Source organism: Bubalus kerabau, chromosome 6 (genome assembly GCF_029407905.1).
Source record: "Bubalus kerabau isolate K-KA32 ecotype Philippines breed swamp buffalo chromosome 6, PCC_UOA_SB_1v2, whole genome shotgun sequence".
Classification (NCBI taxonomy): domain Eukaryota; kingdom Metazoa; phylum Chordata; class Mammalia; order Artiodactyla; family Bovidae; genus Bubalus; species Bubalus kerabau.
Genome location: NC_073629.1, coordinates 88,428,774 through 88,692,922, shown reverse-complemented (window position 1 = coordinate 88,692,922; position 264,149 = coordinate 88,428,774). Strand labels below are relative to the sequence as shown.

The window sequence follows — 264,149 nt, the reverse complement described above, 5'->3', positions numbered from 1 at the left end:
TGGTGCTTAGTCGTGGTGGCTCTGTACCTTTTGTAAAAGAATGTTACCTATAGCCTGAAATATTCAGGATAGCCTACTCTCAGGGTTGTGATCTTTAAGAGTCCATTCATATAGAGATAAAAAGTTGCAGAACAGAGAAAAACATGGGGTCTTATTGGGTTTATAGGAGCAGTAAATGATTCCCACGGAGAAGGCAATGGCACCCCACTCCAGTACTCTTGCCTAGAGAATCCCATGGATGGAGGAGCCCAGTGGGCTGCAGTCCATGGAGTCGCTCAGAGTTGGACAGGACTGAGCGACTTCACTTTCACTTTTCACCTTCATGCATTGGAGAAGGAAATGGCAACCCACTCCAGTGTTCTTGCCTGGAGAATCCCAGGGACAGGGGAGCCTGGTGGGCTGCCGTCTCTGGGGTCGCACAGAGTCGGACATGACTGAAGCGACTTAGCAGCAGCAGCAAATGATTCCCAAGAACAAAGGATTCCAAAACCAAGAAGTTTGTAACAACTAACCATGCTCATTCCTCACCTTGCATTTAAAAGTGCTTTGCTGAGGGCTCCCCTGGTGATCCAGGGAATGCTTCTGCCAATGCAGGGGATGTATGTTCGATCCCTGGTCCTAAAGGATCCCACACGCTGCAGAGCGACTAAGCCCGTGCACCACAACTACGAAGCCAGCTCTCTAGAGCCCAAGAGCCACAATTATGAAGACTGCATGCTACAGCGACTGAAACCTGTGTGTCTAGAGCCTCTGCTCCACAACAAGAGAAGCCACCACAATGAGTCTGCACATGACAATGAAGAGAAGACCCCGCTCACTGCAAATAGAGAAAGCCTGCTTGCAGAAATGAAGACCAACCACAGCCAAAAAATAAAACAAGCATATAAAGCTTTTTTTTTTAAAAAAGGGCTTTGCTGAAACTACCAGGAGTTCCATGGGTGTTGGGGTGGCACAAGTCACCAGTTTCCTTGCGTGGCCCAACAACAACAACAAAAAAAACCTTTTTGTTTGGCCTCACTGTGTCAAGCACAGGAATTGCATTCAGTAACAGTGTTGCTGGCTTGGACTACAGCAGTGGTCACCAAGGTGGAAAGAGAGAGACAGATTTGGAGAGCTTAAAAGACAAGGGACATAGAGCCTCATGTTACAGAGTGAAGTCAGTGAGAAAGAGAAAGACAAATATTGTGTATTAATATATGCGTATGGAATCTACAAAGATGGCACTGATGAACCTATTTGTAGGGCAGCAATGGAAATGCAGACATAGAGAACAGACTCTGTTATTCTCTGTTCTGTTCATGTCCTTGCGGGACACAGTGGGGGAAGGAGTGGGTGGGCTGAAGTGAGAGAGTAGCATGGAAACGTGTACATGACCATTTGTAAATAGATAGCCAGTGGAAATTTGCTATGTGACACATGGAGCTCATCCCAGTACTCTGTGACAACCTAGATGGGTGGGATGGGGTAGGAGATGGGAGGGAGGTTCAAGAGGGAGGCGACATAGGTATACCTGCGGCTGATTCGTGTTGATGTATGGCAGAAACCAGCACACTATTGTAAAGCAAATATTCTGCAATAAAAAACTAAAATAAGACCAGGAGCCATCAAGGATACTGTCTAAAGTGCTGAACTGCAAGCAGATGGGTGTCATGCCCATGTGCTGAGATTGGGAAGTCTGGGAGAGAAACACGTTTGATGGGAAACCAAGAGTTATGCTTCACTGTAAATTTTGTGGTAGCTATTCAATAAACAATACAGAAGAGATGACAAATAGGTATGAGTGTAGGGCTCAGAGTATAAATTTGGATTAGGGATGGGAATGTGGCGATCACCAGCTTGAGTCGGGTATTCACCACCACCAATGGAGTGAGTATACCTGGCTTGGACTATAGCAGTGATCACCAAGGTGGAAAGAGAGAGACAGATTTGGAGAGGTTAAAAGACAAGGAACCTAGAGCCTATTGGACAGAGTGAAGTAAATCAGAAAGAGAAAAGAGGGAGCAACACTAGGGCTCACTCACTTATAGACTGAAGAAGAGGAGAAGCCAGAAAAAACAGATGGAAAAATAGCAGCCCAGGAAGAAGTAGGAAGACTACCAGGAGTGTATGTTATCAGAAGTCAAAAGAGGTAAGTTCCTGGGCAGTTAAGTCAGAGGAAAGCAGAGAAAAATCCATTAAATGTGGCTTGTGGATGTAACAGAGTCTTCCACTGCCTACAAATATTCCATTCCCCCTTCTTCCTTAGTCACAGCATCTCCACTGGGGCACAATCCCATTTGAATAAAGATCTCATTTCCCAGTCTCTCTCACAGTTAAATGTGCCTATGAAGCCAGGCTGTATAAACAGAAGTGTTGTGAGAAGCTTTGGAGAAGGATCCTTACAGGAGCTGACTCAACAGGCAGACGCCCTTTCCCTTCATACTGCCTGAAATGTGGTTTAGATGGCAGGTGCTCCAGCAGCCATGGTGGAGGAGTTGGCACAATGTAGAGTGTTGCATAATAATAATGAACACATAACTATGGAGTCTCAGGTACTGCTCTAAATGCCTTATATATTTAGAATTCCTTAAACCTTAAAACAAATTGATGAGATAAAGATTATTATCCTTACGTTACATGAGAAAAATAAGGCACAGAGTGGTTAAGTAATCTGCTCATGGCCCCACAGCTAGAACATGACAGAACATATGAACCCAGGAGCAACGTGGCTTCGTTCCTAACTGCGCTGCCAGACTCCTTAGGATGGAGGTTTCAGGGCACGAAGAACAATTGCACGGCCTGACTGTGTGCTTTTATCCAGCTGTATGCAGCTGTTCTAGTGGTAGGCAGAGGGACAGACAGCTTGGCTCCACAGAACCATGGTCTGAACAGTGCAGTAAGACAGAGCAGGAGAGTGAAAGCTATGGAGGCCTGTTACTCCGCTGACTATATTGGTAGACAAGCAAGGAGGGTGCCCAGAAGGAGGGCAGACTTTGTCATGTTAAGATCCCAGGTTCCCCTTCTTTAAACTGGAAGCCCTGGATACCATGACCGCTTAAGTCCCTTCTAGCTCCAAAATTCTACAATTCATTTGGTGCTCAATAAATATTTGTTGAATGAATAAATGAACAGATGTGTATGCACAGAGGTAAAACACATTTTCTTAGCAAACATACATATAAAAATAAGAATATATGTTTTATATTTGCTAAGCAAATGAATATTATAGACAAAGAAAATACCTATATCTTTGAAAAACGGAAGGTAAAAACATACAGGCACACATATCAATGGCATTATTTTACAATTACATCACATAAAGTGAAAACGCTGCTGCAAATCATTGGATATTCTATATCCAAATGATTGAGGCTTTGCAGTAGGTCTTAGAATGATTTATCAGGACATAAGCAGGGCTCTCAGTACTGCCACACTGGGATTAATGCATAATGTATGTACATATATAGGAGGCTGTACATAATACACACCCATACTGAAAAGGTAGGAAAGGGGTGGTGATGAAAAAAACTGACCATGGGGTAATCAGAAACTGCAGGTCTCCTGCAGGATCTGACCACAAAGACACTCCAAGATCTGAACAAAATTACAATGAAAGTGACTAGCACACAAGCACCCACGTGCCCAGTGTGTTATTATTTTAACCTAATTCAGGTTGTTGTTTTATCGCTAAGTCATGTCTGACTCTTTGCAACCCCATGGACTGTAGCCTGCCAGGCTCCTCTGTCCGTGGAATTTTCCAGGCAAGCATACTGGAGTGGGTTGCCATTACCTTCTCAGGGGGACTTCCTGACCCAGGGATCAAAGCCCCATCTCCTGTATTGGCAGGCAGATTCTTTATCACTGAGCCACCAGTGAAGCCCAACTTAATTCACAATATTTAATAAGTGCTCACTTTCAGAACAGTGATTGCATAAGCGTGCAGTGAGCACTATTTGTGTATCTGCTCATTTCAAACTTTCAATGACCCTGTGAGCTAGATGCTCTTTTTAGCCCCATTGCAGTGAAGAGAAATTTGAGGCTTAGAGAAGGTCATACTTTGCCCCAGGTAATAACTACTAGTGGTAGCACTGTTGCTGCTAAGTCGCTTCAGTCGAGTGGGACTCTGTGCGACCCCAGAGACGGCAGCCCACCAGGCTCCCCTGTCCCTGGGATTCTCCAGGCAAGAACACTGGAGTGGGTTGCCATTTCCTTCTCCAATGCATGCAAGTGAAAAGTGAAAGTGAAGTCGCTCAGTCGTGTCCGACTCTTTGCGACCCCATGGACTGCAGCCCACCAGGCTCCTCCGCCCATGGGATTTTCCAGGCAAGAGTACTGGAGTGGGGTGCCAGTGCCTTCTCGGGTAGCACTGTAGTGGGACCCAAAGCTGCATGAAATTTGAACCCTCTTTTCCTCCCCACCATCTGTGGCATGTTGTTAACAGATATAAAGCACTACTTTCTTCTTTTAACAGAGCTGCCCAAGGAACAGCTTTTCTGGGACTTCTCTCCCAAAAAACCGGGGCTTCAAAAGTGTATCGGTGTGCCCTCCACTCTGAAGACTCTCGGAGACCTCCAGCCTGCTGCCTTTGGCTACGATGCTGATCGGGTTACTCATCCTTATGCCCATACATTAGCTAAACCCATTAACCTGACAGGACTCCACTGACATCCTTTTCAACAAGCAGCCCAACAGCCGATTTAACCGATATAGATTTATTGCTTAACGCTAGAGAGGAGGGAGCTGGGAGGGAGGGAGGCGGGCCCTAGCACCCCCCTTCCCCGGGGCTGATGGGCAGCCAGCGATCCTCTCCTTCAGCAATTACTGACACTAATTAGCAGCTTACTACAGATCCGAGGGAAGAGACTGACACCGCGCAATCCCTGCCTACCACATTCTGGGTGCAGAGTCTTCGGGAAAGGCCCTTGTCCAGGGCCTGTCTGGGAAGGACTTGGCAGCTCAGCAACCAAGCAGATTGGAAGGGGTGGAGGGAGGGTCTAGAAAATGGCCTCATAACCGGAGGCCGTTCTGTTTCCCTGCTCCCAGCTCTGGTCTGGCCATGGCTTCCATCAGCTGCGGCCCTAGGCTTCCGTCGTGAACGCCTCTCATTGCAGGCATGCAGCTGGCTGCAAATCATGGAGGCATATGGCTCAGATTCCTGAAGCCAAGTCATTAGCCCTCTGACCCAATTATATGGATTATCACAAAGAACAAAGCAGTTGGGATTCAGCCGTTGAGCTGCTCTTCACTTTGGAAGAAGGTTTGGGGATGCAGGTCTATTTTCCACTTTTTTCCCCAAATATGCCTATTATATGTGATACCGAGGCACTTCTAAATTTAGAAGATGGTGGATGCGACTCTTTATGGGCAGAGGGAGGGCAGATATTTTTAAACAGAAGCAGCTAGAACAGTAGAAAACAAGTTAGACTGGTCAAGGGCCATGAGTTTTAGTCTTGCTTCTGTGTGGTGTGACCCTGGGCAAGTCATATTTCCACTCTGAAACTCGGGGACCCAGGCTGCCTTGGTAAAATGAGGAGTTATCTCAGTGATCTTTGCAGTCTCTCCCAGCATTCCTAGCCTCAGTTGATCATGACAGAGAGTCCCATTACAGTGGTGAAAAAGATAGTCATATAAGCTCATAAGAAAATATTCATGTCTAAAATAAATCTTATTTTTATTAGACTTCTGTACAAGAGAATCATGAATATTTGCTCTTTTTTTTTAAGATTCTTATTCTTTTTTTTTTTAAATGAGTGATCTATGATGATCTTTTATTTACTTATTTTGCCACACACCACATGGGATCTAAGTTCCCTGACCAGTGATCTAACCTCTTGCATTGGAAGCATGGAGTCTTAACCATTGTACCTCCAGGGAAGTCCCTTTTGCTTTATTTTTAATGTCAAATTGAACTAAGGAAAAAGAAAATCTGATACTCTCATATCTAAAAAGTGAACAAAATCAACGTTATGACTTTGTATCCTTCAGTTAGAGAAGAAAAATGGGAGGGGGGGTTGCGGGGGAGGAGGAGAGTATGAAATTGAGATTGCCAGTTGCAGCTATCTACAGAGTAATAAATGTTGCTGAATCTGTGTCATTTAGCAGAAAATACTGCAAAGAAAAAATATTACAGGTTTAGTATCTTAATTATGTAGATTTTACATTCAATGAACTCTTGCCAAAATAAATTGCGTATATTATCTAAAAAGCAAATGTTAATTAAAACTGTATCTTGATAGCGTGTGTGGTTCACAAGACATTCTGAGCATATGAGATTATATAGCACACATTAGCTACAATCAACTCAGACTGAGGGTTTGGGTCATTTCAATGATTCATGTGAAGCCAGGCAGCACTGGCTGGTACTGGAATCTGACAGCAGCACCTCACATATTTATATAGTTGAGGCAGCTTGATCCCAACTTATTTTTCCAGATGACCAAAGTGCTTCTGCCTGCTCCAGAGTTTCATAAATGGGAGAGCTGACTTGAGTTGCCATTAATTAGCTGCTTAACACAAAGCTACCCAGTGACCACTGCATCCAAGGTACAAAAATAAAATTCCCAGGCAGGAAATGAGACTGGGGGGCGGACACAGAGAGTCGGAGGTCACCATATTCATCACTTGTCTTTCTTCCTCTGCTACCCTGAGCTCAGATGTCCCCAAGACTAGACCATCATCCATTCACACTGATAGGTGGGTAATTGCATTCTCGAGTCACAGCGTCTGGTCTTTTTTGAACATCTTCACTGCTGAGCAGTGTATACAAAGAACAAGATCCAAACGCTGCAGAATTGATTCTTCTGCCCTCTCCAAGAGGCACTGCTCCAAAGCTAGTTTAATTATAGGTGTTTAGACGTACAGAGATGAATACCTAGGGAACAACCGTTACACAGCATTGCTCTGGCAAGCATGTACTTTCTATTTTTTTTCACTTTTCATTTTAACAAACAGTCAACTGTGTGCTGCACATAAGTGATCTGTAATCAACAGAACAATAAAATGCCAAGTGTTAGAAAAAGGTCAGGGGAGGGTTTTCAGACAGGAGCCTAGAGCCATGTCACGGCCTTGAATGGTGAGCCTGTCATTTCCATTGGAATTCCGGGGTCAGTTAGCTTCTAGGCTTCTACCAATATGGTCTCATGGAAACTTGAGTATGTGCAACAAGCCACTCTCCACTTGCCTTTAAAGGTCACTGAAAAATGGCCTTTAAATGTAGATCTACATTATGGAAGTTTCTGAAGCTATGGAGGCCAACAGTCCTGGGTTTGGATTTTATCACTACTTAGGAGACATGTGATGCTGAACGAGTCCATTCACCCCTTGGAGCTTCAGTCTCACTGCCTGAGAGTGACAATGCCTACCTGTAGAGGCAGATATGAGGCTTGATTAAAAGAATGAGTGTAGGCATTTAGCACCGTACCAGATTCTAAGCAACATCTAGGAGTAACAGTGGGCTTCCCAGGTGGCTCAGTGGTAAAGAATCTGCCTGCCAAGCGGGACATAAGTGTTTGATCCCTGGGTCAGGAACATCCCCCTGGAGGAGGGCATGGCAACCCACTCCAGTATTCTTGCCTGGAGAATCCCCATGGACAGAGGAGCCTGGAGGGCTATAGTCCATGGGGGTCACAAAGGGTCAGACATGACTTAGCGACTAAACAGCAGCAAGAACAGCTACAATTTATTCATCCACACAATCAGCTTTTATAAAGTGTTGACTTCGATTATTCAGATTTATACCCAAAGACATTTAGAAAAGAAAGAATATTTTGAGGATAGTGGAGTCATGGAATTGATAACCACTGAACTAGTTTAATTTGGGGAGGAAGGGGAATCAGTAAAAGGATGTCTCCTTTCTCTGTGTGCTGGCCATATACCTGTTTCATCTCAGGTCCCGTTTCTGCCCCTCTCTGCCTTGGACTCCCAAATCTGCTTTTCTGATGTCCTTTTGCCTGGTGGCTTTTGCTTTGGTTTTATCAATAGGAAGATCTGGTAGGACATTACAAGGCAGGAGGAAGGGAGCAGGAACTCACTCCCTGCTTCCAATTTCTGCCAGCATCCCTCCAGTAGCAATGGACAGCTAGGATTCTCCAGTATCTTTGGGCAGTTTCCTCTCTCACAGTGCAAAGCCTCTTTCTGGACCCTGGGGCCAGAACTTAGAAGGTCCTCCACAATCTCAGTCTTAGAAGTGGTGCCCCCTGAAACCCCAGCACCAGCCATGCAGTGTTAACCCTGCATTCTCATCACCAACTTGTGGAATTCTTCCTCAGCTCAGCACTACAGCCCACCACCTGGATATCCTAGTACAAGCCACGCTGTGCCTTCTCTTTGGTTCCAGCCTCAGCAGTCCCTTCTTGCTGATTCCAGTATGGGCTGGTTCCCCATTCCTGTGCAGCACAGCTCAGCAGGAAGGGATTGCCTGGCTTCCTTGTGTTCACTCAGCCTAGGTGTAGGAGCTACTTCTGGTACTCACTGATCTCTGATCTACCTCACCTTTCCCTTTTGTTCCTTCAACCTTTCAAACTGTTTATAACTAATCTTCTGAACCAAACTCTCTCCATGTGAAATCCCACATGCAGTTGGTCTTTTCCCACTAGACCCTGACTGATGTATAACCTGCATATTTGAACCTGGGCATTGAAACCTGAGGGGGAGGGGAGATGAAGGAAGTTGTCTTAAAAGTCAGCACCCTTTAATCCAGTAATTCTGCAAGTCTTAAAAGTGACATCAACTAACTTTATTCTTCCCTCAAGCTTCACTTATATGTCACCTCCTCAAAGAGGCTTTTGTGGACTCTGAAGCTAAATTTTTTGCCTTGTCATAGCAGTTTGAATCTTTCTTTCACAACAAGCATTATGATTTGCCATAATCTAATATTGTGATTCTGTTTGTCTTTCTTTCCACTAGCTAAAAGCTCAATAAGAGCATGAACTGGGTCTGTTTGATCACTGGTCTTTCCAGTACCTGGGAAGGCTTACCTTGTTCAGGTGCTCAAAAAACATCTGTTGAACGAATAAATAAACGAATGCCCAAAGATGTTCACTGTGACATTGTTTCAGTTCGGTTCGGTTCAGTTCAGTTCAGTGGCTCAGTCGTGTCCAACTCTTTGTGACCCCATGAACCGCAGCACGCCAGGCCTCCCTGGCCATCACCAACTCCCAGAGTTTACTCAGACTCATGTCCATTGAGTCGGTGATGCCATCCAACCATCTCATTCTCTGTTGTCCCCTTCTCCTCCTGCCTTCAATCCTTCCCAGCATCAGGGTCTTTTCAAATGAGTCAGTTCTTCACATCAGGTGGCCAAAGTACAGGAGTTTCATCTTATATTTAATGAAAAGCAATAAACACCCCACATACTGACTATGATGAACGTGGATAAGCACATGGACAATCAACTCAATGGATCAGTATAACCACCATACTTAGCCTGATATGAAGGTTTCCCTCTGTGTGGTCCATGAGCCACACTTCTCAAAATCACCACAAATGGTTTTTAAAATTCAGACGCACTGCCCCCATATTTTCATAAGTTCTTCTTCAGGTCATCGTCATGCACCCTAACTTTTGGGAATCCCTAGACCAACCATGATTCATGTAAAGTGCAAATATTTTACACTTAGGTGAAAGATGTATTTTACCATGTTGGCTAGGCAAAACAAAAATAAAACCAACCAATCAAATAAACAAAAAACTAGGACAAGGATATAATTCAATTAGATACATAGAGAAGTAAATAGTCAGATAAAAGAAAAACTAATATAATAACTTAAAAAAATCCTAGAGGGGACTTCCCTGATGGTCCAGTGGCTAAAACTCCAAGCTCCCGATGCAGGGGACGTGGGTTCAATCCCTGGTCAGGGAACTAAATCCTACATGCTGTAACTAAGACCTGGCATAGTCAAATAAATAAATATTTTTTCCCACTTGTACCTCTCACGAGTTTTGTGATCTTGGGCAAGTTGCTTAACTTTCTCTGTGCCTCATGGTCCTTATCTGTAAATGGGGAATAATAGCAATGCCTTCCTCAGAAGGTTGGGTAGGTTCGGGTTGACTCAACGAAAGCACTTTGAACAATGGCTGCACATCTTCAGGGCTCAAAAAGCAAAGTTAGAGCTGATACTGTGTATAAAATAGACAGCTGATGCGAACCTATTGTACAGCACAGGGGACTCTGCTCAGCGCTCTGTGGTGACCCAAATGGGAATGAAATCCAAGAAAGAGGGGATCTATGTGTATTTATAGCTGATTCACTTCACTATACAGTAAAAACTAACACAACATTGTAAAGCAACTATATTCCAATAAAAATTAATTTAAACAAAAAAAAATCATAAGTAAAGAACTATAAGGAAATATACCAAAATGGTTGTCTTTGGGGAAGGGCAAAAATCAATGTTCATCTTTGTCTTTCTGATCTTCCATGTACTTAGTCACTCAGTCATGTTGGACTCTTTACTACCCAGTGGACTGTAGCCCACCAGGCTTCTCTGTCCATGGAATTCTCCAGGCAAAAATACTACAGTGGGTCGCCATACCCTCTTCCAGGGGATCTTCCCAACCCAGGGATCAAAGCCAGGTCTCCCACATTGCAGGCAGATTCTTTATTGTCTGAGCCACCTGATTTTTCATAGTGTCTGAATATCTGAAAATAAGCATGTGTTTTAAAATGGAAAAATACCAATCCAAATCATCTCTGAAAAAGAAAAAAAGAAAAGAGATTTTCATCAGATCACCCACTCCAGCTAAAAATTTGGGGTTAGGCTCTCTGAATTCTCCTTCCCTGGGTTCCTTGGGCAGTTTCCCAATCATTATTTGTCACCCATCAGGCTTGTGATGTGATCATTTCCTTAAATCTTACCCCGTCTGCATGAAAACCAGAGCTTGGCAGCTGGTAAGCCATTGAAATTTCATACTTAAGACATCAAAGCCGGCAGCCCTGCTTTCAATTCCCCCCAGCTCATCTTCTTAGGAGAAAAATTTCTCAAAAGCACTTGATCCCTTGAAGTTATTGAGCACCACATTTAGCCAAAGTCCCGCTCAGACTAAAGAGGCAAAGTTGGAGAGAACCCATGCACAATATATTAAATATATAAATATTTTATGTGAGTGACCAAGAGGGAAAAAACCAAGCAGTCGATCAGCTCAGAGCCCTTTGAGTCCAATCCTTGACGGGCTGCAACAATTATTGTCATAGGAGGAAGCGAGAGGATGGCAAGTATGGCCGGAATTGATCTTAGGAGAGACCCTCTCATTGCAGCCAAGCCCGGAGCCTACCAGTACCTAGGAACAGCATAATGGTGCACTGTTAGGCTGTCTCCCAGGAGGAGAATTTTAGGTGAACCCTCTAACATCCTTAAAATAGAGGCCAGCTCAGCTGAGCCACTGGTAGGGGCTGATGCTTCCAGCCTGCTGCCAGTTCCTGAGCTGGAAACTCCACACAGAGGCCAAAGGCCCGCAATCCTCAAGGCTCCATAAAGACAGTCCCTTTCCCAGGCAGGTGAAAAAGAATGCTCCCAATCTCCTATAAGGTAATAGGCAAAAGTGCTCCCTAGTGGAATCGGGCCATAACAGCCAAACCATCACCTTGGAGCAGATAATCTGACAGGCACTGACAAAGCCCAAGTGCAGTCACCAGGCCAGCCTGCCTCTCTCTCAGACAATGAAATTACCATAAACACCTTGGCAGCAACCCCTTCGCCAGTCTCTCGACTCCGATTTTCCTACTACTTTAATTCATTCTAACATAGGTAAACCTCCCCTAAAGCCAGATTTCATCTGGTTCAAAAACCAAGAGCTACAAAATCAAGGATGCCACAGCCTGGGATCCAAGTCCTTTCATATTCTAGCTCTAACCAATAATTTTTACAGTGTAATAATAATAGCAACCAACTTGTCTCAGGCACTCAGTAGGTAGTAGGCAATATTCTTAGGGCTTTAAAACAAAGTAGTTCATTTAGTTTTCAAAATAGCCCCATGATTAACAGATACACACCATTATTTGTAAAATAGATAACGAGGACCTACTATAAAGCACAGGGAACTATATTCAACATCTTATATAACTTATAGTGGAAAAGAATCTGAATATCTCTATCTATCTCTACCCTTCTCCCGTGGCTCAGGGTAAAGAATCCTCCTGTCAAGCAGGAGACTCAGGAGACACAAGAGACACAGGTTTGATGCCTGGGTTGGGAAGATCCCTTGGAGAAGGACATGGCAACCCACTTCAGTATTCTTGCCAAGAAAATCCCAGACAGAGGAGCCTGGCAGATTGCAGTCCAAGGGGTCACAAAGTGTTGGACACAACTGAGCAACTGAGCATGCGTGTGCATGCGTGCGTGCGTGCGTACACACACACACACACACACATGCACACACACATATATTTGAATCACTTGAAACAAACACAACATTGTAAATCAACTATATTTCAATAAAAAACAGGAGAAAACAATAATGAGCCCCATTTTACAGATGAGGAAACTGAGGTACAGATAGATTAGATAGTCAAGGAACTCACTTGAGATTAAACAGCTAATAAGTGGGAGAATCAGAGTTGGAACCAGGCAATGTTACTCCACAAGCAGCCCACACATGCACACCTGTGACCACTGGGCTTCCCAGTCACCCCTATAAAGCTTGGTTCCTACCTACCAGGCTGTTCTGAATACTTTTCTCTAAATGTGTCTGCCCTACCCACCTTCTTCTCCCCTGTGCTCCCTCCTCCCCACTGAGTAAACATGATGTGCTGGTCCCCAGGTCCATGGCCAAATCTGAGCTTAGGGCAACCTTGGATGGAGGGAGGTACCCCCAAGGGAGCCCAGAGGGGTCAGTGTTTGACGGACAGTCATGGCTCTGGGCTTAGAGTCCATTAAGTTTTCAAAGAGGAGGGTTCATCTAGGCTCCTTGTCTGTAAATTGAGAATAGTCCTGCCCCATACAGTTGGAAAAAAGGTTCAATGAGAAAAGGATGTAAAGGGTGTTAGCAACTTGTGCAATGGCCTCTTCCTTTGAACTCCCAGAGCATGCTTTACTGAAACCTTCTCTTCCCTTCTCTGTGCCTATTTGCATCCTTGATTGCTCTGCCAGCCCCTCCCTAGCTGCATATTAAAGAGGCAGGCACCTAGGTAAGTGACTTGTGTTAGTATATTTCCTTTCAAAGCAGGGAGGTCTTGGATGTTCTGAAATTAGCTGTCTGTGTACTTCCGGGAACTCATCTGCTGTTGTCCTAGAGTTTTTAGGATGAAAGGCTGGGGTGATGCACCCAGCCTTCCCTTCCCTACATGCTCTGTCCTGTTCAACACCACAGATATGCACGTGAACACGGCTTCAGTCTCTAGACACCCATCGGGAGATAATCTCCTACCGTCCTCCTGTCCTGAAAGAATGGGATATAATTTTGAAAAACTAGATTTACAGTTTAAATGGCTGAATTGAGTGTTATGTGAATTGTATCTCAATAGAACTGCTTTTAAAATAAAAGAAAGCAGCCACAGATGATGTGTAAACAAGTAGATGTGGCTATGCTCCAATAAAAGCCTACATACAAAAGCAAAAACAATCCATAACTAATTTCAGGCTTCATGCTGATCACATGGGGTGGTTGTGGGGGTGATGGTGTCTTGGCAAGATCCCAGGACTTGGAGAAAGACAGACCTCAGCTTGAATTCTGGGTCCTTCCACTCACTGTGTGTCCCTGGACATGTGACTTTGCTCTCTAAGTCTCAATTTCCCCTGCTGGGAAATACTGATGGGACTGCCTCTTTTCATTGGAGGGTTAAAATTCAAGACATTCACAAATGCCTGACACAAAGAGGCACTCAAAATTGGCACTTGCTTCCTGTGCAAGCATGGTCGCTTAGGAAATGGAGTAGCCAGTATCCCTACCCTCAGGGAGCTTTCCAGTTCACTGGAGCTTATGGAAATGTACATTTCTATATGAACATACACAGCAGCCTGGGACACCTAAATAGGTCTAGCAAAGCATGTAAATGGGATACCATTCACAACATGGGGTGAAGGGCAGTTGGGGTGTCCTCCCAGAAGCCAGAGGGCATATAGCTTGAGTGAAGCCTTGGCAAATGAAAGGACAGACTCCACATCAGACAACTGGTTCTAATCCCTGCTCCACCCCAATGTGCTGTGTGATCTTGACAAAGAAACATCACCTCTCTGAGCTTTGATGTCTGTCCAGAAAAAAAGAGATAATAACTGGTGGCTCAGATGGTAAAGAATCCGCCTGCAGTGTGGGAGGCATTGTTTCGATTCCTGGCTAGGAATATCTTCTGGAGGAGGGCATGGCAATCCACTTCAGTATTCTTGCCTAAAGAATCCCATGGAAAGAGGAGCCTGGTGGGCTACAGTCCATGGGGTTGCAAAGAGTTGGACACGACTGAATGACTAAGCGTAGCACAGAAAATAACACTTTACTTGCAGTATTGTTGTGATGTTTACAAGAGATAATGAATTTAGGGACTAAGCTAGATGTCAAATTAAGAGGAGTCTTAAATATATAAATGAAATATATTTCTGTATATACTGTATAGCACAAGGATATACTGTATAGCACAGGGAGTTATACCCAATATTTTGCAATAACCTATATGGAAAAAAGAATCCTAAAAGAATGGATACATGTATATATATAACCGGTTCACTTAGCTGTACACCTGAAATTAACATAACATTGTAAATCAACTATACTTTAATTAAAAAAAAAAAATTGTGACTCTCTAACAATGGGCCAGGGAGTTGGAAGAAGTATTTCAGTGTGCGAGTGTTAGCATATGTGCATACTTTTATTTGCATTTAAAACAAATCCAGTTAAAGGAACTTGCTCCTAATAAAGGCCCAGGGGAGGCTGGGTGGGCTGAGCATCTCCATGGCCTTGCAGTCACTCTAACACAGATTTATAGAGTTTATTTTTCTTAAGTTGCTCTAAGTGCTTCAGGTGTACTATCTGATTTACCTTTATGACATTCCAATGCAGTTAGAGGCAGGTGATATTATTTTCATTTTGTTGATGCAGCTATTAAGCCTGAGAGGAAAGTAGTTTAGTCCATGGACGTGATGGGGCAGAAAGGGGCCTTGAAGGTTATAGTCAGATCCTCATGCTGGGGCCATAAAGCTTTCAACAGCATTTTGCCAAGGCCTCATCCAGCAAACACCTGAATGCTTCCAGGGATGCGGAACGTAGTCTGTAAGAGAGAGGAATCTAAGTGTGGACTTGGAGAAACCTTTATCTGACAAGGCTAAATTGCAGGCAGTCTGGTCTTCAATGTCTGAGAGACCTGGGTTCAAATCCCAGCCCTGCTATTCACTAGTTGGGCAAGTATCAATCTCTCTAAGTTCCCTATCCTTATGTATAAAATTAGAATACAAAAGATTTACTTCTGAGAGCTATTTTAGTAAATAAATAAATACTGGGTAACAAGGCACTTCTGGCAAATATAAAGCAACACACACTTGTAAGTTACCATTAACTTCACTACTATAAAGGCTTTCACTTTGGCAGGTACCATCATGCATTATTGCTGGCCTATAAATTAGTACAACCCTCCTGATGGACAAAGTGGCTCTATCAACCAACATTTAAATAAACACATTCTTCTTGAGTCGCAGATTCTACTTCTAGGGATTTATTCTACAGATCCACATCTACATGTGTATAATATGTTCCAAGATATTATTATAATATAATATTATTCATCACTTTATCATTAGTAATTTTAAAACACTGGAAACAAGGTCCTTCAGTAGGAATTAATTCACTATTAATTAAATATCGTAATATGGCAGTACAATGAAATATACTGTAATGTTGTAAACATATATAGAATTCTTTCTATATATACTGGTATAGACTAATCTCTAAGATAAATTATTTAGTGTAAAAAGTAAGCTACAGTATAGGATATACCATCTAGACCACTGTATTAGAAAAGAAAAGTGAATATATTATGCACACACATATACATATCTGTACTCTTAGTCTAGAAAAATACACAAGAGGTTGGTAACAGTGGTGCTTCTTGGGAAAGAAACCAGGGAAATGAATTTTACTGGATGCATTTGCTATGCTATGCTATGCAGTCGTGTCCGACTCTGTGCGACCCCATAGACGGCAGCCCACCAGGCTCCCCCGTCCCTGAGATTCTCCGGGCAAGAACACTGGAGTGGGTTGCCATTGCCTTCTCCAATGCACGAAAGTGAAAAGTGAAAGTGAAGTCGCTCAGTCGTGTCCAACTCTTAGCGACCCCATGGATTGCAGCCTAACAGGCTCCTCCATCCATGGATGGGATTTTCCAGGCAAGAGTACTGGAGTGGGGTGCCATTGCCATTTGGTACCATTTAAATTGTCTTTGCCATAAGATACATTTCTTTTATAGGAACAGTGATAAAAGTACCATAAAGATACTGACTCTCAAATTATAAATCAAGTTCCAAGGGAGCAGAAGCACATCAGTCTCCTTGTCTCAAAACGTGGCCACTCCGTGTCTATCCTCAGAGCTGTCATGTCTTCTCTTCCTCTCAGATACAACTATCTACAACTTCCAGCCATTGCACTTTTCACACAGATCCAGAATCAGAATCTGTCCTCACGGCCCCACTGGTCCCCAGCATCCGTTCTCACTCTGTAGTCTCTTCCCCCACTGAGAAAGAGCCCATCTGAACTTCCTGAAAAACTAATTTGGATCAGACTAATTCTCTGCTAAAGAGCCTCTTGATGAAAGTAAAAGAGGAGAGTGAAAAAGTTGGCTTAAAGCTCAGTATTCAGAAAACTAAGATCATGGCATCTGGTCCCATCACTTCATGGGAAATAGATGGGGAAACAGTGGAAACAGTGACAGACTTTATTTTGGGGGGCTCCAAAATCACTGCAGATGGTGACTGCAGCCATGAAATTAAAAGACGCTTAGTCCTTGGAAGGAAAGTTATGACCAACCTAGATAGTATATTAAAAATGAGAGACACTACTTTGACAACAAAGGTCCATCTCATCAAGGCTATGGTTTTCCCAGTAGTCATGTATGGATGTGAGAGTTGGACTATAAAGAAAGCTGAGTGCTGAAGAATTGATGCTTTTGAACTGTGGTGTTGGAGAAGACTCTTGCGAGTCCCTTGGACTGCAAGGAGATCCAACCAGTCCATCTTAAAGGAGATCAGTCCTGAGTGTTCATTGGAAAGACTGATGTTGAAACTGAAACTCCAGTACTTTGGCTACCTGATGCGAAGAACTGACTCATTTGAAAAGACCCTGATGCTGGGAAAGATTGAAGATGGGAGGAGAAGGGGACGACAGAGGATGAGATGGTTGGATGGCATCACCGACTTAATGGACATGAGTTTGGGTAAACTCCGGGAGTTGGTGACATACAGGGAGGCCTGGCATGCTGTAGTCCATGGGGTTGCAAAGAGTCGGACACAACTGAGTGACTGAACTGAACTGAACTGAACTGAACTGAATTCTCTGCTCATAACTCACAAATGGCACAGATATCCCTACCGTGGCCCCTGAGGGCCCACATGGCTACAGCCCCAGCCACCCCACTGACTGCATCTCCTAACTTCATCACCCTGCTCATTCTGCTCCAACCATACCAGCCCATTGGTGTTTCTAGAACATTTTCCTACCTTTACACTAACTTCTTTTTGGCCTGGAAGGTACTCCCCACATAGATCTGCATGTCTGGCTCTCACTTCCCTAAATGTCACCCTATCTCTTCCTTCCTCACTTTTGCAAAATAACACCCCTATTACTCGTCATTCTCCCCTCCTGCCTGTTCTTCTCCATGGCAACATTCCCCCTGGCGCTATCTGTTCAGTGGTTTGTGTAGTATCATCTCCCCCACTAGTGAGAATTTCAACATGTGTTATTAGCACAAAGCACGATGGTAGACACGTGGAGTCACCGATAAATGCCTGTGGACTCCAGATGGGCCATTTATTAGCACAATAAAATGAGAACTGGACCAGAAAAAGGGGACCTAAACCTGAACTCTTATTCTTGCTCAGTTATGCCTGATGACATCAAGCAGATCTCTTCCCTTCTCTAAACCTCAGATGGTAGTAATGGTTGCCAGCCCAGGGTTTCTAGGCCTCTGGTGGTTTCAAAAGGTTGACACAAGGCACTATTGTCAGAATTCCAAAGAGTTAGAAATATTTTCCTAAAGTGTGTGCTATGGAATACTAATATATTTTCCTCAACAAAAAATGATTGCCAAGGTAAAACATTTCTTTCAGTTTTTAATGTGCCAGTGGGCCTTTCCCAAAATTTATTTTTTCTCAGATAAATTGCATACACACATGTTGGGACATATGTGTGGGTGCATGGGTGTGCTTCATTTCAAAAGACTGGTATTCAACACATTATACACTGGAAAAGGCTAGATTATTATCTAGCTATGACAAAGTCAGTGGATAATCCTGATTTTTTCATGTGGAACAAAGGCAGTTAGAAAAGTTTTTGGGTTATGATACATGGAGAAAGGACTTTATCATGGCTTCAAACACTCCTGAGATTCCCACAATGCTTCTCAAGTTATCACCAGTCCACTGCTCCACCCACACCTTGAACCCTATACTCCAGTCAAACTTGCTCTTTTCCAGATATTCCAGGCTGTTCTATGACCCACAACTTCTTGGTTTGTTGTTTGTTAGTTTGTTTCCATGGACGGAAATGAACTTGTCCCCATTTTCATTTAATACTCTCTACTCACTTCTCGAGACAGCTAAAAAATTAATCTCCTTCAACATCTTTTCATTCCTCCTTTCCATTTTCACCATACCCCATACTCCTCTACTGCAACACCCCAAACAATGCACATCATGTATTCCTTAGGTGTCTGTCCCCTGCATTGACCATGAGCCCCTCAAAGTCATAGGCTTCATGTCAATCATGTGTCTTTGTAGAAAATGGTATAGGCTTGCAGTTAAAGATAGGGAAGGAGGGAAAGACAGAGTGAGGGAGAGAGGTAGGAAGGAGAGAAGGAAGGAAAAAAGGAAAATGTTCAGGAATCACTGAAAAATATGGAGAAAGAAATTAAAGACAAAAAAATCAGATGCCGAGTAGAGTGAACAGCCTGGAAGCCTGATGTCTGGGAAAGCTTTGCTCTGAGGAACCACCATTCCAACAAATGGTCCTTTTTGTCCCATAAAAGAATTTCCATGAATCAGAAGCTAAGAAATGCTCATCACGATGAAACCTTTGTGGAAATAATGAAGCTCACCCACAAGCATAATAAAAACTTTACACCACCCTGCAAAGTTTTACAGTGAAGGGTTCTATTTCTATATGCTCCAAGCTTTCTTTTGACTATAGCGCTTCTTCCTTTCTTATACTTCCTCTTTCCCTCCCTGCCTCCCTTCCTTCCTCTTTCTTTCCTTCCTTCTTTCTTGTCTGAATGGAAAAAGAAAAGACCATTAAGAGAACAGAGAGAGCGGAGACTCAGGCTGAAACTCTACACCAATCACATGCCCAATCGGTCACCATCTCCTGAAGCTTTCAGCATGACTCTCCTGTCTATAAGGAAGGGGAACAAGAAGAATAAGACAGATCTATGGGGCTCTGTCAGTTTTGCATACAGAAACTGAAACAGGTTTGTCCCACGGTTATCAAACAGAAGTGAAAAATGATGATGCCTGAAAATAAGGTCAGAGTGAGGAGTGTATCTCCCAGTAGTGAGTGGATGTACACTGTTTAAACTGTGTTGTGTGCTCAGTCACTCCGTCGTGTCCAACTCTTTGTGGCCCCGAGGACTGTAGCCTGCCAGGCTCCTATGTCTATGGAATTTCCCAGGCAAGAATACTGGAGTGGGATGCCAGTGGGTAGATCCTACCTACTCCAGGGGATCTTCCCAACCCAGGGATCAAACCCATGATTGGCAGGCGGAGTCTTTACCACCACTGCCACCTGGGAAGCCACAAACAGGTTGGCTACATACGATCAAACACCCACGAGCCACTTCATGAGAAGGGAAAGACAAGCGGATTGATCGCATAGGTTAAGCAAATCACATTTCTCCATTTTAATGTTTATGACCTGGAGGCACCAATAATCACAAACATCAGGCCATAGTCTTGTGTGTAGTCCTGGATCTACAACCGGCAATTAGCAATCCATTAGACAAGGTAAAAAGTGCCCCCTCACTGAACTCTAAGCTATTCTCCACAAAAAATCCTTTAGGGCAGAGGAGTCTGAAGTGACTTCATATGCTGGACCCTAGTGCAAACCCTGGACCTCAGTGCAGACCCTGAGGATGAGTGAGTGAAGGAAGCAACAACAGGACTGAATGAATCTGCTCTCAGGGTCATCCGTGTATAATGAGCTAAACTATCAACCTCATAGGGTTATTCCAAGAAGTTTTATAGGTTAAGTATTAAACCCTTCTGTTTTCTCAGATATAGCATTAACAACAAACACTTCCCAAATAGGAATGGGATTTTAGTAGGAATGGATAAAGTGCAAACACAGGTTATAATTTTCACTTTCAAATTTCATCAGATGCAGATCAAACACAATTCAAGTGAGATGAGAAGAATTAGAAAGAAACGTTCCTAACAGATTAACATTTGGGCATTAAAGTCACTGGACTAACAAGTAGGTTTCTTTAAAAAAAAAAATTTTATTTATTTTTGGCAGTGCTGGGTCTTTGTTCCTGCTCAGGCTTTTCTTTAGCTGTGGAGAGCAGAGGCTACTCTCTAAAGGCGGTGTGCAGACTTCTCACTGAAGTAGCTTCTCCTGTTCCAGAGTATGGGGTCTAGGGCATACAGGCTCAGTAGCTGTGGCCCACCACCCTGTGTCATGTGGGATCTTCCCAGACCAGGGATTGAACCCCTATTGCGTGCACTGGCAGGGAGGCTCTCAACCACTGAACCACCAGGGAAGTCCAGCAGCTTTCTTTCTATGGTTACCTTACAAATTAAAAAATGTCAAACAAGGCTGAATACAGATTTGAAACACCAAAAAATAAGTAAATAACCCTCATATAGTACCTTGACTCTTCATCAGGCAGTTTCTAATTACTCTCTTCATTAACTCATGCATTTATTCAGACAGTATTTAATGAGTGCTATTTAGGAATCCTCCACTTTGAAGGAGACCCACATGAAACCTGCACCTTCATGAGCTGGCTGTCTGATGCAAGAGACAAACAATTGGAAACCTATCTCATTTGATTTTTGTAACTACCTATAAGAATGCTGAGACATCACAATGTCAATTTTACAGTTGAACAAACTGACCAACAGAGATTTACTTATTGAGAACTCCAAGACTGGAGCCACATAGCCAGGGGAGTGAGTCTCCAGGCCTGCCACTTCTCACTAGGAGACCTGGGAGCACGAATGCCTTAGATGCTCTGTGTCCCGGTTTACTCATCTGATGGGTAGTAACAATGAGGCTTCTTCAAATGGATTAAATGAGTTAATGTAAAGTTAAAAAAATATCAACAAAGCTCCTGATAGGTAGAGCTAAATGCTTATACATTATAAGTTTAATTAATGTTATTATTGAGCGCCAGTATTATATTTACCTTAAGTCGTATGATCAATACATTTCAGAATGAGAGTCAAAGCCACATCCTTTCAGATGAATATCTGTGTACTTTCCACATCAAAACAGAGAATAGGCTGAGAAACATAGGATCATGGGTCTAGAAGGAAACTCAGCAGCCATCAATTTCGGGTTTCCTCCAAGTAATCTAGTGGTCATCCTGCCTCTCATCAAGACTTTTCCTCCCTACTGTAATAATTAACCCTGGGACTTCCCTGGTGGTCCAGCGGCTAAGACTCCGAATTCCCAATGCAGAGGGCTCGAGTTCAATCCCTGATAAGGAATCTAGATCCCACATGCTGCAACAAGAGTTTGCATACCACAACAAAGACTGAAGATTGTGAGTGCCCCAATTAAGATCCAGCATAGCCAAACAAATAAATAAACATTTAAAAACATTAACCCTTCAGGACAGTTAGAAAAGTGTGCCCTGAGTTGGGTCTCACAGTCACTCTAAGTCACTGTTCAGACCTCTAGAGTCACCAAGAGCAAGCTTTGGCCTTCTGTGCCACGAGGACCCTTCGGAGCCCATGATTATATTCTGACATGTCTCTGGGATGATTAACAAGCTGTGTTTCCAGCATGTAATGTGTCACACTTGAAATACACTGCCAGCGATGTACAGAATTTATGGAAACATTGCTCATCCTAAGCAAAGGGGCTGTGCCATTTTTATTCACTCACTCAACATTCATCAGACAGCCTTTATGTGTCAGGAATGGAGTTGAATGCTGGGGCCACAGAGAACAGAACACCATCCTTGTTCTCAGAGAGTTTCAGACTAGAAAAATAAGTTCTCTGGGTAAGACTGTTCTTTCCTCCTGGTTCTAAAAACTATAGCCCATCTTGTCCAACTGTCTTTTTCCAGAGGCATAAACTGAGGCCCCCAAATGTCAAGTGACTCATCCAAGGTCACAGAGTAAGTAAACAGCGGGCTTGACTAGATGTCTTAAGCAAAAGCATGGTCATAAAAAGTACAAATGCTCATATGTTAGTGATATAAAGAGGTGCAGGTTTCTCTGGGGCTGACCCTGATTTCCTTTTGACCTTGGACATGGGGCTTGCTGATGAGTCTCAAGGCTATCGTAGGGGATGTCCATTTCTGCTCCTTGACAAGAGCTCTTTAGGGTATTTAAAAATACATTACACGATGTGCTGGCTGGAGAACATTCTCACGGATGGTTACACAGAGTCCTGGGTCCACTCCCTGCTCTGCCACTGAGACTGTGTGATTGACGACCTGGGTGTTGGTGACCCTGGACCAAATCTCTTAATGTTCTTTCCTCCTCTGCAGAATGGCGGGACAGTGGGAAGTCCCAGACACATGGGTCCATTGAGAGGATGGATCATTTTGCCAGGCCTATAAAACTCTCTTGAGTTCTGCTGAGAAAGGCCTGATTATTATGATCCCTTCGAGAGTTCTCCTTCCTTTGTAACCAAAATGAAACTGTACTTTATCTCATTAGCTACACATTATATATTGGTCACCTACCAAGAATTTGCAAGATTTCACATATAAATTAGCCTGGGTCTAGGAGCCAAGATGAGATGCAAAGTGGGGGAGGCATGAGGCATTGGTGAATGAGGTGTCAAGGGGCTTGGGTTCTCAACTTAGCTTAAACCCTTTCCCTGCTGTGTGACCTTGGACAAACTTCTGGACCTCTCTCCTGGTCTCCCTGACTCTCATTGAATGGAAATAATGATCCTATCCTTGTTTTCCCTGCCTTGCAGTATGTATGTGAAGCTCACACAGGACACAGACATGAAGGTACTTTCCAAATAGCAAAGCCAGGTATGAGCATCAGATGTGACTATTACAGATGGTCTCTAGTTATGGAAAACTTGTCTCCAAAGTTTGTAACTCATAGACTGAAATCTTGGGACACCAACACTATTCAAAATAATGTCATGTTTAGGAGTCAGATTCCCAGGCAAGCTTAGAGAATTCCACTTAGCCTCAAATTTCAGAAAACTGAAAACCAAAAACAAAACAACAGGATTAAAGGCACTATTGCATTATACGTAATCACCTTCAATCACAGCTTCTCAATAAAAATGTATTCTGGATTCTAAATCCCCCAGAAGACATCTTCCTTCCCAACAGCCTTAAATGAAAGAGGGTCACAAACTTGGGAACCACGAAGGCTGGATTCAAGTCCCACCTTTGATACTCCATAGTTAATTGACTACAGCCAAATGAATTAACCTCTCTGATCTCCAGTTTACTTATCTGTGAAATGCAATTGATGATGACTACCCCGTGGTTAGTAAATGACGCTCAGAGTAAGCATTACATCCAGAATGTCTCTCTGCTTATACATGAAGAATTTGCTAACTCTTTTTGTTTCCATCTTTATGGCAAATTTTTTACAGCTTTACAGCAACCTCTCCTGAAGAGTCTGAGATGTGGGGATAGAGGTCAGCTGACCCATTGGCTGAGAGCTCCAGCCTCAGTCCCCCTCCATGACTGTTGATATGGGTAAGTGAGTCATAACCATCAGGCTTAAAGAAACCATTCATAGCTTCCAGAGTCCCCTCCTGATTTAACAGGAGCAAATCAGTGGCAAAAACTTCTCTAGTGCAGTGAACTACTCTGTATGATACAATCATGGTGGATAAATGTGCTTCCCAGGTAGCACTAGCAGTAAAGAACCCACCTGCCAATGCAGGTTAGACATAAGAGACATGGGTTTGATCTCTGGGTTGGGAAGATCCCCTGGAGGAGGGCATAGCAACCCACTCCAGTATTCTCAACTGGAGAATCTCATAGACAGAGGAGTCTGGCAGGCTGCAGTCCATAGCATCACACAGAGCCGGACATGACTGAAGTGAATTAGCACACACACATATGTCATTACACATTTGCCATACTCACAGAATGTACAACACCAAGAATAAATCCTAATGTATATTGTAGACTTTGGGTGATCATGATGAGTCCATGTAGGTAGATCAATGCAATGAATGCACCACTCTGGTGAGTGATGCTGATGACAGGGGAGGTTATACATGTGTAGGGCATGGGTTATATGGTAAATCTGTACCTTACACTCAGTTTTACTGAAAACGACTCTAAACTACTCAGAAAAAGTCTTAAAATTTTTTCTAGCAGTGCTAGAATGTGGGATTGTGAGCTGTTCATTCAGTTCTTTCACTAAATCACATTTCATTCTGATTTTAAGTGCCCTATAAATCAGGGTTTACCAACTTAAAAGCTAACAGCAAACCTGAAAGTGCATTCCTTTCAATGGCACGCATGTGTGGGGCTTTCAGTATGACCAGTAGGGGTGAGCCTGGCGAGCTGCAGTTCAGAGGGTTGCAAAGAGTCACACATGACCTAGCGACTGAACAACAACATGAGCGTTAGAATTCTCTTTTTATTTGCAAGGCTAGTAAATGTGGAAGGATTTTTTTTTTCTCCAACAGTACTATAACTTTCAAAGCATACAGATTAATTTTATAATGAACGCCCATGTACCTCCCACTTAACATTTTCCTATGCTTATTTTATCACATTAGCTATCCATCTATCCATTCTTATTGCCAACCACCAGTCTTATTTTTTTATGCATTTTAAATTAAATTGAAGACATCTGTATACTTTCTCCCTAAATACTTTTGCATGAATATCATTAACTAGAGTGGAACATTTGTTTTTTGTGTTTTTTTTTTAATCTCCTGAAGAAAAATTAGAGACAATGAAACGCTCAAATCTTACATGAACATTCTCACTAAATAAGTGTTGACAAATGCATATACTTGTACAACCAAGGTCTTGACTGAAATATGAGACATTGCAATCACCCCAGGAGCCCATTATCATTCAGACTCCAGAGGCAGCAACACTTCCTTTTTCATTTTAATAGTAGGTTTTACCTGCTCTAGAACTTCATATAAATGGGATCATATAATATGTAGTCTTATGCAAGGCTTCTTTCATTCAGCATGTGTTTGAGACTCCCCCTTGATATTGTATGTATCAGTAAGTTGTTCTTTTTTATTGCTGGCAAGTGTTTATTTGTATAAATATACCACTCTTTGCATATCCATTCTCTCACTGATGGGTACCTATTTCTAATTTCTGGCTAGTATGAACAAGTCTGCTATGAATATTTTTATACAAGTCTTTTCCAGATGTGTGTTTTTCTTCTCTTTGGTAATTGGCACCTTGCAGATCTGCTGGGTCACAGGTTAGATGTATGTTCAGTTTTATAAGAGGCCACAGGCCCTTTTCCCTTTCCTTTGGTGCCATTTTCCACTCCTACCAACAAGCAGTAGTAGCTGTACATGCTTGCTAGCATTTGGCATTGTCAGTCTTTTTAATTTTAGCAATTTGGGTGGGTGTCTAGTGGTGTCTTGTGAGAAAACAGATTTTTTAAAAGACTCAAAACTGTGTGAAAATAAATGAAATATCTTCGAGTCAGAAGTTTTCAAGGAGTTTTATTTCTAATTGTATTATTTTTGGATGTGCAGAACTAGAGGGTTAGAGGGAAAAAAAATCATGTTCTGTCATCGTTGAAAGCACAGAGATAATAAGTATAGCTGATATAATATGCTTATGTTCTAAGAACACCCTTCTAAGCTCTTTACATGCATAAATTCCCAGTAACTAGGACTTACCGAGTGATTACTATGTGCTAAGTACCCAGCACTTTACTAACTTAATCTAACTTAATCTTCTCTACAGCTTTGCCAAGTCAGTTTTGGATGCCATTTTTTTCATAGATGAAGAATCTGGCTCACTCAAGACCAGTAAATGGTGGGTACAGGACTAGGACCCACATCTACCTAACTGAGACCCGTGCTGGGGGCTTGGTGCTGCCTCGCTCTGCCTTAGGGTAACCCTGAGATGAGGACACTGTGCTGGATCCTTCTCTGTTCAGATTTCCAAGCTGCCTTAAAGTTTCCATCTGAGCAAACCGTAAGGCAGGTGTACGACTTTTGCTAACTCAGTGCACTATCGGAGAGAGGAAACAAAATTCCTATGACCCAGGAAGTCACTCTCCCTTAAGGCAAGTCTTTTCTGCTGTTTCAATTTCATTCACTTAGCAACTTCTGAGACTCAATCTCCTGTTCCTTCTCTAGAAGTTAAACTCAAAGTGGAATTGAGACATACATCCCCTGCCAGTGGCTTCAGGCCCTATGCTGACTAATATCTGCTGCAGAGGATAATTAGCAAAGCAACCTGGCACTTATCACAGCACAGTTAGTCTCGCATAAAGAGGCAGGAGAGCTCAGCAGTCAGAACCATCTCTCCTAGAGTCAGAGGGACCTGCATTTGATCCCTGACTCTATCACATTCCAACTGTGTAACTCCTGGTAAGTTGTTTTACTTCGCTGAACCTCACTTTCAGCTTTTGTAAAATGGGCATAATAATCCTAATACATACATCATGGAGCTCTTCTGAGCATTAATTGAGGTAATGATTAAACCATTCATCACAGTGCATGACCCAGATAGTGCTCAAGAAATGTTGATGATTATTATGATGAGTGTCTAATGTTTTCTGTCTTTATCTGAGATTATTAACAAATGAAAGTGTTACTGCTGGGGTAGAGAGCAGTCTACAGGTGAATGTAGCAGAAGTATAAGAGAACAATCAATTATCCATCACCAGCAAAATACTGAACTATATTCATGTTTGCAATGATTTCAGGAGGGGGCTTAACATTCCCATTTTATAGATGAGAAAAGCAAGTTGTAAAGTGGTTAAGAAACATTTGCTGTTGTTGTTTAGTTTCTAAGTCATGCCTGACTCTTTTGTGACTGCATGTATTGTAGCCTGCCAGGCTCTTCTGTCCATGGGATTTCCCAGCCAAGAATAACAGAATGGGCTGCTATTTCTCTCTCCAGGGGATCTTCCCAACACAGGGATCAAACCTGTTCTCCTGCATTGGTAGGTGGTTTCTTTACCACAAAACAGCCAGAGAAGCCCTAAATAACATTCAGTTCAGTTCAGTCACTCAGTCGAGTCCGACTCTTTGTGACCCCATGAACTGCAGCATGCCAGGCCTCCCTGTCCATCACCAACTCCCGGAGTTTACTCAAACTCATGTCTATCGAGTCGGTGATGCCATCCAGCCATCTCATCCTCTGTTGTCCCCTTCTCCTCCTGCCCCCAATTCCTCCCAACATCAGGGTCTTTTCCAGTAAGTCAACTCTTTGCATGAGGTGGCCAAAGTACTGGAGTTTCAGCTTTAGCATCATTCCTTCCAAAGAACACCCAGGGCTGATCTCCTTTAGAGTGGACTGGTTGGACCTCCTTGCAGTCCAAGGGACTCTCAAGAGTCTTCTCCAACACCACAGTTCAAAAGCATCAATTCTTCGGCACTCACGTTTCTTCACTGTCCAACTCTCAAATCCATACATGGATTTGAAAATCCACTGGAAAAACCATAGCCTTGACTAGATGGACCTTTTTTGGCAAAGTAATGTCTCTGCTTTTGAATATGCTATCTAGGTTGGTCAAAACTTTCCTTCCAAGGAGTAAGCATCTTTTAATTTCATGGCTGCAATCACCATCTGCAGTGATTTTGGAGCCCCCAAAAATAAAGTTTGACACTGTTTCCACTGTTTCCCCATCTATTTCCCATGAAGTGATGGGACCAGATGCCATGATCTTAGTTTTATGAATGTTGAGCTTTAAGGCAACTTTTTCACTCTCTTCTTTCACTTTCATCAAGAGGCTTTTTAGTTCCTCTTCACTTTCTGCCATAAGGGTGGTGTCATCTGCATATCTGAGGTGATTGATATTTCTCCTGGCAATCTTGATTCTAGCTTGTGCTTCTTCCAGCCCAGCGTTTCTCATGATGTACTCTGCATAGAAGTTAAATAAGCAGGGTGACAATATACAGCCTTGATGTACTCCTTTTCCTATTTGGAACCAGTCTGTTGTTCCATGTCCAGTTCTAACTGTTGTTTCCTGACCTGTATATAGGTTTCTCAAGAGGCAGGTCAGGTGGTCTGGTATTCCCATCTCTTGCAGAATTTTCCACACTTTATTGTGATCCACACAGTCAAGGCTTTGGCATAGTCAATAAAGCAGAAATAGATGTTTTTCTGGAACTCTCTTGCTTTTTCCATGATCCAACAGATGTTGGCAATTTGATCTCTGGTTCCTCTGCCTTTTCTAAAACCAGCTTGAACATCTGGAAGTTCACGGTTCACATATTGCTGAAGCCTGGCTTGGAGAATTTTGAGCATTACTTTACTAGCGTGTGAGATGAGTGCAATTGTGCGGTAGTTTGAGCATTCTTTGGTATTGCCTTTCTTATGGATGGGAATGAAAACTGACCTTTTCCAGTCCTGTGGCCACTGCTGAGTTTTCCAAATTTGCTGGCATATTGAGTGCAGCTTTCACAGCATCAGCTTCCAGGATTTGAAATAGCTCAACTGGAATTCCATCACCTCCACTAGCTTTGTTCGTAGTGATGCTTTCTAAGGCCCACTTGACTTCACATTCCAGGATGTCTGGCTCTAGGTCAGTGATCACACCATCGTGATTATCTGGGTCGTGAAGATCTTTTTTGTACAGTTCTTCTCTGTATTCTTGCCACCTCTTCTTAATATCTTCTGCTTCTATTAGGTCCATACCATTTCTGTCCTTTATCAAGCCCATCTTTGCATGAAATGTTCCCTTGGTATCTCTAATTTTCTTGAAGAGATCCTTAGTCTTTCTCATTCTGTTGTTTTCCTCTATTTCTTTGCATTGATCAATGAGGAAGGCTTTCTTATCTCTTCTTGCTATTCTTTGAAACTCTGCATTCAGATGCTTATATCTTCCCTTTTCTCCTTTGCTTTTCGCTTCTCTTCTTTTCACAGCTATTTGTAAGGCCTCCTCAGACAGCCATTTTGCTTTTTTGCATTTCTTTTCCACGGGGATGGTCTTGATCCCTGTTTCCTGTACAATGTCATGAAACTCAGTCCATAGTTTATCAGGCACGCTGTCTATCAGATCTAGGTCCTTAAATCTATTTCTCACTTCCACTGTATAATCATAAGGGATTTGATTTAGGTCATACCTGAATGGTCTAGTGGTTTTCCCTACTTTCTTCAATTTCAGTCTGAATTTGGCAATAAGGAGTTCATGATCTGAGCCACAGTCACCTTGGTAAATAACATTACCAAGGGCAATAAGGAGGTCAGAGTCAGGATGGATCATCATCAGAAAAAAAAGACTTCATAAGAAAGGGCCCTAGGCAGATGCCATATTGGGCTGTCCACAGCTGCTGGAAATTCTGGGGACTAACTGTTTCATTTGGTAGGTAGAGAAGGAAACTTGAAATGGATCTTGTTTTGTAGTGGATGGAAAGTAATATTAAAGAAACATGTATAAATCAAAGGGTGGCTTAAATGATTGAAAGATCTGCTTTTAATTTCAGGTTTCATGTCTTTCCTGAAGGGTGATCTTGGTTGTTGTTGTTGTTCAGTCACTAATTGAACAGCAGTTAACAGTCTAACTCTTTGTGACCCCATGGACTGCAGCACTCCAGGCTCCTCTGTCTTCCACTATCTTTCAGCTCAAATTCATGTCCATTGAGTCGGTGATGCTATCTAAACAAGTGACCTTGGGACAGTTAATTAACCATCCTGAACCTTGGTTTTCTTATCTAAAAAGTGGGCATATTTTTGGAGGATCCCAAAGGCAACTATATAGTGAAATCTAAAGCCTTATAGGCACGTTATTCTGAAGAAGACAGCAGCCCTTAAATACATAATCAGCCTTGAGAAAGAAAGGCTGCACAGCTGTAACTCACATTTGCTAATTGATCTGTGATCATTGGCTGGAACCTGGGCCTCTGTCACATTTGACTCAGACTATATTCTGAATGCATCCATTCCCCTGCCTCTCTCAGTCCAAGCCACCATCAGTTCTTGACCAGGTCACTCATTTAGAATCCTGCTTTTCTCTTTGCTTCTTTACCCCACTACAAGGTAGATCATGTCTTGCCTGCTTGGAATCTATTAGTTGTTTCCAGTTGCTTTTACAGTTAAATCCAAACTCTCTGCAAAGGGCCTAAAGCACCATCATGTTCAGGGCCCTGTGGACCCCACCAACCCCATCCAATACCCTTCCCTCTGCTGCTGACTGCCCTTGCTCCTCATCTTTGCCACACTGTCCTCCTTCTCTTTGTGACTCAGCCATGCTGCCCCTACCTCTGGGCTCTTGCCCCAGCTCTTCCCTTCATCCATGATGCACTCCCTGTAAGTTTTCACATGCCTACTCCTTCTCATTTTCAATCCTGGTGCAAATATCTATTTGGAAAGAATCTCCCTGGTGAATGCCCCCAGTTTGCACTGAACTCCATCTCCTTGATTCATTTCTTTGTGGTTACTATTTGATACTGTTCACGGTTAGTCATTTTTTCTTTTACTTTCTGATGGCTGTCCTGCCTGACTACGGTGTAAATTCCAGGAGAGCAGAGGCCTTACCTTAGTATCTCAGTATTCCCAGGCTTAAAAACAGGCCTCGCACATAGTTGGCATTTGGTCAATATTTATGAAAGGTACAAATAAATATTACTAATTATGGAACTGTGAGATAATGGAGGCAGCCACATGGAGAAGGAACACAGCAAGCCTCTCCTAGATGCTCTCTCTGATTGCTGGGGGTGGGGGAAATGGGGATGAGAGGAGGGCTTGCCTGAAATCAATTTAATCAGTTACGCCTGCCAAACCAATCCAGCCTGGAGCCTCTTAGCTAGCATCCCACTAGTACCAAAAGACAAATAGCAAAACTGCTCATGAGAGAAGGGGGGAAATGAGCTAGAGTTTCATGTCCATAACAAGCCATCAGATTCTACAGCAGAGTCTTTGGTGACTCCTGGGAATCCGGATACCAAAGGAGGCAGGTGAGGATGATGCAGAGAGGAGGCTGGAGCAAAGGAGATGGGAGGTGGTCTAGATAAATAACAGGACAAGAGCCAGAAATCAGAGTTGTAGTTTTATATCCCCTGGCCACTTCAAGTGCTCTGAGCAAAACAGCATCTCCAACCTAAAATACCAAGAGCTTTAAAGGTTGCTGCTGATCATGTAAAAGTACCCAGGCCAGGTCAGTGGCCTGAAGATTTCAAATCTTCCTTTCCTGCTTCTCAGTGGCCATGTCTTACTGGCTTCTGATGTCACAGAGCAGGCCCTGCCCTTTCCAGTCTGATGCCCTTCCCGAGTGCCATTCTTTCTTGGGAAAAGGAGGACACCGGGGCCCTCCCTACTGCTGTCAAGCCTTGAGGTCAGTTGGTTCAGTGGCCATGGGACCTGTGCATGACATTGCCCACGGGCAGAGATAAGCTCCTGTTCAGATGGTCCCAGAGTGAGGGCCAATTGACTGTGCCGTGTCCAGAGAACAATCTGGGCCTCTGGCTGTGATTAAACAGAATTAATCAGCTCCTCCTGTCATGGAAATCCCTTTTCATGGGATCCTCTGGATTTAGAGGTATTTAGGCTCCACCCCTTGTTGGCTGTGTAACCCCAGGCATGGCCCAGGATGCTCCTGGGCTTCCCCTGCTTCTTGCTGTACAAGCAGGATGACACTTTGTACACTCGCTTCCTACAGCGGTCGTGAGACAGGAAGTGCTCTGTTGTTGAACGTATCACATTGCTCCTGAGATGTTCGCTCTCAAATCTGTCTTCTCTGTTGGATTATGAGATTCTTGAGGACAGGAGCAATTTCTCAGGACAATGGGTTGTAGTTAAGTCAAGCTCAGTAAAGGGATTTAAACTAATGTGAAATACAGCTACAATCAGGACTGATTTCCAGGCAGTAAATATTGGTAGGAATCACACTGGTTCTTACAACATTGAAATATTTTCATACCATCCATTTCACAGCCACTGACACAAGACCCTGCTTGCCCCAAGTGGCCAGGGGGCAGCCACTGTCCCTCCCTAGGACCTCTTGACATCCAGTGACTAAAGGGTTAACACCTGCCTGAGGGAAGGGGAGGGCAGGTCCCAGCTCTTGCTCTTGCTGCCTCCCTTTGCTTCCTCAATGCTGGGCCAAACCAATTGTTATTAAATCTTTTCAGTGCCCCCTAATTACTCATCACTTTTCAGTATTCAAACAGTATTATTCAAATAAATTTCCAATGAGGTGAATGTCTTAGTTTGGCTGCTCTAACAGGATATCTATCATAGACTGGGTTTTACGCAATAAATGCTTCTTTCTTTCTTGCAATTCTGGAAGCTGGAAGTCTGAGACCAGGGTACCAGCGTGGCTGGGTTTTTGACCAAGGCCCTCTTGCTGACTTACAGATCACAGGATGGCAGTCTTCTCTTGTATCCTTCCATGACAGATGGAGCTCTGGTCTCTTCATCCTCTTGAGTGTTGCATGCTAAGTCGTGTCCGACTCTTTGCAACCCCATGGACTATAGCAGACCAGGCTCTTCTATCCATGGGATTCTCCAGGCAGGAATACTGGAGTGGGTTGCCATTTCCTTCTCCAGGGAATCTTCCTGACCTAGGGATTGAACCTTTATCTCCTATGTCTCTGCACTGGCAGGTGGATTCTTTACCACTGAGTCTCCTGGGAAACCCCTTATAAGGACACTAATCCCATTCACAAGGGCTCTACCTTTATAACCAAATGACCTCCCATTGGCCACATCTCCAAAGGCCAGTACACTTGAGATTTAAGCTTCAACATAGAAATTTGTTGGGCTGCAAGCATTCAGTTCACAGCAGTCAGTGCCCCATAGAGCTATCTAACAAGCCAGGTGTATATTTAGGAATTTGGCGCTACTCAATCCACCATGTTCTGGCTCATCTTCAAAACTCTGAAATGCTGAGCATCCTTTCAGAAAATGCCTCCCTTCTGCCCCACCTGCTCTCCACTCTTGCCTTCATCTAGCCAACTCTTCCTTGTCCATGGGGGTCTCAGCCTTGAGGTCATTTCTTCCAGGAAACCTTGACACTGAAGGTCAGGAAAGGGCTGAATCTATAGTCTTGTTTCCCCACTGGTCTTGTCTCCCCACCTCTGCAAGCTCCTGGAAGGTGCTGAGTGAACTTGTATGGTTCTCCACAAAGCATCATAATCCTCCACATTGTGGGGATGTGGGATCGAACCTGTGCCTTTTTCAGTGGGAGGTGAAGTCTTAACCACTGGACCACCAGGGAAGTCCCCCCCTTTTTTTTTTCTTTTTTCACTATCCTTTTATACAGATGTGGGAAGCAGGGCCACACAAGGCCATGGAATATGCCTGGTGTACCTCTGGTAAATATAGGAGCCAACTTTTGCACTGAGGTCTGGTTTTGGCCAGGCTTGTGCCTTTCTGATGGCTCTGTCCCATCTACCCGGCACTGTGTCTGGGGAACACAGTAGGGCTCCAGTAAGTGCTGGATGAACAAACAGCCTCACAACATACGGTAAGAAACTTCATTCACCGTAAGCAAAGCTAACATAACACCATGAAAGGTTGGACTATTACAATTATTTATACAGAAGACCGATCCCTCCATAGTAATGATGAAAACAAATATTGAAATGTCCACAGAAGAAAGCCAAAGATTCTTGCCATCCTCATATACAGATGAGGAGATGGTAACGCTCAGTAGACATACAGTAAATTGCTGGAAGTTACACACACAGCTAATAAAGGGCTGATTAGGGACAAAATGAAGACTGGCTGACTGCCTAAAAAATTACACTCCTTCCATTGTATCTACAGAGCACCAAACAAGAGCTGGGGATATCGAATCAGGAGACATGAAGACATTGTCCTCATTTTGAGAAATGATGCTGTGATTAAGAACCAAGAAACAATGAAAGTATAATGCAAGAGTAAACCCAATTGCACAGTTAATTATGTGGTAAAATCAACACAAGCAATTATTATTTGAGCTGTTACAGCTGAACCACCTTGAAATAAGCTGGTATGTGTTGGAAGGCAAAAGTTCCCGGAAGTCCCCTTGAAAGGAGCCCCTGTTCCATTGGAAGGGGCTGTTCAGGGAAGCGCAAATCCTCTCTCTGCCCCCACTACCTCTGTCCTCTAAATCAGGAGTCATGATAAATTGACCCTCATCATCTAACATGCCTATATTTATTATGTAATATGAGTACAGCCTATAGAAGTAGAAATAATAGTCATTAACCATCAGGAATATTCACCAGTGGGAAAGCACATAATTTACAGGCAATGGCAGTAAGAATGCTCCCGCTTGTCCAGAGTGGCCATAAATTGCAGAAGGAGATACACAGATAACAATTCTTCAGACGTGAGAAAGGCAAGAGCCATTTTATATTATGTAATTACCTAAACCCACCATTCACCACACTCACACCCGAGATTTATGGTAACACGAGAGCCATGCGTGGGCCCTGGGGCATTTTCTCCTGATTTATTAGGAGACATTCAGAATGAGAGAAAGGGCCAGTGAGAGTTCTGCCAAGAAAAGAAGTCCAATAGGGACCCAGCTTTCTCCTGTTTGAGAGATGGGGGACACACTAGAACTGGCTGGCCCCTCAGCACTCACTCAGCCCACCCATCATGCTACACCACTCCCCACTGGCCAGAAGGTATTTCTTTATGGTATGTGGGCCCCACAGGATGCTGTAAGCACTTTAATGGCAGAGACTCAATGGCTCACAGGCTTTGGAGTGATTCTGCCTTGAGTCTAACATCTAACAACTTTAAAAACCTTGGACAAGTTGCTTAGTCTGTTTCCTATAAATGCTAAAATGAATATAATATCCATCTTGCAAGAGTAGTATCTGGGTTAAATCAGATAATGATTATTAAGTACCTTTCATCCAATAAATTTGGCTCAATCTCTCCCTCATATCCACACCTGTATCTCTAATGCTTGGTACACTTTTGGACACATGAAATGCGCTCAATAAACATCCAATGAGTGAATACATCAATAGTCATCTGTGATTTTGGAATGTATGCTGTAAAGATGTTTTAAAGATATCACTTATCATTGGCCTCAGCCCTTGGAACTAGAGAAGAGAAACTTCCATGGAACCTAATCTTGGAATCCAGGCTTGGTCAGAGTCAAAGTTCTCCAGTTGGCTTGAAAAGTATCTAATAATATATGCTTGTTTAAACAACTTTTCCACATGGACACACCTGTGAGCTCAACAAGACACTCCAAAAAGCACTATCTCATCTATCTTCCTGTACCTTATCAGCGACCCACGTCCCCAGCTTGTTACTTCGCACTTCACATGTAATCATGAGACCTCACACACAGAGCACAGCAACCTCAGACACATAGAAACACCTACCTCAAAAGAGAAGAGGTATGTGTTTCTACGTGGCTGTGGTTTACAAGGTCACCACCATTATCTTTACATGCTCTCCTGGTGAGATAGTGAACCCTGAGAGTTGCAAGGGAACTTCCAGGTCACATACTGCAGTATAGACTGCTTTGTAAGTAATCTTTCAGCATCCTCTTAACTGTGTCAGATCCTCCCAATCAACTTCCTGACATCTGACTACTGGAAAGTAATCTATTATGTGGAGCTTATATCTCCTTCCTAAAATTTGCATCTGAAGCCCAAATGCTTCCAGGTAGGGCCACAAAAGACATGATTATGGAGGCATCCTCTAATTGCATTTTCCCAACACTGAGTACTGTTTGGGTTTTTTGTTTATTTAATTGTTGTTCTGCTGAATCAGAGGCTTGTAGTTTGCTCTCTTAGGAATTCTCGACTAAAAGTTCTCCTTCGATGATTCTTAGCTTGGAGAACCTAATGATATCTTTCTAGATAAATGCACAGACCTATATAATACATGTGCAATTTTCTGCATTTGGTTTCAAGAGTACAGAATCTCCAAAGCCTACCTATCCATCGCAGGATAGAGACTCTTATTCTAGACTGCAATTTTCTTAAAGTTTGGGGCCTTACCTTAGTCATCATGATTGTACTTCAAGCACAAGACTGGCACCCAGTAACTGGTCATTTGATAAATGTTAAATAAACGAAATCTGGTCTTAGTGAGCATGACAAGTTGTCAAAGACAGGCTCTTCACTCTCTCAAGTCTTCCTAATCCACAAAACAGGTTTGTAAACTAGAGACTGCTATCCTATTTTACTGGTGAAAAAAACTGAGTCCCAGCGATCACAAAGCCAGCAAGTGATAGAGTCAAAACTGGGACACAGGTCACCAGGGTTCCACCAAGTCATGCTGTTTCCCAAAGCAGCCGCCACCATGTTCCACATCCCATCATGTAGATTCTCTGTGTCTTTTTCTTCTCTGACGCAGGTATTACTCAAAGAAGTCACTGAAGTCTTTATCAGATCAGAATTGTATTTCCCCCTGACTCTGGGGAGTGAGATGCACCCAGAGTGGGACAGATGGTCACACCTGGTGCTCTCTCTCCCCTGCCAAGAGCTAAAGTACTAACATTTTGATCTGACAGCAGGTCATGATTCCCAAACCCAGACTACTGCTACTCCACAGACTCTAAGACTATGCTGTAACTGATATTTTTTTGCTTCTTCAGATCCACTCTACTCATCTTCTTAACAGGACCCATGATCTCGGAAATTGATAAAACAGCTGCATCTACAGGCTTTCTACCCTCTGGCTTCCTGTTGGATTCAGACGATGGGAGGCGCAGGTGAGAGATAGAGAGGAAAGAAGAGGAAGCCTAACATTTATTCCCTGGCTCTCTTCATAAAATTTCACTGTAGATATTTTAAGGGGCCCATCTCCCCTGAATTACCTTCTCTGGATCCTGATAACTATTTTTCTCCTTAAGTCTTTTAGGTGGATAGTGTAACCCTGAACTACTCTTTGTTGGTTTCTTAAACCTGCCTACCTCTTTATAATAATCCCTTTAATAAACGTTCCTCAAAATTTCCCTGGTGGCTCAGATGGCAAAGAATCTGCCTGCAATACAGGAGACCTGGGTTCAATCCCTAGGTTAGAAAGATTCCCTGGAGGAGGGCATGGCAAACCTATACCAATATTCTTGCCTGGAGAATCCCCCCATGGACAGAAGAGCCTGGCAGGCTACAGTCTATGGGGTGGCAAAGCACTGGATGTGACTGAGTGACTGAGCACTCATGAATGCAAGTTTCCCAGTTTGAGCATGCCATATGTTACTTGTTGAAACCCCATCAGATACCCATGCCTGGCCACCACCCTTATTCCAGCTGAGCAAAAACACTCTAAAACCTATTAGAGTTGGAAAAGACCCTAGAGTCCATTACTAAGCCCTTTATTCCATTAACAGCAATGGTAGTGGTATCATAACAGTTTTTACCATTGAGCATCTTCTATGGGTCAAGTGCTTGGGTCTTGGTTTACATAAATTATCTCATTTACATAAAGTTCCTCATGTAATTTACATAAAATTACATAAAATTTTATGTAAGGGTTTACGTAAAATTCCTCAAACTTTTCCAAGGTAGGCACCATAATCCCTGTTTATAAAAAGAGGAAACAGAGACAGATAGACTGACTTGCCCAGGACCTCACAGAGGGTAGACAGTTGAGTGAAACTTTGAGTTCACCTTTAACTGACTCAAGCATATGGTCTCCGTAATATCAGTTCAGTCAGTTCAGTTGTTCAGTCATGTCTGACTCTTTGCAACCCCATGGACTACAGCTCGGCAGGCCTCCATGTCCATCACCAACTCCCAGAGCTTATTCAAACTCATGTCCATCAAGTCAGTGATGCCATTCAATTATCTCATCCCCTTCCCCTCCTGCCTTCAATCTTTGCCAGTATCAGAGTCTTTTCCAGTGAGTCTTTTCCAGAGTCTTTGCACTAGGTGGCCAAAATATTGACATTTCAGCTTCAGCATCAATCCTTCCAATGAATATTCAGGACTGATTTCCTTTAGAGTTGACTGGTTTGATCTGCTTGCAGTTCAAGGGACTCTCAAGAATCTCTCCAACACCACAATTCAAAAGCATCAATTCTTCAGCGCTCAGCTTTCTTTATGGTCCCACTGTCACATCCATACATAACTACTGGAATAACCATAGCTTTGACTAGATGGACCTTTGTTGACAAAGTAACATCTCTGCTTTTTCGTATGTGGTCTAGACACCCTACAAAAGATGGCCAGAGACCCAGAGAGTACATGCTTGCCCACAGTCACCTAAGAAAAAAGCTACAGAAACAAGACAAAAAAATGAGTGCTCTGGACAACCCAGCCAATAACCCTTATACCTCACTCAGTATATTTCAGGGTTTCTCAACTGCAAAATGATTGACATTTAGGATTGGATAATTCTTTGTTGCAGGGGCTATCTTGTGCATAGTAGAATGTTTAGCAGCATCCTGGCTGTACCCAATTACATGTCTAGTATCTCCTCCCTCGTCAGTCATGACACCTAAAGATGTTTCTAAACCTCTCCAGATGCCTCATGGAGGGAAAAATCTCTCTCAGTTGAAAGTTCCTGGTATGTAGTTCAATTCCACAATGTTTAACCAACTTACATTCTATGTGTCAGACAGAGCAGGAGACACAAAGATTATTCAAACCAGGACCTCAGCATGCCTTCCATCCAGGGAGGGCAATCTAGAGGTGTGCACAGAACCAACTCCCATGCACACCTTAACACATCACCATCAAAGTGCCCCAGATGACAGCAGAGGGAGGGTGGTACCCATGGAGATTGGAGGGAGTTGGCTTCCCCTTAGCTGGGGAAAGGAGGCTATATGGAGTGAGCAGTCCATAACTTTGCCCTGAAGAATCTGTAAGACTCAGCCAGGCATATAGAGAGCCTGAAAGAAAGGCAATTCAGATTGTGGTGTGTCCCGAGCCGGAGCACAGACTGCATCCCCAAACTAGAATAAACTGTGGCCTCCCTCTGAGAAATCCAGCTTCTCCTGCAGAGAGTGTAAGGCCTTCCAGTTTCCTTCTCTCCAGCTTCGTCTCCCTTCGCTCTGTGCTCTGCATCTTCAGCTCAAGAAACACTACAGTGCCTTCACCTGTGTCCTCACTTACACTATCGTCTTTGCTTGGACTTTTACTCTGCAACCTTAGCCTCCCACCTGTTCCTAGGCTTACTGAAGTCCTATACCTCCTTAGCGACTGAGCTCAGACATATGGCTAGAGACCGTTGCTTAGGTAGGGGGCCCTGCTTAAGGCTTTCATAATTTATATATATATATACATATAAATATATATATAACATATATATTAAAACATGTATATTATACTATACACACACATCCACTATATATGTGTGTATATATATTACATATACATATATATATGTATATCAGAGAAGGCAATGGCACCCCACTCCAGTACTCTTGCCTGGAAAATCCCATGGATGGAGGAGCCTGGTAGGCTGCAGTCCATGGGGTCGCGAAGAGTCTGAGCGACTTCACTTTCATTTTTCCACTTTCATGCACTGGAGAAGGAAACGGCAACCCACTCCAGAGTTCTTGCCTGGAAAATCGCAGGGACGGGCGAGCCTGGTGGACTGCCGTCTATGGGGTCGCACAGAATCGGACACGACTGAAGAGACAGCAGCAGCAGCAGCAGCAGTATTTAATGCTCATAAGAGGTTAATAATGATAATAAAATAAATGCCAATGAACTCACCACCAACACTGTTCCCTTTACCACTGCAGCAACCATGTGCCCCTCCTTATCCTGTTTCCCTGCTTTCCTCTCCAGTAAGAACTGCCATCCTTAATGTTGTGTTGTGTGTGAGTGTGTGTACTCAGTCGTGTCTGACTACTTGCAACTCTATTTAATGTTGTGTTAAGTAATCCTTTTCTTTAAAAAAAAAAAAAAAATTGCCACATATCCACATGTCCCTAAACAATACATTATTTAGATTTTGTTGTTTTGGGCTTCATAAAAATGGAATAGAATGTCATATGTAGTCTTCTGAGAATTGCTTTTCTTATCCAATATTAGTTTTCCAAGATTCATCTATATTGTTACACATAGTGCTAGTTCATTTATCTTCAAGATCTTTAAGAATTCAAGTTCTTTAAGAATTTTCATCTCTGTTTATAAAGAACCTTAATAGGAGTTGCAAATTTCCAGCATCCTCCAAGGGGAAGGAAAAACAAAAGAAATTAACATTTGAAAACTGTTTTCTAAGGCCCTGTGCTAGTCACTGTATGTACAGTTCAGTTCAGTCGCTCAGTCGTGTCTGACTCTTTGCAACCCCATAAATCTCAGCATGCCAGGCCTCCCTGTCCATCACCAACTCCTGGAGTTCACTCAGACTCACGTCCATCGAGTCAGTGATGCCATCCAGCCATCTCATCCTCTGTCGTCCCCTTCTCCTCCTGCCACCAATCCCTCCCAACATCAGAGTCTTTTCCAATGAGTCAACTCTTCCTATGAGGTGGCCAAAGTACTGGAGTTTCAGCTTTAGCATCAGTCCTTCCAAAGAAATCCCAGGGCTGATCTCCTTCAGAATGGACTGGTTGGATCTCCTTGCAGTCCAAGGGACTCTCAAGAGTCTTCTCCAACACCGCAGTTCAAAAGCATCAATTTTTCAGCACTCAGTCTTCTTCACAGTCCAACTCTCACATCCATACATGACCACAGGAAAAACCATAGCCTTGACTAGCCGGACCTTGTTGGCAAAGTAATGCCTCTACTACTGAATATGCTATCTAGGTTGGACATAACTTTCCTTCCAAGGAAGTAAGCGTATGTACACTGTCCCTTAAATCTGCAGAAAAATCCTAGGAAGTATATATGATTATCTCCATGTCACAGATAGGAACATAGATTACCATGCTTTCAAGGTTATCAAGCTAGTTAACTTCTCAGTCTTCTTCCTAATTCACTGCCAGACAGCTCTTCTTATAATCTTCGAAAAGAAACTTAGGAAACCTCATATTTCAGTAAGAAAATAAAATGAAAGCATTCCCTTCAGTGCTTAAGAGAGTAGGCTCTGGGGCTAGGCCCAGTTCAAATCCTAGTTCTATCATTTCTTAGCTGGGTTCAATACCTAAGTTTCATCATCTTTAAAACAGGGACAGTAATAGTATCCACCTTCTTGGAGTGGTGTAAGGATGACGTAAGCTATTATAGCAAAGAACATAGAATAATACCTGACACTTAATAAATCCTTAACACATGTCAGCTGATTCTGTGTTTTATTTCTGAGACATCATACACTTACATTTTATCTTCTCTCCTCTGTGATAATTGCAACTGCTTTCTAACAGGTCTCCCTGATTTCTCCAGGCTTTCCTGATATCACCAGGAGGGATATTTCTAAAACATAGATGTTGCCACTTTACTCTCTAACTTAAAACTCCTTGGTACGATATGCATTAGTTGCTCAGTTGTGTCCAACTCTTTGCAACCCCGTGGACTGTATCCCTCCAGGCTCCTCTGTCCATGGCATTCTCCAGGCATGAATATTAGAGAGGGTTGCCATTCCCTTCTCCAGGGGATCTTCCTGACCCAGGGATTGAACCTGGGTCTCCTGCATTGCAGGCAGGTTCTTTAGCAGCTGAGCCACCAGGGAAACGCCTCAAAAATTGGTGGAATTCTCTAGGTCAGAATGGAGTGGGTAGCCTTTCCGTTCTCCAGGGGATCTTCCCAACCCAGGGATCGAACCCAGGTCTCTCACATTGCAGGCAAACTCTTTAGCAGCTGAGCCACAAGGAAAGCCCAAGAATATTGGAGTGGGTAGCCTATCCCTTCTCCAGGGAATCTTTGTGACCCAGGGATTGAACCTGGGTCTCCTGCATTGCAGGCAGGTTCTTTACCATCTGAGCCACCAGGGAAGCCCCTCAAAAATTGCTGGAATTCTCTAGTTCAGAACACTGGAATGGGTAGCCTTTCCCTTCTCCAGAGGATCTTCCCAACCCAGGGATCGAACCCAGGTCTCCCACATTGTAGGCAGACTCTTTAGCAGCTGAGCCACAAGGGAAGCCCAAGAATATTGGAGTGGATAGTCTGTCCCTTTTCCAGCGGATCTTCCTGACCCAGGAATTGAACTGGGGTCTCCTGTATTGCAGGTGGATTCTTTACCAACTGAGCTATCAGGGAAGCCCAAAGTTACTATAGCTATATTAAAACTCCTTGCTTCAATCAAATAAGATCCTTCAATTGGAATGATCATTTAATACTGCAAAATTCTCTATCTGCTTCTGGTTCCTGAAGCACATGATGTGTTTCCTGCCTTCTTTGCATACTCTGTTCCCTCTGCCTTGAATGTTCTTTCCAGAAAGCTGCATCTTATTACATCCTAGGTTTCAAAATTCAGCTCAGACCTTACCTCCCCTCCTCCTTTTAATTTAAGAGGCTCTTTTAAACCAACAGCACCTTGGGTAAATCTCATGGCACTACAATTACTTGTTGCCTTTATTTTGTTCTCCTGCAGTAGACTCTTACCTCCCGGAGGGCAAACCCTGTGTTTCCTGCACTTCTGATCTGCAATTTCTAGTTTACAACCAAGCACCTTGTGGTACTCAAGAATGTTGAAATGAATGCCGATGAAGTCCTCAGCTGTGCTGGGTTAAGGAACTAACAAATGGAGAGGCTGGAAGTATGCTACTCTGATCAGAAATAATTACAATTCCCTTATAGACTGGGGAGCTGGCATGTGAGTATGTAACTTATTAGGCCCTGGCACAAGCTCATTTTTATAGGCAGAGCATCTATGTCACATACAGAGCCACAGTTTTCAATCTGCTCCTTTCCCCCAAGAAAACGTCACTGAAGGAATCAAGAAAGGATGGACACAGAGGGCAGAAGTAAGTCCTCTGAAACAGAGAGAAGGGCTTCCCAGGCGCTCAGTGGCAAAGAAGGTGTATGGCAAACAGGAGACGCGAGTTCAATCCCTGGGTCACAAAGATTCCCTGGAGAATCTTTAGCAACCCACTCAGGGATTCTTGCCTGTGAAATCCCATGGACAGAGTAGCCTGGTGGGCTACAGTATATGGGGTCGCAAGAGTGTTGGATACAACTTGCAACTAAAGAACAAAAAACAACAAGAGCAAAGAAGTGGCCTGATTCACGAGGCCACATACACTCACCTAGAAAGTTAAAGGAGCACAATGGATAAGTTAGCTAGGCTGTTTTGCCTTGTGTATCATATTCAAGTTATCAGTCTGACCAGTGTATCAACTCTGAGTTACCCAGATGTTTCAGTTCTGGGAAGCAACCCTATTGCAAAGCTCTTTACAGAAAGTTGAAATGAGATGAAAAGAGCAATAAACCTCAGAGACAGAGGTCTTATATTTGAATCCTAAATCTGGCACTTTGTAGCTGGAGAATTTGGAAAAGAAATTTCATAGAGTGTTAGTTTCCTTATCTGCCAGTTGACAACAGTATCTAACTCAAAGAGCAATTGTGATCGTTGAATGAAATGATGCTCATAACACAGCAGATTACCTGGTACTTGGTAGGTGGTGCCTAGTAAATGTTAGCTTGTAGTATCATTCCTCACCTTTGCTCAACTGGGGATAATGGCAAAGGTAGTGGTGGTGGTGGGGTTTGCATCTGAATCAACACGTCATGTTTTCCTTGGGTGGAGGCACAATATTATCTTGATCTTCTAAGAATGCTGAAGACAATCTTGAAGAATGGGTTTCTTGGGGAAGCTTTAAGAGAGGGCAGATTTAAACTGACATTTGGAAGATGATGAACTTTGGTTTCATAGAGGGCAAAAGGAGGACCTTCTGGCTAGAAAATATGTCTTGAATGTGTTACCAGGCTCCTAACATCTATTCATTCTGACTTCCCATAACTAATATACTTCTTCCTTTATTTAACTGGACCCATGGCTTCCAGCTAGAAACTGTTTCCTGCCTTCCCTCTGACTAGATATGACCACAAGAGTAAATTATGAATGATGAGACATGATAAGTTGCTATGGAGCACTTCCTAAAATGAATGTGCTTGTACTGGAAGCCTTCTTCTGCCTTTGTGAGAAGTGGCATGAGGGTATAGCAGAGGAGAGTCATTCTTTGAACATTTTTGCAGACAATAAGGGATGGGAAAGCAGTAGGACAGAAAGAACTGAGTTCCTGGTGACCCTGTACACAGCCACCCTTCCCATCTGGACAGGCCGACAGCTCCAATGCTACACGCGAGAGCGGCACACCTTTCTTTCTGTTTCAGTCACCACCATTAGATCTCATTCCTCCTCCACTCAGACCAGTTTCCTCTGTCCCCACACATTCAGGCTCATCTCTACCTTCACATAGAAAGGAAGGGAGGAAGGCTAGGAATCTTGAATTGAGGGTAAAATAAAACCTCCCCACCCACATGCCACCAAAAAAAGAATGGAATCAAATTAAAGATAATCCAGGAAAAAGAGCCAAGCAGACACATTCCTCTCATTCCAATTCAACTCAGCATCAGCTCAATTCATAGAGTAGGAGGGGGGCTCAGAGGACAGAGTCCAGTGTGTCCTCACCAAGGGGCAGTCCACTTCTATTAATGGACCATCTGCACAGATGGGAAATCAGGATGAGGAGAGGCAGCTCAGTCCATTCTGAAGAGCCCTCTGCAAGCTCTGACCTGCACTGACCATCATCACCCTACTGTCCTAGCTCTCTACTTCCTGAGTCCACACAGAGGGAGAACCTTTGCATAATCCATGCTTCCATGTGTGAAGGTAGCTCCCACTGAAACCTAGCAGGACCCTGTGGGGCTGCTGGGCACAAAGTCTTTCTGTGTCCTCCTTTTCTTGCTTGTAGGAAACAGGCTTCATTCAGCCTGCAAGAGCTTTCCTGAGTTCCAAACGGAAAGTTCGTGTGCATGCATTCTCAGCCACTAAGTTGTGCCCAACTCTTTGCAACCCCATGGACCATAGCCTACCAGGCTTCTCTGTCCATGGGATTTTCCAAGTGAGAACACTGGAGTGGGACGCCATTTCCTCCTCCAGGGGATCTTCCGGACCCAGGGATCCAACCTCTGTCTCCTGAGTCTCCTGCATTGGCAAGCAGATTCTTTACCAGTAAGCTACCTGGGAAGCCAAGGACAAGTTCAAACAGTTGCTATTCAGGGAAGGGAAGGGATGTACATACAAAGGATGAGCAGTCAAGAAATGAGAGTGCAGCCTGGAGGCAGGCTCCTGGCTTCCCGCTCAAGCGAAACACATAACAATATCTTTTAGCTGTTTTGCACATACTGAAATCCCCAGTTAGTGGGAGAAGTTAACTGTTTGCTTCCCACAAGCACAGAGACCCCAGACTAGCTGGAATCAGAAGGTTTTAAATGCTGACTCCCAATTACCTCACCACCAACCAATCAGAAAAATGGTCACAAGCTGATCATACCCTCCTTTTTGAACAATTGCTATAAAACTAACTCCTCACTACCCGCTCCAGGTTGGGACACACTTTGAAGGTGTTAGCTAAAGGAAATCAGTCCTGAATATTCATTAGAAGGACTGATGCTGAAGCTGAAGTTCTAATACTTTGGCCAACTGATGTGAAGAACTAACTCCTTGGAAAAGACCCTGATTCTGGGAAAGATTGAAGGCAGGAGGAGAAGGGGACGATAGAGGATGAGATGATTGGATGGCACCACTGACTTGATGGACATGAGTTTGTGCAAGCTCCAGGAGTTAGTGATGGACAGGGACACCTGGCATGCTGCAATCCCTGGGGTCACAAAGAGTTGGACACCACTGAGCGATTGAACTGAACTGAACTAAGCCTGCTGTGGCCCTCTTCCCTGGCAAAGCAATAAAGCTATTCTTTTCTACTTCACCCCAAACTCTCTGAGATTCAATTCAGTACCAGTATACAAAGGACAGATTTTGGCTACACCACTTAATGGATATGGACCAGTCTTTCATTCACTCCTCCTAATTACATATTCCTATTTTTGTCTGTGCAGACAGAATTCCCACCAAGGCTGTGTAGTCATGGGCAAACTACTTTTCCTTTTTAGGCCCAGTTTCTCTATCTAAAAAATGAAGAAATCTGACTTTTCTAATTATAGGTCCTCAAATCAAATACTCTAGGAAACATCAACATACACATTGACAGGCAGTAGACAGTTGGGAATGGTGATGACTGTGGGGAGCTGGAAGGTGCATCCTTACCTTAAGGATGCTAGTTTGAAGATATGAGCTTGTTTGCCTATTGTTGTGGAGAAGGCAATAGCAACCACTCCAGTACTCTTGCCTGGAAAATCCCATGGACGGAGGAGCCTGGTAGGCTACAGTCCATGGGGTCGCTAGGAGTTGTATACAACTGAGCAACTTCACTTTTACTTTTCACTTTCATGCATTGGAGAAGGAAATGGCAACCCACTCCAGTGTTCTTGCCTGGAGAATCCCAGGGACGGGGGAGCCTGGTGGGCTGCCGTCTATGGGGTCACACAGAGTCGGACACCAGTGAAGCAACTTAGCAGCAGCAGCAGCAGCAGCCTATTGTTGTCTTGGTTTTGTCTTTAAAGCTGTGTCAGATGTGCGAAACACATCTGAGGCTAGATATAGACAAGTCTGTAACTTCAGGTCTGAATGAGCCTCACAGCCCTTATAATCCCTAAACTCCCATGGCTCTTTTAAAACTGCCCCATTTTACAGAATGAACTTCTTTTGGGACAAAGGGAGCAGAGGCGCCCCGTGCTGGACGTCCTCCATATGTGCCTCTAGGTTCCCTTGCCATCTCTTTCCACTTCACCCTAGGGATCTGTTAAAGACTGTGTCAAGCTGAGTGCCTTGACTTCTGACTTCTAGTTGGGACTGGCCAAAGAGGTGCACGGCAGGGAATGGGCAGGTGGAAGGAGAGGAAGGTAGTTGTATTCCCTGCTCCTTCCCAACTTGTCCATCTGGTATAACTGAGTCCCTGTGTGGAGGGCCCTTCCTTCCCTAAGCTACCTGTCTTGGTGGGTTCAGGTTCCCCTCCCTCATCCTTTCCCTTTCAGGCCAAGAACAGAAATGCCTGCCCACTGGTGACAGCCTTTGGATACTTTACCATCCTTTTTGGGTTTTCTTCATCCTTCCCACACCTCTGTAAAAGCCTTCTGTAAAGCCTCGTAAGATACCCCTTCTGAGTGTACCATGCCTCCTGTGGGGACACAGACTAACTCACTATCAACCCTCTTTCTGATGTGCTTCCAATGGGAGGAGAGGGGTCTGTTCTAAAAAGTCCAGGTGCTTTGGTCTCTAAAACCTAGTTAATGGGATATCATGTTAATTACACACTTGTAATGCTCATCTGGAGAAGGCAATGGCAACCCACTCCAGTACTCTTGCCTGGAAAATCCCATGGCCGGAGGAGCCTAGTAGGCTGCAGTCCATGGGGTCGCTAAGAGTTGGACATGACTGAGCGACTTCACTTTCACTTTTCACTTTCATGCATTGGAAGAGGAAATGGCAACCCACTCCAGTGTTCTTTCCTGGAGAATCCCAGGGATGGCGGGGCCTGGTGGGCTGCCATCTATGGGGTTGCACAGAGTCGGACATGACTGAAGCGACTTAGCAGCAGCAGCAGCAATGCTCATCTATTTTTTCATCCTTTTAACACCCTGCCTTCCAGGCATAATTGAACAATAGCTGCTTCCTTGATCCAAAATATGTTGAAGGACCAATCACAGTGCCCTCTTTGCCCTGGTCATAGATGGACATGTGACCCAAGGCAGCAAAAGTTCTCTTAGGGTTTTTCAGAAATGGAAATGAGGGACAAGGGTCTCCTCCTTTCAGATGGTGATGCTAGGAAGTGGCAGCATCCATGGGGAATTGCCATGACTGAGTTTCAGCCTCCAGGAGAAAGTTGGGCTGCAATAAGAGCCCGATGAAGTTGAACCATAGGAAGTAGTAGAAAGTTCACAAGGAGCAAGGTTGGTTCATATTTGAAGACCAGGCTCCTCTCATCCTTAAAGTCAAGCCCACATGAATCTTCCTGCAATTTGCCTTTGGTTGGCTTTTTTGTTTCAATTTCTTTGAGTATAGTTTCTCTCCCAATGAATGCGTTCCTAATGAAGATGGAGTTCAGGCTTGGTCTAACTCCATCTGACCAGGTATCAGTTCAGTTCAGTTCAGTTGCTCAGTTGTGTCCAACTCTTTGCGACCCCATGAATTGCAGCACGCCAGGCTTCCCTGTCTATCACCAACTCCCAGAGTTCACTCAAACTCACGTCCATCGAGTCAGTGATGCCATCCAGCCATCTCATCCTCTGTCATCCCCTTCTCCTCCTGCCCCAATCCCTCCCAGCATCAGAGTCTTTACCAATAAGTCAATTCTTCTCATGAGGTGGCCAAAGTACTGGAGTTTCAGCTTTAGCATCATTCCTTCCAAAGAACATCCAGGGCTGATCTCCTTCAGAATGGACTGGTTGGATCTCCTTGCAGTCCAAGGGACTCTCAAGAGTCTTCTCCAACACCACAGCTCAAAAGCATCAATTCTTCGGCTCTCAGCTTTCTTCACAGTCCAACTCTCACATCCATATGTGACCACTGGAAAAACCATAGCCTTGACTAGATGGACCTTTGTTGGCAAAGTAATGTCTCTGCTTTTGAATAAGCTTTCTAGGTTGGTCATAACTTTCCTTCCAAGGAGTAAGCCAGGTATGAGACCTCTTAAAAAGAGTTCAGTTCTACATGGTGAAATGTCTGCTGGATCCTCACTTTTGTGTAGTGTTTTTGGGGTTTATGAAATGCTTTCACATCTATTCTCTCATTTTATCCTCACAACAATCCTGAGTGATGAATAGGGCAGAGAGCATTAACCCCTTGCAAGCTACATGAGTCCGAGGGTTCAGAGAGGTCAAGGTCCCAAAGGTAAAGCTGCTTTCAGCTCTGGTCTCTGACTTGGTGGGACTATGCCAAGCCTTCCCTTAGAGAGGCACATGACTGTGTTCAGACAATTTGCTCCCAGGTGGACCTTGCTTATACCCACACCTTATTTTTCCACTCTCTTCTCTAGATTTGAAACTTTATTTATGCTCTTAACCTTTAGGCTATACAATCTGGTCTACAAAAATCTCCAGCCTGAACTCTGGCACTTGGTGTTCCACATTTTAGCCTCTGTGATGTGCTGTTGATCTTGAGGCTTGTAACTGGTTTTCTCCCTCCTGATTTCACCTCTCTTGCTTCAGCTCATCCATCTCCCTCTTTAAACCACTCTTCTGAGCAGGCCTAATGGGTACTGCTTTGTGTGAACTAGTGCTTCAGCCCCAGAAGGTCATGGAATCGGGGATCCCACTTAAACTTCGTCCAGTGTCCTTTCCACAATGACTCCACTGAGAACAAATCAAGGCTGTAACTAAGAACAGAGAAAGACCCTGTGTTCAGAAATTGGTGCACTTAGATTTTCCCTAATAAGGATGCCTTTTTGTACATGTGCCCTGCAATCAGAGTCTGAGGGTGGGATGGATTTTCTCGTCTCACTTTCAGTCACGATGTAGAATCTCATACAGAAAACTGTAGACGTTGGAACAATACAACGTGCTCTTTGCAAATGAGACAAAGGACTGAAATAGAGGATACAGCCCGAATTAGCACCAGCGCAACTCCCACTGATGAGGAAATTATCTGACTGCAAATTACACGCTGTGCTACTCCACCAGCTCCACTGAAGTTTAAGGTATTACATTAATCAAAATGAAACAGAAAAAAAAAAGCTAAGAAAACAAAGGCATCAAGGTGAAGAAGAAGGAATATAAATTAATATTTTCAAAGTGCCTACTATGCACCAGTCTATATCACTCATATAAATTCCATTTTAAAGAGTTCAAGATCAGATGGAAAATGAAACATCAAGAAGTTATGGCACTTGTGTGCATGTCTACTAAGTCACTTTCGTCATGCCTGACTCGTGATGCTATGAACTATAGCTCACCAGGCTCCTCTGTCCATACAGCACTTGGACACGGTTTAATCCAAGATTACAAGATAGATCACTTTGGCCACATAACTCTAACCCCTAAAGGTGAGATTGACTTTTCTGTTATTCAGCTGAGTAGTGTGGCTCAGAAAAAGCATCTGTGTGTTAAAGGATGGGCATGTATCAGATCTGATTACCACAGACAAAATGTGTTAAGTTAGGGAAACATTTACAGATCACCAGGTATCTCTGTCAGGGTCCCAGAAAGAAACTGGTGGCACATTCATATGAGAATAGCTCAGTGAGGAACTAATTATAAAGGTGTAGGCAAGGGAAGGGAACCCTAAGGAGTAGGGAAGAAACCCAGAGGTTAACACCCCCAGGCTAGAAGGGAAGAGGTGGGAGAGAGCCATTATCAGAACCTAAATGAGAAGGTGTTCTGTAGAGCAGCCCCCCCAGAAAGGATTAGTGACATCTGGGACACAGCCTACCTAAGGTGACTTCACAGAGAGGAAATCAGAAAAAAATACTGACACGGATTCTCTTCTCTCCCCACTTCATCCAGAAGCCTTAGGGCACTGGAGCCCACTGATGCGCTTCATGTAGGTCAGTCTCCTGGGGGCAGGGGACAGAGTAGAGAAGGATTGAGAGGCAATTTACTTAAGGCAGGACACCCAGCATACCAAGAATTTCAGAGAAACAGACAAGGTAAGGAGGAGACTGCAGCTGACGTACCTTCTCGAAAACTTAATGAGGTAAGCTTCACTCAGATGAAGTGTAAGAGGCTTGAAGGATACTGTGCCACTTTAAGTTGGCTATTCCTCCTGTTAGCAATATGATGATTCTAAAAATTACATGCAAATGAAGTGGATATTTTAATGAGGTGTGGAGCTACATGAGATCTAGTTAAACCCTGTCTTGGGAGAAAGCCTGGGAAGATTTCGCGAAGCATTGGCACAATGATGTGGAGAAGAGCTTGGTTATTCACAGGATTAAACTGAGACTTCACCCTTGGAAGGGCTTCCTTGGTGGCTCAGTGATTAAAAAAAAAAAAAAAACAAAAAAAAAACTCACCTGCCAATGCAGGAGACATAAGAGACATGGGTTTGATTCCCTGGGTTGGGAAGATCCCCGGAAGAAGGAAGTGGCAACCCACTCCAGTATTCTTGCCTGGGAAATCTCCCACAGACAGAGTAGCCTGGTGGGCCACAGTCCAGGGGGTCCCAAAAGAGTTGGACACAACTTAATGACTAAACAACAAAAACAAAGAACCTGGATAGTATTTAGAGCCACAGACAGGATGAGGCTGCCAAAAGAGTGAGCTGACAGAGAACAGCAGAATCCTGGAGCACTCCAGAGTTTAGAATCTGGGAAACTGAGCAAGAACCAATAAAGGAAAACCAAGGGGTAGCCGACGAGGGAGAAAGGCAATCATCTGGTAACACTGCTACATGGGCAACAACCAGAGATGAAGGGAGCTGGGGAAGTCTATGGCTTCATGGGCAGCAACCAGAGATGAAGGGAGCTGGGGAAGTCTATGGCTTCATGGGCAGTAACCAGAGATGAAGGGAGCTGGGGAAGTCTATGGCTTCATGGGCAGCAACCAGAGATGAAGGGAGCTGGGGAAGTCTATGGCTTCCAAATATAAAGAAGAATTAGGACCTTGGAGTTTTGTACCTGACAGTGTATAAAACCAGACTTCTGAGGAATTGGTTTGAAAACTTGGTCATAATTGTATCTGACTGTTGGAAAAATATTTGAATACAAAGCATAAAATGCTTTGCTGCGACAATTACTTTGAGTGGTCGGAACTCTTGTTCCAATGTGAGGCGCTTTTTCTGTATTTAACCATCTTAAGTTAATTGTGATGTTCTGGGTAAATAATTTGAAAGACCATTCATCCATTCAACAAGTATCAGTTAATGGCATGCCAGGTACTGATGTAAATGCTGGGGATACAGCAAAGAACAGGAGAAATTCCATCCCCCACCCCCCCACCCCTGAGAACTTTCTTTCCAGCAACCCATGCATGGGAGTAAAAGGAGGAATGGGGCAAACATCTCGGAATCCCACTTACCAACCTGAGCAAGGCACCTTCCTTTCCCACTGTCTCATCCAGAAGAGGGGATTCGGAATATGCATTAGTTTGCTAGAATGACCATAACCAAGGGCCAGCGGCTGGGTGCCTTAAACACCAGAAATATATTGTCATACATCTCTGGACACTGTGCTGTGCTGTAAAAGTCATTCAGTCATGTCCGACTCTTTGCAACCCCATGGACTGTAGCCCGCCAGGCTCCTCTGTCCAAGGAATTCTCCAGGCCAGAATACTGGAGTGGGTAGCTGTTTCCTTCTCGAGGAGATTTCCCAACCCAGCGATCAAATCCAGGTCTCCCACATTGCAGGTGGATTCTTTATTTGAGCCACCAACAGAAGAGGACAACAGAGAATGAGATGGTTGGATGGCTGCCTGAGAAATCCCATGGTCATTCACCCACTCCTCCTTTTACTCCCATGTGTGGGTTGCTAGAAAGCAAGCTCTCAGGGGTTGCGGGTGGGCCTGGAAGTCCAAAGCCAAGGAGTGAGCAGAGTTGGTTCCTTCTGAAGGTGACAAGGGGGAGGATTTGTTCCAAGCCTTTCCGCTTCACTTGCAGATGGCTATCTTCTCCTTGTGTTTTCTCCCTCTGTGCATAGCTGTCTCTGTGACTCCGAGGTCCTGGGGGTGAGGACTTCAGCATATATTGTTTTTTTGGGGTGATACAGTTCAAGCCACAATAGAATCCCTGGCCTTGTGCCAGCTCTAAGGATGGCTCTGGGGCTCTGGGCACACAGCAGAGTGGTTGGCACTCACACTGGACCAACTTGTGCACTCCAGAACAGTCTCTGAGCGCTGATGCTGCTTCTTACAGACCTGGGTTTTATTCTTTAACCTTTCTCAGCACCTACTTCAATTGAAAAAGGTGGGGGGAATGCAGGGATGGAACCTACCTCATAGGATTATTGCAAGATCAAATATAGCAACATATGGACCTTGTATCTTCACTTCATGATGAATGGTAGCCACTGCTGCTGCTGCTGCTGCTGCTAAGTCACTTCACTGCTGTCCGACTCTGTGCAACCCCATAGACGGCAGCCCACCAGGCTCCCCCGTCCCTGGGATTCTCCAGGCAAGAACACTGGAGTGGGTTGCCATTTCCTTCTCCAATGCATGAAAGTGAAAAGTGAAAATGAAGTCGCCCAGTCGTGTCCGACTCTTAGCGACCCCATGGACTGCAGCCCACCAGCCTCCTCCATCCATGGGAATTTCCAGGCAAGAGCACTGGAGTGGGTTGCCATTGCCTTCTCCAAAATGGTAGCCACTAGTCTGGATTATAAATGCTTGCAATATCAATTTATGTGCAAAAAGAGATGTGAAGGTCCATATATCAAAAAGTGCTCCATAAAACCCAATATTCTAATTTCTAAACAGTTTCAAGGTCTACATGGTATGTTTCATGTCCTCACAATAACCCATTTTGATGAATACTATTATTCCCATTTTACTGATGAGAATGTTGAGGCTTGGAGAGGGATGTAAAGTGATAGGCAAGGGATTATAGAGTGGCTGCAGTATCTCAGATATCCTAAGCATGGTGCTGTATATTCCTTCCCCCCCGCTTTTTTTTCCTCCTTTGTCATTCTGCAGCTCTTAAGCCCACATACCGAACATGCCATAATATAAACAATTCAGATGAGAAGCTGTCCAAAGGAATTCAGAGCATCTTTGCACTCCTTGCTGAATAACTAAAATCTTCAACACACACAGGCTTGGATTGGTTTCCTAAATGCTTTCACACTTTGGAAGCTGGGGAGCTTGACTCCTCAGGGACCTTTCTGCTCCTTTTCAAACCCAAAGCAATGGACTTGAAAATCAAAATCCAAAAAGCTAACAAAGACCTTATTAATTGTGGCTCCTTTATAAACAATTTTTTTTTCACTCTTTTCCCCCTCTCTCTAGGCAACCCTTGCATAAAAATATCCATTCGCCAACTGTTCACCAACTGTTCTTCCTCTTGCTGGCATACCTTGTACCATGTTCTAAGATGCCAGAGCGCGTTTTTGCTGCAGCCCTCCACGCTGCCCGGGCTCACTGCCATCAGGTCCTGCTATGGGGACGCGTGTGGGAAAGGAGGGGTGGAGGGTGTCTTTGGCAGAGAAAGCCTGGGCCATGTGGCAATTAAGGTGAAGGTGGGAAACTCAGTGCCCATATCATGGACTTTGGAGTCAGAAAGAACTGGGATTGAATCCCAGCTTGCTGTATTCTTGCTGTGTGTTATCGTTCAAATCATGTTACTCTCTGAGCCCAAATTGGTTCTCCTGTAAAAGGCAGATATAATAACTGTTTCTAAGAATTGTCATGAAGATCAAATAAACTCATACATGTGACAGCCTTGATATGATGCTTGGCATGCTATACAAACTCAACAAATGTGAATTTCCTTTACCTCCCTTTAACTACTGAGGCGCTCTTGATCCATTAAGAGAAAGAAGCGAATTCACAAAAAGGAAAATTCATGCAAGTGTTAAATATTAAGTAAGATTAGTGTGAAAGATGGCACAGGACAGGATCTGGTGATGCACTCAGAAAGAGGAAATGGTACTAGATAACTAGATTTCACAGGAGAGAGAGATTTTGGAAGACAGATCCTCAGGCTCTGCTTAGGGAGTCTGGTTCTAGCCCAGCTCTGTGACTTAACATCTGGGTACCCTGAGGCAATTCATTCCTTCATTCACTCCACAAACATTCACAGGTGTTGACATGGGCTTGGGCTAAGCCATAGAAGCACAGATGAGTAGATGCCAGCCTTGACCTTCACAAGTCGCAAAGGAGCAGCTTTTGGCGGAGCTACCTGCAAACAGGTAGTGGCAAGTAAGAGAGACAGAATCACATGGCCTTTAATGGAATAGGCTTGAGGGAGCTGGAAAGACTGGGGACCAAATAAGTAGCTCAGCTGCTAACTAACAGTGAGGTCTTGCCAAGTGCCCTAAGTTCTCTGAGCCTTTTTTCCATATTAGAAAAATTAAAATAAAAATGATTCCTTTCTTGGGATATTGTGATGGTTAAATGACATAATGCTTGAGAAGACAAGATAGCATTGGTCCATAAAAGTCAATAAAAATTAGCTGGCATAATTCAAGGTAAATATATGCATGTTGCTGCTGCTGCTGCTAAGTCGCTTCAGTCGTGTCCAACCCTGTGCGACCCCATAGACAGCAGCCGACCAGGCTCCCCCATCCCTGGGATTCTCCAGGCAAGAACACTGGAGTGGGGTGCCATTTCCTTCTCCAATGCATGAAAGTGAAGTCGCTCAGTCGTGTCCAACTCTTAGTGACCCCATGGACTGCAGCCTACCAGATTCCTCCATCCATGGGATTTTCCAGGCAAGAGTACTGGAGTGGGGTGCCATTGCCTTCTCCAAATATATGCATACATAAATTTTAATAATGATAACATATGCATGAGCATATAAATGTATGGTGATGGGTTAATCTCTAAGTCATATCTGACTCTTGTGACCCCATGGACTGTAGCCCACCAGGCTCCTCTGTCCATGGGATTTCTCAGGCAAGAATACTGGAATGGGTTGGCATTTCCTTCTCCAGGGACTCAACCCAGGGATTGAACTTGGGTCTCCTACATTGCAGGTAGATTCTTTACCAACTGAGCCATCAAGGAAGCCCAGTATATAATGTATATTTGTATATAATATCTTTGTAATATATATTATACATTTATACCATATACATTACATATTAGATAGATAGGTAAATACAACATCACCAACTCAATAGACATGGATTTGAGTAAACTCTGGGAAGCAGTGAAGGACAGGGGAGCCTGGGGTGCTATAGTCCATGGTGTCACAAAAAGTTGGACAGGACTTACCAACTAAGAATAGCAAAAACATATATTATGTGTGCATACATATAATATATATTTTATGTGTCTATGTGTACAAATATATGTGTATATGTATGTATAAGATACATGTATGTATGTGATGTATACAAACGCATATAGATTTTATGAAGTACTGTGGAAAACCCTTAACTTCTAAACTTTTCAATTTCCTTTTTTTTTAAGTTATCAGTTGGGTCATCCTCCTCTTTGTGACATATAAGGCTCCCCATGATCCGACTCACCCACTTACAGTACCGTCTATGACCAACTGAATCGCCCCACCACTATCATGCTGAATCATAGTAGACCTGAACGTTCCCAAGAGTCACTTCCTGGAACTTTTTCAAATCTCCAAATCATGAGGGTTGATATGACAGCAAGGACATCCAAAGTCCATAAAGAACTGGAAGTGAAAGTGAAGTCACTCAGTCCTGTCCGACTCTTTGCGACCCCATGGACTATAGTCCCCCAGGCACCTCCGTCCATGGAATTTTTCAGGCAAGAGTACTGGAGTGGGTTGCCATTTCCTTCTCCAGGGGATCTTCCCTACCCAGGGATCGAACCTGGGTCTCCTGTATTGCAAGCAGATGCTTTACCATCTGAGCCGCCATGGAACTAAGACCCAAATTATTTTCCAAAAAGGTCAATACATGGGTAAGACATAGTCTTAGAATGCTGAGATTACAGGCTCAAATTTAAGTCCAGACAATGAAGGACTCAATCTGTTGTGCTGTCTTAAAGCCTGGTTCTGCAACTTGGTAGTTAAAAGAGTGGATTCAGAAGTCAAATGATCTCAGATCAAGTCCTGGCTATATCTCTGCTTGGCTGGATGACTCTGAACAAGTTACTTAACCTCACTAGATCTACTACTTATCTCATCGTCAAGTGGGACATTCCTAGTACCTATCTTATGGTTTTGTTATGAATATTCAATGGACTAGCACATGGAAGCTGAGTATTATTGTACCTTTCTGGCATATAATCATTTCTCAAAAGCATTAGTCACGGTTCATGTTATTCCTCTTATTTTTCCATGGATCTGGATGTATATTTAATGAGACATTTTCATTCAGGACAATGTTGTCTAGCTATTTCCTCCAATAATCTTCATCAACTAGGCAACAGATATGCCCCTTCCTATTACCATCTCACCACTTAGAGAAGAATTTCTTAAACATTCTTTAGCTAAACTCTCATTCTCACATGGTTTGTTCAACAGCCATACTATGCCTTTACTGTCTTGCTCATCACCAAAATACTTGTCTCATCTCCCATCTGCCTCCCAAATTACATCTCCATCAAGTCCAGTGTTTCCTCCCAGATATTATCAGTGACATTTGGCCTCTCATGTAAGTTTTTGCCTTACAAGAGAAAATATGAATAATACAGTTAAGAATCTCAAAAGTTCACTCTTACTGCCTTTCTCTTAATTCTGCCCTGTACTTTTTCACTTCCATACTTTTATATACCTCTATAAATGCTTCATGTTTCAACTTTCTGGCTCACCTTTCTCCACGCCCTCTTTACGTGGCTTATTTCTACCGTGTCTTTCAAGATTAACTTCCTATATAACTATATCCATTCACTCAACCACAATATTATTGGAGCAACTCCTATGTGCCAGATACTGTCCTAGGTGCCAGAGATATAAAGTAAGCAAAATAAAAGAGGTCCCTGACTTCATGAGGCTTAGAATCTAGGATCCAGACATTAACAAAATTATCACACACACACAAGAAACTTTATGCTTAGTTGCTCAGTCATGTCCAACTTTTTGTAACCCCTTGGAGTGTAGCTTTCCAGGCTCCTCTGTCCATGGGGATTCTCCAGACAAGAATAATGGAGTGGGTAGCCTATCCCTTCTCTAGGGGATCTTCCCAACCCAGGAATCTAACCAGGGTCTCCTGCATTGCATGCGGATTATTTACCAGCTGAGCTACCATGATAAATGACATTAAGGAAATGCCAACGGTGCCTCAAGAGCAAATCACAGGGTGACCTGACCCTAGAGGAGGGGTCAGGGAAGGAATCTCAGCACAAGTGACATCAGGGTGGTTGAGATGTCTTCCTCTGCAGTTTGATATTATACTTATCCTGTAGCTGTTACCACACTGATCGTGGTGTAAAGGATCTGCCTGTAATGCAGGAGACCTGGGCTTGATCCCTGGGTCAGGAGGCTCCCCTGGAGAAGGAAATGGCAACTCACTCTAGTATTCTCACCTGGGGTTCCAAAGAGTTGGACATGACTGAGCAACTAACACTTCTATTGTTATTCTATCTACTTGCTTCTCTCTTCTACCAACTTGTGAACTTTTTGAAAGCTGGTGAACATCTTATTCCCAGAGCCTGTTATAAGCCTGGCACTTAGTAGAAACTCAAGAACTGATTCTGCTGCTGTTGTTGCAAAAAGAAGATAAATCTTTAAGGATGCTTTGAGCAACAACATTTTACTCTCAACCCAGCCCAGAATCAGTCCAGAAAATTCGAGACACCCTGTGACATGCCTATGCTGCTGCCCACTTCCCCTTTCCCCATTAATCATCCCATGGGAAGAGGTGCTGTAACTCCAAATTAGCCCCAGGGCAGCTCTCATCTGCTCTGCCACCAAACTCATATCACATTACATTTAATACATGTGTATAATGAATGCCGCACACATTTGGCAGTGCTTCTGTGCACCATGTCATTATAAGCCGTATTGACAGCAAACAAGTCACTATTCTCCCTGCGAACACTACAGGAAAAAAGAACATATAATTTTGTTGTTGTTTGTACGTTTTTTTCCAAGTCACATTGGACACCATTTGCCTTTCATTAGAAACACCATGCTGACAGTAAAATCACATATCTGCAACACATAAAGAAGAGAAAAACAGGCTGTGTGGGCCCCCTGTGAAGGGGAGGAACGATGACATGACCCTTGGGTGACAGAAGAGGGTGTTTTCCTGGGCTTTAGTGACTCAGAGCCCCTAAGGAGGGAGTTGATGTCTTTTTGCCCCACAGGGTTCATCAGATACATATTCTTTCTGGATTTAAGTTAGGGATGAGTTTAGAATGCTAAAATAAGGACTTCCCTAGTGGCCCAATGCAGGGGGCCTGGGTTCAATCCCTAGTCAAGGAATTAGATCATGCCTGCTAAAACTAAGACCTAGCACAACCAAATACATTTTTAAAAATACTAGTATGTTAAAATATATTGAACTCTTACTATAGGCATCTGCTATATCTTTAATTTTCATAGAAACCCCAAGGGGTCAGTATTATTGACTATTTCACATACTTGATATCTGAGTCTCATAAAGTTAAAGCAACTGGCTCAAAGTTATCAAAAAAAAATAAGAATAGAATTCAAACCTAAGTCTATCTCATTATGAGAGTAATTAAATGAATATTTACCAAATGTCTTGAGTGTGAGACACTGCCCATATTTCTAGTATAGATTTGATATTGTAGTTGTTTATACACCTGACTTCACCCCTAGGCAAGCTCCTGTATTTATGTATTTAATGTGTACTCAATGGCTTCTCTGTGAGTTTCCTGAGAGCAAGATTAATGTCTTAGTTATTTCTATAGTCCTAGGCTACAGTATAGTGCCTGGGACAAGAGCAGAAATGTGAAATCTACTGGAAAAAAAGAGAGCAAGGGAGGAGAGATGGAGGCAGGAATTGAGTGTCTAGTGGCAGACAGACATGTAAACAGTGAACTGGGCTAAATAAAGGTACACGTTATTTGCTTGGGGAAACATTGACAAATAGTTGGGTAATGGCAACTAGAGGAATAAAAAGAATGTTTTACCAAAGAAAATCACTTTAGCTATTCATAAAGACTAAGGAGAATTTCAATGTGTGATTAATGGAAGGCACGATGTTGGCAAAGGCAAAGAGACACGGTAGTGAAGTCCATGTCATAGGAAGAGTTAGGAGGAATCAGTAAGATGGTAGAAATACAGAATCCATTGACTCTATAATTCCAAGTAGGAAGTAAGGCTGGAAAGGCAGTTTGGGGCCAGATCATGGAGAGTCTTGAGGTTCCTTCTATTACCTAAACTTTTCTTTCGCATAAACTTTTAAACTTTCCTTCTAGAAAATAAGGCAGGAAGGCAACAGGGTTGGGTGAATGGAATAATTCAATCATGAAGAACGTGGCCTTAGGAGTCAGACAGTTCTGAGTACGAGTTTGAATAGTTGTATCACCTTGGGCAATCCAAATCTGTTCTCTAGCCTCTTGGTCCTCACAGGTAAAATCAAGATGATAGTATGTGCCTCATAAGTGGTGAGAATATATGAAATACATATGCAAAGATTCTTAATGTTTTCTGGCATAAAATACATTTTGATCGATGTTGTTGATTATTTTTCCCATCATATTATTCTCAGCCACATGAACTCAGAGAACATAAACAAGAGACAGTTATAAAGAGCAAAGCACCCACAATTTGGGAGTCCATTCAGTCTTCTGTCCAACAACATTTATTGTGAAACAACAAATCATCTCTAGCAGTATTCTGTGAACTGGTAATATACAAAGGAGAAATAGACAGTCTGTCCTCAGGAAGTTCACAGTCTCCAGGGGAGGTAGGTGTATGGAGGTAAGTGTATGGAAAGCTGTAATACTGTAGACTAAGTACAAATGATAAACAGACTACAAAAAAGGAAGGCTGCCGTGTGCTGACAGTGCATAGAGCGCATTCCTTCATCTTCCTGAGGTTGTGTCTTCATCTTTAAATGTGGGTGGAGGGGAATGATAAAACCTGATAGATTCTTATAATAACTTAATGAGCTAATGCAAAATTAAAAAAAAAATCCTGGCACCTTGCCTGGCTCACAAACGATCTTCAATAATTGCTTATTCAGTGCACAAATGGATTAGTATTATAATCGAGGTACATAGAAAGCACAGCAGTGCTATTTGGAGAATGTTCTAAGGTGGGATTGTATTGAAGTATCAGGGAAAATCTCTGCTGCTTCTCACTGTCGTCTATCTCAAGCGGTTAAGGAGGCCATGATAAATTAAATAAGGCTGCAGATTCTTTGAAATTTACTTCATTAAGAAGTGAAGTCAATTTTCTGACCTCTTGAATCTGTGACAAACTTGCCACTAGAATGGACGTTGACCATTAGAATGCGTGAGAAACGGCTTTTTGTGAGTTCTGGAGATGAGATCTCAAGAGGAGGAAAGCTATTCTATCACCACCATATAAAGAAGCTGGTGTGGCTTATTGTAGAATAAGAAAGCACACAGAGGAGAGATGAGGCAGCCCGGTCAACAAACAATACTAACTACCACACACATGAATCTTCAGCTCTGTGACCCTCCAGCTAAATGCGGCTTCATGAATGAGCCAGTGGACACCAGCAGAGGAACTGCTCAGCCAAGCATAAAATCATGACAAGTACTACATTGTTGCCATTTTAGGTCATTGTATACACAAATAAAGTGAATAATCACTGTTTTAAGTCTAGGGCAAGAATGTCAAATGCTTTTAAGGTTCTAACTTTAGGTCAAGTGACATTACAAAGCATCACTATGAACAAAGCTAGTGGAGGTGATGGAATTCCAACTGAGCTATTTCAAATCCTAAAAGGTGATGCTATAGTGCTTCACTCAATATGCCAGCAAATTTGGAAAACTCAGCAGTGGCCACAGGACTGTAAAAGGTCAGCTTTCATTCAAATCCCAAAGAAGGGTGATGCCAAAGAACGTTCAAACTACTGCACAATTGCACTCATCAACCCACTCCAGTACTCTTGCCTGGAGAATCCCATGGACGGAGGAGCCTGGTGGGCTGCATGCAGTCCATGGGGTCGCTAAGAGTCGGACACGACTGAGCGACTTCACTTTCACTTTTCACTTTCATGCATTGGAGAAGGAAATGGCAACCACTCCAGTATTCTTGCCTGGAGAATCCCAGGGATGGGGGAGCCTGGTGGTCTGCTGTCTATGGGGTCACACAGAGTCGGACACGACTGAAGCGACTTAGCAGCAGTAGCAGCACATGCTAGCAAAGTAATGCTCAAAATTCTCCAAGCTAGGCTTCAACAGTACATGAACCAGAACTTCCAGATGTTAAACTTGGATTTAGAAAAGGCAGAGGAACTAGAGACCAAATTGCTAACATCTGTTGGATCATCGAAAAAGCAAGAAAATTCCAGAAGAACATCTACTTCTGCTTCATTGATTATGCTAAAGCCTTTGACTATGGATCACAACAAACTGGAAAATTCTGAAAGAGATGGGACTATCAGATCACCTTACCTTCCTCCTAAGAAATCTGTATGCAGGTCAAGAAGCAACAGTTATAACTAGACATGGAACAAAGGACTGGTTCAAAATTGGGAAAGGAGTACATCAAGGCTGCATATTGCCACCTTGCTTATTTAACTTATATGCAGATACATCATGCGAAAATGTGGGCTGGATGAAGCACAAGCTGGAATCAAGATTGCTGGGAGAAATATCAATAACCTCAGATATGTAGATGACACCACTCCTATGGTAGAAAGCAAAGATGAACTGAAGAGCCCCTTGATGAAAGTGAAAGAGGAGAGTGAAAGAGCTGGCTTAAAACTCATCATTCACAAAACAAAGATCACGGCTTCCAGTCCCATTATTTCATGGCAAATAGATGGGGAAACAAGGGAAACAGTGAGAGACTTTATTTTCTTGGGCTCCAAAATCAATGCAGGTGGTAATTGCAGCCATGAAATTAAAAGATGCTTGCTCCTTGTTTTTTTCCAGTAATTATATATAGATGTGAGAGTTGGACTATAAAGAAAGCTGAGTGCCAAAGAATTGATGCTTTTGAACTGTGGTGTTGGAGAAGACTCTTGAGAGTCCCTTGGACTGCAAGGAGATCCAACCAGTCCATCCTAAAGGAAACCAATCCTGAATATTCATTGGAAGGACTGATGCTGAAGCGGAAGCTCCAGTAGTTTGGCCACCTAATGAGAAGAACTGACTCATTTGAAAAGACCCTGATGCTGGGAAAGATTGAAGGCAGGAGAAGGGGACGACAGAGGATGAGATGACTGGATGGCATCACCGACTCAATGGGTATAAGTTTGAGCAAGCTCTGGAAGTTGGTAATGGACATGGAAGCCTGGTGTGCTGTAGTCCATGGGGTCGCAAAGAGTCAGGCAGGACCGAGCGACTGGACTGAATTGCATAGCAGAAAGCTGCCAGTTGCAGTTCAACCTTGTTTGGGAGTCACAGCACCACTAGGTGTCCTAAGTGCTGATTGTGTGGCCCATCTCTGGTTAATAAGCACTGTCCTTTCTTATAGGTCTTCCCTGGTGGCTCAGATGGTTAAGAATCTGCAACAATGCAGGAGACCTGGGTTTTATCCCTGTGTCAGGAAGATTCCCTGGAGGAGGGCATGGCAAGCCATTCCAGTATTCTTGCCTGGAGAATTCCAAGGACAGAGGAGTCTGGCGAGCTACAGCCCACAGGGTTGCAAAAAGTTGGACATGACTGTGACTTTTACTTTACTCACTTCCTTATAGGTAACTATTAATACTTGCTCACACTGCTAAATCACATTAAAATGTCTTGCTTTGCAAAGCAACAAAGAACACAGATGACCTAATAATGCTCACCTGTTTGATCCTGAACAGTATGTATACATACTATTGTTACTATCTACTATACTGACCACCGTGATGAATACAGAAAGATTTTAATCCAGGTATATCTAAAGTGGTTCATAATCTCAAGCAGATGTGCTTCCTTATTTCCATGAGGCTTCTGAAAGACCTCTTCGTCCTGAAAGCCAAGGTGAGGCAAGGTACAGAGTTGGGAAATACCTGGTTTGGATTTAAAAAGAGCAGTGTGATTCAGAGTGAAGCTTAGGAATTAAACTAGCAAGGTTATCAGCTACATCACCTTAGAAAAATTTGGAAATAATAATAATAACAACCACTTCACAGGGTTTTTGTGAGGAGTAAACTGTTAAATACATACATAATATAAATAAATTAATATATTGAAAGTATTCAGAAAAGGGCTCAATCCATATAATCAGTTCAGTACAGTCACTCAGTTGTGTCTGACTCTTTGTAACCCCATGGACTGCAGCACACTAGGCTTCCCTGTCCATGACCAACTCCTGGAGCTTACGCAAACTCATGTCTATCGAATCAGTAATTGCCATCTAATCATCTCATCCTCTGTCATCCCCACCGCCCACCTTCAATCTTTCCCAGCATCAGGGTCTTTTCCAATGAGTCAATTCTTCCCATCAGCTAGCCAAGGTACGGCAGCTTCAGCTTCAGCATCAGTCCTTCCAATGAATATTCAGGACTGATTTCCTTAATGATTGACTGTTTTGATCTCCTTAGAGTCCAAGGGACTCTCAAGAGTCTTCTCCACCACCACAGTTCAAAAGCATCAATTCTTTGGCACTTAGCTTTCTTTATGGTCCAACTCTCAAATCCATACATGACTATTGGAAAAACCTATCACTTTGACTAGACAAATCTTTATTGGCAAATAATCTCTCTGCTTTTTAATATGCTGTCTAGGTTGCTCCAAAATCACTGCAGATGATGACTGCAGCCATGAAATTAAAAGACACTTACTACTTGGAAGAAAAGTTATGACCAACCAAGTTAGCATATTGAAAAGCAGAGACAGTACTTTGCCAACAAAGGTCCATGTAGTCAAGGCTATGTTTTTTCCTGTGGTCGTGTATGGATGCGTGAGTTGGACTGTGAAGAAAGTTAAGCCCCGAAGAATTGATGCTTTTGAACTGTGGTGTTGGAGAAGACTCTTGAGAGTCCCTTGGACTGCAAGGAGATGCAACCAGTTCATTCTAAAGGAGATCAGCCCTGGGTGTTCTTTGGAAGGAATGATGCTAAAGCTGAAACTCCAGTACTTTGGCCACCTCACGCGAAGAGTTGACTCATTGGGAAAGACTCTGATGCTGAAGGAAATGAGGGCAGGAAGAAAAGGGGACCACAGAGGATGAGATGGCTGGATGGCATCACCAACTCAATGGATGTGAGTTTGGTGTTGGTGATGGACAGGGAGGCCTGGCGTGCTGCAATTCATGGGATCGCTAAGAGTTGGACACGACTGAGCGACTGAACTGAACTGAACTGAGGTTGATCATAGCTTTTCTTCCAAGGAACAAGTATCTTTTAATTTCATGGCTGCAGTAACCACCTGCATTGATTTTGGAGCCCAAGAAAATAAAGTCTTGGGCTGTTTTTTTAACACTTTTTTTTTTAACACTGTTTCCATTGTTTCCCCTTCTATTTGCCATGAAGTGATGGAACCAGATGCCATGATCTTCATTTTTTGAATGTTGAGTTTTAAGCCAACTTTTTACTCTCTTTCACTTTCATCAAGAGGCTCTTCAGTTCCTCTGCACTTTCTGCCATAAGGGTGGTGTCACCTGCATATCTGAGGTTATTGATATTTCTCCCGGCAATCTTGATTCCAGCTTGTGCTTCATCCAGCTTGGCATTATGCATGATGTACTCTGAAGATAAGTTAAATAAACAGGGTTACAACATACAGCCTTGAGGTACTTCTTTCCTAATTTGGAACCATATAAGTGCCAATCCATATAAGTGCCCAGTAAATGTTAATCATTTCAATGAAGATGGTGAATGATGGCTGTAATGATGAGAATAAAGATATAGTTTTGAATTTCAGCTCTGACACTTATTAGCTATATGATCTTAATTTCACAAAGTTTTGGTATTTTCTTATATAAAATGGGGACATGTGGTGTTGTGATTAGATGAACAAATGAAAAGAAAACTCAGTGCAAGTCATATAATAAATACATAATATAAATGTTATTTATTCAGGAACGGATGTCCCTGTTCTCCTGACTTAGAAAATCCTGGAACATTATCTAAAAGAGTGTGTGTGTGTGTGTGTGTGTGTGTGTGTGTGTGTGTGAATGTGTAACAACAGAAAGTATGAATCACTTAATGAAATGATAATGGGTTCATAAAATAATCATTCTAGGGTCTCCTGTGTCCTGTCTGTCAGAGAGAACTCCCTCTCAGTCCACTGCTTGTTGCCTTTGCTGTTAAGAAGCTTTTGAGATAGATTAAAACAATAGCATCAACAGAGGTATAATTTTCTTTCAACCATCTTTAATTAGCCATGCACCTTAGGGCTTTCCAAGTAGTAACAGAATCAGAGAGGGCAGGAGAAACAGAAACCTACCATTTGAGCTCTTGGGATAAAGTAGCATTTACTGGAAACCATTCTGAGAATCTGGATAAAAGCTGCTGCAAGTTTTTCTCTCAAGTCTTTTCAAAACAAACCTCTGTCTGTTGTCCCATTGCCAATTACAGCCTAGAAAACTGGCATGGAGATATATATATTTTAGAATTGTGGTAGAATATGGATGCATGAGTCAAGAGGTCTTTCCTTTGAGGTGTCACAAACTAGTTTTTTAAAATCTCCATTAAGTCTCAATCTTTCTGACTCATAATTTTCTTACATATAAAATGGAGGTTGGATCAGAATATAGCTGTTGCTGCTGCTGCTGCTGCTGCTAAGTCGCTTCAGTCATGTCCAACTCTGTGCGACCCCATAGACAGAAGCCCACCAGGCTCCCCAGTCCCTGGGATTCTCCAGGCAAGAACATTGGAGTGGATTGCCATTTCCTTCTCCAATGCATGAAAGTGAAAAGTGAAAGTGAAGTCCCTCAGTTGTGCCTGACTCTTGGCGACCCCATGGACTGCAGCCCACCAGGCTCTACATTTTGTCAAATGCCTGTCACGTGAAAAGACTTACAGCAATGTTGTGAAATGGGTATTTTTATACTCAAATTTCACATCAGGAAACTGAGACTTAGAAGGCTCAGTTTCCTCAAGGATGCACAGCTTGGAAACAATGGAACCCAAGCAGTCATGTATCTAATTCTTTCTAAATTCTGCTCCATAGTAAGACCTCTCATCTTTAAAACCCCTTTCAATATCGTAAGTGTTGTGTCATTTGCACACTGTTGAACCGGTGGCTGCTCAGAGGCAAAGAAATGCCACATATAAGTTCTTAAACCTGTCTCCATCATTCCTGTTGATGGGGAATAATTGAGGAATAAGCTGAATAATCTGATCATCTAATCATTGTACATGTTTTACATGAATGTTCACTTTTTAAGAGTTAGAAAAACTATTTTAAGTATTCAGTATTTCTCAACAAGTAGCAATGGAACCCAGACAGAAGTCATGAATTTTTACAGTGAGTTCAAGTCTCTGAATATCCATCAAATATTCCTGTAAGTTGAAAAAAAGGATATCTTGGCAATATATAAATTGGTATCTTTTCAAATGTGTGTACATAGTTCCATAAACATTAATGTATGCATGTTTCTTTATCTGTGTATGTACTTAACATCTGAATTCATTAAAAATGGCACCATGCTGTTCTAACAGCTGAATTCATTAAAAATGGCACCATGCTATTCATTGTGGGTTTTAGTCATCATGTCTTTTCTCATCTAATAAATACCAAATGTATTTGTATGTATCACATTTTTTTTTGATGTTAAAAGGAGCCCTCAGTCTAAGATGGGTTAGAACTGCTTAACATACAAGATGCAAGGTACATAAAAATATGTTGTCTCTTTTAATTTTTTGCAATCAAACGAGCAATAATCATGGAGCACTGAGCTGCCTTTCTGCCTGGTTGTATCCTGGAAAAATGGGAATTTACTGCGTTTCATGTTATATCAGGTTTGTGCTTTGTGATTATAGACAATAAATCCTAAGATTGCTAAGTAAAATAGATTCCCAAGTAGAGGTGAGAGAGTTTTGCTTAAAAAATAGTCAAAAAAATCATGGGCAGACAATATCACAGCCACCCATGTTCCTCTTTTTCAGAGGCTCAGCTTAGCCAGTCAGATTACCCATAAACCCATGCAACACACAGAAAATTCCACTATGATTTTCACTGATTTTTCCAAGGCTCCTTACTGAGATGTCCTGAAGCCACAATCAAATCTAAAAACCAGAGCATGAAAAAAGGATATCCATGCACTTCAGGAACATGGTCTTGCTGGATACCTGTTAACTTTGGAATGCATTTCAGTTAAAACCAATAGACTACCCAGAAGATACTGGAGCTTCCTCAGGATGAACAAGAAATACAGTCCTTTCAAATCCAGAGCACATACTCACTGCTATAGACTGAACATCTGTGTCCCCATATGTTGAAGTATCATTCCCATTGTGATTGGTATTAGGAGGTGGGGCTTTTGGGAAGTAACTAGGTCATGACGGCAGAGATCTCACACAGAGAGATCCATCAGCCCTTCAGACATGTTGAGGCCATAGTGCTATGAACCATCTATGAACCAGGAAGTAGCCCTTCACCAGACACTGAATCTGCCAGTGCCTTGATCTTGAACTGCTCAGCCTCCAGAGCTATGATACATAAAGGTTTGTTGTTTAGGCCACCCAGTCTGTGGTAGTCTGTTGTAGCAGCTTGAATGGACTAAGACAGTCATTCAGTTTCAAATCAAACCTCCCAGAACCTAACTGCCTAAAGTAAACATTTACAATTCTTTATCCATCAGGAATTTGGATATATTAGATGTCTGGCCCAATGGTCTTTAGGGAAACTCACTATGCAATTTTCAAATCATCGATGTCCTTGAGGTCTGTCATAGACATCCAGGGCCTTCCAAGAAACCCACAATTTTCTATGAGCAACAAGAAAATCTTCAGTAACTACATATATTGAAAATTAATTCCCCATGGAGGAAAAAAAAAGTTATCTGAAAGTCTCCTGGGCTTCAGACCATAGAGTTATTATTCACTGTATGATTTCAGAACATTTCTGCCTCCATGATTCTGTTTGATCTTCATGATGGCAACCCAAAGAAGTGGGTTTATATGATCATCCCTATTTAAAGATGAAAAACAAAACTGAACAGATACTGTGAGAGGTGACTCTGTCTAGATACAAGCAAGTAAAGGCTTAGATCTTCTGGCTTCTTCTAGTGTATTTTTTTATACCATTCTTTGCTCTCTGCCTTCAGCAATCTCTGATTTACTCTTGGCGTGGATAGAATTTTTCTACTGTTTACCAACTCCCTATCTGTTTCCTTGTACATTACTTATCTCCACTTACAAGTGTCTTGAACAGAAATTGTACAGATTTCCTCCCTTGCTTTCTTGAAGGTCAGCTGTTTACCACTATTTGCTCAGATTTGATTTTGATGGCTATCCACTTGCAGTAACAGCTGGTTTGTCCAGAGTTCAGGCAAATTACAAAGAAGACAGTATAGCATGAGGAAAAGAGAACATCTTTCTAGGAGTCAAGAGGCCAAGATTCCAGCCCTCACAATTCTAGTTATGATCTGGGTGCCACTGGGCAAGGAGTTAAAACTGTTGAGTCTCAATTAACTCATCTTAGGAAATGATGCTATCCATATCTATCAAAGGGTGGTAGTTAGGGGTGGGGAGTTATGAAGCTGAAATAAAGTCAGAGATATTAAATAGTACCAACTGTAGATAGTTGCATTCTGTCAAAGGTGTATATCATTTTATACCTGGGACCACAAATCAAATATCTTCAAGGGCCATGTGGGTTATAAAGGGATGGAGCTGGTAGGTTTAGTAAAATTGTGAATGGTGGGACCAGAAACCATAGGAGACTGCTTGTCCCACCAAAGGCATTATGCTTTCATTACACAATAATAATAACCTGCTGCTGCTGCTAAGTCACTTCAGTCGTGTCCGACTCTGTGAGACCCCATAGACAGCAGCCCACCAGGCTTCCCCGTCCCTGGGATTTTCCAGGCAAGAACACTGGAGTGGGTTGCCATTTCCTTTTCCAATGCATGAAAGTGAAAAGTGAAAGTGAAGTCCCTCAGTCGTGTTCGACTCTTCGTGACCCCATGGACTGCAGCCCATCAGGCTCCTCCATCCATGGGATTTTCCAGGTAAGAGTACTGGAGTGGGATGCCATCGCCTTCTCCGAATAATAATCTGCTAGTCAATCCAAACACATCTGCTGGTCAAATTGGATCTGTGGGACAATAATTTGTATATCTCATTTCCACTATAATATGTCATAAGCATCCCTTATCACCTGTAAATGCCATGTACATCCAGATAGTAGCATTTTAAAATGTAGGTAGATGACATTGGGATTAATTAATAAAGTATACACATATTTTAGAGTGTAAGCAAATTCATATTAACTTCTTGTTAGTGTATAGTTCTTGATCAATGGACACTAAGCACATATAACTCTTCTTATGGTAGCAGGGGGCAGCATATTATTTTCTTTACTTTAAAGAGGGGGCTTCTAAGCTTAGATGTTGGGAAACAAATTCATTTTCAAAGTCAAATTAGATACCCAAAGGTTATAAGTAAGCATAACCAGTTATATAGTCAAAACAGAAGGCTTCCTCTTGGGATAGCCTGAGGATATAACAGTAACCTGGATTTGTAGGGAAAGCAAGAAATATCCCTGATGTTTATAAACACTTTCTTAACAGTAACCATGTGACTGCCAGAGTCTCCTGATGCAGGGACATAGGAAAGAAGAGGTATATACCATACACAGAGGACCAGGCCTTCACATACAGTCCTAGACAGCGTGTGCACATGTGACTTATATATACACACACACCATGGTCTATAATCTGTACTCTTCTCTGAAGACTGTACTTTCAGGAATCATTTCTATAGTTTGTACTCTTCTCTGTATGATATGAACCCCAAAGTACACAGGTTCTAATTCCTGGAATCTGTAAATTTTTTTTTTTAATTTGGGAAAAGGGTCTCTGCAGATGTGATTAAGTTAAAGATTTAGAGATAGGAAGATTATTTTGAATTATCTATGTGGACCCTAAATGCAATGACATAAATCCCAATAAAATGGAAGAAGAGGGAGACTTCACACACACACACACACCAACATGATATAAAGACAGAGCAGAGGGAAGGTGCTGGCCTTGAAAACTGGAATGATGCAGCCACAAGCCAAGGAATGCCAACAACTGCTAGAAGCTGGAAGAGACAAGGAGCACACCCCTAAGCCTCCAGCAGACTGCAGACCAGCCGACACCTTGATTCACACCCAGTGAAACTGATTTCAGACTTATGGCCTTGAAAACTGTTGAGAGAATATATTTTTGTGGTTTTAAAGCCTAAAAACTTGTTGCAATTTGTTACAGCAGCTAGAGGAAACTAATACAATATACAATACAATATACCTCTCCTCAATACATATTCTACACATGTACATCAACTTTAAGTGCACAAAGCCCTTATATACAATAAACACATCTCCCTGAAATGGCCCCCTCTTATAAATTCCCTAGACAATCAGGTCACTATTCCACCATCAACCTCAGTTCAGTTCAGTTCAGTTGCTCAGTCGTGCCCAACTCTTTGTGACCCCATGGACTGCAGCATGCCAGGCTTCCCTGTCCATCTGCAACTCCCAGAGCAAAATCCAGGTGTTATACTCAATCTCTCTTTCCCCTTCAAACCTGCTTAGCCTATGAACGAGTCTTGCAAGATCTACCTGCAAAACATCCCAGTCCATTCACTTCTCTCCACCTCCCTGCAACCATCCACCTCAACTCACTGCCACATGCTTCCCAGACGACTAAATTAGCCTCCAGTCTCTCTGCTGTCTTTCTTATCTTCCTGTGGTTTCTGACAATACCCATAGTGGTGTTTAAAATCCTTAACAGGATTATGGAGATCACTGACTCAATGGACATGAATGAGAAAATTCCAGGAGACAGTGAAGGACAGGGAAGCCTGGCATGCCACGGTCCATGGGGTCACAGAGAGTCGGACATGACTTAGCAACTGAAAAATAACAATGACAACAAATGGGATTATGTCACTTTCCTACTTTAAACCCTTTTAATATGGTTTCTCAATCATTTCTAATAAATTTTTGAATTATCTCCTATAATACTTTGTATGATCTAAAGTGTATATTCAAAGGATAGAAGTTATATAGGTTGGGAGGAGGGAATGAAAAAAATAAGAGTATTTGCGGTATGGGAACAAAATATGCAAGAATATATTGAATATATGGTTTGTACAGGGACTTGCATGTTACTCACTTTATTTGTTTTTGCCACAAGTAAATGTCACTGCTTATCATGGCTCGAGAACTGTGCTGGTCCCTAAGAATACAGCTGAGAATGAGATCCCAAACTCACGATACTGAAATCTCTAATAAATGTATTAATATAAGCTGCCTTCCATTTCCTGAGATGATTAACCAGCCAAACTTAAGAACCACTCATCTACATGAACTCATGCTGCTGGTTTCCAGAAAAAAGAAATAAAGGCACTGAGAAGCAGAAGCCAAGCTAGCCAGTCTTCAAAACTGAAAATGTGGACAAGTTTAAGGACTCCAAAGACAATCACCATTACATTCTTATCTACTCTGATAGTAAGAGCTCTGAGAACCATCACACTGGTAACATCATGGATTTCTTTGCTTCATTTGTGTCACTATTAATTCCTGACCTGGGCAAATTGGGGCCACATCTTGGCAAGACCAAGTCAGAGAGCACCAAGCGCCCCCAGAGGTCCTTACAGTCTTGAAATGATAAGCTCCAAACCATGGGGTCTGGGTTAATGAGATACTAAGGACCCAAGGACTTCTCTTGCTTTTCACACCCCTGGATCGTACTCTGGAACTTGCAACAAGAAGTAACCCACCTCCTTCTCATCTCTCAGGTCACAGCATCATAGAAATTGCAGAAAATCAGCAGCTACTGCCAATGAGCACAGGAATAAAGGGTTCGCCTCCCCCTGTCTCCTTCATTTGAGGGGAAATCTTGCCTGAGGCATGAGCAAAGCTTCAAATTGATGTAATTTGAAATTTCAAACTGCCGGATGCAGCTTTGCTTCCGACTGCCATCTGCTTTTCCAATGTGCAATGACACTGGGCCTGTTTTTATTGTGTTTGCTCAACCTAGGCCACCAGTAAAATATTAATAATTTTCCCAGCGCCTGGGCGGTTGGTGCTTCGGATGATATCCGAACATTCATCAAGCTCATCAAAGTTATGAGCAAAATAATTTTTCTCCTTAAGCGGGCAGGGGGAGGAGGGAATCTGGATTTTATTACTTGTGCATATCACTAAGTGACACTTTTAGCTTTCTCTGCTTGGGAAAGAGAAAACAAGCATATTGCTCCTGGCCCCAACATGAGATACACTTCTTTATAGAAAGATAGTTTTCCATTCAAGCAAGAAAGCGAGTAGTCTGTGGATTTGAGTGAGATAGGATAGAAAGTCAGGTGCCATCCCTAAAGCCTCTTTACCTCACTCTTCACATGCAGCTTGACACTAAGTCCTGTTGACTCTGAATTCATTCCCTTCACTTCATTCCCACTGCCACTGTTTTAGTCCAGGCTCTTTCCAGGGTAGGAAGTCTGAGCTGTCTCTGACCTCTTAACACTCCCTAATCAATTTCCCTTTCCTCTCCCAAACTATCACCAGAGATGGAGTTTCAACTCTCTGCAGAATTGTATCAGTCACTGCCTTCCTGTGCTCCACACTTCCCTAAAGATGAGGTCCACATTGTTTAGCATGGTTAACAATGCACATTTTTTCCCTCTGTTTCCACACCAGCTTTGGGCTTCCCTGGTGGCTCAGATGGTAAAGAATCTGCCTGCCATGTGGGAGGCCTGGATGGGGAAGATCCCCTGGATAAGGGCATGGCAACCCACTCCAGTATTCTTGCCTGGAAAATTCCATAGACAGAAAAGCCTGGCAGGCTACAGTCCTTGGGGTCATAAAAGATTCGGACACTACTGAGCGACTAACACTCGACTTTCAGACTTTCCACACCAGCATCCTATATGCCAGTCAGTCTTCATTTTGTTTGGGGTTTGCACAGGAGAGAGAGGATCCCACATGGTGCCTGGTCAGTGGCATGGTTCTAGGAATGGGATCGATCATTATTATTGTCATACTCATTATAAAAGATAGAATGCTATCCAGGTCACTCTGGTTGATCTCTGTCTTCATCAAAGCCATCCACAATTTTGGGGGGGATGAGAAAACAAATTGATTCCACTGTTTCCTTCCACTTTGGTGCCACAGAAGAATGGCTCCTAGCCTCCACACTGTAAGTAAAAGGCCAGGTTGCAAAGTGGTTAAGAACTCTTGAGCCAGGGCTTCTTAGGTGAAAGTCTGGCTCTGTCTCTTACTAGCTCTAGGAATCTGGGTAATTCACTTAAGGGCTTTGTATTTTCAGCTTGATTCTCTCTAAAGTGGGCATCCTAAAGTAGGATAAGTATCTACATAGAAACTACAGGTAAGATTGAAAGATTCAGTAAATGTTGAGTCCTGAGGATAATACTAGGCACACAGTAACTACTCAGTAACTGAGTACCAACTCCAGTGCATACATCTCTCTGAAGGCAGATTTGCACATTCTTAAAGGGACCACAGACTCTCACCATGCAATGCCTTGGCTCAGTCCATTTTCCCTGGAATTCTCTTCACCCATCATTGTCTATCTGGAGAAAGACTGTGTCTTCTTCAAGGTTCAGCTGAAGGGCTACTTCCTCTAGGATGCCTTGACAGGTAGTGAAGTGGAGTGGGATTTAGGGTCTGACTATGTGTGTGTGTTAATTGCTCAGTTGTGTCCAACTCTTTGCAATCCCATGGACTGTAGCCTACCTGGCTCCTCTGTCCATGAAATTCTCTAGGCAAGAATACTGGAGTGGGTTGCTATTTCCTTCTCCAGGGGATCTTCCTAAACCAGGGGTCAAACCTGGATCTCCTGCATTACAAGCAGATTCTTTACTGTCTGAGCCATATATGGAAGTCCCAAGGGTCTGACTATACTTGACTTTAACTGCAACACTTTCCCTTTCTATCTGCATAATGTTGATAGGTTGAATGACCCACCTGAGTCTCATTTCACTCATCTGAGAACATGTCAGTTCTCCAAAACATTTTCCCTTTCCCCCTCCTATGTGTAGAAATTGATTAATCCCTCTGTTGGGCCCTCCCTAAAATATATGTACTACTATTACGGCTATAGTGTCTCTATTTTCTGAACTAAAAGTCACCACTTTCTCCTATCTTGCCTAGATCATTTTGACTTTACCTAATTATTGACTCTCTGTCCAGTCTTGTTCCCTAGTTGCCTTTACCCAGAGATTCTCTTAAAATATAAATCTGATCAAGTAACTCCCCTCAAATCATGAGTGGGAGCAAATGTTGATGGAATCAATTTACCTACAAGTCAAGTTCAAATTTCTTGGACTGATATTCAAGGTTCTCGAGGTCTTGCCTAAGCTTGCCATGCTAACCCCAACTCTGGCCACTGCCCTGCTATGAGTATTCATTGCTCCCATTGTCCCCAGAACAAGCAGTGGACTCCAGGTTGTGGCCCTTTGTGGCCCTTCACCTCACCAACTGAATCCCACTACACCATCCAAGGCCCCAGTAAACCATCCCTACATTTCCAAACTCTTCTCAAAATGCCACTCTTTAATGACTTTAATTCTGGTATCTCCTCCCTCAAAGAGGATGGAGTAGAGTGTGGGATGGGACTTAACCTTTCTTGAAAGCCTTGTGTCTGCCAGGCATTGTCTTCATACCTTTTGCCAACATTTTCTCACTTAATTTCTGCAGCTGGGCTTCAGGTAGGTATTATGGCCCTGCTTTGCCAGGATTTGGAGATGGAAGTTCAGAGATGGAGAGGGACCTGAGGTTGAAGACCTTTTAAATTGTGAAGCTGGTTTGCAGCCAAGTCTGTTTGAATCCAAACCCCAGTTCTTTCATTGTGCCCTGAAGCCTCCTGCCCATTCTCTTAGTTAGGTCATTGGTTCTTCTCTGTTAGTAAAGCAGAATTCAGACAGAGAGATAAGTCTTCAAATGCTCAATCTATCTGAGTTAGATTTCTGAGTCAGATTTCACACCTTCTCACTGCTTTTGAACTTTTGTGTTGGAGAAGACTCTTGAGAGTCCCTTGGACTGCAAGGAGACCCAACCAGTCCATCCTAAAGGAGATCAGTCCTGGGTGTTCACTGGAAGGACTGATGTTGAAGATGAAACTCCGATACTTTGGCCACCTGATGTAAAGAGCTGACTCATTTGAAAAAACCCTGATACTGGGAAAGATTGAGGGCAGGAGGAGAAGGGGACGACAAAGGATGAGATGGTTGGATGGCATCACTGCCTTGATGGATGTGGGTTTGGGTGAACTCCGGGAGTTGGTGATGGACAGGGAGGCCTGGCGTGCTGCGGTTCATGGGGTTGCAAAGAGTCAGACACAACTGAATGACCGAATTGAACTGAACTACAATTCGTAACTGAGAACAGCCTGGACCTTTAACATATTAAATGAAAAGAGAAGGCTTGAGAACTTCAAAGACGAGTTTGAACCCATGCAGAAAGCTTGTGGTGGAGTAACAACCAGAAAGGGACCTTCCCAAACACAGGAGCAATCTCTTAAAGCCACTTTGAAAAATTCAGGGAATGATGTTGGAGTGGGGAGAAACCTGGCCAACATATTCTGGGCATTGAATAATGAGAATCCCAGGCAGCCAGTGAGCTCAGTGAACAAAGTAGAGGAAGAGAGCACATCCTGGGCACAGAACTGCCTTCCAAAGTTCAAACACGAATGCCAAACAGCCCTCCAGCTGCCTGGACAGCAAGAGTAACAGAGGTTACCAGGCAATGAAAGAGCAAGGCAGTGAGGGCACAGTAGAACTTTTCATAGCAAAATAAGAGCCAGCACAGAGGACCCCAGCCCTCATAATTCCAGGTGGAAGGGCGACCACTGTCACTATTCAGCAAGGGGAGGCTTGCTCATATAAAAACTTAAAAACAGAATGTCTCCTAGGCATCCTCTTCCTAAGTCCTCCTTGCAGAAGCCTCCTTATTCTTTCATAATTACCTCAAAGCCATCCCCAGTAAAGTACTAAAGTACATTCAAAGCAATTAGGGAGTCTAGTTACTGTGAACAAAAAATGTGTTTGTGGTGGTTCTCTGGGAAATGGCTTGGTGGACATTTTCCTCGGAATACTGTTATTTATGTAATGAACAGTAAGGAAAATGCTGCTCTTTCCCAAAGTATAAACACACACATACACACACACACACACACACACACACACACACACACACACACTTACCATGACAAATGGATGCAACATATCAAGAATGAAATATAGTATTGTGGGTTACCAGCCAAAGCCAGGCAGCAATGCTCCAGTAAACACTTATAAATTGTTGCAAACAATATCAAGAAATAGGAGCTCACCCTGGTGAAATAATAGCTGCAGGATTTCAAGGCTCAGGACCAGTGTGAGAAAAGAAAGAAAGAAAAAAAAAAACATGAAAACTACTAAATCCATTGCCTCAAATATTCTGCTGGATCTCCAGGGTGGTCTTGTATTTCTAATTAATATTTCCCACTAATTACGTTCTGGATGGTAGTGTGCTAAATGCAAACTCACTCCTGTTCCAGCACTGAGCTCTGGCAGGGAGAGGAGGAAGGCTCTCTAGGAGGAAGGCTGGGCAGCTTCATTGTGATGCAAAAGAATGCAACAATTAAGAATATAATTTTGGAAGATGTCAGCAGCCTAATTACTCATAGGGCTTCCAGCAAATTAAGCAGTAGGTGAATTAGCTCATTTAATGAGATCTTAGAGTTTGGAGGCAAGGTACTTTTACTTCGCATTTGAGAAATACATTTTCCAACTAGATGTTAATAATTTGGGCACCTCAACATGCTATTAGCTCAACAGGTTTTGTGAAAAGCATGAAGGTCAGTTGCTTAAAAGGGTCCGAAAGTCAGTTAAATTGCATCTCTCTGTTCTTTGTCTACTCTCTCCCTCCCTGTCTCTTTCTTTTCTTCCCCAAAGCAGTTGTCCAACTTGGAGAGCACATAGTTCAGGAGAAGGGTTTTGGAAACTCCAGCTTTCAGGGCAGAGTTAGAGGAGGCAGAGTAGAAAGTGGATTGGAACTCTGCTTGAGTATCTTTGTATCTCTCTAAGTCTTTGTTTCTGCATCTGTAATATGGAAATAACAACATTCGCATTACAGTTTTTGTGTTTATTAGTTGAACTCCTTTATAGGATGGCAGAGGATACAGGATACTTATCCCCATATTCTACTACCTACCACTGTGCCTGAAACACAATATGTGCTTAATAAGTGTACTAAATGGAAATTAGTAATTTCAAAAGACTGGGTGAATGTGGCCAGTGTTCCTCATTTGCTGCTTCCGCTCAGAGACTCAGATGCTGCCTGTGACCCAGGGTACTCAGTGTAGTCAGAGAGGGTGTTAAGCCACAGACCAGAGACTGCATGGGCTGGGGAGGCAGTTGGGGTTCGGGGAATCCCATCCATCTACAAACGTAACATAAAGATGCATGTGGTACCCTAACAACGCTGTAAGGCAGGGATTGTTATCCCTTTTTATAGATGAGGAAACTGAGGCTCAGAGATTAACCAGCTTGGTCAAACTGACACCAGTTAATCATATGTATTTGTGGGCAGCACCCCTCGTGCTTGGCACTGAGACCCATATAGGATGTATCAAGCTGTACTCTGATTGGGGCACAACTCCCCAAGCAAGTCTGGACATTGAAAGAAGGGGACAGGAAGGAAATCCCTAGTCTGCCTTCCACCCTACCTTTTCTGCGGTCTCCCTGGCAGAGGACCACGTGTTCGCTGATGGTCATTTTCCTTTCCAGTGTGGAATAGGGTCCACAGAGGTGACACACCCAAATTCTGAAAGTTTCTATTTGTGACTTCATCAGGATATCATCTTCCAAAGCCATATCCTGAGGTTGAGTCCAAAGCCACATTCTCTCCAGGGCTCTGCAGGGAGCTTAGTACCTCCACATGCCTATTATTATTATTCATGTTGCACTTAACTACCATTTATTGAATATTTACTCTATGCTAGACACTGGGCTTTACATGCATGGCCTTATTTAATACTCACCAAAAAATTTCATGAGATGGTTACTATTATTATCTCTAACTCATAGATAAGGATACTGAAGATCAGAGTTGAAAGCAATCTATCTAGGCCACTCAGCTTGTGAGAAGTAGAGTTAAGGTTCCACCTCAGGTTTTCTACCTGCAGATCCCATGCAGGAACTGTTCAACATCACCTCTGACTCTGGTTATTATAAAATATTTTGTTAGTGGAACTAATATCTGTCTTTCTGGAGCTTCCATCTCCTTGCCATGGTTTTCCCTCTGGACCCATTTAAAACAAGTTGGTTAGAGGAAGATCTTCAAATAATGGGAACTCCAGCTCCTTCCAGCAGACAATTCCATCCAGCCACACAGATATATATGGATTTTATTTTCTATAATGGTAACTCACAGTTACCTTTGTTTTGGGAGATGTTGATTTACCTTTTACATGATTCATTCCATTGACCTGATCCCATTCAACTCCACGACAATGTTGAATGGAGTCACAGTCAGATACGACTTAGAAACCAAACAACAACATTGGTTCCCAGGTGGTGCTAATGGTAAAGAATCCACCTGAAAAAAATAAAAATAAAAAAGAATCCACCTGCAATGAAGAAGACGCAAGAGACACAGGTTTCATCCCTGGATTGGGAAGAAATCCTGGAGTAGTAAATGGCAACCCACTCTAGTATTCTTGCCTGGAAAATTCCATGGGCAGAGGAGCCTGGCCAGCTACAGTCCATGGGACAACACAGAGTCAGACACTAATGAGTAACTAAACATACAGTACATATATACATTGGTTCCCAGTTACAGAAATGAGGTTCAGAAAGGAGAAGTCTATTGTTTAAAGACCAGAGCTGAGAATCCCAGGATTCCAACTGGGCTATATCTAAAGTCAAGGCAGGGACTTCCCTGGCATGCCAGTGGTTAAGAATCTGCATTGCTGGCAGCCGAGAAAGCTGTGACCAAGGCAGAAATGGACTGCCCCAGCTCTGGAGTTCACTGCTACTCAACCTGAAGTGGCCGACTTGTCTGCAGGTGTGCAGGTGCGTCCTGCACCTATTCAGCAGTTCCCCACTGATGACTGGAGTGCTCAGCCTGCCACTGAAGACTGGGGACCGGCCTGCAGCTCCCACTGCTCAGGCCACTGAAGGAGTAGGAACAACTACTGAGTGGTCTTAAGCTGTTCTTCCACAAACTCTTAAAATGGAGATTCAGTGGACAGAAAATGGAGAGTTTCTTAAAAAAAAAAAAAAAAAAGAATCTGCCTTGCAATGCAGCGGACCTAGGTTTGATCCCTGGTCATGGAACTAATATCCCCACATGCCAGGGAGCAACTGAGCTGGCATGTCACAACTGGAGAGCTCACGAGATGCAATGAAAGATCCCGTGTGCTGCAAATAAGACTGGACACAACCAAATAAGTAATAATAAAAAAATATTAAAAAAAATAAAGGCAAGGCATGTACTCTTTTCACTGTGCTACGAAACTTTTCTAAATGAATGAATGAATGAAAAAATGAAATCTATATGGCAGAGTGCAACAAGCAACTTAAGAAAGGTCCAAACGAACACGAAGTGCACTCAGTTCAGAAAAAGAGAGGCCTTGTCTGTCCCACCAGGTCTTTAGTGAGGCTGCACTAATTACCATTTATATAAGATGCCTGCTGCCTCTGCTGGTGCTGAGAGAGAAGTTTTAATTTGCCAGTGAAAGAGCTGGGGGAGGGAATGGGGAGTGCTGTGAAGTGTCCTCTCCAAAGCAGACAAATTTCTGTGCAGAGAAACACTGAGGTTAGAAATGGGGAGAAAAAAAAAGAGACCACAAAGATAACAAGTATACTTGGGATGCGACTGCACGCCTGGAGCATCTGGTGGGTAGCATTTGCTTGTCCTTTCATTCCTGAGATTGCAATTAAGTAGCTAATATGAGAGAAAACTGACAATCTGGCTGTCCCACTGAGCGTTGGGCCAGGTGAATACTTACAAGTCCAGTTCCACCCAGAAGAGACTCTGTGTTAAAAATGAAGATATCCCGCCTGCATGCATGCTAAGTCGCTTCAGTCATGTCCGACTCTGCGACCCTACAGACTATAGCCCGCAAGGCTCCTCTGTCTATGGGATTCTCCAGGCAAGAATACTGGAGAGGGTTGCCATTTCCACCTTCAGGAGATCTTCTTGACCCAGGGATCAAACCTGTGTCTCATGTCTTCTGTTTTGGCAGGCGAGTTCTTTATCACTAGTGCCACCTGGGAAGCCCCAAAGATGCCCTGCTGCTGCTGCTGCTGCTAAGTTGCTCCAGTCGTGTCCGACTCTGTGTGACTCCATAGACGGCAGCCCACCAGGCTCCCCCGTCCCTGGGATTCTCCAGGCAAGATCACTGGAGTGGGTTTCCATTTCCTTCTCCAATGCATGAAAGTGAAAAGTGAAAGTGAAGTTGCTCAGTCGTGTCCAACTCTTAGCGACCCCATGGACTGCAGCCTACCAGGCTCCTCCGCCCATGAGATTTTCCAGGCAAGAGTACTGGAGTGAGGTGCCACTGCCTTCTCCGAAAGATGCCCTAGAGGGAGTCAATATGTGAGGCGACTGGTCCATTTCAGTGTTGCAGGGAGTGCAGTGAGAAAACCAAAAGCTTGCCCCTATCCAGACTCAGCTTGCCAGGGAAGAAGAGCCCTGAGGTTACCCAAGAAGAGGCAGGATGCCACAGCGAAAAACTCAGGGTGTTTGCCATCACACAAGCCTGGGATCCACTTCTGAATCCTCATTCACTCTGTGGCTGTGTCATCTTGGGCAAGTCGCGTAACCTCTCTGAGCTTCATTTCCTTGCAATGCAATGCATCTCGGATAGGGGATTTGATTATCACAGATGACTGTGCATGTGTGCTTAGTTGCTCAGTTGTGTCCGACTCTTGCGACCCCATAGACTGTCTGTAACCTGCCAGCCTCCTCTGTCCATGGAATTCTCCAGGCAAGAATACTGCAGTGGGTTGCCATTTCCTTCTCCTCACAGATGATTGCTGCTGCTACTGCTAAGTCGCTTCAGTAGTGTCCGACTCTGTTCGACCCCATAGATGGCAGCCCACCAGGCTCCCCCGTCCCTGGGATTCTCCAGGCAAGAACACTGGAGTGGATTGCCATTTCCTTCTCCAATGCATGAAACTGAAAAGTGAAGTCACTCAGTCGTGGACTGCAGGCTCCTCCATCTATGGGATTTCCCAGGCAAGAGTACTGGAGTGGGTTGCCATTGCCTTCTCCTCACAGATAACTATGTATATATAAAGAAACCTGAATTTCTTCCTCTTGGGAGACACCCTCTCACACGAGCCAGGAGAGGTTCCTGTCACCAAGACTCATTTTTCCCTAGTGTTCTCCTTGGCCTCCAGTGAGGTCGAATCCCCAGAGCCCACAAGCCCTACAAATGTAAAGGAAGCACAGCACAATGCTGGCTGGACCGTTGGAGTTCACAAGTTTCCTGGTGGGATAGAGGGGAACTGATAGGGATGAGTTGGGGGACCTCAGGCAACCAGCATTCCCAAGACTTCCAATGGCTATACAGCCAAAGTCCTCACAAAGTTAAATACATACAAATGCTGTTTTAGAATCACCAGAGGTTTCCCAAATTGGCTCTGCTCAGGGCAGCTGAGAAGCAGAAAGGACCTCAACAGCCTCAGTGCTAGGCCCTTTGATCGCCACATGTCTTAAGAGCCCAGTTTCCTCTGCTCAAAGCTTTTTCAGAGGTCATCTGTCTATGAGGGTAAGACAGATTCCAGAGTCAGATGAGCCTGCCTCCAAATCTCAGCTCCGTTACTTACCAGTAACAGTAAGTTAAATTCTTTAAGCCTCAGTTTTCCTGTATGTAAAAATGAGATAACGAGGCTAATGCTGATAGTGGTGTGGCCATGAGGATTAGAAGGGTCAATATATAAGCCAAGTGCTAGTAGAGCTCTAGTATGTAGTCGTCCTCTTAGCCCCTCACGCTCGGTAGTACCTGCCAACACGCCTCATTCACTGTGTGATGGACAGGAAGCACTTTAACAACCATATGAGATACAAATGACAGAAAGAACAAATGGGCAGGGATGATGAAATCCATTTTTCTTTGGACTCAGATGAGTGGTGTGTCCTGCCCTTGGTCGCACAGCTAGTAAAGATGAAACCAGACCTCTGGGCTGAATGCTGACTCCCAGCGTAGTGACCCTTCCCCCACAGCAGCATACCCTCCCTCATCTCTGACTTTCTTCTTACTCCGTTTCTTTGAATGGCAAGATGTGGAGGGAACCAGTAACGACATATATGAATTTTGAAACAGGTCTCCATTTTTAATGTGGGAAGGAAACCATTAGGATGTCAACCTCCAGGCAGCTAAACGAGCATCTGTAGCCCACACATGGGGCACTGGGGACCGGAGGCTCTGAGAAGTAATTGCCACAAATAAGACTCAACTGGACATTGATTTATTCAGCCTGTTTGCCTGATTTCCACTTTGAGCTTGTTTCATCAGCTACTCCTCTTTGTTGCTGCTTCTCAGGAACATGACCCCAACTCACTGGGATACAAATGTGCTCACCCATTACCTCATTAATTTCTCGGACTTTGCATTATTATTCACACCCTCCTCTTCTACCTTCTCCCCCTGCAAAATTCAAAGTATTGGTGGGAATGAGACAAATGATGTGCCATTTCTCCATAATGTGACAGGACCTTTATCTGTCATTTGCCACTCTGACTGTTAAAATTCAACCAAGCCAGGCTGCAACATACCTCGGGAATGTGAGGATGCGGAAGGAAGAAACCAAGGCCAAGAAAGGGGAGCTGGTTGGACGGCAGAGGTATCTTATCGGTTCCCAGGAGCTGGTGCGCAAGGGTGATGGGAAACTGAGACTTCATGTGAGTCCAAAATAATGACCATGCTGGTGTGGAGACAGCACTTACTAAATTCTTACTCCATACACATCGTCATATGTATCTTTATAACAACCCTATAAGGTGGACTTAAAGAAGATAAGTGACTTGCCCAAAATGACAGAAATGGGATTCAACTCCATGAGTATTTCCTTACAAACACCATGCTCTTTACCACTATCAAAGCCTCCTTTTGTTTCAGTTCAGTTCAGTTCAGTCGTTCAGTCATGTCCGACTCTTTGCAACCCCATGAATAGCAGCACGCCAGGCCTCCCTGTAAATCACCAACTCCCGGAGTTTACTCAAACTCATGTCCATCGAGTCAGTGATGCCATCCAGCCATCTCATCCTCTGTCATCCCCTTCTCCTCCTGCCCTGAATCCCACCCAGCATCAGAGTCTTTTCCAATGAGTCAACTCTTCGCATGAGGTGGCCAAAGTACTGGAGCTTCAGCTTTAGCATCATTCCTTCCAAAGAACACTGATCTCCTTCAGAATGGACTGGTTGCATCTCCTTGCAGTCCAAGGGACTCTCAAGAGTCTTCTCCAACACCACAGTTCAAAAGCATCAATTCTTCGGCGCTCAACTTTCTTCACAGTCCAACTCTCACATCCATACATGACCACTGGAAAAACCATAGCCTTGACTAGATGAACCTTTGTTGACAAAGTAATGTCTCTGCTTTTTAATATGCTGTCTAGGTTTACTGTCCTCCAAAGCATAACATAGTTATATTAAGTCCTAAGCATAGTTAGGTCCTCTTCTGATTCAACTCTAGGAGTCTTACCTATGTTCATTGTTTCTATATTTACAAGAAGCCTAGCAGGACTATACACAGAGGAGGAAATTGAGCTTAGGGCAATCAATCCACTCATAAAGGGAACCCAGCACTAAGAAGCAGAGGAAAACCCCAACACAGGTCTCTCTGAGCAATGAAATGATGTTCCACCCACAAGACCTGACGCCTTTCCCCAGAGGTGCAGCCTGAAGACAGGACAAACAGCAGGAGGGAAGGAAATGGGCAATCTGGAGAATATGGGGTTACACAGATGGTAAAGAATATGCCTTCAATGTGGGAGATCCAGGTTTGATACCTGGGTCAGGAAGACTCCCTGGATAAGGTAATGGCTACCCACTCCAGTATTCTTGCCTACAGAATTCCATGGACAGAGGAGCCTGGTGGGCTACATACAGTCTATGGGGTCATAAAGAGTCAGACATGACTGAATGGCTAACACACACACACACACACACACACACACACATGTATATGCACAACACACACTCAGAGAGGAGGTCCACGATCAAGTTTTCGAGGAAGGGCTCAGAAACAGACTGTCAGACTATGGGGCCTCTGGTAAGGCAATCCCAGAAGGAATTCCCAAGAGACAAATGAGGTCAGTTACTCCCACTGTTATTCACATTAATTCATATCAGGGCTTAGGATACCCAGATATATGCCCAGGGCTTATACCAGACTCTTTAAACACCAGAGTCACAACATTCTTCCAGCACATGCCTGGTGCTGGGAAGAAAGGAGGGGAAGTACTGATGGAGTGTCTGCTGTGATCAAGCACCATGCTCTCTATGGTATCATATTTAATTCTTAAAACAACTCTACAAAGCAAGTCTGTTACCTTCTCTTCACTCTTTGACTTCTTCATGACTAGCACAGTGTTTGCTACACATACATGTATAATAATAACATGTGGAGTTAATTAATTCAACCATTTTCAGTTCTGCTGGCCAGGGAGAAATTAATCGAAGCTGTTACTGAAGCATTGCCTACCTCCAGTGAGTATTGAACACATCTCCAAAGTATTAGCAATCAGTAACTTTTCTAATAAGCTAAGACTTGAGCTATATTTGAATTGGTCTTGTTTTTTCTTACTCTTTCCATACATCTCACCCTCTCCTTCTCTCCATGTCCATAAGTCTATTCTCCATGTCTGTTTCTCCATTGGTGCCCTGTAAATAAATTCTTCAGTACCATTTTCCTAGATTCCGTATATATGTATTAGAATATGGTATTTCTCTTTCTCTTTCTGACTCACTTCACTCTGTATAATGGGTTCTAGGTTCATCCACCTCATTAGAACTAACTCAAATGTGTTCCTTTTTATGGCTGAGTAATACTCCATTGTATAGGGGTGCCACAATTTCTTTATCCATTCATCTGTCGAGGGACATCTAGGTTGCTTCCATATTCTCAGTTCAGCTCAGTCGCTCAGTTGTGTCTGACTCTTTGCGACCCCATGAATTGCAGCATGCCAGGCCTCCCTGTCCATCACCAACTCCCGGAGTTCACTCAGGCTCACGTCCATCGAGTCAGTGATGCCATCCAGCCATCTCATCCTTTGTCATCCCCTTTTCCTCCTGCCCCCAATCCCTCCCAGCATCAGAGTCTTTTCCAATGAGTCAACTCTTCGTATGAGGTGGCCAAAGTACTGGAGTTTCAGCTTTAGCATCATTCCCTCCAAAGAAATCCCAGGACTGATCTCCTTCAGAATGGACTGGTTGGATCTCCTTGCAGTCCAAGGGACTCTCAAGAGTCTTCTCCAACACCACAGTTCAAAAGCATCAATTCTTCAGTGCTCAGCTTTCTTCATAGTCCAACTCTCACATCCATACATGACCACAGGAAAAACCATAGCCTTCACTAGACGGACCTTTGCTGGCAAAGTAATGTCTCTGCTTTTCAATATGCTCTCTAGGTTGGTCATGACTTTTCTTCCAAGGAGTAAGCGTCTTTTAATTTCATGGCTTCAATCACCATCTGCAGTGATTTTGGAGCTCAGAAAAATAAAGTCTGATACTGTTTCCACTGTTTCCCCATCTATTTCCCATGAAGTGATAGGACCAGATGCCATGATCTTCATTTTCTGAATGTTGAGCTTTAAGCCAACTTTTTCACTCTCTTCTTTCACTTTCATCAAGAGGTTTTTTTTGTCCCTCTTCACTTTCTGCCATAAAGGTGGTGTCATCTACATATCTGAGGTTCCTGTATTTCTCCCGGCAATCTTCATTCCAGCTTGTGCTTCCTCCAGCCCAGAGTTTCTCATGATGTACTCTGCATATAAGTTAAATAAGCAGCATCAGAATATACAGCCTTGACATACTCCTTTCCCAATTTGGAACCAGTCTGTTGTTCCATGTCCAGTTCTAACTGTTGCTTCTTGACCTGCACATAGGTTTCTCAGGAGGCAGGTAAGGTGGTCTGGTATTTCCATCTCTTTAAGAATTTTCTACAGTTTGTTTTGATCCATACAGTCAAAGGCATTAGCATAGTTAGTGAAGCAGAAATAGATGTTCTTCTGGAATTCTCTTGCTTTTTCTATGATCCAACGGATGTTGCCCATTTGATTTCACATACTGTTTAAGCCTAGCTTGAAGGATTTTGAGCATTACTTTGCTAGCATGTGAAATGAGTGCAGTTGTGTGGTAGTTTGAACATCCTTTGGCATTGCCCTTCTTTGGGATTAGAATGAAAACTGACCTCTTCCAGTCCTGTGACCACTGCTGAGATTTCCAAATTTGCTGGCATATTGAATGCAGCACTTTCATAGCATCACCTTTTAGGATTTGAAATAGTTCAGCTGGAATTCCATCACCTCCACTAGATTTGTTCATACTGATGGTTCCTAAAGCCCACTTGACTTTACACTCCAAGATGTCTGGCTCTACATGAGTGACCATACCATCATGCTTGTCTGGGTGGTGAAGATCTTTTTTGTATAGTTCTGTGTATCCTTGCCACCTCTTCTTAATATCTTCTGCTTCTGTTAGGTCCATACCATTTCTGTCCTTTATTGTGTGCCTCTTTGCATGAAATGTTCCCTTGGTATCTCTAATTTTCTTGAAGAGATCTCTAGTCTTTCCCATTCTATTGTTTTCCTCTATTTCTTTGCACTGGTCACTTAGGAAGGCTTTCTTATCTCCCCTTACTATTCTTTGGAACTCTGCATTCAGATGGGTATAGCTTTCCTTTTCTCCTTTGCCTTTTGCTCGTCTTCTTTTCATAGCTATTTGTAAGGCCTCATCAGACAACATTTTGCCTTTTTGCATTTCTTGTTCTTGGGATGGTTTTGATCACCACCTCCTGTACAATGTTTTGAACCTCTGTCCATAGTTCTTCAGGCACTCGATCAGATCTAATCCCTTGAATCTATTTGTCACTTCCACTGTATAATCATAAGGGATTTTATTTAGGTCAGACCTGAATGGACTAGTGGTTTTCCCTACTTTCTTCAATTTAAGTCTGAATTTGGCAATAAGGAGTTCATGATCTAAGCCACAGTCAGCTCCTGGTCTTGTTTTTGCTGACTGTATAGAGCTTCTCCATCTTTGGCTACAAAGAATATAATCAATCACTAAGATAGTATTTCTTTTTAATTGAAATACAGTTGATACGGAATATTATATAAATTGTTATTGTCTTAGTGGCTATGTCATGACCCACTCTTTCCATGATCCCATAGACTGCAGCCTGAAAGACTCCTCTGTCCATGGGATTTTCTAGGCAAAAATACTGGAGTAGGTTGTCATTTCCATTTCTAGGTGATTGTCCCAATCCAGGAATTGAACCCATGTCTCCTGCATTGGCAAGTATATTCTTTACAACTGGACCACCAGGGAAGCCCATTATAGGTGTACAATATAGTGATTCACAATTTTTAAAAATTACACCCTATTTAGAGTTATTATAAAATATGTACAATATTCCTGTGTTGTACAATAGACTCTTTAAGCTTATTTTATACATGATAGTTTATACCCCTTAGTCCCCTATCTGTGTATGGCCCTCCCTCTTTTTCTCTGGTAACCACTAGTTTGTTCTCTATATGTGTGAATCGCTTCATTTTGCTCTATTCACCAGTTTGCTATATTTTTTAGATTCTACATATAAGTGATATTATATAGTATTTGTCTTTCTCTGACTTATTTCACCTAGCATAATACCCTCCAGGTCCATCCATGTTTCTGTGAATGGCAAAATTTCATTTTTTTTTCACAGCTGAGTAGTATCCCATTGTGTACATGTACCACATCTTATCTCATTCATCTGTTGCTGGATATTTAGATTGCTTCCATATCTTGGCAATTTTGTAAATAATGCTGGGAATATCTTTTTCCTGATTATAAATTTAAAAAGCAATGTTAAATGAAAGCTGCTGTTTCCATATTTCATACTGAATGATGATTCCATGTATACAAAGTTTGAGGCAGGCGAATTTAGCCCATCCTATTAGAAGACAGCATTGGCATTGTGGTCACCTTGGTGGGGTGTGGACTGGCAATTGCTGGTCTGGGTTTCAGGGGTGCCCGGAATGCTCTGCTTCTTACTGGTGACACGGGTGTGTCCATCAGAGAAAATTTACCCAGTTCTATAGATATGATTTGTGTGCTCCTCTGGATGTATGTGTAATACTTCTAAGCAAAGCTTAAATCAAAAAAAGAATGTAAAATATTGGAAAATAATTAAGGCAGTGCAGATAGATGAAGTAGAAAGTATAATTTGACTACCCAGGAATATCGAAGAGACTATTTTGCTCCCTGTGTTTCTCAGTCAAGCCCAGAAGAGGGTGGTGAGAACTGGCCTCTGAGTTTAATTATTTGCCCTTGAATAGTTTCCTTTAAAAGGAAGAGAATCATGGTTTTCAGGGAAAGGACCAGGTTTCAATGAGTGAATTATCCCACTCCTTGTCCTAGCCTATTCCAGAGAGAGTGAGCTCCTGTCCATGGTCCAGAAACCCCGATTAGGAAGGGGTGAGCCTGGCAGGTAGAAGAAGCCACAGGGAGGCTGCTGGCTGGAGCCAGGTGAATGCAGGGCCGGGAGGGGGGTGGGGTGGGGAGTGGAGACTTGGCAAGTGAGGCAGACAGTGCCCTGGTGCCACAGGGCCTCAGACACCTTGGGAAGGAGTTTAGATTTTAAGTATAGTAAGAAGTCGTTGTAGGCTTTTGAAGAAGTGACATAAATGGGTTGATGTTTTAAAAAGATCATCTTATCTGTTGTAAAGAGAGTCTGTCAGGGGAATACAAGCTGCAAAAGAGAGGGACCACTTAGGATGCCATTGCAATGGTCCAGGAGAGTGATCAAGATGGCTTGAATTGAGAGGGAGGCAAAGGAGATGGCAAGAAGAGAACAGGGTCAAGACAGTGGCTTGGACTAGCTGGTAGATTGGAAACAGGAGATGAGGGATGGGGAAGAACTGTTAAGTAATTAAGCAGATTCAGTGGGAAGGTTGAGTAAAAACTCACTGTGAGTGGGAACTTGGAAATCAGTTTCAAACATGCTAATATGAGATACTTGGGCGGCATCCACATGGAAACAGGCAGAAGGCAGCGGGAAGTCCAAATCTGAAGATTAGGGGAATGCTCCAGAATGGAGAGATGTAATTGAAGATTTATTGCATACAAAGCACTTTCACATTTGCTACTCCACTTCTCTCTCACCACCCATTTGATTATAACTGAAAAGTCTGTTCCCCTAGATGAAGAAACTGAGGTTCAGAGTGACTGAGTGTCTCATACCAGCCATATGAAGAGTAAGCAGTGATGCCTGGAACGGAACCAAACTTACTGTATTTCCCTTTGCTTTGAAACCAAGGCAAATAGTTTAAACTTGATAGATCTTTGTCATGAATTGTGAATGGTGGTATTCAGGGAAAGGCACTTAGGAGCCATGATGATATATAGGCACATATACTTAGTAGATGACACAAAGGTATGTTTGACATACACTAAGCGAATAACCCTACTAGGTTCATAGGTCCTGTGTCTGCTTCTTATAGTTTGTCTGTTACATCCCTCACCATCACATTGACTTCAGGCAGATGCTCCTTCCTGCTGTTAGGATAGAATATACATGTTTAGCAACCCTCCTATATTTCTTTGTAGTCTCTTGTTTAGAATTTGATTTGGGTCATCACCCAAATAACTTTCAGAATTGTGTCTACAAGAAGTACTATGAGAGAAAATTCACTCTCTTATAGACAACAGGGGAGCTTCCATTTAATTCAGGTCAATGAGAATTCACTAAGCACTTACTATGTATGAGTTCTAGACAGAAGAGACTCATCTGGACGAAGGCTTAGCCTTGCCCTGTTCTATGCGCTCCAGCATACTTTACTTTTCCTTCAAGGATTTTATGACATTTAATTATTTGTGCAAAATTTTGTTTAATATCTGTGGTTCCTGCTAGATCATTACACACCCTAGTATCCCTACTGCTTAATATTTTGCTTGGCATGCTATATCTTTCCCACTCAATGTTTGTTGAATGACTAGAAAAAAATTCACAAATGAGCAGATGACAGACACAAATGAACATGTTTCAGTACAAAGACTGCTGATGGACACTCTAAACCTATGTCCTTATCCAGAGAAATTCAAGTGTTAATGTACTATATTTGGACCACCTACAATCTCCTGGTACCAGAGACGTTCTAGAATTCCCACCAGTTAACACTTCCTTTACAGTAACATCCTACAACAATGTGTCCCATGGAATGCAAATCGAGCTAGAAAATGATTGGTGGCTGGTTCATTCTCTGTAGGATACATATCCTGGGCATCATGTCAACCTTACAATAATACAACTCTGCATTTCACATGGAGGCTTTAGCCTCCCTTGGATCCTTATAAAGATATTTTACTATAGTTCTAGATGCTGTGTTCTCCTTGCTAGACTGGCCTTTCTCCTATTTATCCAGGACATGGTCCATGTCCTGATCCTGGAGCCTCCAGTGATCAGGAAATCAAACTGTATCTCCCCAGCCCTGATTGAGTTACCTAGGAGAGAAAGCGTTACTATATATTGACTTGCTACCATATGCAAGAACATCCTTCATCATCACAGTCACACACTAGGTAAGCCTCAGTATATGTTTTTCTCATTGTTGCTATTCACTTGCTAAGTGGTGTCTGAATCTTTGTAACCCCATGGGCTGTAGTGTGCCAGGCACCTCTGTCCTCCACTATCTCCCGGATTTTGCTCAAATTCATGTCCATTGAATTGGTGATGCTATCTAAACATCTCATCCTCTATCACCCTCTTCTCCTTTTGCCTTCAATCTTTCCTAGCATCACAGTGTTTTCCAATGAGTTGGGTCTTTGCATCAGGTTGCCAAAGTACTGGAGCTTCAACTTTAGCAACAGTCCTTCCAATAAATATTCAGGGTTGATTTCCTCGACTCCTGGTCACTCAGTGGTAAAAAAAATCCACCTGCCAATGCAGGAGATGCTGGTTCCATCCCTGGGTCAGGAAGATCCCCTGGAGAAGAAATGGCAACCCACTACAGTATCCTTGCCTGGGAAATCCCATGGACAGAAGAGTAGAGCTTGATGGACTACAGGTCATGGAGTCACAAAAAGAGTCAGACAATTTAGCAACTAAACAACAAGTTGAGCCTTAGAGACTTTACCCAGCCATCAGTTTCCTCAGATTTCTTGGAAGTACCTTTGTGACTCTGTCTGGCTATTTTGAGACCTTAAAAAAAAGCTTATGGAAATGGTGATGCAGAATATGAAGAAAGGTTCTGTTACTATATCATGAGTAAGGCCAAGGTGTCCTGGTGGCTAGTGTATTAATATTAAAAGTTCCGTTAAACACTTTTTCCCCACTCCCCACACATGCAAACCTGGAATATATCATTTTACAAGTAAGAAAAATACCCTAAAATTTACAGAACTTATTCAAGGTTATATACCCAGGACTTGAACTTTAAGTTTCCCTACTGACTCTCAATTAACACTTGATGAGCACTCATACCTTAATGTGCTGTTTCCCTGGGGTCCGGGGGTCTATGGGCAAAGAGTCAGACACGACTGAGTGACTGAACTGAACTAAACTGAACATACCTTAAAGCAAACACATTTGCATGTATGTGTGTTCAGTCACTTCAGTTGTGTCTGACTCTTTGTGACCCCATAGACTGCAGCCCACCAGGCTCCTCTGTCCATGGGATTCTCCAGGCAAGAATACTGGAGTGGGTTGTCATGCCCTCTTCCAGGGGATCTTCCCAACCCAGGGATCAAACCCGGGTTTCCTGCATCTCCTACATTGCAGGTGGATTCTTTACCCACAAAGCCACCACGTTTAGAGTGCTTATAAAATAATTATTAAAAAAAAAATTTTTGGCTTGCTGGGTCTTCATTGCCGTGCAGACTTTTCTCTAGTTGGCAGTGATTGGAGGCCACTCTTCAGGTGTGGTCACGGGCTTCTCCTTATGGTGGCTTCTCTAGTTGCAGAGCATGGGCTCTATGGCATGCAGACTCCAGTAGCTGTGGTACATGGGCTCAGCAGCTGTGGCTCCCAGGCTCCAGAGAACAGTCTCAGTAGCTGTGGTATACAGGCTTAGTTGCTCCACGGCATATGGGATCTTTTTGGACCAAGGATAGAACCCGTGTCTCCTGCATTGGCAGACAGATTCTTTACCAATGAGCCACCAGGGAAGCCCTAGGGTATTTTTTATTATCCTTCCAGTAACCCCAATATTGTTTGGGAGGACCACAGAATCTATGGATATTTCTGAGAGGGTCAGAAATCTCTGACCACTCTCCCAGATAATTCAATTTGTTACTCCATTAAAAAGAAGAAAGATATAATAATAATAATACTGCTGGCCATGTCTTGGAGGGGAGGGACCCACCGGGGTCTTTCCAATGAGCAGATAACACATTTAAATGCAGTCCATCAGTCAGTAATCTGCTGCCACCCCATCCTCGGAGAGCTGTTTTATTGAACGCTGTAATTGCCTGGATGCTGTTATTCATTTCTGTAGCTGTTGCTATTAATTAAATATTTTTGTTGAAAGCTCCCCGTGACATTTCTTGCTGCATTTTTGAATATCTGATAAGATATACAGCCAGTACATTGGTACCCGCTGCATTTGGCTGATAGTCTTGTCCTAGTTTCTAACCCTCAAAACGCTAAAGAAATGACACAGTTTTAGTGGAATGAGGACTTCTATTGTTACAGGATTTGGGGAGATAGGGAGAGTGCAAGATTCTTAGTGAAATAGATGCAAATGTCACGTTTTAGAGCTCATTGTGCTGGTTCAAGCTGGAAATTGGACTACACCTTTATTCAACAGCTCAGCCCAATGCTTAGGTCAAAGAAAGCTTGGCTGGACTGACTCCTACCATCTCAACTCCAGTGGAAACAGGCATTTAGTCATTCATTCAATAATATTTAACTGGTATCGCTGAAAGTCTACTATGTACCAGGACCTGGGCTAAGTACTGAAGTTACAGAATTTAAATAATACAAATATTTAAAATTAAAGCAATCTCTGCCTTTAAAAAAAATCACAGTCTATTGGGGAACACAGACAAGCCTACTACTAGAGGAAGCATGCTTTAATTCCCGGTGTAAACTAACAATAGTAACAGCTGCAGGGCCTCTGATTATTAAGGAAAGACTAGCAGCTAAATGTACAGGGTAAAGGGTCTGAAGTTATATAGGCAAGGCATCCCAGTCAAGACAAAAGTGATGCATAGTTTGAACGGGGAAGTGATGGGCTGGAGATTTCTCTGGGCATCCCCTGATCTTGATAACATATACAAGAACTTTTCTTAAAGTATAGTTACTGTACAATATTCCGTAATTTACAGGTATACAGTCTAGTGCTTCACAATTTTCAAAGATTATACCCCATTTGTAGTTATTATAGAATATTGGTTATATTCCCCATGCTGTACAATATATCCTTATAGCTTATTTTATACCTAAGAGTTTGGACCTCTTACCACCCTCCCCCCCTGTAGTGCTCCTTTCCCCTTTCCTTCTCCACACTGGTAACCACTAGCTTTTTCTCTATATCTGTAAAAGCTTTTATTGTTTTCCTTGAGAGAGGAAGGAATCTGGAACCAGAGCCTTTGGGGTGAGGAGGAGGACAAAAGTGGAAGAGGATGGCATCTGCCCCGCAAGTAATTTCCAGCCTTGGTTGGAGTCCATGTGGGCACAAAAGCAGAGGCAGAAGCTAAACAGTTGTGTCCATAAGAGACTATGAGACTTGGAATGTAGGCTAAGCTGCCATGGGGCCCAGATGCTCAGAGTGAGGGAGGAGTTGGGATACAGGCCTTGCTCTTTCACAGATGCCCAGCTCACTCCACCGTCTGCAGGACCAGCAGATCTGGGGCATGGGAAGGAAGCAGCTCTGCATGGACACTTGCCTTCTCCTAATAGGCATGACTATGGAAGCTGTAGAGAGGGTTCTTCACAGGGCTTGGAGACTGGAGAGCAACAAGGTAGGGTTTGGACCAGCGAGAGAGGGGGGCAGATATGACAGGTGTCGCAGAGAGACTAGTTTTATGAGAACAGGTGGGTGTCCCTTGGGCATACCTGGAGATTCTCAGGGTGGGCAACTCTGAAAGGTGATGGAATTGGGGGGAGGGGCTTTCAACCTGAAAATTTTGAATTTAACTATTAATAAGGTAAGGCAGCTATGTGATATTTGGATTATTTAGTGATTAAAGAAAAAAAAAAAAAAAGAAAGAAAGGCTTCCCTGGTGGGCCAGTGGTAAAGAATCTGCCTGCCAATGCAGGAGACACAGGTTCAATCCCCGGTCTGGGGAGATTCCACATGCTGTGGAGCAGCTAAGCCTGAGCACCACAACCACTGAACCTGTGCTCTAGAGCCCGGGAGCCACAGCTACTGAAGCCCACGCACCCAAGAGCCTGTGCTCTGCAGTAAGAGAAGCCACTGCAATGAAGAGCAAGAGCATTGTTCCGAAGAGCAGCCCTCGCTCACTACAACTAGAGAAAAGCCCGAGCCACAACGAAGACTCAGCACAGCCAAAAATAAAATAAGAAAAGGAAAAAGGAAGGAACTCAGAAAAGCCTGGCAGATGGATGAGCCCCTTGGTTCAAGCAGAGACTATGCCAGAAGAGCTACTGGAACCGAGCAGCGTGGAACAGTGGGAAGAACACTGTGGATCAGAGGGCCTGCTTTGCTGATAACAGTCTGTGTGACATCCATGAAGTTACTACCCCTCTCTGGACTTGTTTCCTTGGCTATAAATAAGAGGCAAGACCATTTCAACAGTATGTTTCTTCTTTAAGTCCATGATCTCGGAGGAACAACTTACAGTTCCTCAAGCTTGTAAATACAGGAACCCCTTCACACCAGGTGAGCACTGCAGATGTAACTATAACAAAATGAGACAGAGGCAAAAAATTAAGGTTCTCATGGCAACTGATGCATAGGAGCCTTGCACTGTTAAAGGGGCCTCTCCTGACAGGCTGATGAATAACCGTAAAGTCTACCTACTGTGTACGAATAGCCAGGGACTCTATTTTGGGGTTGGGGTTGGGGCACAAAGGCAAGATTAATCAACCATTTTAATGAGATTTTTAATCAATGCAAACATTTTTGGGCAACACTTTTGATGAAGGTGCCCAAATAAAAAATGCATTTATATTTAATGAGGCACTCTGTCTATTTATTATTTATGCAATAATAAATGCCAGTTGGTTATTAATAAAATATTGCTCAGTCATTAATCCTCAATAAATACTGTTAGAGTAATTAGTATGAAAGTGACACAGAATACTTCATAATGAGAAGGTAATTTTCTCTACGGTAATGGATTATTCAAACAAACCTTAACTCGCAGTTATCAAAATCAAGACCCTCTGGGGAAAGGGACTAGGGAGTTAGAGTGCAACCTTGAAAACTTTGGAAGTTTAAAGGCTGGAAAATGAGGCCAGAAGATATCATCAAACTGTTATTAAGAGTATCAGATATTTCAGGGATAAAAAGGAGCTGAAGCCAAGCACCTGGAGGATCTGGGATAGAAGCTTGAATTTAACCATAACTAAGTAGAGTGACCTTGGCAAAGTCATTGAGTTTCTACACATCCTACTTCCTTCCTTTGAAAAATGAGGATAACGCTGCCTCCCATTAAAAGTTGTAGTGAGAATTAAATGAGATTATGTATTTTTTAAAAACCTAGGGCTGTTCCTAGCACATAATAGATGTTTGATAAATGAGAGTTCAGGCTAAATTCCATCAATAACAAAGTGTATTCCATTAACGTAGAGGAGTCCTGTTTCTTAAGGATCTGAAATTTTGGAAACTTAATTTCACTTGTTGGATTGAAATTCATGTTCCTCATCTTTACTCAAAATCATGACTATCACTTATGAGCCCTTACATTGTTCCTTTCTGGCAGATCCAAGCTGTTTTCATAGATGTCACATCACTTTGACAGCATCTTACTTCTGATCGTGACAATAACACAGAAGAGCAGAAAACCGTACATCTGAGAATTTAGAAAAGTGAATTCCCATTCCAGCCCTGCATAAGCTTCTGTCAATCATTCACCTCACTGGGCTTCAGTCTTATCACAAGTTGGGACAAATAGTTTCTAGGATTCTCTCACTATTAGCATATAAGTATTTTACCACCCCTTTTTTTTCTTAAACAGAGGGTTCTTAGTATTTTCTCTTCTTTACAGATTTTAAAGGCAAGCTATTCTTGGGAAGAACAGTGCTACTGGTGACCCTGGAAAGTTCAGGGATCAAGACTAGGGTAGGAGATCCCCAGTGATCAGCCTAATGCAACTCAACGTCAAGAAACATTGCTGAGCTGGGACTGAGGGTTAAGGAGAGCAGGGCTGGGGGCTGAGGGCAGGGGGATGTTGGAATTTCCAACCAGCAGAAAAATCTGACCCTGAGACCACTGAGGGAATGCGGTGTGCATGCGTGCTCAATCGTGTCCGACTTTGCAGACTCGTGGACTGTAACCAGCCAGATTCTTCTGTCCATGGGATTTTTCAGGCAAGAATACTAGAGCAGGTTGCTGTTTCCTCCCCCAAGGGATTGTCCCAACACAGGGATCAAACCCCTATCTCCTGCATTTCCTGCATTAGCAGGTTAATTCTTTACCTGCTAAGCCACTGGGGAAGAAGGAATGCAGAATTAGGGTCATTCAGATCTCATTTAGTTCCCAGATAAGGACCCCACTGCTGGCATAGGTCTCTAATTCAATTCAACAACTCTATGTGTATGCTGTCTGCCAGGCACCATGCTAGGCAGGGGAATATGGGGCTGAATACATCATTTCTTCCCTCTTGAACCTTGCAAGTGAGCAAATTATTGTATTAAATATGATCAGTGCCAGAAGAGAAACAAAATACTATCTTTACAAAACCCTTTATTTGGTCTGTCTTCTGAACAATAAAGGTAGGAGAAGAATAAGAGTCCGTCATAGACTCTCTTATAAAGTTCTTGCCTATTCTGAGTTGACTCTTTATAACTTCTCCTTGGCCCTTATAGAAATGCTATGCATACTGCCAGAGGAAGTAGGGTATAAATATATATATATATGTATGTATATATTTATGGGATGGGGTCAGACCTGGAACCAGCACGGGCTGGGTTCATATCTGTATCTCACCACTTCCTAGCCTTCCACGTGACTTTGAACAACTTATTTAACAGCGGATACTTCAGTTTCCTCAGCTGTAAACCTGAGATAATAATAGTACCTTCCTTACTATTTGTGAATTTCAAATGAGTTCATATGTCTAAAGTACTTAGAACAGTGCCTATAATATAAAAAATGCTCAGTTCAGTTCAGTCGCTCAGTCGTGTCCGACTCTTTGCAACCCCATGAATCGCAGCACGCCAGGCCTCCCTGTCCATCGCCAACTCCCGGAGTTCACTTAGACTCACGTCCATCAAGTCAGTGATGCCATCCAGCCATCTCATCCTCTGTTGTCCCCTTCTCCTCCTGCCCCCAATCCCTCCCAGCATCAGAGTCTTTTCCAATGTAGCAAATAATATTATTAACACTCTACTCATTTGCCCCAACCTGCCACTTCTGATCCTCCACAGGAGAAGCGTTTGGACTGGATGCTCGAAATCAGATGCTACATTATACATTGAAAAGAGCCTGGGTTTCCAAGATAGTCAAACACAAATTTGAACTTGCCACCTGTGGTTATGTGCCTGGGGGCAGATTTTTGATATGTCTTAACCTCAATTCCCTCTTCTATTAACAACAAACAAAAAACAACACACAAAGGAGATGGACAGGGGGAATAATATACTACCTACTTAACAAGGTAGGAAACTGTTGGGTTAAATAGATCAAAGAGTTTCTGCTTTTGGTTTCTTCTGAGCTGGACATGACTGAGCAACTAACACTTTCACTTTTCAGAGGACTTCTTACAACTGACTTTATATACACTCGTGGATTTTCAGGAAGGGGATTTTCGAACTCTTTTAACTATAGAACTCTTTTTGATGGCATACCTATTAATATTTGCTGTAAACTGACATGCTCTTGAAAAAATTCTTTGGAAATAGTTTAATTTAAATTCTTCTTGTTTCACAAATGAGAAAAATATGGCTGGGGGAGTCTATTAGTTTGCTTGGGCTGCCATAACAAAATACAATAGGATGGGCAGTTTAAAGAACAGAAGTTTAATTTCTCACAGTTCTACAGGCTAGAGTCCCAGCTCCAGGAACTAGCAGATTCTATATCTGATGAGGGCTCTCTTTCTGGCTTGTAGCTGGCCACCCTCTTGCTGTATCTTCAGGTGGGCTTTTTCTTGTGCATACAAGGAAACAGACATCTCTCTCTGTCTGCCTCTATCGCTCTGTTTCCATCTGTCTGTCTCTCCTTCCTCTCTCTCTCTTCCTTCTGTTACAAGGCCACCGGTCCTATCAGATGAGGACCCCTTCTTTTAAGATTAGGACATCATTCAACCATAATTATGTAAGGACCTCATCTCCAAATATAGACACATTTGGCGTTAGGGCTTCAACATGTACATTTCAGGAAGAGAAAGTGACTTCTTCACTAAGATTGCACATAAACTTGTGGGAAATTGAAAGCAGAACCCAGAACTCCCACGTGCAGTGTGATGGTGCTTCAGTGGCATTTCCTGACTGACTGCCTGCCTGATCCACTGATTGGGAGAGTCCTTTATTCATTCACTTACCCTCCAGGCACTGAGTGCTGATTATGTGCATTTCACTGTGCTAGACTAGGCTCCAGGATGACAGAGAGAGCACAGCCTTTACTCTCAAAAAGGAAACTGAGATTCTAACTAGAGAAACAGGCATGAGAACAAGAGTCTCAAGACACTGGGCTGATAGCATTCTTATAGCTTATAGCATTCAACAGCAAGGCACTTATCTGTGCCCACCAGCACCTGCAGCAGTGGACAGAGTGCAGGAGGCAGTCACGTGGAGCACAGGTGCCATCTTGGCGCTGCATTTGCTAGCTGGATGGCATCAGGCAAATTACTTGACCTCTCTGTGCACCCCAGTTTCTTTATTCTTAATAAGGAGACAACTTTCTGCTTGTTTGAGGAACAAATGTACATACGTCTGTAATCTAGCATATTGCCTGGCACATAGTAGATATAAGAAATGCTCACTGTCTTTCACTGGGGAGAGGAAATTAGAGGAATTTTAGGCAACACAATCCACAGATACTCCTCCTTGGACTTAACAAGTATGTGTGTGGGTATATCAATTTTAGATTCCCAGGATCCAGGGTGCGATGCTGGCTCACATCATTTAATCTTCCATCACTGCAGGGGAGTGATCCCACCAAGAGAGATTTATTAATAAGCACATGTGCTTTGTTGCTAAAAAGCCAGTGAGCCTCTTTTAAAAAATGGTTAATATCTATGTGCTGCTGTGAATATATCCATATAGATTTTTAATCCTTGCAGTTCCTGCCAAAGACCGACCCTCCTTTAAGGAAACTTTCTTTATGAGCTATCATTTATTTATCACTTAGGGTAGACCAGAATCTTGTGCTAGGTATCTTAGACACATTATTTCTCCGAATCTGTAGAACAAGTCAGAGAGGGAAGCCTTATTAACTCTATATTTTGGTGAAGATATTAAAGATCTGCTTGATTAGAGGCAGGGCATAGGTTCTCAAAGTGCAATCCTGTTCCAGCATCCATGGCACCTGGGCCTGTATTAGTAATGTACATTCTGGGTCCCAGCCCAGTTCTGGTGGGGTCCAGTACTCTATGGTTTAACAAACCCTGCCGATGATTCTGTTGCATTTAAAAGTTTAAAGGATTTGCCTATGATCAGCCAGGGAATGGTGGGGTGGTATTAGCATTTGAATCTATCTGACTACAGAATGGGATCTTGCTCAACGAAAGATGATTTTGTACCCCCCTGACCTGCAGCAGAGTCCCTCGGTGAAGTCTGGAGACATTTTTGGTGGTCACAGTTAGGGGATGGAGGTGCTACTGCCATCTAAGGGTAGAGGCTGCTAAAATCCTTCAGAGCACAGGACAAGCCTCACAACGAAGAATTACCCAGCACAAAATGTTAGTCATGCCGAGGTTGCGAAAAGCTGGTCTACAGTTTCACATTGAAAAGACACTTCTCACTGTTAAGAGACACTTAAAAAGGGGAAGAAATGAAGGAGAGAAGGGAGAGAGAGAGACAAAGAGAGGCAAAGAGGGGAGGAGAAAGAGGGAGAAAGAAAAAGGGGGAATGTTGAGAGAAGGAGGAAGGAAGGAAGGGAGCGAGGGGGCTAAATGATGGATTCGGAGAGCAGCCAGTGGGAAGGCCTGTCCTGCCCTTGCATGTCAGGAAACTGATGATCAAAATGGCCATTTAAAAATCATTGTGCTGGAGCCTGGGAGCTACGCAGAATGGAAACTAAATAAGTCTTCAGTATATCATACTTAGTGGAACTTTTGGACGTGAAATGTACTTACAAAATAATGTGGCATTTCAAAAGCATGTTGTCCTCTGATAAGCCAGGGTCTGGAACCAGAAAGAAAATATCTGTATGGACAATTACCAGACTGTAACAGCCGATGAATGTGATTTGTAACTTGCAGCTGCTATATTTATTTCAGCATATTAACATCGAGACGTTTGTCACCTTACCAAACGCCTTTAAAATTTTCCTTCACAGCGTGAGCTCGAGTCGGCTGTCTTTCTCTCCCCTCTCTGCTTCATCCACACCCTGTCTCTCCTCCCTCAATGCTTCTCTCCTCTCCTATTTATTGCCTCTCCTCCTGCTGTGTTTCTCTCTTCCCTCTCTGTCTTAGGTCTTTTATCTCTCCAGCTCTCGTCAAATCTCTTTCTCTCCCACCTTGCCTCAATATTTCCCCCCATCATCTTCTCTTTGCCCTCCCTCTTTTCTTCTTCCCCAATTTCTCAAACTTTCTATTGTATTTTTCTTCAGTTTTGTCTAAACCATTCTTTGTTTCCTGCTCTTGACCCTGTCCTCTCTTCCCTTTTCTCTTTGTTCCTTAATTTTTCTCTCTCTCTTCTCCTTGCCCCCTCAGTGTTCCAGTCCTTGCCTTGGCCCCTCATTTGCTCTCTCCATCCCCTATGTCCACTTTTACCTGTCTCAGTAAAGTCTTAGCCAGCACCTTGCCTTTTAGTAAAAGTGTGAGAGCCAGCTGTGAGGATGCATGATTTTGGGAAGGGAGTATCATCACTCTGTTGGGGGAACAGGAGTACCCCCAAATATGAAAGCATAAAGACTGGAGATGATCCCTCCACTGTCAAGGAGAACTATGGCCTTCTTTCTGATGGTGGTGGGCAGAACGATGACCCCAAAGACATCAAGCACTGATCTCTGGAACCTGCAAATGTTACCTTATACGGAAAAGGGCTCTTTGCAATGTGATTAAGTTAAGGACATGGAAATAGGGAGATTATCCTTCTGGGCCCTAAATGCAATCATTCTGTCTTTATAAGAAGGTGACAGAAATCAACAACAATCCAGAGGAGGAGGAAATGGGAAGGTGGAGGCAGAGAATGAAATGATGTGTCTACAAGCCCAGGAAGTTTGGCAACCACCAGTGGGCTGCGGTCTATGGGGTCACACAGAGTCGGACACGAATGAAGTGACTTAGCAGTAGCAGCAGCAGGAGCTAGAAGATGCAAGGAACCGATTCTCTTGTAACAGCCTCTATAAGGAGTGCTGCCCTGCTCACACCTTGCTTTCTATTTTGATGTTCAGAACTGTACGAGAATAAACTATTGTTTTATGCCACTATGGCTGTGGGTATTTGTTGTAGCATGCACAGGAAACTTACATGCTGACCTTGAGTCTTAAGTCATCCAAAACACTTAAGTCCCAGTTTGTCTCTTTTTTTCTGTTAGTCTGTGACTTCCTCCTTAGCTGATGAATTGACAGGGCCCTCTGTTCTGATCTTGGGAGACTTTTCTTTTAAACTTGTGGGTATTATGCATATTTTGGTATCTGTAGGTTACGAATTAATTGTATAGTTCTGAAATATAGTACGCTTCTAAACCCACCTATTTCCAGCCACGTTATACATGTCCATCAGCCTGAAATCCACATCCTTTTCTTTTCTGGTCTCTACGAGGATGTAGCTTTGAGTCGGAGAGACCTGGCTTATGGCTCATCATCTAAGGTTTGCATAGTTATTATTATTACCTCTCTCTGAGCCTCAGAATCATTATCTATAAAGCAGGGATAACAGCTTCTCTTTGGGCACCTGAGGCAAAGAAATCAGCAGACAGAATGCAAGGTATCTTATATAGGGGGACCCACACATCTTAAATAAACGAACGTCCTGATACCAAATGACACAGAATATAGAGAACATTAGAGAGCACATATCTGGCAAACAGACAAACACACAAAAATAAGAGAGTTTGGACCCAGATATGAGGCCAGAGGCAGATGGGCCCCCCAGGGTAAAGCAATTGGAGATTCATTCTCTATTGACTAAAAATCCAAGAGAAGAATACAGAGCAATTAAGGGAGGAGGCTGGACCCTGCACAGACCACATATTTCTCAGTCCCAAAGTCAGGAGACCTCCCCAACCACACAAGTGCAGAAGAGGCTCCTTGGAGGCCAAAGGGGAGTCATGTCAAGGGATGTTCTACCCAGATGCCTTTTCAGTAGGATCCATCTTTGCTAAGAGATGTGTGCGCACAGAAGGGAGGATCCTGAGATATACCAAACATGGACTGTGAACTAGGCAAATAAAAATGATGGGCCAAAGGAAGTCTGGAGGAAGTGCCCCACATAAGTGATTTAAACTGCCACGCAGGAGCAACTCAGGGACTATTCCTCTGAGTCCACCCATGTGTTTCTCCACATGTACTGTGCTTTTATTAGGAATAAATATTTGCTTCACTACTTTCCATATTTGTGGAAAATCTTTTCTGCAAAACTGAAGGACCAGGGTCCTTGTCACTGACCACTGTCTAGTGGCTAGGATTTGGTGCTTTTCCACTGTGGCCCAGCCCATCTCTGGCTGGGAAGCCAAGACCTGCTCTAAGCCGTTGCAGGCCAAGGTCACCAACCAGACCGACCTGGGTTTGAATCCTAACTCAACCACTTACAAGTTCTCTAAGTTTGGGCTACTCATTTAACCTTTGAATCTTTTTCCTTATCTGTAAAATGGGGATAATACTATCAAGTGTCTTGGATTACTGTTGGAAGAATTAATTAAGATACATGGAAGTGCTCATGACAGTGTCTGACATATAATATGTGTATGGCTATGAGTATAATTAACAAACATCATTGTATTTGTGTTCATTATCTCTATCTTCTTGGAAAAAAATCTCTTAAAACCTGGGAGACTTACAGGCCCCAACTGTGACACAGGTATACCTGTCCCTCCATCTCCGGGTAATGTTAGGGGTTTGATGAAGTCACATGTGTGCCAGTGGTTGGCATTAGGACCACAGCACAGTGGGCATCATCTAACTCCTTTCTTCTTCCAACTGTGAGTATATCGTGTGCCTCTCTGCTTCACTGAAGAAAGAAACCTCAGAGAAGAAGCCTCAGCTTAATGGTTTCCCTTTCCTGACATGTTTTGGATACTCAGCCCTCAATTTTATGGAAATCTAATTGACATTCCTTAAAACATGCATTGTGAATGGGAGAGACTTCATTTTACCAGACAATTCTGCATTTAGCCAAAGTGCTCAGGTTTTCTTTAAACATGCCATTCACTAGCTTTTTCTAACATAGGACTCAAATGAAGAAATTGTCATTAACCCAACCTGTTAGCCCTCTTTGATTATGTGACTTTCACCTGAGTGGGCCCGGACTGCTCTGCTTTTTGTGTGTCAGCTTCGGCATTCAGCCTGTCTCTCCCGCACCCTGGGTTCATGTCAGTGCCTTCAACTCAGATTGAAATTCCACTGGGTCATTGCTTTCTGACTGGCATCTGTGGATGCTTGCCGTGCAGGGTGGCCACGGGGGAGATGTTGCCGGTCATCACTGTCAGATGACTGCTCCGAGCACCTGTTGGCTTTGAAGTTTACAAACAGGAAGCAGAAACTGACACGGCCCTTTCTCAAGCTACTGTCTGGTTTTGCTCTGCCTGGTTGTTTCGCTCTACCTGGTTCTAAGTCCAGGAACCATCTGTCTTTTATGCCAGCCTTTGTCTTCCTTGGCCACCCCCAGCTCAAGTCTGGAAAGTAGGAGGTGGGTGTCAAAAGACCTGAGGACTAAATCAGCATATGTAGTTCATCCAAGACCCGGTCCTAGGCCATCCAGAACTCTGCTTTTGAAATGGAGATAGATTCCTGCCAAGGCAGAGGAGCCACAAAAAGAATCAGAACCTAGGGAGCTGGGAGAAACAGGCAGGTGAAACCAGAAGTAAGGCTTCACTGAGAGCAATTCTCAGTTTTCTGAAAGCCTCTCTCCCTTACATCCTTACATTCATTCTTCACAGTCACCCCAGAGAGGTCAGTGCATGCATGCTCAGCCCCGAAATCGTGTCTGATGCTTTGCAACTCCATGGACTGTAGCCCGCTAGGCTCTTCTGTCCATGGGATTTCCCAGGCAAGAATACAGTAGTGGGTTGCCATTTCCTTCACTACAGAGATCAGAAGCAGTATGTATTCTTTTTCATATATCAGACACATATATGTGTCGATACATGCCCATTCTACAATTACAAATATATCATCCAGTTGCAGAAATTGAGACTAAGTGCCCTGGCCGAGTTCACAAAGATGGTTCATGGCAGAGCTGGCATTCAAATGCAGCTCAGACTCCAGAGTGGGCCAAGGCTGGGGATATTGTGCCACTTGCCATTGGAAGCTCTTGTTTTAGCTCGAAGACCCTGACCTCAACCCATGGGCCAGCAGAAGGACACAGGTGGGGTTGCTGGACACATAGTGTAAAGCAGAGGACTCAGTAGTTTCTGGATGAAGTGTGTTATTAATAAGGTTGAGGGACTTTGGGACAAGTTCAAAGCAGAAAACAACTAAGTTGCAGTTCTAAGGTTGCTTCCATTGACCAAGGCAGAGACAGATGCTTGGGGCAGAGGCAGTGGAGCAGAGCGAGCCAGGTTGTTGGGATTCACCTCCTGGTTTTTCCACTAACCAACACTGCAGGCTGCTTTCGTTCTCTCTGCCTCAATGTCCTCATCTGTAAAATGGGGGAAATAACAATGGAAACAGTGACAGATCTTATTTTCTTGGAGTCTAAAATCACTGCAGATGGTCACTGCAGACATAAAATTAAAGGACGCTTGCTCCTTGGAAGAAAAACCATGACAAACCTAGATAGCATATTAAAAAGCAAAGACATTACTTTGCCGACAAAGGTCTGTCTAGTCAAAGCTGTGGTTTTCCAGTAGTCATGTATGGATATGAGAGTTGAACCATAAAGAAGGCTGAACACCAAAGAATTGATGCTTTTGAACTGTGGTGTTGGGGAAGACTCTTGAGAGTTCCTTGGACAGCAAGGAGATCAAACCAGTGAATCCTAAAGGAAAAATATTCAACCATGAATATTCACTGAAAGGACTGATGCTGAAGCTGAAGCTCCAATAATTTGGCTACTTGATGTGAAAAGCTGATTTATTGGAAAAGACCCTGATGCTGGGAAAGATTGAAGGCAGGAGGAGAAGGGGATGACAGAGGGTGCGAGGGTTGGATGGCATCACTGACTCAATGGACATGAGTTTGAGCAAACTCTGGGAAATAGTGATGGACAGGGAAGCCTGGCGTGTTACAGTCCATGGGATCACAAACAGTCAGACACGACTGAGTGACTGAACAACAACAAATAATAATTTGTAAAAAGGACTATCTTCCTAGAGTTGATAGGATGATTAAATAACGCATCTAAAGTCCTTAGAGCATGCTTGCAGCAGACCAACTCCTCTATGCCAAGGTGGATTTTATAAAGAGCTTCCTTTAGGACTGGTCTAGCTTCAGGCAGAGATGCCATCCTAGAGGCTGCCCCAAGACCTGCTATTGGGCCACAGGCATGGCACACTGGGGGTGCTCTAGGGAACAGAGACCCACTCCTCTCCCTGTGGGGGAAACTAGCCAAAGTCAGCAGTCACGGGGGATTTTTCTTTAGTTGGTGATGCTATCTGGGCACAGGACTGAGTGGCAAGGCTGAGGCAGTGGTTCTGAAACTGGCATGTACATTAGGTTTCTGAGCCTCATTCCCAGAGATCCTGATCTGCTAGATCTGCGTGGGGCCTGAGAATCTGCATTTCTAACAGCTGTGCCCTGCCCCAGCCACCCACCTGCAGAGGGGAGAAAGGCCTAAGAGATCTGTCTCTGCTTCCTCCTAGCCAGGGAGTACTGCTTACCCCTGAGCCTCAGTTTCCCCATCTGTAGAGGTGGAAGCTTCCTGACAGAGCTGTTGTGAGACCTGAATGACATTATCTGGGGAAAAGTGTCTACACATGCCTGGAGCTTAGTGAACATTTCACATGTATTCAATCAGACAGCTCTTTTACTACCATTTCACAGAAGGATTGCGAGGAAGGTTGAGGCAGCCAGGCCCTACTGCAGAGAGGTGCTCAAAAAGTCTCTTTAGAAAACACTACATGCATTTCAAACCTAAAACCAGTCTCCTGAGGCATGGAAGATAAATATAAATATATTCATAGTTTCTCCCCCTAGGAACAACCTAGCTTTTTTTCTCTTCTAACACAGTCATACTTCCTCTCACTGAAAATAAAATTTATATCAGCCTCCTCAGCCACCTGTAAGACATTGGCTACCCTGTTTTCCAGATGAGGAAACAGATTTTTTTTTTTTTAGCATCCCCACATGCTGTTTAGTTTATAACTTTATCACACTCTGATTTATTGGGTTGGTCAAAATTTAGTTCAGGTTTTTCTGCATGTTATAGAAAAACCCCGAACAAACTTTGTGGCCAACCCAATATATAAGATAGAATTTACCCACTTCATCTGCATGACTCAATGATTCCTAGTCAGTTTCCCCAGTTGTGGAACCATCACCACGAATCAGCTTTAAGAACATTTGCATCACCCTGTAAGATCTCTCATGTTCCTGCCCTTCTAACCTGGCAAGGTTGGTACTAGAGTTGGAAGGGTTGGGGGCAGGGGTTGGCCATTATAGGTAGGGCAGAAACTCGTGAGTATGTCCAAAGGCCCAGGCCAGAGTTTGAGATGCAGGACGCAGGGCCAGTGTCTGGGGTTGGGGCAGATCATTGTCATTCAACAGGCCCATCCCTTCACAGTGCTGAGTGCCTGGTGAGTGTTTGGCCAGAGGACATTGTGATTCTGCTACATCTGCAACTTCAAGGGAGGCTGCTTTGAAGAGGAATCAGCAAACAGACTACAGCCTCCTGGGAGTCCTCAGTGGGGATGCCCAGACAGCTGGCTATGGCCAGGAGGGGCTCTGTGTACCTGGCCTTGGTGAGAAGGAAAAAAACAAATCAGTGCTTCAAGATCCAAGAATACTGAAGAAGATAGAAAAAGCAGATCCTTTTTGACCTTTCAGGTTACTGGAGTTCAGCCTCATGTGAGTCATAGTGGTTGATTAATAATAATAGCTACCATTGTTGAGAAATTAATCTGTGAAATTTCTTGCTAAGAAATTTGCTAATTTCTTAGCAAGACAGTATGCTAAGAAATCTATGGCCCAAACACATCATTTAATTCCCACAACAGCTCTTTGAAACACTTGTAGTTGCTATTTTTGCCGTGAGAAAACTAAGACTCAGAGAGGTTGAGAGACTTGCCCAAATATACACAAGTAAGGAGAATTCTGACCAAGCCAGAATTCAAAACCAAATCCAAAGCCTGTGTTCTCCCCACATAACCACAGCAGTGGTGAAGCAGCGGCAGGGAGCCCGGAACCAGAATGTTGGCACTTGGGGAGTGTGTGCTATTTACCTTCACCCTTAGCTCCTCCAGGAGGCCCCGGAAGTCAAAGCCTGTGCTCTCTTCCCTGCACCACTGAATCCCCAGTACCTGCTGCCACAGTGCCTATAGCACCCAGAGGTCTCAGTAAGCATTTACCAATTTGACATTATTGAGCCTCCGCCATGAGAGGTAAAAAGATGCTGAAATGCCCTGGCTTTGTCACTCAGAGGGTGTGTGAGTGACAGGTTACTTCTTGGTGCTTCTGTTCCCTCTGTTGACCACAAACTGTACTTGCCATCTACCTCTACAAGGATTAAATCATGAAATCATGAGGTGCTGTAGCTGCTGACCTTCAACAGCCCCTGAAAGGAGTTCAGGGTGGAGATCAGGAATGAGGCACTCTGTGCTGGGAAAAACTGGCAGGACAGGCCTTCAGAGAGAGATTTTCAGGAGACGATTTTATGAGCCCAATTCCTGCATTTCCTTGTACCTAGAAAGCCATTAAAAAAATCACTAACAGTGACATCTGCTCCTCATCACTAGCAGCAAGCCGCTGTTAAAATGTGTGCTTGACTGCACACACCCCCTTCACTAAAATCCATCTACGGCACTGACCTTCCCCTCTATTTCTGTGGAGCAGTTTCTCAGAGCTGTCTGAAATGCTGTCTCCCAAATTATATTCCTCATTTTGCCCCCAATAAAACTTAACTCACAACTCTCAGACTGTGCTTTTTTTTTCAGTCAACACCTTATATGTCAACTAAAACAAAACAAAAAAAAAAAAAGGAAAAAAAAAAAAAACAGAATCATCAACTTCAGAGGACTGTTGTGAGAATGAAACACACTTAGTATCTTATGTCATAAAATCAGCTCTCAGTAACTGTTAAATCATACAAGTATTAAAAGCATTCCTACCACAGAGATTTCAGTTCATAGAGGGGAATCACCTTAGCAAAGGGTCAAAAGGAGAAAGGGGTTGAAACACGATCTGGATTCCTATCTCTGGACCCCAAGGGACTTCAAGGCTTTTTTTGACCTTATGATGCTCATGGCATGTTTGTTGACTGACAGGCACTATTTCAGAGCCAGAAAAGATGTACCAGTACAAAGGAAGTCCCAGAGCACCCATGAGGGCCAAAGAAGAGATTTCATGGGGCAGCTCAGCAGATCCAGGGCACAGGGAAGAAAGAAAACCTACTCTGTGAATCCCAAGCCTCCAGAAAGGATGCTCTCCCAGACTGAATCCCTCTGGCAAGCACCCCATCTCTGCCTCTCCTCCCTCAGGAATGTTCTTGTGAAGGTGAAACACGTGAATTCTGAAAGAGAACAGTGAATCCTTGCTCTTGTGCATTGTTATGCAAATGTTACACAAATTGGAGTCTTAAATCTGGCCCTAATGATGCCATCCGGCTTTGTCTTCCCGTTTCCCTGACACCCATTCTAAGATGCACTGTACAGATGTTAGTTTATTATGTACACCAATAACTCACTCTCCATCTTGGTGAGGTGGGCTGCTGGCAGCCACCCTCGCAGCCCAGATAGTGACGGAATGCGCCCCCATGAAAGATGTGATTTAAGCTCTTTGCAGCCCACAATTCAAGCGCTTTCTTTTATCAGGGCCCAAGCGGCAGCTAATCGCGTGGCAGAGTGATGGCAAATCCAGAAACAACGCAGATCCCACAAAGAGGCTGATTAAAAGCTTACTTGAAATTTGGAAAATAATAATTTTTAAAAATGATAACACTAAAAAAAAAACTCTCAAATGCACAAAGAAAACCAATTTAGTTCAAGCCAATCCTTCATCCACAGAAGGATTAGAAGAAAGGTTTTACTTTAGACTAAATGTGGAGACGGCTTTGCAGCCAAAACATATAACATCCTGCTAATTATTCTTTCAAGCTTCAACATGTACTTTATTAATCTTTCCCCACTTTACCAGCTGCAGATGTAGACTTAATTCAGTGAGTAAGCTACAGAACTTGTTTAAGTTCAGCATGTCAGCTGCATCTTTGGTGTTTGTCGCTCAAGGGCGGGCGATGTAGACTGGGCTCAGAAATGGAAAACACGTCAATCATGTTTGGCATTATCCTTTCAGGAGATAACCTGTCTTCAGCATCTCCTGGCCAATGAACTCAAGACAGAATGGCATGGAGTCATTGGAGAGTTGCTCAAAGGAAAAGAGGCAGGTGAAGGAGGAATCAAAGCAATAATGATATATAACACCCTCTCCTACATAAGGACATGTGTGACATTCTCATGGTGGATCCAAAAGAAAAACAGTAAAATAGACACTTCAATAATTATGTAAAGTTTAAAAATAAAATAAAATTAAAAAAATTAAAAAAAAATAAAATAAAATAGCAATTACCTGGAAGCTATACACCTATAAAGTTCAGATTTATTTGTATGTTTTGAAGACCATACTCTATTTCACACGTTCATGTATCTGCCCATGAATTTATGCACTTGTAATTGAATAAATTATATTACTTTATAATGATAATACCTATATAGTAAGTATGGAGTACCTACTATGTGTCAAGCACTGTGTATGGGACTTAGGCAAGTAACATACAAATATCCTATTCTTTAGGAGAAGGAAGAAGAAGAATCACCACATACTGAGTGGTGACTATGTGTTAGATACTGTCCAGAGAACCCTCAGTAACCCCCTACCCTAAGAAGTGGATATAAACTCCATTCGCAGATAAGAAATCTGAAGCATTGAAAGTCTGACTAACTTGCCCACTATTACACAGCTAGGATGAAGTGGAGCAAAATTCAAACCCAGAATCAGCACAATCCTGATGCAAGATCTTTTCCAATCCCAAATTAGAAATTCTTAGGATTTGTGGATCATACACTTGCAATGCAAGGTGAAAGGAAACACTGCTTAAACAGCAAGTGGATAATGCATTTGGAAATTTGGAGGAAAGAAAGCATATGACCAGTTTATGGACCTAGGGAGGTTTGGAAAGGATCTCTAGAGGAGGAAACAGTTAATCTAGGCCTTAAAATGGTTAAGCATTTAGGGATTTACATTAAAAAGGACATTTATAGGATAGAGAGCAGACTGAGCAAAAACATGGAGGTAGTAAGCATGGATTACATTTAGGGAAATCGAAATACTTCTCAGTGTGAATGAAGACAGATGATAAAAAAATAAGTGTAGAAGCAAAGAATCAGATTTCAGACCTTCCAACATTACACAAAGTATTTCTCATTAAAAAAAAAAAAGGCCAAAGAAAATTGGTTCTATCTTCCACCTGGAGTAGCCTTAAAGAAAGGCTTAGTTTTATACCAATCTGAGACATTTTAATGCACCTCAAGCCAAATCTCCTTGTTGCAACTATTCAAGTCACAGAAGAGAATCCAAGATCAGAAGACTTGAGTTCAAGTTCCAGTTCTTGAGCTTATCAGCTCAGCTCTGAACATGTCACCTTATTTTGTTATAGCCAGGTGGTGGTGCTTGATAACTTACATTCTTCCAAAAGATTCACAGCAGTAAAGATTGGCCAAGTTAGGTATCATAAGCAGGTCACATGGTAGGACTATTAATGGGAACCTTTAAATAATACCTATTGTGTATTATTTGTCCATATGTATTCCAGAAACAATGTGTTCAGTCCAGTTCAGTTCAGTCACTCAGTCATGTCCGACTCTTTGCGACCCCATGAATCACAGCACACCAGGCCTCCCTGTCCATCACCAACTCCCGGAGTTCACTCAAACTCACGTCCATCGAGTCAGTGATGCCATCCAGCCATCTCATCCTCTGTCGTGCCCTTCTCCTCCTGCCCCCAATCCCTCCCAGCATCAGAGTCTTTTCCAATGAGTCAACTCTTTGCATGAGGTGGCCAAAGTACTGGAGTTTCAGCTTTAGCATCATTCCTTCCAAAGAAATCCCAGGGCTGATCTCCTTCAGAATGGACTGGTTGGATCTCCCTTGCAAGGGACTCTCAAGAGTCTTCTCCAATACCACAGTTCAAAACCAATTCTTCGGCCCTCAGCTTTCTTTATAGTCCAACTCTCACATCCATATATGACCACTGGAAAAACCATAGACTTGACTAGATGGACCTTTGTTGGCAAAGTACTGTCTCTGCTTTTGAATATGCTATCTAGGTTGGTCATAACTTTCCTTCAGACCTACAAATATGTGCTAAGCCCAGAAACACACAAAGACTCTCTCATTTCAATGTCAGAACAACTCAGAAAGTTAGATAGCATTTATACCACTTTTCAGATGAGGAAACTGAGAATCCAAGAATTTGATACTAAGTCCAAGATCATATTTCTAGGAAGGGGGGAAAATACAGTTATCTGAAATCTAGTGTTTTCTAATATATTACCATTGACTTAGTACCATAGCCATTTAAATTTCTAGTGATTCTCAACCTGTGCACTCTGGAACATTGCAGAAGTGTCCAACTAAACAAGTATCCCAGCTTCATTTTTGTTATACACTCCAAACTGTCAGAGGAATGCTAAAACAAAGGCATTGTGCAAGGTGTCACATATCATTGAGATTCAGCCCACATATATTACAGGATATATGACTGTTTATAGGATAAAGTGGCAATCTCCATCTTTTTTGGCACCAGGGACCAGTTTTGTGGAAGACATTTTCCATGGGCCAGGGGAGGGAGGTGGCTTCAGAATGATTCTCAAAGAAGCGTGCAACCTAGACGCCTCACGTGTACAGTTCACAGTAGAGTTGGCACTCCTATGAGAATCTAATGAGATCTGACAGGAGGAGGAGCTCGGGTGGTAATGCAAGGGATGGGGAGTATCTGTAAATACAGATGAAGCTTGCTGCTCACTCCCTGTGGTGTGGCTGGGTCCCCAAGAGGCCACAGCCTCATAGAGGTCAGTGGCCTGGGGATCGGGGGCCCCAGGAGTAAAGTGTTGTTAGGAGGATAAAATGAGACAATGCATGTGAAGATCTTTGGGTAATATAAATTATTTTAAGAAAAATGCCTCTATTCCCCTTTCAGAGGAAAAGTTAAAAACATATCTGTAAGATAAATTAGCTTTTAGCTCACTTGCTCTCTGCTTCCCACTACTATGATAGAAGTTTCCTGACAGCTGAACGCATGGTGTCCTTGTCTTTGACATCATCATAGCAGCCAGAAGAGCAGATATTTCCAAAGAACTCAGGTCAGCAAATTAAATGATAATCCATCATGTTTAATAGTGATGCTGATGAGGACTGCTAAAATTTGTGGAGCACTGACTGTATGCCAGGCATTATGTTAAAAGTTTGATTTTTATTAATTCTTAAGATTTCTGTTAATATAATAAACCTTGGAAGTACTATTATTTCCCCCATTTTCCTGATAATGTAACAGACAGAGAGAGGTGATGTGGGTTGCTAGTCAGTAGCAGGACTGGGATTCCAGGTTTGTCAGTCCTCATGAGTCCCCAGTGCTACACCCTGTTAACAACTCTTATCCAGAAGGTGTGAACAGTCCTGTATGGTTCATAAGTTCCATCACATCCTTTCCCTCATCTGATGCTCATAACAACCCTATAAAGTAGGCAGGATTATTCCTACCTTAGAGATGAAAGCACCTAGGCTCCAGGCCACATACTTGATTGGAAAGCAGCTATATTCTTTTATTACAGAAAGAAGCATTAAGTTTTGCCTTCACTCAGGGGAAAAAAAAAAAAAAAATATATATATATATATATATATATATATACACACACACACACACACATACCTGAAAAATCCCAGGAATTCTCAGAGCAACTACGGAATCTCTAGGTACAAACACAACAGAACCTTCTTCAAAGTGCCACGCATGCTTGGAAGAGCGCACACATAAAAGCATAATTTGAACACTTGTCAGTTTTACCCCCTTGTTGCAAGAAAAGAAGAATGTTTATGCACCCAAAAAAAAAAAAATCTAGCTGCATTTCCTAGTTTAATTAGTTTTGTCAAGTGCCTGGAATGTGATTTCCATGTTAATTTCCCCATATTCCATTTCAGTTTCTTTATACTCCACTTCAATTATTTGCTTAAAAATTGAGAGAGGCACAATGACTGTGTTCAAATTCCATTCAACTCAACTAACATTAACTGGTGTTCCATCCTGCCCTGGCCCTTGGCAACACAGTCCACGTGCTTCCACTGCCTCTCCCCTGCCCCCACCCGGCGTCCATCACAAACATGGTTCCTGGTCAGGGTACCCGCCCCCCCTGCACTGCACACCCAGCCTGGGAAGGGGAAACTGCAGAACCTTTCTTTTAAACTATCGTTATCAATTGATTGAAGCTGACATGGGGAAAATAAAAACTATCTGCCATCCTAACGTTTGATATTTTCTTGCAAATTTCCTTCTTTTAATTCTCTTGAGGCAGTGGTATCTCCCTGTTTACACAGGAGCTAAACCGCTCACAGAAGTGAAGAGTCCTACCCAAATGCTAGATATCACACCAACTGCCAAGTCTCCCTGGCCTCTTACATTTAGTATAATCTTCACCCAGATGTCACTTTCTGAGGGCTTACGTGCCTGGCCCAGCCTGGATCTGCTTTCCTCCAGCATTCCAGGCAGATTCTTTACCATCCGAGCCACCAGGGAAGCCCCCTAGCCTCAAAAGAATACAAAAGGGAGTAGGAAAAAAAAATCTCTACCAGGTTAGACTAATACTGAGTGATAATCATTTTCACATTATTCTGTGCAGCAACCTTTAGTCTGTATTTTATAAATGAAATGGGCAGATCTGGAAGAAGTCCAAGTGATTAGCTAGTCCAAATTCTTAATTTTATTTATTTAAGCTTTATTTTTCATTAAAAAAAAAAACTTAACTTTTGGCTGTGCTGGATCTTAGTTGCAGCATGTGGGACCTAGTCCTCTGACGAGGGATTGAAGCCAGGCCCCCTGCATTGGAAGCACAGAGCCTTAACCACTGGACCACTAGGGAAGTCCCTCGAGCTCTTCATTTTAAATCATGGTCCAACATGATCTCATTAAATCCTACATTGCTAATCTTTGAGGTAGCCATTATTGTCCTCATTTTACAAGGAAGCTAAGGCACAGAGTGGCTATGTGATCTGCCCAAGGTCACACAGCTAGTTTAGTGACATTCAAGATACAAACTCAGTTCTTTCTACTTCATAAGACTGAATATTTATGGAATTTTTTTTTTCCTGATCTCCTCTCTCTTTTCCCTCTAGAACATAAATATTTAAGGTAATCAACCAAAATTAATAGGTTTTTTATGTCATATCCTTCTTCTTTCACTTCCTTTTTAAAAATGTTTTGTTGAGCATATACCTATGTTTTTAATAAATATAAGACTGTGTGCTTAACATTTAACAAATGTTCTCTGAGCCTTATACAGGGACTGTGAGAAAAGAAATAAATCACAGCTTCTGACTCCAGGAGGTTATGGTTTGCTGTGAAGAGGACTGATGAGTCAGAAGACAATGAAAACACAATGTGGTTCTGAGAGCAGTGACACAGGGGTTGGGGAGGTACAATATCTGAGTTCTGGATCTACTAGGAATTAACCAGGGCCATCAACATAGCTGTTGAAACAACTCTCACTCCTCAGTGGCTTAGCCCAGCAGAGGTTTATTTCTCACTCCACAAGCAGAAATGTGTTGGGGAGGGCGCTCTACTCCATGGGGTGACTCAGGGACTCAGGCTCTTCCAGCTTCTATCTCTGCCACCCCTGCAGCCTCTTCAGAGGCCTCTTCTGGGTCCCCCCATCTGGCGCACAGTGAACAGGAAGAAAGGGGGTATGGAAGATTGTATGAGAGGGTTTAGAGCCAGGCCTGCATGAGGAGTACATGCCACTTGCCACTGGCTATGTAGCTAGTCTCACCCCTGGGGTGTAGACTGACTATATGCCTACTGTTCTTCTTCTTTGGTGCACAAGAAGACTACTTTTCTCAGCTTTCCTTAGAGGCACAGGCCATGTAGTTGGGTTCTGGCCAATGGAATGCCCCTGGGTCTCCCCGTGGAGGAGAGTCCCCCAACCCACCTCTGACTATAATGTAAGAAATCAACATTTGTTATATTAAGCCATTGGGATTTGAGAATTATTTGTTACAGTAGCTTTTGCTAAATTATCCTGGCTAATAGAGATCTCATTTCCTTCACAGTGGAAATAACAGTACTCTGCCATGAGGATCAAATAATAAAATGGATGTGAAAACTCCCAATGATCTAAAATTAGTATGGTTACCATTGCTTATTTTACCCTAGAGAAGAAGTTGGGATCCCAGGAATAGAGACAGCAAGGAAAGCGTCTCTGATTCATGGGGTCTGCTGGATGGGAGATCCAGGCTCTTCCAGAAACCACAGCAGTGTTGACCTGAATCACATATTCCATAAAGGCAATGGAGTTTTTCTTGGGCTTCCTTTAATAATAACAACCCTGTACATACACATGCATTGATTCTTTAATTAAGATATGACTGATCATCCTAAGCAAAGCATATGTCAGATAGTAAATGTCAGACAAAGTCCTGGTAAGACTCCTTCCCATACGTCTGGATGGTTGTTTCCAACCCACAGCTGCTCCCAGCTTCTGTCCCATTGCCTTTATTTATGTAAATAATGTTAATAACCATCAGTAGTGTCCTGGAGGCAGCTCACACCAGGTCAAGAGAGCAGACACTGGATTCAGGAGTGTACATTGCTTCCCACCTCCTATTAGCTTGAAACCAGCCATATGGGCAATGTTATAACATGGAAATTGACAAATGTGCAAATCAAGCTTTATTCATTCTTTTTTTTTTTTTTTATTTTGGCAAGAAGGTTGTAGTGTAAAATTGCCCAGCACTGATAATAATGTAATTAATAATAATAACAATAATAATAATAATCGTGGTTAGCATTTCCTGAATGCTCACTATGTGCCAGGGTTTCAGACTTAATAAAGAAATACAGGGACTTCCCCAGTGGTCCAGTAGTTAAGACTTTGTGCTTCCACTGCAGGGAGTGCAAGTTTGATCCCTGGTAGGGGTACTAAGAAACTTCCCTGGTGGCTCAGACAGTAAAGAATCTGACTGCAATGCGGGAGACCTGGGTTCACTCTCTGGGTTGGCAAGATCCCCTGGAGGCAATCCACTTCAGTATTCTTGCCTAGAGAATCCCCACGGACAGAGGAGCCTGGCGGACTATAGTCCAAGGGGTTGCAAAGAGTTAGACATGACTGAGCGACTAAACACAGCATAGCATAGGGGTACTAAGACCCTGCATGCCACACGGAGTGCCCCCAAAAATAAATAAATGAAATAAAAATAAATGAAATATGTATAACTTTACTTATTCCTCATAACATGCATGCAAATAGATGTTACTGTGTTACTGCTCCTCTAACATGAAAACTGAAGTTCAGAGATGCTAAGCAACTTGGTGAAGTACACAGAGCAATGAATTGGGAGAACGAGGTTTTTAACATAGTCCTAACTCAAGGCTCATATTATTTCTATGCTATTACATTAGATAAAAGGAGTGAGCTTCAAAATTAAATTCTTAGGAGTTAATGTAAGTTTATTTCTACCCAGGATGGGTAAGAATAATAAAATACCAAAATACCTCTGTTTTTGTCTAAGGATACATGATTTTGTAAAAACACTCACACGCTATAGCTATCAATCCACTAGCAGTCACAGTGGGTGATTCTAAGCAGTCATTGCTCTCCTATTTTGACAGGATCAGGAGGCTGAGTTCATGCAGTTGGGTGATTTGTCCTGCACCAAACAAAGACGGCAGGTGTAGTTAGGGCTCCTGGACCCTGGGTCTTCCAACCACTGCTTGGTTTTAGGACTTGAAGAATCACACTGTGGCCATATCTTGTCCCCATAAATTATGATGGCTTGTTTATGAATCTGCCTCAGTCCATCCAACATGAGTCTCCTGACAGCTGATATAGTACTCTTCCGTCTCGGTGCCTCTGGAGTACAGCGTGTAGATGCCTGGCACGTGGTGGACGTCTTATAAATGTTTGTTTAATGACTGACTGATGGATGTCACTGATCTGAGGGAACAGACCTGCCCAACTGAAGAAGTGGGGGATGGAACACAGATGCTGGCAGAGAAAGCCTCCAAGAAAAGAAGGGACAACAGAAAAGAAGAGGAAGGAAGGAGACACAGAGCAGGTAAGCACTGGACATCAGAGAACAACTTCAGCCTCTCCTCACTATTTGCTGGGCCTGTGCCAAGTTCAGCCCTCACAAACCTATTGTGAATTTGATACTTTTAATTAATAAAACTGCAGGCTCCCTTTATAAATCCAGAGTCAAATAAGAAGGAATGTGTCGGCAGCTGCCCATCAGTAGCTTGACCTCAGCTCTACAGGCCTGATCGAGGCCAAATGGAGTCCAAGGGCCTGAGAGAGACACATGTCCTGGCCATTCTGGTCCAGTGCCATCCCTTTGACCCTGCAGAACAACTGTCTTTCTGCTCAGAGTCTGCCTGGCATCACTTCTGGACTCTGGCCCCCTATTGTTCATATGCCTCTGAACCTCTCTACCATCCTCCTTAGCCCGCCACACTTCTCCACACTCTTGGCTCATTGTCCCACTTTCAGTTTCCACTTTGTCCCCTAAACTTCCTACTTAATTCTGTTTCTTAGCTCTAAAGTCTGGCTTTACTCCTTGGTCACACTGTATATTTCTGATAATGCTGCCTTTGGTCTTAACTGGACTAACATCTTGTTTGGTCCAGCCTTCCTGCCAAGGCTACTCCTGACAAGCCTGTTCTGAGCAGGGACCTAGCCTCTATGGCCTCTATTTTTTTCTCCATGGAGATTGTGTTTGGTCATAACGTCTGTGTTCCCAACATGTATTCCTTTCTAAAATGATTTGTCTAAGGCAGGTTTCACTACATCCTGGCTGCACCTTAAAATCACCCAGGACGCTTTTAAAAAATCCAATATGTGTAGGCATGCTGCATTTCTCTTTTTAAAAGTCTCAAGGGTCATTTAATGTACTGCCAGCATTGAGAATCACTAGTCTTTGCCAGGCTGTTAATCCCATTTCCCTTGCTAGGGAAGGAACTGCAGAGTAAATCCTGGAGCAAGAGACAGGAGGAAAAGTGTGTAGATGCCTACGTGGTGGGTGTTTTTATACATGTTTGTTTAATGACTGACTGATGCATGTCATTGAACTGAGGGAACGGACCTGCCCGACTGAAGGAGGAGGAGGATGTCTGCAAGACAGGTGATCCTTCCTCAGCATCAGGATCCATCCTGTCCAGATGTACAGCAGGCTGCTGCCGCCACCATGCAACAATGGGGCAGAGCTGATACAAAGGATGCAGAGTGGGATGGAAACTGGATGCTGAGACGGACACAAGGTCAAGTGAGACGGAAAGACCCTGGATCCCTATCACATCCTTGAACCAAGGAACCAACCTGAGCCTTGGTATTTAATGAGAAAATATATTGAGTTTTTTTTTTGGTTTGTTTTTATTGAAATATAGTTAACTAACAACATTGTATTTGTTTCAAGTGTACAGCAAAGTGATTCGTTCATATATATATATATATAAAATTTATCAGATTCTTTTTTATTATAGGTTATTACAAGATACTGAATACAGTTGCCTGTGTTATATAGTAGGTACTTGTTGTTTACCTATTTTATATATATAGTTTACCTATTTTATATATACCTATATATATATATAGATATGTTAATTCCAAACCCCTGAGTTATCTCCCCACAACCTCTGCTATCCCCTTTGGAAACTACAAGTTTGTTTTCTAGGTCTGTGAGTCTGTTTCTGTTTTGTAGCAACATGGATGGATCTTATTATATTAAGTGAAGTAAGTTAGACAGAGAAAGGTAAGTTATTTTTGATATCACTTATATTTAGAATCTAAAAACAAGATGCAAATGAGATAAAACATTAAGTTGAGATAATACATTATTTAAGTTAGGAGTCAGCACATTTTTTTTCCTGTAAAGGGCCAAAGAATAAATATTTCAGGCTGTACCAGTCATATATACAGTCTCTGAAACAGCTACTCTGCCCCTGGATCATGAAAGCAGCCATAAGGACACATAAATGAATGGGCGTGGCTTGGCTGTGTTCCAATAAAACATGACTTGCAGAAATAGGCCGTTGGGTTGGACGTCGCCTGTGGGCCCCAGTTTGCCCATCTGTAGTTGAAGTCATCTTGAGTCACTGTGTTTTGTTCTTTGTACCTGATGGTGTCTTGAGACACAAAGATGACTTCCTGAAGTTAAGGCTGCAATACTAGCCCCCTCTACCCAGCTAAATCCCATATGAACATTTTTCTGTATCTATTAGTCATATTCTCTTTATTTATTTATTTTTTTAATTTTATTTTATTTTTAAACTTTACATAACTGTATTAGATTTGCCAAATATCAAAATGAATCCGCCACAGGTATACATGTGTTCCCCATCCTGAACCCTCCTCCCTCCTCCCTCCCCATTCCATCCCTCTGGGTCGTCCCAGTGCACCAGCCCCAAGCATCCAGTCATATTCTCTTTAATGTCCTGCAGACACTTACTTAAAATTGATCTCATCTTGACAATGGCACCCCACTCCAGTACTCTTGCCTGGAAAATCCCATGGATGGAGGAGCCTGGTGGGCTACAGTCCATGGGGTCGCTGAGAGTCGGGCACGACTGAGCGACTTCGCTTTCACTTTTCACTTTCATGCATTGGAGAGGGAAATGGCAACCCACTCCAGTGTTCTTGCCTGGAGAATCCCAGGGACAGGGGAGCCTGGTGAGCTGCCGTCTACGGGATCGCACAGAGTCAGACACGACTGAAGCAACTTAGCAGCAGCAGCATCTTGACATGTGGACATAGGAGCGGTAGGGGAGGGTGGGGGGAATTGGGAAAATAGGACTGACATATATGCACTACCATGCTTAAAATAGATACCTAGTGGGAAGCTGTTGTACGGCACAGGGAGCTCAGCTCAGTGCGCTGTGATGACTGAGATGGCTGGGATGGTGGGTGGGGTGGGAGGGAGGGCCGAGAGGAAGGGGATATACGTGTACATATAGCTGAGTCATTTCATTGTACAGCAGAGACTAGCACAACATTGTAAGACAGTTGTGTTGTTGCTGTTGAGTCGCTCAGTCATGCCTGACTCTTTGCGACCCCATGGACTGTAACCCACCAGGCTCCTCTGCCCATGGGATTTTCCAGGCAAGAATACTAGGTTGCCATTTCCTTCTCCAACTATACTTCAATTAAAAAAAAAAAAGTAACATGTAAACAGCAGAAACAAACAAACAACATGATCTCATCTTTCCCTCACCCATCTCTGGGTCTGCTTTACCTCCTGCATTCCCCACATAGTAAGTGGCACCATCGCCCTGAACTGCTCAAACGAACCACTCCCCCAGTATCTTTATTGCCTCTGTCATCATTAGGCAACCAGCCACATGTTCTGCCCAAACTACCTACAAAATATCAACATTTTTCAATCCTCTATCCATCCTAAGTCATTCCTATGTGCCAGGTACAATGCCAGGAACAGAATATAACAGTGCACAGAGCAGGTGCCGTCCCTGCTCTCACGGAGCTGAGGATAAGATTCTTGATGTATAGTAAATAACAGCAGCTACCTGCTGTTACTCAGAACCTCCTATGTGCCAGGCTCTGTACAAGACACTCTGCAGCTAGACCTCTGATCTTCAAGGCACACCTGTGTGCACACAGAATTTTCTCTTATTCACAGATGAAGGAGTTGAGGTTAAGAGCTGTGGTCATAGTGGCCCAGTGTGGGAGCACCAGAATGGGAGGCAGATACGTCTTCACACTTAAGCCCAGGCACTCCTCGCTATCCCTGCCCACGGCTCCACCCTTGGACTGAGGTGGCTTTCTGGACCCCATTGTCACTTCAGGAATTCTTGATCAGTGAGTACCTAAGATGACACCTGGATTGCACTTTAGCAAAACGCCAATGACAGACATCTCATCAGAAGAGCTGTGCAATTAGGCACAGGCTGTTAAAACACTCATGTTGGAAACCCATCATTCTCTGCCAAATAGGACTGCCACCTGTGCCCAGGCAGAGCTTTCTCCCAGAAAACAACAACCCAAATCACTGGAGATGGAGGGCTGGAGATTCTCAGCAAGATGCTCTTTCCAAAGGCATGCTCTGGTTGCTTCTGCCCTGCCATCCTCTTTGTCACGCTGCCAATTTGGAGACGGGAGGCTGATTAAAGAAGCACAACCCTAGAACCTGGCAGATATGGGTTTAAATCCTGCTGAGGCCTTGGCAAGTCAGCAAATCTCCCCTTGTTCCTGCCTCACCTCTAAGCTGGAATTATGCTACCTACCTGGGTCACCCAGGATGTAGGAGTTAATGAGGTTTGTGAAGAAAGGAGAGCCTGGTGCAGACCTGAGCCAGGGCTCAGTGAGTGGCAGCTATCTTCCTTGCTGTGGCCACCAAGGTAATAGGCTCCCAACTGGTGGTGCCCTCTTGGAAGCCAGGTGGGCCTGGCTGAGAAGAGTATATATGTGGAGGACCTCGTAGCAACTCAGGAGTCTCAGCCCAGCACCATTGGAGCTCCAGTCCCGCTTGGAGCTGCTGCCTTCTCCTTTTTGTATATTCTGCTAACTGCTGCATAGGTACATGACGCTGAATTTATCATTGTCCAACAGGGTAATCCCTGGTGGCTCAGATGCTAAAGAATCCGCCTGTAGTGTGGGAGACCTGGGCTTGATCCCTAGGTCAGGAAGATCCCCTGGAGAAGGGAATGGCTACCCACCCCAGTATTCTTGCCCAGAGAATCCCACAGACAGAGGAGACTGATGGACTACAGTCCATGGGGTCTCAAAGAGTCAAACACAACGGAACGATTAACACACAGGGTAATCATCCCCACCTTATGGGTAAAGATACTGAACTCAGAGAGGTTAAGTAACCTGCCGTCTCTAAGAGCAGTGGAGTTAGCATTTGAGCCCAGCTTTTCTGGCTCCAGAGCTGAGGCATTTAACCATGCCACCCCTCTGGCTCCCATCTTCAATCCCTGCCCTGCTTATTATCAGGTGGGTAGTTGATGGTACTCTTAATCACCATGAGTAGTCCCTGTCTTTGACATGTGTATCCCCAACCTATTTAATTTACCAGGTCCCCCAAATATGGGGCTCTTCCTCATTCTTGTCAGCAGCATCCTGCCTCCCTAGCCAATGTCTGCCCACTTACCTGTTTAGCTAAAACTTTAGAGGACTCTCATTTATAAGGCAACTAATCGTCAGGCAATTTGCTTGGCACTTTAATATAACTTCTTTACTCCACATAATAATGCCTAGTTTTAGGCATCATCAAGCCATTTTTCAGATGATAAAAACTAAGGCTCAGAAACCACAGTTCTTGTGTACACAGGTGGAATTTCAAAAGTAAGACTGAGGATCATAATGCGTCCATTCTAAGTGCTTTCACCCCCAATTCAGCACTCATATTCTTTCTTTCTGTCTCTGTCTCTCCTTTTCTCTCTGTTCTTGCCTCCGTCTCTTACTCCTATCTCCCTCTCCCTCCTTTTCTCTTTCTAGCTTCATTTCAGTAGCTGGGGCTCTTTTCTAGCTGCTGGCATATCTGAATCCAGCCTGTCCTAATGACCACAGATGTTAATGTGCTGAGTTCTCAAACCCTCGTTTTATCCCTACCTCCTCATCCCTTCCTGTGACCCTTAAGTCCCTCCTCAGGCTGTTTGCAGCAGACACACAGTCACTTCTCTTACCCTTCTAGGATGTCATTTTAACCACTTAGTATAAAGTCTCTGGCCACTGAAGTCAGGGACTCAGAATGGGCATTTGTCCAAGGCTAAGACCTTAGAGATATAGCTGGCAAGGAAAGGCCTAGGGGTCAGCTGACATGGAATTTCCAGAATCAGGAAATTACTTCACCAGTGTTCACTAGAATTCAGACTCCAGGCATAATGTACATTTGTAGCTCCCCTAAGGAGCACTTCTCTATGGGTTTAGGGATATGGTGTCCTCTGCCTGGGCCCATCCCACTTTGATGGCACTCCAACTTTTTTGTGTGTCTGGCAAACTCTCACTCTTGGGCCTTCATTCCATAAGAAATTTTGACAGTCCCCATACCCAGCAAGGAGATCCAACCAGTCCATTCTAAAGGAAATCAGTCCTGAATATTCATTGGAAGGACTGATGCTGAAGCTGAAACTCCAATACTTTGGCCACCTGATGCGAAGAACTGACTCAAAAAGACTCTGATGCTGGGAATGATTGAAGGTGAGAGGAGAAGGGGATGACAGAGGATGAAGTGGTTGGATGGCTTCACTGACTCAATGGATATGAGTTTGAGTAAACTCCGGGAGTTGGTGATGGACAGGGAGGCCTGGCATGCTGCAGTCCATGGGGCCGCAAAGAGTCGGACATGACTGGATAACTGAACTGAACTGATACCCTATCTCAGGGTTGAGTTCATCTTTGTGCTCAAATATTGAGTGCTGCTTCCATCAACTACTCATTAGATAGTGCTGGACTTTCTTACGTGCATTGCTCTCTCTTCTATAAGTCTGTGAGTTCAGCAAGGGCAAGTAGTATGGATTTCACAGATCATACTACAATACATAGAACCCAATGAGTGTTTTCAGATAGAAAGGCAGCAGAGGAAAAGACAGAGGAGAGAGAAGGAATAGGAGGAATCGAAAAAGGGAAAAGAGCAGGAAGGAGGGAGGGAAAAAAGAAAGGGGAAATAAGAGAAAAGGGAAAGAATGAGGGAAGATAGGAGGATGAGAAAAATAAAGCAGAGGGAAGAAGTGTGTGCAATCTACTGCCCTGGGTCTCATAGGAGGGGACAACGGAGATGAATAAGACCAAGTCCTAATTCTTTTTTTATTTAAAAAAAATTTTTTTTACTCTTTTATTTTATTTTTTAACTTTACAATATTGTATTGGTTTTGCCATATATCAACATGAATCCGCCACAGGTATACACGTGTTCCCCATCCTGAACCCTCCTCCCTCCTCCCTCCCCATACCATCCCTCTGGGTCGTCCCAGTGCACCAGCCCCAAGCATCCAGTATCGTGCATCGAACCTGGACTGGCGATTTGTTTCATATATGATATTATACATGTTTCAATGCCATTCTCCCAAATCATCCCACCCTCTCCCTCTCCCACAGAGTCCAGAAGACTGTTTTATACATCAGTGTGTCTTTTGCTATCTCGTATACAGGATTATTGTTACCATCTTTCTAAATTCCATATATATGCGTTAGTATACTGTATTGGTGTTTTTCTTTCTGGCTTACTTCACTCTGTATAATAGGCTCCAGTTTCATCCACCTCATTAGAACTGATTCAAATGTATTCTTGTTAATGGCTGAGTAATACTCCATTGTGTATATGTACCACTGCTTTCTTATCCATTCATCTGCTGATGGACATCTAGGTTGCTTCCATGTCCTGGCTATTATAAACAGTGCTGCGATGAACACTGGGGTACACGTGTCTTTTTCCCTTCTGGTTTCCTCAGTGTGTATGCCCAGCAGTGGGATTGCTGGGTCATAAGGCAGTTCTATTTCCAGTTTTTTAAGGAATCTCCACACTGTCCTCCATAGTGGCTGTACTAGTTTGCATTCCCACCAACAGTGTAAGAGGGTTCCCTTTTCTCCACACCCTCTCCAGCATTTATTGCTTGTAGACTGTTGGATCGCAGCCATTCTGACTGGCGTGAAATGGTACCTCATAGTGGTTTTGATTTGCATTTCTCTGATAATGAATGATGTTGAGTATCTTTTCATGTGTTTGTTAGCCATCTGTAGTTCACAGTCTCCTCAGAGAAACAAAGTTGGGGAGTGATAAAGAGGGTTTGGAGTTCTGTGAACTGGAAAAAAGTCACAAATTCCAACTTGGGACACTGTGCCTATATATGGCAGGATCTGGTTTTAAACCCAGTTGATGGTAGTATGAGTAGCATCCTCCAGATTTGGTGACAGTGATGAGGTTCAGTTCATTTCAGTTGCTCAGTCATGTCCGACTCTTTGTGACCCCATGAATCACAGCACGCCAGGCCTCCCTGTCCATCACCAACTCCTGGAGTTCACTCAGATTCACGTCCATCGAGTCAGTGATGCCATCCAGCCATCTCATCCTCTGTCATCCCCTTCTCCTCCTGCCCCCAATCCCTCCCAGCATCAGAGTCTTTTCCAATGAGTCAACTCTTCACATGAGATGGCCAAAGTACTGGAGTTTCAGCTTTAGCATCATTCCTTCCAGAGAAGTCCCAGGGCTGATCTCCTTCAGAATGGACTGGTTGGATCTCCTTGCAGTCCAAGGGACTCTCAAGAGTTTTCTCCAACACTACAGTTCAAAAATATCAATTCTTCGGTGCTCAGCTTTCTTCACAGTCCAACTCTCACATCCATACTTGACCACTGAAAAAACCATAGCCTTGACTAGAGCCAGGCTAAACATGGCTTAAGTAGATAGATTCTTCATTCCTACAATCTTATCTTGAAAGCCTGCAATGCATGATGTACACTGCTTAACACAGTTCTTGGCACATAGTAGATGGTGAATCTTTATGGAATAAATAGGTAAGAGCATAGAGTGATTAAAGAACACAGGATCTTATTTCAAGCATCTTGCAGGCATGCTACATGATTGTCAAATGACTAAAGGAATGAGTACAGTGTGATTCTTGATACCCACCCCAAATGCCTAACCCAGAGTAGGTAAACATGTGTTGAATGGGCAAATTTCAACAGGGGCTCCATCATCATCTCAAATTGTCATTCTAGTCCCCTACCCCCTGCCTGAATCTGAAAGCAAATGGAAGCATTTTTAAACATTACTCAACAAGCTGGTGTTTGCTGCATTGCACACAGACTAGCAAGGTCTCAGGTTGCCTTGGTTAAATGACATGGAGTCTTAAGCCTTACAATATAGTTATGTGCTTCTCTAAGAGAATGAAACATGTTCCAGAATATTTGAGTCAACGTATCTTTGCAAACATGTTAGTACACATTTCACTTGACCTTCAATCCCTATCTAAATTCTTCTTAATCACTTTTCTGGAATCAAAAGGTGTTCATTGGTTTCATAATCATTTCCAATTTCCAAATCCCCACTGACATTTCTCCCTCCTCCAGACCCTTTCTAGTCTTCCCTGAGAAATTCAAAGCAGTGATCAGTTGTCAAATTCCTATGGATAGGATTCAGGGTAAGAGATGATGCATAAAGGAGAAAAAAAAAACTGCAATTGTGTAATGACTGTCTTGACAATTGAGCAGAGACCAAAGGTCTCTGAAAATAGTACTGTTCCAGGAGCAGCAATGCAATACAATGGACAGGTCATGGCATTTGGAGTTAGAAAGCCTCTTCTTAAATCTCAGCTTCCTCGCATATTGGTTGCAAGACCTTGACCTAGTCACAATCTGTCTGGGCCTCAGTTTCTCCATCTATAAAATGAATGCCCCAGATATAATAACATCCCAGAACTCCCGGCTCTAACACTTTGGGATGTTAAAATAGCTCAGGACATTCTGATAGCCAAAAAATGAAGGGTGATTCATACTACAAGAGCAATTAATATTTTATTTATTTTTAAATTATGGGAAAGTTCTTTTGGCCAGCAACAGAGGCCCCATTCACTGCTGGAACAAATGCCCATGACTTCGAAGCTATAACACTAGGTATTAAATTTAGAAAATAGAAAGGGAATAAAAGTGTGCTTTCCCATTTATAGCCTTATTAACAATTTTACGTCATCAGTAATGTGGTCCATTTTTCAATCTCAGAAGGCAAGAAAATATTCAGCACAGGAAGAAGAGAATAAATAAAATTTATTGCCTACATACTGTTAATTACTATTTATCCAATACCACCATAAGCTAGATATGAGATTAGAGAGATTTATTCTGTTAACTCATTTCATATATATAATGGCACCATGAGATAGGCAATGTTTTCCCCATTTTACAGATGACACATCTGAGAACCAACACGATGTGACTTTCCCAATATAACCAGTAAAGTAAATTTGAGCCCAGTTCTGTCTGATACTCGGACCAATATTTTCCCTATTGTACCATTTCTGAAATATTCCTACTGAGCAGAGAACTCCCCATTGGTGAAACTAATCAAGCATCAATCAGAAATGCTCTAAGAGGAATTGATGCTTTTGAACTGTGGTGTTGGAGAAGACTCTCGAGAGTCCCTTGGTCTGCAAGGAGATCCAACCAGTCCATTCTAAAGGAGATCAGTCCTGGGATTTCTTTGGAAGGAATGATGCTAAAGCTGAAACTCCAGTACTTTGGCCACCTCATGCAAAGAGTTGACTCATTGGAAAAGACTCTGATGCTGGGAGGGATTGAGGGCAGGAGGAAAAGGGGACGACAGAGGATGAGATGGCTGGATGGCATCACTGACTCGATGGACGTGAGTCTGAGTGAACTCCAGGAGTTGGTGATGGATAGGGAGGCCTGGCGTGCTGCGATTCATGGGTCGCAGAGTTGGATACGACTCTGCGACTGATCTGATCTGATCTGAACGCCCTTCAACTTAAAGAGTCAATGATTCTATGACCTTAAGTCACTGCAAGCAGAATAATCAGAAGCACAGATTACTAAGCCCCCCTCTCCAGAAAAGCTGCAATGTGTGATCTGTTTTTCTTTTTAATGTTTATCATGACTACATTTCTTCCAAGAAGAATAACAGTTCTTTTAGATTCCAAAAAGTCCACAACCAATCCCCCAGCAAATGCCATCATTATTCCATTCTTCTGATGATGCACTAGAATAATAGAATTATTCTGCATTAAGACCTGTCTGTATAATCCCAGGAGGGAGAATGAGGAATATGAAATTTAATTCAACAGCATAGGAAATAGCCACCTGTAATCCCAGGCAACATTAAACTGGGTTACCCTGCTTAATAATGAGTTCTCTCCTTTTAACTGGAAGTGTTAAAGAAAGTGCTTAAATACCACTTCTACATGAAGCATGGCCACTAATCACCTAAAATAACTCTTTCTTCTGCTTTTTAGAGCTGTTATTGCTAGAATTCTTGTAAGGAGCTTTGAATATATTTGAGCTTCCTCACTCAACGATAAACCGTGGACAGAGATTATATCTCCGTACAAGGAACTTTGTGTAACAGCGTGTTTCATGAGATTAACTCAGCACCATTGTCTTCATCATTATTAGTATTTAATCAAGAGAAATGCCAGCTATTTCTGCAGTAAATGGGCAACTTCAACTTTGACTTCTGTAAATGGTTCCTCTCAGGGAAGGAGGAGAGCAGACCTTGTAGACAAAGCTTTCCACGTCAAGGTGCCCTGAGAGCACAGCTGATTTCCATTGATAAACTGGGTAAACCTGCTGGGGTCAAGGAGTCTCCAGAGAATAAAAGGCCAGGCTACTGCTAGTTCCCAAATGACGTCAACCAACAAAACAAGTGTTGCAGAAATGAAGTTACCATTAAACAAAGATCATTTGAGCTTGTGGCCAAAGCCCATATCCACAGTTTGGAGGCTTACAGGAAACACTGGTTTGAACCCAGCACATGGTGGAAAGCCTGAGTCTCCCCAGGCTTAGTCTTCCTAGTATGGATGTCGTCTCTTGGCCACAAGAGCTAAGCACGTGTGTATAATCCACGTGATCATTTGTTATGTGCTAGTCACTGTTATAAATGTGTTTCATGCACTGACCTTCCACCCTATGAGGTAGTCACTTTGTTATCATGATTTTTAAAGATGAGGAAACTGAAGATAGTGAAGTAATTTGCCCAAGTTCCCATGACTCACAAGGGGCAGATATCCAGACAGACCTCTGGATATTTCAGATAAAACTACTGGAAGGGAGACTTCTAAAGGAAAATAAGGAAAGGCATACCAGTAAGAATGGAGCCCCAAGGGATTAAGTGGAAAAATGAGAGGGGTGTGCATATATGACGCTGATGGCTGGATAATGGGAAAACTGTGGAATGTGACTGAAAGACCAAAACAGAGAATGACGACAAGAGGGCACCTTGAACCATCAGAGCAGAACTGACTTTAGAAAATGGAAGTTTGGAGGCAAATGTAGGGGTGGGTACAGTGGAAAGACTGAAAAATCATGTAAAATGGAAACAGGGAGCAGTGGATTTAAAGGAGCAACAGGGAATGATCTGGATCAATTCTGAGCAATCTGAAGCATCCAATTAAATTGAGATGATGTGAACCTAGGAGCTGAGGCTGCCATTATGCTCAGAAGCAGTTAAGGGTCTGGGGACCAGGGACATAGAAGAGTTGGTTTAGATAGTCTTTGTTCTCCTCTTAAAAAGCAAAACATTCCTGACAGTCAGGGATAGATAACATCCAAGAAGTTGGCAGAAGGGTTCTTCTTGCTATAGAATTCAGACTATTAGTTGACCTGGGATCTACAGAAAGCCCACTGGCAAAACCCTTAATAAAACCCTTCCTCACAAGTCAACTCTCTAACCTCAAAGCACCTGGATACGTTGAGGATCTGCTTGCTTTTGACTTTTCTCTGAAGTATCACTCAAGGGCTCTCCAAGACATTAAGTGTCAAACTATTGCTCCATGCAGACCTCCAAATTTAATCTGCTGATTAAATTACAACTGCTATTAGAGACGCTTCTCTTGGATTCTCAGTTTGCAGAATAGAAATGCAAAGGGGATGTCTTGGAGATACTAGAGACACTCAGCTGAGGCCCTCAGGAAGCCAAGTTCAGATCTCCCCGAGTGAGACTCAAATAAGCAATCTTGTACTTTGTGAGGATGGACCTGGGTCTGAGTCCCAGATCTGCCTCCTGGGCCCCCAGGCAAAGTCCCTTCCTCACTGTGAGCTTCCATAAGAAGACAGGATTAAATGACCTCTAAAGTTCCTGCAGTTTACCTATTATTGTTATTGATACTAGTGTGCTAATAGGTATGATTCATGATATATTTGAAATATACATACTTGTAAATTTCCTGCTGTCCTCTTAAAATAAAATCAGCTACATTAAAAAAGCAAAAGCTTTATCCTTTATATACTGAAGTGTTTATGAGTATAATAACATAATGTCTAGGATTTGCTTTAAAATACCTGAGTCCCTCCTCCTACTCTGAAGAGGGATAACGGATAAAATAAGATTGGCAAAAAGTTGAAATTGTTGATTCTGGGTAATGGGTAAATGAAAGTTTGTTACAGTAATCTGTCCACCTTAATTCAGGCTTTAAAGTTTTCACAGTAAAACATTAAATAAATAATGGAATAGAAAATAAATATATTCAATGGGGTAGTCTTTCCCTGCCCCCAGATTAAAACTCCATGACTTTGCTGCTTATTCTTAGAAAACAAACGGTTCTATAGGACCTTTAAGTCATATGCGCAGTTCTACTTCAGAAATGAGAATGTCAGTACAAGGTATAAACCAAACCCCAACCATGATTTAGTGCCTATCCCACGTCTCCCAGTTCTGGCCATTTGAGGATGGAGGCACACAGAGGGGGACAGGGCATGGCGGGCAGAACTGCCCTTTGGTTTCTCTGATCTGCCTCCGCTTGGGAGCTAAAGAGGGGTTGCCCACCACCGTCTCATCCACAGGGGTTGCAGGTGGCAAAGGAGGAGGGAGAAGAGTTAGGGAAGGTCTTGCTTGCACTTGTCATAGCAAGGCAAACTGGCTTTAGCGGCTCTGGGTCTGGCAGATGCTTAAGGCTGCCTCTTGGTCTAAAGAACAATTTTAAGAAGAACTCATCAGAGCAGTGCTGTCCAATAGAAATATAACGCAGCTCACATACATGAGCCACATATGAAAATTTTACCGTTATCTAGTAGCCACGCATTAAACAGTAAAAAGAAACATGTGAAATTAGCATAAATAATTTATTCAACCCAATGTATCTAAAATACAATCATTTCAGTGTATTACCAATGTAAAAATATTAATATTTTATACTCTTTTTTCAAACTAAGTGTTTAGTATGAAATCAAGGTCATATTTTACATTTTCAGTGCATTGCAATTTGGCCACCAAATTTCAAGTGCTCATTAGCCCCATGTGGCTGGTGACAACCATACTGGATATGGCTAGTGGTGACCATACTGGTTGTTGGCTAGTGGCTACCATATTGGATGTGACTAGTGGCTACCATACTGGACAGCATTGTTTAGAGGCCCCAATGCCTGGAGACTTCAGGCTTACAGTACCATTGCCCATATACTTGGTGACCAGACCAGACACCCCAGTTTGCCTGGGGAGTTCTGGTTTAGTCCTATTGCCATGACTTATCGTTCATTAACTTACTTGGTTATTAGTGCTCCCTTTCACTCTTCCAAGCATCCCTGCTTGACTAGTGAATTAAATGGTCACCCTGGCTGTACCCCTTTATCCTGGATGGGAGATAATGGCCCCGTCCCCATCCTTGCTTCCAGGCTTCCTACTCTAAGGGTCAGGTCATTTTTCCCCTAGACCAAGGGTCAGCAAACTACAGCCCCCAAAGCTAAGAATGGTTTTTACATTTTTAAAAGATGGAAAAAACAAAGAATATGTGACAGAGTTAACATGCCTCCTGCAAAGTCTAATTTAATTTGCTACCTGGTCCATTGCAATATATACGTGCTCACCCCTATTCTCTATCTCCTGGGGGAGGAAGGAGGCCAGCTCCCAGTTCACAAAGCTTCCACCACAGGCTGTTCCCTTTGAGATTGGGTGTGGAGGCAGGTCCTTTCCCTCTCACTTGGTGTGAAGGTTGGAGGTGGACCAGTTCCCCCTTTCTTCCTCTCTTATTGCAAACTGGAGATTCTGCAAGAACATCTTTAAAGGATATCTCATCATCTCCCTTTACACTCTCTCAACTTTAGGCCATTTCCTCTATACATCTGCAATAATATAATGTGGCGCTTCACTTTAAATTTTCATTTGTATAGTAACTTAGTATCTGGTCAAAGTTTAAATTTTAAGCTCTGGTTACAGTATTACCCCTCCCCTCCACCCGCCCCAAGTGGCTCAGTAGTAATGAATCTATCTGCAGTGCAAGAGATGCAGGAGATGTGGATTCAATCCCTGGGTTGGGAAGATCCCCTGGAGGAGGAAATGGCAACTCTCTCCAGTATTCTTGCCTGGAGAATCCCATGGACATAGAAGCCTGGAGGGCTACAGTCCATGGGGTCGTGAAGAATCGGATGTGACTGAGTGACTGAGCACTCTATATTACCATCATCACCATTACCATAGTCAACATCTTCATCATTCGCAATGTGTTTCTTTGAATAGCCTATGAGTTTTTCTGGTAGTAGGATCTCTTTTATCTTATTTTTGAATTCCTGGCAGCACTTAACACAATGCCTCAAACATCAGAGATCCACAATAAACAGTGCTTGAATGAAAGAATTAATGACAATGAATTCATACACTCAACACTTCAGCTCAACTGAGTGAGTGAGTGGAAGTTGCTCAGTTGTGTCCGACTCTTTGTGACCCCATGGACTATACAGTCCATGGAATTCTCCAGGCCAGAATACTGGAGTAGGTAGCCTTTCCCTTCTCCAGGGGATCTTCCTAACCCAGGGATCGAACCCAGGTATCCTGCATTGCAGGTGGATTCTTTTACCAGCTGAGCCACAAGGGAAGCCCAAGAATATTGGAGTGGATAGCCTATCCCTTCTCCAGTGGATCTTCCCGACCCAGGAATCAAACCGGGGTCTCCTGCATTGCAGGCAGATTCTTCACCAACTGAGCTATGAGGGAAGCTCAGCTCAATTAAACAACTCAAAATTTTATGAAGACACAGACATCATTTCCCCAAGAACCTTTGCACATATACTCCCTGGTATTCTTTTTCCCTTCCTTTTCATCTACATTCTCCAGTTCAAATAATATGATAATAAAACTGTATTAAAAGTTAAAAATAAACCTCTCTGATATCCTCAAACATAAATTAACAGCCCCAGCAAGACCTTTCCAGACCCTCCCTAGAAGCATTTAGCATTCTCATCCCACAGCCAGTTACATGTATAGTATCTCTCTTCTTTTCCTTAAAGTGGTGCGCCTTATCTGGCTATGTAACTGTTGCTCTCACCAGACATGGACTCTGAGTGTTACAATCTCTTGCGGAGGCTTTAAAATATACTAATAGGGCTTCCCTGGTGGTCCCGTGGCCGAGACTCCCTGCTCCTGATGCAGGGGGCTGGGGTTAGATTCCTGGTCAGGGAACCAGATCCTACAAGCAGTAACTAAAGAGTGTGCATGCTATAATGAAAGATCCTCAAAGATCCCACGTGCTGCAACTAAGACCTGGTGCAGCCGAATTAAAAAAAAATTTTTTTTTAATAATAAAAAAATAAATATACTGATGTCTGGGCTCCATTTCAGAGCAAGCAAATCAAAATCTCTAGGTTGGAGCCTGGGCATCAGGCTCTTTGGTGATCTAATACTAAGCAGAATTGAGAACCACCATATTGTAATAGTGAGCTACTACAAAGCAAGGACTATAGTTTGTCTCTGCAACTCTGTAGTTATTAGCAAAAATTACCATGGAATAAATAGTTGTCAAGTGAATGAACTATGAAGCATAATAGGAAAATAAACAATAATTTATGTAAGTCTATTCATAGAAGTTTGCTAGAAACTGCTGTGAGATAAACAGCTATATATTAATAGAATGCCTTCTGATTAATTGGACAGGTTTATTTAACCATATGAAACACATAAAATGACTAGAAGCCCACAACTAAGTAAGCAGTTTTCCTAATCATGGCAAAACTTGACCCTAAAAGATATATAGATGGGTCCTACAGAAAGATGAACATTTAGGCAGCTCATTAGCATGGCCTGCAACCAAGTACATAAGACAGACCTCCAAAGACCCTTTGTATAATGTAGAAATATTTCAAGGTTGTTATCCCACAACTGTCAAACCTAGGTTCTCCTTGCCTTTGCTGTGTAATTTGTACTTGAGACTGGCAGGAGAGGTTTTTTTTTTTATTAATTTGTTGTCAAGAAGCACTCTTGTAATTATCCTGCCTGTTAGTAGCATTAAGTGCAAACATATCTCTTGGTTTTTGCTTGTTAATTTGCACCTCTCCTATATTTAGAGCTAGCAATAAATGTAGATCAGAAAATTGCTGGTGGTCAGGGGAGAAGATATGAAGTTCTTTGCATGCTTTTACTGGGAATTAATCTGCCATGAATGAGGGTAGAAAGATCACAAAAGAGGCTCTGGGCTTGAGTTGGTCCCTGTCACTTACTCTGTGTCCTTGGACAGGTAAGCTTACCTCTCTGTGCCCTGTCTCTCAAAATGGCAGGGAATAGTGAAATCTATTTCAATTGCCCAGCGGAGTTATGATGTGTGAAATAAAATAATGGGGTGAGAAAGACACTTAATAAACATTGATGCTAATATGCTTGTTTCATTCATTCACTTTCAAACACGTTATACACCTATCTTGCCAGGTTCTAAAGGGGTACAAATAGTTATTATTCTTGCTCTTGTTGTTATCATAGGGATCATGTTATTAATACAAAGTCCTTTTGGTATCTCCTGAAGGTTAATTTTATGTGTCAACTTGACTGGGCCATGGGGTGCCCAGATATTTGGTCAAATGTTTTTCTAGATATGTCTGTGAAGATGTTTCTGGATGAAATTAACATTTGAATTGGTAGACTGAGTAAACCAGATTTTGCCCTCCTTAAGGTGGGTGGGTTTCATCCAATCAGGTGAAGATCTGAATACAACAAAGAGAACAAAAAGGCTGAGGGAGAGGGCACTTGTCTCTGCCTGACTGCCTGAGTTTGGATACTCTTTTTTTTTTCCTCCCCTGCCTTCAGACTTGAACTGAAGCACTGATTTCAGCCCAGCCAGCTTTTAGACTGGAACCTCACCATCAATTCTCTGGGACTCTGGCTTGCCAACTACAGATCTTGAGACTTAACAGCTTCCATAATTGCATGAGCCATTTTCTTATAATATTAATAAATATTTGTGTATATATAAATAGAAATGAATATTTATATACAAGTAGATATAAAAATCTCTTTATATATTGATAGATAAACAGAAGCAATAGGATGTGTGTGTGAGTATACACATCGCATTGGTTTTGTTTATATATATGTGTATGTATATATATAGGTTTAAATATATATTTACACATATGCCTACACTCACACATCCTATTGGTTCTGCTTCTCTAGCTAATAAATGCCTCTAGCAACATAAACCTTTTCTTTGGGAGGAGAGGGGTTTCATAGATAATTCTTTTTAAATAAAATTCCTGATGTTGGCAGCAGTATTTTCAGTGCATATGTGAGAAGTAGTTCTAGAGTAGGAAATGACAGCCCACTCCAGTATTCTTGCATGGGAAATCCCACGGACAGAGCAGCTTGGTGGGCTAGAGTCCAGAGGGTCACAAAGAGCCAGGCATGACTTAATGACTAAATCAACCAATGTGAGAAGCAGCTCTGTAAGCCAGGACTTATTAGACTCAGCTAACCAGCTCTAAAAAGATTGATTCCAAGTCCCAAGACCAGATCTTCTGAATTAGCACCTGGAGAAGGCAGACCCCAGGAATCTGGATTTCTAACCATCTTCTAACCACATCTGGAGACAACACATCTAAGTGGTTTGACTGAGGGAACTAGGAATCACAGGTCTGCCCTGGTGTCTGAAATTCCATCACCTAAGGTTCACAGATTTTGTTTCTCTCTCTTGTCTCTTGTTAAATGCAGATGAGCTAGAGAGAGAATGCACAAAGCTTTTAACCATAGATTTATTTTTTTTTAATTTTATTTTATTTTTAAACTTTACATAATTGTATTAGTTTTGCCAAATATCAAAATGAATCCACCACAGGTATACATGTGTTCCCCATCCTGAACCCTCCTCCCTCCTCCCTCCCCATTCCATCCCTCTAGGTTAAAATATGCTTACATGTGTGCTCAGTTGTGTCCGACTCTTTGCGACCCCATGGGCTGTATGTAGCCTGTGAGACTCCTCTGTCCGTGGAGTTTTCCAGGAAAGAATACTGGAGTGGATTGCCATTTCCTCCTCCAGGGGCTCTTCCTGATACAGGGATCAAAGATGTGTCTCTGGCATCTCCTACACTGGCAGGCAGATTCTTCACCACTGAGCCACCGGGGAAGCCCCTAAATTTCAGCTCTGATAATATTCCTCCTCAGTCTAAACAACTCTGGGGTCTCCCCATCACCTGCTTAATAAAATCCCATATCCCTTGAATAGCATCCAAGTGCCTTCATAATGTGACCCCTGGATAAATACAGCATCATCCTTCATGACAATCACCCACAGTCATCTCACAGTCCAACTAGCACAAAGGTCTCATGGGTCCCTTTCTCACACCCTGCACTGCTCCTGCTCTCACTTCCACCTGGAGGGCATGGTAACTCCTAACCCTTATCCTCTAAGTTTTAGCTCAAAGGGCATTTTATTCATACAGCTTCTCTAATACCTCTCCTACAGACTGTTTCCTATCAAAGTCACTGTGCTCATGTCTCCCTCATACAATGGGAGCTTCTTGAAAGCAGAGGTCTACCCTTCACATCTGTGTACCCAGACCTCTGATCTGGCACACGGTAAGGTTCACATACATGAACTTAGTTGATCCAGGCTATTTTCCTACTTGATTACCAAAAGGGAAAAATGAAAAAAGTTGGACATTTAGTTGAAAAATTTGGAAATGATACAGAAAGAGGGTATAGACTGTAGGCCAGGCAGCAGAGTATATCAGTTAGAAACAGAAGCTTTGGAAAGACACACTGGTCTTCAATTCAAGCTTCTCCTATTTATTAGTAACCTGGAGGGTCAAGCTCCTTCACCTTCAGAGTCTCACTTCTTCATCTGTAACTGAAGATGCTGATGGTATAACTTCATGAGGCTGTTAGGAAGATTAAATATGCCAAGAACTTAGCATGTCATCAGAATGTATCATATTTACTTAATAAGCTGTACTAGTTATTAGCTCCTTCTTCTTATATCAATGTTTTAGCAAATAAGCACAGGCCTGTAAGAGAGTTAAAGCTTGGACAGTCAGTCTGAGGCCTTTTAAGGAGGAGGTGAATATTCTCTCTCATGCTTTCCTTAAGCCTTGTGTAACAATGTATCTTGTCTGAGAACTGGCCTTTCTTTGCTGCTGCTGCTAAGTCGCTTCAGTCGTGTCGGACTCCGTGCGACCCCATAGACGGCAGCCCACCAGGCTCCCCATCCCTGGGATTCTCCAGGCAAGAACACTGGAGTGGGTTGCCATTTCCTTCTCCAATGCATGAAAGTGAAAAATGAAAGTGAAGTCGCTCAGTCGTGTCTGACTCTTTGCGACCCTGTGGACTGCAGCCTACCGGGCTCCTCCGTCCATGGGATTTTCCAGGCAAGACTACTGGAGTGAGGTGCCATGGCCTTTTTTTAGGTCCAGAACTAATGACTGAACAGCACAATGTCTTACTCATGGAAATGTTTTGCTTAGGCTCTATGTTAATGATTATAATTGTAACAAATCTTGCCTGCAGACCTGTTTCTCAAATTGTACCCCTGATCACACAGCAACAGTATATCTAGCCCAGAGAATGCAGTGGGAATCCTTCTCACTGGCTAATCTTGTGCCAGTTATCTCAGGATGTATGCCTTGGGAAAGGGCCTGGTGGAACTTTTACAAACCTTGAGGTATTCTTATCTATTCTCAGCAGCCAGCTGGAAAGTACATAAGGTCCTGCTTAAACTAGGGAGGGTGGGTACTCTCCTACCCGATTCTGATGTCTATGTCAGAAACTTTTTCTGTCACTTTCACTTCAGATAAATATCTGTATAAAGCTCTGAAAGACTGACACCCATCTTTGGTTCTGGAGTTAAATCTCCTTCAGAGACCACGAACTTGACATGAAACACCGACCACCTGGACAATGAAAGATTCCTGATTTATGAATAAGTAGAAAAGTGAGAGCGTCCTCAAGCTAACTTATCTCATAGCCATTTCCATTTCAGAAGGGTATCCATCTGGGCGGGGGAGAGGGGAGAGAGAGAAAGCCTAGGAGTTATGCCCTCACCTTCCATGGGTTGCCTCTCTCCCCTGATGAATTTTCTTAAGGAATATAGATCCACAGGAGATTTATGTGTGTGCTCTGTTTCCCAATAGTTAGAGCAACTTATTTGCCACCACTAAGCATTCATTCTTTTTCCTGGAGGTCAATTCGCAAGGTGCCTGCTCCTGTCGAGGACAAGATTGATAGACCAGCGGCCACTGACTTGACAGCCAGTGCACTGGACTCGGCCTCCCCTCTGTCTCTTGGCTGGAAGGAGAAATGGGCCAAATTCTAAAGTCATCCTTGGAATTGAAAAAGTGATTTTAGATGCCATTTGATCTAATCCACTTCCCTGGACGCGTGATAATGCTCCCAGGCCTAGATCGGGGGAAATAATGTAGAATAAAGTACAGAGCTGTGGCTGCCAAGGGGTGCTTGTCTGGGACGAAGACAGCAGCCCTGTTCTGGGTGAAATGAGAAAAAGAAGTCACCATGGTGAGGTTCTCATAAAGGTGAATAAAGATGACTGGGGTAGACTTTCCACATCTGAGGTAAAGTTCTTTACACTATTATGATTTAAGATTACTTTTCTTTATATAATGATGATAGACATCACCAAATTTTTAATATCCTTATGTAGGTAAAGGACAACTGCAGCTGACAACTCTTGGTCCTTCTGCATGTCTTTTGTTTGTTTGTTTTTTCTTACTTATCTATACTGATCTATAAAATCTCTAAGAATGTGGGACTCTCCACCTCCCAGAATATTGGAAATAAAAGCAAAAATAAACAAAAGGGACCTAATTAAACTTAAAAGCTTCTGCACAACAAAGGAAACTATAAGCAAGGTGAAAAGGCAGCCTTCAGAATGGGAGAAAATAATAGCAAATGAAGCAACTGACAAACAACTAATCTCAAAAATATACAAGCAACTCTTACAGCTCAATTCCAGAAAAATAAATGACCCAATCAAAAAATGGGCCAAAGAACTAAATAGACATTTCTCCAAAGAAGACATACAGATGGCTAACAAACACATGAAAAGATGCTCAACGTCACTCATTATCAGAGAAATGCAAATCAAAACCACTATGAGGTACCATTTCACGCCAGTCAGAATGGCTGTGATCCAAAAGTCTACAAGCAATAAATGCTGGAGAAGGTGTGGAGAAAAGGGAACCCTCTTACACTGTTGGTGGGACTGCAAACTAGTACAGCCACTATGGAGAACAGTGTGGAGATTCCTTAAAAAACTGGAAATAGAACTGCCTTATGATCCAGCAATCCCACTGCTGGGCATACACACTGAGGAAACCAGAAGGGAAAGAGACATGTGTACCCCAATGTTCATCGCAGCACTGTTTATAATAGCCAGGACATGGAAGCAACCTAGATGTCCATCAGCAGATGAATGGATAAGAAAGTGGTGGTACATATACACAATGGAGTATTACTCAGCCATTAACAAGAATACATTTGAATCAGTTCTAATGAGGTGGATGAAACTGGAGCCTATTATACAGAGTGAAGTAAGCCAGAAAGAAAAACACCAATACAGTATACTAACGCATATATATGGAATTTAGAAAGACGGTAACAATAACCCTGTATACGAGATAGCAAAAGACACACTGATGTATAAAACAGTCTTTTGGACTCTGTGGGAGAGGGAGAGGGTGGGATGATTTGGGAGAATGGCATTGAAACATGTATAATATCATATAAGAAATGAATCGCCAGTCCAGGTTCGATGCACGATACTGGATGCTTGGGGCTGGTGCACTGGGATGACCCAGAGGGATGGTACGGGGAGGGAGGAGGGTTCAGGATGGGGAACACGTGTATACCTGTGGTGGATTCATGTTGATATATGGCAAAACCAATACAATATTGTAAAGTTAAAAAATAAAATAAGATAAAATACAAAAAAAAAAAAGAATGTGGGACTCTCTAATATCAAGATTGAGAACAGAGGCTCTGGAATCAGGAAAACCAGATATCCTTGCTCTTTCTCCAAGTTCCATAGCTTTGAAGAATTTATATAACTCCTCTGTGTTTCTAAAATGGAAACAATGACAATAAATGCCCACTTTATCAGATCCTCTTCTGATGGAAAGAGATACTAGATGGGATGTGGTTAGCACTTGGCCTGGCACAATGATGGGAGTGGTGGGTGGTTAAAGAGGTTTTCTGAATTCTTGAAAATGTTTAAATGAAGAGCAAACTCAGAAGGAACTAAAAAGCACTTAATTTCCCCATGTGGGATTCTTCATAGACATAGTATGCTTTGAGGTCTACTGCTTTTGGATTCAGACAGACTGGGTTTAGATGCTACTCACCTGAGCCATTTTCTGGTCTAATAATTTTAAATAAGACAGCCAACTTCTCTGAGCTTCTGTTTCCACATATGGTAGAATACAGTCTCCCATTTTAGAACACTAGCATTCTACGCATTTTAAACACGTCCTTACTTAACATACACAGCAATCTCATGAAATAGATAATGTCAATTACCATTTGTAACAGGGATGTTGTATAAAGCCACATGAACGTTGAACCATTGCTCCTAAGGGATGCACAGGCTTAGGTTCCTGTGAGTCTCTGGTCATAACATTTCCATCAACCAATCAATACACATTTTGTTTTATGTGTGTTTCTGTCTAAAGACACCTTATTTAATATATAGTGTTGATTTCATAACATTGAACTCACAACCCTGATAGCACTATAACGCGATCCTCAATGAAACTTCTCTAACTCCATATAGCTGCTCCATAAAGCCCATCACAGCCTTCCTGAGCTAAAGACACCAGACAGCACTTCAGCACAATACTTGGGGCCATGTTAAACAGTGAAATTATATTTTTAAAAATGCACAAAAACATAAAACACGTGACACCAAACAGACCATGCAAAGGACACTTGTTCACAGCATAAGAGCTGAGACAAGAAGGCAAGGCCTCACCTTGTTGGACCTCACCTGGAAATATGTGTGTTGGGTAACTCAGATTTTTGTTGCTCTGTGCTTGTTGCTCTGCTAATGACCACCCCAAAGTGTCATGAGCATAGAGTTTGGGATTACAAATAAATTTTAGTAAGTAGTCATGTTCCTAAATAAAGAATTTGTAAAAATAAAAATCAACTGTATTCTTCCCTTCACAAGTGAGGAACCTAATGCTCAAAGAATTTATGTCATACAACTACTCAGTGGCTAAGTTGATTTGAAATTGGATGTATACATCCCCAAAGACCCAAGTTCTCCTCTTACTGCCTCGAGCACCTAGAACAGCCTGTATCCTGGTTACTCTATCTATGAAACAGGAGAGGTGTGAATAGCTAACTCACAGAAAGATTTTGAAGATCAAATTAGCCGATGCCCTGGAAGGTGCTTTGTAAACTGTAGAGCATTATACACATGTGAGAAAGTTTTATAAGTAGGTTCAATTAAAGTGAAGTTACACTACCTAGCATTAAGGTCAACTAAAATGAACTTTCTTTTTCTCCTACAGTGGAAAGAGACCAAGAAGAGAAATAGGACCTTGACAGGTCCATGGCTGGGTAACTCTTATCCCAATAAGTGATGAGAAGCAGAGGATTCAAACTAATTCAATGCAGCCTCAATGGGCTGCTCTTCCAGAGTTTCAAGAGCAAACGAAGTACTTACAGTATATTTTAGTTAAAAGATCAAAATGCAGGTTGTATGCACTAAAAAAAAATAAAAATAAAAAAAGTGTTTTTGATGTCAAGTTCATTTACAGTTGCTATTGCAAAAATCCATCACCCAAGACCACAAAAAATCAACAGCAGGAGCATTAGCCAGCAGTGTGGATACTAATGAGTGGGGTTATTGTCTCCAAAACCATCTTGAAGTTTCTTGCTGTGCCTTAATGAGGGAGGGGGCTTGGAGCCCACTGATTTCGTGTTAATTACAAAAGGGTGTTTAATAATTGAGAACAGACTCATCCAAAGAAGATCAAAATAATTAACCATCTCTGATAAAAAGAACTTGCAAATGGGACAGAAAGGATTTAAAAACACATACCCTTTAACTCACTAATTCCACTTCAAGAATGCTAAGAAAATGATCAAATAAAGTAAAATATAATACACAAAGATGTTCACAGTGTACTTATTTTCAATTTTTAGCTTTTATAAGTAATGGGGAATTGGTTTTAAAATTATGATATATCCATAAATAAGATACTAAATGCAATCTTAATCATTTTAAAGAATTTTTAACAACCTGCAAAAATATGCAATAAATGCGATATTAAGTTTAAAAAAGTAAAAGCAGAGTACAAAAAGTACGACTCAAACTTTCTGTATGTGTGTATTCCAAAAAACAAACAAAAAATCAAAAGGTCAAATGTTAACAATCACTGATTGTTTGTGAGATTATGAGTGGTTTGTATTCATTTTTCTTAATTTACAATGTTTCCATCATAAACATACACTATTATTATTTTTAAGATGGGGAGACAAATAGCACAATGAAAGTACAATCCAATTTGCTGTCACACTCCACTCCAAAATATTGCTTTGATGAACAGAAGCACAGATTAAACAAGATTTAGCCTGTTCATCTAACAGGTCACTGATCTGTAAAAATATCAGATGTTTTCAGATTTTTCAAATCATTTATTATTAAGCAACTAGTTGGAGTGTAGCCAACTTAATTAAACAAAGAACATGAGATGGCCCCATCCCCAGTAAAGCCCCTGGGGGACCAGGACTCTCTTCTGTTCACCTTTGTACAGCCAGAACCTTGTGCCTGCAACAGGGCAGGAGCCCAAGAAAAATATATTGAAAGAATGAATGCATGGGGAAATCTGCTGCCATAAAATCACAGTTCAGAAGCCATCTGTCTTATATCTCATTCATTCATCTCATTGAAAATTGCATTAAGTATATATGTATACACACATACACATATATATGAGTAGGCATGGATAGTCTACTTTCAAGACATGCAATGACCCATGAGAGTCCTCCAACACAAACGACATCATACACTTTAAAAAAAAGTTATGGATAAAATGCTAAGGGAGTTCAGAAGAGTAAAGAATTTCCTCAAGTAGGAAGTCCTGAGAAGGCGCCCTGGATAAAGTAGGATTTGAGCTAGGTTTCCCTGGGTTGGGATGATCTCCTGGGGAAGGGAATGGCTACCCACTCCAGTATTCTTGCCTAGAGCATTCCATGGACAAAGGAGGAGTCTGGTGGGTTATAGTCCACAGGGTCACAAAGGGTTGGACACAGCTAAGTGACAGATACTTTTCATTTGAAGGATGAATATGAGTAAGAAAAGTGAAAAGGCATCGTATGAAGGCGACAACATAAGCAAAGCTTTAAAGGAGGGACTTTATAAGGCTATGAGAAAATTAGCAATGCTTCAGTTAGGTTAGACCTCAGGAAGGTAGTGGAAGGGAGGCAGAAGCTATAGATACAATTAAACAATGGAAAGTCTTCGGTAGGAGAGTTCCCTGGGCAGACAAGTGTTTTAACACTTGGGCAGCGGTGGGTAAAGTGGATGGGAAAGGGAGGGTGCAGGACCTGAAATGGGGCAAAATTCTCCATGGCAAAGATCACCCATGAAGCACTGGGAGGTGGGAATACCCAACCAGCTCAGCAGCTGAAAACTCCAGCTCTCTGATGCTGCATTTCCTTTAAGTTGGGATGCTAAGGACTAAGCTTTAGAGAGATGCTTAAACCCTAGGCTCAACCACATGCTGCCCCCCTCCATCTCAGAAGCAGCTGAATTGCTTTGCAAATATATGCAGATATATGTGAGTAACAAAGCCATTAACATGTGCTCTAAGCCTCAAAGGGAAAGGTTTGCTTTGATCAAAGCTCATAATGGGATATATCCAAGGGGCAGAAAAACAATATCCTGCTCAGCCCAAACAAGAGGAGGTTTAGACTCTGGAGCAGAATGCCAGCCCTTAGAAGTTGCAGTTCAGTTAAATATTAGGACATATGGTTTTCCCCTTCTGCTTTCTGTCTCCTAAAGTTGGAATTGCTAAAGAGAGCTTCCCTCTGTTTCAATTTATCATGGCTGCAAGTACTGATGAAAGGGTGTGTGTGTGTGTGTGTGTGTGTTGAATCTGACCCTGTAAACTCTGCTTTTCAATGTATGGTCTGTGCAGCATCCACATCATCTGTGAGAAAGTTAGGAATGCAGAATCACTAGCCAGACTCCAGGACCAGAGGCAGAATCTGCATTTTAACAAAAGACCAGGTGGGTGATTCAAGTGCAGGTTATCAAGAACAGTCCTGATCTAGGTGACCTAAGCATTCATAATTATAATCTCCTAAAGGTCAGGACTATTTCTTCCTTACCTCCATATCCCCTACGATATGGTAAGGGCTTCCCTGGTGGCTCAGATGGTTAAGAATCTGCCTGCAATACAGGAGACCCTGGTTTGATTCCTGGTCGGGAGGATCCATGGAGAAGGGATAGGCTACACACTCCAGTATTCTTGGGCTTCCCTGGTGGCTCAGCTGGTAAAGAATCTCCGTGATATGGAAGACCTGGGTTCGATCCCTGGGTTGGGAAGATCCCTGGAGAAGGGAAAGGTTATCCACTCCAGTATCCTGGCCTGGAGAATTCCACGGACTGTATAGTCCATGGGGTCACAAAGAGTGGACACAACTGAGCAACTTTCATTTGCACTTTCTTCATGGCAGACAAAGTATCCAGACATTTCACACCCCCCTCAATTTACTACCACCCTTTTCTCTGGAATGGGTTTGTCTAGCTCTGTTGCATCAGCCAGATTCTGTTTGTCCTTTCAGGCCCACTTTCAACCTTTTCACTCTGCCCTGCGGCCCTGGAGGCTGATCTATCTGGGTCACAGTGAGAGTCCTCAGGTCCTCTGGTTTCCAGCTGGGTTTGACAGGGAATGAAGACAAAGAAGGGAGTGATGTCGAGTATTTATTCCCCTGGCTCTTTCCTAAAATGTCTAATGAGAGCTGGCTTGAAGCCTTTACGGAAGATTCTTACCTCTCAAGGAGACCAAGGCTATACAGTTCCCAATTCTGGTAACTGCAGCCTCCTTTCATCTCAGCTTCCCTGATGGCTCAGCAGGTAAAGAATCCACCTGCAATGCAGGAGACACAGGAGATGTGGGTTCGATCCTTGGGTCAGGAAGATCCCCTGGAGGAGGAAATGGCAACCCACTCTAGTATTCTTGCCTGGAGAATTCCATGGACAGAGGAGCCTGGTGGGCTACAGTCCATGGGGTCACAAAGAGTCAGACACAACTGAGTGACTAGTGCTTTACTTACTTTCTTCATCTCAGGGTCTGGGTGGTATTAGCTGAGTACCACATGCCTACCCTCTTCCTTCTGTTTTTTTTTTTTTTTTTTTTTATCTTCTCACCTTTGGGAAAAACTCCTTCAATGGTCCTGTTTTAATACACCACTTGTTTCTCACTGCAGTATTCTTCATCCAGCCAACTCCTATTCATCTTTCAGAACAATCCAGTATCACCATCTCTGATTCTGGGACACTTTGGGGCTTTCCTCTCATACCATTTTTACATGGTATTAATAGCGTGCCTCTTCTCATCTGACCTCTTCAAGGAAAACGATGGTATTTTTATTCTACTTTGTAGCCCTGGCATCTGAAAAGTACTCTATAAATTTCTGTTGCATCAGTCAAGAATGAAAAAGTTAATCTGCCTTAAAATGAAGAAATTTCTACTGACTTTAAGTATATACATATTTAAGAATTGTTATGTGTCTTCCCTGATAGCTCAGACAGTAAAAGAATCTTCCTGCAACGCAGGAGACCTGGGTTCAATGCCTGGGTTGGAAAGATTCCCTGGAGAAGGGAATGGCTATCTACTCCAGTATTCTTGCCTGGTGAATTCCATGGACAGAGGCCTGGCATGCTACAGTCCATGGCTGCAAAGAGTCAGACATGACTGAGTGGCTAACACTTTCACTTTTTTTTTTTTTATTGTTATTGTACGCTTGGAGTGACCTTAAAGAAAAAAAAGGAAAAACCTCACTTAGCCTGGGTCTAATGCAGAGAACTGGGACACATAGTCACCCTAATTAGAACCCACACACACAATGGTGTGACATCCGGGTACAGAGTGCAATTCAAAGACTCTAAAATTGCTGAAGAAGGGTGAGTGTTGGAATTCTTGTGTGACCACCATAATCCCTCCAGGACTGCATGCACCTGTGTCATACCCTCCACTTGACTGTAGCCTGGCTCCAGCAACTGCTTCTAACAAACAGAATACAGCAAAAATGATAGACTGTTGCTCCAGCCATTTGTTTCCAAATGTGACTTCTGTCTCGCTGGCAGTCACTCACTATCCCTGGCTCTCTTGCTTGCTTGCTCTGATGAAGCGAGCTACCTATGGAGGGCCCCACATGGTAAGGAACAAGGGCCGGCTCTCCCCAACAGCCAGGGGGAACTGAGCCCTCAGTCTCATTGGCAGCCAGCAGCTGAATAAACCATAGCCACTGAGTGAATCTGAAAATGGGTCCTGCTCCAGTCAAACCTGGAGGTGACTCCAGCCCTGGCTAATACTGGAGCCCTAGCCAGAACCCAGAACCCAAAAACCCAGCTAAACCACCCCCAGATTCCTGATCTAGAGAAGTTGTGAGCTACTAAATGTTGCTACTTGAAACCACTCAGTTTGGGGATAATTTGCTATGCAATAATAGACAACTAATAAAGAAGTTTCTCCAATTTAAATATCAGTGACATGGTTCTTGTCTACCAGACCCCACAGTTTGAATGAGAAAATGAAAAGGGAAATAGAGAAAAGTGCTGAACATTTGTAAATTACGGTTTTTTTTCTAGTAGCACTTAGCCCAGAAATAATGTCTTCCCATCCCAAAGAAGAAATCCAAGGACATCACTCTATCTTCAGTTCAATCACTCAGTCATGGCTGACTCTTTGCAACCCCATGAACCACAGCACACCAGGCTTCCCTGTCCATCACCAACTCCCGGAGTCCACCCAAACCCATGTCCATTGAGTCGGTGATGCCATGCAACCATCTCATCCTCTGTAGTCCCCTTCTCCTCCTGCCTTCAATCTTTCCCAGCATCAGGATCTTTTCAAATGAGTCAGCTCTCCGCATCAGGTGGCCAAAGTATTGGAGTTTCAGCTTCAATATCAGTCCCTCCAACGAACACTCATGACTAATCTCTTTTAGGATGGACTGTTTGGGTCTCCTTGCAGTCCAAGGGACTCTCAAGAGTCTTCTCCAACACCACAGTTCAAAAGCATCAATTCTTCTGCGCTCAGCTTTCTTTATAGTCCAACTCTCACACCCATACATGACCACTGGAAAAACCATAGCCTTGACTAGACAGACCTTTGTTGGCAAAGTAATGTCTCTGCTTTTTAATATACTGTCTAGGTTGGTCATAACTTTCCTTCCAAGGAGCAAGCATCTTTTAATTTCATGGCTGCAATCACCATCCACAGTGATTTTGGAGCCCCCCAAAATAAAGTCAGCCACTGTTTCTACTGTTTCCCCATCTATTTGCCATGAAGTGATGGGACCGGATGTCATGATCTTAGTTTTCTGAATGTTGAGCTTTAAGCCAAGTTTTCCACTCTCTTCTTTCACTTTCATCAAGAGGCTCTTTGGCTCACTCTATCTAGCTGACCTGAGTCCTCCTAGGCCTGAAGGCTTGCTTTTTGTCTAAAAGGTGATGTGATTTTACAGCCCCTGTCCCTCCTCCCCCATATCAGTCCAATAACATTAAGAAAGAGCCACTTAGTGTGACAGATTATCCACACAATGACCCTGCAACAATCCCCTCCATCTTGCCTATGCATGCTGCTTCTCCAATCAACAAGGACAGTCTACTCCCCCTTGATCCTCATGTCTTACTCTGATCAACAGAATGTGGCAGAAGTGACACTATGCTGGTGCCAGGTCTGGGCCTGAAGAGGCATGGTGGGATTTAGTTTTGCATTCTTGGGAGCTCTGAGATGCCATGTTAAGAAGTCTGATCACCTTGCTGGAGAGGGGAGAGGGAGAGCATGTGAAAGGAAGAGGCTGTAGGAGATGAAAGGTTACAGAGAGGGACTGGGTTGGGGAAGGGGTGCGGGGGCAGTGGGAACCACCCACTCCAGACACCCAACTGCAGTATAAGTCATGTGAAAGAAGCTGTCTTTGATCCTCAAGCCTCAGATAAACTACCCCAACCAACACCACACAGAGAAACAGGAGCTGTTTCCAATGAACCCTTTCTCAACTACAGAATCACAAGCAAAGAAATGGTCTTTTATGCTTTAAGCCAGTAAGTGTTAGGGTGATTTCTTACATGACAATTAACAACCAGAACCCTGAAGAGCTGTGATGTTGGCTGGCACTTACCTAAATTTTTCACCTATACTCCCTAGAGTCCTTCAAAGCCAACTCTGTGAGGTGGGTATTTTCACCCTCTTGAAGATGAAGAGACTGAGGCCCAGAGAAGCTCGGTTATGCATACAAAGTGATTTATAATCTATAAAAGGTCACATGAATCATGAGAATAAGAATTCACATCCTAAACCTTATGACTCTAAAACATGTGCACTTTGCATCCAACACTGAGATAGTGAGGTTGTGCGCAGTTCAGGGCTGCCATCGTAGTCTAGGAGGATGGCACCTACTGGAGTTGTGAGACGCACAATCAAAGACAGCACCAGCCCTAGGACCTGGGGGAATGAAAGAAAAGCAAACCCCGGCCAATGCGGAAACACGAACTTTGTTCTCAAGGGACAGGTGAGCTAAGGAAAATGGCAACTATGGGAAAAGATGTGGGCATCATTTCAGGTCCTCTGTCTGCTTATGGCTTATCAATACAAAAATGGATTGACAGTGACCTACCTAAGCTTATCTTACAGAGAGCACATCATAATTGGAAGATATAGTTTACTCTCACCTTTCCTTTAATCCTCCCAACTTCCTAGCCATCGTTTCTGCTTTTCTCCCAATCATGTTCACCATCTGACATACTATATATCTTATTTATTTTTCTCTTGGGTCTCTTTTAATCTACAGCAGGGCTGTGTAAGCCTGGGATACTCTTAGGATGATAAAGAAAGGGGTTGGGTCACCCCTCTTCCCAGGGTAACAGCAGATTCCTACTAATGCTGGAGCTATTCTAATGTAATTTTGATTTAAGTTGTGCCCAATGACTAGGAAGATGCATGTACACACAAGTTTCATGGTATATAGGAGCTCGCTTTTACTTGTTACCCCCAAATATCCCTTAGTCTGGAGTGGTGTTGCAAGAAGTAGAAGAAAAGAAAATGCCAACAGGTGAATGTCGTTCAGAGTCTCAGTCCAGTGACAGGGCAGGGGACCTGGAGAGGAGCCTGGCCGGGTAGACTGTGGGCTCCCTAATAGTAATAATCAAAGTTATCAAGAGCTTTGTTGTTATTCAATCACTAAGGAGAAGGCAATGGCAACCCACTCCAGTACTCTTGCCTGGAGAATCCCATGGACGGAGGAGCCTGGTGGGCTGCAGTTCATGGGGTCGCGAAGAGTCGGACACGACTGAGCGACTTCACTTTCGCTTTTCACTTTCATGCATTGGAGAAGGAAATGGCAACCCACTCCAGTGTTCTTGCCTGGAAAATCCCAGGGACGGGGGAGCCTGGTGGGCTACCGTCTATGGGGTCGCACAGAGTCGGACACGACTGAAGTGACTTAGCAGCAAGCTGTGTCTGACTCTTTGTGTCCCCAAGGACTGCAGCATGCCAGGCTCCTCTGTCCACTCTCTCTAGAAGTTTGCTCAAACTTCTGTTCATTGAGTCAGTGATGTCATCCAACCATCTCAAGAGCTTAGCATTTTCTATTGTATTAACCCATTTAACCATCCCAACAATTTCATGAATCAGAAACAATTATTAGCTCTGATTTACGGATAAGGAAAGCAAGGCAGGGGTAGGTTAACTACCTTGCCCGGGGTCATGCTACTAGCTGGTAGCCAGAGAAAGCCAGCCCAGGGTCAGAGGCTCTGCCTTTGCAGTAGTAATGATGCAATGATGCAGATGGCCCAGAGTGTCTGTCCACTTTGTGCTGCACACAGAGAAGTATGGCTCTCTTCTTTTCATGAGTTTATCTGAGGCTAGCTATGGTTCACACAGCCTCCACTAAAAGTGACCAGTTGTTTCATTATCCACTTTATGGCCATCCATCGAATACCTTTATTCAAAGGTCAAATGAACACTTTTATCAACATCATAAAACACTGCAATTCTTGGCCAAAAGCTTTTGCTAATTTTCTCAACAGTCTATGTTAATAAAGCCCAGCATAGGATAAAGTGGTGCCTGGTGCAGCTGAAATAGGGTGGGATGCAATGAGAGTAGCAGGTGACATGGGCTGAGAAGCAGGCCTGGAGAGATTTGTAGGTCCTGGTAGGGAGGTTGGAACTTTGTTCCACTATTAAGAGTGATCATCTGTGCTAGAAGGCCTGTGTTCTGTTTCTAGGGCACAGGGTTGTACCACCGTTGCCAGCCTCCCTTGTAGTTAGGTATAGCCATGCCACCTGTGAGCAGAAGATACAGCCAGTGCACCATAAGTGAACATGGGCCCATGTACACTCTCCATTCCTGCTGCTTCTTGCTGGCAGGAAGCTCCTGGGATGCCTTTGTGCAGCAGCTGCAGTCAGGGCTCCACCCACGTGCCCCTGGATCCCTTTATCACTTTCCTGCACGCCAACTCTGGGCGTTCTTTCTCTCCCAAATGCCAGCACCTGCAGCCCCTAATCAGTGGATGGCCCTCAGGCTGTCAGAATCCCTCTGCCTGCACACACAGGTTGCTAGAAGTACCTGGGAAGGTACGCCTCCCTAGAGGCAGGCCTTTGCCAATGAATGACAGACATGGGCTCACATACTCCAGCTCCCGTCTCCTGATGGGGCACCTGTAAGGTGGGGGCTATGGCATCTTTAGATCTCCCCTTATAGGGTTAGGCTAAAGTTATCTCCCTGGTACCTTGCTTGATATCACACCCTTGATTAATTTCCTTCCACGCATGGTCCCATTTCTCCATTTCTATGTCAATTTTTTTTCCCAGGAAAACTTTCTAATAGATCACCTTCATATAAATCCTGGTTTCAGGGTCTGCTTCCAGGAAATGCAACCTAGCTTATCTTTGAAACCATGTGTTAACAAGGTCTGAATGACTCCTTAGAGGTAGCGGGGGCTACCTTGCTGATATATTTGGTCATTTAAGTCACAACTATTGTGGATGAGCTGTTATATATTTTTGGATCCCTTTGCTACAAGTTAGCCTACCCTAATTATACTGTATCAGCTTACAGTTATAAGATAGATAAGTACAAGAGATGAACAACACAATTAATATAAGTAACACTGCTGTATGCTCTATACAAAAGTTTCTAAGACAGTAGGTTCTAATAGCTTTCATCACAAGGAAATTTTTTTTCCGTTTAATTTTGTATCAATATGGAATGATAGATATTAACTAAACATTGTGGTATATAACATTTCATTATATATATTAGCCAAAGCATTATACTGAACACCTTAAACATTGCCAAATATCAATTACTCAAAAATTTGGAAGGAAAAATAAAATAAGGCCTTCATATGGAAAATAAATTGGAGGTGGGTAAGAAGCAAAATGAAAAGAGCTCTTGAAAGGTTCTTGTTAAAGTTATAGGAAAGAGGCTTCCGGTTCAAGATGACAGAGTAGAAGGACATGCGCTCATCTCCTCCTGTGAGAGCACCAAAATCACAACTAGCTGTTGAATAATTGTTGACAGGAGGACACTGGAATCCACCAAAAAAAAAAAAGATACCCCATATCCAGAAACAAAGAAGCCACAGCAAGCAGGTAGGAGGGGGACAGTCACGATAAAATCAAATCCCATATCCGTCAAGTGGGTGCATAAACTGGAGAACAATAATATCAAAGCAGTTCTCCTACTGTTGTGAAGATTCTGAACCCCATGTCAGGCTTCCTAGCCTGGGGACCTGACAAAGGAACTGGCCATCCCCAGGGAATCTGACCTTGAAGGCCAGTGAGATTTGATTAGAAGCCTTCCACAGTACGGGGAGAAACAGAGACTCCAGTCTTGGAGAGTACAAACAAAACCTTGCACACCAAGACTCAGGAAAGGAGCAGCGGCTCCACAGGAGACGGAACCAGAACTGACTGCTGGTGTCGGAGGGTCTCCCGTGGAGGCGTGGGTTGGCAAGGACTTGCCACGGGGATGGGGCTGGAAGCAGCTTTGTTTCATTTAAAAATTAATTAACTAATTAATTTTTTAAAAGTACAGGAGAGAACTGATTGTGAATTCTTAGACTTGGACAGGGGAAGTGAATGTGGATATTCTAGGACACACTTTGGAGATGAAAAAGGGATTGGATGCTGATGGATTTGATGTGAGAATGGAAGAGTGGAAGGAATCCAGAAGGACTCTTAGGGTTTGGTTTGGTGATGAAAACATGACCAATCATCAAGGAAACACTAAGCAAAATCACAATGAGGTATCACCTCTCACCTGTTAGAATGGCCATCATCAAAGAGAAATGTTGTTGAGGATGTGGAGGAAAGGGAACTTTCATATACTGTTGGTGGGAATGTAAATTGTTGCAGACACTGTGGAAAACAGTGTAGGAATTGCTTTAAAAAAAAAACCCAGAATTACCATATGACCCAGAAACCCTGCTCCTGGGTATATATCTGAAAAAAAAGCACAAATTCAAAATGATATATGCACCTCAATGTTCTTAGCAGTATTATTTACAGTTGCCAAGATATGAAGCAACCTAAGTGTCCATCAACAAATGAATGGATAAAGAAGATGTGATATATACATATACATACATGTATACAAAGACTACAGAGTCATAGAAAAGAATTTTTTTCCATATTCAGCAATGTGGATGGACTTGGAGGACATTATGCTTGGTGAAATAAATCAGAGAAAAGATAAATAGTATGTGATGTCACTTACATGTGAAATCTAAAAAACACAACAAACTAGTGAATGGAACAAAAAAAGCAGCAGACTCACAGATACAGAGAACAAACTAGTGGTTACCAGGAGTGGGGAGGGGCAGTACAGGAGTGGGGCGTGAGAGAAACAAACTGCTGAATATAAGATAGGCTCAAAGATGTATTGTGCAAGACGGGATGTAGCTGATATTTTGTGATAACTGTAAATGGAAAGTAACCTTTAAAACTGTATAAAAAATAAAAACAAATTAAGCCTATATAAGTGATGTAACTAAAGAACCTCTTGAAGAAGGTCAAAGAGGAGAGTGAAAGAGCTGGCTTAAAACTCAACATTTAAAGAATGAAGATCATGGCATCCAGTTTCATCACTTCATGGCAAATAATGGGGAAAAAGTAGAAAACAGCTACAGGTTTTATTTTCCTGGGCTCCACAATCACTATGGATGGTGACTGCAGCCACAAAATTAAAAAACTCCTGCTTCTTGGAAGAAAAGCTATGACAAACCTAGACAGCATATTAAAACAGCAGAGACATCATTTTGCCAACAAAGTCAAAACTATGGTTTTTCCAGTAGTCATGTATGGATGTGAGAGTTGGACCATAAAGAAGGCTGAGTGCTGAAAAATTGTTGCTTTTGAACTATGGTGGTGGAGAAGACTCTTGAGAGTGCCTTGGACTGCAAGGAAATCAAACCAGTCAATCCTAAAGGAAATCAACTCTGAATATTTATTGGAAACTGAAGCCTCATTGATGCTGAAGCTGAAACTCCAATCCTTTGGCCATCTTTTGTGAAGAGCTGACTCACTGGAAAAGACCCTGATGCAGGGAAAGATTGGGGGCAAGAGGGGAAGAGGATGACAGAGGATGAGATGGTTGCATGGCATCAGCAACTCATGTACATGAGTTTGAGCAGACTCTGGGAGATAGTGAAGGGCAGGGAAGCCTGCAATTCATGGGGTCACAAACAGTCAGACACGACTCAGCAGCTGAACAACAACCAAGTGATATACAGATCATCTTGGTCTAAGTATGTGTACAATAAGCCTGTAATTGGATCTCCTGTTGTGCTATCTTGGTTCATATTAATTTTTCTTTCTTTTCCAAAGTAATAAAAAAAAAAAGAAGAAAGTGTGAATCAGGGGTTACCAACCAAGCACTCATCTTTGACTGTGATCCCTCACCTGGCTTTCCTCTCACCTAGGTTAGCAGGTTCTCTTTTACCAAAACCACTGTTTGCAAATGGCACATGAAGAGAGACTTACCCTGATGGGGTGTTACTGAGGAACGAGGATTTGCAAACAGGGTATGAACCAGGACCCTTGCATTCTGGGAGAGCAAGTTTCACATCAGAATCTGTAGGGTGTGCAAGGATGATCCAGACAGTTTCTGCTTCCAAGGAGAAAATGTTCAGCTAAAAAGATGAGGCATACTCTTCTCCTACCTCACAGTTTAATATGTATATTAAGTGAAAGTTCCCCCTTTTTGGTCAGAAGACAAAAAGATCCTTTGAAGCTTAATTTCAATGCCTTCAGTTCCCTGCCCCTTCTCAGGCACCACAAAGACCACTGTATATTCAGGTCTCTCTTACTGGCCTACCTGTCCCTGTTTGCCTTCCTCCTTCCTACGTGAGCATCCTCTGAGGGCCTCTCACAGCATCCCTCACTGAGCCCTTGTCCTATTAATCATGTCCTGTTTTCTGTATTTCTGATGTTTTGACATCTGAGGTTTCGACATATATATATATTTGTTGTTGTTGTTTAGTCACTAAGTCATGTCCAGCTCTTTTGTGACCCGCATGGACTGTAGCTTGCCAGACTCCTCATTCCATGGGATTTTCCAGGCAAGAATACTAGAGTAGGTTGCAATTTCCTTCTCCAGGGGATTTTCCTGCCCCAGGGATCAAACTCACATCTCTTGCGTTGGGAGGCAGATTCTTTACTACTGAGCCACCAGGGAAGCCCTGATATATATTAATGTTTGCTTAACCTAGAGCTAGCACACAGCTCTCCCACAGTGCACTTTTCAAATGCAAACCAGCCAATCCAGACCTTATGCCTCCAACCTCTAACAATCCAGGCCACTAACTACCTGCCCTAACCAACCCAAGGCCAGGTACCAGACAACTAGGGACAGCCCCTATGCCCCAGCTGCTGCTGCTGCTGCTAAGTCGCTTCAGTGGTGTCCGACTCTGTGTGACCCCATAGACGGCAGCCCACCAGGCTCTGCCATCCTTGGGATTCTCCAGGCAAGAACACTGGAGTGGGTTTCCATTTCCTTCTCCAATGCATGAAAGTGAAAAGTGAAAGTGAAGTCGCTCAGTCGTGTCCAACTGTTAGCGACCCCATGGACTGCAGCCCACCAGGCTCCTCTGTCCATGGGATTTTCCAGGCAAGAGTACTGGAGTGGGGTGCCATTGCCTTCTCCCTATGCTCCAGAACTCACTGAAATTAATCAAACTAGCCAATCCTAAACCTGTTCACCCTGCCTCTTGTTCTTTCCTATGGAAACCACAATAGAAGTTTTTGCCCAAATTTTCCCACCTCTCCCTCTGCATCCTGCCTAAGTATGGAGAACCATGCCTGGACCCCATGATGCTGATGCGGTATGTCTCCTTTCATTGGGATCTGAGGGTAACAAACTATATTGATGACAACCGTCTCCTGTTTGGGTGGCTTTGCCGTACCTAAATAATAAACACACAGTATCAGATCTATAATAAAATCTATATTTTAAAACGAGTGCCCCCAACTCAGAGCCCTCTATCCCCTCCCAGGTCCCCCATAGCTTAAAGAAATTTAGTGTCTGAGACTCATGACTCTGTCCTGGCCCCTTCTCTGGAACCTGCAAGGGGCAGTGCAGCCAGTAGTGAAGGACACAGATTTTGGAGTCAGGATGACCAGGGGAAGGTTCTTTCACTTCTCTGTACCACACCTTCCTTTTCCTCATAGAGAGATAATAAAATTACCCAACTCAAAAAATTCCTGAGGGGACTGAATGAGGCAATGAATGTAAAGTGCTTGGAACAGTGCCTTTCATGTAGAAAAATTCAATAACTGTTAGTTATCCCCATTATCAATATTATTAGAGAGCAAAGAGGGCTAGTGAAATTAGCCAAAGGATCTAAAATTGTCCATACTGTTTTACCAAGGCTTTCCACACATGGAACAAGGGGTGGACAGCAGAGAGGAATGATTGCATATTCATAAGCACCTCCAACCAAATTAATGGATAGGGTATGATAGCAATAAAGAGAATTAATTTCCATTTTAATAACTTCACATGCTACATGTTAAGTATAGATCCATATTACCAGTGGTCACACAATTTCCCCTTTGCATCTGTTCTTTGTTGATTATGATGTCAGGAAAGCAAAAGTTAAATCCCTTTTTAAGGAAGAAAAAAAAATCTAATTTAATAACACTGCAATCCTGTTGAAAGCAGGATTAAATCTTAATAAGGGTGGAAGGATGTTGTGTTTCATGTCTATTCCTCTTGAAGCCCTGGCAACTTGTTCAGGGAGAGAGACCGTGTTGTCAAAAGACTTCACAGCCCAGCCCTGGCCTCAGCTTCCAGCATCCGGAGGCAGCAGAAATCTCGGATGGTGCTGACACTTCTATTTTCACTTTTCCCTTCCTGGTGCTTTTTCTCATTAAAGCAGCTTGATTCTGTAATTTCTACAAGTACAGATGAAGATAAAATGACTCCCAACTTTTATTTTGACCTTATAAAATTATATAATTGGTACAGAACCTTCAGGCTAAATGAGTTTTCCTTTGGATTGAGAACTTGGGTCAGAAAATCCATGAACTTAAAAAATATAGCACATGTCCAAATAGAACTAGCTCAGGAGCCAATATCCTATTTGAATGTATTGAAACTCACATCTAACACCCATCTCACAAAAGTTTAGTTTTTTATTCTTTTTTTCTCTTAAACATAATAGCTCAAATGGCAACAAAATGTCTCCATCTTAATTCTTGCCTCTTTCATTGAATCTCATAACTCGCACCAAATCCTCAACATTCAGTGTGAAACTGTCTGAGCTCCTAGGAGTTGCATCCAGACTCTTGCCTGATTGTCCCACCTCACCTGCTCCAGCTTGGTCACACCTATGCACCAGTTACACAGCACAGTTCCCCAAAGAGGCCATGCTAGACCTCAGCTCTGAGTCTTTGCAGATGCCCTCCTGCAGATGCCTATCTGGAATATTGTCTCTTACTAATCCTTCTGCCATACTTCCACTCCATCTGTAAGAATTGGCTCCAATGTCTTCTCCTCCATGAAGACTTTAGGGCCCTCTCCTGAAGATCCAGGGCAGATGCTCTGAGCTTTCATGAAATCTTGTGCAAACCTCATTTTACAATCATTAAACTCTACTGCATTGATTTGCTTGTCTCTCATCCCTTGTGGGCTAAGAATACTCAAGATGGAAGTGCCTCTTCTCATCTGTTTCCCTACATAGCATCTGGAACAACACTTGGCCTAGAGCAGGCTCTCAGCATATGTTTGGGGGAATAACTAGAAAGAGCCAAACTTAGACAGTGCTTATTATACATCAGACACTACTTTATATGGTATAACACCTATATCCACTCTTTCAAAACCCCCAACACCCAAGCTATTCTTATCATCACCCTCACGTTACAGTGGCAGAACCTGAGGCTTTGAGGGGTGAAGTAAACTTAGTCCAAAGTCACGCAGCTAGCAAGCATCAGAGCACAGACTGGCAGTGTAGATTCCAGTCCAGGCAGTCTGGCTGTGGAACACAGACCCTTAAATTTTATCCCAAGCTGCTCACAAAGAAGGACCTCTATGACAATGCCCCAGGATGGGCAACTAACACTCCTGTAAAGTGCTGGGACCAGACTGGCTTCCTGGTGTCTCCAGACTAAGGAAGACTCAGAGACTGTATCAGGGCTGATAGGGAAAGAATGTTCTGATGGGCTCGACCCAGACAGACAGAGCAAGAAGATGGCCCTGAGGTCTGACTGCTGCATGATATGCCAGATACCTCCATTAACAAAGGGATTTCCATCTCATACCAACCCGCATGCCCTCCAACTGAGGCAGTTTAAATGCCCACATGGTTGGACCTTTGGATGGTTGACAAATAGTAGAAGGTACACATATTCATCCTCATCTGTGAAGGCTCTTATTGTCTTCCAAGGATCAGGCCACCTCTGCCCCAGAGCCCACCTGGGGTCCTGTTACAGGTGACTGCTGGACTGAAGAACATAAGGAAAGTGAAAGTCACTCAGTTGTGTCTGATTCTTTGTGACCCTTGGAATTCTCCAGGCCAGAATACTGGAGTGGGTTCCCTTCTCTAGGGGATCTTCCCAGCCCAGGGATTGAACCCAGGTCTCCTGCATTGCAGGCAGATTCTTTACCAACTGAGCCACATAGGGAGGGGAACAAAATTATAGGGCCAGGGATGGAGAGATGCCAATTTCTTCAATGTCCCTCAGACAAAAACGTGGTCAGACATCTAATCAACCACCATTCTTATGCTCCTATCTGGGCATGCTCAGGCAGGTTCAAATTAAGGTAAGTCTCTTAATGGTACCATATTTAATAAATGGAAGCTCTTAAAATACTTTATTTTTAAAACTTCAACTCTTAAAATAGTCAACCAATATTTATTCAATGTCTACAGTGTCCCAAACACTGTGTGAGATGCTAGGCAGCCAGAGATGAATAAAATAAAGCAACCCCATCCCCCCAAGTAGCTGCCACTTACTGGCTTCTACCATGTATCATGTCTTCAAAAGTATACCTGCTGAGTGACTAGTTTATGCTGCAGCAATGTGTGCATGACACATTGAAAATATACACAAAGGAGGGGGGTGAGGAAAGGGGAGACCACTTTGGAAGCACTGCTGCTGCTGCTGCTGCTGCTGCTAAGTCACTTCAGTCGTGTCCGACTCTGTGCGACCCCATAGACGGCCTCCTACCAGCCTCCTCTGTCCCTGGGATTCTCCAGGCAAGAACACTGGAGTGGGTTGCCAATTCCTTCTCCAGACAGAAGCTGCTGCTGCTGCTGCTGCTAAGTCGCTTCAGTCGTGTCCAACTCTGTGTGACCCCATAGATGGCCGTCCACCAGGCTCCCCCGTCCCTGGGATTCTCCAGGCAAGAACACTGGAGTGGGTTGCCGTTTCCTTCTCCAATGCATGAAAGTGAAAGTGAAGCTGCTCAGTCGTGCCCGAGTCTTAGCGACCCCATGGACTGCAGCCTACCAGGCTCCTCCATCCATGAGATTTTCCAGGCAAGAGTAATGGAGTTCGGTGCCATTGCCTTCTCCAAAAGGGAATGATATTTCAGTGGGGATGCATGGGCAAAGGCTAGTCATGTGGAAGCATGAAATATTATAGTAGCTCAGTATACCTGAAATTCAGAGGAGGAGCTGGGTGACTCAAGAGGAAGCCAAAATATTCTAAGAAGCTTAGATTTATCTAGAAGTCATGGGTTACCAGTGAGGGGTTATAAGTAAGGAGGAAGAAGGCTTTATAATAATCAGATTTGCATTTCCAAATGACTATTCCATACCAGAGTGTGGGGTGATGGAACCAGGAGAAATTAGAGACAGGCATTCTAAGAGGAAAGGAGATGTATGCTAACAGCTGAAATGTGGCCTGTAACATCAGGAAGCAAATTGTATCCATCAAACTCAGTATAAAGGAGTGTATAATGGAAATATGTGCAGATCAAACATCCTGACAACCTATCGTAGAAATACATTCACGTTTAGCCACTGTGTGGCTGTTTCCCAACTCTTAACACATGGGTAGTAAGAAGGCAAAAGAGAGACCAAAATTCTCTGTACTGTGTGGGCAGAACTTGTTAGCAACATATCAGTTTCTCCAGGAACACCAAGGGACCTCACGGAGCCAGTGTAAACAGGGGTTCAGGAATTTAATTCAGTATTAGAAAGTGGATCCCTTAAGGTGTTATGAAACCAATATAGGTTGTATAGCTCTTCAATTTCCAGTCGAATTTCAAGGTTCAAAAAATTTAAACTTGGCAGGAAATGCAGGGACTATACCATCCAATATAAACTCCTCAATTTATGGATCTTGCATTTATTTACCTTCTTCTGCTCTCACTCCTTGGAGTACCCTTCTAAATTACACCATCTGACAATACCCTACTTGTCCATAACCCATGAAGTCCTCAAAGCCACTCCCATCCTGAAACCTTCCTTAAATTCCACAAAGAAGGCTGAGTGCCAAATAATTGATGCTTTTGAAGTGTGGTGTTGGAGAAGACTCTTGAGTGTCCTTTGGACTGCAAGGAGAGCAAACCAGTCAATTCTAAAGAAAATCAGCCCTGAATATTCTTTGGAAGGATTGATGCTGAAGCTGAAATTCCAATCCTTTGGCCACATGATGCAAAGAGCCAATTCATTGAAAAAGACCCTGATGATGGGAAGGATTGAAGGCAGGAGGAGAAGGGGATGACAGAGGATGAGATGGCTGGATAGTATCACCGACTCAATAGACATGAGTTTGAGCAAGCTCTGGGAGATGGTGAAGGACAGGGAAGCTTGGTGTGCTGCTGTCCATGGGGTCACAAAGAGTCAGACATGACTTAGTGACTGAACAACAATCATCCCCTCTTTGGAGTTCTAGTAGTATTTATTGACTATTGATTTCCTCATCTGTAAAGTCAGGTTGCTATTATGCCATAGACTGAGTGCTTGGCGGAGCCAAATAAAATAATCTCAACCTAACTATTTCATAGGGTTGTTAGGTGGGCCAGGCCCTTGCCTGTTTGCTTGCATATCTTCTCTCTGTCCTTCATCGTCAAACCTGCCAGGAAACAACACTTTCTGAGCTCCTTGTTCTTGAGTTTCCTAGCCTGTATGACCAGTTTAAGGCATTATGGGGTGACTAGAGAGGATAGGAGGAGGAAAGAGGCCAGGGTATTTCTACCCCGAAGTCTCTTTGCTTCAGTTGGCATCTCTTCCATGGTTCCTCTGTGGTTCTAGCTTCTGAAGGTGACCCAGATCTCTGAGATTTGCTGGCACCACTTTCCCCCTCTGTTCCTCACGCCTAAGGATTACAATGGCTTTCTTCCATCACTCATCTCCGGCTTTCCTCAGTCTCCCTCTTTGGCTTCTCAGTTTTTCCATCATCCATGCAACCAGCTCCTGCACTGAATTCCTTCTGTTTGAAACACCTGTAGAGATTTCTATTTTATGTCTGGAAACTAACTGATATACTAACCAAAGAGAAAAGGAGTGGAGAAAATAAGTAATATCACTGAAATACTCTGTCAAATTCTTGCTCTGGATGTAAGCTCATAATTTCAGTATAGCATTGTGGTTAATGTTGCAGACTTTTTCAGAGAGAAAACATTTTGCATCTCAGTTCTGACGCATACTAAGTCAATCCCAGTCTCAGCTGTACTTGCATAAACTAGGGAGAAGACCAATATCTACATATACAGTTATAAGGATTAGTGATCACATATAAAGCAATTGGAGAAGGACATGGCAACCCACTTCAGTATTCTTGCCTGGAGAATCCCATAGACAGAGGAGCTTGGCGGGTTATAAGCCATAAAGTTGCAAAGAGTCAGACACAACCGAAGTGACTTAAGCACAGCACAACACAGTACAGCCCATTAAGCAAACAGTACAGAACCCAGAACCTAGTACTCAAGTTAGCTATGATTATTAATAACAAATGAATAATAATCCAAATAAAGCCTTGAGGCTGATGTTATTATTCCTCTTGGCATGTAAGGAATTGAGTTTTATAGATATGAAATAATGTCCCCAAGGTTATAGCTAATAGAAAGAGATGCTAGGATTAAAATCCTGACTCCGTGTCTTTGCCTTTTCCACTTTACAGAGTGAGATCACCAATGGAAACAGACTGGAAATTACAAAGGATGTTCCCAATGTAAAGTGGGGGCTATCTGTCTCTCTAATAATTTACATGTGCTTTAATTTGGAGCAGTTTTTGAGGAGCCAAAACCCTGAGGAAGGGTCTCCTGAAAGCAGACCAAGAGCACTGCAGGGAGAGTCAGGGTCAAGGTCAGCAGCGGGACATGCTAACCATTGCGGGGACTACCCACCCCCCCATACACACACCCCATGATATGCTGGCAGGGGGCCACGGGGCAGGCTCCCTCTCTCATTACTGCCCTGCTGAGGGGGTAAGGGCTAATGGACTGTCGGTCCAAGGGGAGAGTTGGCAGATCCACACAGCTTACTCCTCAGCAGCCAGGCCTGAACCTGTGACCTGAACCCCTCCTGCAAGGCCATTACCCACTCCTGAGATGGCCTGAATTAAGATTCCCTCATTACTGGCCATGCAGATTGTTCCTGGCGATAATGAGGTGGCAAGAGAGGAGACTGTCCTGGGGGAGATTTGGAGCGCCGTGCCTTCGACAGTGGCTGAGTTCCTAACCTGCCATTTTAGAAAATTTCTTTCTAAATTGCCAGGAATAATTTTCTCCAGGGAAACCCTGACCCTTCTCTTTGTCTTTCTTCTCAGACTATGTGCTAAAAGGCGTGTAATACCACACCCGCTCACCCCCTCCTTCCCTCCCATCTCTGGTTTTCTCTCCACCCTTCCTCACCCTTCCTGAGTCCTTTTCTCCACTTCTATCTTGCCCCACCCCGCTTTGTGTTCTTTTCTCTCTTTTCCCCTTTATTCTTCTGTCTCTTCACCTGACATAGCAGCACAGGCTCTGGAACCAAGTACATTAGGGGTTCAAATCCCCAGTAGCTGAGGATTGGGGTCATGTTTGTAACCTTTCGGAGCTTCTGTTTTCTTATCTGCAAATTGACACTCAGCATCCCAGGATTTCAAGATGGTTAAATGAGTTCATTTATATGAAGAGGCTTGTAAAGTATGTGGGCACATAACTGGTACAGAGTAAACCTGGGCACCATACTGTATTCAGCAAAGCTTTGGTGAGTTGAGTCTTTATTACATGTGAAATCCTATGGCAGACACTGGGGGGCAAAACAAGACTTGGTTTCTTCTCCCCAAGGAATTTTCCCATTTTGATACTGATGCAAGCCAGGAAATTTTGGATTTTTAAAAAAGAAAATGAAGATAAAGGTTCTTCCTGTGCTGTGCTGTGCTGAGTCGCTCAGTTGTGTCTGAATATCTGTGACCCCATGGCATACAACCTGCCAGGCACCTCTGCCAATGGGGGGCTTCTCCAGACAAGAATACTGGAGTGGGTTGCCATGCCTTCCTCCAGGGGAAAGGTTGTGCCTAATATATATCAAATATCCCAATGGAATACAACTATTTTTTTTTCTGAATCCAAGCAAACGAGGGTAAAAGACACCATGGTAACTGAAATATTTATATAGTCCAAAGCCCTTACTTGGGCTGAAGCCTTGTCCCTCCACAGTACGTGTTTGCAGAAAGAATAAGGGTTTTTTTCTATTAATTTTTTTCTAATGTAGGATTATTAACTACTTGAAATCCCTCTGAAACTAGAAAGAATATAAATAAGGTAACAAACAATGAAACATCAGAGTTTTATTTGCAGTTTTAAAGTTACTAGTGAGGTGAATATATTTCCATATTAGCTTTCAGTTGTACTTTGCCAGTACCTCTGTTTTATGATTTTTAACTGGTTACTCTCCATCTGGTATCTTTTCCACCATATTGTGAGCTTCTGGAGAACAGAACCTGAGAGTGTTACTTATCTTTGCATCCTTTGTGCAATATGGTAAAGCATCTCAGACTGAGTGGGTGTCGAATAAAAGTGCTCTTGCCACGTGCCAGGCCCTGGTGCTGGGGAGCTCCCAGGAAGACACTCTAAGTCTCATGATGCCTATATTCTGTGGGACATTCATCGCATGGAAACATATTTGGTGCTAGTGGCCTGAGTTCTAACCCAGCTCTATCAGTTACTGTCTGTATGATCTTGGGCAAAGTTGCTTCATCTTTCTAGGTCTCACTTTCTTTAGCTATAAAATACAGACATTCTAGATAAGCTCTAAGATCCCTCTAATTCTTATCATGACATGATATTTATGCAACATATTTAGGCTGAAAAATTATATTTTGAAAATGTTGAAAATCTTTATTATTCCATGGGTTGTATACAATATAATACAATAATATTGTATTGTATTCTATGGATTGTATCTGCTGACCAAGAGAAATAAAATGCAGGCATGAATGAGAGCCACATATATAATCTTAAACTTACCAGTAGCCACATTTGAGTAAAAAGTAACAGACAGGATTAATTTAAACAATATATTTTCTTTATATAACCAAATATTATCTTTTTATCAGTGGTATTAGTTACACTTAAAGTTCTCAATAGCCACTTGTGGCCCATGCTGCCATGTTGGAGAGCATGGTATGGAGCGTGGCATGGGGGAAACTGGTCTTTCCTGATGCTGATGCCTGCTGACGGATGTGCCAAATGAGTGACATCTCACAGAATGGATGGGGTGGTGCAGTGATGTCCCCAGCCTGGGTGTCCTGCTAACTGTTCTCACATGTTCAAATCTGAAGATCTTCATGCCTTTCCATTCATGTGAGAAATATGGGCTCTTCCACTGACATGGTCTCAGGCCAGGAAGTGAATCAGTCCTGTCTCTGTTTGACTTGAAAGTCTAGTCAAAGACTGTTCATCCAGAACAAAGAAAACATAAATTACCTGCACTATTTTCACATTCTCTTTCCATGATAATTATGCTCAGAGTCATTCAGCAGCCACACTGAGAGACTCTCTAGGGCCTTTTAAATCAACAGGGAAAGAATGATTGTCTGGTATGTTTTGATTCTTTGCAAATTGGTACCAAGCATATGACATACACTGGGATCTCCTAGGAAATAGGACATTTTGATTTGCTGGAAAAATTTAATTTGGAATAGTGGGAAGAGCATGGATTTTGGAGTCAGACTTGGATTGGACTCTCTAATGTGTCATTTGCCATGTGACCTTGAGTTTGAAACATCATCTATAAGTAGTGGCCACATGGTAGGCTCTGAAGGGTACTAATTCACTTTCTTCCTCTCATTTCCAATTGTGATGAAAAGAAACCCACTTTCCAGATTTACACTTAAACAACTCTATATGAAATCACTCTGCAGGCTAAACCAACCCTGTGATTCCAAATGAAAGTTTGAGGTTCCCATAGTGTCAACCATACTCTGTTGGTAACACCTAGGTTTGGTATCTAACACCAAGGGCTTTCCAGGTGGCACCAGTGGTAAAGAACCCACCTGCCAACGCAGGAGATATAAGAGATGTGAGTTTGATCCCTGGGTCAGGAAGATCCTCTGGAGGAGGGCATGGCAACCCACTTCATTATTCTTGCCTGGAGAATCCCATGGACAGAGAAGCCTGGCTGGTGGACTAGAGTCCATAGGGTTGCAAAGAGTAGGACACGATGCAAGTGAGTTCGCAAGCACACAATTAAGCAAGGTTTGAGATTTTGACTTTCCATTATCTCACCAAAGCCGGGGTCTCATCTTTATTGCCTGTCGTTACTTTCATGTAATACATAATACTGAAGGGAAGAAAGAAAGGGAAGAAGTACGGAAGGAAGAATAAAGCTGGCTAGAAGTCAGGGCTTCTTGTCAAACATGACCTGCACACCAGCACCATGATGGTCTTTTAAACCACATATCTCCAGGTGTGACGTTATCATCGCCATTTGACAGATAAAGATAGTACACCTTACAAAGTTTTCTGAGGTGAGAAGCTGGTCTGTCTGACTTGATGTAGTTAACCTGTGTTATAATCTTGGCTCAGTGATATATCAACTGTAAAGTTTTAAATCCTCATTTTACATTATTTTACAAATTTTATACTACAGATTTTACATTATTTTACAATCAGTATTAAAACGTCAATTTCACCAATTTTTTTTTCATAGATCAAAAACAGATGCTCTGGGGAACTTCCTTGGTGGTCCAGCGGTTAAGAATCTGCCTTGCAATGCAGGGGACGTGGGTTTGATCCCTGGTCAGGAAACAGATCTCACGTGCTGCGGACCAACTAAGCTTGCACAGTGCATCACCACTACTGAGTCCGTGCTCAGGAGCCAGTACACCACAACTAGGGAAGCTCTCATGCCACAACGAAAGAGCCCACATGCCGCAAACAAGACCTGAGGCAACCTAACTAATTAATTAAATAGTAAACAAATGGTCTATGTAAAGTGGTTGATGCGCAGAATAATTCCAAATAAATTTTAGTTGCCTTGCTCCTTCAGGGCTTCCCTGGTGGCTCAGTGGTAAAGAATCCATCCACTTGCAATGCAGCAGACGTGGGTTCGATCCCTGAGTCAGGAAGATCCCCTGGAGAAGGGAATGGCTACCCACTCCAGTGTTCTTGCCTGTCTTCCATGGACAGAGGAGGTTGGTGGACTACAGTCCACAGGGTCACAAAAGAGTCAGACATGACTGAGTGACTAAGTGTGTGCACATGCACGTGTACCACACACACACACACACACACATTTTCCCACTAAGAGATAACAGAGAAGCTCCTGTATCTACAAAAAAAAAAAAAAAATTACTCCCGGCTGAAGACTCCACCAATGCAAAATGTTCTTTCCACTGCTCCACCCTTCCTCATTATCTTAGGCCACTCATTCTTGGTTCAGTTTTTCTGCCTCAACTCCATCAGGCTTCTCAGTTCCAGTGTTTCCTCTGGCAGACAGGTATAGGGAGACCAGTTTCTGTATTTGCAAGCACAGACCACTACGTTAATGAGAAGTATTTACATGCCGCAGGTTCAGAAACCCACGACTCCTGACTGCAATGCAGGAAGTGCTGCCTGCAAGGCTGCTGGTTACAGCTAGACATAAAACCCATTATCAGCTCATTGGCTGTTTGGACATAAAACTGCTTGGTCCTGCAAAGATATTTCCCCACTGAGGGGATAAGTTTAATAAGAACCACAGATGACAGTAAAAAGCACATTTATTTCCTATAACCTACAGAAAGTCTTTACTGCATATAGGATAAATAACAAGCCTCTGTGAATTACTTTTCTGCAGTTCCACTGAGGAGGTTTGGGGCGGGGAGCACAGTGGGGAGAAACTGCTGTTTTAAAATCCTGGCCCCAGATCTGAAGAAGCAAAGGAAGAAGATGAGTTTTGCTGAGAGAGAGATGGCAACCCGCTGTCAAGCAATGGTCCGGCACGACCACATTCTTGAGGGCATGGGCAGGCTTTCTCCTCAGTGGTAGGTGGCCTAGGGCAAAATTACTAAGCAGTAAGAACATTCTCTTGCCTAATAATTATTTTCAAAACAACAGAATAACCCATCTTTTTACTGGACCCTTATAATCCAATTGGGGAATAAACAAAACAGGGATAAAATGTTCCCATTTTATAGATGGGGAAGACTGTTAATGTGAGAGGTCCAGGACTTCAGAATGTGCTGCTGTGTCACGTAGAACCCAGTCCTCTGAAGACCATGGGCTTTCCCGTCAGCCCTCTGACCTCACTGCACGCAGTTTCCAGGGAGCTGGATCCTTGCTGACCACCACTCCCGTGGGCTCCACCTGCAGTGCCTCCACCCCTGTTCCTTCCTCTACCTGGAACCATCTCCCAGGCATCAGAATGGCTTCCTCCCTCAACGCCATTCAGATCGCTGACCCATATAACACCTTCTCAATGATTCTTTTTGTTGCTGTATTTCACCTTGCAAACCCATTCTAAGTATTCCCCCTCTCCATTTTCTGTTTTGTTTTATCCACAGCACTGATCACTTTTGGACAGTCTATTATCCTTTCTCAGTGATCAATGCAAAAAAATAGAGGAAAACAACAGAATGGGAAAGACTAGAGATCTCTTCAAGAAAATTAGAGATACCAAGGGAACATTTCATGCAAAGATGGGCTTGATAAAGGACAGAAATGGTATGGACCTAACAGAAGCAGAAGATATTAGGAAGCGGTGGCAAGAATACACAGAAGAACTATACAAAAAAGATCTTCATGACCCACATAATCACGATGGTGTGATCACTCACCTAGAGCCAGACATCCTGGAATGCAAAGTCAAGTGGGCCTTAGGAAGCATCACTATGAACAAAGCTCGTGGAGGTGATGGAATTACAGCTGAGCTATTTAAAATTCTAAAACATGATGCTGTGAAACTGCTGCACTCAATATGCCAGCAAATTTGGAAAACTCAGCAGTGGCCACAGGACTGGAAAAGGTCAGTTTTCATTCCAATCCCAAAGAAAGGCAATGCCGAAGAATGCCCAAACTACGGCACAATTGCACTCATCTCACATGATAGCAAAGTAATGCTCAAAATTCTCCAAGCTAGGCTTCAAAAGTATGTGAACCGTGAACTTCCTGATGTTCAAGCTGGTTTTAGAAAAGGCAGAGGAACCAGAGATCAAATTGCCAACATCCTCTGGATCATCAAAAAAGCAAGAGAGTTCCAGAAAAATATCTATGTCTGCTTTATTGACTATGCCAAAGTCTGACTGTGTGGATTACAATAAACTGTGGAAAATTCTGAAAGAGATGGGAATACCAGACCACCTGACCTGCCTCTTGAGAAATCTGTATGCAGGTCAGGAAGCAACAGTTAGAACTGGACATGGAACAACAGACTGGTTCCAAATAGGAAAAGGAGTACATCAAGGATGTATACTGTCATCCTGCTTATTTAACTTATATGCAGAGTACATCATGAGAAATGCTGGGCTGGAGGAAGCACAAGCTGGAATCAAGATTGCCAGGAGAAATATCAATAACATCAGATACGCAGATGACACCACCCTTATGGCAGAAAGCAAAGAAGAACTAAAGAGCCTCTTGAAGAAAGTGAAAGAGGAGAGTGAAAAAGTTGGCTTAAAGCTCAACATTCAGAAAACTAAGATCATGGCATCCGGTCCCATCACTTCATGGGAAATAGATGGGGAAACAGTGGAAATAGTGGCAGACATTTTTTTGGGGGGGGGGAGGGGCTCCAAAATCACTGCAGATGGTGACTGCAGCCATGAAATTAAAAGATGCTTTCTCCTTGGAAGGAAAGTTATGACCAACCTAGACAGCATATTAAAAGCAGAGACATTACTTTGCCAACAAAGGCCTGTCTAGTCAAGGCTATGGTTTTTCCAGTGGTCATGTATGGATGTGAGAGTTGGACTATAAAGAAAGCTGAGCGCTAAAAAATTGATGCTTTTGAACTGGTTCTGGAGAAGACTCTTGAGAGTCCCTTGGACTGCAAGGACATCCAACCAGTCCATCCTAAAGGAAATCAGTCCTGAATGTTCATTGGAAGGACTGATGTTGAAGCTGAAACTTCAACACTTTTGCCACCTGATGCAAAGAACTGACTCTTTGGAAAAGACCCTGATGCTGGGAAAGATTGAAGGCAGGAGGAGAAGGGGATGACAGAGGATGAGATGGTTGGATGGCATCACCGACTCAATGGACACAAGTTTGAGTAAATTCCAAGAGTTGGTGATGGACAGGGAGGCCTGACATACTACAGTCCATGGGGTAACAAAGAGTCGGACACAACTGAGTGATTGAACTGCACTGAACTGGGAGTTGGTGATGGACAGGGAGGCCTGGCATGCTGCAGTCCATGGGATTGCAAAGAGTCCAACATGTCTGAGCGACTGAACTGAACTGAACTGACTGTCCTTATATGTCTGTTTAATGTCTATTTTCCCCATCAGAATGTAAGCTCCATGAGGGCAGAGAGTTTTGTTGGCTTTGTTTGCCACAACCCTCTGGACCTAAGATAGGCACACACTATATGCTCACAAATGCGTGTTGAACAGGTCAATGGATGAATGAATGTTGGATGGAGTAACTGGCCACAGGCCCTCAAGAAAGGCCCCACAGCAACAGATTACTGTTTGTTGCTGTTCATAAAAATAGCAACAGAGGTGGATACTCACTGAGAGTTTGTCGCAAATGGCATGCACTGTGTTAAGCACTTAAGTTGTCTTGGTCTGTATACCCATCCTACTAACCCCAAGAGGAGGCAGGTGGTCAAAGTTACACAATGGGCTGGCGAAGGCCTGAGTCAGTGATGTGAATGCAGGCCTGTCTCACTCCAGATCCCAACACTGTTAATTTCAGGTGTAAAGCAAAGTGATTCAGACTCATTGGAAAAGACCCTGATGCTGGGAAAGATTGAGGGCAGGAGGAGAAGGGGGCAACAGAGGAGGAGATGGCTGGATGGCATCACCGATTCAATGGACATTAGTTTGAGCAAATTATGGGAGATAGTGAAGGACAGGGAAGCCCGTACTACAGTCCATGGGGTCAGAAAGAGTCAGACACAACTTAGCAACTGAATAACAACAGCATCAACAACATACGTGCGTGTTTTTTGCTTTTACAGATTCCTTTCCCTTATAGGTTATTATAAAATATTGAGTTTAGTTCCACATGCTATATAGTCATCTATTTTATATATCTATTCTATATGTTAGATTATATCAACTTTTCCACCACAATCTAACTTCCCAGTTTTCCAGCTCCTAAGCTCTCCCTTTTCATCAATGTTCTAGTATAAAATGCTGTATGTCTGCTTCTCCAGATCCACTCTCTGGTCCTCTCCACTTGGCTCCATCTCCCATGAGGCTGATACACATGAACTACATCAACAGACCCTCTCATCCTCGCTTCTGGTTGGGGCCAGCCAACAGGGTCTCAACAAGAGATTAGAAGGAAGAAGGAGTCAAGGCAAGGCACCTGTTCTCCTAGCTGCTTCTTTCTGTGCTCACCTTGGGTGGCTACCTCCCTTAACCAACGGCCACAGCTTCTCAAGGTAGTCCCCTTTGCGCAGTGCTCTTTCCGGGCTCCAGTACCTGCTCCCTTCACTGCATCTTTCAGACCCAGGGGTGGCAACACTCCAGTGTCCTGCTCCATCTCTTGTGGTTTTCCTAAGCCTTGCTTATATGTCACTGAGCAGTCCCATTATTAAACCTTCCTTGAATAATCCTAATCCAAGCCTGCCCTCTGTTTTCCACAGGGACCCTAACTTGAACTCTGAGCTCTGACTTTTCCTCTGGTCTCACTCAACTTGACTCTCCCTCCTTCAAAGTGAGTCTGTATTTAATATATGTAAAGTGCCTACCACAGCCCTCCATACATGGCCGGTGCTTGTGAATGCTGGTTTATGATTATTATTTATTATGAATCCCTTGAGAATCAGGTTCCTGTCTCTGTCTCACTCTCATTCATTTCCACTCCCCTTGGCCATCTTTGCTGTGCTGGATCAAATAGTGTTCCTTCAAAATTCACTCTACTCAGAACCTCAGAATATGATCATATTTGTTAAAATGGTCCTTGCGAATGTAATTAGTTAAAATGGGGTTAGGCTGGATTAGGGTGGGCCCTAAGCCAGTGACTGGTGTCCTCATAAGAAAACAGAGACACACAGAGGGAAAACAGTCACATGAAGCAGAAACTAGAGGGATGTAGCCAGAAGCCAAAGAATGCCAAGGATTTTTGGCTACCACCAGAAGATCAAGGCAATGGCAAGCCACTCCAGTACTCTTGCCTGGAAAATCCCATGGATGGAGGAGCCTGGTAGGTGCAGTCCATGGGGCCTCGAAGAGTCAAATACGACTGAGCGACTTCACTTTCACTTTTCACTTTCACACAATGGAGAAGGAAATGGCAACCCACTCCAGTGTTCTTGCCTGGAGAATCCCAGGGACGGGGAAGCCTGGTGGGCTGCCATCTATGGGGTCGCACAGAGTCGGACACGACTGAAGCGACTTAGCAGCGGCAGTAGCAGTAGCAGCAGAAGATGAAAGAAGCAAGGAAGGATTCTTCCCCGAAACCTTGAGAGAGAGCATGGCCTTGCCAACACCTTGGTTTTGGCCTCTGAACCTTAGAGCTGTGAGAAAACATATTTCTGTTGTATTAAGCCACTCAATCTGAGGCATTTTGTCACAGTAGCCCTAGGAACCAGGACATCTACTAACTGCTCATAGCAGCTAGCCTGTACTTTGAGTCCAGAGGATGCCCTCCTTCTACCTCCAGGTCTGTGTGCAGACACCTAATCCCTGTCCTTGGGTGGATGTCAGATCTCCACATGGCTGCCTCCTGCTTGTTAATTTCTCCAGATGTGTCACTTGCGTCATCTGCAAGGTCTTCTTTGACCTGCCAAGTCCAGCTTGCGGAAATCCCCTGTGAGTTGCACAATGCCCTGAATCTTTGCATCACGGCCTCCACTACATCACACAACATTAGGTGACTGGTTGCCCAAACCCTGTAAGATTCGTAAGGACAAGAGGACCCAGTCTCTTATTCTTAGTTGTATGCATGGTACCCTGAACTTTTAATGCTGAGTAATGCTCATTGAGTGCTTACTACACACTCAGCATTGTGCTAAGCACTTTTTGCATGAACTCACTTACTTCTCCTTGCCACTCTATGAGGTAGGTACTATTAATTTCCCCATTCTACAGTTGGCTACGATGGAAAGTGCAGGCTGAGCCGCTACAGGCCCATCTGCATTATTCTTGGCATTCTTCCAGGTGTACTTTGCAATTCTACCAGCAAACCTCACCGTATGATTTCGGTTTCCAAGTGCAAATCCATCTTTGCCTTAAACTCATTTATGCCGCCCGCTCCCACTATATCACCCTGGCTCGACTGTTGCATGGTGTAATAACTCTCTGCCGGCCTCTGAACAGTTTTCCCAGTAATCAAGGAGGCGCAATTGATTCAAAGTGTTAATATTTGCTCAGCACCGAGACCATCCGGGGGCCTCATCATTCATAGCAATGCTTGCTGGAGCTCCAGAAGAGCAGGACTCTCAAAGGCTGCTGCCCGAGTCAGGGATGGGAGATACAAAATCTCATCATGTAAAGATGCGCTCCTTGTCCCCTAAGCCGGGCTTTCTGGCATACAGATGAGAAGTGGTTTAAAGTAATAGAAGTGGAAATTGGATACATGTGTAAGCCAGTGAATCCTGGAGTTCCTGATTTCTCATCCATTTATTGTCATGTATTTATGTATTGTCAAGTATTTATGGACTCTGTAGGCCTTCCACTAGAGCTAGGAACTCAACACAAAACCAAAGGAAGGAATTATCTTATTATTTTCCTGGCCTCAGGGAGGACCACACCTGCTGCCTGATAGCCCCCTGCTCTATCTCAGTTCCTTTAAGACAACTGGAATGACTCATAAAAGTGAGGAACTTACCATGGCCATTTGCAATGAAAGTTTCAGCCCCACCTGCTTTCTCCAACACAGCCCAGCCCCATCCTGCCTCCCTCACTCCATCCTGTCTCTTAGCATGAATTGCTATTCCAGAATCATCTTCCAGGGGTGGCAGGAGCTGACCTCTGTGTGCTGGAGGACAGTGACAGTGGGCAAAGGGAGTATGGGAAAGGAGCTGCAAGTTAGGCAGAATCCAGCTAGAGGAACCTCGACTTTTTCTTATAGCCAGTGGGAACTCACCTGCTGAAAGACATGGTTAGCTCTGGAGTTTAGGAAGAAAGTCAACATTCAAACTGTCTCCCAGGGGGTGTTGAGTTCTCTATCTTCTACTGGTCTCCCTATACTGAGCAGCAGGTAGAGAAAAGAGCCCGGTTTGTGCCCCAGCTTCTCTCTGTTTCAGTCTATGCTGCAGAGAAAAAGCTATTGAGACACGTGTGGACAGGTCAGTTTTTAGCCCAAGGTTATTGTGTAACCTTGGAAAACCCTCTCCACCTTTCCGTGCCCATTTACTCCCCATCTGAGCAGAGAGGGAATGATTAGAGCCGCCTTTCGGAGGAGGTAGGTAAGAAGTCAAAGTGAGAGACTACACACATGTGGACAGGGATGACTTCCTTCCAAGGCTTGTTCCTCACTACCCTTCCTTCCCGCCCTCTGGGGAGCTTGTGCATGGAGCAGGAGCACCTGCCTGAGTACCCATTAAGCTGTGGACTGCCAACAGGAAGGCAGTGCACATGAACCCAGGGGTAGACTGTCAACTCTCAGCCGTCTCGGCCAGGAGCCATGAGCTGTTAGACAAAAGGCTGAGCAGCCTCTCCCTGACTACCTTTGCTCACACACCCCCTCCTGCCATGACATCACATTCCAATGTGCGGCATCTGGTTACTCGGCAAGGGGATGCTACATTCTAACTGTGGGAGGCCACTGTTTGGGGAAGTCAGCCAAGCCTGGGGCTGTCTGCCTCCCTGCTGCCTCCTCCAGTGCTGCCAGCAAGAAGGATGGCCCCTGATCCTCAGAGACTTCATCCTTTTTCCTTAGGCAGGGCAGGGGACCAGTAGAGGCTGGAGGAAGAGGATGCTGAGGGTCTGAGATGCACTCCAGAGTGTGCTCTCTGGTCCCATTCCTTCATGAGATGGGTTTGACATTCCAGGAGGGTGAGCACAATAGCAAGTCTGCAGGCTTTGGAGTGAAACAGACCTGGATCTGAGCACTAGCTTTGCAAGCTTGAGCAAGTTCCCTAGCCTCTCTGAGTTTCCTAGGGCTACCTTAATGAGGTACCACAAACCAGATGACTTAAACAAGGACATTCATTGTCTCACAGTTCTGGAGGTTAGACATCTGAGATCTAGACAGTAGCAGGACTGATTCTTCAAAGGTCTGTGAGGGTGTGAAGGTGACTCCATTCCACGGCTCTCTCCTAGTTTCTGGTGGGGTGCGGGCAACCTTGGGCATTCCATGGCATAAGAAGCATCACCCTGATACCTGTCTTCTTTATCCAGAAATCTCCGTGTGTGTGTGTGTGCATGCATGTTTGTGCGTGTGTGTTTGATGCATGTTTGTGCGTGTGTGTTTGTGTCTAAATTACCCCTTTTTACAAGGATACCAGTCATATTGGTTTAGGATTCATCTTCATGATGCCATCTTAACCAATGACACCTGTAATAACTCTCTTCCCAAACAAGGTCACATTCTGAGCACTTAGGTCAGGACTCAACATCTGAATGTGTGTGGGGGGGCGGGGAATTCAACCCACAGCTCAGAGAAGCAGCTTTCTTCTTCATGGAGTGAGGCCAGCAAAGCCTGCCTCCCAGGGCTCTGTGACAGTGAAACGAGGGAGGGAAGGGAAGTACCTGACACAGAGCAGTCAGGAATCCGTTAACGCGATTTCCTTTGCCAGAAAAGGGCAGAGAACTCTCTTCAATGTTGCTAATCTGCTCTCCATAAATTAACCGAATTTACTATCCTAACATGCCTCTAGTAGGAATTTAAAGACCATTTAATCTAACTTCCATTTCAAAGAGCGAGGAAACTGAGGCCCACAGAAGGAAAATCGTTTTGCTGGTTTAATGACTAGCCTTGGGCTTGAACTAAATTTTTTCCTTAGAATCAGAAGCCATCTGATCCAGGGAAACATTCACTATATTAAAATACGCTATTTATAGCTCCTCACTTCCCTGTAATAACACTAAAAATGTGTCTTGTGAAGCATGCGCCGCCTTTCTCAAAGCTCTTTCATAGTCATCAGCTTGTCCAAGCTTTACTGCAACACAACAGAATCATCCAGGGCATGGATAACTTGCCCCCATTGGACAGATTAGGAAACTGAGGCTTCGATAGTTACTTATCATAGGGGTCATAGCCCTAATCAATGAGAAGGGGAGGACCAGAACTCAACTCTTACTAGTCCTTGTTCAGGGCTTTCTTTTCTACTGCTTGGTTTTTCTTGTGGCTCAGTCATTTTCAAAGAGGGGACACTTATGCAATTCAAGGAGGGTGTCTGCCTCCATGATTCCAGCAGCCTCTGGCTGTTCTCCAGGCTTCAAAAGCCACTCATGCTGCTATTGCAGATTCCTTTTGAAACATTCATCTTTCATTGAGCCACTCTGCTGCTCAACGACATCCAAAGACACAAAGCTACCACATGGTAAACATACCAAGGTCTCCAGGTCCTGCTCCTAGCACAGGCTGGAAACGTTAACTACAGTGCCAGGAAGCCCAGCCTCAGTGCACAGTCAGGAGGGATATATAACTGGGGGCCTGCCTGGGCACTCAGGCAGCTTTCTGCTTTGAGAGACTTCTGCAACTTCTACTCCTCTCCAAGAGGAGTAGAAACAAGGCCTTATGCTCACCCTCCCATGGATGAGCCCAGAGGAACCTGCATCAGGACCTGGGTGAGTCACTTGCATGAAATGTCAGGAATGCAGACAAAAAGAGACAACTGCATGTGAGCATGAGTGAGCACACAACTAAAAAGTCAGAGAAGACCAGAATCCAATAGCTTAGCCTATGAGCTAATATCCTTGATTTATTGGTTAACAGATTTGGTCCATTTACCATGCACCAAGCACTGATGCAGAGAGTACCGTGACAGGCCATGCTTGCACGGTTTAGTATCAATAGTTAGCTGGTCCCCACCCCCAGTCAGACACTGGTCCTTGATAGCAGAATGTCAAAAGAGGCCAGGCCCATAACCAGAATTGTTTTAGAGATAGAAAAGAACAAAATAATTACAGAAAGTAAGGCAAGTGGCAGAGCCTTTTGGCCACTCAGGGGTTGCCATGCTGTAAATAACAGCATGCTGAAATGGCCTGGGGGTCCAATAACTGAGAAAGGGTACAAGTTACCTTGTCATATGAGGGGGAAGAATGACACCTTTTATGATGACTGAAAGTTAACCTCATCATAGGAAAAAAATCAGGAAATGTTTCATGGGAGGAAAGGTTCCCTGCACATAACCACTTTTCAGAGCACCCTCTATAGACCTCTTCACACTTGTCATCTAAAGTCAGATATAAACCCCAGAGCCCTACACTGAGCACTCATTTAGCCCGTAGTAACTGCTATGAAAGGTCTATTTAGGAACCACAGAACTTGAAGTCTAAATTTTTGTCAAGCCCATTACTAGCTAGAGATCTTGAGGCCTTGGTTTCCATCTGTGAAATGGGTATATTCACAACAAAAACCTTAGGAGCCCACAGTGTGGACTCTGTGCTTTCACTGCATGATTTCATTGAGTCCACAATGTTATCCTGTGAACTGGGTCCGAAGCTATTATATTTCACATTGGGAACATGACACGTGAAAGGTGCAAGCAAGTTGCCATTTCTACAGCTACTAAGTGGAAGAGAAACTTGAGCCTGAGACCTTAACACCTCTAATAATAATAGTAGCTGCTTTCCAGTGATGAAATGAGGAATAAATGGTACTGCACCTGTGAACGAATTCTTCAAAAATCACCAGGTATGATACACATATGAGGGGGTTTCTTATTTCTTCCCTCCCTGAGCATAAATTGACTTCCAATAAGTTGCTGCTGCTACTGCTGCTAAGTCACTTCAGTTGTGTCCGACTCTGTGTGATCCCACAACGGCAGCCACCAGGCTCCCCCATCCCTGGGATTCTCCAGGCAAGAACATTGGAGTGGGTTGCCATTTCCTTCTCCAATGCATGAAAGTGAAAAGTGAAAGGGAAGTTGCTCAGTCGTGCCCGACTCTTAGCAACCCCATGGACTGCAGCCTACCAGGCTCCTCCATCCATGGGATTTTCCAGGCAAAGTACTGGAGGGGGGTGCCATTGCCTTCTCTGTCCAATAAGTTAAGAAAATTCTATTTCCAATCCTATTCTCCCTTTATTTTTCAACTGTTACCATAGAATGAGGGTCTGGGGGTTTGGGGAAACCATCAGGAGCCAAGGAGCCAGCTATAGAGACATGAGATGGGAGAGGGAGAACCACCAGGCCTCGTTGTGCACAGAATTTGCAAGCTGATGTGCAGACTATTTGCTGGGACCAATTACTCTCATTTTAATTAATGAACACACAACCTACAATCTATCTGAAGAGTGTGAAAAAAAAAATGGCACATGTTTGGAGGTTGCAAGCGTGCCAGCCCTCAGATCTGGAAGCACCTTCCTCAAACTGCTGGACTGGGAGTCGTCATGGAGACTACGTTGGAGCAAGGATATGACACTGAAATCTGGTTCAAATCACTGCTCTGAAATGCGTGTGTGAAGAATTCGCCATGGGGTTGACCTAGGCAGGGTGGAGTTCTCAGAGGAAAGGCTGGGAGGGGAGAGAGCTGGGAGGGGAGGATGGCTCACCAACTCACTGATATGCCTTTATTTTTCACCTTCTATATGTTCAGTATGATGTCTGGCACTGCAGGGGGCTGTGGGGCTGAGGCTGATGACACAGACTTGCTTTGCAGTGAGTTTGCATAGACAATTTCTGATGCCAACAGATTAATTTACTGAGTACCTACTCTGAGCTCAGCACTGTGCTAAATGATCTGCGTGCATCACCTCATTTAATCCTCACGACAACCCCGTGAATGAACTGACCCTTTACTGCTAAGATTTGTTGAGCTCTTACTCTGTGCTATGCATGCTGTAGGCCAAGAATTTAAAAACTTGTGCCAGATCATGGGCTGATAAGTTTCACAGTCAGGATTTGAACCCAGAAAGTTTAGATTCAAATGCTAAGTGAACTTAACTGTGGTATTACACCAGATTCATTCACCTGATATTTGTTGAGTGCCTTTGAGGCAGATAAGAATCTTGTATTTTAGGATAAGGAACTAGGGGGTGAGAGGAAACAAGTAATGAACAAATCCAGTTCATGACAGACTCTGTTCGTGCGGTAAAGTAATTGTATCAGGTAAGAGTGGGGTGAGGTGATCTTCTTTTGGCTCTGAGGGGGCAGCAGGCAGAGTCACAAGTGGGTGGGTCCCCCCGAGGCCAGCTCAGAAACAGAGGAGGGTGCAGGATGTTAGGATGCCCAACGCCCTGGGGCCCATATTTGAGGACGAGGCCCAGGAAGCAGGGGTTCCTAGAAGGAGACATGAAGCTGTGATGCACCTGCAAGGGCAACCACAGTCAACCCTGGGGGGGGCTCTTGCACTAGACCCACCATGCATAGCTGTCCCATTCGGAGCTCTTTCTCTCTATGTCCTCCAGTCACTGGATGGGTGCTACCCAAGGGAGAATCAGACCTCTACAGCTGAGCAATCCCAGGAGGAGCCAGCAAGCAGAAGCTGTCTTCCCACTGCAGTCCCAGCAGCTGGGCCAACAAATATCCCTCCTTGAAAGGGGACATGGGAGCACCTCACAGTGTCCCCTACAAGAGACTAGGGAGGGAGCTTTCTGAGGCTAAATCCTGAATAAGATAGAAAAGAGAAAGAGATGAGGTGGCCAAAAGCAACATGAGCAGGGGAATGCTCCTCTGGTCAGAGAGAAAAGGCAGGTCCTGAAAGCAATACACGCGTACTTGAGACAGAAAAGGAAGTACGCACACAACATTCATTTCAAGCAACCACTTTCGCATGAGCAGTGGAAGCCTTCAGCAGGACCTGTGCTGTTTAGTTGTGTAGTTGGACGAATCTGTTATGCTTAAAGCTCTCATAAACTATTTTTTCTTATGTAATAATGATCTTATGGATTTAATAAACCACAATTGCTTTCAATCAACAATGTGAATGGCCATTAAAAAATAATATTTATTAAGTCCCTTATATAAGAATCTTCAAGCTACATGCAGGGTTTCAAAGATGAGAATGTGTATTCACATGTCATAAGTTAGTTCACATGTCTGGTGTACACAGTCAAGTGCTTGCTTCCCCTACAAGTGGTTGTGTTTTTGTGTACTTTACTCTATGGTATTATATAGAGTGCAGTAGTACAGTGTCCCTGTTTCAAGCCTAGAATGTCCAGAAACAAGTGTAGAAGCCGTGGTGATGTATAGCGAGTACCACTGTACTTTTCAATGTACTATACTGTAAGATTAAAAGTTTTTTCTTTATTTTTGTGCTTTTTATGTATTATTTGTGTGAAAAGTATTATAAACCTATTGCAGTAAGTACTACATAGCCAATTGTGTTAGTTGGGTACTTAGGCTAATTTTATTGGACTTAAGAACAAATTGGACTTACAAATGCACTTTCAGAAGAGAACTCATTCGTATGAGGAAGACTATATGCCAGGCTCCATTCTAGGCACTTTGTATATACTAATTCACATGATCTCACAATGACTACAAGAAGTAGGTGGTATTTTATTGACAAGGAAGCTGAGGCAAAAAGAGATCAGTAACTTAACCAAGCTTGTATCACTTGTAAGAAGAAGAGCCAGATTTCAAACTCAGGCATCTGGGCTCCTGGGCAGGTCTCTGGACCACAGTCCTGTGCTGCTACCCGCAGAGAGTGCCGCTCCAGGTGTGAGAGTCCTGCTTATCAGATACTACGAGGTATTGTAGTCACCTGTCCATTCTCTACTCTGTAGTCAGAGTGATATTTTCAAAACAAAACAAAATATTCCCTATTTGAAAGGCTACACTTCCCATCTGGCCCTCATGACTCTGGTAAGGATTAACAGCTAACTAACTAAGGCCTTTAGGAAAGAGTCTGGCACATAATAAACTTTATCTCAACAAATTTCATTTATTATTGAAAACAATAAAACAGAAAGACAAATTTAAAGACAGGCTAAGGATGACGAGAAGGAACAACGGGCCAGGAGCATAACTCCCCACCATTCGAAGTGGGGCCGCTTCAACGGAAGTGATGGAAGAGGGACAAGGTTTGTGCTGTGAAGATCCAAAGGACAGAACTAGGAGCAAGGAGGTAAAATCAGGCAGGCGGATGTTGGCCTAGCAGACGAGATGCTGAATAAAATAGTGTCTCATCTCTGGACGTACACACACAGAGGCTGACCAGCCAGCTGCCAAGAGTGATGTAAAATAAATTGGATGGGAGGTTATGGTAGAAGCCTCTACCTAACCTTTCTCATGTTTCCAAACTCCATGATAAGTACTTAAAAAAAAAAAATGCAGCTACCTTTAGAACAAAGGGGACATATTCATTCACCATTGGTCATGAACATAACAAAGTTTAAAAAGTTGTCTGCACAGATTTCTGAAATATTTTAAAATTTCAAAAGGTATGTCATGTTAAACCAGCATAAATCTCTGACTCTTGAGTTCGATGTTATTCCAAACTGGGATGTACAAGAATGAGTGAGACTGGAGAAAAGCAAAGGCCCCTCCTATGTGTTTATTATTGTCAGTCTGTTTGATATTACTAACACCATGGTTTGCAGAGTTGCAAAGAATACCAAGGAGAGATTAAAAAAAGCCTTCCTCAGTGATCAATGCAAAGAAATAGAGGAAAACAACAGATTGGGAAAGACCAGAAATCTCTTCAAGAAAATTAGAGATACCAAGGGAACATTTCATGCAAAGATGGGCTCAATAAAGGACAGAAATGGTATGGACCTAACAGAAGCAGAAGATATTAAGAAGAGATGGCAAGAATACACAGAAGAACTGTACAAAAAAGATCTTCACAACCCAGATAATCACGATGGTGTGATCACTCACCTAGAGCCAGACATCCTGGAATGTGAAGTCAAGTGGGCCTTAGAAAACATCACTATGAACAAAGCTCGTGGAGGTAATGGAATTCCAGTTGAACTATTTCAAATCCTGAAAGATGATGCTGTGAAAGTGCTGCACTCAATATGCCAGCAAATGTGGAAAACTCAGCAGTGGCCACTGGACTAGAAAAGGTCAGTTTTCATTCCAATCCCAAAGAAAGGCAATGCCAAAGAATGCTCAAACTACCGCACAATTGCACTCATCTCACACACTAGTAAAGGAATGCTCAAAATTCTCCAAGCCAGGCTTCAGCAATATGTGAACCGTGAACTTCCAGATGTTCAAGCTGGTTTTAGAAAAGGCAGAGGAACCAGAGATCAAATTGCCAACATCTGCTGGATCATGGAAAAAGCAAGAGAGATCCAGAAAAACATCTATTTCTGCTTGATTGACTATGCCAAAGCCTTTGACTGTGTGGATCACAATAAACTGTGGAAAATTCTGAAAGAGATGGGAATACCAGACCATCTGACCTGTCTCTTGAGAAACCTGTATGCAGGTCAGGAAGCAACAGTTAGAACTGGACATGGAACAACAGACTGGTTCCAAATAGGAAAAGGAGTACTTCAAGGCTGTATATTGTCACCCTGCTTATTTAACTTATATGCAGAGTACATCATGAGAAACACTGGGCTGGAAGAAGCACAAGCTGGAATCAAGGTTGCTGGGAGAAATATCAATAACCTCAGATATGCAGATGACACCACCCTTATGGCAGAAAGTGAAGAGGAACTCAAAAGCCTCTGATGAAAGTGAGAAAGGAGAGTGAAAAAGTTGGCTTAAAGCTCAACATTCAGAAAACTAATAAGATCATGGCATCTGGTCCCATCACTTCATGGGAAATAGATGGGGAAACAGTGGAAACAGTGTCAGACTTTATTTTTGGGGGCTCCAAAATCACTGCAGATGGTGACTGCAGCCATGAAATTAAAAGATACTTACTCCTTGGAAGGAAAGTTATGACCAACCTAGATGGCATATTAAAAGCAGAGACATTACTTTGCCAACAAAGGTTCATCTAGTCAAGGCTATGGTTTTTCCTGTGGTCATGTATGGATGTGAGAGTTGGACTGTGAAGAAGGTTGAGCACCGAAGAATTGATGCTTTTGAACTGTGGTGTTGGAGAAGACTCTTGAGAGTCCCTTGGACTGCAAGGAGATCCAACCAGTCCATTCTGAAGGAGATCAGCCCTGGGATTTCTTTGGAAGGAATGATGCTAAAGCTGAAACTCCAGTTCTTTGGCCACCTCATACGAAGAGTTGACTCATTGGAAAAGACCATAATGCTGGGAAGGATTGGGGGCAGGAGGAGAAGGGGACGACAGAGAATGAGATGGCTGGATAGCATCACCGATTTGATGGATATGGGTTTGGATGAACTCCGGGAGTTGGTGATGGACAGGGAGGCCTGGTGTGCTGCACTTCATGGGGTCACAAAGAGTCGGACATGACTGAGGGACTGTACTGAACTGAACACCATGGTCTCCATGGGCTTTGCAGGCAGACTTGGCCCTGTCCCCAGAGGGCTGGATGTGGGAACTCCATCTCTGCTGTATGAAATGAGCATACAAAACAGTGAAGGAGGTTACTGTGGCAGGAGATGGCAGGAGAAAACTAGGCAATCTGCGGGACTGGCCTGCCATATAACACAGTCATTACACTGCTTCCCTCCACAGTACATAAGACACTTTCTCATTCCATAGAATGCTCAAAATAACTCCAAGAAATAGCTTTTATTGTTTGTTCATTCATCAATTTATTCAACATGCATTTATTGAGCACTTACTGTTTCTACTTATCACTCTCTTACTGTATACCAGCTCCTATTCTAGGCGCCAACCAAACTTAACCTTTTAACTTTATATTTGAGAAAACCGATATAGAGATTAAGTGACTCACCCACAGCTTCCACTGGGTGTACCAGCCTTTAAGAACAATATTATTCACTGTCATGATTTAATTAAGATAAATAATTAGATCCACCACCATTAGTGTGAGTAACAATAAAAAACTATTGTTAGTACTTTACAGTCTACCAAGAACATAATACATAACTCATCCTACAAAGTGTGAGGGCAATTATCCCTGTTTTAAAACTAAATATACTAAGACTGAGAAAGAATAATTAACATGTTCACTCAGTTCTCCCACATAGGAAGTAAAAAAGAAAGTCTGCTATGAGAATACCACTTGTAACCCTAAACGCTTTCTCAGCAGAGCACTCCTAGTATCGATATTTAATGTAGCCATTTCAAAATGGTATCTAATTCATCCATTATTTAATTGGAATTTTTCCAAGAACCCAGTGAGAAAAAAAGCATTATCCCCATTTCAAGAGCTGAGAAAACTGAGGCTCATACAATTTAGGGAACTTGTAGCAGGTACACAGCAGTAAGGGTTTCAGCAATGACTCAAACACTCTTGCTTTTCTCACTAACCCCCACTGCCAAATACCCACCCAAAAGCCTCCTGTGGAGAGAGGGAAAGCTGCTGGTGCTGCCCACAGCATCAGTACCCTATGCATTCCCTTTTTCCCCCTTCCAGCCATCACAGACAGACATCTGGGGTTCTTGGGGGAGAAGCATGGATAGAAGCACATGCTTCTCTCAGTACTAGGCCAGACGCTTAGGAACTGATCCATCAGGGAGCTGACATAGTTTCATATGCGCACTGTCCTAATTACTTGATGATCCATCATCACAGAGATGGAATGGGGGAGGGGCGGCAGGATGGCATTCACTGCAAAGGAAAGGCAGGTATAAAGACTCCAGGCTCAGTTTAAAGGAGAGAAAAATCCACTGAAGTCCGCGCATGCTCAGTCGCTTCGGTCATGTTCGATTCTTTGCGACACTATGGACTATAGCCTGCCAGGCTCCTCAGTACATGGGATTCTCCAGGCAAAAATACTGGAATGGGTTGCCATGCTCTTCTCCAGGGGATATTCCTGACCCAGGGATCAAACCTGCATTTCTTACATTACAGGTGGATTCTTTACCTACCAGACCACCAGGAAAGTCCTACTGAAGGCCTTAATAATTCCAAATGTTGGTTCAGGAAGAGGCAGGAAGGGGACTGGCATTTATTAAGCACTTACTGTGGGCCTGACAAATATGACCTGTGTTACCTGAATGAGCTCATTTGATCCTCACTATGACCATCCAAGAGGGATTAATATATGCCATTTGTAGATGAGGAAATTAAGGATCATGGTGGCAGACAAGCCAGAGAGCTAGGTCAAGGCCAGATCAAGAAGCTTAGACTCACTCCTGCAGAAGGCACAGATAGTTTTAACTAGGAGCATGATATGGTTGGAAATGGGTTCTAGAAAAATCTGTTGTTATAAATTGAATGTATTTGAGAAAGCAAACACTGAAGGCAAAAGGTTTAAAAGTTTGTATTCAAAATATAATGAGGGCCCGTTACTAAGACACATAAGTGAGGAGTGGCTATATTTGAGTCATGATGATGCTGAATCCATATCTGCAGGAGGGCAAGTGGAGGTCAAGAAGTGGGAGAGAAGAGAGAAGGAGAGGAACGTCAGGTGTCTGATCTGTGCAGCTTTATGGATGGGATGATGCTGCCATTCCCTGACAGAGGAACACAGGCTTAAGGCACGTTTAATGACTTCAGTCATCTATATCTCAACATGCAGAGAACCTAGGACTTCCAGGTGGGTTCAGATGTCCAGCTTATAAAACCAGGGTCTGGAGCTCAGAAGACAGACAGGATGGCGGGGAAGTCCAGGGCCATGGACTTGATGGAGCTGCTGTGGAAAGGAGCACAGTGAGATGTTTAAGTGGAGAGTAGAACAGAGCCCCAAGAAGAGCAAGAGTCTCCCAAAAGGCTTAGCAAGACCAGGTAGGATAGGAAGGAAGGAGGAGAATCTGCATTTGTTTATAAAAGACTGAGCCCTGTTACACTGGATGTTCATTAAGAAATGAAGCTGACTGCTAATCCAGTTGAGACAATAATGTCTGATATGATCTGTATCATCCTGGAAAAATGCAGTGTGGATGGGGAAAGATCTGCAGTCCACAAGTCAGAACTGTCTAGACCAGAGGAGAAAGTGAGAAGGCGGTGAAGTCCCAGCTGCTGGCCTGCTCATGGAATGTTCAATGACTGTGGCCATGACTCCCCTCCATGAGCAGGTGCTGAGAAAATCACTGTGCTGTTGCTCTCTGACATGGCATTAACATTTGACATACAGGTGATGACAACCAAATACAGAAGTGGCCCTTCCGGAACCTAAAGAATGAACACACGGAGAATAATGCTCATGGCTACGCAAGGCTAGAGAGTTATGAAGTACCCATGACCTTGCCAGCAAAATAATGGAAACAGATACTTTCCCATTATCCTATTCTTTAATGTAGAAATAACTGAGAAATTCATGGAAACACACAAAATCATAGGATCATGGAATTGGGAGGGACATGAAATGTCATTATCCTAATTGATAATTGATGAATTAATTTGCCAGTTAGTTCATTCACTCTACAAATATTCATGGCGCACGTATTATTCCCAAGCACTGTTCTAGGGATGGTGGACACAACAAAGAACAAAACAGACTATTATTGCTGCCCTCATGGAGCTTATATCCCGGTGGGCAACATGCGAAAACAAAAAGGCAAATGAGTAAAATACAGTATTTTAGATGGTGAAGAGTTTTCTGCAGAAAATTAAATCAAAATGATTTAAATAAAGAATGTAGGAGGGTTGCAATTTAACCAGGAACTCTTCTAACAATAGTCTCAATGAATGGTCTCCCCTCCTTGCATTTATCTGCATACCCATTAGTTAATTTTATCCTTGTTAAAAATATGAAAAAGCCAAATGTCATCATCATTATCTGAGATAATTTATATTTCATGGTGCTGAGTGGTTCACAAGCACTATCGCATCTTAACAACACACCTGTAGGGAACTCTCCTTCACTGTTGGTAGAAATGGAAACCGGTGCAGCCACTATGGAAAACATATTGGACTTTCCTTAAAAAACTAAAAATAGAGTTACCATATGACCCAGCAACCTCATTTCTGGGCATATATCTGGAGAAAACAATAATTTGAAAAGATACATGCAGATATATATTCATAGTAGCGCTATTCATAATAGCCAAGACATGGAAACAAACTAAGTATCCAGCGACAGACAAACAGACAAAACACACATTCATACACTAAATGCACACAATGGAATATTACTCAGCCAGAAAAAAGAATGAAAGAATGTCATTTGCAGCACCATGGATGGATCTAGAAATTATTGTACTAAGTGAAGTAAGTCAGAAAGAGAAAGACAAATACCATATAATAGCCCTTTTATGCGGAATCTAAAATAGGACACAAATGAACCTATGTACAAAACAGAAACAGTCACAGACACAGAGAACAGACTTATGGCTCAGGGATGGGGAGGATGGATTGGAAATTTGGCATTCAGTTCAGTCACTCAGTCCTGTCTGACTCTTTGCGACCCCATGGACTGCATCACACCAGGCTTCCCTGTTCATTGCCAACTCCTGGAGCTTGCTCAAACTCATGTCCATCGAGTTGGTGATGCCATTTGGGATTAGCAGATGCAAGTTATTACATATAGAATGGATAAAACACAAGGTCCTTCCTACTCTATTGCACAGGGAACTATATTCAATATCCTGCATTAAACCATTAAATGGAAAAGAATATATATATGTGCAAATATGCATATATGTGAATACACATACAAACTAGTGTTATATGTGTGAATACACAACAAAGCTAGTGGAAGTGATGGAATTCCAGTTGAGCTATTTCAAATCCTAAAAGATGATGCTGTGAAAGTGCGGCATTCAATATGTCAGCAAATTTGGAAAACTCAGCAGTGGCCACTGGACTAGAAAAGGTCAATTTTCATTCCAATCCCAATAATCCAAATAATGCTTAAACTACCACACAATGGCACTCATCTCACACGCTAGTAAAGTAATGCTCAAAATTCTCCAGGCCAGGCTTCAGCAATACATGAACTATGAATTTCCAGATGTTCAAGCTGGTTTTAGAAAAGGCAGAGGAACCAGAGATCAAATTGCCAACATCCTCTGGATCATCAAAAAAACAAGAGAGTTCCAGAAAAACATCCCTTTCTGCTTTATTGACTATGCCAAAGCCTTTGACTGTGTGGATCACAATAAACTATGGAAAATTCTGAAAGAGACAGGAATACCAGACCACCTGACCTGCCTCTTGAGAAACCTATATGCAGGTCAGGAAGCAACAATTAGAACTGGACACGGAACAACAGACTGGTTGCAAATAGGAAAAGGAGTACGTCAAGGCTGTATACTGTCACCCTGCTTATTTAACTTCTATGCAGAGTACATCATGAGAAACGCTGGGCTGGATGAAGCACAAGCTGGAATCAAGATTGCCAGGAGAAATACCAATAACTTTAGATATGCAGATGACACCACCCTTATGGCAGAAAGCAAAGAAGAACTAAAGAGCCTCTTGATGAAAGTGAAAGAGGAGAGTGCGAAGTTGGCTTAAAGCTCAACATTTAGAAAACTAAGATCATGGCATCTGGTCCTGTCACTTCATGGCAAATAGATGGGGAAACAGTGGAAACAGTGGCTGACTTTATTTTTGGGGGCTCCAAAATCACTGCAGATGGTGATTGCAGCCATGAAATTAAAAGACACTTACTCCTTGGAAGGAAAGTTATGACCAACCAAGACAGCATACTAAAAAGCAAAGACATTACTCTCCCAACAAAGATCCATCTAGTCAAGGCTAACCATAGTCAAGCCTATGGTTCTTCCTGTGGTCATGAATGGATGTGAGAGTTGGACTATAAAGAAAGCTGAGTGCCGAAGAATTGATGCTTTTGAACTGTGATGTTGGAGAAGACTCTTGAGAGTCCCTTGGACTCCAAGGAGATCCAACCAGTCCATCCTAGAGGAGATAAGTCCTGGGTGTTCATTGGAAGGACTGATGTTGAAGCTGAAACTCCAATACTTTGGCCACCTGATGGGAAGAGCTGACTCATTTGAAAAGACCCTGATGCTGAGAAAGGTTGAGGACAGGAGGAGAAGGGGATGACAGAGGATGAGATGGTTGGATGGCATCACCAACTCAAAGGACATAGGTTTGGGTGGACTCCAGGAGTTGGTGATGGACAGGGAGGCCTGGCGTGCTGCGGTTCATGGGGTTGCAAAGAGTCAGACACGACTGAGTGACTGAACTAAACTCAACCGAATACACATACACACATATCTGAATCACTTTTCTGTATACCAGAAACTAACATAACATTGTAAATCAATCAACTGTACTTCAATAAAAAAATAATTTTTTAAATGCAATAGGAGGGCTACTTAACTTCTCCAAACCCTAGTTTCCTCATGTGCAAAACAGGAATGACCAGACCTAGCTTACAGAGTTGGTGTGAGATTTAAAAGATACACACATATGATAAGATATGTCATATATCAGACCAGATAGAACTGTCTGATTCCAAAGCACAATCCTTTAAGCATAAGCTCTCATGACTTATTTTTTTGAGCTGAGGAGATTGCTAAGCAGAAATGATTATAGTAATGGTAAGCTGACAACATTGATATGATCATGCAGAATATCCCTGACTCAGCAGCTCAGACCATCCATTTAGAAAAGAGCAATGACACTCTTTATAGTTCTCAGGCCTTGAGTTTCTGCCAAGGCTGAAACCAAAAGTAAAACAAGACTGTATTATCTATAATAAATTCTCCCACGATTCTCATTTGCTTCCCAGACTCAGTTTCTTCCAAATAGATAAGTGGGTGGGCCCCTACATACACACAGCCCTGACATGATAATAATCACCAACACTTTAACAGAGCTTTTATGGTAGAGCTCAGTCCAAGTGTTCTAAACATAATAACTTATTTAATCCTCACCAACAGTCTAATGAGGCAGTTACTATTATTGTTATGCCAATTTTATAATGGGAAAGGGGATTCTCTGGTGGCTTATATGGTACAGAATCTGCCTGCAATGCAGTATACCCGGGTTCGATCCCTGGGTTGGGAAGATCCCCTGGAGGAGGAAATGGCAACCCACTCCAGTATTCTCGCCTAGAGAATCCCATGGACAGAGGAGCCTGGTGGGCTACAGTCCCTGGGATTGCAAAGAGTTGGACACAACTGAGTGACTAAAGGAGATCAGTCCTGGGTGTTCTTTGGAAGGAATGATGCTGAAGCTGAAACTCCTGTACTTTGGCCACCTCATGCGAAGAGTTGACTCATTGGAAAAGACTCTGATGCTGGGAGGGATTGGGGGCAGGAGGAGAAGGGGACAACAGAGGATGAGATGGCTGGATGGCATCACCAACTCGATGGACCTGAGTTTGGGTGAACTCCGGGAGTTGGTGATGGACAGGGAGGCCTGGCGTGCTGCGATTCATGGGGTCGCAAAGAGTCAGACACGACTGAGCGACTGAACTGAACAGAAGGGAGCGACTAACACTTACTTATAATGGGGAAACTAAAGCTCAGAGAGATCACGAAACTTACCCATCACGCAGCCACTAAAATGGTAGAATTGGCATGTCATCCTAGGCATTCTAATGCAGAGTCCACACTCTTGACCTTATGCTACACTCAACTAGTTGCATTATCCAAACTGCTATGCTTTCTCCCATTGCTCTGTCTTCACAGATACCATGGTACCTGTCTGGAATGCCATTATTTCCTCTCCCCTCTTGCCACATGCCTACCTGATTAAGTCCACATGTCCCCTTGGTTAACCTCAGGATCATCTCTCCTGAAAAGCCCTCTCTGACTTCACTCAACCCTACCCTCCATAATAAGTGCCCTCTCCTCTTCCCTGGGCTCATACAGCACTGTGTGCTTACTTCTGTCACAGTATCTGAACAGAAAGCTTCTCAAAAAGCTTCTGTTTTTGTCTTCCCCCACCTCACACCCAGGGCTTCCCTGGTGGCTCACATAGTAAAGAATCTGCCTGCAATGCAGGAGATGGAGGATGGGAAGATCTCCTGGAGAACTGGATGGCTATCCACTCCAGTATTCTTGCCTGAAGAATCCCATACAGAGGAGCCTTGGGGCTACAGTCCATGGGTTCGCAAAGAGTCATAAAGAGTTAGACACGACTGAGTGACTAAGCGTGCACCTCACACCCACTAGATTTGACTTCCTTTAAGCGTAAAATTGTATCTTGTAGAATGCCTAGAGCAGAGTAGGTCCTCCATAAATATTTTTTGAGTCTACAGACACCACTGAGTGTGCTGGGCTAGATGTATTGACGGTTGCAGCCACAGCTTGCATACTTTCACGGACCCTTTCTTCTAGATTTTGAAACTCCAACTGGGGAATTTCAAGCTAAGAAATTCAGTAGGGTTTGGGATAGAGATGAGGACAGGGGAGGTGCTGACTGTTCTAAGTCAACATGTCTCTGTGACTTGTTCATGAATGCACATACAATCCAAGCTTAATCCCGTGCCTTCCATTACACTATTCAGAGTAACTTAGAGTGGACAACTGACTTAGAAAGGTATAATCAGAGGAAGCTTGGAAATTAGTTCAAAAGCTGAATAAACAGAAATGTTATTCTATTCCCCAGGGAAGCAGAAGGCAGGTAGTTCAAGGGGATATTATCACTTATTTTGCAATCTCAAGGAGTGAAATTGGCTCCATAAAAGGTAGATCAAAGAGAAAGTACATCACTCTGTGATATTGGTGAGCCAACCTCAAGTTTTCCCATATCTGCAGACTCCCCACATACATAAGCCAATAAATCTCACTATTATTTACATCTCTTGGAATTGGGCCTTCTATTGCTGCTGCTAAATCACTTCAGTCGTGCCCGACTCCGTGCGACCCCATAGATGGGTCTTCTATTACTTGCAACCAAATACACTCTAAATATTTTTCTGTGCAGCTGATTTCAGTGGATGTGAGGGAGAGTACAACATGAAGAATAATATGGGCCAAAGAAAAAAGAGGGGGAGAACAACACATAGTGGGAGATATTACTGAAATTGCTCCTGAACTTCATTCTGTGGTTATTGGAGACCCATTGATGGTTTTAGACAAAGGAGAGTCAGTTTCAAGCTCGATATTAGAGATATAACCTTATATTACTAGGCTTCAACTACTTTTCTATAGCTACATCTCTCTTTGACTTTAGTTTTATAGGTTACTATTAATAAGGAAAGAATAATAATATTCCCAAATTTCCACTAATAAGTAAAAAAATAAAACTCTGAAGTTAAGTGGAAAATTATATTCTCAGGGAAGATTCTGGGGGAAAAAAAATGTTTTGAGAAACAGATGGTATCTCAGAACCTCAATTCTGTTGGCTGATAACACCAAGGCAACGAACTTTATGCCAACAATTAAACTAGTCTTCCCAGTAAAATGGCAAACCCTTCAATCACATGGCTCCCAATGATACTGTCAGTATGAAGTGTTTAGATTCCCCAGGGGAAAATAAGATGAAAATTTTGCAGCAGCAGTAACTAAAAAGAGGAGATCATTGTGTAAGGAGATAAGGGAAGACAAGTAACATTTTCCATGACAGCTAGTCAGTGTCGTGATATTTTAGGTGCTTGCTATTTGTCAGCTTACTCTGTCCCTAAAGAGCAGGGATACAGACTCTGTGCTGCGTGACCCCCAAGGTTCACCACATCATGTATGATTTTAAGGTTGTGAAGACTGAGTCATGACAGTGCTAAGCAAATACTCACCTCTCCATAGCCCAGCTCAAATATCACACCTTTTATCCAGGCTCCATAACTCTATCTTCCCTTTGGTTTGCTTCTTCTCTGGGGTCCAAAAGCACTGATTGCTTGTCCCAGACAAATTAACATCTAACCATCTAGGGAACACAGAATTTCTTATCATTTCTGTTAGGATTTATTATTTGTTATTTAATAGAAAGCAATTCAAGGTGAATTGATAAAAAAAGAGGGTTTGGTAGCTACCAGAGGATGTTCAGAAATAGTCTGGGTACCATTTACTGCTACATGTTTAAGTTTCCTTCATTCCTTTAACAGTAAGTATAGTCATGTGACTTGTTTGGCCAATGAGATTGTGAGCAGAAGCAATCTGTGTCACTAGTAAGAGAAAGTTTTAGAGCCAGTGCACATTTGCCACATTTATTTCCTATTAAAGCGACTGAACTGAATTGAACTGAAAGCTATGTGGAAGCATGTCAGGACACAGACTGCATCCCTGAGTGAGGATGATAAGAAACAGCTTCCTGGTAGAATATATAGGTTGGCACATGGAAAGAACAAAACCTATGTGGCATGAAACCACTGTGATTTGGGGTATGTTTGTTACAGCAGCATAAATTAGCCTGTCCTGACTGATTCAGAGGGATTTGGTATGACATAGGAGTGTCCTCTGGAACCCAAGGTTAGACATGCTGCTGGGCTTCAAGGAGGCACTAGAACCATGGTCTATAAAGCTGCCTGACTCTCTCTCTCATCTGTTCTCCACTCTGCATGTGTGTGTTAGCCTCTTTTGCTCCCTTCATCTCTGACTACTTCTCTCTGTCTCTCTGTTTCTGCCTCTCTTTGTGGGTCTCTATGTGTCTCTTCGTATACCTCTAGTCTGCCTGGTGGGAATCAGGGAGAAGATGTTTGCTGCAAATCTTTTGAGCATATTTATCACAAATCCCTCATCCTCTGTCTTTCTGTCATACACACATCAATATTTGCCTTTTTCCCCTCAAATTACCAGGGAAGGGATTCTGAACCCTCAAGACCAGGACCTACTCCCTAGTGCAATCAAATATGGCCAGGGGGTAAAGAAAGAAAATGGCTACTTATGAAAGAGGCATTGAAGGTGAATTATTGTGAGTTAGACATATAATAAAAAGACTCCTCTGTGATAGTTATGGTTCTAAGAACTATATGTCTGTTAACTCCCAAAATCCTCAGAAAACTTCTATGAGTTAGGTACTAATATCACAAGCCCCATTTTACAGATGGGAAAATGGAGATGCACAGAGGGAGGTTAACTTGTCCAAGGTCATAGCTGATAAGTAGATGAGAGATGTGAATCCTGGCAGTCTCACACTCACAGGAGTCCCTGTCCTTAGCCCCAATGCCATGGTGCCTTGTATACTGTAATTGGCAACTGCTATAAACACTTTGTCTCTCCAAGCAGAGTAGAAATCCATGACAAATATCCCTCACACCAATAAGACTGCTTTAATAAAGGAAGGAGCTAGCGTTACTAACCACTGTGTAGATGTATCCATATTAAATGACTGCTGCCACTGAATGGTAGGGAATGTCTCTCCGGAAGTTAAATGACTTGCCGAGGTTTCTATAATTAGTCAATGACAGAACCATGACTCAGAAAAAGTTTTCTGGTCCCATATCCAGTGCTCTTTCAGAAATACCAGGATATATCTGTTGATGCCAAGAATCATGAATAAATCCTGTTCTCCCCCTACTCAGTGCCTTCACATGGCACCATCGCTGATGGCTCTGAAGGCAGTGACAGAGGGCTTTTTCCTGCAGTGGTGCTGTGGAAGCAGAGACATCAACCTCTAGGCCTTCCCCAGCTACACCCTCCACGACCACGTTTCCTTAGTATCATCTGTACTCCAAGCCAAAATAGAAGAATCACTGACCTCTGGCATGCAGAGCTAGTAGGAACCTGAAATCTCACCAGGCTAGGGGCTCTGGGCTGGGTTCCATCCCAGCAGGAAACTGGAGAGGGAACCAAGAACTTGGGAACAGGTCAGGTGGTCAGAGTGGACACATGTGGAAAAGTCAGATGGGGAAGCTGCGGCCCAAGGAAAACAGGGGATTTCTTCATCTTTACCCTGCATAACCACACATCTGACTTATCTAGACTCTTTTTCTGAGAAAAAAAGTGAAAGTGTTAGTTGCTCAGTCACGTCCAACTTTTTGAGACCCCATGGACTGTAGCCCGCCAGGCTCCTCTGACCATGGAATTCTCCAGGCAAGAATACTGGAGTGGGTTGCCATGTTCTTCTCCAGGGGATCTTCCTGACCCAGGGATTGAATCCAGGTCTCCCACATTGCAGACTGTCTGAGCCACCAGGGAAGCCAGTTCCTAATATTCCATATTGGTTATTATTCCATAATATTCCATATTCCATATTCCTGAGAAGTCGGAGCCTTAAAGGACAGTGATTGTTGCTGAGATATGGTGGAGCTAGGACAGGCAGAGGATAACATTACCCACATCCCTTCTCTATAGGGAATAATAATTGTTAATCATGATGATGATCACAGTCTGAATCACTTGTCATGAGCCAATCATGAGCACACTCATATGCGGATACAGTCCATATTCAAAGAAGAGATGCTTAAAGCTAAATGATTTGCCCATGGTCACAAAGCAAATAAGCCAAAAAAAACAGGATTTGAATTCCCATCTGTCTGATTCCTCAAGCGTTCGTCTGCACCATGCAGTCACCCCAGTAGACACATGATCTGCAGCAAGTCAGGGAATGGCCTTGAAATTGACCAAATGGGCTCATTACTCCCTGGATGAAGAGCAAAGAGAAGGAAAAAGGGGAAGTCAGGAAAATAATGAGACTGAAGAAGACAGAGAAAGCAATGGGCAGGAAGAGACAAATAGCAGGAGGGAGAGACGTGTCAGGAGAATAAAGCTTGCATTGACAATTGTATGTAATTCCAACAGGTCCAGAGGAGAGAAAGGTAGATAAGGATTACAGACTGGCTAATTGTTCTTCTGACCTTAACTCCCCAAAGATCAATGGGTGTGCCAGCAGTCTAACTGACTAAGTATGCCCACTATTCCTCAAAGCCAGGTACTTTTCCAGAAGGAAAAAAAAAAAAGATAAAGGAAAGATCATCAGTTTCCAAAGGTTGGGGACCAAGTCCCTCTTGCGCTGCTTCTCTGCCTGGGAATCCACACTCTGCCTCTCAGTGCCTGGGGGGTGCCTCAGTTCTCAGAGGGCAGGGTGTAGGGAGCTGCCAATGATCAGTCCCAGAGTTCTGAAACAAGAAGCGCTGAGCTCCAAGCACTGTGCTGCTCCAGAGTCTGAGAGTTCAAAGACAGGCGGCTCTATTTTTCTTCTCTTTAATGATTCACTTTGTCTTTCCTCAGTGCCTTTGACAAAGATCAGCAATTTACACGTGTCTGTGGACAAGCCTGCCTGTCCCAGGGAAGGAGAGAGGAGGATCAGAGAAGGCAAGGCAAGCAGAACGCAAGTGACAGGAGAATTCCCCCTACCGCATGCCTTTCAGCACGGAGTGTCTCCCCGTCGGGCTTCAGGCTCCCTCTGCACCTCTTCTGCTACTTTCAGGCTTTGGAGAGACACAATATTTGGAAGCCTTCCACAGATTTCTTAAATCCTTGAAGGTAGTGCTCTGAGTCCCTAAATTCTGTCTTGTTTGGGGGGCTTGAGCTAAAGAGTTCCTTACAAATTAGCTCATTGACCTTGGAGAAGTTACTTACTATACCTATCAGTGTCCATAGCTATAAAATCAGGTGTGTATATATATATATATATATATATATATATATATATATATATATAGTTGCAGGAAGGGTTTCCCCAGTCTCCTGGGAGGAGCTGTTAGGATAACCACTGACTGAAACCACCCAGGCACCATTGTAACCACTTGCATGAGTTATCTTACAACAGGAGGTCCTGGTAAGAAATGTGGAACTAACAAGCTACTACCAAGTGGAAGAATTCAGGAAAGGTCAACACGGGAGAGGAGACTCTAGTCCATAAATCCTGCCACTCTCCCAGAATCCTCACTGGAAACCATCTTGGCTGAGTGATGGGTGCACCAGCGGGAAGGACCCTGAGTCAGAGTGACTGGCCAGAGACAACACGGAAATTAATCTTATCACCATAAACCAGAGACAGCAAGCCACACGGCAGAGCAGTTCTTCTGGGTTCCCTTACCCTGCTGCTCTCTGCCTAGGCGCCCCCTTCCCAACAGTCTTTTTCTTTGTCAGCACGTATGTCACCTCAGACAATTCATCTCCAAATATTATACGAGAGCCCACTCTTGGGCTCTGGAAGGGGTCCCCCTTCCTGCAACAAAATCCGTTCATTTACATGTAGAATGGTTAGAACAGAGCCTGCAGTTCTATTGATGTTTGAAATGAAAGTTTCCAAGAAAAAGGAAATTAAGTTTTCTCTACTTTGTTCTTTACCTTGAGCCTAACCTCAGATGCCAGCTCTCTGCAACCTCAGCCCTGGATCAAACAGAACCAAGGGGAAGGGTGTAGCATAACTGGAGTGAGGGTGGCAAAGGAGAGAAAGAGAAGGGTAGGGCAATGATATTCACTGCATACTGATGACATGCCAGTCACATGTGAAGCATCCACATGTGTCGCTGTTATTTTAATATCAATAAATAAAATGACAGTGACATTATTTCAGTGAACCCAGTGTCAAAGCACTTTGTGCAGGGCAAGTCCTGTTAGAGGGCATGAAATGCACAAGCGCACTTGGTCCTGACAAAACTGGAAAGCACGAGTTCTGTTCATTATCCCCATTGTACAGATGAGGGAATCGAGCTCAGGGAATTTGGGAGACCTGCTTTTTGGTGGCAGGAGTCAGAGCAGAGGCTGTGGCTTTCTAACAGCACCACTGAAGCTGGGAGGCTGGTATGAGTCTGGGCCTTCTGCAGAATTGGCTGCTGAGAGTAATTCATAGGTGCAAGTAGGGAGGGCAAGGAGGCTCCTTCAAGAACAGCTTCTCTTTTTATTTCTACCATCTGAGGAGGTGAGCGGGCAGAACATTAAAGGTAGGAAGAGACAAAAAGCTCAGAAAAGTCACTCAGCTCAACCAGTCACAAGTGGACACAGATTAGATAACCTCCCCCATGCCCCATGGGACACATTGCTTCTGGTGTCATGGCTCTGTACCGTTACTGGGCTCCCCTCTATCATCATCTCCTTGGAGAACCCTTCCCAGATCACCCGGGCTAGAACAGCACCCTCCATCACACTCTCCCCACTTGCTGCACCATATTTTCCCTTGTGATGCTCATCATTACCACTGCACCATACACTCACCTACTTTACCTTCTGCCTCTATTATCTAAAGGTAAGCTTCATGAAGGCAGAGACGTTTGTCTGTTTTGCTTACCCTCTATTCCCAGCATTAAAACAGTGCTTGGCATAGAATTGTGTTCAGTATTGTTAAACAAATTACGTGTTAATTACTAATGAGTTAATCACACCATATTATAATTGCTTTGTCATGTTTCAAATCTCCACTACGTAAAACAGTGAATCAGGGATTGGATTACTGGGGTTTGCTCAGTGTCTAGTACAGTGCCTGGCACATTGTAGGTGCTCTGTAATTGTTCTAACATGAATGAATGAATGAATGAGGCAGAACTGAGTTTCAAACTTTGACCCTGGTCTTTGTTTCTCTTCCCCAGGTACTGGAAAGTTCACTGGAGAGGTTGAGATGGAGGCCGTTTGTAAATGTTGCTCAGGGAACAGAAAGAGGAGAGGGGAATGTGTTACGCAGCAGGTATCTGGGAAGTGTAAGCTCTTTCTGCTATGCACTGAAACCTTCAAAAACTGCCCACACCTCAGTGACTTAATCAGAAGAGACCTCAGAAGCATCTCTAGTGACTTTGGCATCCCAGAACTGAAGGACTCTGGGACACAGGTGGTGCTCTTATCTTTCTAATAAAACTTTATGACTCAATCAATATTCTGAGGGGTTCTATTTTTAAATACACAAATGGTCTGTGGCTTCAGAGGGTGTGAAAACTCTTCCTCATATCTTGACAGAACATCTCTCCATCCAAGAAAGAAAACATAAGCCTAGCCAGGTAAGCACCGGAACTAACAGATGTGGTTTTCCAAGATTATGCCCAAGGGAGAAAAAATAAAGATTTTACTTGATGCAGATGTCCTAAAAGCAGCAAGTTTATCCTGTAACCTTGCCAAGGCAATGCCTGCTGTTCTCAATGCTAAGCTGGAGTAAGAGAAAGGAGAGATATATTCAAATAATAAATCAACTTGAAGCTCCAAGACAAACACAAACAGAATGAAAAGGCTCTTCATGCTGAAGTTAATCATCACAATCAGGCTATGCCTCTCTTTCCTCACAGATGTAGAGTTTTAGCAGAGCTAGTTTTCTCTCAGAGGCAGTGAGACAAACTGAGGGGAATGACAGAGGTCTAGATTGGGACTGAGGCTCTGCTGTATAACCTCAGGCAAGTCACTCAGCCTCTCTGATTTAAGGATGCTGGGAGGAAGACCCCACACTGAAATATCTACCCATTCTGCCACCGATGCTTGATATCATACCATTAGTAATAAGTATTCCCTACTATTAAGCATTCCCACCTGCTGCAGTCTTGACTGAGCCAGAAGACCTATTAGACCACATTCGAGCAACATGCCAAGGACTAGCTAATAACTGGCAGAAACAGGACTCAAACTCATATTTGCTTAACTCTAAAACCTGTGATCTTGAACCTCTCCTATTTTATCCTCCAAAGATTGAAAAACAAGGACTCACCATCAGTCAGTTCAGTCACTCAGTCATGTCCAACTCTTTGCAACCCCATGGACTGAAGCAAACCAGGCTTCCCTGTCCATCACCAGCTCCTGGAGCTTACTCAAACTCATGTCCATCAAGTCCGTGATGACATCCAAACTGTCCCCTTCTCCTCCTACCTTCAATCTTTCCCTGCATCTGGGTCTTTTCCAAAGAGTCTGTTCTTCACATCAGGTGGCCAAATTATTGGAGTTTCAGCTTCAGCATCAGACCTTCCAATGAACATTCAGGATTGATTTCCTTTAGGATGGACTGGTTGGATATCCTTGCAGCCCAAGGGACTCTTAAGAGTCTTCTCCAACACCACACTTCAAAAGCATCAATTTTCAGTGCTCAGCTTTCTTTATAGTTTAACTCTCATATCCATACATGACTAATGGAAAACCAAGGCTTTGACTAGATGGATCTTTATTGGCAAAGTAATGTCTCTGTTTTTTAATTTGCTATCTAGGTTGGTCATAGTTTTTCTTCCAAGGAGTAAGTATCTTTTAATTTCATGGCTACAGTCACCATCTGCAGTGATTTGGGGGCCCCCAAATAAAGAGTCTCAGTTGCCATTATTTCCCCATCTATTTGCCATGAAGTGATGGGACCAGATGCCATGATCTTAGTTTTCTGAATGTTGAGTTTTAAGCCAATTGTTCACTCTCCTCTTTCACTTTCATCAAGAGGCTCTTTAGTTTTCTTCACTTTCTGCCATAAGGGTGGTGTCATCTGCATATCTGAAGTTATTGATATTTCTCCCGGCAATCTTGATTCCAGCTTGTGCTTCATCCAGCCTGGCATTTTACATGATGTACTCTGCATATAAGTTAAATAAGCAGGCTGAGAATATATAGCCTTGACATACTCCTTTCCCAATTTGGAACCAGTCTGTTGTTCCATGTCACAGGGTGAGCGTAAATGAACTTAAGCCTAATCAGTTCAGTTCAGTTCAGTCGAGTTCGACTCTTTGCGACCCCATGAATCGCAGCACGCCAGGCCTCCCTGTCCATCACCAACTCCCGGAGTTCACTCAGACTCACGTCCATCAAGTCGGTGATGCCATCCAGCAATCTCATCCTCTGTTGTCCCCGTCTCCTCCTGCCCCCAATCCCTCCCAGCATCAGAGTCTTTTCCAATGAGTCAACTCTTCGCATGAGCTGGCCAAAGTACTGCAGTTTCAGCTTTAGCATCATTCCTTCCAAAGAAATCCCAGGGCTGATCTCCTTCAGAATGGACTGGTTGGATCTCCTTGCAGTCCAAGAGACTCTCAAGAGTCTTCTCCAACACTACAGTTCAAAAGCATCAATTCTTTGGCACTCAGCCTTCTTCACAGTCCAACTCTTACATCCATACATGACCACAGGAAAAACCATAGCCTTGACTAGACAGACCTTTGTTGGCAAAGTAATGTCTCTGCTTTTGAATATGCTATCTAGGTTGGTCATAACTTTCCTTCCAAGGAGTAAGCGTCTTTTAATTTCATGGCTGCAGTCACCATCTGCAGTGATTTTGGAGCCCAGAAAAATAAAGTCTGACACTGTTTCCACTGTTTCCCCATCTATTTCCCATGAAGTGATGGGACCAGATGCCATGGTCTTCATTTTCTGAATATTGAGCTTTAAGCCAACTTTTTCACTCTCCACTTTCACTTTCATCAAGAGGCTTTTGAGTTCCTCTTCACTTTCTACCATAATGGTGGTGTCATCTGCATATCTGAGGTTATTGAGATTTCTCCTGGCAATCTTGATTCCAGCTTGTGCTTCTTCCAGCCCAGCGTTTCTCATAATGTACTCTGCATATAAGTTAAATAAGCAGGGTGACAATATACAGCCTTGACGTACTCCTTTTCCTATTTGGAACCAGTCTGTCGTTCCATGTCCAGTTCCAGCTGTTGCTTCCTGACCTGCATATAGATTTCTCAAGAGGCAGGTCAGGTGGTCTGGTATTCCCATTTCTTGCAGAATTTCCCACAGTTTATTGTGATCCATACAGTAAAAGGCTTTGGCATAGTCAATAAAGCAGAAATAGATGTTTTTTCTGGAACTCTCTTGCTTTTTCCATGATCCAGTGGATGTTGGCAATTTAATCTCTGGTTCCTCTGTCTTTTCTAAAACCAGCTTGAGCATCAGGAAGTTCATGGTTCATGTATTGCTGAAGCCTGGCTTGGAGAATTTTAAGCATTACTTTACTAGCCTGTGAGATGAGTGCAATTGTGCAGTAGTTTAGGCATTCTTTGGCATTGCCTTTCTTTGGGATTGGAATTAAAACTGACCTTTTCCAGTCCTGTGGCCACTGCTGAGTTTTCCAAATTTGCTGGCATATTGAGTGCAGCACTTTCATAGCATCATCTTTCAGGATTTGAAATAGCTCAACTGGAATTCCATCACCTCCACTAGCTGCTAATTAAAGTGGTAGTGCAGTATAGGGAAAATAGCAAAATGTGAAGTCAGAAGACCTGAGCTCAGATCCCAGGCTTGAGCATTTATGAGGTTTTGATGACACTGAGAAAGTCTGATATTATTTTATTAATTCTTCACTGAATTTCAGTTTCTCCATGTGAAAAATGGGGCTAATGCCTGTGTCCATCAAGATATGCTAAATTGGGATGCAGTAACAAATAGCACTGACTTGTCAGTGACTTAAAACAGTAAAGATTATTTTGCTTATATATCTTTCCCAGTTCATTTGGAGACTTCTGTCTACGTTAGCCTCATTCCAGGACCTAGGCTAATGGAGCAGTCACTGACTGGAATATTAATGGCCATCCTGGCAGAGGAAACAGAAAACCCATGAAGACCTCATATTTTTACTTAAATGCTCAGCTTGAGTTTGACAAATATTATTTCTGGAAGCTCAACATTCTCTGGACAGAACTGGTTGTATGATTCCCCCAAGCACTGTAAGCCAGGAATCATTCTCCTACTATATGCTCTTAGAGGAGTGGGAAACTAGAACCTCCTGGTGAATGGCATTAATGGCTACCTCATTCCCCATGCTGGCAACCTGAGAGGGATGCTGGTAAAATTAGCTGAGAAAACATGTAGGAAATGAGACATTATGTAGAGAAATGCAGTATGAAGAATAAATTCTACATTTTTGAGCCTTAAAAAGCAGTGAATAAATAATTCCCTATCTCTTCCTCCTTCCCCCATTTAAATTCACTTTCTTCTGAGAAATGTGACTGATAGGAACTTCTAAATTTATCTGCTGAGGTCAGAAGCCTGCATTTCCTAGTCTAATAGTTCAGGATGCAATAAAGGAGCATACCTTTCACTCCCATAAGACACTGAAACGGTAATGCAAACTTTGAGCTCATGAAAAAAGAGTGTAATCCATGAGAAGTATCATAGAATAGTAGGATTTTTAGATCATGAGGATCCCAGCCTACGTGAAGATCTCAGCCTACATGCGCATTTTTTTCAGAGAAGAAAAGAGAACCCCAGAGAAGGGCCATAACTTGCCCATGGCCATACCATGGGTATGTATGAAGTGCTGTACCATAGTCACGCAGCAAGAAGAGTGGCTGGGCTGAGACCAGGGTCCAGGTCTCCTGCCTCTCAGCTGCTCCATGCTGTCAGTTTCTTTCCTCTGCTTTTTCATTCTGATATGGAATGTTCATTCCAAATCCAGCCTGGTCTGCGGTTAATCTATTTATCCTTTAAGCTCTCTGAGTTATACCCCCAAACCATTCCTTGGCAATCAAGTGGGGAAGTAAGGGGTCATCTCTAAGTCTTTAGCCTGCAATGGCATAATTCAGTATTAAATACCTGTTCCTCAAGGAAGAGTATATAAACAGTGACTTTTTAAATTTGGGGAGAATGGATACAAGTATATAAATGGCTGAGTCTTCACTGTTCACCTGAAAATATCACAATAGTGTTAATCAACTATACCACAATAGAAAAGTTTTAATTTTTTTAAAAAGTAACTAAAAAATGACAAAAATAAAAATCCTGTCCTCAAAGAGCTTCCTGTCTGGTGAGGGAGGTGATGTGAGTATAGACACAAATTAGAGCATCAAGATGGCTAAGTTAAAGGTACTCTGAGGGGAATCTGGAAGAAGGGATGTGTGCAGGAGAAGGGGTGGGATGGGAAGCAATCAGGGAAAGCTTCCTGGAGGAGGTGTCACTTGAGCTAAATCCTTAAAGGATGATAAGGGTGAAATGGGGGAGATAAGCAAAGGAAGAAGGGCATTCCAGGCAGAAGGAGGAGCCTAGATAGATAACTGAAGAGGATAAACAACACAGCACAGCTCATTCAGGGGTCTGCTGGGTCCAGAAGTCTGTGCAGAAAGGACAGGCCATAAGAGAGTGACAGGCAGGGGCCAGTTCTCCAGGCCTTGGTAAGCCTGAGTGAGGAGCATGGACATCCATCATCTGAAAGCTTGAAGGAGCAGAGATTATGGTTATTATCATGGCTAGTCTGTAGGCTGTGGGAAGATGGGCTGCTAAGGGGTTTGAAATTTACTCCTCTCTGGCAAAAACCAGTCAAGTGGTTTAGAGGAGAAAATGAACCCACTTCAAGAGAGCTTGAAGTTGTGATTATTGATAAGTGGCATTCTTGGATGTCAATAAAACAGCACAAGACCCTGCTTAGTTCTCCTCAGCTCCCACAGTGGAAGCATACACTTCTTTTTTTTTTTTTTTTTTTTACATTTTTTTTCTCTTCCAGCCCCCATGTGAGGGATATTTCTGGTGGGAAACAACAACTCTCATCTGATCACTTCTTTTTTCTGATTCTCCTAATCACAGAATAAGCAGGCTCTTGCTTAAGGACAAACAAATAGATTTCACTGACTCAAGAGAAGACTTTGGGCACAGAGGCCATATTTTCCTCCTTGGGCAGGAGTCCCCATCACCCTATGCCACTCCCTCCAACCACGCCACAGCATTTTCATCTTTTTACTGACTTTTCTCTTTCCACGTACTCTGTCTATGCCTCACAAAGCCTGGAGTCAAGAGGGTGCAAGCTCAGAAAGTGCTGAATAATCAAAAGGATGGCTGAGTCCACGTGGCAAACTTAAGTCTGTATTTTGTGAATTTAGTTATGCAGAAGTTCTCACAGTGAAATCAACCTAGGATAACGATTAGTTGTACATTTAACAAATCATTCATTCCTCAGATACGTGAATGCTCATTATTGGGTAGGCATTGTTCTAGGCTTTTGGGGAGCATCAGTAAATAAAACAGACAAAATCTTTGGTTATGGTGTTTATGTGCTAGAGAGAGAGGTCAATGAACAGTCTACAATGACAGGTAGGATAATGACTCTGAAGAAGAAAAGTTGAGCAACATTAAAGAAGTAGTTGGTGGGGATCAGGGAAGGCTTCCTGAGGTGGTGACATTTGAGAGGAGACCAGCATGCAGTGAGAAGTAAATGGTGAAAATCTGTTCAAACAGAACTGTCCAGGGTGGAGGGTACAGTAAGAGCAGGGTCTGCAAAGGCTCACTCTGCCCTGGGAAGAGCAAAATGTTCATGGTTAAAGAAAGGGGAGTGGGGGAAAAATGAGGTCAGAGACATCCTGGGGTCATAGGCACGGCCTCCAAATCACTACTGAGACACTGCATATTTTACTTCAGTCTGGTTACTAGATTTTTCAAGGAGATCAGTTCATCATGCATATATATATATATAAACTAATATATTAGTTTCAAGTGTATGACACCGTGTTCAACATTTATATATATGTGTGTATATATTATATATGTGTGTGTATTATATATATATGTGTATACATTATATTTACGTGTGTATATATACACTATATATAAACGTTGAATCACTATGTTGTACACCTGAAACTAATATATTTCAAATATACTTTAATAAAAAATGTTAAAATGTTTAAAACTCTATATGTTTAAAGCCTTTAAATAGTTTTTTTAAAAATCTTGAGTTTTTAAGCCTTGATGTCCTCATCTATAAAATGAGAATAATTGTACCTCATAGGATTGTTGAGAGGATCAGATGAGATATTCCTGGCATAAGATGAACTTCAGTAAATGTTACAGAATAGGTGAGCAGTTATTAATAGTATTGTCATTACTTTTGCTGTCTCTCTGTTTTCGAATTGAAGTAGAGAGGAGAAGGAAATGGCAACCCACTCCAGTGTTCTTGCCTGGAGAATCCCAGGGACGGCAGAGCCTGGCGGGCTGCTGTCTATGGGGTCGCACAGAGTCGGACACGACTGAAGTGGCTTAGCTTAGCTTAGCTTAGAGAGGTTTATATGAAGCTGAGGGCTTTCCTCCTCTTTCGCGTCTGCTTTGCCTGGAACAGCACTGGGGACCACCGTCTCCTTTGTGTGTGTCTGTTTTCCTTTTCGCTATAGGAGGGAAGGAGAGTGGCCGGGGTGTTCACAATCAATCCTGTTTTAAAAGGCGACTCACTGAGAAACACATCCAGGGTAAAGGAGTGCTGTACTTCTAGCTGCAGTAAGAGCTGGTAGTTTCAATCTCAAAACACGAACAGGGAACTGGAACCAGACCTCCACCTGCGTGCTGGTGGTGGCATATGACAGTGGGAAAGCCTATCTTTTGCTTGTCGTGGGTTCAAGCCTGAGTCTCATTAGTTACTGGTCAGTGGGTCCCTGGGCTAGCCTCTCCTACTTTCCTGAGCCTAAGTTCCCTTCTCTGTAAAATGGAAAAATAAATACTTATCTCTGAGAAAGAGAGAGAGAGAAAATATATTTGTAATATTTAAGTTGCATAAACATGCGATTATCACAGGAACTGCAGAATAAATAATGACTATGTCAGGTAAAATATGTTAGAAAAATTGCGTGCCTACACAGACCGGCATCTCACAAGTGGGTTCATAGCATAGGTGCATTTTGTTACATGATGATGAGATTGCCTTAGAAAGCAGATGGGTAGAATACAAGGGATTTTATATTAAGCATTTAATGAGGGCTAGTGAAATGAAAGAATGGTATTTGATCGTGAGGAAGAAAATGAATCCTCGTTTATAGAGAATGTTGGCTTAGGAAATTGCCTGTCACCCAGGAGCAATGGGACAGGACAATTGGGTCTATATCTGTCTCTCCTAGGTGATCTGCTCTAGAAGCCTCTGTCTGGGTTGAATGTTCCTTCTCAAAAAATAAGAAAAATACCATGAAGGCGCTGCTCTCTAGGCAGGCAAGTGATCCAGTGGCTTGAAGTCACCTGATACTTTACTTTCTCTTAGTTTGAAATGCTATATAAAACCTCATATTTTAAATATAATCAGTCTCCCTTAAAAAGTGCTAAAAAATCTCCCAGCAAAATAAAATTATTTTCTCCTAAAGGCTCCAATCCTCCTCCCATTTTTCGTATTGGGATGTTAGTACATATTCCACTAAAGTATTTAAATGTTTTTAATTAGACGATGATAAGGCACTGTTTCCCAAGTCTGCCCTTCATGGGGCAGAATCATCACTCTCATTATGCTCCATCTCAAACAGGGGGCCTGGAAAAGGAATTCATTAGCGGAGCTGCTGCATACGGTGGGCCAGCCTCCTTTGGTGATGCCGCTGCCTGGAAAAGTTTCAGCTCAACACCGCTAATTGAAGTTTGTCACGACATGTGAACATGTAAATGTATACACACATACACATAGATGCTTAAAGAATATTTCTTGGTTTGACGTCTGCAACATATAGACGTGATGGGAGTGATTTAAAGCATCGCTAAAAGGTTTGCCCAACTCACACCCTTTCTCTTGCCCATCTGCCACTATGTGCACAGCTCTGCTCTTAGGATCAGGCCCTGGGGAGAAGGAATTGTCCAGTCACTTGATCTGATGTTTAGAAGTCTTTTCTGTAGTCTCATTAACCACAGATTAAAGTTCTGAGCTTCTAAGGCTCTATCCTACTTCTCCAGTCCCAGCTCAGGCCACTGGCCCCCACCTCTACCCCCACTGCCTCGCCACGTTTCTTGCCCCGTAGGACTGCTCAGCATTCCTGGTTACGGCATGCATGTGTTCCCATACCTCTGTGCTGTCACCCCCACTGTTCCTTCTACTTGGCATTCCTTCCCCTTTGTTCTCTGGCCAGCAAAGCCCAATTCACTCCTCAAAGCCCAGTAAATTGTCTTCCATTCACTCTTCCACCTCTTTGCTTCAATGACCCTTGGCATCTAGCACTTCCCACCAGACAGCACCATTATACACTGTGAGGTCTTTGTGGAATGGCTATACATTACAGTGCAAAGAGCATGAGCTTTGGAATCAGACTCACTGGTTCCAATTCTACTCACTCACCTCCTGACCCTGAACCTCACACAAAACGTGTAACTTCTAAGACCCAGGTTCCTCAAATATACTATGGGAACAACTGTGTGGGAACATGATTAAACCTGCATGGCATGTTTGAAGTGAGACCTGAATATCATAACATATGTAAGGTGATTAGGAGGTAGAAGGTATCAGATGTCATAGCTATGACTGTATCCCCAGATCTGTAATGGGGACTCAAGAGCTATGCTCTGAGCCTTATGACTCTCTAGGTATGACAGTTTAGAGACATCTAACACTTAACAGAGTAGCATTTTAAGAAGGAAAACTTACTATAAATCAATTAATCATTGAAAATAAAAGATTACCATCCTGTTATTGCCCACATATCAATTCCTCATTATATGTCTGTTAGGTCATACTGACAAATACAGGTTTCTTCAAGAAGGCTCCAAAAATGGAAGGATCTCAGATTGGAGAAGCTTGACCTGATACTGGAGCTCAATGAATGCCAATAACATTGGCTGGGCCAATAGCTGTGAATTAAATATGATCCCCAGACAGGAAACTAGAACTGAGTGGGAGGAGTTTGAGGGTAGGTGGACAGAGAGTAGGATTTCAACCCAGGGCAGGACAGGAAATTTGCTCTGCCAGGAAGTAGAAGGGCATTTGCCACTTGGAAACAGGAAGCTGAGAAGAAAAAATGGAGCAAAAGAGAAAGGAGGAAAGAAAGAGAAATTTTCACAAATCTGTCAAGGCCTAGGTGATAGCATCTGGGCTTCTCCAGTGGCTCAGCAGGTAAAGAATCCACCTGGAATGCAGGAGATACAGGAGATGTAGGTTCGATCCCTGGGGTCGGGAGGATCCCCCATAGGGGGAAATGGCAACCCACTCCAATATTCTTGCCTCAAAAATCCCGTGGACAGAGGAGCCTGGCAGGCTACAGTCCATAGGGTCACAAAGAGTTGGACATGGCTGAGCAGCGAAGCACACATGACCTAACTGATAACATCTAAGCGATATTAAGGCCTCGTCAAGCTCTTCAATGTCTGATTTATTCATTCCTTTCTACATTCATGTATTAATTAGTTCACGTATTTATCCAACACCCACTGTATTGCAGATGAATTTCAGGTAAATGGGAATTAAGTATGGTTCCTGTCTTCTTAGAGCTCACATTCTACTGGGGAAGCCAAACATGTCTTCTTACTCTGTTTCTATAAACCATTTCCTCTATTGTTCTCCAATTGTGTAAAGTTCCTTTTGTAAATGTCAGCCTGGCATTACTATGCTAAGGCAATCAAGGGAGAAAGCTAGGTTCTTCACACACTTAAACCAGAGTTTAAAACAGAGAACACACAGATGAAAACAGAGGATTCCAAATCTCTCCCCAAGCAGAGGTTCCTATTTTAGAGCAATTGTCCCTAACCTTTGAAGATTAAGGTCTTGTCTGAACAAGAACTTTGCTTTAATAATTTTAGAGAGAGTATTTTGAAAGACAGTGAAAAAATGAGACGTTGAAGAACGATGTTTTGCTGAGAGGAATCCAAGTGACAGAGAAGGATCTGCATTCACCCAGCATGTGCTGTGTGCTATGATGTAGGTATTTGAAAGTTAAAGTGAAAGTGAAGTCGCTCAGTTGTGTCCAACTCTTTGCGACGCTGTGGACTGTAGCCCACAGTTTATTGTGATCCACACAGTCAAAAGCTTTGGCATAGTCAATAAAGCAGAAATAGATGCTTTTCTGGAACTCTCTTGCTTTTTCCATGATCCAGTGGATGTTGGCAATTTGATCTCTGGTTCCTCTGCCTTTTCTAAAACCAGCTTCAACATCAGGAATTCACGGTTCACATATTGCTGAAGCCTGGCTTGGAGAATTTTGAGCATTACTTTACTAGTGTGTGAGATGAGTGCAATTGTGCGGTAGTTTGAGCATTCTTTGGCATTGCCTTTCTTTGGGATTGGAATGAAAACTGACCTTTTCCAGTCCTGTGGCCACTGCTGAGTTTTCCAAATTTGCTGGCATATTGAGTGCAGCACTTTCACAGCATCATCTTTCAGGATTTGGAATAGCTCAACTGGAATTCCATCACCTCTACTAGCTTTGTTCGTAGTGATGCTTCCTAAGGCCCACTTGACTTCACATTCCAGGATGTCTGGCTCTAGGTGAGTGATCACACCATCGTGATTATCTGGGTCATGAAGATCTTTTTTGTACAGTTCTTCTGTGTATTCTTGCCATCTCTTCTTAATATCTTCTGCTTCTGTTAGGTCTGTAACATTTCTGTCCTTTATCAAGCCCATCTTTGCATGAAATGTTCCTTTGGTATCTCTGATTTTTTGATCTGCCTCTTGAGAAATTTGTATGCAGGTCAGGAAGCAACAGTTAGAACTGGACGTGGAACAACAGACTGGTTCCAAATAGGAAAAGGAGAACATCAAGGCTGTATATTGTCACCCTGTTTATTTAACTTCTATGCAGAGTACATCATGAGAAATGCTGGACTGGAAGAAACACAAGCTGGAATCAAGATTGCCAGGAGAAATATCAATAACCTCAGATATGCAGATGACACCACCATTATGGCAGAAAGTGAAGAGGAACTCAAAAGCCTCTTGATGAAAGTGAAAGTGGAGAGTGAAAAAGTTGGCTTAAAGCTCAACATTCAGAAAACAAAGATCATGGCATCCAGTCCCATCACTTCATGGGAAATAGATGGGGAAACAGGGGAAACAGTGTCAGACTTTATTTTTCTGGGCTCCAAAATCACTGCAGATGGTGACTGCAGCCATGAAATTAAAAGACACTTACTCCTTGGAAGGAAAGTTATGACCAACCTAGATAGCATATTGAAAAGCAGAGACATTACTTTGCCAACAAAGGTTTGTCTAGTCAAGGCTATGGTTTTTCCTGTGGTCATGTATGGATGTGAGAGTTGGATTGTGAAGAAGGCTGAGCACTGAAGAATTGATGCTTTTGAACTGTGGTGTTGGAGAAGACTCTTGAGAGTCCCTTGGACTGCAAGGAGATCCAACCAGTCCATTCTGAAGGAGATCAGCCCTGGGATTTCTTTGGAAGGAATGATGCTAAATCTGAAACTCCAGTACTTTGGCCACTTCATGCCAAGAGTTGACTCATTGGAAAAGACACTGATGCTGGGAGGGATTGGGGGCAAGAGGAGAAGGGGACGACAGAGGATGAGATGGCTGGATGGCATCACTGACTCGATGGACGTGAGTCTCAGTGAACTCTGGGAGTTGGTGTTGGACAGGGAGGCCTGGCGTGCTGCGATTCATGTGGTCGCAAAGAGTTGGACACGACTGAGCGACTGATCTGATCTGGACTGTAGCCCGCCAGGCTCGTCTGTCCATGGGATTCTCCAGGCAAGAATACTGGAGTGGCTTGCCATTTCCTTCTCCAGGGGATCTTCCCAACCCAGGGGTCGAACCCAGGTCTCCTGCATTGCAGGCAGACGCTTTAACTTCTGAGCCACCAGGGAAGCCTAATGTAGGCACTTTTCCACCTATAAAAACGCATCTTCTGATTAATGAAGGAAGTCCTCTGGAGGCACTCTTTATATCTTCTTTAACAGAATTGTTTAGGAAACAGTTATCAGGGATAAATACCGAGTGTCCTCTTGACACCAACACAGTAGAGCAAATAGGAAAGCCAGACATATCTACTCTAGAGATTAAGTCTGATTCTAAAGTACACTCAACCAGAAATGATGGAAAATAATATTAACTATTTCAAAAGTGAGACAATAGATTGCTCACCTATTTTTTCATTTACTCACTTCATTCATTCAATGAATGTTTCTTGAGTACCATCCATGCCGCATGCATAGTATCAGGTACTTGGATACTACATGGAATAAGACATGATCTCCCCCTCAAGAAGCTCACTCTGGTGGAAGAGACAATCACCAAGGTTACAATACAATGTGACAGTGTCATGAGAGAAGTTAGCAAAAGTAGCCACAGTACAGCATGGAAGGGACTATTTATGTGATGGGGGAAGAGTCCCAGCAATGGAACCCAAAGCACAGAGGGGAGGACACTCCAGGCAGAGAGATTAGAATTCCTGATAACTTAGCAGTAATAGCTTTATAAGCCACAACTCAGTAAAATGGGGCACGGGCCCCTTGCTCTGCTACCCAACACACGTCATTGCTTTTGATTTGATTGTAGTTTATGGACTTGTGAAAATTTATTTCATACTTTAGGAAAAACACAGTCCCAAAGCATATAGACAAATGATGGCTCCAATCATTTGCCTCTGTCTTATTGTGCTAAGAGGGAAGCATCTTAGCATCCTCTTCTGCAAAATAGAGCTAAAATAGCTGCCTAGCAGGGTTATCATAAGGGATCCATGAGATATTGTGCATGCAGCACCTAGGACTGGGACTGTTCAATGTTTACAAGCACCTGGTATTTTCCTGCCACTATTATTACTGCTACTATCACTACTATTATTATCGTGAACAAAGATTAAGGTTTTAAGTTAATGCCTTTGACTGCAACTGTTTCTGGAAGGAGAGATATATTAGAAGAAAAATTGCCCCTCAATAAAAAGGTTTTCAATGTTCTCTATTAGGAATCATGAGCAATTTGACCTTGTAAAAAGTAAAATGGTCTGAATTCTTTACATCCTGGCTTGGTTCCTAAAGGCAGCTAAACGGATATTAGAGACAAAGAGAAACATGGCAGGGAAGGCAGCAGCCTTAATTTCCAAGGTGAATCAGATGGATAGCCCCAGTGCCCAGCGGTAAACCTCTTAGTATTTATGAAACTGAAATTACACTATTCCAATAAAAAGGAAAGTTAAAGAAGGGTGCACTTTACATAATGGCCTCTTGTTAGGCCTTCTTGATTACCTGGGCTCTGTTTTCCTGAAAACCCCCAGCCCTGTTGTGTTTCAGGGCCACCATCCGCTGGGGGCAGACAGGAACTCTTTATTTAGCCAAATGAAAATCTACACTTAAATAAAAAATAGTAGTGGGGTTTGGTTTGGAGAAACAATTACCCAGACTCCACAGCGCAGCTGCAAATTGCGTCGGCAGTAAAAGCAAGTCGGGGGCACGGATTACAGCACTGCAGCCTGACATCAAAGGCAGCCAGCCTGGTTTCTTCATCTGCGGTTTGAACATTATTTCTCTTTGATCTCGGACACCGAGAAGCAGCGTGGGGAGGCAGGAAAGAGAGGAGGTGCTGTGTTGATGAGTAACAACACGCGGCCCACTGATACTGCGTGGTTGAAATGCCAAGCGGGGTCAGAAAAACATCACTGAAACAAGAGGCTGAAATTCAGAAAAGGAATCATGATGACAAGGTTTCATCCAATCACTCCATCAACAAGTCTTTTTGGAAAGGTATGCCCATTCCTGCGCAGGCCCTCAGAGGGAAAGGGAAGGGAAAGATGAGAGGGAGCAAGAGGGTCCCATGCTTTAGAGTCAGAGACCTGACTTCAAGGCCACATTTGGTCCTACAGCCTGCAGGATCTGGGACATCTTACTTAACTTTTTGCATCTTGGATCAGAGGGTAAATAATCCTCCTGCAATGCGGGAGACCTGGATTCGATCCCTGGGTTGGGAGGATCCCCTGGAGGAGGGCATGGCAACCCACTCCAGTATTCTTGCCTGGAGAAACTCCACGGACAGAGGAGCCTGGTGGCTACAGTCCACAGGGTTGCAAAGAGTTGGACATGACTAAGTGACCAAGCACAGCACACAGCACTTCCTATCTGGCCTGTCTTTCTGTTTGTTTACATCTAGGCTCCTGTCCCTTGAAGGTTAAGCTTAGCCTTCAGAATCTGGGCTCTAATCCATCCTAATCTCTGTCTCATCCTTAATCCAAACTACAACCTTCTTAGGGTGGGAATCCTGTCTTACCTTTAGCCCTTAGGCCCCCCAATTCCTACCTCCAAATCCTTAGGCTGGCACCTCAATTATTCCTCCCACTATTCATCTAGAGAAAGAATTCAGACAACTGCAAAATACTTAGCTATGTACTATAGGGACTACAGAGATAAAACAGACACAGCCCAACTCAGAGTCAAAGGTGGGGTGGCGTGGGGGACTTCCATCTGAGCTAGGAAGAAAGTGATTTCTCTGGCAGAGGCTTCTCCAGGAAGCCTTCCTGGAGGAGGAAGCATTTGAGCTATATTCTGAAGGATGAGCAGGAGTTCTCTAGGTAAGGGACTTTTCAGTTGAATGAGTTGATTCAGTGTTGCTGCTGCTAAGTCGCTTCAGTCATGTCCGACTCTGTGCAACCCCAGAGATGACAGCCCATCAGGCTCCTCTGTCCCTGGGATTCTCCAGGCAAGAACACTGGAGTGGGTTGCCATTTCCTTCTCCAATGCATGAAAGTGAAAAGTGAAAGTGAAGTCGCTCAGTGGTGTCTGACTCCTAGCGACCCCATGGACCGCAGCCTATCAGGCTCCTCTGTCCATGGGATTTTCCAGGCAAGAGTACTGGAGTGGGGTGCCATTGCCTTCTCCATGATTCAGTGTTACACATATTTATTTCCCTATGCTCCCTCAAAGGCACTCCCCCTGAATATCTCACACTCTCACACCCTCTCCACAGATATTGTTGTCTAGATCAACAACTTCCAACCTGCTTCCCACAGGGATCCACAGACTCCTAGGGATCCCTTTGAGGAGTTACCAAGGTAATCACAGGAGGGCAAATTGTTCTGGGCCCCTCTTTCCCTGCTTCTTCTAATAAAGCAGGTCTGCTTGTTTTATTTATTTACTCTTTGGAATAAGCTTTCTTTCCAACAACAGGCTCAAGGCCTATGGCATGTGTGCCAGCTACAGGTCTAGACCCCAGTAGAGACTGTTGGCTTGAGCTTTCTGTCACCTGCCCATGCTCTTCTAACCATGACACAGCTCTCCTGTCAGCTTAAATCCAGTGCAGCCTTCAGCATATCACTACCCAGAGCTACCCTTGTCTGTCCCATGAAATAATAACTATTATGTTTGGTTTATGTATATATTGCATTTCATCCTTACAATGAATGATTACCCTATGAGTTAGGCAGTATTAGCCTTATTTTACTGAGTGAAAGTGTTAGTTGTGTCCTACTCTGCGACCCCATGAACTGTAATCCACCAGGCTCCTCTGTCCTTTGGATTTCCCAGGCAAGAATACTAGAATGGGTTGCCATTTCCTTCTCCAGGGATTTTCCCAACCCGTTATCAAATCCAGGTCTCATGTATTGTAGGCAGATTCTTTACTACCTGAGCCATCAGGGAAGCCCATTTTATTGATTAAAAAATGGAAACACAGAAAAGTTAAGCAACATGCCCAGTGTCATGGAGATGGTAACTTCTATACTAGGCATCCACCCATGTCGCGTCAGTATAGAACAAAACATATGAACACCATTGTCCTTTCCACTCTCAGCTCACCGTACATATCCTATAAACCAACAAATTTTCTTTTTCAAAAGATGAATGTTCTTACACTGTTCTGTTAAAACCAACTCCTAGGCTTTTCATCTCAGTATTAATAATCAGTACTATCTTCTACGTAATGAGCCAAGCTCAAAAATAAGGACTCCTCTCACACTCTTGTCTCTTCCCTTCCACCCACAACCAAAAGACCCACCAAGTTCCATGGGTTGCTAATTTTTGCCATATCTGTTAAGATGCTTTTGACTGCAAGTTGTTTCTCAAAAAGGACTGAAAAAAACTTTAAGTGGCTCATTGTCATATGGCACAGATGATTCTGGAGTTGGGTAATTAAGAGATTCAATTGAACTTTCAAGGTAAGTTCTTAGGTCCCCAGCAGGCTGGCTTGACTTCTTCAGCTTACCAACTCCTAGACCCAGGATGGACACCAGGATGCCTATGATGGGTTCTTTCCTCAGTTACAACTAGAGACAAAAAAGATGAATTTCTCCTTTTAATCAAGAGTAAGAAACTGCTTCCCTGAAGCACCTTCTGCTCCCTGACCCCAGTCTCCAGAAAAATTCCAGTTCCGTTCATTAGCCAGAACTGTATTACACATCCTTATTAGCCCAGACCCCAGTAGAGGGAGGAGACAGGCCATGGGTGAACAATCATGAATTATTTCATGATTTGGGGAGGGTCCCTTGCTAGGGCAATGGCTAAATGAAGAGTCAGCAGCCAGGCAAAAGCAGGTCTCCATCAGCAGGGAAGTAGCAGGGAAGGGGAGAGAACTGGGGGCATAGCCAGCTCCGCCTGCTGTAAACCCTCCCACATATCCCATCCTTTTCCACCCCAAAGTTCCATAGCTCAGCCAATGTTGTGCTTCTATCCCTTACCCCAAATTCTTGTAACAAGTTTCTAAGTGGGCTTTCTACTCTCAAATTGATTTTTTTCTAATCCAGCAACCATTTTGCAGCCAGAAGTGAAGTTTGCATAACACGAATACAATTATATCTCATTCCACTGCAATATTTCAGTGGCTCCCTACCACCATTTTAGGGCATCATACAAACTCTCCCCTAAACCTTAAGCTTTTTATTATTATTTTTAATGTCATTTTAACCATGTTTACTAAACTAAGATCATGGTATCTGGCCTCATCACTTCATGGCAAATAGATGGGGGAAAAATGGAAACAGTGACAAACTTTATTTTCTTAGGCTCCAAAATCACTGTGGACTGCGGTCATGAAAGTAAAAGATGCTTGCTCCTTGAAAAAAAAAAGCAATGACAAACCTAGACAGTGTATTAAAAAGCAGAGATGTTACTTTGCAACAAAGGTCTGTATAGTCAAAGCTATGATTTTTCCAGTAGTCATGTATGGATGTGAGAGCTAGACAATAAAAAACACTGAGAACTGAAGAACTAATGCCTTTGAACTGTAGTGTTAGAGAAGACTCTTGAGAGTCCCTTGGACTGCAAGGATATCAAACCAGTCAATAATAAAGGAAATCAACCCTGAATATTCATTGGAAGGACTGATGCTAAAGCTGAAGCTCCAATACTTTGGCCACCTGATGCGAAAGCTAACTCATTGGAAAAGACCCTGATGCTGGGAAAGACTGAAGGCAGGAGGAGAAGGGGATGACAGAGGATGAGATGGTTGGATGGCATCACCGACTCAATGCACATGAATTTGAGCAAGCTCCGGAAGATGGTGAAGGACAAGGAAACCTGGCATGCTGCAGTCCACGGGGTCACAAAAAGTCAGACATGACTGAGTGACTGAACAACAGCAACAATAACCATATTTAAGTGTACAATTCGGTGGCATTACATTCACACTGTTGGGCAATCATCACCACTGTTTCCAAATCTTTTCCATCACCCCATATAGAAACTGTAACTATTAAGCAATAACTCTCCATTACCGCCTGACCCAAGTCCCTGGCAAGCACTGTTCTACTCTCTCTGTTGGTTTTAGTCTTGTTTTGTTGGCATGTAGAATCTTAGTTCCCCTACCAGGGATCAAACCTGTGCTCTCTGCATTGAAAGCATGGATTCTTAACCATTGAACACCAGGGAAGTCCCACTGGCTTGAGCTTTATCTGCCTCCCATTTCCTGCTATCTCATTGCACTGGGAACACCAGATCACCCTGAAGAACCCTGCTCATCATCACTCAGGACCCCATTAAAGAGTTTCTGTTCCAGCTTCTAGATAAATAGGGGCCCAAAGCACTGAATCTAGTTTACGGGGCATTGCGGGTATGGTGAAATTGACCCAAGGCAGCAGAGTATGTAATGAGGAAAGCTGAAAGACAGTAGCTAGGGACAGAAGGGGATTTGGGAACAGGACAGTTTAACTAAAGGGTGCATCCAAGGGGATAAAAGAAAAGAAAACAAGGGACAAAGCCCAAGAACAGCAATATGGGACGTGAAAAGAGTTCTGAGATACTGCCTGAGACTCTGCAGGGGACTTCATGACAGTCCTGGGGACTTCTGCTGGCATGGGGAGGAGATGACAAGGTACCAGCAGGCCCTCCCCTGGTCCTTTTGCTCTTGCATCCGTGGTTTGTCCTTTGCTAGCTCTGTTCTCTACTGTAGAATCCTGATCCCTGCAGGCCACATTTTTCTAGGCTCCTACCTTAGCTGTCTACTAGCGAGTGGAGAAGTAAAGTGTGAGAGAGCAGCACCGCAAGCAGTTCCATGTTGCTGTGGCCAGACCCCCTGCTGCAGAGGCCCACCAGGGTTCAGGTGCCCCCTGGTGACTTTGGCTGCCTGGCTCCAGTGACATCATCCAGTCGCTGTGTCCCTCCAAGCCTAAGGTGTGTGGGTGGAGGGGGTGGGGGTGGGGGTGGCGGCTTCCTGCTGCTGTGGCTGATCACAGAATGCCTCCCAGGCTCTGGATGGCTTTCCAGCTCCTCCATCGCAGTGTAACCAAATCTCTGAATTAAATATCCTCTGTTTTACATTCTTTGAATGGATTTTGTTTTCCTGATTGGACACTGACGGATGTAGGCACTAAGCCAACTCCTTAAGATTTCTCTGTGAAATCCCTCCTTACTCTCTCTTTTGTGTTGCTTTTAGAAAACAGAGCAAAATGATGAGGAGCAAATGTTTAACACTGTGGGAGGCCAGAATTCAAACTCCAGCTCAGCCATTCACTAACTGGAAGCCTGGCTTAAAATCCTCTAATCTAAAATCTGGGTTTTTTCAACTGAGGTTAAAAGTAGTATCTTCTTTTTAACCATCATTAGAACTAAATACGGTATTATATGTGTAGTCACTCAGTCATGTCACACTCTTTGGAACCCCATGAACTGCAGCGTGCCAGGCTCTTTTGTCCATGGAATTCTCCAGGCAAGAATACTGGAGTGGATTGCCATTCCCTTCTCCAGAGGCTCTTCCCAACTCAGGGATCGAACCCCAGATTCCAACATTGCAGGTAGATTCTTAACCGCCTGAGCCACCAGGGAAGTCCATAAGGGCTTTGTATTGTATAGAAAATATTTAGTCCAGCCCTTGACTCAAAGTAAACACTTATTAAACTGTCCTTTATACCTGTCTTTGTCATAATGTTTTTCCACTGTGCCTCACCATATTGGACTTCACTGCTTACTCACCAGGTAAGTTATTTAAGTGTCTTTGACTTCCCCTAGAGCAGTGCTTGTTAAACCTGACTGTGCATTCAAAGAACTCTGTGATTGCTTTAAAATGCAGATTCTGATTCAGAAGTTCTGGGGTGGGACCCGAGATTCTGCACTCCTATTGTTATAGGGAAGAACAAATCTGACTCCATAGTAGATATGTTTCTTTTACTTTAATCTTTGTATGCTATTGCTTTTGCTTTGAGTTAAGAATGTTGTCTGTAGCCTGAAATATACAGGATAGCCTATTCTCAAGTCTCTGACCTTTAAGGGTGTAACACTTTTCCATTCAGAGAATAACATTTGTCTTTTTGGAGGTTTACAGGAATATTGTGACCTGACCTACATGGACAACTGCAAGAACAAAGAATTCTAAAACCAAGACATTTGCAATAGCCAACCCAGCCCCTCCCTCACCTTGCTTTTAAAAATGCTTTGTTGGATCTTTGGGGAGTTGAGGTTATTTGGGGGCACAATCCACCTGTCTCTTTGCATGACCCTGCAATAAACCTTTCTGTGCTCCAAAGTCCAACATTTCGGTTTGTTTGGCCTCACTGTGTATAGTCAGGCACGTGGACTTGCATTGGGAAACCCTCACTTCCCCCAGCTGGTCCAAGAATCATACCAAGAGTAGCAAGTCTCTAGACTAAAGCTTGGCACATTTTTTTTTATACAGAACTATGTGATAATTATTCCAGGCTTTGGGAGCCACACAGGCTTCGTTACAACTGTTCAACCCTGCCAGGAGAACTTTATTTATAGAAACAGGCCCTGAGTAGGATTGGCCCCAGGGCTAGAGTCTGCCCCCTCCTGCTCATCAAATTGTCTCAGGACAGTAGCATACAGAAGGCACTCAATAGATGTCTGATGTGTGATTGTATATACTCTATGTATATTCAGTCCCTGTACAACTAGAAACTCTGAAGCTAATATTTATTGTTCACTGTGTTCCAGGAAAGGTACTAAGTACATTGCATTCCTTAATGCTCACAACCCTCTTAAGTGGTAGGTATTCCTATTATCCACATTTTGCAGATAAGGCACATATGTTAGAGATGAGTCCATAGGTCATAGGAAAGCCAGCAGGTTTCTAGCCAGGGCCGATTTCCAAGTCTAAGCTCTGTATCTCTAAGCAGTGAGCTTGCATGGAGGTCCCTTCCCATGATTTTTCTGGTGTTATTGTACTTTCCTGGAAAGCTGGAATCATTGCAGTCCTTTTTCTTTTCCCTGTCACTCTAAATTCCCATAGTAGTGCTGGGTACCTGGTAAGTACTTGTCAAAGTATTCCTGATTGATATTTTAAAATATCCCACCCATAACACTTATCGCTGTGAATCTGGTCACAAGGAAAATATCTTGATAGTCTCTGTGTCCTCAGCATATATGAAGTTGAAGCCTGAAGTTGAGCCTGAAGGGACGAATTATCATATCTAAAAATGCCTTTAAAAACTATTAATAATTTACAGTTACATTCATGCGGACAAACATTCCTGACAGTGTCTAAGTCCCTGGAGGTCAGAGGCTCTGTGTCCAGGAGAGACCTGGGCATTTAATGTACATGTGTGGACCAGTAAAAGGAGGAGCACAGTAATACGGTGAGAAGACGAGGGGGTTGGCATCTCTTACCCTGACTCAGCTGCAGGCTAGTTTTGTGTTTTTATAACCTTACATTTCTCACCAGAAAGTAAGGACTTAGGGATAGAGCATCATTTGGGGGCTTTAGGTTTCAAAATGCTATTGCTTTTTAAAAAAATGATATTGTCAAAGAGATTTTGAAGAATATTTGCCCTTAATGATTATGACCCCAAACTATCTGGATGTAAAAATTAACGTCATTTCTGGGATGTGACTGGGGTCCTGTTTATGGCAGTATCATCCCTTTTGTATTGCATCCCTTTGGTCCACCATGCCTATCAATTTCTAATTTGTTTCAAACCAAGAAACTCTATCACAAGGATTATTATAATTGCTTGTAAAGAAGGTGTAAATTGATCATAGTATAGCAGTCTTTGAGATTTCTCTAAATAATGAAGATGAGCTTTAATGCATGGGCTTTGTGATAGCTATTGTGGTGAGGATATGCATGTGTGTGTGTGTGCACACGTGCACGCACATGCACGCTTACACACTTATTTACATTATCTGTTAATGAGGTCACTTGACCCTGGATAAAAGTAATCAATAAGACAGTGATACTGTGTTATTGTCCCTACTTAATGAACGAAGAAACCACAGATTAAGATGGTTGAGCAACTTCTGCCAGGATACACACCAGAAACTAGGACTCCTGATTTCTAGTTCCCACGTGAAGGCACAATCAAAATAAACAAACAAAAAAAGAATCTGTGGTCTCCAAACATTCCCCAAGCTACCTACATCTTAAAGGCAAATCCCCCAAACATCTCTGTTACTTTCTCTTCAAGGCTACTTTGTACCAGACATGGAGAAGTCCAGGGCTGCATTAAAAACCAAGTTAATGGCCTAGTCTCTTGACATCTACCTGAAATTCTAGTAGGAGGAACAGGCCAGTCTACTCACCCCTGAGACCCCACTGTTTATGGGATAGTCAAGGGCATATTCCCTGCTATAATGTTGTTGTCAAGCAGCCTCCCTTGTCCTGCAAATCTGAGGCAATTTGTCAAACCACTGAGACCACCCCAAAGGGAGAGGGCAGGCCCCACCTTAGTCTTGTCCCCAAATTCCCTCTTAGCCTCTTTTCATTCTACAGGTATCTGGGTGTGACCAGCTGAGAATTCAGCAGCAATTGCTAACATTTATGTGGCAGGCTCTGTAATGAACACTTTACATTTACAAACACATTTCATATTCACAATGACCCTGTGAGATAGGCACTATTCATATGCCTATTTTACAAATGAGGAAACTGAGTCACAGAGAATAACACACCCACATGGTTGTCAAATGATGGAGCTGAACAGACACCCAGACAGTCTGCTCTCATCAGTTACCACAGCTGTCAAAAGAAAGACAACCCCTGCCCTCATGGAGCTTCTCCATGATGGGAGACACAGAGAGAAAACATCAATTTTACTAATAATGATATGAAGGAGATGTTCCAGGAGGTCTGAGAACACATACTGGGGAGTTGAGCCTTGTGGAGAAGAAGAGGAGTAGCTCAGAGATTTCCCTGGGACAAAAACATTAGCATTGAGTTCCCCAGGATAAGCAGGAGATCATCAGGTTGAGAGAGAGATGGGTCTCCTAAGCAGAAGGAAGATGAAGGTAGAGCCCTCAAGGCAAAGAAGCACGTGAAGCATGGAAGAAACTATAAGAAGCCAGTGTGGTGTTCAGAGGGGTTGGAGCGAGGCAACAGATGAGGCTAGAGGGAGAGCCATGTTTACACCCCACTGGCCCTAGTGGGAGAGGAGCAGGAAGCTGCCGCTGTCTCTGTCGTACATATGGGGGAACAGGGTGGGGAACAGAGGAGAGTGGAAAGCTGCCCAGCCAGTGCCCTCTAAGTGACCCAGCGGGTCCCCCACACCTGACTCTGGATCTCTCTCCTTGCTGTCTGCTCAGTTAGGATTCCCACAGGTGTTTCCAAAATGAAATTATATTAAGGAAAGAAGATGAAACATTTATTGAACATTTGCTCTCTCATTTAATGTAATATAATCAAGCCCTCACAGCAAAATGTTTGAGGCTTTCATTATAGTCTACAGTTCTGGAAACAAAAGTGTCAGACAGATAAAGTGCCCTGCCCACCACCATACCACGAGGTGAAAGACACTCCTTTCAGGAGACTCCCGCTGCTCAAACTCATCTGTTCCTTCCACTGCTCCATGCTGCCTCCGATTTAAGTGGGCAGAGCAAGCAGTAGAGGATGGCCCAAAAACCAGCGAGAAATCAAGGTCCGTGGGACTACACAGGGGTATCTCCTTTGTTAGCCACGTTCATCATAAACAATAGCATGAAATTCTTCCTGCCTGTGCTCCCCCCATCATCCCCGTCCCCCTCCCCGCTGCCAGTCAGAGCCTCAGCTGGAAATGATAAGATGACACACCCAAAGTGAGCAACTGGAGGAGAGTTTAATAAAAGGCCTGCTTATAAAGGTGTAGGGTGGTTAAAGGGAAATCATGGGGATGGTAATACCGGCTCTGTCATCACCCTTGTTCTGAATGAGCAGGGATAGAATGGTCACCTGACCCTGGAGTGAGAGAGGGGGGCTGTGAGGAAAGGTCTGCCAGATAGGATCTGGGAGGTTTGTCCTTGGTGACAGTACAGGGCAACACCTAGGAGAATAAATACCCCAACTCACTCACCTCCACCCCTAACTTCCTGCTGATGCTCCTCATTGGCCAAGCTCAACCAAAGGTCAAAGGGTGCTATGGGCTGAACTGGGTTCCCTAAAAATCCACATGTGGAAGTCTTACCTCTAGTATTTCAGAATATATCTGTATATGGATATTGAGTCTTTAAAGAGGCAATTAAATTAAAATAAGATGAATAGGGTGCACCCTAATCCAATATGACTAGTATCTTTATAAAAACAGGACATTTGGATACAGACATATACAGAGAGAAGACCACATGAAGACATGGAAAAGATGGCCATCTACAAGCCAAGGAGAGAAGGACCTCAGAAGAAACCAGTACTGCCAACACCTTGATCTTGGACTTCTGGTCTCCAGAATTGTGAGAAAATAAATTTCTGTTACCGAAAGCATCCAATCTCTGGTGCTTTGCTAAGGCAGCCTTAGAAAACTAATACGGTGGGTAACGAAGTGGGTTGATGTGGTCCATCCAGGACAGCCCCCCAAGGCACAGAGCAGTGTGGGAAAGGAAGGAGTCTACAGAGAGGCAAATGGAAGAGACCCAACACAGGTCCTACCAGGGCCTCAGAAACAGGTATTTTGTGGTGTGCTAGAACAACATCTCTAAGGCTGGTAAAATCCCACCTGAGCAGTGCTGGACCATGGGCGAGCTGTGCTCACCCTTTCTGATCAAGGAGCATCATCCCACATTGTACCTGTGCTTCCTGCCTCCCTCGATCACTTACCCAACCCCAGCCAGGCTGGCAGGCTCAGCTCGAGTCCCATCCTCTGACAGGTCTTCCTGTGCACTCCAGGCCACACCTCCTCACTACCTGAATCCCCAGAGATAGTTTTACCAGATTTCCAAATAGTAAAATAATGAGCATCTTGAGAACAGCAACTGTGTCTTATTTATTTCTGATAAATAAAAGAATGACCAGTGGACTGCATGAAGAAAACTAACATTTATTGATTACCATCAATGTGCCAAAGACTACTGTAAATGCTTTTTAGCATTTTAACACTGCCTGAATCAAAATGTGCCAGGCAGGGGTGATAGCAACTTACTTAACAATCCATATAGCACAGGCACCAGCAAACATGTCAGAGCAGATGCTGGACATAAACTGAGGACTGGCTGGGCTCACATGGCTGTTAAAGACCAGCTGGCACTAAGCTTGCTGCTGAAGGATCTCGTCTGTACTATTTCACTGAATACTGGCTGAGGTTGGTAAAACCCAGAATCTTGAGGCACACAAACAACCTAAGATTGTTGTATAAAGTCAGGTAGAAAATAAGTATGTGACTAGGAGGAAATGGCAATCCACTCCAGTGTTCTTGCCTGGAGAATCCCAGGGACGGGGGAGCCTGGTGGGCTGCCGTCTGTGGGGTTGCACAGTCGGATACGACTGAAGTGACTTAGCAGCAGCAGCAGGATTCATGACAGGGATCTCACCCACCCATGCTAGTTAGTTTCATGACACTGCCCTTGCATGGTGGTGGGGGTGGCGGTGGGGAGGCAGCAGGGCACGGGTCCCTCACCTGGGGACATGCTCCCCTCAGAGTGTCACATGGCTTGCTTCTTCCAATCTTTGCTTAAAGACTCAGCAATTCCTCCCTTCTAAAATTAACCTCACCCCAATACTACTTATCTTTCAAGCTTTATTTTCCTATGTAGCACTCTTTTATTGTGGTAAAATATACTTCACATGAAATATACCATGTTAACCTCTTTCAAGTTTACAATTCAGTGGCTTTGAATACAGTACAATGTTGATAAACCATTGCCAGTATCCATTTCCAGAACTTTTCTATCAACTCAAACAGAAGGTCTGTACCCATTAGATAGTAACTCCGCACTCACTCCCTAACCCCCCATCCCCCTCACCCCTGACAATCACCATTCTATTTGTCTCTAAGAACCTGCCTATTCTAGCTCTCTCCTACAAGTGGAATCACACAATATTTGCCCTTCAGTGTATGGCTCATTTTACCTAGCATAATACATCTTCAAGGTTCAACCACATTGCAGTACATGTCAGAATCTCACCCCTTGTTAAGGTTGGAAAGTACTCTAGTGTGTAAATACAAACCACATTTTCTGTAACCATTCATCTTTTAACGGACATTTGCCTTGTTTCGAGCTTTTGGCTGTTGTGAAGAATGCTGTTATGAACAAGTATGTCTTTTATCTGTCAGCCCAGCTTTCAGTTCTTTTGGATATAGTATGTAGAATTGAAATTGATGGATCAAATGGTTATTCTAACCTTTTTGAGGAACCACCAAACTGTGTTACACCTCCCCAGCATAACTATCCATCAGACTGTGTATTTTACCAATTCATTATTTATTTATCTATGTCTTGTTAGCTTTGCAAATAACTAGTTTAAGCTTCTAAACAACTTTATGGGGGTAGGAACTATTATGATATCCATTTCACATATGAGGAAACTGATGGAGAGAGAACTTACAGAAAGTTTTGATTCCTGAAAGTCACTACTCATGAGGATGCAAGCTCTTGTGAAGGCAGGGATTTCTTACTGTTTGGTTCACTGCTATATCCCACATATCTAGAACATGCCTGGCACATAGTAGGTGTGTTACCAAGTCCAAGCTCATTCTGCCTGATGCATGACAGGCCAATAAATCCAAGAGACGAGTTGTTGAGGCAAGGAATATAACTTTATTCCAGAAAGCTGCCTGACCGAGGTGATGGCACAATAATGCCTCAACCACCTTATGGGGTCTGGATGCCAGGTTCTCTTATAGATCAGAGATAGTGGGAGTAAAAAATAAAGTAAAAAGCCCATAAATCTTGCAAATATCTCCCAGAATGGCAAACCTCAGGCAGGGGAAGTGTTAATTTCTTCCTTCCTGCCATCTACAGGTAGACAGGGTTCTGAACAAGGGCACTTCAGTTGAACAGTCAGGTAGAGGGGCAGGATTCTCTGGGGCAGGGCATTGTGTATGACTATAGTAACAAAAGCAACGAAAAGCAAGTCAAAGAAACTGTTTCAACATGGAGTCAGAGTTTGCTTTTCCCTGCAACCGGTGCACAAGAAGAAGCAGGGGGAGAAGCATCCAGGATGAAATGAGATGCAAGGATCAGACCAGAGAGTGAGAACCCTATGGGGGTGACAGGGGAGGAGCTTACAGTGGGGCTGGCTACATAGTGGATAAGGGGGATGCTCAATATGAGGAACCACAGAAGATCCTACACAATGTTTTGTGAAATTAAGGCCCAGGACCGTACTTGGCACACACAAAGTATTAACAAATATTTGTTAATTGATTGGTTTCTAATCCCAGCCTTTCAGTAACTTGACATAAAACTAAAGGCAAATCACTTCCCCTCCGTGCAATTTATTTTCTTTATTTGTAAATATAGTAGATATAAGGAGATCAATGAACTAAACATTTTTTTAAGTTATAGAAACATTTTCCTCCCTACAGAATCCCAAAATGAAGAGTAAACACAAAGGCCATTCAAAGGGGGTGCTGGAAGTCTAAAGTGTCATCCATCAGCTGTCCACTTCACAGTGGCTGAAAATTGACTTCTCTGTGCTCCAGACATCTGGGCCACCTGACCCCTGAGTCTCATACCAGCTCTGACTTACATCTGCATCATCCCTACCAAAGGTCCTTCCAAAGATACTTGCTCCCTACCTACTGGCTGACAGATGCTTTTCTGAGTGCTTTTCATGTATTAATTCCCAATTTAGGGGTGAGGATATTGAGGCACAGGAAGGTTAAATCACTTCTCCAAAGCTACACAGCTAATTGATTGTAGAGCTACAATCAAACCCAGCTATCGGTCTTTATTTTTACCCACAACTCTGTCTGCCTCCCACAATGGTACACAGAATGTGCCACTGAACAGGACCAAGGAAAGGATGCTTTGATGAAGAGAGGAAAGGGAGAGGAAGGAGAATATAAAGAAGGAGGAAGAAGACAGTGTGATCAAGCTGGACCTCAGAAAGCACTTGACTCTCTACAGCAGAGGTGACTTCAGAGTGATACTGTCTGCCAGGGTAGGGGCACCAGGAATCAGACTGTTGCCTTTCCCAAAGTCCTAGAACTACTGATAAAATGCCATCTTCTTGCTCCATATTTTCTAATCCAGAGATGGTCAAATCCTATTTTTAAAACAAAATCTTAGAGAAGGACATTTTTTAAGAGGACTTTTCCAGAAAAACAGATGTCAATTTACCAAAATGAGCTCCCCACCCCCCCCGCACCCACTCACTGGAACAAGAAAAATCTATGTTTTGTGCATAATAATAGGAAATAGCAAGCTGTGCATATTCCCAAAGACTTTGTTTCTCCCTTAATGAATTTAATGAATTAGAATACATAGAACTGCATAAGAAATAACTGAAAAGCCTTGTAAGCATCATTCAAAGCCTTTCAACCAGTCATTTTCATATTCCCTGAAACCAGCATTTCCATTAAAGTGGTAAAACATTATACAAAAAACAGATTTTTAGCTTAACCGCAGCAAAAAATTAGAAAATTGACAATAGATGGAGGCAAAGGACAAGGCTTACCTGCAGGAACAGAGGGTTTTTCAGAGGCTCTACTGCCACCTGGGGAGGGACAATTTTTCTTGCTGGGATGAAAACATTCTGCATATTATGGGGTGTTCAGCATCCCCACCCCTAATCACTCTACTCTAGTAGCAACTTGAAGCCGTTGTAAACACCACTAAAACCACCTTTCCAGTGCCTCCTAGAGGGACTGAGAACCACTGGTAATCAATCTGGCAAATTTTGGAAACACTGATTGAATGCCCTCATGGATCTTCAAGCAGCTCGTAATCTAATGAGAGGAAAAGGGAGACAGGATGAATATACCAAGCTATCACCCAAGATCTTGTGTGATACACTGTAAGCTGTCTGTTAAAGGTTCTTTAACATAATACAAAATATAATGTCTACAAAGCATAAAAAATATTCCCAAAGGCTAGGGCCTATCTTGCATCAAAAGTGACTAATTGAATCAACTGAAAACACGGTCTGCAAATATCAGAACCAGAAGGGAGCCCAGTGATCAGCTAGTCTAGGAAGTGGCAGAGCTTTCCAGATATTCTAGGTTTTGTGAGCCATGCAGTTTCTGTTGCAACTACACAAACTATATTGTGACTCAAAGGCAGCCACAGAGAGCATATATGTGGATGGGTGTGGCTGTGCTCCAATAAAATCAATTACAAAATAATTTAAATAAATGTCAAACTATTGACATTTTTAAAGACAGGCTCAGTATGATCAATGTTTTTCTTCTGCCCCAGGCTCCAGTATGGCTCCATAACACCCCAGCTACTGATCTTGTCACCATTTCAACTTTGATAATGTGCTCATTATGGAATTTCTGACATTTGTTGTGTTATTTTTTTTCAAATACAGCACTCAAATATGATTTTTCTTGATGACTTGAGTTCTTGGCGATTTCTTAAACTTTGTCCTGGGGGCTAGTGCCTCACTCACCAAACCCTAGCTGGGGGTCCTGATTCAGGCTTCCCAATCTACACCTCTGCCCCTGGTCTTCCTTGAACCAGCCCCTTGGTCCATTTCCTCAATGGCCCCACTCATTGTCAAATGGAGTCCTAGTGACTTGGCTGTGTATTTTCATGCTGGGGCTCACATCTCGGCTCCTTCTCCCTCTCACTTATACTCCCACTTGAGAGCAACAACAAATCCCCTTCCCTCTCCCCAGATCTGACAGGTCTCACCTTCAGACCCTTTGAAAGATCAGCTTCTGCTTCAAGAAGTCTTATCTAGATGTACTCCCAATGCTGCAGACCTCTTCCTAAGAAGTCTCCAGTGATTGCCAAGAAAACAGTGTCTACCTCATCACATTCGTACATCAGTGAGCCAGGCACAGAGAGGGAAACGCAGTATAGAAGTCTCCCTCACCAGGCTGTCATCCCTCAGAGGAAGGACCGATAGTGAGCACACAGTGGGCCCTCAATACACATTTGCCAAACTAAAGTGAACAAGCCCTATCGTTTAGATTTTCAGGGTTTAAATGATGAGGCCAGAAACAAGGAAGCTTGGAAAAGATTGATTTTATGCTTTTAAAATGAAAGAAAGGCAATGTTATTTTGTGGATTTTATTAGTTGAAATGAAATCACTGGGAAAATTGCCAGAGTGGGCAATGTGGATAGCACTAGACTCAGAAAATAGGCATCATCACTTGTGCCCTAACTAGCTGGTCTGTGAAAGAAATATATCCGTGTGCTTTATCCATTTTTGATTTCCAGTAGGCTCCTATTCCACAGAAAGTGAGAGAGCCAATTCAGAAATAAATTACCGCTCTCAGCTAAACCCCCGTTTCCCAAATCCCAAGCCTTCCTTTAACCCACTATTTAATTTCTCTTAACAAATTTAAATTCGTTGAAGGGAATTATGAGGGAGACAGACGAGACAGGTCACAAACATTGGTATGCACATTAAAATAAAGAAAATTAAACGAAAGAGTAATAGGGCAGACGGGTAACCACGTAGCGTGATTTCACTTTGAAGCAATTTATTTCCATTCAAACTGTGATAAATAACCGCCAAGTGATATAATAATTACCCATTTCTTGGTGTCGAACAAGATGTGGAAATTATTCTCTGAAGTGAAAACATCCCATGAACTTTCAAAGAGAATGTCGCACATTCAATAAAGCTACAAACCATGACCCCAAAAGAAATTGAATTGGCCTGTTTGTATTCCCATCGCTGTGTCTGGAAAGTATGTTCTCAACCTCTTCAGCAAGCTTCTCTTTTTGTTTTATAAAGTCTTGTGATTTGCGACCACAAAAACTCAGAGGACTTCATAAATTTCGTGCTTTGGCACTCCCGCAGGAGATCAAGCCCTGGAAAAGATGGCTGCTGCAGAGGGCAGGGTCTCAATGTCATAGTCTGGGTGGTTAGCAATGGTCTTTTCTAAATGCCCCTTAGGCTTAACAATAATTGAATGCATTTTAAAAATTAGGTCTCCTTCCGTTCAAAGCAAAGATGTCATCTGTAAACATTCATCAACACCCATCAGAAGACTCTCCTTTGCTGGGGTTCTTTCCTGCTCATTAACATAGGGCTGTCATTGCTTTAGGGCCCACCATGCACTTGCTGGGCGTGTGTATGCATCATTTCTTTCCAGAAACACTGCCAAGGGACAAGAAGACAAACTCTCTGGTGGAAAAAAAAGCATTGGATTAAGAATGAGACTTGGATTCTAGTCCTGGATTGGTCCCTTGCCAGCCATGCAAACTTGGACAGTTCATATAAACATCTCTGACCCTCAGTTTCATCATCTATAAAATGGGGGTGTTATACATCTGCCTCAAACTATTGGGAAATTGTAACGTGGTCAACAAATTCACGTTAAGCTGCAAAGTGTTTTTTTAAGCACTGACTCCAGTGTGCAAGGCATTAGGTCAGAAGTTGTGGGGAGAGTTAGGGAACAGCTCTTACCTCAAGGGAGTTTCTGTGGAGGAGGGAAAAAGCGATGTGTATGCAATTCATCCCAGTCCCAGCAAGGTTATTCTGAGCCTCTCTGTCATTTCCTGCTTAGGTTGCTTAGGCAACTGAGCAGTTGGACTTCCCTATCCATTCATTCATTCAGTCAGTGAGTCATCCTTTGATTCCTTTGTTTATCTATTCAACAAAACTTAATCTAGTACTTTCCATGTGCCTGACCCTGGGGCACAGAGATGTGTCTCATCAAAGCCCCTGCCCTCAAGCAGCTCACAGCCTAGCAAAGAAGACCACAGCTTTACAGTGTGCAAAGTACTTTAAATAAACAGTTTATTGTTTCATCTCAAAACAACTATTTGGAGTAGATACTCTTGTTTTTGTTAGCTATTGTAGTTGTTGATACTACGGTTGTTATTAGCTCCATTTTAAAGTTTAGGACACTGAAGATGCAGAAAAAATGAAGTGACTTAACTGTGGAGCTTTCAGTGACAGGCCAACACTGAAATTGTGGCTTTACTGCTTGAACCCCATGCTCCTTCTTTTACACCAAGAGTGTCTTCTAGGAGAGAGGACCTGCCGTGACCTAAGGCATCTTGCTGAGACCATGACTCCATGAACCTCTCGTAAGTTCTTTCTCTGTAGAACTGGATCCTGCTCTTTGTATCTTCCAGCACTCTCTATGGTCCAGTTGAAGTAAATTTCCTTCCTTTCTTCTTTCCCAAGCATTTATTGAGCACCTGAATCACTATGTGCTATTCATCCTGCTGGGACTTGAAGACTAAAAGGTGTTAAAGACACAGTCCCTGCCTCCTGTAGCTCAGTATCTAGTGGGCGACAGAAAAAGAGGACCCAGATGACCTCAAAACTGTGTGATAAGTGCGATGACAGTGGATACAGAGGATCCAGTAACAGCACATAAAAAGGAATCCAACCCAGCCTTTGAGGAGCACGGAGGGTTTAACAGGAGAGGATCAGCCAAAAGAAAACCTAAAGGACCTTTGGCCAGGCCAAAGGGAGACCAGTGTGTTTCAGGCAGAGGGAACCAAATGAGCAAAGCCTGCAAGAAGAGTGAGTGTGAGACTCTGGGGGACCCACAGTTTGTTTAGGGTGGCTGACTACAGACAGCGAGAGAGGCAACAGGAAGCTGAAGTTAGAGAGGAACTCCTGAATCGATCTGTGAAGATGGCAGGTGAGAAGTTTAGATTTCATTCTGTAAGTGATGGGCATCATGGAGGGATTGTCAGTAGAAAGGAATGTAACCAGATTTGATTTTTAGTAAAATAACTCTTACTGTTTTTTTGAGAATAAATACAAACAAGCAGACTGAAATCAAGGAAATCTGCTGTGGGAAGTGCTGTGATAATGCAACAGGTGTGGGATGATAGTGATGGTGATACACATAGGCATCAACATGCGTGTGTGTGTGTGCGTGCATCAACATCACTATAATTGGAGTGTGTATGCTCAGTAGTGTTCAACTCTTTGCAACACCGTGGACTGTAGTCTGCCAGGCTCCTCTGTCCATGGAATTTTTCAGGCAAGAATACTGGAGTGTATTGCCACTTCCTACTCCAGGGGAATCTTCCCAACCCAAGGATCGAACACGTGTCTCTTGCATCTCCTGCATTGGCAGGTGGGTGCTTCACCACTTGCGCCACCTAGGAAGACCAAACTAATATAATAGAAGCAGAGAATAAACTGAATTGAGGGATACCACCCTTAAGGCAATGGCACCCCACTCCAGCACTCTTGCCTGGAAAATCCCATGGGCTGAAGAGCCTGGTAGGCTGCAGTCCATGGGGTCGCTAAGAGTTGGACACGACTAAGCGACTTCCCTTTCACTTTTCACTTTCATGCATTGGAGAAGGAAATGGCAACCCACTCCAGTGTTCTTGCCTGGAGAATCCCAGGGACGGGGGAGCCTGGTGGGCTGTCGTCTATGCGGTCGCACAGAGTTGGACACGACTGAGGTGACTTAGCCGTACCCTTAGGGTTGGTTGTTGACTTCAACATCTGCTTGAATCCAACAAAAATACTAGATTTGCTCACTGGATACTGTATCACAAACAAAACTAACAATAATAATGTTTTTACTTATCAAGTCCTTACGATAAAGTCAGGCACTAAGCTAAGTTCTTTAAATAAAGTACTGCATCTAAGAATGAAAACAAATCAATAATGTTCTCATAGTTCTTCCCTTATCTTACAAATGCAGATTTCTAGGGCCCACTGGTGCCATAAGGAATTCAAATCTTCAGGGCTGGTGCCCAAAACTCTGCATTGAGATCCTATGTTCTTTCTGTGTACTGAATCCTCAGAGCCACAGCTGTGAATCCCAAAGACTGTGACAATTTCATTCTGCAGAATGGCTACAATTAATGAAAAAATAATAATTTCCAATTCCAAAAATAACAATTTCAATTAACCTGGACTGCCTTGTGCTTAATGACATATAAATTCTCCGAATAGCATGAATTACCCCAGGGACAAGTACATAAAACATTTAGCTGAGAGTGAAACTGATAGGCACTTTGAAGCAGAGATACTACTCTAGAGAAAGGTGTCCCAAATGGAACAGGCTTCAACACAAGTAGCCTGGCCTCTCTTTTAACTGTTTCCCATAAGGTGTTTGATCTACAATTATGTTTGAAGGAAGATATGCAGAGAAATAAAAGAAGCGGGTTTCTACAGTCAACAAGTCTACCACATGTTTTCTGAGCATTTGTGTAGCAGTGAAACCAGTAGGAACATGGAGGATATTAACACGAATAATGTTCAGCCTCTGCCTGCATCTATTAAGGATCTTCAGTTGCAAGTAACAGAAATCAACTCCAGCTCACTTTGATGAATAATTGAATTTCCTAGAAGATCACTGAGGGTAGCTTTAAAATGGATTAGAGAACTAAACAATCAGACTTCATGAAGGTAGAGAGTTATATAGCTTTAGGGATCAAAGTAAGGAGAGCTCATAGGCAGACATTCTAAGATTGTCAACAGAATGATTCTGCTCTAATCCGTGAGTCATTCTTCCCAAGAACCAACATTCAGGGAAAAAACTAGAGTCTGGTTGGCTTAATTTGCATGATACACACCTGGACTAAAAACATGAGCCTATGGAAAAGCTGATGCCTGAGTAGACTTGAGGAAGGACAGATTACACTCCCAGCCAAAGCACATGGGAAGAGGTAGGGGAGTTCTCCAATGCCAAAGAGGGTATGGTTGACCACAGAAGGTAGAAGAGAAGCTGAAGAAGCAAAAAAAAAAAAAAAAAAGCAGCTATCCATTAGATTTTCCACAATGAGCTTAGTTTCAAAGGGGAGGTTTTGCTGATTTTTGGTTCTCCCCATCAGCTTCCATTCCTGAAGTTCTCGCCCATGTAATCCTTCTCTTTCATTCTGTGATACAAGTAGGGGCTGGTATTGTATGTTTTCATAGGCTCATTTACCCTGCCTACAGTTGATCGGTCCTAGGCTAACCACCTGACTCATTCTAGGCCAATCAGGGACTCTCCCTGGGATATGTAAATTTTAAACAGAGTCCTCAAGGACCTTGACAGCAATTTCCCTCCACACTCAGGAAGCTGATCACAGGGAATGAAGACAGTTGAGAGACGGAGAGAAGTGCGGCTTTATTTGAGCCTCAGTCTCTAGTTGTCCCTGGAGTCAACCTACACCCTTCTTACCATTATGACATAAAGTAACTTAATATTGTCAGTGACAAATAAGCAAAACACAACACTTTCTCTTTGGTACGTGTTTGGTCCAAGTGAGATTCTATCATTTTGAAGATCAAAAGTATCCTTAGCAATTTAAGTGCATAAATAGCTACTATCAAGGCCATTCAGGACAACTGCCATCAGAATGACCTGGTGTTTAAAAGAGGAAGAAACCACACACATAATTCGAATAGCTTTCATTTACCAAGCACCTGGTGAGGCAGACATGCAAGGTACCTCACAAACATGATTCGATTACTTTTTTCATTAGTCCTACAAGGACATATTATCTCCATCTCATAGGTAAGAGAAGTTAAGCAACTCACATACAATTGCCCAGATAGGAGATGGCAAAATATGGATGAAAATCTGTTGCAGAAACATCCTTCCTTTGCCCTGCAGCCAAAAGCCCAGCGGCACCCGTTTCTCTTTCTAACAACAGACAGATCTCCCAGGAGCTCATCCCAGAATTACAATCAAGTTGCATCTCTACCCCCTTAAAATATAAAATTGTTTATTTTTGCTGAATCCAGATTCAGTGTTAATTATCACCTCATTATAGCCCATTGTTATTCAGGTTGTTGCTGGGGAGTGGAGTTTGCAAACATATTTCAACAGGACTCGACCCCTCAGGCCACCAAGACTGTTGCATTTCTCTCTGTGTGCAGTTTTTTACAACTCTCTGTTGTTCATTATGGTAAGAATTTATAAGCCTGACACCTTGGCCAGGGAATGGCGCTTCACTATTTCTGAATTAGGGCCCTTCTGGGAGGGTGGAGTGTAGGGCAGAGTGCTTTGTTCATGCAGCCAGCAAGGATGCGTGTTATTTGTAGTCAGGATTCTATCAGTACAGCATCACAAGTCTTCTCTGCAGATGTAGATGGTACCCTGGGGTAGAAGCAGAGTGTGTCTTAAGTCAGAGAAGATATGACTTCTGCCAGGCTTGGCTTTGCCTCCAGTCAGTTGTGTGATCTTGGGCAAGTCACCTGCCCTCTCTTGGCCACCAGCTTGCCATGAGTAAAATAAGAATGCTGTTCCAGATCATCCAGTCCTATCAGACACTCTGGGTAGGATGCTGGCCAAGCACAGGAAGTGCTATGTAAAAGGAGTGCTAGGATCAAAGAGACTCAAGAAAAGCCACATTAAAGTTAAACTGACTTCATTACTAATGAGCTTCCAAGAGCCTTGAATATGCTATTGTATTTGATCACCTTCACTCTGCAACACAGGAGGCAGCATTGTCCAGACATTTTCTTTTAACTTGAAAGAATTTCATTTTTTTCCCAAGAACAACTTTTAACAGCCCACAGGACATGGTGTTTTCTTGGAACACAGTTTGGGAGACCCTGGATCAGAGGATCTGTGCTTTCTTGCATGCCCCAGAAAACCCTGTTTATCACCTCAGTGTCTGCTCTTATTTCACTAAGTTCTCTTTCGCTGGTACCTATTCACCTCTCTCTTGAGCTGTTCACTTCTCTTCATTTCTCAACTGTGGCTTCCCCTATTCCAGAACCCACCACTCATTCATTCATTCATTCATTCATTCTCTCTCCCTCTCTCTTTTCTTCCTCCTTTAGTCATCCCTCCTAACTATTTCCACATTTCCCCTCTTGAAACTATAATCTTTTCTCTGCAAAGCAGTCAGAGATCTTTAGGAAGTTAGACTGGGTCCTGCTGGCTTAAAACACTGCAGCAAAGTCCCACTGCTCTTGGTATAAGTCCAAAGACCTTATACTGGCCCATCAGGTCACATACAAGTTTAGGCCCACCCTACCCCTGACCCTCTCAGGCCACTTGCACCCTTTCTCCATATCCAGCAGCCACAGTGTCTTGGCACCTACTGCTTCCTCTGGCGCTTACTTCCTTGGATTCTCACATCAGTTATCCTCTTGGAGGTCTCAGGTCCAGCACCATCTCCTTAGGGAGGTTGACCTTGTCTCTTTAACTGGAATGTCCCCATATTCTCAGTCACTCATTCACATGTTCTTGTGTTTTTCACACATGTTGACTTATTTGTTGATGTCTTCCTCTTTAAAGGAGTGAAAATTCCTTATGAGCAAGACTCTAGTCAGCCTTGCTCACGGCTGTATCCGAAGACTCTATAATGGTGCTGAGCGTAAACTAGGCACTCAATAAATACTTTCTGAATGAATGAGTGAATGAATGATTGAAAATGAATCAAAGAATGTTTCTCCAATAGACGACGAGTTCCTTGATAACAGAAGTGATGTTTTATACTCTTCGAAGTCCCAGCTGTATGATCATAAAACTTTCTGTGACTATTTTCTATTCTGTAAAATAGAGATGACAGTAGGTACTTCATGGATGAAGATGAAACAGAACCTTTGATGTGCTCCTAGCAAGAGTGCCTGGCAAATGTAGCTCATGGGTGACAGTTTCATTTCCAGGTCATTGTTTATGGAATCCACAGTTCTTAATGCAGAGTTCAGCACAAAGTAGGCTGGCAACAATAATTTGCCAAATGAATGGAATGAATGAGTTTTCTAAAAAGTCCCGTGAATCAGAAATATGAAGCATCATGCACATGTTCCCAAAGTCTGCTATGATCCCGGATGGTGTGATCTAAATCTGATGCCCTAAAGAGAGAAGGAGTGCCTCTGAAAATCTGTAAATTACTCCTTCCTGAAGCTCTTAAAAATTAGGAGAAGCCATTGCTCTGAAATACACTCCTACCTGCTAGAGGAGGAATGGATAAAAGGGTGATTGATTTCCAGTGCAATACCAGCCACCATGCCGGACATAAAAAATAAGTCAAGCATGACACGTTCTCTGAACTCACAGACCCAAAGCCCAGTGAAGGAAACAGACCAAGATGCAATTATAGTATTGTAGGATGAGAGCTACAGGAGATGCTTCCTAGTACAAAGGAGGGGTGACCAAAACAAGTCTAAGAAGTCAGAAAATGCTTTCTGGAAGAAGTGATGCCCAGATTAAGACTGATGAATGAACAAAGAAGTTGTAGAGAAAAAACTAGTGGTTATGGGGAGGGGGTGCAATATAGGGGTGGGAGAGTAGGAAGAACAAAGTATTCATTTAAGATAGGCTCAAGGACATACTGTTCAACACTGGGAATATAGCCGATATTTTATAATAACTGTACATTGAAAATAACCTATAAAAATTGTACAAAATTTTTTTAAAAAATTAAAAAAGAACAAACAAGGAGGACTCAGCAAGCAGAAAAGGAGGCAAGTAGGACTCCAGCCAGAAAGGACCAAGCTCTTGATTGGTTGGAAGGCACATGGGAAAGGGATGTGTTAGCGATGATGCTAAGGATTCTGGTTTGGGCAATCCTGTGATTTGTGGTACCCAGGGGGATGACACGCCTTCTAAACTTCTCCACCTGACTGCCTAGAGTGTGACTGGCATCCAAACTACATAATTTGCCTTTTTCAGGCATCTGATCCTTAAAAGTTCCAGTTTTTCCTCTGCATCATTCACTGGGCCATCATAAAGCATCTGCTGTTGAATGCTAAGGCAGGAATGGCAAAAACTTTCATCTAATCAAAGTGTATGAGTGTGGGTATGTGTTTGTGTACTAGAGTCTCTTGAGGGGGGAGAGGTTCTTGTAGATGAAGAGCTCACTTCAATGACTCTATTGTGGTAATTAATATACTCCCAAGGCAGACTATGCTGCTGAAGGAAAGATAAGCTGCTCTCAAATAGGGGCAGATGTGATGCCAGGAAATGTGAACACTTTGGAAAGTATAGAAGGTCCTTGAAGCATGGGAAGCATCTGCAGATAAGAAGGCTGTTCTAAGTAGGAATTTTCATACACTGCATTTGAGTTGACAAAGCACTTTCATAATCATGATTTTATTGAATCTCCCAAGTATGATGACCACTCAATATGAAAATATTTGAGTAATACTAAAAGGTGCCCCCCATATTCAAAGACATAGATTGAATTTTCATGTTACCATTCAGAATAGGTATATGGCAGAGGGATGCAGAGACTGAAGGAGAAAGAAATGGCTTCTATCCAGTAGGGCAGGAGGCAGGATTATCTAGTCCAGAATGCAATGCCCATTTGGATACCACTCAGAGAGAGACAGCTAAAGGTAACCAACTTCTGCTATTCCAGTCTCATTGCCAGGACATCCCTAATGTGGAAATGGATGCAGAACAGGGACCATCACACTTTGGCCCACAGGCCAAATATGGCTTCTTGCCTATTTCTGTAAATAAAGATTTACTGGAATGCAGCCCTGACTGTTTGTTTATGTACTGTCTATGGCTGTTTGCAAACAATGATGGCAAAGTTGAGTAACTGCAAGAGAGATCATAAAACCTAAAATATTTATTATTGACCCTTTGTTGACCCTGATGTAGAACATTGTACAGCATCAAATACTGCTGAGACTTAAACATCTGTTCTTAACACTCTTCTCCCTGGTCACCATGTATAATAAGCAAAGCTAATATTTATGTATTGTTATAACTGTTCTAGTTGCTCATGTTAGGCATCCATTGCATTGGTCTATGGCTGTGCCCCACTGATGGTTAATTTTTAAAAATATTATCCCAGTGATAGAGGCTAGAAAGGTAAATACTCAGTTTCCCAACCTCCCTTGAAGTGAGATGAGGCCAGGTGACACAGTTCTACACAATTGAATGGAGGTGGAAATCTGCTCAAAGTATTCTGGGAAAGTTTTAACTTTAGTCTTTTCCCTCCTCTTCCTTCTTGGATAGTGATATGATGCCTGGCACAAAGGCAGCCATCTTATGAACAATATATAGAAAGAACTAAATCTCTAGAGGCATCGTTTAAAAACTGCAATGCTAACAACTGCCTATATGTAGACTTCTTCCTAGGTGAGGAATATTAAATTCTATTTATTTAGACAGCTGTTATTTGGGAGCCATAATTTGGTGCTACACATACACACCCTAACTAATACAGCACCCACAGGCCTCATGCATTTCAGGTCCCATTAACAAGGTCATTCCTACGGGGACATGGCTACACCATGCGCTTCCAATATACATTGCTGCTGCTGCTGCTGCTAAGTCGCTTCAGTCATGTCCAACTTTGTGTGACCCCATAGACAGCAGCCAACCAGGCTCCCCCGTCCCCAGGATTCTCCAGGCAAGAACACTGGAGTGGGTTGCCATTTCCTTCTCCAATGCATGAAAGTGAAAAGTGAAAGGAAAGTCACTCAGTCGTGTCCAACTCTTCGTGACCCCATGGACTGCAGCCTAGCAGGCTCCTCTGCCCCTGGGATTTTCCAGGCAAGAGTACTGGAGTGGGGTGCCATTGCCTTCTCCAATATACATTAGACTCATCTAAATCATTTGATCTGCTTCAAGTTCACCACACAACTCTTGATTAGAATTTGCCTGATGAATGGGTTGTGAGTCAGAGACAGCAATTCTAGTCTTAACTCTGCCACTGATTGACCCTCAGGCTCCATTCATCATTCTTGCTCTCTCTAGAGTTTCAATTACTTTATCTATAAAATTTAAAAAGCTAGACTTCAGTCTCTGCTCTTTCCTCTTCTTCTCTCACTACAAATTCTTTAATTCTAAAACTGCAGAATAAGTGACTAACCTTTTCCAGGGCATCTTCCCAACCCAGGGATCAAACTCTGGTCTCCTGCATTGCATGCTGATTCTTTACTGTCTGAGCCACAAGGGAAGTCCAACATGACTATAAATAAGCATTAAAATAACTACAAACTTCCTGGTGGTTGGTAGATGAGTGGCGATGGGGCTGATGATGGTATAACTCATGGTTAAAAGAAAAGCAGAAGCTTATAAGATGACAGTTCTTACCAATGTAAAATCCAAAATATAAAGTTCAAAACTTATAAAGAAGACAAAAGACCACTTAAAGGATAGTGCTTTAAACAGTGGGCCCTAAAAGAACAGTGCCAACACTAGCATATGCCTTTACTTCTCAAATATGCTTCATTCACCTTTCAATTGATATTAATAACGTTTATTTCAACATTCTTTTTCCACTAAGACAAAAATGATGACTACAAACAAAGCTAGTGGAGGTGATGGAATTTCAGTTGAGCTGTTTCAAATCCTGGAAGATGATGCTGTGAAAGTGCTGCACTCAATATGCCAGCAAATTTGGAAAACTCAGCAGTGGCCACAGGACTGGAAAAGGTCAGTTTTCATTCCAATCCCAAAGAAAGGCAATGCCAAAGAATGCTCAAACTACCGCACAATTGCACTCATCTCACAGGCTAGTAAAGGAATGCTGAAAATTCTCCAAGCCAGGCTTCAGCAATATATGAACCGAGAACTTCAACATGTTCAAGCTGGTTTTAGAAAAGGCAGAGGAACCAGAGATCAAATTGCCAACATCCGCTGGATCACTCTCTTGCTTTTTCAATGATCCAGTGGATGTTCGAAACAGAAACATCTATTTCTACTTTATTGACTATGCCAAAGCCTTTGACTGTGTGGATCACAATAAACTGTGGAAAATTCTTCAAGAGATGGGAATGCCAGTCCACCTGACCTGCCTCTTGAGAAACCTGTATGCAGGTCAGGAAGCAGTAGTCAGAACTGGACACAGAACAACAGACTGGTTCCAAATAGGAAACGGAGTACATCAAGGCTGTATACTGTCACCCTGCTTATTTAACTTATATGCAGAGTACATCATGAGAAACGCTGGGCTGGAAGAAGCACAAGCTTGAATCAAGATTGCCGGGAGAAATATCAATCACCTCAGATATGCAGATGACACCACCCTTATGGCAGAAAGTGAAGAACTAAAGAGGCTATTGATGAAAGTGAAAGAGGAGAGTGAAAAAGTTGGCTTAAAGCTCAACATTCAGAAAATGAAGATCATGGCATCTGGTCCCATCACTTCATGGCAAATAGATGGGGAAACAGTGGCTGACTTTATTTTTCTGGGCTCCAAAATCACTGCAGATGGTGACTGCAGCCATGAAATTAAAAGATGCTTACTCTTTGGAAGGAAAGTTATGACCAATCTAGACAGCATATTAAAAAGTAGAGACGTTGCTTTGTCCGCAAAGATCCATCTAGTCAAGTCTATGGTTTTTCCAGTGGTCATGTATGGGTGTGAGAGTTGGACTATAAAGAAAGCTGAGCACCGAAGAATTGATGCTTTTGAACTGTGGTGTTGGAGAAAACTCTTGAGAGTCCCTTGGACTGCAAGGAGATCCAACCAGTCCATCCTAAAGGAGATCAGTCCTGGGTGTTCATTGGTAGGACTGATGTTGAAGCTGAAACTCCAATACTTTGGACACCTGATGTGAAGAGCTGACTCATTTGAAAAGGGCCTGATGCTGGGAAAGATTGAGGGCAGGAGAAGAAGGGGACGACAGAGGATGAGATGGTTGGATGGCATCACTGACTCAATGGACATGGGTTTGGGTGGACTCCAGGAGTTGGTGATGGACAGGGAGGCCTGGTATGCTGTGGTGCTGCTGCTGCTGCTAAGTCCCTTCAGTCATGTCCGACTCTGTGCAACCCCATAGACGGCAGCCCACCAGGCTCCCCCATCCCTGGGATTCTCCAGGCAAGAACACTGGAGTGGGTTGCCATTTCTTCTCCAATGCATGAAAGTGAAAAGTGAAAGTGAAGTCGTTCAGTCATGCCCGAGTCTTAGTGACCCCATGGACTGCAGCCCACCAGGCTCCTCCAACCATGGGATTCTCCAGGCAAGAGTACTGGAGTGGGGTGCCATTGCCTTCTCCGTGCTGTGGTTCATGGGGTCGCAAAGAGTCAGACATGACCGAGAGACTGAACTGAACTGACTGAAAATGATGACTAAGACTTAATAAACAATGCCAGTTACTAATACACACTAAATATCTATGTTTGTCTCTCCCTAAGCTCAGAGGCTTCCCTTCCAACCAGAAGAAAAGTGTTGCCTGTACTAGTATATAACTTAAGTGTGCTCAGTACTTTATAACTAGCAAAGTGTTTTAGTCTATTTTGCATTTGATCTTCATGACAATATGTGAAGGAGACAGACTCACAATAATTATCCCTTGTTGCAAATGAAGAAACTGAGGCTCAAAAAGCTAAAGCAATATGAGAAGGTCCCCAGGTTTAGTTCAGGACTGAAACCAAACCGCATCCCATTTAACTCCATACTTGGGGTTCCTGCAGCAAACAAGACACCTCTTTTCATATCAGGCATTGCTCACAGATATATGCAGGCACCATCTGGCAGGTACTTCTCGAGAGCGTGATCCAGGGCCTCTCTGGGTAACTTCCAGGCAGCAGCCCCACTCTATTTCTATTTCGACCGCTGTCAAACAGAATCAATGAAGCTTCAACATATTATCTCAAATATATAGTCCTGACAGCGGGTTCGATGCCTTACAATAGCCTAGTTATAGCTGATTTTTAAAAATTAAGATTAGACACAGGAAAATGGAACAAAGTGGAAATAAAAGATATTAACTGAGTCTTGGTCTGATGAATCAATAAAGGATAACCATGGTTCACTGTCAGTCTCTTCGTCTGAATCTGACCCTAAAGACCAGGCTATCACCCAGCTATTCCTTGCTCTGGGCATCCAGCTCACTACTTCCAGACTGTCTCATTTATTTACACAATCATTCATTTAGCAATAGAGGAGAAGTGATGAATGGGACACGTTGTCTGGAGAGGCTATAGAATATGCAGCTCAAGAGCCAGGACTTGAGGACAGAGTTTACAACATCTTTCTGTGCTTTGACTTCCTCAGGTTTAATAATAATCATAATAGGCAGAACTATTAGGATATAACTTCAAGCCAGGCCCTATTCTAGTTTTTTACATATATGAATGTATTTATACCTCACAACAAATGAAGCAGATAAGATCTTTACCCCCATTTTATAGATATGAATACTGAGATGCCAGAGGTAAAGCAGTTTGGACAAAGCCATGTAACTAGAGAATGATGGTGCTGAGCAGTACAGCTCCAGAATCCATGCTCATAACCACCATCCTGTATGACATGTAGGCCAAGGTTATCCAATAGAACTTTCCACTGTGAAGGAAATATTCTGTGCTGCCAGGATGGTTTAGGCACTAGGCATATGCAGCTTCTCCAGTATGTAGCCATTAGCCACATGTGGCTATCGAGCTCCTGATAGTACAACCAAGGACCTGAATTTTTAATTTCATTTGATTTAAATTAGCTTAAATTAATTTAATTAATTTAAATGGAAATAGCTGTACGTGACTAGTGGCTATTGATTGCACAGCACAGCTCTACACTGCTGTACACAGATAGTAACACTATATTCATCCTCAGCTCTGGAGCTCTTGTGCAGTAAATGTCTGTAAACGGTTCAGTCCAGTGCTGAGCATATAACAGGTGCTCGATCCATGTGAAATACTACTATTTTTGCAGTAATAGGCATTGAACAAATATTTACCTGCAATCTCTTATCTGAATTATAAAACCCCAAAAGCTCCTAAAACCCAATTTTGTGTGTGCATGTGTGTGTCTATGTGTGTATAACTCATTTTGAATTTTATCAAATGCTTTTTTTGCACCTATTGAGATGTTCATGTGGTTTTTGTCTTTCCTTTTGTTGATATAGTATATCACATTGATTGATTTGTGTATGTTGAACCATCCTTATGACCCTGAAATAGATACAACTTGATCGTGGTTCAGTGATCTTTTTCAAGTGTTGTTGTATTCAGTTTGCTAATATTTTGTTGAGAATTTTTGCATCTATAGGCAACTCATTTTGGCAGCATATCTAAGCTGATCTGAAATTCATTTGAGACTACAAACTGACCTGTACTGACGGGACGCTACTTACAGCGTCTATTCATCTATATTTATTTATTACACATTTTACTGCAGAAATATTAATGTGCTTGATGATGGGTGCTGCCCCAAGCTTGGCAGAGGTGTTGTATAATATGTAATATACATATCACATGGCCTTTTTCAGATCTGAAATCTTCTAAATTTCTGACGTACAACTGGCCCCTAAGGTCCCAAATTGGAGATCATAGACCTGTATTTGCATTTTTATACTGGGTTAGCTGTGACAGACAGAGCAGAGAGAACCAGGCCTGACCTGGAAACCTCAGTCTGCACTAGTTTTGCTGTCAGAGGAAGTACTGGTTCTCCAGAAAAGCTGGAGCAGAGGTGGGGCTAAAGCCCCACTGTGTCTGAGCAGACAGACCCAGCCATGGAACAAGGGAGCATCCGCGGCTGTGTTCATCCTGGGGTAGCCACGTTTCCAGTCATTGCTTTATGAGTCTGCTCAGTAAGTTTATTGAAATAGTCCTGCAAGGAAAAGAACAAGATGCTCTTATTTCTTTAGTGAGTGTGTCATTCTAGGAGCTCTTCTGCTCCAGGCTGATGCTGCCCAGAGCTCCTGCCCCCTTGTACAGAGCCAGCCTCTGATCTCTTCCCCTCATCTTTCTCTTGGACCTACCCCTATATTCCAGAATGCCAGGGTTTCATAAAAATGGGCCTACTTTACATATACCTCTCTCATACTGTGAGCTGGCCCCGGTACTAGAAACGTCCCTTCCTGGCTTCATCCTTTGAGAGGAGGCATTTTATCCTGTAGAGATCTCAATTTGAAGGCAATGTAGTGAGGTGGAGCCTGTACTTCCTAACTGAGTGATTTGGGATAAATCACTTAGACCCACTGAGTCATGATTAGCTCATGCAGGAAAAGGAGCAAATAATATCCTACAAAGCATTCTTGTAGGAATAAGGAAAGCACCACAGAGTGTACTAGCAAAATGAATGGGATGCTGGAAAGCATAGAATGGTGGCTGATGGACTGAAGCCTCCTCTACAGGAACCTTCTTTGCCTCCAAGTGTAGTCATCGTCTTTATCTCAATGGATAAGGAAAGGCCCAGGTTCAGAATAAGCCTGGTGGATCTTATTATAAAGGGCCTGCAATTCCTGTGAGCCTCAGTTTCCACATCTGTATAAATGGGAAATAAGGCTTCCTTCTCATGGTTGCACCCTGAAAGAATCAGAGGGGCCCTATATATCCAAAAAGCCCCACCCAATGTCTGGCCCATGGGGTATGCCTCTCTTCCCCTCCACTAATAAGCCAACAACACTAAAAAGACTGACATTTTCCTTTCAACTTCAGCTGCTTAATAATTCCTCACTAAGAATGATGGAATTTGATACTGAAATCAATGAAGAGGAGCCATGTGGCCCTTTTTAATCAAAATCTAAAACGGCAGTGTCATCTCCCGCAGCCACATCCGGGGAAGCATCATCAGGGGAAGAAGCCAAGGAAGAGAACGCTTTTCAGAGATCCCATCTTCGAAGAAGCAAGAGACAGGCAGAGCTGGCCTCTGTCTTTAATGATAGGATATAATTCCAATTTCACAACTTAATTATGAGTGGATGAAAAGGACAGCGTGAAAAACTAGGTGTAGGGTAGGGAGTTTCATCTCGTTAGGTTCACTGACACCTCATTAGGGACTTTGAAAAACATTCTGCTTCCAGGCAATTTTGCTACTATCTCGATTTTTTTCTACGTTTATCTGGCTCCATTTATTTGACTTGACACAAGTAGGAAAATGGGATCTTTGATTTTTTTTTTTTTTTCAGCTCATCAACCAGCACTTCTCATCCCCGACTTGGAACTGCAGGTTCTTCGTCAGGTTATGATCATCAATGCCACAGAATCAGAGCTGCCAGACTCATCTTCCAAAAATGAGCCAGATCACGCCAGGCCCCTGCTCCAAATCTTTAATGGCTCCCCATTGTGTACAGGACCACATCCAAACACAAGAGCATGATGCTCAAGTACCAGCTACTTTTCAGATCTCATTTCCTACTTCCTTTTTTTTAAGTGTCCATTCAGATTATAACAGGGCTACTTAGCATTTCCTCAGGCCCACCCAGCAGAAGGTATCATGATATTCACAATGTTCCCATCTTCTTTCTCAATTTCCCCTACTACCTGTGAAAACACAACTCATTCCCAAAGATTCAATTCAAACATTCAGGTTTGGGGGACTTCCCTGGTGACTCAGTGGTAAAGAATCTGCCTGTCAATACAGGAGACACAAGAGACACGGGTTCAATCCCTGGGTCAGGAAACTCTCCTGGATGAGGAAATGGCAAACTACTCCAGTATTCTTGCCTGGAGAATCCCATGAACAGAGGATCCTGGTAGGCTACAGTCCATAGGGTTGCACAGAGTTGGACACGGCTGAAGTGATTTAGTACACATGTGTGTATAATATATACATATGTATATTTATATATATATGTATAACTGATTCACTTTGCTGTATACTTGAAACTCATACAAAATTGTACATCAATTATACTTCAATTAAAAAATAAAGGGAAAAAAATTCAGTTTTCTATCAAAGTGTGTTTGTTTTCCACAATCCAATACTTCCTACTCCTTCTTTGCACTGCTAATACAGAGATTCTTAATACCTGTCTTGAATGCTAGTCAGTGGTCCAGGTCTGCCTGCCCACCCAACTGTGAGGTCCTTGAGGACAGAGTCCTGCTACAGTTAACTATCTACTCTTACTACTGGAACACATCACACAGGTATGTCCCAGTGAGTTGTGAGATGTGTCAGAAGCTTCTTCTAAGATACAAAACTTATTAAAAAAAATAGTATTCAAAATAAATGAAAGATAAATAGTTCTTTCTCCTAATAATGTCCTTGTCACGCCTTTCCTTGCTCTCTTGGGTAGAAAAGGGTCAAGTTAAAGTTAGAACATGAGGAATGATCCATATCCTTGAGGTCTCCCACAGGTGTGTGTCTTGTGTGTGTTTGAAGAAAAATAAAAGCATTGAGATGTGCTACTCTGTAACATCAAATTGTGTAATGATATGATAAATATATGGAAGACTGATCACTGTCCTTGATCACATTCTGAGGGCTGGGATTCGTTCACTTGACAGGGACATACCACCAGTGGATGGTACTATCCACTGAACCACACCATTGCCCAAAGAGGAAAAGTCTTGATGATATGTGGAACCAAAGAGAATGTCTTAGTCTCCTAAGGACAATCCACCATTTATGTATTTGGAGATTCTGCCTTTACTGCATGTTAAGCCAACTGAGAACCTGAATTAATTGCTGCAACATGGCAAAGGGATTTGAAGTTAGGAGATGTGGGTTTAATTTCCTGCAAACTGCTAACTGTTAGAAAATAGCAGGATGGCTTTTGGCAAATCCCTTCTCTGAGCCTCCATTCCTCAATTGTAAAGCCATAAACTAAAATTGTTGTGAAATCACCACCTTGAAGCTTCGTTAGATGGGTCTAATGAGATGATGTATATGGAAAAATGCAGTGTAAATCATAAAGTATTCGATCCATGGGAGTTAGTTATTGGTATTAGGAATTAGCTAAGGGTGGAAATGGCAACCCACTCCAGTATTCTTGCCTGGAAAATCCCATGAACACAGAAACCTGGTGGGCTGTGGGTCCCACGGGGTCACAAAGGGTCAGATACGATTTGGCAACTGAGCACAAGGGTAAAATGCATTCTCACATCTGGATCCTTTGTTATTAAAAAGGCAGCCTCAGACCAGAGTAGAGAGAATGGGCTTTGGAGTCTGACATCCTTTGCTCAAGAACTGATCCCATCACATACTGGCTGTGTGATTTAGAATAAGTCATATAACCTCTCTGAGCCTTGTGTCCTTATCTATAAAATGGGGATGACAAGATTTTTGTGATAGTATTAAAAGGAATGCATTTCTGAAAGATAAAGGCAGCAAAACTGCTCAAGCATCATCCACAGAAACTTCAATGAGGGCACCAAAAAGGAACTGAGTTTCATCAAGGAACTGGCTTTGTGGAATGAGTAGGCATTTTCTGAGGAAAGTAACATTCCAGGAAAAAAGACAGTGCAATGAAGGGCAGAAGTGAGAATATCTAGAAATCTCTTGATTTCTCTTCCTTCTGCTTTCCTATATACAAAATGAGATTAGGAAGCTCTGCCTTTCTCCTATTTTTCTGAGATATTCTGAAGGGGAATCAGACCAAGAATTTCTAACACACTTCAGTCCCAGGAAGAAATAAATATATGCAGTCAATATGGCCATTTTCTCTCTCTAGAGCTGGCCTCTGATTGGTAGTCACAGTGGTTATTCTATGCTTCCACTGCAGGGGGAATGGGTTCAATCCCTAATCAGGGAACTAAGATCCTGCATGCCACTTGAAGCAGCAAGCAAAAAAAAAAAAAAAGCGCCTATGACATCAGTAGGCCCACAGAGAAAGGCCTCTATAAGGAGGGGAAAGGGCCTGTCATTCCTCTATTGTTCTCAGTTGCATTTTCCCAAGTTCAAGACATTTGGAGAAGTAAAGTACAGGTACAGCATGTACAAAATGTCTCTCAGAATCTTCCTGGGGAATATTTTAAGTTCCTGCTCCACTTGAGATAGTCTTTAAAATAAGAGCCACAGATGGAATGATAAACGATAATAGACGTTTCCAAGCAGAAACAATTGGTGATGGGGGCTGGGGTAGGAAGGAGATGAATAATAGCAAAGTAGGTGAAAAGAAAAGTATTTCGGGAGCTCTCTTGCTCTTCATCAAAATGGAAACGCTTTACCTTAACAAAGCTCTCAGGTTTTAGGCCGCCTTGTAATTTATCCTTTATAGAAGACAGTTTCCCTTTGTTCTATGAAATCATGGAGAGCCCAGTGACAAGACCGGCTTAGAGAACAGGTGGGCCCTTACTAGCTGGGTGGTCTCAGGTGAGACACATAGCATCTCTGGTTCCCAAGTTTCCCATCTGGAAGATGAAAGTGTTTAACTCACAGATTGGTCAAGTCTTTTCTGGCTCTTAAAAGTCTTACCTCACATCTGAAACCGTGTGCTAATTAGGCACTAGGGGAGGGGAAGCAGAGGACCACTTGGAAGATACAGTCTGGGTCATGTTCAGTTTACAGTCAGACATTGGAGGGGAATCTGATGGCCACCAAACAACTACCATGTGTAAAACACCATGTTAGATTCTCAATATCCTTACTCTTGTTTTAACCATGGCCTCAGTCCTGCGAAGTGCTGGAAGGTAATGACCACTCCCTGGCACACTTCCAAGCCCAGAACCAGCTGAAAGATCTATACAAAAGTCAGACAGAGAGAGATCAAATGCTCAGATTTACTGCTGATGCAGCTGGATTGGAGAAAACACTAGTGAGTGACCAGAATCAAGCTTCCTGTAACTATCCCCCTTCCCTAACTCCCTTGCAAGGTACCTTCTACAAGAAGGCAGGTAAGGAACACAGGTGTCCTTTATACAAGCAGATGCCAAAGTGAGCTCCCGGACAAGGCTGGACCTCTGGGATAGCCCTTCACTCACACTCAGCAAGCAGGTAAGTCACTCCTGGTCCTCTGGGTAACACAAAGGAGTGAGCACAGAAAGAGGGGAGTTTTCTGCTCCTACCTTTCCTTTCCTGAAGGTGGCATGGAAGCTTTTTCGTCTATGAAAATGGAGGCCGTCATGCAGGATAAGTAGCCCCTTCAAAACTATGATTAACCAGGTTTACAGGAGCTTAGTGGGTTCACACTAGCTGCTCAAGGTGACCCAGCTAGTAAGGGGCAGGGCCAGAGTCAGCACTCTAGTGTGCCAAATTCTTTCTCTTTCCTTTCTACTATGTCTTATGCAAACACACACGTACAACTTTGGTGAGTGACAGTGTCATGGGTATCATGTGAATAGTAGAAATGCCATAGACTATTTTAAAATATGTAGTGTAAACATCTAGGTTTTCAGAGTAACTTGTCATCTCAGTATCTCAGTTACTGTGAAGTTACATATATATATAGATGTGTGGGTATGTGTGTGTATGTATACATATACACACACAAATACATATATATCTCTCTGTGTATGTTTATATAGCATCATCTTGTAGCCCTGTAGCAATAAGCTTTGGGAGGCACATAAACAGCAATAGGGAATAAAATGGTTGCTATGCTATGGATTATATATATCATCTTAGATTTCTATATATAAACCCCACAAGTCCTTATTTATCCAAACTCATGAATTCATACAGATATGAGCAATTGTAAATTTAAGACCAGTGCTTTAAAAAGTTACCTTTAAAAAAATAGCATTCTTTCTACCATATCTTATTCTCATCCCTGCTTCCTTAAATAGGGGTTAAGAAGTCCAGTCAGCATTATCAACATCAACTACAGGGCTACGTTTCAGTAATGAACCAGGGTGAGCCATGTTCAGTAGATGATGTGCTACCTGTATTTTCTTGACTATGCTTTGCCAGGATGCACGTCTGCCTGCATAACATTGGGATATCTGTTCTTTAGAACTTGCATGCTTTTGATTAGTTACAGGTAATAAGCTAGACATTAAGAACCACCAGATAAATGATTAAACATTTGACACAAGATTCTCTTTGGTGTCTCCCCATATTTTAAACAAGGAAGTAATCTAGCATAGTAGTTTAAGACTGTGTACCATGGAGTCAGACGCCACCTGCCACAGAGTGTGCTTAGGCAAGTGTCTTTGCCTCTCTGAGCCTTATTTTTACTTTCTAAAAAATAGGAGCATAATGGCAGCTTCATCATAGAGAGCGTTCTGAAGGTTAAGTGAACTCATTCACATAAAGTAATGAGCAATAAACCCAGCACATACTAAGCATTTAGAAAGAACACGGTCATCACAATTGTATAAGGCAGATTATATAATAATAACAGATATGGTTATAGATCTAATCTGTCATGGTTATTATTACTCTTATTATTACTATTACTATTATATTTATATTGTTACTATATTTATATAATTATGATAATCTCTGGAGAAGGGAATGACCACCCACTTCAGTATTCTTACCTGGAGAATTCCAAGGACAGAGGACCCTGGTGGGCTACAGTCCATGGGTTCACAAAGAGTTGGACATGTCTGAGCGACTAACACTCTCCATAACATGACATTACCTTATTTGAATTGAGGGAAATTTAAGATCTGGTTTTCTCATATTTCTTATGCACCTATGTGGTAACAAAAGATAGAAATTATAAATAGTATAGATTGAAGTGTTTTATTTGGGGCTTGTGTTGAATCAAATGCTAAAGCAGTTAAGGTACATTGAGAAGAAAATCCAGTGGTCTTGAAACAAACAGCACAAAGGTTCAGCACTACGAAGCATGGGTTCACAGTGTTGAATGGATTTTGCTTATTTGTTTGTCTGGTTTTTAATTAGTACAATCTTAAAAATATGAATTTTGATTAGGTCCATTTGAAATTCAGCACATTTTATCCTGGGCTCACTTTAGTTTCTAATTTATGAAAGCTCCTTTCATTCTTTTAAGAAATATCTATGAATAGAGTATAAATGAAAATGCTAGAAATAAAATATTATGTATATATCATTTTTTACTTTTTTTGGGGCTGTGCCACATGGCTTATGGGATCTTAGTTCCCTGACCAGGGATCAGACCCATGCCCCCTGCAGTGGAAGCACAGAGTCCTAACCATTGGACCTCTAGGGAATTCCTATCATTTTAAACTTTTCAATAGGACTTTATGTATACTCTCTTCTGCTGAAATTCATTAGGTTCATGGATCCGGGATACTAAACTCATTATATAGACGGGAACACTACAGAGGTGAAGAAATGCAGAGAAGTGAGGCTGGATTATGATACTATTGTCTAAACTGTGGGGGAGGCCAGTAAATGATCTAAAAATCTCTATTGCAGGCTCCAAGAGAAGAAGGGGACAGGCCATCACCATGAAGAAGCCAGAGGAAGGGAATGGGGGGTACTGATCAAACACTGGACTTGATTATTAAGACCTCCTTCTATCTATTCTATCTCTCTATGAAAAAGCGCTTTTAAGCATCACACCAATTTGGTCCTGGAATGTGGTCAATCTGGCCTTTTCCATCAGAATATGCTCTACAGAAGGAAAAAGCCTCAAAGGACCCTCCTGGCATGAATGCCCTGCTGCTCCCCTTCACTAGACTGGGGCCAAGATTCCTATCGAAGTAACTAGAGATGAAGAAGGGAACACACCAGGCCCTTGATATTTCTGAGCCTCCGGAAAAGCCAATCCCCCAGGACTCCCTGCAGGCCAGGGGAAAGAGAAACCCTTTGAGGCTCAGCTTGAATCCGCGAGCCTTTCAGAACACTGAGAAAGCTAAACACAGCAGTTCCATGACTACTCATTTGGAAAGAGCCCATCTTTTTCAAAACGTGGGTCTTAAAAGTGGATCATCTATTTTTGCTTTTGTCGCTTTGGCTTTTGGTGTCAAATCCAAAAAGTCGTTGCCAAGTCTGATGTCAAGGAGCTTAACCCTTATGTTTTCTCCCAGGAGTTTTCTGATTTCAGGTTTTACATTCAAGTCTATCCATTTTGAGTCCATTTTTTGTATGGTGTAAGATAGGGATCTGGTTTCATTCTTTTGTGTGCGGCTGTCTGTAAACAGGATAGGGAAGAGATATCTGTACTCCAATGTTCACTCAGTATTATTCACCGTAGCTAAGAGGTGGAAAAGACTTACATGTCCATGAACAGATGAACAAATAAAGAAGATGTGAGATATATACATCTATGAATACTAGGCTTTCTTCTGTACATTCCTATGAGCTTATACCCTCTTGGGTATATCCCTGTTTTCTGCTTATACACAAACTGACAGACCAGTATCTGATATTATTTCTTAAAAATTAAACGTGTCTTTGTCCCCTTCTTCCATCTCCGACTTTTGGGCATCTAAGCCACTACAAGCCTCTCTCTGGTCTAGGTGCGTGACTACGTTTTAGTCTCAATAATTCCTTTTTCTCTACTCTGCACCATGCATCCCTGCTTAACACTTTGCTATTTGGTCTCTGTGGTTTTCTGCAAAGGTTATATTTCCTTCACTTACTCTCTTTGTCTCCTGGCAAGCTCCTATTCACCTCTCAAAATTACACTAAAAGATTCGCAGGCACCAATCCCCAAAATAGCCCTCTTCCATTACACATCTAGCAGGCAGCCTCAGCTAACGCCAGAGCCCCGTTAAAGATGTCCCCTGCCAGAGCAGTGTGAAGAGGCAACAGAGACCCCTGGACCGACTAAAGCCTGCATGCCACTGCATTCCTGTGTCCAGCACTACGTCCCACTGCCATAGCCACCATACCCAAGAGAAAGGCTGAAGGGGATGCTAAAGGAGATAAGGCTAAGGTGAAGGACGAGCCACAGAGAAGATCTTCAAGGTTATCTGCTAAACCTGCTCCTCCAAAGCCAGAGCCCACGACTAAAAAGGCCCCTGCAAAGAAGGTACCCAAAGGGAAAAAGGGCAAAGCTGGTGCTGGCAAGGGTGGGAATAACCCTGCAGAAAATGGAGATGCAAAACAGACCAAGCACAGAAAGCTGAAGGTGCTGGAGATGCTAAGTGAAGGGTGTGCATTTCTGATAATTGTGTACTTCTGGTGACTGTATAGTATGAAATACTATTTTTTATCAAGCTTTATAAAAATGCAGCATTTTGTTTTACTTTTTTTTAAGCTATGTTGTTAGCACACAGAATACTTCATTGCTGTTTTTTGGGGAAAGGCACATGTCTCTAACAGGATGTTTCAGAAGCTGAATTGACGTGGAGGAAAAACACCTTTCCCGTCTAGTTTTGAGAGACTTCCTGTTGGTTCCCAGGAAGGAGGGATTCCTTGATGTTGACACACATGAGCCACCTTGGCACAAACGCCTTGTGATGTGGAAAAACTAAAATTCAGTTTTTATGTCCTCTTCTCCTTCTCCACCTCAGCATAGGAATTACTCCCCTAAACCCAGAGACCTGTGGAACCTGACCCCCCAGAATTGATGACCAGTATGTCAGGCAATCTGGACGTTCCAGTGTCACCATTGAGATGGTATCCTTCAAAAGAGGAGCAGTTCATTTTTTTATACTGTGGCTCCTCAGAGTGATACTTCTGCCATTTTCATTTCCAGTTCCTGAAAGTCAGGGTCGGCTTGTGAAAAGTTGTTAAACAACATGCTAAATGTAAAATGTCAACACTCAGTCTAACCTTTCCCTGTTCAGAGCATCACATGAAGATTTCATTGGGTTTCATAGTGGCTTTCTGATTTTGGTAGTCCATTTGAAAAAGGGAGTTTGAAAGTTGTATATGGTTAACAACTGTCTGCCCATATCCTGCCTGAAATACCATGATTGTTTATGAAAAGTATCTTTAATAAAGCTGGATACAGTTTGGCTTGGAAAAAAAAAATAGATATCCCCTGTCCACCTTACCTGGCAAGCAGCCTCTGCCAGGACTGGCATTCCCCCAAAGTGTCCCCTGACCTGGGTGGCTGGCCCCATATTCCAGAAGGCCTGCAACCGCCATGGCTGCCCTAGCACGCCTGCAGCAGTTGTGGACCAGCCGTAATAAGGGGGCACACCCACCCCACACAAGGGGATCCTCCTGGAACACCTGGCTCTGGTGACCAGGGAAGACTACGCTATTGGGTCCCCAGGATACCTTCTACATAAAACTACTCCTTTCAAACTGGGAAGCATAGCTAATCTACTTAATATGTAAAAACAGAGAGCTAGACAAAATAAGGAGACAAAGGAATATATTCCAGATGAAAGAATACACAAAACCTCAGAAAAAGAATGAAATGAAACAGAGATAAGCAATCTATCAGAAAAAGTTCAAAATAATGGTCATAAAGATACTAACTGAACTTGAAAGAATAATGGAGGAATACAGTGAGAACTTCAAAAAGACAAAAGATAAAAAAAGAACCAATGAGAGCTGAAGAATACCATAACTAATGAAAAAATACACTAGAGGAGTTGAGACCAAATTAGAGGATGTAGAAGAATGGATCAGTGATCTAGAAGAGAGAGTAGTGGAAATCACCTAATAATAACAATAATAATAATAATTTTTTAAAAGAGGAGAATTTAGAAGACCTCTGGAACAACATCAAACATACTAACATTCACATTATATGGTACCAGAAGAAGAGAGACAAAGGGGCAGAAAATCTATTTGAAAAAAAAAAAAACAGAATAATGGCTGAAAATTTCCCTAAACTGCTGAAGGAAACAGATATCCAAGTTCAGGAAGGAGAGTCCCAACCAAGATGAACCCAAAGAGACCCACACCAAGACAAATTATAGTTAAAATGTCAAAGAGATAAAGAGAATCTTAAAAGCAGCAAGAGAAAAACAACTAGTCACAAAACAGCTATCATAATACCAGTGCCATTTGTCACAGAATCAGAAAAAATAATCCTAAATTTGGTATGGACCTACAAAGCAATCTTGAGAAAGAAGAATGAAGCTGGAAGTATCAGGCTCTCCAATTTCAAACTATACTACAAAGCTCTAGCAATCAAAACTGTATGATACTGGCATGCGCGTGCACACACACACACACACACACACAAACACAAAGATCAATAGAACAGAATAAAGAGTAAAAAAATAAACCCACACTTCCATGGTCAACTAATCTATGATAAAGAATATACAGTGAGGGAAAGACAGCTTCTTCAATAAATGGTGTTGGAAAAACTGGGCAGCTGCATGCAAAAGGATGAAACTGAACCATTTTCTTGTACCATATTCAAAAATAAACTCAAAGAAGATTAAAGACTTTTGTGTATGACCTAAACCCATAAAACTCCTAAATAAAAATGTGGGCAGTAAAATCTTTTGTATATATCTTGGTACTATTTTGGATCTGCCATCTTAGGTAAGGGCAACAAATGCAAAAATAAATGCAAATTATTACATCAAACTAAAATGAAAGCTTCTGCACAGAAAAAAAGAAACAATCAACAGAAAAAAGCAAGCTACCAAATGGGAGAATGCGTTTGCAAAAAATATATCATAAGGGGTTAAATTCAACATATATAAAGAATTCATAGGATACAATTTCAAAAAGAAACAATCCAATTAAAAAGCCAACAGAAAACCTGAATAGTCATTTTCCACAGAAGATATAACACAGCCAGTAGACACATGAAAAAATGCTCAATATCGCTAATCATCAGGGAAATGCAAATGCAAATCAAAACTACAATGAGATACCAACTCACATCTCTTTGGGTTCATCTTGGTTGGGACTCCGCTTCCTGAACTTGGATATCTGTTTCCTTCAGCAGTTTAGGGAAATTTTCAGCCATTATTCTGGTTTTTTTTTTTTCAAATAGATTTTCTGCCCCTTTGTCTCTCTTCTTCTGGGACCATATAATGTGAATGTTAGTATGTTTGATGTTGTTCCAGAAGTCTTCTAAATTCTCCTCTTTTAAAGGAGATGAATAGTCAGAATGACTATTATCAAAAGACAACAAATAACAAGTGTTGGCAAGGAGACAGAGCAAAAGGAAACCTTCGTGCACTGTTGGCAGGGATATAAATTGGTGCAGCCACTAGGAAAAACAGTACTGAGCTTTGTACAAAAATAAACAAAATAAATAAAATAGAGCTGCCATATAATCCACCAAATTCACTTCTGAACATTTACAGGATGAAAATAAAAACATAAATTTGAAAAGATATATTGTAAGTAAAGCTGCAGCAAATATATCTTTTCAAATTTATGTTTTTATACATGGCATCAACCTGTGTCCATCAATAGATGAAAGGATAAAGAAGATGTGGTGTATATCAACAATGGAATATTACTCAGCCATTAAAAAAAGAACAATACCTTACCATTTACAACAACACAGATGGACCTAGAAGGCATTGTGTTAAGTGAAATAAGTCACACAGAGAAAGACAAATAGCATATGATTCTACTTATGTGTGGACTCTTTAAAACAAAAGGATAAAGAAAACAAAACAGAAACAGACTCATAGATACAGAGAACGAACTGTTGGTTGCCAGAGGAGAGAGGTGGGAAAGCATTGGGCAAAACAGGTAAAGGGGATTAAGAGGTACAACCTCGCAGTTATAAAGTAAATAAGTCATGGGGATATAATATACAGCATAAGGAATACAGTTGATAATACTGTAATAACTTAAATGGGGACAGATGGTTATTAGACTTACCATGGTGATCACTTTACAATGTATTTAAATGTTGAATAGCTATGTAGTATACCTGAAATTAACATATTGTTGTACATCAACTCTACTTCAATAAGAAAAAAACGGAGGCTCAGAGACTCCCTTCCCAATTCCAGTCTGACCTGTCTGATGTGGATGCACTCTTAATTTTCTTTCATAACCTCTGTCATAGGATCTTTTCTATTTGCCTGCATGTCTGTCTCCCATCCTTGGCTCTAAGCTCCTGGAGAATGGGCACACTGTCTTACTTCTGCCTCTAGTGGATTATTAGGGCTTGTGTAGAGTAGGTGTTCACACATTTTTTCTTTTGCTGTTTCATTTGTTTAGTAACTGAGAAATTAGTTGATAGATCTCTTTTGGTCCCCCAGAGATCTTTTATCCTCATTCAAGGCTCTCAAGTATTTTCTGAATAGATAAAGTTGCTGGAAAATTGAGGTACCAATTGAGGTACCTTCAAGTAAGTGGAGGTCACTCCATCAAGTTTCCAAGTATTATACTTTGATCCATCCACACTTGGCAGCCAGGTATTATAGAAGAATAGATGGCTTGGATGTTTTCAGCAAATGCAATCATTCTTCACAGGGATGGTAATAAGCAACATTACCAATTTCAACCTTGCTGCTGCTGCTGCTAAGTCACTTCAGTCATGTCCAGCTCTGTGCGACCCCATAGACGGCAGCCCACCAGGCTCCCCTATCCCTGGGATTCTCCAGGCAAGAACACTGGAGTGGGCTGCCATTTCCTTCTCCAATAATTTCAACCTTCAATTAAGTTCAGTTCAGTCGCTCAGTTGTGTCCGACTCTTTGTGACCCCATGAATCACAGCACGCCAGGCCTCCCTGTCCATCACCAACTCCCAGAGTTCATTCAGACTCACATCCATCGAGTCGGTGATGCCATCCAGCCATCTCATCCTCTGTCATCCCCTTCTCCTCCTGCCCTCAATCCCTCCCAGCATCAGAGTCTTTTCCAATGAGTCAACTCTTCACATGAGGTGGCCAAACTACTGGAGTTTCAGCTTTAGCATCATTCCTTCCAAAGAAATCCCAGGGCTGATCTCCTTCAGAATGGACTGGTTGGATCTCCTTGCAGTCCAAGGGACTCTCAAGAGTCCTCTCCAACACCACAGTTCAAAAGCATCAATTCTTCAGCACTCAGCCTTCTTCACAGTCCAACTCTCACATCCATACATGACCACTGGAAAAACCATAGCCTTGACTAGACAGACCTTTGTTGGCAAAGTAATGTCTCTGCTTTGAATATTCTATCTAGGTTGGTCATAACTTTCCTGGTCCTTCCAATTTCTCCCTTTTTCAAGCTCTGCATTTCTTTCAAGGTTTAATTCTCCATCCCCAGTTCACATAAGACTCTCATCTTTGATTGCTTTCTCTTTACCCTGGTGTTCTCCTTCTAGCTGTGTGAACTTGGCCACATTACTTCCCCTCTCTGTGCCTCATTTGCCTTCACTGTCAAATGAGGTAGGATGGAAAATGACTGTCTACCAGCCCATGTGATTCAACAAGTGCTTTATAAACATCTCCTTGGCAACTGGTAGTTCTCTGCACAGGAGACAGTGCCAGGTAGAAACTGGCTTAATGTAGAGTAGAGACCTGGAAGAGCGGGGGCAGGGAGGGTACAGACTGTGCTGTCTGCAGTCCATATTCCAGTCTCCCCTCCTATCTTTAGTTCTGTCAATCATCTAGGTCTCTGGGGTTTTGGTCAAGGAAAAGACATTATCTTTCTGATAGGACTGTTGTAAATCAAAAGAGTTAATGGGTGTGAAGGATATCTGGCAACTATAAAGTTGTAGAGTCATTATGATTCCTCTAAAGTAAACTATAGATGTCAATGGGGGTGTTTCATGACTTAAATCACCATTTACCAAAATGCATTTCATGAACCTGGCTCTGTGAAGGATTTACAGGAGTTACAGGGTGAAGGGGTAGGAAAAGCGAGGTTCTGTGGTCAAATCATTTCAAGGAACAATGCGATGACAAAGACAAAAGAGGGTTCTTTACTGAGGAGGGCCCTGTGCCAGCCGCCAAGTGCTGTGAATCTAAAAAGGGGAACATGTTTTTGCAAGGCTTCTCAGTCCCTTTTGGCCACAGACCTCTTTTTCTGGATAGAGCATCAGATGAGCATATTTTGGAAAATGCTGTCCTGAACCAACGGAATAATGTTGCCATAGAAGTCTTGGATGCTTTTAACAGATTTAGGAGAGGTATCTTGGGCAGGTAAGAGGGGTTTTCTGTATGTTTAACTTCCTAACCATGGCGGAAGATAATCATAAGCTGCCAAATGCTGGAGGGTGGGGAGGTTGTAACTTGGAGTAAAGACCCCTGGGTTGCAACCCCAGCTCTACCACCAGCCCCCTGTGTGACCTGGGACCACTCTCTGAGGCTCAGTTTGCACATGTATAAAACATAGGGCTGGATGGTGGGAGCATCAGGACCACCAGAGACCAGTCTGAGATGCCCATATCACTTCCACAAAGTGCTTGCTGTGGGAAAGAAGAGGAAAAACAAGGCAGCGTGCATATTTGATGTCATAGGAAAACACAGCCGCACTCAGCTCTCAGATAATCAATTCAGGAGCAGGTCACCTGGAATCCAAGGTTCCCTAGCAACAAGGCCCCAGATGGTGGAAACTGAGGTTAGCATATGAGTAGCCTATTCAAGAAGACTCTGGTGGAGAGATGCCCTCGCCACTGGTTGCCCATTTTACCTCCTAACACTTCAGAGGTGACTTAGATAACACCACTTATCCTGGGGCTGGGGTCTCTTTCTATGCTACCTCAGTGTTTTCATATGTTCTCCTATACTCCACACCCACCACTCAAATGGACACAAAGGTCAGTGTCTGATGGTCTCCTAACACTCAGGACTGCATTAATCTTGGACCCATGGCAAAAAAAAAAAAAAAAGAAGCTGACCTCAATATTCATAGCCATGCTCTTGAAATCCCAGATTTATGATGTGTGGAAGGCATTTGCAAAGTTTCACATTTGCATTTTCTACTCCACTGGTGATAGATTGAAAGCATTAGCTGCAAAGCAAGTAAAACCCAGAGGCTGGAAGGAATTCAAATCCATTTGATTCAACAAGTGCTTTCTGAACATCTACTAGGCAACTGGTAGCTTCTCTGCACAGAGCAGAGGATAAGGAGGGAACTTCCACTTATCAGAGTTATCAAGACTTAGTGTCTTCCTGACACAGCTGTTCTCTTTAATCCTCACTGTGAGGCATTTGGTGACACCAACTGACAGGTAAAAAGGTCGAAGAAGTAACAACCTGCCAAATATCACAAATATATAGGGAATCCAGATTTTGATTCTAATATCTGTCTGATTCTAAAGTCTGAGCTATTTCCACTAAAACTACACTTTCTTACTAGTTATGGATGGAATAAAAATTTGTGACCCTCAGGAGGTGATGAGGGTTTGGAGAGATAACACAGGAAAAAAATGGACAGAATGGTGGGAAGTACACAGAACTAAGAATCGGGAACTGTGTGTTTTTGTCTGCTTTGATTTCTGAGAAAACAATAAAACTACATGCTTGTATATCTATATCTGTTTTTTAAGATCAGTTAAAAACTACAAATATTGATTTATGTTCTACTTCACAGAGCCACAATTTCAGAATACGATTTTACAATTGCCATATAGATCATCTTAAGTCCATTGTTTTGCAGGTAAGAGAAAGAATTCTCAGACACCTTAAATAACTTGCCTGGGGTCATATAGTAAGGTCGTCCAGCCCTCCATACTCTATCCACCCATGCATCTCTACAACTTCTATCCATCTACCCTCCATCCAACATCTATCCATCCAACCATCCATCCTTTACTCATCCACCTGTCCTCTATCTATCCACCCTGCATCCATCCGTCTCCCACCCATCTACCCATCAAGCCATCCTTCCTTCTAGCCAACACTGGGCAAGCACCTATTCTAAACCAGGTCCCAAACCAGACCCCAAAGAACTCCAGGCTTCCTGCCCGTTCCAGCAGCATGTTTTTACTCTAAGAGTAAATCTGGACCAAAGCTCTACTCCATGATAGAAGGCTACATATTGAAGTGTCACAAATAAAGAATATATGAGGTGAGAGGAAAGTTCTCCAGGGCTTGGACCTGCTATCATATTTCAGCCTGGATGCCTCTGGAGCTTGAGCAGAGGGCACATGCATGCATCTGAGCCAGGGATTATGGGAAGGTGATGGTCTGACATTTGGAAATTGATCAAGACCTGTAGCTCTAGCCTAGACTGGGGCTGAAAAAATATTTCCTCATATAAACAATATTATAATTTCATTAAAAATAGTGAATATTGGCATAATTTTTGACTAATTATATTTATCCATTCACAAATACTTGTTGAGTACCAATGATGCATTTCATATGCTTTTTATTTAATGCTCACAATAAGTTTATAAGGTTGATATTAATATTTTCTCCACCTTCATATTAGGGGTGCAGAAACTGAACTCAGAGAAGTCTGTACCGTTCCCATAATCAAATAGATAGTAAGTAAAACAGCCAATATTTTAACCCAGGATTCTTGGACTTCAAAGTTTATCCTAAACTAAGCTGTCTCCAAAATGCTTGTGCTTCAAAGGGAGAAGGAATAACTCCTTTCTATGGGGTTCAGAGAAAGACTCATAGAATAGAATTCTAACCAGAAAAAAGGTAGTATTCTGGACAAGGCCAAAAAGGGTGTCTCCAGGAAGAGAAACAGCTTGTGTAAAGAGATAGAAACAAGGGAGCTGAGTTCAGGAAAAACCAGGCAGGCTGTGGTGACCGAGCCATGAGTTGGGAAGATGTAGGTGGGGTCCTGTTGTACTTGATCTTAATCCTATGAATAATAAGGAGCCACTGAAGGCTTTTGAGCGGGAAGGTGATACAATAAAATCCACGCTTTTAAGATATCGATCTAGTGGTTGTGAAAGCATGAAGGAAGAAGATCCTTTAAGAGGACAATGTTTAAGAGACTTCTCCAGAAAAGAAGAATAAAAATGTAAGCAGGGTGGCGATGACAAGAAAGAAAAAGGAAGAGAAGAATACTAAGATGCTAAACAGGTTGAATAGATAGATGAGCAAATGGATAAATGGCTGGTTAGATGGATGGATAGCTTGATGGCTGTCTGGCTGGCTAGGTAGATGAATGGATAAGTGATTGGGTGGATGGATGGATGGATGGGTGAATGGGTAGATAAAGGGATGGCTATTTGTGCTTGTGTAAGAATTTCTCTATTACGAATCTATTTCCTTTCCTTTGAGCTCTACCAACAGTGTGCATAATTTTTGGCTTTCCCCCTAGTGAGACCTCAGTAACAACCATAACTGCAGATCTGGCAGCCTCCACTTCATTCTGTTTTCTGGGGAGAAAGGCCAAAACATGGAAGCCTCTTCATTCATCCACTCTGCACATCATCTTGAGATTCTTCTGCCAAACCATGATTTCATCATGTCTCCACATGTTGTCAATGAAATTAAAAAATATAACAAATGTTATTTGTGCTGTCATTCATGACATGTACTAAACACTGTATTAAGTGTATGATATAAGCCTGTGAAAAGCCTAAGTTTTGCTATTAGGCTTAATTTGATTTTATCCTGACTAGACCATTGGAAAAGACCCCAATGCTGGGAAAGATTGAAGGCAAGAGGAGAAGGGGACGACAGAAGATGAAACGGTTTG

General features: G+C 42.9%; 1 protein-coding gene across 1 annotated transcript; it reads left to right on the top strand.

Moving 5' to 3' along the window:
- Nucleotides 1-83,841: 83,841 nt before the first annotated feature.
- Nucleotides 83,842-254,834, top strand: LOC129656471 (non-histone chromosomal protein HMG-17-like). Its single transcript, XM_055587111.1, is given in 5 exon segments — nt 83,842-83,929; nt 250,664-250,684; nt 253,140-253,200; nt 254,502-254,767; nt 254,770-254,834. Coding segments are annotated over 5 exon segments (486 nt in total). The 3' UTR covers nt 254,820-254,834.
- The last annotated feature ends 9,315 nt before the right edge of the window (nt 254,835-264,149 follow it).